The sequence below is a fragment of the Callorhinchus milii genome, unplaced genomic scaffold (assembly GCF_018977255.1).
Source record: "Callorhinchus milii isolate IMCB2004 unplaced genomic scaffold, IMCB_Cmil_1.0 Scaffold2, whole genome shotgun sequence".
In the NCBI taxonomy this organism is placed as follows: Eukaryota; Metazoa; Chordata; class Chondrichthyes; order Chimaeriformes; family Callorhinchidae; genus Callorhinchus; species Callorhinchus milii.
Window position 1 is genome coordinate 117,801,032 of NW_024704743.1, and position 288,358 is coordinate 118,089,389.

A 288,358-nucleotide genomic window follows, 5' to 3' on the forward strand; every position below is an offset into this window, starting at 1 on the left:
AGCAAGGATAATGAAGCTGAGTCCTACAAATTGCGTCCTCTGATCTTAGTCATTTCTTCTAATTTTGCTCATTTCAAAGATAAACATTGCATTTTGTTTCTACTTCAGGGTTTCTGTGAAAAAAAACACTGATGTGATTTCTTGATTAGTTTTATCAAATAATTGCAGTGATGAAAGAATGTTTTTTTGGTTCATCGCATTTCTATAATTCAATGTACATGGGAAGCCCTGTACTTTCAAAGTTATATAGGATAATGTCTGGTCAAATAGCTAAATCATATATATTTTTTAAAAATACAAAAATATACCCAGATCATTGACTACTTGATTACATTTACGATACAGAAATGCACTGAATCATCAGAAAGAGACATTAGATTGTGAATCATTCCAATCATAAATAAAGCTTGTTTACAGTGTTTTTTAAAGAAATGTTAATATTGCATGTGCTTTCTGAAGAGATAAATGTAAGAAACGCCTTATATTTAACGTCAATGCTAACCTTTATGATGAAGAATTGTTCATGTTTTCAACCTGAAGTCTTTCAGAGAAAGGGACATTAACCAATCTGTGGTGGGTGCAGTTCTGAGTTAGAATGGCGAAGCAACTAAATCAGGAAGCTGATTTTCAGATCAGACCCTTGTTTGGCAACATACAGTTTTCCAAGAACCTTCTGACAGCTGTTACATCCTTTATTCACCCCAGTCACTATCCTTTACAATATATCATTGGAAAAGCTTTGAGACATCTTCCTGACCTGAAATGCACCATATCAAAAAAAGGGTAAATTCTGAACAAATCTGCGGAAAACACTTCAGTAGCAAACTAATGGAACAGGCTCCCTAGGGAGACAGTGGAAGCAGAAAATGTCATTTGTTTCAAGAACAAATTAGATAGATTTCTGCTAGAAAATAATTTCTCAGGATACAGCGTATAGTTTGGTTCACAGCATGTCAAGCGACTGCCAGGATGGTGGAAGGTGCACCTTGGTCTTCTTTCGCCTAGCAAATTCTTAAGTCCTTATGTTCTTATGGTTATTATTATAATTTATCAAACTACTGCATTTACTTATCAAATCATGCCTTATCATTCTGATTTAACAAAAGTAGCATAATCATTCACTCATTTGTTAAATTATAAAAACAAGTAACCACATACAAGTGACTTACTTGTTATTTTACCGACCTTGAAAGAATAAATCTTTCATTGAAGAACTGCAAACCACTTTTCACTGAATAAATTGAGAAAAATTAATTGATAACATTTTAAGACAAGTAAAATAATTTAAAAGCATTTTATTTTAGTTCCTGATGCTTTCAGTTATAAAATTAATATGTTCCATTTCTGGGCCATTACTTTTCCACTTTTCCAGCAATTTCCATTTATTTCCTTCATTGCAAATAGAAATATGACCAAGTTTTCAACACTGTGGACAACTCTATTCATTAAGTGAAGGTGTCAGCTTGGCTCAGTTGGTAGCACTCTCACTTCTGACTCAGAAGTTTGTGAGTTCAAACCTGTCAGGACTTTGAGCTCACAGTCTAGGCTGACACTCCAATGCAGTGCTGGGGATGCGCTACATTGTTGGAGGTGCCCTGCTTCGGATGTAACCTTAAATCAAGACCTCATTTGTCTGTTTAGATGGATGTTAAAGATCTTGCGGCATTCATCAAAAGTAGGGAGTGTCCTGGTCAACAATCCCCCAGATAAAATCGTTCATTCACTTCATGACTGTTTGTGGGACATTGCTGTGGGCATATTGGCTGTCGCATTTGTTTACAGAATACACAGTCAGTATACTTTACAGTAAAAATCCTGCAAAGTGTTTGAGAAGTCCTGCTGAAATGAAAGGCGCTGTATCAAATGCAAGGATTATTATTCCACTGAAGCTTATAAATGAAATCATGTTCATTCCTTAAAGAATTAGCCAATAGTTCTTAACCTCAGGCTAAACTCGATTCCTATAAAGATATTGTTATTAGGTAGGTATATAATTTATTAATATAGGCCATATTGACAAGAGTGTTAAGAAACTGATCATTCTCAACTGTCCAATGGTGAATAAGCTCTCTTGTACAAAGTTTTAACAAAGTAATTTGCTCTTTCAACACTACTAATGGTAATGTTACTTATGAGTATTTCACTATTGTCATCCCTGAACATCCTTCCCTGTTTACACTTTCCCACTAACATTAGTCACCCAACCAATTCCTAGTCCCTATTGTCTCATCACAAATCCCAAAATAAATATTATATTTGGGTAACAAATTAACATTATACACATTTATTCCTTTTAATTCAAACCAAAGTAAAGAAGGTGTCACATAACAAGCCTTCACTATGGCTCAACAATGTTTGCATTATATCTTTAAAACTGCTCCACTACACTATACCCGAAGGCAGAAGTTGATGCTGTTTCAGCCCTCACTGTACTTTGATGTTTTGTTTTTACAAGTATTACTTTTGCAGTCTGTTTTCCAGGTTTTCAGCTTTGTCCATTTATTTCTTTTGACTGAAGAAGTCTGATGACCCGACCGTTCTTTGTAAGATCTGCTGGCAATTCGTTTGTCTAAAATACAAACCAGGGCATCAAATCGTTTCAGTTACTCCTGCTGTTTAGGGTCATTCTATGTTTCAAACAAGAATGATCTCCAAAATCAATCAAACAAGACTCAAAGATTGATTATACATGAAATGTTTCTTACTTCACAAAAAAAGTGTGGTTTCACTGGAATAGAGAAGGGTCATAGATTGGTTGGAGTTCTAATCATGAGGGGTTTTGATAAAATAAATCCAGATTAACTATTTATTGTCTGTGAGTTGGTAACTGACTGCAGGGTAAAATTTAAGATTATCACCCAAAAACAAAGGAAAGGGTTATTTGTTTTACAGAGGGGGTTATTGAGAAATGGGATGCAACAGGTAAAAACTATGGTGTGGTGATATCACTTCAAGATTTAAGGACAATTAATGACTAACCAATAAGAGGAAGACACGAAGTAGAAGAGGGCACAAAGTGTGTGGTTATTGTTAAGTGAGTTGAGAGTGCTTTTGGAGTACGTCTTATTACAAATTACTGAAACAGAAATATGTAACAGCTTTTAACAGCAAACTGGAGAAATATTTAAAACATAGTTTTTAAGCATAGAATTGGGCAAATATTCAAAACATAAAAATAAATATAAGGATAAAGGGAGAGGACAGAGAAGTTGGACTAAATGGATAGCTCTTATGGAGAACTCGGACAGAGTCAATAGGCTAAATGCTGAATGACCATATGCTGCAAAATTCTATGATTCCATGAAGCAATAACAGTGTGTAGACATGAATGAAATAGAAGGCGATGGAAATAACCAACTATTACCATATTCTTTAGACTTGCATCTGCTCCAGAATTAATGAGAAGAGACACTATCCTCACGCTCCCTCCCAAGACTGCAGCATGAAGAGGCGTTGTTCCATTCTGTTCGTGCAAAAAAAGTGTATATGGTATTTCTGCTTTATATTATAGAAGGGTGGAAAATTAGCAAGCCTCAAACAAATCTTGTAATTAAAAGGATTCTGTCTTATTGTCTTAAATGTATGGAACAAACTCACAGGTAAAGCAGCCAATGCTATGTTGATAAGCATCTTTAAATAAAAGATCACTGAATATATTTAGAAATATAATTAAGAATTGCAAGGTTAAGTACAGATAAAGATAATCAAAGTTGTCTTCGCTTAGGTTTCTCTATGAAAAAAGAACATTAGAGTTCCTGAACCTGTATTTACATTTATACTAATAAAAAATAAACTATAAACCTTGCATTTGATATAGCACTTTCACATCTTCTAGATGTCTCAAAGTGCTTCACAGAATATACTGTAAAGTGAATTGACTGTATATTTGTGGGCGAAACGCTGCAACCAATTGCGTACAGCAGTGTCCCACAAACAGTCGTGGATTGAGTGACCAAATTATTATTGGGGTTTTTTCTTGAGGGATTATTATCAGACGTGAGAAGGAAACTTGCCCAAGGTTTCGCTCTGCCGGGAATCAAACCCAGGTCTCTTGCTTGCGAGGCGAGTGCTCTAACCACTGAGCTACAAGACTCAACAGTGAAGGGAAAAGACTAATATTCTCAAATGTTGGCTTGCATTTTACATAGCCCTTTCATATTGGGAGGATGTCTCAAAATGTTTCCCAGCATTTACTGTACAGTTTGTTTTGTGGGCAAACACAGCTCCAAATTTGCGTGTACAGAAATGTCCCACAACCATGAATTCACTGACCAATTTTTTGGGGGAGATTTATTGGCCAGGACAGTGGGAGAGACTCCCTTCTCTTTTTAAATAGTGCACAGAGATTTTTAATAGTGCACATCTTTAATATCGAGGAGTAATGTTTCAGCAGAAGGACGGAACCTCCAACAATGCATCACACCCCAGCAATACATTGGAACGTCAGCCTAGACTGTTGTCTCAAAGGTTCAAGTCTGTGGGGCTACCAATTTAGCCAGGCTGACCCCTAAAGATGTGAAGGTGGTTTGCTTGACTCATCTATGGGAGCAGGGAGTAACATTGCAAAATCTTCCCTCAGAAATTAAATTGTTTTGTAGATATAATGTGACTGTGATATAATAGATTCTACACTAATACATTTGTTTTGTAGGCAAACACAGAAGCCAATTTGCGTGGTTTGATGGAAATGAAATATTAGCCTGCTCTGAAAGAAACTATGAACTAGTATAGAAAATAATCACTCAATTAAACAAATGGAAAGAGAATTAGAATAAATCCTGAATTTAAGTAAATAGGTTTGACGTGACACAGAAAAACAGAGAACAGATTGATCTTAAACAGTTCTTTGGATGACAGAGCAAGAAGGATCAGGTAAATAGCTTTTTTCTCGTCCATAAACTCTAATGTTCTTTGATACTAAATGGGATTTATTCAATTGTTCCTCCATGAATATTCATGTAATATTACATTGTTTATGCAATGTCTCAGTTCATTTCTATTGATTGCTACATATTTGCCTGCAAATATAAATTAAACTTAACTTCAGCACGTTCATATTCAGAGTTTTACCTTGAGAACTCCTAGCGAAGGGAAAAACTTGAGTAGCTCCTGTACAACTTCAGTATACCCTTTGTAAGCAGCTTTGAATAATGGTGTTGAGCCATCCTTAAAAAGAGAACCATTCTGAATAAACATGCATATTCTGGCAAGCTATTTCCTTCCCCTTTCCACAATCAGAAAGGGTTATTTTTTCTACATTGCTATCCAACAGAATGAACTAGTTTGCTGTGTTTTTAAATACAACTAACTTGGAAACCTTCATTTATAATAATAATAATTTATATTTTATAATGCCAAACTGGAGGCCTTTATATGCTTACCTGATACAGTCCTGCTCACTTATGTGGCCATGTTGGGGACTGTTCTAATTTTGACAACATAAGACGTTTGTCGACATAAGCGGATGATACATATACTGTGATTAAAATTTCTATACCATATATTTTCCTTTGTTTTAAAAAAAATTTAAGAATTTATTGTTTTATAAGCGACATTTGTTCTTTTCAGATCGGTGCTTGTAGCTGATCCCAAATACTTAGCTGCTTCTTTCATTTCTTTTGATGGCTCCAATTGAGCATTAAATATATTCATTTGTATCTTATCTATGGCTTGTTTAAGGATGCTAATGCCTCACATTTCACATCGTATGATATTCAAGGAAATGGGGGAATCAAAAGATATTCAGGATGTAGTCAAAATGAAACAATAATTTTAGGGTTATTTTTTACCATATTTCTCAGAAGACATGTGTAAATAATGAATTGATGAAACATTACAGGTGCCGAAGAATCTTATTAAATACCTAAAACATCAAATACCTTAATTTAACGGTCACGTCTTCCTGCCAGGTTATATCTGACTTTGTGCAAATTGGCACTGATTTCTGGACAATTATGTGCTGTGTATCTGTGCCTACTCTGCCAAGTACTGTAAAAAAACAACAGCTTTTCACTCATAGTGGAAGGAATCACCTTGCGTGGAGTATCTGCATTAGCTCCATGTTCGAGCAGCACCTTCACAATATTAGCATGTCCCATCTGTGCTGCAATCCATAGTGGAGTAGTTAGATCCTAATCAATCAAAAGACAATGAAATTGAAATCATATCACAGCCTACTACAGATTCTAATATTTTCCCTGCCTCCAGGAAAGGAACAAGGTCAATGGAATCACATTCATGGGCAGTATTAGGCACAGGTGGGCCAGAGCCAAGGCTTAGAGACTGCAAAGTGTGTATTGGTTTAACCAGCTAAATCCATATAGGTTGCCAATGAGAGGACTGTCCAGAAACCTTGCTACTGCTTATCCAGCTAGAGCCATTCTACCCATTAAGGCTTTGGTTTGCAGAGTTAACAGTAGCTGAATGGGATGAATCCCTGTCTCTAGTGACTGATTACCCCTCCAAATCCTGCCAATGAGCAAGTACTGTAGACCTTTGTGTCTCAAACACTGGATTACCAAGACCACCACAGACGGTTGACTCGATTCTGACATTCCACGTCATCTTGTACTCAAACTCCAGCCTCAGCTCCAAGGAGTCCCAGCTTACCTCCCCCCACCCAATGACCATAGTAACTAGTTGGTCACTTGACATCTGGCAAGTGCAGATTTTAAGACATCACTAAGTGGATACATTTACCAGGAAGTTTCCTGGTGAGCAATCAATTACATTGGTTCCTATTCATTTCTTCAACTATATAATATAAAATTCCATTTGTAAAATACCTTTCACATGGGGAGGACGTCCCAAGGCGCTGGATAGTCAGGGATTTGGACCCTAGCAGGGGTTCAGGGGTTGGGATCAGGGAGGGTGGAAGGCAGGGAGGGTGGCCGAAGCCATGGTCAAAGAGGAAGGTCTTGAAACGTGTCTTGAAAGAGGCAAGGGAGGGAGCGAAGCGAAGGGAATAAAAATAAAAGAGAATATAAAGCAAAACAACAACCTGTCTTGGCTGGTCAGCCCTTGCTCCTGATGACAGCAGAAATCGAACCACATCATCATGTCCTCCTTGTGCTGCCAGAAAAAGTGAAGTAGCACCATCCTGAAAAACAGGAAATCTACTGGTCTCTGTCACAGTTAAGAACATAAGTATATACTATACGAAAGAAGATCAAGGTCCATCTAGTTCGCCTTCCGCCATCCTGGCAGTCACTTGACGTGTCCTGTCCCAAACTATACACTGTATCCAGAGATATTATTTTCTAGCAGAAATCAATCTAATTTGTTCTTGAAACAAACCACATTTTCTGCTTCCACTGTCTCCCTCGGGAGCTTGTTCCTTACTGAAGTAGCGTTTCCACAGATTTGTTACGCACCAGTGATTTATAAAGTGGCAGGATTACCCCACTATTTCCCTTTGATTCTTGAATTAAACCAATCGACTAACAACTGGGTTCCTACTTACTACTGGGTAAACATAGGCATGCGATTAAGGCAATTTGCCTAAAGTTTCCGACTCTGCCTGGGAATCGAACCCAGGTCGTCTCGCTTGCAAGGCAAGCACTCTACCACTATGGTACGGAGCTCCACATATCCAGTAATGATATGTACATTCTGTTCTCGTATTGTATCAATTGGAGTCCTGTAGCTCAGTGGTTAGAGCACTCACTTTGCAAGTGAGAGACCTGAGTTCAATTCCAGGCAGAGGGCGAAACCTTGGGCAAGTTTCCTTACTCCACACATAGCCTAATAATAATCCCTCCAAAACCAAAAACAATAATCAATTGGTCATTTTCAATCTACGACTGTTTGTGGGACATTGCTGTGCGCAATTGGCTGCCGCGTTCGCCCACAAATATACAGTCAATTCACTTTACAGTGTGTTCTGTGAAGTGCTTTGAGACATCTCAGCGCTATATCAAATGCAAGGATTATTATTATTATTATTAATTGCACTGTTTAACGGAAGAACTATGTTTTTAAAGCATGCCATTTTTTAAATGTAATTTCTAGCTGGTGGGATGGCTTCTAATTTGTTGTGTTCAATATTTGCTTTCTGGCTTTTTTTTATTAACACATGCAGAAATCCATCACCATAATTACAGTATACAAACCATGCTGAAAGTTCTATGTATTTATGCCACCTACACATGGAAATTTCCCGGTGTATCGAATGGATTACACATTTGCCCACAAAAATATACTCTCAATTCACTTTACAGTATATTCTGTGAAGTGCTTTGAGACATCTCAAAGATGTGATAAGGCGCTATCAAATGCAAGGATTATTATTCTCCCTGGAGGGATTCACCCTGCCGACATCACTCACTGACATGTCTCAAAGCCCTTTACAGGATTTTATTGTAAAGTGTAGTGACTGCGTATGCGTAGGCGAATACGGCAGGCAATTAGCACCCAGCAGTGTCCCACAAAGAGCCATGACGAGAGTGACAATTTTAGTTAGGCCAGGACACCGGGATAAATTCTCTTCATTTACTTCCATTGGAAATAATAGTTGCTTCAGGGCAGAAATGTAGAACTTGCTGTAACAACTGGGCAATTAAAACCTCTGTAATGTAGTGCCTCAATCATTTCTTTCATTAATTCAGACAATACAAAACATTAAAAAGTCAGTTTAGCTTTTCCTGTAAAAATGCAAAGACCAGCAGGGCTATTTAATCGAGGGGCAGCACTATTTTAAATATTACTGCATACTGTATTAATAAGCATTTTGGCATACAATCATGCAGTTTGGTGTCTAATCAATTTATGCCCCTCTTTCACATTCACTGACATCAGAATGTGAAGAGAGTCAGTAGCCTTTAGTCAAAATCAATGGCTTTTCATTTCTCCTCAAAGAGCAAGTAAAGCAGAAGTCAAGGAACAAAATGTGGTGTATCGTTCAATGTTTCTGCTGAATGTCAGTTCCTAAGCTTACTAACAGCAGCTCAGAGTTGGTCTATTGACAATATGCCTTCTTAGCTGGAGATTTCTGGAACGGCCTCTAGCTACGAATTGTATTGCCAAGGCACTGCAGTGCCACTATGCCATTACAATGTTTTATTTGTAACAAACAAGTTAGACGCATTGCTGGAGCAAAATTGATTTTCACTGTCTTTTGGTCTGAATTGCATTTGCTTTGTGTACTTATTTGAGTGTGTGTAAAAGCCTGTTTATTTTTTTGGTGGGGGCAGTCCATTTTCACTCACAAATTTGAATGTTGTATTGGAGGAGGAGTACAGTAATAATAAGAAGAATCTTTCCATTTGATTTAGTTCCTTATCACATTGTTACATTTGAAAGCGCTTCACAGAATATACTGGAAAGTGAATTGACTGTATGTTTTTTGTGGGCGAAATGTTGCACACAGCATTGTCCCACAAACAGTGATTCATTGTGTGCTGTGAAATGTCCTAAGATCTCTTCCCTCATAGTCCATTTCAGTTCATCCTTTACTGACTGTCTGAGAGAAGACATTTTGATTTGTCGGGAGAGGATACAAATTTTGATTCTAAAGGTGAAAAATCCTTGAGTCACTGTAATTGTTAATTTTTCTTACCTGTAACTGGATGTTGACATTACATCTCCAGTTGAGTAAAGTGTTCACCACACTGGTACGTCCATATTGACAAGCTATTGAAAGTGGCGTAGCTCCACACTAATGCAGAGAAAATGCAATGAAAATGTAAACAAATTATACAAGCACCAAATGTTGTGCTTTTATGTTTTTAAGTAATGGATACTGGTGCTGTTCAAATGTACAAATTATGGGCAGGAATGCCACCCAGGTAAAATTACTTTTTTTATTTTCTTGGAATTTCAGCGCAGTGCAGAATTTTGGCAGCTTCTCAAACACAGTCATAGGAAACACAGGAACAGGAGTAGGATATTCAGCCCTTCGAGCCTGTTCTGCCATTCAATTAGATCATGGCTGATCTGTACCTCGCCTAATCCTGTCAATTCCAATTTCCCGCTTCTTCCCTTGATACCCTCACCTACCAAAAATCTATCAACCTCACTCTTGAAGGTGTGGATGGATCCAGCATCCACAGCCTTTTGGTGGAGAGAATTCCAGATTTCTGCCACCCTTTGAGTGAAAAAATGCTTCCTGATTTCACTCCTAAATGACCTGGTTGTAATTTTAAGACTATGCCCCCTTATTCTGGATTCCCCACCAGAGGAAATAGCTTCTCTGTATCTACCCTATCAAATCCCTTTATCATCATAAATACCTCAATCAAATCACCCCTCGACATTCTAAACTTAAGGGAATACAATCCAAATTTTACACAGCCTTTCTTCATAACTTAACCCTTTAAGCCCTGGTAACATTCTGGTGAACCTGCACTGCACCCCCCCCCAGGGTCAATATATCTTTCCTGAGGTGTGGTGCCCAAAACTGAACACAGTCTCCAGATGAGGTCTGACTAACGCTCTATATGATCTTTGTGGAGTCCTGTAGCTCAGTGGTTAGAGTACTCGCCTTGCAAGCAAGACACCTGGGTTCAATTCCAGGCAGGGCGAAACCTTGGGCAAGTTTCCTTACTCCACACGCCTAATAATAATCCCTCCAAAACAAAACAATAATAAATTGTTCATTTTCAATCCACGACTGTTTGTGGGACACTGCTGTGCGCAATTGGCTGCCGCGTTTCGCCCACAAATATACGGTCAATTTACTTTACAGTCTATTCTGTGAAGTGCTTTGAGATGTCGAGAAGACGTGAAAAGCGCTATATCCAATGCAAGGATTATTATATATTATACAGCTGAAGCATCATTTCTTCCCCTTTATATTCCAGGCCCCTTGAGATAAAGGTCAACATTCCATTCGCCTTTTTGATTACTTTTTGCACCAGGAAACTAGTTTTTAGTGATTTCTGGATAATGGTCACCCAAATCTCTTTGCTTCTCCACGGTTCTTAGTTTCTACCCATTAAAAAAAAATTCTGTTTTATCTTTTTTTGATCCATGGATGACCTTGCACTTCCCTACATTGAACTCCAAGTGTCACAGCTTTGCCCACTTAATCTGTCACTCATGGAATTGATAGCAATTTGATGAGGTAGATTAAAACCTGATTTAGCAATGGGAAACAGAAGGTGATAGGAAATTCTGTGGGAAGTCATTACTGGAGTTCCACAAGACTGTTCTGAGACACCTTGAATTTTTGTTTCTCAAAGAGTACTGCATATGTATAACAAACTCCCAATTAAATCAATGATGGCTCTATCAATTAATTCCTTTCAGCTATTCTACCCTTGCTCTGTGGAACCCCATTATTGAGTTTCTTTGACTTGCCCCATCCCCTTCCACTTTCAAAGCCTGACTCAAGACTTACCTCTTACTTCCTTACCCCCGGTTAGGTGCCCAGCCAGCAGAGTGAAGTAATTTGAAACAAACTTCTGACGTGTGAGAGGCACTATGTAAAATGTATTGAATCCAGGCAAAGTTTTTCCCCATGAGATAATAATAATAATCCTTGCATTTGATATAGCGCTTTTCACGTCTTCTAGATGCTTCACAGAATATACTGTAAACAACAACAACAAGATTTCATTTATAGAGCGCCTTTCACATCAGGAGAACGTCCCAAGGCGCTGGACAGTTGGGTCGGGACCTGAGTAGGGGGGAAATGGTCAGGGGGAGGGAGCAAGGAGGGGGTAGAGAGTGAAGAGGGGAGCTGAAGGCACGGTCAAAGAGAAAGGTCTTGAGACTGGCCTTGAAGGAGGAAAGGGAGGAAGCAAGGCGAAGGCACTGGGGGATACAGTTCCAGAGCCTAGGGGCTGAGAGGCTGAAGGCCTGGCCACCGATGGTAGGGTGGTTAGAGCGGGGGATGTGGAGCAGACCGGAGCCAGAGGAACAGAGGGTACAGGCAGGTAAGTAGGGGGATAGTAGGTCGGAGAGGTAGGAAAGAGCAAGGCCGTGAATGGCCTTGTAGGTGAGGATGAGGATCTTGAATTCGAGTGAATTGACTGTATATTTGTGGGCGAAACGTGCCAGAGAAGGTGGGTGAAGTCCATGATGGAAGATTTTAGATTGTGGAGAGTGGCTAATGGGTTGTGTACTGCAATTTACAGACCAATGTGAAATACCGACATGCTTACAAACTAGTGCAGATTATAATGGCATCTTTAATCAGCGACATCCTACATTACTACATGTAATTTCTACTTGAGTTCTTAGTAAATTGTAGATGCAAACCCTGATGTGCAAAAGACATGATAAGAATAAACAATTCTTCAACTTCCAGTTACTTGGCATATATCACTGGACGTCCCAACTAATTGCAGGAGGTTTTCTTACTTTTGTTGGTAGTTCAGTGGAGGCCCCAAATTCCAAAAGTAATTTCACAATGGCATCATTACCTTGTTGAGCAGCAAAGTACAATGCAGTGGAACCTGACTGGAAAAAGAAGCTAAATTCAGTCACTGTAATATCTGTGTCTTTAATCACAAAGCTTTCAGCTAATTATTGGCTTCAATTTGAATTGCTGTAGTTAATTTAAAAAATTCTTGCATTTGATATTGTGCCTTTCACGTCAGTAGGACTTCTAAAAGCACTTCACAGGATTTAATGTAAAATGTGGTGACAGTGCAATTGTAGGGGAAAGCAGCAGCCAATTTGCGCACAGCAAGTCTCCACAAACTACCTATTTTATTTGGGGGGATTGTTGGCCAGAACACCGGGAGAAACTCCCTTCTCTTTTTGAATAGTTGCTGAATATCAACTTATGGTCACACTAATGAGACATATTCACTAATATGCTTGCATTAGAAGAAGTACATATTTTCTTTTGGCATAAAAATTGTTGTCATTTTTTATTCTTAAGAGCACGAGTGCTGGATAGGTAAGTTAAAAAAGTGGTATCAGGGGCAAAGTTGACATTGAAAAACGTGAGCAATGATTTTCTTTTTGTTTTTCTTTTGCAAATGGATTTATTATACCTATTCCCTGTTCCCAGGTCTCTGCCACTGCTGTACCATATCCAACCCTTCAGAAGTGAATGAGAACGACTCAAAGTGACTCTGTGTGTTTGATTTGTTTACGCCCCTCTCTATATATGAGAAAAAGAACTATGATAAACGTCCTTTATCAAGTGATACACTTGAGATCAGCTTTTGTTTCCCTGTGTGGAATCATGGGCATCTATATCCTAGATCATGAGTCTAATTTGCGATATTGTAATAATGTTTGCATTTGATATTGTACCTTTCCATGTTGTCAAAATGTTTCAAAGCGCTTTACAAGATTTACTAATAAGTGTAGTGACTGTAGGCAAATTTTGTAGGCAAATGTAACAGCCAATTTGCGCCCAGAAATGCTGTATTACACAAAATACAATGAATGACTCATTTTATTTGGGGGCCCAGAAGAAAATCCTTTCTTTTTTTAATTAGTGCCGTGGGATGGTTAGTGCCTATCCGAACAGGCAGAGAAGAAGCAATATTGTAATTAAAGATTCCTTCAGGTTCATGGATTCACATAATCCTAGAATCTTATAGCACAGAGGAGGGCAAAGTACCTGTGACGACCCTTTGAAAGAGTTGTCCAATTAGTCCCACTCCCCTGGTTTTTTCCGAATAACCTTGCACATTTTTCCTTTTCAAAAAGGTTCTTTATTTTTATTTTAATTAAAGAGAAAGAAAAATCTAGGGGGTGTCATTTCTGTTCAAAGCGACTCCGGATTTGATTCAATTGCCCCATGAAGATGAATGCCTCTGATTCAGGATGCATAAGTTAGTGCTCCCCAGCAGGGAGACCATTTATAACAGAGTGGGTAAACAAGAGGTTGTTTCTAGAGATCTTTAACAACGAAAAAAAATTTCAAGGATATTATTTTCAAATGTAACTTGAGGAAAGTGCTTGGAACAGAAACTGGTCTACACTTCACAATGACCACCACTGACCTCCCCCGACTCACTCCACTTGGGACCACGTCACAATACATCACAGATACACTCCACTTCTGCAGTGGTGAGGAAATTCTTCAAAACCTTCCAAATAAATAGCTTTAATTACTTACACCAAGCTTATTTATTATTTTCTAATAAATAAAGAAATTATAGTAATCCTTGCATTTGGTACAGCACCTTTTGTGTAAGAGGACATCTTAAAGTGCTTCACAGGATTTTAGTGTGACATGTAGTGACTGTGCATTTTGTAGGCAATCGCAGCTTCCAATTTGTATATAGCAATATCCCTTAAACAGACTTGAAGTGAATGACTACTACTAACACAATTACAACTTGCATTTATATAGCACCCTTCACTTGTCTCGTAGCACTTGTGGAGTGGCCAACTTTATATGGGGGATTATTGACCAGGACACTAAGAGAAACTGCCTTCTCTTTTCAAATAATGCAATGGGATCTTTAATGTCCACCTGAGCAGGCTGATAGGGCATTGGATTAATGCCTCATCCAAACGATGCCACCTCCAACAATACAGCACACCCCCAATACTACATTAGAGTGTCAGCCTGGACTGTGAGTTCAAAGTCCTGACTTGGAGCTTGAACCCCAAAAACTCCTGACTCAGAATGCTTCCAACTGAGCCAAGTGACTATAGACCGCTTGAAATTTACAGCACAGAAGAAGGCCATTGTGTTGTGCTAGTCTTTTAAAGAGCAATCTTGTCACGCTTATATGGCGAGAAATATCAAGTGTCAAACTTATGAATTAACTATAAAACCTTTATCATTGAGTACCCTGGATATTCCCACTGTTACCCATTTTTACCACACACATGTTAAAAAAATTAAACCTAAATAATTTGCTATTATTTAATGTTAAATATATCAATTTTCTTCCTTCATCGCACTTGTTCCAGAGAACAACCTGCTTTAATACTCGTGCTGCTGTAAGTGTGTGTCCTGAGTGCATTGTTGTACCTTCTATTAACGTTTCAGGTTTCTTCTGTCACTGGAGCTTATCCAGATAATTTAATCTTTTTAACTCAAACAAATCGATTTTGGGGCAAATAAGCAAGATGTACAAATGCCAATCTTAATCTCAGTTAATCTCTCTTGATCTTATCTTTTTTGCGTAAAAATGTTCTCAATCTGCACACTCCCTTCATTCATTCGCGCTCTCTCTACATCTGCTTCGTACTTTTATTTAAACTCCATGCTTTTATTTAAACATCCTCCATGGAAAAGTAAACAACAACAAATTTGTATTTATATAGTGCCTTCCACTTCAGAAGAACGTCCCAAGGTGCTCAAATGCTGAAATATCTCTGTATTTACCTGTAGCCAGCATAATAATCTTTTCCCGTTCCTTACCTTACCCAGTTGTTGATCGATTGGCGGATCACTTTTCCGGGGTAATAAACCCTTCAAAAAAATAATAATAATAATTTGGTCACTCAATCCACGCCTGTTTGCGGGACACTGCTGTGCACAATTGGCTGCTGCGTTAAGACCACAAAATATACAGTCAATTCACTTTACAGCATATTCTGTGAAGCACTTTGAGAAGTTTCGAAGATGTGATAAAGCGCTATATCAAATGCAAGGATTATTATTAGTAGTAGTAGTAGTAGTATTACCTCTCTCTGGATGTTTATGTCCGCTCCTTGCATAATCAGTTCTCGAACGCAATCCAGGTGATTACAGTATGATGCTATCATCAGAGCAGTGGTTCCGAGCTGCCAGTAAAAAGATATCACTGATAAACAAGAACAAATGGTAACAAGCCTTTGCACTTAACTGAAATCATTCATGAATCCAATGGAATTAGCAGAAACGGACGCAATTAAAACAAAGGCAGAAATAAATGTATTGCATTTGAAAGCCTTGCTGTAGTCCCTACCACAACGATTTATGGAAAGGGGGGTACACTTCAAGTGCTGTTGACATGCATGCATTGAGCCCATACACTGTCTCTGCAGTCTGGATCCACACGGCCACTGTTTAAAAGCAGCTTCAAGAATGTCGTGTTTCCTTTTCGTGCAGTCCAGAATACAGCGTTTGCCAGTGGTGTTTCCTTCTGTTGAAACATAAGAACATAAGAATTTGCTAGGAGAAAGAGGAACCAAGGTCCTTCCAGTTCGCCTTCCACCATCCTGGCAGTCGCATGACATGTCATGTCTCAATCTATATACTGTGTCCCGAGATATTATTTCCTAACAGAAATCTATCTAATTTGTTCTTCACTTCAGCACTTTCTGCTTCCACCATCTCCTTTGGGAGCCTGTTCCATGCGCTTACTACTCGTTCACTGAAGTAGAGTTTCACTAAAAATACAGCTTTTAGTGTTGGAATGTGTAATTAACAAAAAATATATAAAAGTGTTCTAAATAGCTCACAAATAGTTTTACAACAAAAACTGACGGAGGAAACTACTGGTGAATTGGTTAAAAAAAGTGAATATATATTTTATCATTCTCACATTATCAGGTCAGGTCACTTGTTGGACAAAATCTGTACTCCATATTGACTTGTCCACTCCCTTCGCTCAGCCGGCTGCAGCCTGCTCCACGTCCCCAATCCAGTCCAGCCCACCATCGACGGTCAGGCCTTCAGCCTCTCTGCCCCCCACCCACATTCCCTTTGCCTTGCTCTCTCCCTTGTCTCTTTCAAGGCACATCTGAAGACCCTCCTTTTCGACCGCGCCTTCAGTCACCCTCCTGCTCCTCCACTCCCTGCCCTGTGTTCCTCCTGATTCCAACCCCCAGCTTGGGTCCAAATCCCTGAATATCCAGGGTCTTGGGATGTCCTCCCGATGTGAAAGAGGCTATACAAACGTAATTTGTTGTTGTTGTAGTATTCAATGTTTTATGTATGCCTGTGGTTAATGAACAAGCAGCAAGTACACCAAGATCACACAATCCTGAAGGAGAAAGGGAAACAAGACTTATGTACTGTTCCCACTGCATTCCAGTACATGGCAGTGAATCAGCAATTCACTCCCAAACATAGCTGATGTGGCTCAGGAGGTGTGAATAGGCACTGCACTCCTGACAGAGAGACCTGGGTTCGATTCCCAGGCAGGGTGAAACATTGGGCAAGTTTCCTTACTCCACGCGCCTCTGTTTACCAAGCAGTAAGTAGGAACCCGGTTGTTAGTCGATTGGCGGATCACTTTCACACACAGGTTAATAATCCCTTCAAAACTAAATAACAAAATTGGGTCACTAAATCCACAACTTTTTCAGACACGGCTGTGCACAATTGACTGCCATGTTTCGTCCACAAAGCATACAGTGAATTCACTTTACAGTATATTCTGGAGACAATGTCAGGAGTGATGCAATTCACAGCTGCGCAGTAGAAATGCAGTGAGTACCTATTTCCCCGCACGCTAAATACTTGAATTTGGTATAGCGCCTTTCATGTCAGGAGGATATCTTGGAAGCGTTTCACAGGATATACTGTGAAGTGAAGTGACTGTGTATTTTGTTGCCAAATGTGGCAGCTAATTTGTCACAGCATTGTTTTAACAGCCATGGAGTGAATGATCAATTTTAACTGGGAGTGGGGCCGTGGAATTTGTTGGCCAGGACACCAGGAGAAACTCCCTTCTCTTTTCAAATATTCCCATGGGATTTTTAACGCTCACTTGAACAGGCAGATTCTATCTTGCTTTAATGTTTCATTCAAAGGACAGTACCTCCAATAATGCAGCTCAAGACCATGGGATTTTTAACGTCCACCTGAACAGGAAGACGGGGCCTCGGTTAAAAGTCTCACCCAATGTGCCACACCTCAGACAATGTACCACTCCCCCAACACTGCAAAGGAGTTGAAGTTCCGACATGGGGCTTGAACCCACAAGCTCTGATTCAGAGGCAGCAGTGCTACCTACTGAGCCAGGCTGACACCTGGCTGGCTCAGGAAGAAGCACAAGTATGTTCACAATAAACCTAATACTGTACACAAAGATCTGTTTATTTTACACCCGAAAAAATACATTTCTACAGAGCCAAAGACTCAAGCAAGGAAACTTACCTTCAAGAGATATGTTTCCTCCCATCTGTTTGTTTTGCCCACAAAATATACAGTCAATTCACTTTACAGTATATTCTGTGAAGCGCTTTGAGACGTCCGAAGACGTGATAAGGTGCTACATTAAATGCAAGAATTATTATTATTATCTGTAGGTAATATAATGCCCAATGCATAACCTTAGTTTATAATGTATAAGAAGGAATCGTTTTAAATAATGTATTAATTAATGTAATTGGACAAAACTCAGGTTTTGTACACTGAATTGTAAAACTATTTTCTACTGTTTTATGAATTGGGAGGAACATTTGTCTCTTTAAAGGAACATTGCAATCACGGAAAAGGGATTGGCTTTTTTTCTCTTTATTTTAATGATAGAAACTGCGTTGAAATGCACCAAGGCATCTCTTGCTTGCAGTAATCCCATGGTCCAAGTGATGCATTCATTTGCTCCTCTCACTCCCCAAATACAACAACAACTTGCATTTATATCGCGCCCTTCACATGGGGTAGCATCCCAGAGCACTTGGCTCCAGGACACTAATAAACCCAGGTTTTCCCAAACACCTCTTCATCAAGACCACTTCCAGATAGCAATGAATTTTAAAATAACGCAGTATGTGGGAGAACTCACTAATTACATGTTCTGTGCTATCATAACTCTGCAAGAGGAGATCAACAACAATAACCTGCTTTATATAGCACCCTTCACAGGGTCCAACATCCAGGAACACTTAACAGTAGCACATCCTGTCTCTGAGCCGGGCAGAGGGCGGGGTGACTGTAAGTCTGGTTGAAGAGAAAGATATTCAGTCGTGATCTAAAAGACAGGAATGAGGGGGCAAGGTGGAGGGATTGGGGGAGAGAGAACAGACTGCAAATGGAGAAAATGCTGATAAGGAACTGAGGCAATGGTCCATTTAATGTTCCCAGCCATTACTTGTTCTGACTGGGTTATTGCAGTGATTGGGGCATGAACCTCTTTGAACCAAGCAATGGGACCGGTGTCCCATGACTGGGGTGCAGATATGGGCTGGGGTGCAGATATGGGCTGGGGTGCAGATATGGGCTGGGGTGCAGATATGGGCTGGGGTGCAGATATGGGCTGGGGTGCAGATATGGGCTGGGGTGCAGATATGGGCTGGGGTGCAGATGGGGACTGGGGTGCAGATGTGGGCTGGGGTGCAGATGTGGGCTGGGGTGCAGATGTGAACTGGGGTGCAGATATGGGCTGGGGTGCAGATGGGGGCTGGTGTGCAGATGTGGGCTGGGGTGCAGATGTGGGCTGGGGTGCAGATGTGAACTGGGGTGCAGATATGGGCTGGGGTGCAGATGGGGGCTGGGGTGCAGATGTGGGCTGGGGTGCAGATGTGGGCTGGGGTGCAGATGTGGACTGGGGTGCAGATGTGGACTGGGGTGCAGATGTGGACTGGGGTGCAGATGTGGACTGGGGTGCAGATGGGGGCTGGGGTGCAGATGTGGACTGGGGTGCAATTACGGTGCTGTACGACAGAGCTCAGCCAATCACACAGGATTCAGAGAAAAAATTCTTACATCCCCTGACATCCAGATCACACCGCTTTTAGCACTCTGCGGGGAAAAAGCAGGTTGCGTTGCGTTTAAAGGGCAGACGTCACGATAACAGTTTAAAATGCCCTGATATCGACATTTTCCGCACTTTATTGAACACTGTAACATCACTGCAGGTTAAAAAAAAATATTATATCGCCAATGTACAGTATCCGTCGGTGCAGCAGTTTGCTTTGGAGCAATGGTGCACAGACTGAATGAAATTACCGCTCTCACCTTAAAAGACATCTCTCTGGGTTGTGTTTCCTGATCCAAGGCTTGAACAGGTGAAGGTTAAAAGCACAGACGGCCTGGATCTGCCTCCCCAGCGGGTCCGCAATGGAGACTGTTTTCATCCACAGAAGAGGCTGAGAGGACACTCACTGGATTGTGCCGCAGAGACAGGGAATCCTCTTCCATATCACAGCAACACAGACTGCACTGACCTGTGCTGCCTGGTACTGCGCGTCCTCACAGTCAGCTGCCCTGCCTCCCAGTCTGTCTGTCTGTCTGTTAGCCTCTCACTCTGTCTGTCTGTCTGTCTGCCTCTCACTCTGTCTGTCTGTCTGTCTGCCTCTCACTCTGTCTGTCTGTCTGTCTGCCTCTCACTCTGTCTGTCTGTCTGTTAGCCTCTCACTCTGTCTGTCTGTCTGTCTGTCTGCCACTGAGAGACCCATCCCCAAGTGTCACCAGCAGTCCAGACTTGGTAATGAATGGATGATTCTCTGTGTCACTGGTTATGTCTGGATAGTGTCCAGACATCCTGTCAGCACCAAAGACAGAGGAAGTATTTGCCTGGCTCCTCTGGTCAACCTCTGAGTCAGAAGGTTTTGGGTTCAAGCCCCCACTCTGGGACTCTGAATCTACATAGACCAGGTTGACACCCTGTGTGGTGGTGTGGGTTGGGGGGAGGAATGTGCTAAATTGTCAGAGATGCCGATCTTCAAATGGATCTTTCAAACAAGGTCCTCTCCGCCCGTTCAAACAACGAATTGTATTTATACAGAGCCTTTCACGTTGGGATGACGTCCCAAGGTGCTGGACAGTGAAGGGTTTGCACCAGAACTGGGGGCTAGAGTCAAGCAGGGTGGAGGGCAAGGGGGATAGAGTCGCGGTCGAAGAGGAGGGTCTTGAGACATGACCTTGAAGGAGGCAAGAGAAAGGGCAAGGTGGAGGGGCTCCAGGATGGGATTCTGTCTGAAGTACACACACCCCATAAAGTGTTCAGTGCAATGAATGCATCTATCCTCAATAAGGGTAATCCTCACGAGACCGAGAACTATTGAGGAATCTCATTGATTTCAGTGGCTTTAAAGTGGCACTTTAGTTTGTCACGGCACATACATCAATCAGATGCATTAGATGTGTTAGGTATAATCAGGATGTATTCTGTTCTCGTGAGGAGCATGTAGAGCAAGAAAATGTGACCAGAGTCTGTGGAGCAACATTCTAAATTATTGGTGTTGATGTATTGGTCATGGAAGCAGTGTGTCTCTTCCAGACATCTGCTTCATCATATTCTGCCCAAGGAAAGGTACTGTTAAATGCACTCCTCAACTTCAAGGCCCGTGCATCCAATTAATTGTGTTAATGTTTTCCGAAGGGTAAATCCCAGAATAAAAATGTAAGCGAAAATAATAAAAATAATAATAATACAACAAAAACAGAAGTCACTGGGAACACTCGGCAGGTCAGGCAGCATCTATGGAGAATGGAAAGTGAGTCAACGTTTCAGGTGGACGACCCTTCGTCAGAACTGGGGCATGTTGGGAGGGAGAGACTTTTAAGGCCTCACAGAGAGGGGGAGGCAGGGCAAGGATTACAAAGGAGAAAATGGGGAAGAGGATAATGGGTTAACAAGATGTTAATGATGCAAAACGAAGGGGGGGGGAAATTGCAACAAAATAGGCAGACCAGAGAGAGAAAAGCTGTGTCTGGGACCCAGATGATGTGGTGATGGTCACAGAAGAATGGGAGTGAGAAGGTGAGTATTATGGTCTGAAATTGTTGAAATCAATATTGAGACCAGAGGGCTGTAAGGTCCCTAGCAGATAAATGAGATAATAATAATATTAATAATCCTTGCGTTTGAATTAGCACCTTATCACATTGTTGAGACGTCTCAAAGCACTTCACAGAATATATTGTAAAGTGCATTGACTGTGTATATTGTGCGTGAAAAATGGCAGTCAATTGCACATAGCAATGTTTCACAAACAGGCGTAGATTGAGTGAACAAATGTTTTTTGTTATTTTTTTTTGGAGGGATTACCCCCAGAAAGCAATCCGCCAATCGTCTTAACAATTGGATTCCTACTTACTGCTCGGTAAACAGAGGTGTGTGGAGTAAGGAAACTTGTCTAAGGTTTCGCCCTGTCTGGGAATCAAACCTGGGTCTTCTCGCTTGCGAGGCGAGTGTGTTAACCACTACGCTATAGGACTCCATGTAAAAAACACTATGTGCAAAATATGGACGTCAATGCCGACACAATCTATAAACCAATTTCCATTTGCCTTTTCACATGGACCATGAAGACCCCACAGTAATATTTGAAAAGAGTTTCTCTTCTGTATAATAATAATAATAATCCTTGCATTTGATATAGCGCTTTTCACATCTTCTAGGCATCTCAAAGTGCTTCACAGAATATACTGTAAAGTGAATTGACTGTATATTTTTGGGCAAACAGTCGTGGATTGAGTGACCAAATTTTTTTTTTAGGGATTATTAACCCCGGAAAAGCAATCCGCCAATCGACTAACAACCGGATTCCTACTTACTACTAGGTAAACAGAGGCGTGTGGAGTAAGGAAATTTTCCCAATATTTCACCCTGCCCGGCTTGCGAGGTGAGTGCTCTAACCACTGAGAAGCAGTATAAAATATTCATTCACTTCTGTGCTGTTTGTGGGACATTGTATTTGCATGTATTAGCTGTCTTGATCGCCTGCAAACACATAATCACTGTACTGGACACCAGTTACCTGTGAAGTGCTTTGAAATGTTTTGATGTTAAAGGTGTCATATCAAATGCAAGAATTATTTGTATGTATATCTCTCGGGCTGGTTTGGATACTCTTAAGCATGGTGATGTGTTTCTGCATGTGTCAAATATCTTGCGGATAAAGAGAAAAACACCGAATGTAACATATTTTTAACATACTAGGCCTAGTCTTGACAACAACAACAACAGCAACAACTTGCACTTATATAGTGCCCACCATGCAGGATAGCGTCTCAGAGCGCTTAACAGTGTCAGAGCCTGACTCCGAGCCAGGGGGAGGGGCGGAGGTGGCCGTAAGTACAGTCAAACAGGAAATTTTCAGGCGGGACTTGAAAGATGGGAGAGAGGGGCAAGGCGGAGGGATTGAGGGAGATTGTTCTTGAATTTTGGGGTGTAGTGGCTTGAAGCACGACCTCCGATGGTGGAGTGGAGGGTGTGAGGGACGAGCAGGAGGCTGGTGCCACTCGAGCGGAGGTGCCGGGTTTTGGAGCGAGGAGATCAGAGCGGTAGGGGAGTACCAGGTAGTGAATGGATTTGACATCGACAGGACATAAATCTATGCCATTTGGAAGAAGCAAAGCATAACCTGTCCAACGGGCAAAAACAGGAGCACCTGTGGTGATTTTGGAAGGTTTAACCATGCCTGCATTTAATTTTGTGTCGATCAATCCACCCACAAAAAATAGGCTGTAAGAAAAGTGTGCCTGTAAATTGTAAAATGTCTGCATCTAATTAAAATAAACGATTCCCAGATGAAAATATTTCTACCAACACAGCAATGATTCATTTCTAATTTAAAAAAAACCTGAGCAGTGAAGGAGGCTGCAGACACAAAGAGTGACTGGTATTCTATTAGTCTAGGGTGGTCCAACTGGCAGCCCACAGGCTACATCCAGCCTATTTCATCCGCCCCCCCACCCCTTTCCTCCCTCCCCTTCATCTGGTCAGCCCATACCTCCATAACCCATAAATGTTATGTTATGTTTCTGGAAGAGAAACACAAAAATATTGCTCTTGCAACCCGCAGACATTTCACAAATAGGGCATCCAGCCCTCAACAGCCAAAAGGTTGTGCCACTCTATATTACGCATTGGAATCCACACGTGAGCCGAGTTTCCTGGATCGCACCATTATGGGAATGTCTCAGAGAAAGCTTCCTGGCTAGAGCTCTTCAGAGAAGCATATGTTCTATTAAACAGCCATTCTTTGTTTGGATTGAGAAAAGTTGTGTAAATTGGAACTGGACTCAAATGCCAAGTGGGTTCTGTTAAACTCCTCTCGTTTAATTCATATTAACTTGGTTCCTTCACTTTTCTGTGTTCTTACCAGCCTCAGGGTTTTTCTTTTTTCTTTCTATTCAGAACTCTGCAGCTCATGTACTGTCCCGCACCAGGCTTCGGGACCACATCACTCCCACCCTCGCTCGCCTCCACTGGCTTCCCATCCCCCAGAGGAACGAATTCAAGATCCTCATCCTCACCCACAAGGCCATTCACAGCCTTGCTCCCTCCTACCTCTCCGACCTACTATTCCCCTACCTACCTGCCCATACCCTCCATTCCTCTGGCTCCGGTCTGCTCCACATCCCCCGCCACAACCGCCCTACTATCGGTGGCCGGGCCTTCAGCCTCTCAGCCCCTAGGCTCTGGAACTCTATCCCCCAGTGCCTTCGCCTTTCCTCCTCCCTTTCCTCCTTCAAGGCCGGTCTCAAGATCTTTCTCTTTGACCGTGCCTTCAGCTCCCCTCTCGACTCTCTACCCCCTCCTCGCTCCCTCCCTTCTCTCTCCTCACCCTAACCATTTCCCCCCTGCTCAGGTCCTGACCCAACTGTACAGTGCCTTGGGAAGTCCTCCCGACGTGAAAGGCGCTCTATAAATGGAATCTTGTTGTTGTTGTTGTTATTTTTTTCGCAACCTTTCCTTCCACCCTCTTATTATGATAATAATAATCCTTGAACTTGATATAGCGCCATATCACTTTGTTGAGACATCTCAAAGCGCTTCACAGAATATACTGTAAAGTGGATCGGCTGTATTTTGTGGGCGAATCGCGGAAGCCAGTTGCACGCAGCAATTTCCCACTAACAAGAATGGAGTGAGTGACCAATTTTAATTGGGGGATTGTTGGCCAGGACACAAGGAAAGAGAAATGCCCTTCTCTTTTCGAATAGCGCCACAGGATCTTTAACATCCACCTGAACAGGCAAATGGAACCTTGGTTTAATATCTCAACCGAAGGACGGCACCTGTGACAATTCTTTCATCACAAGGTAATCATATTTACTGGCTCAACTATTTTTCAGATTGATGATCATGTTTGAGAACTCTGAACATCACCTTGTGGAGAACACAGTATAAAACTACCAGTAATTAGGCTGGACGTGAAACTAAACTGGCAACTTTGCTCAGAGATGCCATAAGGGTGACTGGCATGGATCAATGGTTGTGTTCAGTCATTAGGATTAAGTCTGTACACTCTACAGCTTTGGCTGCACTGATCTGGAAATGTTTGATACTCCATTTGACTGTTTTAAGTAGCAAAGTATTTCACTCATACTACATTCTCCACCTTTGTGGGTCAGCCTGAATCAGTCTTGTCTCTGAACCCAGACTGATACTCCAATGTAATGCTGATGTATGAATCCATTGAGTTGTCCCCCTGACGTGAAAAGCGCTGTACAAAAGTATATTTTGTATTATTTTGTGCAGACTTTTACGTCTGGGATGATTGTCAAATTTAATTCCCGTCCGGGTTTTGGTGAATGAGTAGTGAGTGTCCACCACTGATGAGTTTCTAGCAAATCTCCTGGCATTCTGTCTGTGATTTCCTTGTGGGCTGGCAGTGAGTCGGTGACAGGTTCCCTGGGATTGGATTCCCTGGTAGTTTGTTACTGATTGCCTAGTGCCATGAATGTGTCAGATTCTCTGGTGATCCGCATGCAATCAGCCTAATCGGTATCCAATTTCCAGCCAGTGAGGAGTTGTGCTTAATTCTCTGACAATCTGCATCCATTGCACTGCTGGTCATATGGGGTAATACCTTGGACAGTAAACTCCTGATGACTCGATCCTGATTTAACTTGTCACTACCACTTAAGTCACCGTGCTGTCAATATCCTGGCTGCATTTATTTACTTATATCGTGGAGTCCCCTAGCGTAGGGTTAAGCATGCTTGCCTCGCAAATGATAGGAACCAGGTTCAATTCCTGGACGAGGCAAAACCTTAGGCAAATTTCTTTACTCCACATGGCGCTGTTTACCTAGTAGTTAGTACCAGTCAATTGGCGGATTGCTTTCCAGGGTGGAAAATCACTCGCCTCCCAAAAATGTGGTCACTAAATCTACAACTGTTTATGGGACATTGCTATGCACAATTGGCTGCCACATTTCACCCACAAAATACACAGTAAATTCACATTACAGTATATTCTATGAAGCGTTTTGAGACATATATATAATAATCCTTGCAATTGATATAGCGCTTTTCATGTCACAGAATATACTGTAAAGTGAATTGACTGTATATTTGTGACAGAAACGCGGTAGCCAATAGTGCACAGCAGTGTCCCACAAACATTCGTGGATTGAGTGTCTAAATTATTATTAATTTTTTTAAGGATTATTATCTCCAGAAAAATGATCCACCAATCGACTAACAACTGGGTTCCTACTTACTGCTAGATAAACAGAGATGTGTGGAGTAAGGAAACTTGCCCAACATTTCGCCCTGCCGGGAATCAATCCCAGGTCTCTCGCTTGCGAGGTGAGTGCTCTAACCAATGAGATACAGGACTTCACAAGGTGAGACATCTCAACTATGTGATAAGGTGCTATATCAGATATAATAATATAATAATAATCCTTGCAAGGATTATTATTTTATTATTATTATACATGTGCCTAACCGCTCCTCTGGACAACTCGCCATTGAGCCCTTTTTTCTTGGAGTGACGAGTTTACTGTGTGTCTGATTCCCCGCTGGCAGTCTATCTCAGGCACCCAGTCAGTATTATAAGAAGATGCACCTGGCACCCCATATCCATATTTGCTAGCAGTAAGGGAAAGGAGAATGTGGACCTTTTTTCTGTCCTCCTCTCCCTGATGAATCACGCAGCCTGCAGAGATTGTTTTTTTTATCAGAATCAGGCTTTAACGTTGTGAATAAACAAATATTATGGGGTCTGAATCTAAAGCTTCAGTTGAAACCCAAATAAACCTGAATTCTAATTCCTATCACTGAACAACTGTAAATGTTTCACTAGCTATTGATATTAGCAATGTAACTATACACTGAAGCTTTATAGGTCAATGTGTTTTTAACCTAAACTTCCTCTTGAAGGTGTTCTCAGTACAGTGGGCAAATTATAAAGAGTTTCTCGTTTCTGTATTTCTTGCTCCGTCCCACCATTGCTGGAAAGGCCTTCAACTTTACTGTTCTCACCCTCTGGAACTCCATCCTGAATCCCTCTGCCTTGCCTCCTCCCTCGCCTCCTTCAAGGCCCATCTCAAGACCTTCCTCTTTGACCGTACCTTTGGGCACACTCACACCGCCACCCCACCTTGACTCCAACCCTCTTGATTCCAACCATCTTGATTGCAAACCCTTAACTGTCCAACGCCTCGGGACATCCTTCCAAAGTGAAAGGCGCTATATAAATACAATTTGTTGTTGTTGTTTCTGGCATCTCTTTCTATGTATTCCTTAATCCCTGGGAAAATACAATCCAAAGTTTTTAAACTGATATAATGTAAACTATTAATCACCTCACAGTATGGGGTATTCTGCTCTGTGAATTACTACAATTCTATAAGATTACTGGTTGGGCAAATTTCCTTACTCCACACGCAGCAGTTAATAGGAACCTAGTTGTTAGTCGATTGTCGGAAGGCTTTTCCGGGGTTAATAATTACTTCAAAAAAAAACTTTGATCACTCAATCCACCACTATTTATGGGACACTGCTGTGTGCAATTGGCTGCCGGGTTTTGCCCACAAAATATACAGTCAATTCACTTTACTGTATGTTCTGTCAAGTGATTTGCGATGTCTCGAAGACGTGATGAGTCGCGATATTAGATGCAAGGATTATTATTATTAACAAAGCAACTACAATGGCTGTGTTGTTTTCCTGCTGACATGATTAACAGAGTCAGTACTAGGCAACATATCAGTGATTTGATACATATGTATTTATCCTTGTCTGCGTATTTGTGGTGTTCTGCGCAATAGTTCTCAGCAAAATAAAACATAATTATTCACAATTATTTTGATTTATAACTTTTTGGTGTAAGAACTGATAGTGTAATACTCCTTACTGACACTAGAGGATGCACTGCTTCTGCACATTCTGCCTCCTTTATCATTTACGAATCCCATTGTGGATATGGAAACTGTGTGGATAATGAGTCATCATTCAATGTACAAATTGGCTACGGTTCTAAACAAAAGCTTTTTGAAGTAGGTATTAGGTGTTGTGCTGCTATTGTACCATACCTTGCCAACGTTTTCTCTCTCTCTGGCTTTCTCTGCTGAGTTTAGTTTCTCTATTTGAGTTTCTTTCTCTCTGCCTTGTTTGGATATCTCTCTTTGCCTCTCTCTCTGTCTCTGTCTCTCTCTCTCTCTGACTCTTACTGTCTTTCTCCTTGGGTCTCTGCCTCGGATTCCTTCACTGCCTGTCTATAAGCCTGAACCGCACTTATGGAAAAAAAATATGAAATGAATCACATACCTCCTGGCACCTCCTATTATTGACTCATGGATCAGTGGAAGGAATCGATTACTATTTACTGACAACAGTTTTTGAATTGATGGAATGAAATTGGTCAATCACTTCATGGCTGTCTGTGGGACATTGTTGCACTGCAAATTGGCTTCTGCATTTGCCTGATTATACAGTCACTACCCTTCATGGTAGATCCTTGAGCCGTCTCAACGATGTGATAAAATGCCGTACCAAATACAGAGATGACTGTATTTTTCACTTTTGTCAGTGCTCACCCATTCACTGTGAACATGTCCTTTATATTTCTGTTTTTATATTTCTGTCACAATACACATTAGTCACCATTTCACCATGTCACAGCTATGTCTCGTTTCTTTTAGCAAATCGACCACATTTGTCATGATCGCATTTGCCTACACTACTTGCCATAGCTTCATGGCATCAGTAAATCTGATATATCTGCAAGGAACCACTTTCCTCTGCCTTTTTTATGAGTGTTTAAACAGTAGAGTAAACCACATAGCTGTACAACAGAGCTTTGGTTTTGCATAATGATTTCTTGTCCTGGCCAGCAATCCCCCCCCAATATAATCGCTCATTCACTTTGTGACTGTTTATGGGACATTGCTGTGTGCAACTTGGCTGCTGCGTTTTCCCACAAAATGCACAGTCACTGCAGAACGCAGTATTACAGTATATCCTGTGAAGTACTTTGAGAGGCCTTGATGATGTGATATGGCGCTATGTCAAATGCAAGGATTATTAATTATTAGTACAACATCCTGTTGTAACATCGCAATTCCCAGGCAGGGCAAACCTTAAGCAAGTTAAATTACTCCACACTCCTCTGTTTAAGCAGGAACCCGGTTGTTAGTCGATTGGCAGATTGTTTTTATGGGGGTACTAATCCCTCCAAAATATATCCTGTGAAGTGCTTTGAGAGGCCACGCTGATGTGATATGGCGCTATGTCAAATGCATGTTTTATTAATTATTAGTATAACATCCTGTCTACCATCCAGACAATTTTCAAACCAGCTGCTGATTTTGCTACGCATCTTCATGTTCTTAAATGCCTCAGACTCAAAACACTGTTAATCTGCTTCTCAAATCAACGAACAAATTGCATTCATCAGATGTCCTGCTCCACTGCTTCAGTTACCTTCACAAAGAATTAAGTAACTAGTTCACTAGTTGTACTCCACAAGAAGCTTCACTTCTCCAAAGGTAAATCAATTTCAGCAGATTTGTGAGGCGTAACCTATTCCTCCTGCAGACTTCCCTCTGCTTTTTAGATAAGCATCTAAGTCTAAGTATGGAGTCGTGTAGCGTATTGGTTAGAGCTCTTGCCTAGCAAGGGAGAGGACCGAGGTTTGATTCCCGGTAGGGCAAAAACCTTAGGCAAGTTTCCTAATTCCACACGCCTTGGTTTACCTAGGAGTAAGTAGGAAACCGGTTGTTAGTCAATTGGCAGATCGCTTTCTAGGGGTAAAAATCCCTTCAAAAATATCAAATAATAATAATTTGGTCACTCAAACCACAACTGTTGGTGGGACACAGCTGTGCCAATTGGCTGCCGCACTTCAACAAAATACAGTTGATCCACTTTACAGTATATTCTGTCAACCGCATTGGGATGTCTCAATGACATAATAAGGCGCTATACCAAATGCAAGGATTATTATTGTTATTACTATTATTATTACTAACATCGATAATATCTTTTAAAATGCTTTTGAGCTTTTCGCCCTTACAGCTTCCCTGACAGTGCAAGACTCCAGGTTCTGTGCAAATTAAAGGGCACTTTTATGACGTGAGCCCATCCTCATGAGAAACTGAATTGCAACACCCCAACATTTATCCAACCTGTCCGATTGCAGCTTTACAGGTTCTCTCTATATCTCTCTTGTGTGCAAATATTATCTTTTATCCTTCCTTCTTTCTTCTCTTGCATGTGAGTGAAGCCCTTTATTCCTTCCATTGGAGCACAGTTCCGTGACAATCGGTCACTCTCCAATATTTTCTCTAAACGATCATATCTAAGCTTAATATGCAATGCAACAATTTGTGTTTATGTTGCGCCTTTTACATTGGGAGGACATCTCAAAGGGTCACTCACATGCGTCTTTTGACAGTGTTTATGTGTCCTACCTCAGCACCACGCCAACATCCGTTCCCACACACACCTCCTTCAGGGGTCACTAGATAGTAAACAGAAGCAGGAAACTAGGCTGATATCCCCATTGTAACTTGAAGCTGTTCTCAGTGGAGCTTCAGCTCAGACTAGTGACCAGATATGGGACTTTCCTGATCTGTGTATCATAGCTTACTAACTACATCACTAAACGGTCGGGAATGTGGGGGAGGAGGGATGGGGGATGGGGGATTAAGAACCAAAACACTTTAGTTTTTCCTCCTATTTTCTGTATACAAATGTCATTTTGTTGTTGTTGTTAGCTTTAGATCACAAGATTGGTTTGGATCACAAGATGGGTTTGAAATCCCCTCGGCCCATCTGATCTCATCCCTGCAGAATACCCACCGACCGCCTTCTCATTAGAGCACCAAGTTGTTTTTTACACGACAACCATTGTCCTTGCCTCAACCACCTTTCCTGACAATCTGTCATTAACCACAGGGAAATAATCCACATTGTCTAGATTTAATTTATAATAATAATAATCCTTGCATTTGATATAGCGCCTTATCACATATTCGAGACGTCTCAAAGCGCTTCACAAAATATACCTGTAAAGTGAATTGACCGTATATTTTGTGGGTGAAACGCGGCAGCCAATTGTGCACAGCAGTGTCCCACAAACAGTTGTGGATTGAGTGACCTCATTATTATTATTTATTTTATTATTTTTGAAGGGATTATTATTGTTGAATGCAGTTTTAACTTTGAAAAACGTTTTCTGTAGTTCTTTTCGTCTGTGGCTCAGTTGGTAGCACTCTCACTTCTGAGTCAGAAGGTTGTGGGTTCAAGCCCCACGATGGGACTTTGAACTCGTACAATCTAGGTTGCCTGATATCTTTGCTGACAATAAACAGTTTTGAGCTCTGGCTGAACCTACAGCAAGGCATATATAATGATATCTCAAATCCAACAATCCCCCAAATAAAATTGGCCATTTTACTTCATGGCTGTTTGTGGTATGCTGCTGTGTGCAACTTGGCTACTGCGTTAGTGTACAAATACACAGTAAATCCTGTGAAACTCTTTTGAGATATCTCGATGACATGATACGGCGAGATACAAAATGCAAGGATTTATTATCAATCCATAGAAATCCTCTCCACATAAGAAAAAGCAACACTGAAAACATCTCAAAAAAAGTCACTTTATTTTATCTTTTCTTAAATGCTTCATAAAATATTGTGATGTGAAGCTGGAATTTGTGTTACATAAACAAAATGCAGCACAGGAATCTGTTGATGTTTATTTCACTCTTAAAAGAGGCCAGTGCAGTCATGTCAAGTCATGTTCCCCTGTTCCTTCCACTCATAATATAAGCAACCTGTTCAACAACTTCCTATAGAATCATCATTGACTTACTCAGGCTCACTGCCTGGAGCTTTCACATGAAATTATGTCTTCTTGGCAATTGCACATTTCTGGAAACTATACTAGATTTAATAGGGGCAAAGTGAATACTGCAGTCTTGCTTTTTCCCCCAAATGCTGTGATAAGACCATATCCACCTGTCTCCAATCACTCTGAATAATTGTACTTGTTTTACAACGTTGTGACCTTTGTGCTGCTCTAACACTTGTTGAATGAGATATTACCAGTGTCAAGGGTGAGATATAATTGCATGTTATTGTTGTTGTTCCATGTGCTTTGCTGGCTGAGAAGCGAGTCAGGGAAACTGAGGCTCCTAAAGCACCTTTTTATGGCTGCATGTGGGACATTGCGTGCAGCAAACTGGCTGTCATGTTCAAACAACTAATACACAGTCACCACACTTCACTGTAAAATTCTGTGAAGCATTTTGAGATATCCTGATAACATGACAAGATACTATATGAAATGCAAGGATTATTATTATTATCGTATGTTTTTCCTGGGTTGGGTAACTTTGGAACAGTTTCCTGGCTAATCCAAAGAACTCCATAGATTTTTTTACTGGCTCCGGCCTCCTCCTTGTCCCTCGAATCCTCTGCTCCACAATCGGTGATTACGCCCTGAAGCTAAGGAACTCCCTTCCTTCGCCCTGCCCCTTCTTTCCCCATTTTCATGTTGTGCCTGAAGACCTTCCCTTTGACCATCCCTCCCCCTGGCTCGGCATCGAGCTCCGCCATTGTTATGTGCTCTGGGATGCCCCCGGTTATGGAGGGCGCTATATAAATGCAAGTTATTGTTTGTTGATAGATTTTTGGTAGGTCAGGGTATTAAGGGATATGGGGAGAAAGCGAGAAATTGGAATTGAAAGGATTAGTTGAGGTACGGATCAGCCATGATCTAATTAAATAGCGGAACAGGCTTGAAGGGCTGAATGGCCTCCTCCTGTTTCTATGTTCCTATGTTCCATAAAGGATCATAATACTTATAAAAACTAGAGACAACTGTTAAACAGAACAAAATGTAAATATGCCTGTCTGTGCAGTTATGATCCTTTATTTCAATCAGCCAGTTGTCTAAAACATGCAGAAAACCATCAACAGGTTCAAGAGTATCCAAACGTGACAGAGAGTGGCAGGTATGTATGCCACCTACACATCGAAATTTCCGTGTCTGGAATGGAATGCGTGCTCTTTTTTCCTAGAGAGATACAACCTGTCCATCTAGCTCCACAGAGTATTAAACACAGAATGGCATGAATCAAGAGTTGGCGACTCCAAAGTGTGCATTGGGAGTACAGCTGGAGTTTAACCCGCTAAGACCCCGTTAGCTTGCCTTTCGGAACACAGTCAGGCAAGCTTCCTTCTGTGTGTGCAGCTAGGACCACCCTATCCATTAGAGTTAACAGGAACTGAGTATGAAGAATCCCTGTCCTCAATTGTCATCTTGGTTTGTTTGTATGGTTTGAGTCTGAAGGTTGTGAATTCAAGCCCTATTTTAGGACCTGAGCTCACAGACTCTAGACTGACATTCCATTGTAATATTGTGGCAGGACTGCATTGTTGGAAATCCCAACCTTTGGATGATCAGTTAAGCTACCTACTTATTTTCAAGTGGGTATTAAAGATCCTGTGGCTCTATTTAAAAAAAGAAGCGTGATTTGCCAAGTGTCTTGGACAATGGTCAATTGGTTGATTAATTGGTTGTTCTACTAGTGGCTTTTATTGGCGTTTCAAGAGTCTATCCAGTTTTGAAGCGAACTATAGAAACACAAGTTGTTGTTGTTTGATGGACCTTACTGTGTGCAAAACGCTTATCATGTAGTCACAACACAGGACAGTAATTCCTAATAGAGCACTTTCAGACGTTCTGATGTGATCTATTAAGATGGCCTAATAAAATGCTAGTTTCTCAATATTTTTTGTAAATTCTCAAACTAATGAAAAGTGCAATTTCTTATGAAACACTAAATACAGCAGTCTTCAAAATGAATTATTAATTTTTCAAGATACAGCCATTGGATCAGTCATAAGTGACAGCGTAACATGTATAAGCAAAATACATTTGGAAGATTTGGCTGACAGACTGGAGGTCGAGCTCCTTTGATTTCTGAACTTGGCAAAGCATGAAAGTAATTTGCCTCTGTCTAGTTGTTGAGTGAGATTTACCGATGTTCTTTCTGTTCCTTGTGCAGCCAGACCTTTCCCAGCAGAGTAGAAAAGGAAAGAAAAGAGAGACACACACAAGAGGAAAGACAGATTTCATGTCTGATTTAGTAATTCAGCAATGTCCTGATCATTATTTCCTGTGTCTGTAATTACCAGCAAACAAAGCACTGATACAAAACTGTAGTAAAATACCTTGGTTTAGCTTTCCGACTTGTAAGATTTCCTGTTTGTAAAAAAAATTGTTTTTCACTTCTCCTTCAACTTTCCCACTGTTTAAGTAAGTCATGAATAGGCAAATCACAGACACAGCAGCAGGCAATGCTTCACTCCACCGGGTTTGGCCTCCTCCTTGTTCCCCGAATCCTCCAATCGACCATTGGTAGCCGTGCCTTCGGCCACTATGCCCCGAGGCTACGGAACTCCCTTCCTCACTCCCTTCGCCTCATCCCCTCTCTTCCAATTTTCAGGTGTCAGCTGAAGACCTTTCTTTTCGACCGCGCCTTTGGTCACCTTCCTCCCCCTCCCTCGGCCCTGGGATCCGTTACTGTGAAGCGTTCTGAGATACTGTCTAGCGTGGAGGGCGCTATATAAATCCAAGTTGCTGTTGTTGTAACATGTATCTGTGGAGTTCTGTAGTGTATTGGTTAGAGCATTTGCCTCGCAAGCGAGAGGACCCGGGTTCGATTCCCAGACAGGGCAAAACGTTGGGCAATTTTCCTTCCGCCACACGTGTGAAGGGTTCCTGTTTACCTCACAGTAAATAGGAACCCTTCAAACAAATTAATCCCCTCAAAAAAAGATAAAATAATAACAATTTTGTCACTCAATCCACGACTGTTTATGGGACACTGTTGTGCGCAATTGACTGCCGCGTTTCACCCACAAAATATACAATCAATTCACTTTACAGTATATCCTTGGTCCAAATCCCTGACTGTCCAGCGCCTTGGGTTGTCCTCCCGATGTGCAAGGCGCTATACAAATGTAACTTGTAGTGTACATTCTGTGAAGCACATTGAGACTTCTCAAAGATGTGATAAGGCGCTAAATCAAACACAAGGATCCACCAATCGACTAACAACCAGGTTCCTACGTATTGCAAGGTAAACAGCGATGTGGGGTGTAAGGAACTTTGCCAAAGTTTTCATCTTGGCCGGGAATAAACCCAGGTCCTCTCGCTTGCGAGATGAGCCCACTAACCCACTAAGGGACTCCACTGCAATCCCTGCTCTGATCTCTTTGTGCTAGGTTAGCTCCAGACTCTTTTTTAAAACCAGAAATATTCACGAGCAGGAGCTCATATTGCAGTCTCATTCACTGAATTCTAATTGTAACTCTCACACCTGCTCCAGTCTGTCCTTCGATCCTTTCCCCACAATACGTATCCCCCCAAATTCTCCCAAGCTTTATTAAGATAGCGATTGCAGCATGTGCATTCTTCACGAAAATATAATAATTAGAATAATAATCCTTGCATTTGATATAGCGGCTTATGTCTCAAAGCTCTTTGCAGAATATACTATAACGTATAACTTTGTAAACTGTGCATTTTGTGGGTGAAAGGCGGCAGCCAATTGCGCACAACCATGTCCCACAGATAGTTGTGGATTGAGTGACAAAATTATTAATTGCTTACTTTTTTTTATTTGTTCATTCATTCGTTCATTCATTCATTTATTTATCAAAGGCAATATTATCCCCAGAAAGCGATTCGCCAATCGACTAACAACCGTTGAATTAAAACGTTCTTGTCTTTCATAGCAATGGGGTTGGCGTCTCTTTGTCCCAACATGTTTTTTCTGCACCTTCCACCATACCAGAACCAAGGCAGAACTGAGATGAGGAAGCATTTCTTCACACAGAGGATTGGGAAGATGTGGAACGTTCTCCCCTAGAAAGCTGCAGAGGAGGAATCCATTGGAATGTTTAAAAGAGAGACAGACAGAGACTTGGGTAATTGAGGTATAAAGGGCTATGGCAAATGAGGGGAGGGGCACTGGGATTGAAAGATCTGCCAAGATGTAATAAACTATTAAAATTTAATCAACTTTCGCCCACAAAACACACAGTCACAGCCACTTTAAAGTGTATGCCATCAACAGCTTTGAGACGCTGTCCTGGCGTGAAAGGTGTTACGCCAAATGTAAGGATTGTTATTATATTGTTATTATTATTGAACCGGTGGAAGTGGCTTGAGGGGCTGACTGGCCTCCTCCTGCTCCTGGTTACATGTGTTTCCATTTTACAAATGTGGCAGCAATTGAAAGTCGCTAATCCGCATACTTACTTAAGATACTTGAAAATACAGTTGTTTTGGTGAATTTAAATCAGGGCATGTCCTTGACTGATGATCATGAGGTGGGCAAACAGCTGAAGCTGAATAGACTTAACGGCAGTGTCTTCTGACACGCTAATAGATTCCTAATCTTGTCCTTACATTGTTTCTGTCCTCCTTAACAGCAGCTATTTTGTTTCTTTAGCTGCTGCTGATTTCTAAGAAATATACGCTCAGCGATTCTAACATATATAAAAAACGTTTGCAGTCTTGCTCAAATAATTGTAACATCTGTCATGGAAAATACACTCCCCTGTTGGAAATCTAATCTACCTTGAAAGGTTAAGCAGTAAATAGTACTATGCTGTTCATCACACGATAATTCACGGGTGACGAAACATATGAACAAATCAGGTCAGACCTTCTCTGGAATTTCAGTTGTTATCGTGTCAGTCAGCAAACATTTCTATCACAAATGTGCTAAATTATGTGCAAAGCGAATGTCAAATCATGTTCAATGCAATTGAGGAATAATGCGTGGTTGAAAGATTTTTAAATAAAAACTTCCAGGTTAATTGAAGAAAGTGGTTGACATAGTCAGGGTACATTAATAATAATCGGGTCACACAATCCACGACTGTTTGTGGGACACTGCTGTGTGCGATGGGCTGCCACCTTTCGTCCACAAAATATACAGTCAATTTACTTTACAGTATATTCTGTGATGTGCTTTGAGGCATCTCAAAGACGTGTTAAGGTACTAAATCAAATCAAGGGCAATTATTATATTAACAGGAAGCTCTGTAATGGACTGCCCCAGGCTCTCTATCAATGCACTTGAGCAGGAACGGAAACTACGTCTTGTCTAGGCAGAAGAATTAGGGGTAGAGGACTTTTTTTATTCTTACGAGACAATAATGTTCAGGAATACAGCTATCCTCTGATAATTCCAAACTAGCTTTCACTTGGCAAAAGAGATGATGGGCATGTTTGATGGATGTTGCAGGTCAGAAGGAGGTTGTTGGTTACAATAAGGCTACAGGTCAAGAGATGACAGGGTGAATCTTTCAATCAGTCAGTTTATGATTGTTGGATACAGTACAGAGGTGTATGTGTGTGGGGGGGAGGGGGGGAAGGGGGTTCATTGATCCTGTAGGCGTATAATTTTAAGAATCTATAATAATAATAATCCTTGCATTTGAGATAGCACCTTAACACGTCGTTGAGACGTCTCAAAGCGCTTCGCAGAATATATTGTAAAGTAGATTGACTGTGTATTTTGTCAGCTGAACACACGCATGTATATTCTATCTATGATATTTGCTATGATTGCCTACAAATACTGGATATATCATAACAGTAATATCCTGTGAAACACATGATGATGTGATAAAGTGCATAATATCAAATGCAAGAATTATTATTTTTCCTTTTTTTTCTTTAATATGCCATCTTTAGCCTCTGCAGTTATTGAATGATAAGAATGATGTTTTGAAGGAATCTTCTTGAGAAGTTGAATGGTTATGCACAATGGACTGATGATCTACTCCTGCTTCAAAATTGTTACTGTTTGTGTTATTACTGTTTTGAGTGAGGTGGGTCCTTGGTACTCCAGGGCAAGACTTGGAGTGGGAGGTGGGAGAGGAAGTCACTTGGGGCAGGGATTCTTCCCACTCAGTTCCTGTTAACCATGGAAGCCCTAACAGGTAAGGTGGTCCTAGCTGGACAAGCAGCAGGAAGCTTGCTAGATGGTGCTCCCAATGGAAAACAATGTGGTTTTAGGACTCCGTCAGTATCCCCAATGCACTCTGAGGTCCCCAAGTCTTGCCAACCTGCACCTTATACTTTCCGGAATTAGGTAAGCAGGGTGTGTTCTTACGGGGAAAAGTGTGCGTGTTCCATTCTAGACACAGGTGAATTTCCATGGAAACACAGAATTCTCAGTTTGGTTACTCTTTATTGCGGTGATGGGTTTCCGTATGTGTCAGACACCCAGCTGACCAAACAAAATTGCTCTTTTCAAGCATAGCCCTGTGTCCTGAGGGTGTGTGACAGCAGGTCAGACAACAGCTGGTGACTGTTCTGTGTGCATTATTGTAATTCCCATTTGCTTGGTTAAAAATACCTCTGTCTACACCAGTAACACAGTGATATAAAAGAGAGCTGACAGAAGGCATTTTTAAACGAGGCATGTTGCTGTTTTAGACCACTGCATGCTTCTGTGCTGAATGATATTTAATATCGCAGAGTTATCTTGACAGAAACTCTAAATGCAGTCCTAGGGGGAACAGTGCATTGTCGGAGGTGACGTCCTTCGGATCAGAGGTTAAATCGAGATCCCATCTGCCTGTTCAGATGGCCGGCAAAAATCCCATGGCACTGTATATTTTTTGGTCATCTGGGAGTCATGGAACCATGGAAATGTTGTACTCAAAGTATGCTGGCCGACATTCCCCCAGATACAATTGGTCACTCACTCCATGGGTGATGGTGGGACATTCACGCACAAAATACACAGTCCTTCATTTTACAGCTTTGAGACATCCTCCCGACATGAAAGTTACTATATCAATTGCAAGGACTATTAGTAATATTATTATAAAAGTACAGTAAGTGCTTGTAATATACACAATATGGTGTAGAATCATAACCTCTTGTTGATTTAGGGGGAAATTGTGTTTCTAGAGCTTCATCTCTTATGAAATAAATGTTGGGCTCAATTATAAAAAAAATTTTGGTCAACCGGGTGTCTTGACATATGCAGAAACCCATCATCATGCTTAAGAGTATTCAAACCAAGCTGAGAATGCCATGCATCCCACCTAAACATGGAAATTCCAGAGATAGATCGTTGGAATGGAAATGCGCACTCTCTCCCTGGATGGACGTATCCTGCTTACCTAATTCCGCAATTCTGGAGAGTATTAGGCACAGGTTAGCAAGAGTCAGAGTGTGCGTTGGGGGTTCCACTGGAGCCTAACCAGCTAAAAATGCATAGATTGCTCAATTATACAACCCAGCTTTATTTATCACAACACAAGTGGTTACACAAGATCAAAAGATCAGTTGGGATGAAAAAGGCTTTTTGACCTATCTGATCTTATCCTTCCAGAACATCCACTCAACCGCCCTCCCATCACAGCATCAAGCCGTTTTTTNCCCTGGCCACAAACCACCCTTCCTTTCTGGGTAAAGCAATTTAACTAAACTGCAATTACCCAACACTGAAATGTTTGTTAAAACTGTACTGTGGATCTTATGACTATTAGAACACTGTGAAAGTAGATAAATTCCTGTGCTCGTCACTGATCTCCCCAGTGCCACCATCCACCAAATTCCATACACACATCATCCCAGTCCTCGGTAGACTCCATTGGCTCCCTGTCTCCGAACGGATAGACTTCAAGATCCTCACCATCACATTCAAATTCCTTCATGCCCCTAACTCTGACCTGCTCTTGGCACAGACTCGATGTGCCGAATGGCCTCCTTCTGTGCCGTAACATTCTATGATTCTATGAATGGAATGCACAATCTCTCTCCCTGGAGGGACGCATCCAGTTTACCAAATTCAGGAAGTATGTTGATTTAGGGGGAAACTGTATGTTTAGTTCTTCTTCAACAACAACTTGCACTTTTATAGTGCCCTCCACGGAGGCTAACATCTCAGAGTGCTTAACAGTGCTGGAGCCATACCAGCCGGGGGTGGGGGGGGGTGGGGAGAGGTGGGGGAAGTAGCCGTAAGCACAGTCGAAGGGGAAGGTTTTCAGGAGGGACTTGAAAAAGAGGAGGGATCGAGGGGGAGTATTCCAGAGTTTCGGGGCGTAGTGACTGAAAGTGCGACATCCGACGGTGGGGCAGAGGGTGTGAGGGACGAGTAGGAGGCCAGTGCCAGTCGAGCGGAGGCACCGGGTGGTGGATTGGGGAGTGAGGAGGTCGGAGAGGTAGGGAGGTGCCAGAGAGCGAAGGGATTTGAACACGAGGATGAGGATCTTGAAGTCAATCCATTCGGTGATTGGCTTCCACAAGGGAATGCAATGCAAAGTTGTTGAGTTTGTGATGGATATGAAGTCTGGAGCTTCAATGCTAACCATTTGCTAACCATTTTTTCATACTCTTGGAACAGTATACTAAAACAACAATAATAATAATAATAATAATAATCCTTGCATTTGATATAGCGCTTTTCACGTCAGGAGGACGTCCCAAAGTGCTTCACAGAATATACTGTAAAGTGAATTGACTGTATATTTGTAGGCGAACACGGCAGCCAATTGCGCACAGCAATGTCCCACAAATAGTCGTAGATTGAAAATGACCAATTTTATTATTGTTTTGGGTTTTTGGTGGGTTTATTATTAGGCGTGTGGAGTAAGGAAACTTGCCTAAGGTTTCGCCCTGTGCCTGGAATTCAACCCAGGTGTCTCGCTTGCAAAGCGAGTGCTCTAACCACCGAGCTACAGGACTCCACGATGGAGTCCACAATTGGACTCCACAATACCAATAAAGCTTCAGAAAAGGTTAGTCGCTCATTTTGCTCGTCATCTTGCTCTTTCTCAGGTGAGTTCACCATCTGCCCTGATGTTACAGAAATGAAATTTTGAAAATCCTTGTATTTGATAATGTGCCTTATCACGTCAGCGAGATGGATCAAAGCTCTTCACAGGATACAACGGTTGTAACATCTCATAATGTGAACACCTGGGTGAGTGAATTTGTTTAAGGCGTAGAAGCTACAACCTGCGCACTCTTAGGTAGCAAATGGTGTAACCTGGTGTCAAGGAATATCCAAGACAATGAAACCACTTGCTAAACTCACTGACAGAAACCATTACCCCCCGGAAACCGATCCGCCGATCGACTAACAACCGGGTTCCTATTTATTGCTAGGGCAAACAGAGGTGTGTGGAGTACGGAAACTTGCCTAATGTTTCACTCCGCCTTGGAAGTGAACCTGGGTTCTCTTTTGCGCAAGGTGAGCGCTCTAAACACTACGCTACGGGATTCCTTAAAGTATATCCCACAGGATATCCCACAGAATATACTGTACATTGGATTGACTGTGTATTTTGTGGGTGAAACTCAGCAGCTAATTGCACACAGCAAACCAGCTCCCAATGTCAGGGCAGCAGATATAATGCAAATTGTACATTTTTAGTTATGCATATACATTGTATATATAATATATTGATTAAAGCAGAGAGAAGTGTAATCACATATGTAACAATCCAGCAAAGGTAATTTTTGGCCAGATGACATTTTTCCCCACCACCTTTTGAACGGTCGGTTAACAGATTGGGAACATACATTATTTGATATATTTATAAGTAGGAACCCAGCTGTTCGTCGATTGGCGGATCGCTTTTCCGGGGGTAATAATTCCCTCAAATAAAAAAGAATAAATTGGTCTCTCAATCTACGACCGTTTGTGGGACGCTGCTGTGCGCAATTGGCTGCCGCATTTCGCCCACAAAATACACAGTCAACTCACTTTACTGTGAAGCGCTTTGAGACGTCTCAAACGACACGATAAGGCGCTATATTCAAATGCAAGGATTGTTAGTATTATACCTATCAACTCGAAGGACATCTCCTGCAATAGCCGCAAACTCTTTACAAACGTTGCGTGTGTGTGTGTGTGTGTGTGTGTGTGTTTTTTAAAAAAATAACAACCTAATCATTTAACAGTGGGAAAAAAAACTATACGAGAAAGCACTTCTGAGACCTCTATCCATTCCATTATTGCATTATATTCTGCACCTCTGTCCGGGCAAACGATTGACCGGTTGCAACGACCCTCCAAAAAAGAAAGCAGGGAAATGGACAATAATTCTCATTTTTTTAAAAAAAACTTCGGTGCAGTTCAGGATATCCTTCCAGATGAATAGATTGAGGGTGTGTGTGTGGGGGTGAGTGAGTGAGTGAGAGAGAGAGAGAGAGAGAGAGCAAAGAGAGAGAAAGCAACTTGCAAATAGTCAGGAGGAAGCGTTTTAATGAGCAAAGCGCAGAGCTCCTGTAGGCGATCAGTGAGTGAGTGAGTGAGTGAGTGAGTGTGAAGATGGCGAGAGAGCAGTGGGTTGTGTTGCTGTGCGCTGCGCTGTTGCGCTTCCTGCAGTCGGGGTCGGGTCAGTCCCCGGAGGGCAGTGGGAACGGCTTCAGCCTCCACCCCCCCTACCTGAACCTGGCCGAAGGGGCCAGGATCGAAGCCACTGCCACTTGCGGGGAGGACGATGCGGGCAGCCCGAGGCTGGACCTGTACTGTAAGCTGGTGGGGGGACCCGAAGCCGGAGATCTCAGCCAAACCATCCAGGTACCGTACCCGTGTCTGCAGCCGCGACCTCTGGCTTTGCACCCCCTCTCTCTCTCTCACCCTCTCTCTCCCCTCTCTCTCTCTCACCCCCCTCTCTCTCTCACCCCCCCTCTCTCCTCTCCCCTCTCTCCCCCCCTCCCCCCCTCTCTCTCTCTCTCTCTCCCCTCTCTCTCTCTCTCTCACCCCCTCTCTCTCTCCCCCCCCTCTCTCTCTCTCCCCCTCTCTCTCTCACCCTCTCTCACCCCCCCCCCCTCTCTCTCTCTCCCCCCCTCTCTCTCTCTCACCCCTCTCTCTCTCCTCACCCCCCCCCCCCCCCCCCCCCCCTCTCTCTCTCTCTCACCCACTCTCTCTCTCTCTCTCTCCCCCCTCTCTCTCTCTCCTCCCCCCCTCTCTCTCTCTCTCACCCCCCTCTCTCTCTCTCCCCCCTCTCTCTCTCTCTCTCACCGCCCTCTCTCCTCTCTCCTCCCCCCTCTCTCTCTCTCACCCCCCCTCTCTCTCCTCACCCCCCTCTCTCTCTCTCCACCCCCTCTCTCTCTCTCCTCACCCCCTCTCTCTCCTCACCCCCTCTCTCTCTCTCTCTCCCCCCTCTCTCCTCCTCTCTCTCCCCCCCCTCTCTCTCTCTCCTCCCCCCCTCTCTCTCTCACCCCTCTCTCTCTCCCCCCTCTCGCTCTTCTCTCCCCCCTCTCTCTCTCTCTCTCTCTCCCCCCCCCTCTCTCTCCTCTCTCCCCCCCTCTCTCTCTCCCCCCCCTCTCTCTCTCTCCCCCCCTCTCTCTCTCTCTCTCTCACCCCCCCCCCTCTCTCTCTCTCTCTCTCTCTCCCCCCCCTCTCTCTCTCTCACCCCCCTCTCTCTCTCTCTCACCCCCCTCTCTCTCTCTCCCCCTCTCTCTCTCCCCTTCTCTCTCTCTCTCAATTGCAACCCCTTATTTGCTCTCACCCCTTTCCCCAAATCCATGCAGAGCAAATACTCCCACCCAAGACGGGTCTCTGACTTTCTTTTAACTTGCGATTTATTTTTAGACTCGCCACACACACACACAAAAAGAGAACCCCCCCCCAAAAAAAAAAAAGAATTTTTTTTTTGGGGTGGGGGGAAAGCAATGCCATACTTGGACTCTCCAGTTCACGGTACTTCCTGGTTAGATAGGGCTCTGGCTGTGATTCATTTCACCCACAGGTTGTTAGACTCTCATCTGATCTGATCTGATGGCACCTGAACTCAGTTACTTATTAATTACTTAATAATAAATAATCGTTGCATTTGGTATAGCACTTTTCACGTCGGGAGGACGTCCCAAAGCGCTTCACAGAACACACTGTAAAGTGAATTGATTGTATATTTGGAGGCGAACGCGGCAGCCAATTGCGCACAGCAATGTCCCACAAACAGTCGTGGATTGAAAATGACCAATTTATTTTTTTTTTTGGTTTTGGAGGGATTATTATTAGGCTCTGTGTGGAGTAAGGAAACTTGCCCAAGGTTTCGCCCTCTGCCTGGAATTGAACTCAGGTCTCTCACTTGCAAAGCGAGTGCTCTGACCACTGAGCTACAGGACTCCACTTACTTACCCTTTGAAACCCACCAGCCACCACTCTAGGAATCTGTAGTTTATTGACGGGAGAGATTGCAGTTCAGAGATTGCAATCAGTCAACCCACCACTAAATACAACTACAGCAAATATAATAATAATAATCCTTGCATTTGATATTGTGTCTTATCATGCTGTCGAGACTTCTCAAAGTGCTTCGCAGGATATGCTGTAAAGTGGAGTGACTGTATTTTGTGGGCGAAACGTGGCAGCCCATTTTCTCACAGCAATGTCTCACAAACAAGCCATGGAGTGAGTGACCAAATTTATTTGGGACATTGTTGGCCAGGACACTGGGACAAGCTCCCTTCTCTTTTGCAATATTGTCATGGGATCTTTACAGTCCATGTGAACAGGCAGATGGGACCTCGGTTTAATGTGTCATCTGAAGAACGGCACCTCAGATAATGCAACATCCCTCCTCAGCACTACATTGGAGCATCTGTAGCTCAGTGGTTAGAGCACTCGCCTTGCATGCAAGCAAGACACCTGGGTTCAATTCCAGGCAGGACGAAACCTTGGGCATGTTTCCTTACCCCACACGCCTAATAATAATCCCTCCAAAACAAAAAACAATAATAAATCGATCATTTTCAATCCACGACTATTTGTGGGACACTGCTGTGCGCAATTGGCTGCTACGTTTCGCCCACAAATATACAGTCAATTCACTTTACAGCATATTCTGTGAAGCGCTTTGAGACGTCTAGAAGATGTGAAAAGCGCTGTATCAAATGCAAGGATTATTTATATTATTATCAGTTTAGGCTATGTGATTCCACGTTCAGATGTGGGGCTTGAACCCACAACCTTCTGACTCAGAGACGAGAGTGCTACCACTGAGCCAGGCTGATACATAACAAATATAACCAATGACAAATATAACTACAGTAAATGCAGCTAAATCCAACTGCACTAAATAAAACCACAGACCCACTTATTCCCTCCTCTTCCAGGGTGCTGTTTTACTGGGGTGCTAATAATTCCATGGTTGACTGCTCCCACTGGTACCACAGTGCCTTTTCTTCATGTGGGTTATTGGATCTTGCTGGGCAACAAACCCGTGCCCAAAGCAATCCTTGCCCAACACTCATTCGAGTGCAAGGTTAGCACCCTGGCCTCGCAAGTGAGAGGATCCGGGTTTCCCAGTCGGAGCAAAACCTTAGGCAGGTTTCCTTAGTTCAAATCTCTCTGTTTTCTTAGGAACCTGGCTAAGTAAGAACCTGGTTGTTAGTTGATTGGCAGATCGCTTTACGAGGGTAATGGTTTGTGTGTCAGCCTTGAATGTGTCGGATGTTCCGTCCATCGGTTGAGACGTTAAACCCAGGTCCCATCTGCCTAATCAGGTGAATTTTAAAGATCCAAAAAGAGAAGGGAATTTCTATCGGTGTCACAGCCAACAATTCCCCAAAATAAAATTGATCACTCACTTCACGGCTGTGTGTGGGACAACTGGCTGCCGTGATTTGTCCACAAAATACATAGTAAATCCACTTTATAGTATATCCTGTCAAGCGCTTTGAGACATCTGAATGATGTGATACTGTACAATATCAAATGCAAGTATTATTATTATATGTTGTGGCCCTGGTAATGATCAGGAGACAACTGTTCCCAACCCAGAGACGTGAAGGCAAATTGTAGCATCAATTTATTTTACCCCAGCTGAGATCATGTCACTTGAATGCAGCTAGGCTCAAACCTGGAGCATTCCTGTCTGTATTGCTCAGTTTAACTTTAGATAGTTCCCTTACCAACTGACTCATTGATGGAGGTCTTGATTTGTGTGTGGGGTGGGGGGGCGGGCAGAAGAACGTTACTGAATCATTCTGCCTTTGGCATGGAATAAAATCAAAGAAAGGCTCCTCTGTTTTACTTGGCTTCACAGGCACATCTCAAGGCACAAAAGCAAAACTTTCTATGCCAGTTGTAAAGACCATCAACGTTCGGGACAGCAACATGGCCAATTTAAAATCATGGCAACATGTTGGCTTCCCGGAAGTTCAATTTGGAATCAAAATGACAAATAATTACCTTCAGTTAAGGGTAACATTGCAAAATGTTATGAAAACACAGAAGTTCTGCAACCCACATGCTAACTGTGCATGTTACATACTACCAACATCAAGATAAAATTCAGAAATGTGTTAGCAATTACAACAAACAAAAAAGTGATATAACATTTTCTAGCTAGGAACTGCCAACTCCTCTTCCAAAAGGATTCCACGTTATAAATCACAGCTCTATCTCTTCCTGTTTTCAAATCACAGAAGCAGTAAGTTCATCCAACAGGCTGAAATGCCTGTTGACACCTGTCTACAACAGCAACAACAAAATTACATTTATAGAGCGCCTTTCACATCGGGAGGAAGTCCCAGGCCAAACTAACTTGATTAAAGTTCCCTTAGAGTACTGTTACCGCTTCCAACTCAAACTCTGAAATTAACTTGTTGGCCAGTGTCAAAGCCCCTGGTCACAGTTTGTGTATTTTGTTTTGGTCAGCCTGACACATGCGGAAACTCTTCGCTATGCTTAAAAGTATCCAAACCAAATAAAATTTCCTGTTAAAAAANCTATACGGGATACTAGACTTTATAAATAGGGGCACAGAATACAAAAGTCAGGAAGTTATGATGAACCTTCATAAAACACTGGTTAGGCCTCAGCTAGAGACTGTGTTCAGTTCTGGGCCATACAGTTTGTGGGGGTGGGAAGAAAAGAGAAGGTTGACTTGTTACTTATAGAGTTGGTTACCTCTAGTTGGCAGTGGTGCAACAATAATAATAATAATCCTTGCATTGGATACAGTGCTTTATCACGTTATTGAGATGTCTCAAAGCGCTTCACAGCGTATACTGTGAAATGGTGTGACTGGGTATTTTGGAGGTGAATGTGACAGCCAATTTGCGCACAGCCACATCCCCAAACAGTCAGACAATGAATGACCAACTTTATGTGGGGGATTGTTGGCCAGGACACTGGGAGAAATTACCTTTTTTCGAACGTTGCCAGGGGAATTTTAACGTCCAGCTGAACAGACAGTCTTTGGCTGTCTTCATTCCAAATCATTGTAGTGAGTTTGGGGGTGGGTGGAGATATCAAACCTTTAATCAGTAGGATAATTATCTACTCTGTTTATCTAGCAGTAAGTAGGAATCCAATTGTTAGTCGATTGGCGGATCACATCCTGGAAATAATAATCTCTTCCCCCCCCAAAAAAAACATGTGATCACTCAATCCACGATTGTTTATAGGACACAGCTGTGAGCAATTGGCTGCCATGTTTCACCCACAAAATATAGAGTCAGTCCACTTTACAATATATTCTGTGAAGCGCTTTGTGACGTCTCAAGGACGTGATAAGGCGCTATATCAAATGTAAGGATTATTACTAATAGTAGTAGTAGTAACTATTACCAGTAATAATTATCACATTTTTGCACTCCTGTCTTTCAGTGTTGCGTTCTGAACCTCTTCCCTTGTCTTTTTGATATTTAGGGACAGTACTGCGATCATTGTACTGCTGAGCACAGGAACAAAGCTCACCCGATTACTAATGCCATTGATGGAACAGAGCGCTGGTGGCAAAGCCCACCTCTGTCACGTGGACTATATTACAACCAGATTAACATCACTCTGAACCTGGGGCAGGTGAGTAGCTGATGCGGGTGGTCTATGTACTCTATCTTGAATTAGATGTTGGTACATGTTCCGCTTTATGGTCATGTAGAAAGGGTACGAGAGAAATATATTTCATCATAAATTTATCCCAACAGTTGCAAGAGCACCTGGGTTTGCAAAGGTGGATAATTTGGTTCACTGATGTCCGTCCAGCTAAGTGCACCATCAGATGAATGAAACAATTGTGCATGTGCTCATTGTGTCACCCAGATAGCTTGGTTAAGTGGCCAATTTGGACAAAGTTTTTGGATAAATGCCTTGTGCCTGTGACTATGAAGCAGGATTGTGAGGTACAGTAATTAAGAGGCGACTTCAAACCCTCTCTCTGTTTATTCTATTCAGAACTGGTAGCCTTGTCTTTTTTAACATTTCACCATAACTCCCAAAACAGCAGTAACGTCTAGTCTCCCACTCTTTGTTTTCTTACTGTTTATTTGTAGAACAGACTGTAACATCATTTATCTGCTCTATTTGGATTATTGAAGGAACCAGAATATTTCATCCAGTAACGTTCTGCTAGACTTAACATTGCATTGTTATAAATAATAATATTCCATGTGTTTAGTTCCTACTGACGTTGAATGTGAAAAGTAACATCCTGAAAAGCTCAAGTCAGTTGAATACTGAGCCAAGAGCCAAAATGTTTGTGTTGATGTTCTGTGGGGTGTCAATAAAACAACTTAACACTGCTAAAGGAAATGTCTTCCTAGGTGGGAAGTTCAATCCTTAGGGGTTGCTAAACAAAAGAAGACCAAAGTCCATCCAATTTGCCTTCTATCATCCTGGCAGTTTCTTGCACGTCATGTCCCAAACTATACACTATAACCCCCGATATTATTTCCTAAAAGAAATCTATCTGATTTTCTTTTGAAAGAATCAACACTTTTTGCTTCCACCATCTCTCTATGTGGAAGCAGAAGTGTTCCATACATTTACTATTTAATCACTGAAATATTGTTTCTGCAGATTTTTTAAATTTATCCCCCTCACCCACCCCCCCTTCAATCGCAGGCCAACATGCTCTAAGGAACTTGCCCCCTTAAAGGTGATCCTATTGGAAGCATGACAAAAAAGGTTCAGGAGCATTGGTATGAGGCATGTGTCCATTGGAGTATGTTATATATCTATTAAACAAAACGTTATTTCAAACTACAGATATTTGCCAACACAATAATTATTTTAGAAATATTCTCTGGCATTGAATTAATAAACGCAAATCAACTTTTCCTATGTTTCTAATCAGCTGCTATTCCTTAAAACCTATGTCATTCAGTATTGAGCTTGGAGAGGTAAGGAAATCGTCTAGAGCAGCTCAAGACTTGACTGGGCATGAAGAAGATTTGAACTTTGTGATAAAAGAATCAGAGATAGGGAACCAGAATTCATGTTTTCGCAAGATCACATCAGATGAAAAAGTCCCTTCGGCTCATTTGATTTCAACCTTCCAGAATACCCATCCTCCCATCACAGCATCAAGCTGCTGTTCAAATGAATCCCAGTGTTCTAACCTCAAACACCCTTCCTAGCAACCTGTTCCCAATCATTAATTATTCTCTGGATAACAGAAAATGTTTTTGGTCTTTGTCCTGAAATTGCCCTTTGCAACTCTAAACCTGTGTCCTCTTGTTCTCCCGTCTTGGTGCATCCTAAAGTATTGTTCTGGGTTCATTTTTTCAATCCAATTTAAAATTTTAAGCATGTCTATAAGACCCTATCTGAGAAGTGTTCTCTGAAGACTGAAGCTTGCCTAACCATTGCTCAAAATGTTGCTTTATTTCTTCATTGAGAAACAATAGGGGAGAGATCTGAGCCAGTGAGAGGCGCAGAGTCACCTCAGTCTGGCTACTGGACAGTCATGCTTTCTGAGTTCCTTTGTGCCTGCTCATTTGGCTGTTTCACCCTAAAATGCACCCTTCTCCTCCACACCTTTTGGCAGTTGTTAACTCTCAATCATGTTTGCCTTTAGCCTGGGTGTGTCCATTATGGCCCACTTGCTCATTTACTCTTTATTGCTGCACTTTCAACCAGTAATTATCCAGTTGAGGGGAAAGAAAAAGGCTGAACCAATTGACAATGTGGTCAGGAGGCAATCTTTATCCTAGTCCTTAGTATAAAATGGTTCAAAAGTGTTTTTTATTCATTCATTTGTGTAATTTACTCTGGTGCCTCTCATGAATAGATTAGGGTGTGTTGCAACTGAATAGGTTCCACAATTACACAATAACCAAGTATACAGAGGTCAGTGATTGTGCAACACAATGGGAGGAGATTGAGAATTGCAGCCCATTCTGTTTATCTAGCAGTAAGTAGGAACCCAGTTGTTAGTTGATTGGTGGATTGCTTTTCTGAGGGTAATAACCTCTTAAATTTTTTTGGGTGTTTGTGGAACACTGCTGTGCGCAATTGGCTGGTGCGTTTCGCCCAAAATATATACAGTCAATTCACTTTAGAGTATGTTCGGTGAAGCGCTTTGAGATTCGCAATGATGTGATAAGGCACTGTATTAAATGGAATGATTATTATTATTAATTAATGTCTCATCCAAAGGATGGCACCTTCACCAATAAAGTGGACTTGCACTGTTTCGTAAAGTCATTATTATGAAGATTATATGAGTTCAAAGTCCTGACGTGGGGCTTGGACACATAGCTTTCTGACTTAGAGGCCACTGACTAAGCCAGCTGACACCTGTGTAGGATGTATTTAGAATATACAGCTGTCATTGCTCCCCTGGAGCAGCCGATGAATTCAATTATCTGCAAGAATTCAAATTCTTGATCAGTGAAAAGGAAAGCTTCACCAATAGTGAATATAAGAAAACAATGGGGGAAGTCAGGTAAATGGGACTAACAGGATAGCTCTTTAAAAAGAGCAATGCCTTCTTTTGTGCTGTGATTGTCTGTGGTTTTATCTCCACCTGGGTATGTTTTATGAAATAACATATTTCAATAATTTATTGCATTTGACAATAAACAATAGCAGAGCAAGCCAAGCAAATGCACAAAGGTGCACTGTTGGTTTTAATTCATGACTGAAAAGGAAATGCAACTCACAGAAACCTGTGGTGATCATGAATTTTTATGGCATTTTTAAAAAATGTATTTCTTGTCAGTTTTCTTCACACGTTCTGGTCTCCACTCTTCAATACAGTGCTGGGGAAGCACTTCATTGTTAAAAGTGTTGTCCTTCGACGTTAAATCTAGGTCCTGCATGTTCAGGTGGATTTTAAAGGTCGCTATCTGAAAAAAGAAGGGAGTTTTTCCCAGTATCCAGGGTTGACTGAGAGTAATAACCTTCCTGATAAATGTTGGTCTATCACGTCACAGCTGATTGTGGGATATTGCTGTGTGCAAATTGGTTGCCCCAATTGCCTTGAAATACATGGTCACTATACATTACAGTAAAATCCTGTGAAGTGCTTTTGGATGGTTCAATGTCAAACACAAGTTTTATCCTTATGTGAATCTTTGACGATAGTGAGCGTCAGCAGGCTATTTGATGAAAGAGGGTGGACATTGCAGTTTGACCCCAATCACGCTGTCACACAAAGTTCATGTACATCCACATTCCAGCGGTTTTGTAGGCTAGGGATCAGGAGCTGGCAAACATTTGCATTTTCTCCTCCCTGTTACAGTGCGCTGAGGTTATTTTGCGCTGTAGTGCCCCCGCTGTTGCTTAGACTGAGACCTTGGCATTGAATTTGAGACGTATCTTGTCCATTTAGTTCAGAGACTGACTGGATAAGTCTTGGTGAGGTCCTGTAACGGATTGGTTAGAGCACTCGCCTCACAAGCGAGAGGACCTGGGCTTGATTCCCGGACAGGGCAAAACATGAGGCAAGTTTTCTTCCTCCACATGCCTCTGTTTACTTAACAGTAAATAGGAAGCCAGTTGTTAGTCGATTGGCAGATTGCTTTTCTGGGAGTAACAATTCCTTCAAAAATAATAATAATAATTTGGTCTCTTCAATCCATGACTGTTTGCGATACACTTCTGTGTGCAATTGGTTGCCGCATTTCTCCCACAAAATATACAGTCAATTCACTTTACAGTATATTTTGTGAAGCACTTTGGGATAGCTCAAAGACGTGATAAGGCTCAAATGCAAGGATTATTATTATCATACGTTGATTGAGTGATGTGGTGATGGAAAGCTTTGAATGATTTCTTTACAATGCTCAAAGAATGTAACTCAATGCCATCTTCACAGGAGCAATAACCTTTAATTTTATTCGGGAATCAATAATTGGTTAACTAAACCTCAAGGTTGTCTATGGGAGAGCTCCCTCTTCCTCTAGCTTGGCATCCAATCTCCACCACTTCGCAGGGCTGAGACACCTATCCTTATTAAGGGCACTGTAAATTTCTTTTCTCACAAGAAAGGGCAAGTTTCCTTACTCCATACGGCTGATAATAATCCCTCAAGAAAAAACCCCAATAATAAATGGGTTCCTTCAATCCACAATTGTTTGTGGGACACTGCTGTGCACAATTGGCTGCTGCGTTTCTCTCACAAATATGCAATCAATTCACTTTACAGTATATTCTGTGAAGCGCTTTGAGACATCTAGAAGATGTGAAAAGCGCTATATCAAATGCAAGGATTATTATTATTAAATGCAAGCTGTTGTGTTTGTTGTCTGGCCAGTAAAGAAGCTGTATTCAGAGAAATGTACAACAATAATAATCCTTGCATTTGATGTAGCGCTTTATCAAGTCTTCGAGACATCTCAAAGCGCTTCACAGATATACCGTGAATTGAATTGGCTGTATATTTTGTGGGCGAGACGCCCATTATCAGGCTCCTTGTCAATGGAAGCTAAAGCAAAATAGATAGAAAGCTTTATCCATGATAAACATCATGCATGTTTTTTCCCGCTGAGCACTCCATTAATGACTTTACTTAGTGACTAGTTTAATTGGGCTTTTTTGAGACCAGGAGGCATTTGCAAAGCTGATGAAGTCTTTGGCCATCATCTTACCCTATTATCAGCTCTCAATCTCCGTATTCTAATCACCACAGACTGGTAAATCATGTATCATTTGGTGAGCAATCTAAAGAGTATTTTGAGTTCAGAACATTTCAGGACGTCACACAACTGTCCGTACACGCTCCAATACGAAGAGTTAATGGAACAATATCCCCCCAAACAGGGCTGAGACACGTCATCTAATTAAAAGACATTTGAGAAAGTTATTATTTTTGTATTCACTTCCCTCGAATCAAGCAGACTTACAAATTAAAAATAAATATGTTTAATCTAAAAATTTAAAAATAAATTAGTGTAGGAAATGAGTGACATAAGGCATCCCTAGGAACCCAGGGCGTTCAGAACTCCTGTCAGGTTTACATGGAATTGCTTTGTGAATAGCAGTAATGTTGAGTGTCTGTGGTACTAATTCTCAGAACCTTGCACAAGGGAGAAAAACTGATCTGGGTATCAAGGGTTGGACATGGATTTGAAATTGGCTTGAGAGAAGGAAGCACAGAGTAGCCATCAGAGGAGCTACTTCAGAATAGGTGAAGATATTAAGTGGGGTAACCCAGATGTTTGTATTGGGACCATTTTTGTACACTGGGACCATTTCTGTGTACTGGGATCGATTTCAAGATCCTCACACTCGTCTTGAAATCTCTTCATGCCCTGGCACCTTTGCGCTTCTCCAACCTGCTTTCTCCTCAACCCACTACCCGCTGCCTCTGCTCGGGCCTCTTGCTTGTCCCATCGGTGGCTGTGCTTTCAACCACTACACCCCGAAGCTCTGGAACACTATCCTCGATAGCCTTGCCCTCTCCTTCAGCTTTGAAAAAAGACATCTCAGAAGGGACTTTAAAAAGTTATACATAATAATAATCCTTGCGTTTGATATAGCGCCTTATCATGTAGTTGAGACGTTTCAAAGCCCTTCCCAAGATTTACTGTAATGTGCAGTGACTGTGTATTTGTAGGCGAACATGGCACAGTCAGTTTCTCAGTCAGTTTTTTGGGCACAGTCAGTGAACAGCCAATTTTAGGGAGTGAATTGTTGGCCAGGATGCCGGGAGAAACTCCCTTCTCTTTTTAGATAGTGCCATGGGATCTTTAACATTCACCTGAAGAGGCAGATGGGTCCTCGGTTTAACGTCTTCATCTGTACCTCTGGACGGCACCTCTGGCAATAGGCTGAAAACAATAATATGCCAGTAACAACAACAACTGCTTGCGCTTATGTAGTGCCCTCCATGCAGGTAACGTCTCAGAGCACTTAATAGTAGCGGAGCCTGACTCTGAGCCGGGGGAGGGGGTAGACGGCCGTAAGCACGGTCGAAGTGGAAAGTTTTCAGGCGGGACTTGAATGAGGAGAGAGAGGGGGCAAAGTGGAGGGATTGAGGGAGAGTGTTCCAGTAACACAGAGCAAAACATGAATGGCTTACCAGAGTCAGCAGTTTTGTTCCGTTTCATTAACAGTGGAAGTTTTTCCATTGTTGTGCAGTGTTTTGAATGCATCAGGTGTGTGGAGTAAGGCAACTTGCCTAATGTTTCGCATCAATTGCAACACCACATTGTGGTGGGGGAGGGGGGGGAAATTGGAACAAAGCTATATTAAAAATGATACAAAAAACATATTGATATTATCAAACAGCGTGCCACAAAATAGTCAGGGACGAGGCAGGAGGGTTTGTGCCTCTAACCATAGTTCAACAAAGAGTGAGTTGTTAATCTAAGGACATCTGGGGTTGTGGTGAGTTGAGGTTGCTGGCTTGACAATCAGAGTAAACTGATCCCTACCCTTTTCCTCCATCATCAGTGGCTGGTTCCTGAGTGTTGGCATAGATGTGTGCAGACTATTTAGAATAGAGACCATATCTTGCAATGGTGTGGCGAGAGTTCTTAAAGAGGGGTGCAATGTGCTTAGGCTATTGCATGGATATAAGTACTCAGCAGCCACAAGACTTGACAGCCTTCCAGAGCAAACTGGAGTTAAAAGTAAGACAGTCCATTGTAGGGTTGTGGCGAGCAGAGGTCAAATTGATCTGCTGACAGCAGGAAAGGAACAGGGAGCTTTGATCGCCAAACCCTGGTCTTTCTCCTCCATCACCCAGTGACTGCTGCCAGAGTTCTTGGAACCAGCCTTTTTTGAACCATGAACAGCACGTGTATTCTGCGATGAGCTTAAGCGGATGTAATAATCGCTGAGGTTATTTTGTGCTGTAATGCCCCTACTGTTGCCTCTATTTCTGAGGTTTTTTCACGGCAAAGGAAGTGCTTAGCAACCACATGTTATGACAGACTCCCTGGGCAAACCAAGTTTCATCCAGGACTGAACCTCAGGAGCTCTTTAATGAGGTCACATTTAAGCTCCTTTCAAAACTAGCATTAGATTCTGACCGACATTGGTTTTGATATTAAGTTTGCAAGGCCAATGTTAAACATGTACACCCTAGGTGGTAGAAGGCATCCCCCCCATCCCCCCCCCCAGCCATTTTGAATCCTACAAGTCAATTGTTAAATCTTTAAAGGAGGGAATAGAGTGTGTGAGGGCTGGTGTGGTGTATAAACACCGGCATACACTAATTTTAAATACGACACAATTTAGGTTTATACCGTGCCTTTTTCACATCCTGAGGACACCTCAAAGCGCATTCACACTGAGCTGGTGATGGGAGCCAAGGGTGGGAGGGGAAAGATGATTGAAAGTGCTGTTAAAAAGGTACAATTTGAGACATGGCTTGAAAGAAGGGCTCTGAGATGGAGTTCCAGGGAGCGGGGGCAGAATGGCTCAAAGCCTACCTATATCTGTGCCGTATTACTCTAGGTAATTTGTTCGTCAGCCTCGATCTGCCAAGGAGGGGACAAAATTCACCGTCCCTAGTCTTCCTCTTTACATTTGCCTCAGCAGCTTTTTTTCCTGACTCGGTCTTAAACTTTAATGTTCATGTCATCCTTTTCTAACAAATAACAGCCTCTGTTGTAGGCACTTCATCTGACAAGAAGGTAAAAGCTTATAACCTTGCAATGGTACCTCGGGTGAATAATCAGGATGGAAAGTTTTTAAAAAATGTTTATTTTATACTTTTTTGTATTAATAGATATCCTTTTTTAAAAAAAATAGTGCATTGAATTTCTTGATTGATTTTCCACAATTTCAAAAGCAGATGAGCTTTAGGTTGGGAGAAACCCTTTTATTTACAATGTTATCTTTCAAAAAAATCTCACTTTTTAGATTTATTTTAGCGGTGCCAATTTCACTTAAAAGTATATTTCTTCAGGGATTAATAACAAACGAGATTGCTCAAAGTCGTTTTGGGGTACACATGTTTAACATGATTTGTGGTGTGTCTAAGCTTTTTGGCTTTCAGAAAAATACAACTGCCAATTTCTATTGTGTTTAATAGCGCAGTTAAATCTTGCAGCCTGGCATCCAGCCCAGCCACGACCAGATTCTGGTTGTTGCTTTACATGACTTGTTGTTCAGGTATCTGCAAAAACCTGCCTGCGCTTGAATCAATGGCAAGTTTATGAATCGGGCTGTGTTCCTTCAACTTTCAGACTCTAGATACAAAGTGCAGCTGTGCCTTCATGTTTATCACACGCTGTAGAGACATTAAGACAATTGATTACCTTCCCAATGGAGCAATCACAATACAATTTATGTATATATACACACACGTCACGAGGACTCTCTCTTCACACTGCGAGCTGGGCACCCAAGCTTGGGGTCTGAGCTGAGGGGTGTCTGGGGAAGAGTGTAATGTTTCTCAATCCACAACAATAGTATATTAAATAACTACTTCTATTCTCAGTTTCCAAAACTCCATCCATAAAGCCACACAAATTGTTCTCCTAGAATCCCTTTCTAAACTATCTGGTCTTCTTTTATTAGTTCCCGGTAAATTGCCTATTTACTCTTAAAGGGTTATCCAACCAAATTAGTGGTCAAAGACATACGCTTTGAGTCATGCCATGAAAGAAGGGAGGGAGGAAAAGAGCGAACGAAGGAAGGAACGAGGGAGGCAGGGAAGGAGCAAGCAAGTGATCGAGTGAGTCAAAGGGAATCCAGGATGGAATTCCAGAGAGCTTGGGCAGAATGGCTGAAAGCTCACCTGCCAATGGTGGGGTGGATATGGTGGGGGAAGTGACATCAGCTGCGTACCAGCTGGTGAAAGCCCCAAATTGATCATGGTCTTGACTTAACTTTCAGACCATTGTCCTTAAAATTGTGCAGAATTTACGAAAGTTTTCAACTCTGATATGTTTTTTTTTCCCCTGTCACTCACAGGTTATTTTTGGTTCTGCAGAAAACTTAAAAATCATTTTTGCCCACAAAATAAAGTATATTCTGTGAAGTGTTTTGAGACGTCTCAAAAACGTGATATGGTGCAATATCAAATGCGAAGATTATTATTATGTCGAGAGGACACCTCACAGGGATTTTATTGTGAAGTGTAGTGACTCTATAGTTTGAATGCGATGGCCAATTTGTACATTTTAAATATCCCATGATCAGCCCTTTGCTTGCAACAACAGTAAAATTACATGTGTATAGTGCCTTTCAGGTCGGGAGGATGTCCCACACATCGTCACTGTGTCTTACAGTGTATCTTGTGAAGTGCTTTGAGACATCCTCCTGACATGAAGATACTCTGTGGAACTACAGCTCCATCCTGTTGGGACCTATATCAAATGTAAGGATTATTATTATTATATGCCTTCAGCATAAAAGTGCAGATTAGAAGTGTAGAAAAACACATCAAACTCACTGCTGCCAAAGAGTCGTGAGGCACTTTCACTCTTTCATACTTTTACCAAACGTATTTAATCTCCTGAGGGAGACAAATAACCACAGGGTAAAATTTCAAAGACGGCAGAACTTACTGAAATATTTCCTTGACGCTCTTTGGCAATCGAGCAAACCCCAGGGTAGCCAGCCCTGATATTGGACTCCACATTAATTGAGCCCTGACCAGCGGCATTCCACGGATGGAATTCCCAAGGTCCCAAAAGGATGGAGCTGTAGTTCCACAGAGTATCTGATGATCCATAGGTATATACTTGTCTCTCTAACCTTGAGACATTCAACTGAACTGTCTCTGTTTAATTTTTAGTCAATCCTATTGCAAAGTGACTGCGTGACTCCAGTGAATGAATGAATGAATGAACGTTGGTTGACAGGGTAATTCGGGCCAGGATCACAAGTGCCTGGCACGTCTTAACAGGATGGCTGACCTCCAAGTTATCATGTGTTCTTTCCCCCAGCATAATACAGAAAATGAGCAAGGCAGGAAACCCGTGGCACATTATCCTTAAAGATTGCACGTAGCTTATTTTTGTTCTATGCAGCACCCGTGGCTAGATAAAGGTTAGAAAGGATGTATTTGTTTGGTCCCCAAGTAACAACCGTTTGCAAAAAAAAAAAAAGGACACGTTTGGAACGACAACAACGTGCATTTATATAGCACCATTCCCGTGGAGAGTGTCTCAGAGCGATTAACAGTGGCGGAGCCTGATGCCGAGCCGGGGGGGGGATGGAGGTAGGGGGTGAATATAAGCACAGTCGAAGAGGAAGGTCTTCAGTCATGATCTAAAAAAGGGAAGGAGGGGACAAGGCGGAGCAATTGGGGGAGAGAGTTCCAAAGCTTTGAGGCGCAGTGGCTGAAAGCACGGCCGGCGATGATGGAGCAGAGGGGTGAGGGACAAGCAGGAGGCCAGAACAAACTTGCTGATGGGAACAGCAACAAGATTACATTTGTAAAACGCCTTTCATGTCGAGAGGACATCCCAAGGCGCTGCCAAAATTACAGTGTACATTAAATGTAAGTAAATACAGTGACACACGTATCCCAGCCATGTCAGTAATCTGTCATTTGCCTTGAAATCCAAAAGGTGATGTGCCATTCGCTGTCAACTGTTGAGACTTTAGTGATGTGCATTTGTCATTGGGGAATTCAGAGCATTTAGTGGTAAGAGGGGCATGGGAGAGCCCATTTACCTACAAAACACACAGTCCATTCCTCTTCGACCGTGCTGACAGTCATCTCTCCCCACCTCCAGCTTGGAGTCAAGATCCGTCACTGTTAAGCAACAACAACAAGATTCCATTTATAAAGCGCCTTTCACGTCAGGAGGACATCCCAAGGCGCTGCACAGTTGGGTCATGACCCGAGCAGGGGGGAAATGGTCAGGGTGAGGGGAGGGAGCGAGAAGGGGGGAAATGGTCAGGGTGAGGGGAGGGATGGGAGGGAGCGAGAAGGGGGAAGAGAGTCGAGAGGGGAGCTGAAGGCTCGGTCAAAGAGAAAGGTTTTGAGACCGGCCTTGAAGGAGGAGAGGGAGGAAGCAAGGCGAAGGCACTGGGGGATAGAGTTCCAGAGCCTCGGGGCTGAGAGGCTGAAGGCCCGACCACCGATGGTAGGGCGATTGGGGCGGGGGACGTGGAGCAGACCGGAGCCGGAGGAACGGAGGGTACGGGCAGGTAGGTAGGGGGATAGTAGGTTGGAGAGGTAGGAGGGAGCAAGGCCGTGAATGGCCTTGTAGGTGAGGATGAGGATCTTGAAATCAATCCTCTGGGGGATGGGGAGCCAGTGGAGGCGAGCGAGGGTGGGAGTGATGTGGTCCCGAAGCCTGGTGCGGGACAGTACACGAGCTGCAGAGTTCTGAATGACCTGCAGCTTGTGGAGGGAGGTGGCGGGAAGGCCGGCGAGGAGAGAGTTCCCATAGTCCAGCCTTGAGGTGACAAAGGCGTGAACCAGGGTTTCAGCAGCGTGAGGGGTGAGGTAATGGCGTAGTCTGGCGATGTTCCGGAGGTGATGGAAGGCGGTGCCAGTTGTGGTGCGGATGTGAGGGAGAAAGGACAGCTCAGGGTCGAACAAAACGCCGAGGTTCCTGACTGGCTTTGAGAGGTGGAGAGTGCAGCCTTGGATGCTGATGGTGTCGGCGCCTGAGGTGCGGAGGCGCTGACGCGAACCAATCAGGAGGGCCTCGGTTTTTCGCACGTTGAGCTGAAGAAAGTTGTCTCTCGTCCAGGACTCGATGTCGGACAGGCAGCTGTCAGGACATCGGTGGTCGTGGAGTTGAGAGTAGAGGAGGAAAGGTAGAGTTGGGTGTCATCCGCATACATGTGGAAGTTAACTCCATGTCTGCGGATGATGTCACCAAGGGGGAGCATATAGAGGGTGAAGAGGAGGGGACCGAGGACAGAGCCCTGAGGGACTCCACATGAGACAGTACGGGGGGTGGAGGAGAAGCCATTCGTCGAGACAAAGTGAAGACGGTGAGAAAGGTACGACCTAAACCACTCAAGGACAGTGCCTTGAAGGTTGAGGTGGGAGGACAAGCGGTGGAGTAGGATAGCGTGGTCGACCGTATCGAATGCTGCCGATAGGTCGAGGAGGACGAGGAGGCAGAGGGAGCCCTGGTCACAGATGGTCAGGATATCATTGGTGACCTTGACCAGGGCAGTTTCTGTGCTATGGGCAGCACGGAAACCTGACTGAAGGGGTTCGAAAAGAGAATGGGTGGAAAGGAAAGAGCGCAGTTGGGAGGCGACAACTCTTTCCAGGACCTTGGAGAGAAAGGGGAGGTTGGAGATGGGCCGGTAGCTTGATAGCACTCTGAGACGCTACCCTACATGGAGGGCGCTATATAAGTGCAAGTTGTTGTTGTCATTACACTTAGACTGTATACTACGAAATGCTTTGAGATATCCTCCTGACGTGAAAGATGCTGCTGTATCAAATGTAAGGAAATTATTATTTATTACTCATGCACCAACAGGGACAGCACACAGACATGCCATTTTTCAGATGAGATAACAGTTCATGCTGAACTATACAAATAAAAAGACAAGCTTCAAATTTGTGTTAAGCTAATTTCTCTCCCTGGTGGGATTTAATACCTCATTAGTAATTCTGGTAATAACACTTTAATGCTCTCCATGTGATGCTATTTGTTTTTTGGGGGAAAAAAAACTTTCCGAACCTCCTGAAAGGATCTGGAAAAATGATCTGATCGAAAACACATGTGCTAATGCTGTGCCAAGCACTGGGGTTTAAGGTTGTTTTGCTGAAATCCTCGGAATTTGGCACCTTTTCATGACTGCGTTTAAGGTCTACTTTCTGCTGCTGCTGATTGCCACGAGTAGAGACTTGAGTTTAATTTCTCTGCTCTTCTGGCAGTGTGAATGCTGCTGAGGCCAAATTCCCTGGGCTCCCCCCTCAATCCCTTCTAAGAAAGTGGGCCACGGGTGGATGTCTGCTGGTAAGGACAGGATTCATCTTGAACTGCGATGCACTTCATGGTTGAGCAGACATTCCATGCTTACTTGTTAGGCTCGCGGGTACCAGTAATAAGCGCTCTGAGATGCTTCCCCACATGAAGGGCTCTATATAAATGCTTGTTGTTATTGTAATGATCCTTGTGTTTTGTTTCATGCCTCTCACTTCAAGAAGATGTCTTTACAGTATGTCCTTCACAGGACATACTGTAAAGCATAGTATCTGTAGTTTGTATGTAAACTCAAAAGCCTGCATGTGAATCATAGCAATGTCCCACAAAAGCCATGAAGTGAACAACCAGCTCTATTTGGGGGATTGTTGGCCAGGACACCAGGAGAAACTTCACTCTCTTTTCAAGTAGTGCTAAGGGATCTTTAGCATCCACCTGAACAGGTAGGAGAGACCTTGGTTTGACGTCTCATCCGAAGGACGGCTCCCGCTGACAATTCAGCAACGATGAATGAGCCACAGAGGATTGCCAGGGTGGGTGGAACGGTACTTCATCATAAGTCACCACATCTCGGGGAGGAGGAGATGATTGCGAAAAAATAATAATTGAGGAGTGTCTTTGTTTCCATATACGGCATACATGCTTGGTCTTGCAAGCGAGAGGACCAGGTTTGATTCCCGGACGGGGTGAAACCTTAGGGAAGTTTCCTTACTCACAAGCCTACGTTTACCTAGCAGTAAGTAGGAACCTGGTTGTTAGTTGATTTGCAGATTGTTTTCCCAGTGGTAATAATCCCTTTGAAAAAAACCAAATTGGTCACTTAATCCAAGACTGTTTGTGGGACACAGCTGTGTACAATTGGCTGCCGCATTTTGCCCATAAAATATACAGTCAATCCACTTTACAGTACATTCTGTGAAAGGCATTGAGACGTCTTGAAGACACGATAAGGCACTATATCAAATGCAAGGATTATTATTATTATGTTGTAGACCTACCTGCGTGTGGACAAATTGTAGTAATAAGAAGGAGGCTAACATCTGAAGTGACTGTGCAGCTGTATGAAGCTGAGTTGCTTCTGAAATTGTTCCAGCATAAAACATGACCCTGACGAGCTCTTCCTTCACGCCAGGATAACTTTGGAAACCGAGATTTCAGTGGACGCCGCTCGAGTTCTTCCATCATAAGTCATCGTGTAAATGGGATATTAAATTCACATTCCACAATTGTAAACCGAGTTCTTGCGCCAATTTCAGCACCTTCTTGCACCTCAGATCCCACGAGAGTTGCTTTTAGTTCCACTTAGGATGAACTGAAAGCAATCTCCCTGTATTTTAGACTGGCAGCTGCCCAAATTCAGTTGGTGTGTCGACTATTATATTACAAAGTACATTTACTGAGCTCTCTCATTTGGGCAAGTCTCCTGGTGCTTGGCTCAGAGAGAGGGGTATGAATACTCACTGGCGAGGGATCGTTTTCTACAGGGTGTTCACAAAGTCATGTTACCCCCATGGTTTTTTTTTCTACAGTGTACCAACCAACAACTGAAACATGTGGAAAAATGATGATAATTGTATTTTGAAATCCTACCACTACTAATAATAATTATATTAACAATAATAATCCATTTGATATAACGCCTCATCACATCGTTAAGACATCTCAAAGTGCTTCACAGAATATATTGTAAAATGGATGGACTTGTAAATTTTGTGTGTGAATCGCAGCAGTCAATTGCACACACCAGTGTCCCACAGACAGTCATGAATTTTTTTTTTGAGGGATTATTACCCCCAGAAAGCGAACCGGCAGTCGACTAACAACCAGGTTCCTATTTATTGCTAAACAAACAGTGTTTGTTTGTGTAGCAGTAAGTGTTTAACTGTAGTTAGATGTCCAGAGGTTGGTGTGAGTGTCATCATTTTCATAGGAAATAATAATCTGTTACCATGTTCAGTTAACTTGGATGGATTGACGTGGCAAATGCATCTCTAACAGCTCGTTTCAGCTCCTCCATAGTCTCATAGTGCTGTTTTGTAAGAAGGGGGTAAGAGGACTTGGTGGACACCCTATAGATTGCTTGTCATCCAGTGTGGGGCTACAATGACAACTTGCACTTATATAGCGCCCTTCGCACAGGTAACATCTCAGAGCACTTAACAGCAATGTGGCTTCATGCCGAGCCTGAAAGGGGGAGAAGGTGACCGAAGGCACGGTTGATGAGTTAAGATTTTAGGTGTGATTTGAAGATGGCCAGGGAGGGGACAAGACAGAAAGATTGAGGCAAGAAATTGTGGGCATGGTGGCTGAAAGCGTGACCACCAATTATGCAGCGGAGGGAACGAGGGACGTGCAGCAGACGCCTGGCAGCTGAGCAAAGCTGGTGGGTAGAAAAGTGGGGTGTGAGCAGATCGGAGAGGTAGGGAGGTGACAGGGCATGAAGAGATTTGAGAGTGAGGATCTTGAGTTAGTGGAGAGTTAGTGGAGCCTGGCAAGGACTATCCATGTAACACTCGCCCACAAAAAACACAGTCACTACACTTTACAGTATATTCTGTTTGATATGTTATTGTAGGCAAAACGTTGGGCAAGTTTCCTTCCTCCACACGCCTCTGTTTACCTAGCAGTAAGTAGGAATCCGGATGTTAGTTGATTGGCGGATCGCTTTTCCTAGGGGAAATAATTTTTCAAAAAATAATAATAATAATTTGCTCACTCAATCCACGCCTGTTTGTGGAACACTGCTGTGTGCAATCGGCTGCTGTGTTTTGCCCACAAAATATACAGTCAATTCACTTTACAGTATATTCCGTGAAGCGCTTTGAGACATTTCGAAGACGTGGTAAGGCTCTATATCAAATGCAAGGATTATTATTGCTGTTATAACGATTATCCACAGAGTGGTTTGCTCTGACCTTACAACCAATGAAGGGAGGAGGGACTTACTTTGAATCTTTACAGGATTATTTTACAAACGCAGGCAATTAGTTCAAATGTCGGATTCCTTGCCCTTATTTTTGGTTGGCACTTGGAATTTAATGACCTGTGTCAGTGTTGAGAAGTGGGCTATACTTTAGTGCATATTTAAAATACGTTGAACAGTGATAAAATGACACTGATCTCTGAGGTAGGTGTGGGTGAGGCATGTACAGGCAAACTTAGCTGACTTTCAGGAATTGAGGCCACCGCCGAGGGAAACAAATTCTTGTGCTTCTTATGTCACCTTTACTTGCTTCTGATATTGCCATGTATGTGACTGGTTGATCCTACACAGCAACACAATATGAGAGGTATAACTGCAGTCAAACTGAGAGTCAATCTGTCATCTTGCATCAGCTGTGAGACCATCTGGAACAGTTTGGTTCCACTAACTCGATCCTGCATGAAGGGCACTTTTTAAACAGAAGTTGCTGCTGTTGTTTAATGTACCCAGTAGGTACATAATAATAATAATAATCCTGGCAATTGATATAGCGCCTTATCACGTCGTTGACGTGTCTCAAAGTGCTTCACAGAATATACTGTAACGTGTATTTTGTAGGTGAAATGCATCAGCCAAATGAGAACATGAGAGAAAAGTTGTATTTCTTTCAAACATTTAAATTTACTTACATGTCTCTAGTTTCACTTACATCATTAACACTTCATCTCACCTGGTCACAAATTTACAAGAGAGGTGGACAGGTGAAGTAGGGCTTTTAGCCCTGTGACCATATGTGAGGACTCCCCCTAGGGATCCCAGATGGTATGTCTACCCTGACACAGTCTCATTTCAACTCATTTTTTCAGCATACTTATGACATTACAATAAACTTTACATTTGATATAGAGCCTTATCACATCATTGAAACTATCAAAGCTTTATAGGATTTTATTCTTGAGTTTTTTTTGTCCAAACAGGTGTCTGACACATGCGGAAACCCAACACTGTGCTTAAGAGTGTCCAAACTAGATTGAGAATTCTCCGTATGTATATCACCTACACTTGGAAATTTCTTTGTGTGGAATGGAATTCATACTCTAATAGGACGCACGCACCCTGCTTACCTTATTCAAAGAGTATTATACGAAGATTGGCAAGAACCAATGCTTGAGGACTCCAATGTACATTTGGAGTTTAACCATAAATGTGCATTGTGTTGGCGAATACTCGTGCTGATTTCCAGAGTAGCTTTCCCTTGTGATCTAGTGGAGCAGAGTCTTGGCATTGCAGTGTTGTGTTTTGAAGGCTATGAAAGGGATGTATGTTCCTCACACAATGAGTTGTGATGAGGGCCAGTTCAATGAAAATGCTCTAATGCCAGCTGATCCACTTGGTGGATCCCAGCAGGCTCTGTGTAGTTTGGACCCAGAAGATGAGAATGTGAGAGAATACTGTTGCTGGGGTCATCTGTGTTCTGAGCAAAACGAAATCTAGAAAACTGCCCGCAGCCGTGCTTAACATGATTAGAGAGTGCAAACGTGTGTTACAATCAGTAATACCACTCTTCAAGGAAAGTCATCCTCTTGCCTGCCTCTTCAATAAGAGGGCCACCCACAGTCACTGCTGGCGGAGAATCCTCCCACTCCAGCTCCTGTTAACCCTGCAAGCCAAAGGATAGGGTGGTCCTAGCTGGACAAGCAGCAGGAAAGCTTGCCAGACGGTACTATGCAGTTTTACTGGTTTGACTGCAGCAGTACCCCAATGCACACTGTACCAAGCCTTGACTCTTGCCAACCTGCGCCTAATGCTCTCTGGAATTAGGTAAGCAGGATGCCTACCTCCTGAGAGACGGTGTGCATTCCATTCCAACAATCTATCTGTGGGATTTCCATGTGTAAGTGGATGCATGAAATTCCCACCTTGATTTGAATTCTCTTACACATGGTGATGGGTTTCCGCATGTGTCAGACACCAGGCTGTTCCCCTAAAAAAACAACAGTTGGTTATGATTCCACACCATATTATGCACACCTGGCTGACCAACAAAAAAAGACTTGGAAAGAAATGCAAGGATCAGTTTCAAGGGTCCAAAATCATGGGCATAGAAAATGAGGTTAAGGGTAGGCCAGTTGAAAAAAGCAATTCAGGAATGAAAATGAAGGAAGGATACAAATAGAATTATAATATAATAATAATATTATCATTAAATAGAATTAAGATTTCAACAACTTGCATTTATATAGTGCCCTTTGTGTAGGATAACATTTGGGAGTGCTGAGCAAGGAAAAAGGGGGAAGGAGAGGAGCCCATAGGCATAGGTGAAATGGTAGATTTCAGGTGGGATTTAAAGATAGATCAAGTGTGGGGTGAGGTAGAGGGACTCTGGGAGCTCTAGAGAAGAGGGGTAGAAAGACTGAGAGCTGGCGGAGGCCATGGAGGGATTTAAGAGTGAGGAGCTTAAATTCATCCCGCTGGGGGATGGACACAGTGGAGCCGTATGTAATGGGGTCGGTGTGGGTTTGAGGGATGTGGACACGATAGACAGGACATAAACCCGGATGACCGTGATTGTATATATAATTTCTTGGCAATGGTGGGTTCAACCTGGAGTCATCAGACAGAGTAAAGAGATTGTCTTTCAAGTGGAGAGCCTGGTAGTAATAAATTGTCAGTAACTCAAGTGGAAGTAATGCAGGCATAAGTAGTTACATGCTAGTCCGTCCTTGTGTAAACCTATACTCTCTCTGATGCCTGTTTTGCAGACTGGGGCAGGCTTGGTATTTAGTCTTCTTGAGCTTTTGATAACTTTTGGTATTATTCCTCTGTGTTATCCAGATGAGGGAAATGATCAAAAATGACATACAGATAGATAGAAACAATTTATTTTCAAGGTAGATATCAAAGATGCCAAGGCGCGACTTGAAAAGAGAGTTTCTCTCTCCCGGTGTCTTGACCAGCAATTCCACCCCTAGAGACAATTAGTCATTTAGTTAACGGCTGTTTGTGAGATATTTTTGTATGCAAATTGGCTGCTGGGTTCACCTACAAAATACACAGAGACTCCACTTCACAGTAAATCCTGCAAAGTGCTTTGAGAGATCTTCCCAAAATGAAGGGCACTATATCAAATGTAAGGATTATTAGTATTATGTATAGTGTTTATAAGAGGCAGGTTTGAAGTGGTAACAGAAAATTGATGCCATTTTAACAGGAAAAGCCCGCCGATACACAGGAAACCAGTGGGCTGAGTGCCTGCAAGTGCAATGAACGAGTTTTCAAAATAGATGATATTTGTGTCGCTCTTGGAGTAACTCGGTCCTTGACGGCATTACATCACCGGATGAAAGCTCCCGGATGTCAACCCTAGGCATGCAATTCCTTTGCACTGTTGCTCAGTGAGAAAAGGACGGTCGATTCACAGGATATGAGTCAACACAGTAATGAGCAGCTTGAGTTGTGATGATAGCTCTCAAAAACACCGCCTTTGTCATGTGGTTCCTACTATTACAAAGACATTGTTACATTACCATAGCAATTCTCTCTGATTGACAAGAACGTCATTAGGGCAGAGAAAGAGAATTATTATTGAGGCTTGAAAGATATATTCCAATCAAACGTTTTCCATTGACACATTAATACATCTTAGAGGCTCCTGAATGGGCATGTTGCTACAAGGAATATGATTTTTCTTTTAAAATTCAGTGCAAACTTTCCTGTTGTCTTAGCCAACAACCTCAGACAAGATTTTTTAAAAAAACACCAACTACTGCAGATGCTGGAAATCTGAAACAAAAACAGAAGTCATTGGAAACACTCAGCAGGTCAGGCAGCATCTATGGAGAAAGGAAAGTGAGTCAACGTTTTGGGTCCACGAACCTTCGTCAGATAAGATAAGATTAGTCATTTACTTCACGACTGTTTGTGGGACATTGCTGTGTGCAAATTGGCTGCCGTGTTTGCCTGAAAAATACACAGAGTACATCTCACTTCACAGTAGCAGCCTGTGAAGCTCTTTGAGATGCCTCGCAGATGTGATAAGGCACTTTATCAAATGTAAGGACTGTCAAATAAATACTTGCATTTGGTATAGCGCCTTATCATGTCGGAAGGACATCTCAAAGTGCTTCACAGGACTTTACTGTGAAATAGAGGGACTGTATTTTTAGGCATATGCAGCAGGATAATTGTGCACAATAATGTCCCACAAACATCCATGAAACAAATGATCAATTTTATTTGGGGGATTGTTGTCCAGGACACCAGGGGAGAGAAAATCTCTTCTTGTTTTGAATAATGCCATGAGATCTTTAACGTCCACTTGAACAGACAGAAGGGGACTCAGTTTAACTTCTCATCCAAAAGACATAATCCCCGATATTCCAAGCACCTCCCCATTCACTCCACTGAATTGGAGTGTCATCTTAGACTATATGGGTTCAAGTCTGGATGTGGGAATTCTGACTCAGAGGCAAGAATGCTACCACACTGAGCCAAGTTGAGCAAGGATTATAAATCAGGATGTTCAAGCTCAGAACCTTTAAACTGTCAGGAGGAGACATTAATTTTGAAGACCAGGCTCCTGACACTCTTGTTTTCGGAGCACCAAGAAGATTTCAGGATGTAATTTTAACCAGCACTGAGTCAACTCGTGGCTATCTGAATTGAGCCTTCTGCAGTGACCCTCTCTACCACTCTCGCTGTGTGTTATGAAGCAACATGTTTCAACAAATTTGCAGCTTGGCTCTCGCCATCATTATGTGGCTTGTCATTTTAGAACGTGTTAAGCACACAAGGAATGAGTTTGTCCAAGAATTCATTCCATTGAAGCAGTCTGCGTCTGGCTCGAATAAATGAGGAATGATTGGTGGAGCACAGCATAGTTAGTTAGCTCTTCAAGCAAAAAAAGACTATATATTGACCTACTTTTTTTTTCTTTTAATTAAAAGTAATCTTGTTTTGCTCTTGTCACTCCAGCTAATTTCAGAAATCCTGGCAGAGTTACAGAATGTCTTGTATGTTTCTATTTTAATACATGAGATCATGACCTAGCCTAGGATATCCACTGCCATTGATAGAAGAGCCCACAGAGCCCAAATAATAATATATAATATGTAACATAATATATATATGTCATAGACCGCACTTAAAGGTAGAGAAAAAAAATCACACCGCTACAAACCAGCCTAGATACGATCCACAAATTGCATAATAATAATAATAAATGATAATAATACTTCCATTTCATATAACGCCTCATTTGTGGAGTCCTATAGCTCAATGGTTAGAGCGTTCACCTTGCAAGCGAGAGACTTGGGTTTGATTCCTGGCAGGGCAAAACCTTGGGCAAGTTTCCTTACTCCACACACCTGATAATAATCCCTCAAGAAAAAAAAACAATAATAAATTGGCCTCTTCAATCCATGACTGTTTGTGGGACACTGCTGTGCGCAATTGGCTGCCGCGATTCGCCCACAAATATAGTCAATTCACTTTACAGTATATTCTGTGAAGCGCTTTGAGACGTCTAAAAGACGTGAAAAGCGCTGTAGCAAATGCAAGGGTTATTTATTATTATTATCACGTCATCGAAATGTCTTGAAGCGCTTCACACGATATACGGTAAAGTGGATTAAAATACACAAAAAGTGTATTTTGTGGCTGTGTTTCACGGCAATTAATTGCGCACAGTAGTTTCCCACAAACATTCTGTAGTGAATGCACTTATCCATCCTGACTTATTGTTTCCCTTAGAAAGCTAAACTGACAATGATTCAGTGCGTGGATATGTGCACCCAATATCTGACAGCAAGACTCGTGTGTAGCTTAAAGCGATATAATTCCAAGAAATGTTTGTACTCGTTTTGTGTCAGTTGCAAGTAGGTGCACGAATGAGAAACTGAGTGTGCTGTTGCGCTGGTTTTGGCCAAGTACATCTTTGGAATGTTGCTTTAGCCCCTCCCAGACTTGCAAATGTGTTAAGGGCCAAGTGGAGAAATAGTTAGATGAAACGACCGGCGTGTCAATTTTCTGAAACCAGAGGATGGAGGAACTTTCATGCTCTTTGGCGTCTGAGGAGGATAATAATAATAATAATCCTTGCATTTGATGTAGCGCCTTATCACGTCGTCGAGATATCTCAAAGCGCTTAAATTATGGAACAGGCTCCCAAGGGAGACAGTGGAAGCAGAAAATGTCATTTGTTTCAAGAACAGATGAGATAGATTTCGGCTAAAAAGTAATATCTCAGGATATAGTTTGGGGCACAACATGTCAAGCGACTGCCAGGATGGTGGAAGGTGAACTAGATGGACCTTGGTCTTCTCCTAGCAAATTCTTGTGTTCTTCTGTTCACCGGATATACTGTAAAGTTAATCGACTGTTTATTTTGTGGGCGAAACAAGGTAGCAATTGCACACAGCAGTGTACCACAAACGGTTGTGGATTGAGTGACCCAATTTTTTTAAAGGAATTTATTACCCCCAGAAAGCAACCACCAATCGTCTAACAACCGGGTTCCTACTTGCTGATGGGTAAACAGAGGCAGTTGGAGTAAGGAAACTTGTTTAGCATTTCACGCTGCCCAAGAATCAAACCTGAGTTCTCCCGCTTGCGAGGCGAGCGCACTAACTACTGCGCTACGGGACTCAACATTAGAAAGTATTCTGAATTCTGGAATTCCTAGGTGCAGTATAGAAATTACTCTTTAAATCCTGAACTCTTAGTGCCTTGGGCATGGTGATATTCTGTGAATTACAGCACATCAAGTAATGGATTTGTTGGAACCGTGAATGGACAGCTCAGATTTAATTACTTTACCCAGTGCTGACATATGTGGTATAGAATACCCAGGGAACAGGTTGGACATTGATTATGTCAGCAAATTCAAGAGGGAAATAGATAGCTATGGTATTTGGCAACAAAATCGACTGATTCATTTGAGGCTGAGTAGTACCGGGTTATTTATTTCAGCCTGGCTCAAATGATCATACTCTCGTCTGAGTCAGAAGGTTGTGGGTTCACTTCAGGCCTTCCAGCTCACAGTCTAGGCTGAACTCCAGTGCAGTGTTGGGTGTGTGCTGCATTGTCAGAGGTGCCAACCTCAAGATGAGCTATTAAACCAATTTAATAAGTTAATATTTTAATTTAACGTCCGCCTGCTCAATTGGACTTTAAGGATCCCGTTGCACTATTCAAAAAGAGAAGAAAGTTTCTCTCGGTGTCCTGACCAACCATTGCTCAATTAGCTGTCGTATTTGCCTACAAAATACACATTTGCCACTCTTTACAGTAAAAACATTCTAGAGTGCTTTGAGAGTCCTTCTGCCTTACATGTGGAGTCCTGTAGCTCAGTGGTTAGAGCACTCGCTTTGCAAGCGAGAGACCTGAGTTCAATTCCAGGCAGGGCGAAACCTTGGGCAAGTTTCCTTACTCCACACAGAGCCTAATAATAATCCCTCCAAAACCAAAAACAATAATAAATTGGTCATTTTCAATCTACGACTGTTTGTGGGATATTGCTGTGCGCAATTAGCTGCTGCGTTCGCCCACAAATATACAGTCATTCACTACACAGTGTGTTCTGTGAAGCGCTTTGGGACGTCCTCCCGACGTGAAAAGCACTATATCAAATGCAAGGATTATTATTATTATGTAGTTAATAATATTTAATAATAATAATAATTATTTTTTCAAGTAATAATCATAATAATCCTTGCAGTTGCTAAAGTGCAAATCACCGATCAGGAGCATATCCCAAAGCACTTTACAGAATATATTGTAAAGAGGAGTGAGCAAAAGTGAGTGAATGAAGCAGCCATTTGCACACAGTAACATTCTCCCAAACAGCCATGAAATGAGTGACCAATTGAGAGATTGCTGGCCAGGAAACCAGGAGAAACTTCCTTCTGTTTTCAAATAGGATCTTTAGGATCCACCTGAACAGGCGGACAAAGCACATTATTGGTCAATAACTCGCTTCCCCCCCCCACCCCCCACCCAACAAAAAATGCATTAGTCAATCTAAGAATTCTAAAGTAAAGGGAAGAAGAGAAATCGACTGAAGGTCATTGAGTAGAAAAGAATGATATTGAGAGTCCAGTCACAGATGTTTTAACTTCAGACATTTCTCCTTCATGAATAATTAAATTCACAGACTGCATCATAGAACCTGGGTCCCCGGTAAACAAAGCTTTGATTTGATCTCTGCTCACACGCTCATTGTATTAGTCACTCATAAATCTTTACTGCACAGTAAGCATGTTCCCCCCACACATACTCGCAGACACACACACAGACTAAAATCTCAGCGTTGAGCAGCCTGCATTTTTTTCAAGGTTGGACTATACATAGGCCAACCTTGAAAAAAATACTACAAACAACACTACAATTAATGCAAAAGAAAATGGCTTGTTCAGCCGTGAAGTGAGCTCCATACAAATGAATTATTAGCTTGGCTAGGTTACAAACCAAATACACATTCTAGGTATACAGTAAAATCCTGTGAAGCACTTTGAGACTTTCAACTATAGGATAAGGCGCTTTATCAAATGCAAGGATTATTAATACTATGCAATACAAGTTTATATTTATATATTGCTTTTCTAGGATCTGCAAGCCTATAACTCACACCCTCACCCCTTTCTGTGCTTGGCTCCATTGGCCCTCCATTCCCCCAAGATCCGTGTTCTCATCTTTAAATGCTTCCACATGGTCTCACCCCACTTTACCTCCTTGACCTCCTTCAACCACACCAACACAACTACTCCGTTCACTGAGTGAATATCTACTGAGTGAAGGGAACAGTTTGTCAATGTGGCAGTTTGCATTACAAAAATGCCAGTAGGTTTTCCTAAACCTTTATCCGATAACTGTATTCGCTGCGACTTTGAACCTTTGCTTTAATTTAGATTATTTTACATTTTAAAAGGAAATATTTTTCAAGGTTTTCGCTGCAATGTGAATGTGAGTAGGCTATGATTTGATGCCCATATTTTGTACAATAGCTCCTTTCTTATCCTGGACATTCCCCATATCAGATATAACCTTAAGGGCTAGTTATTCAAGTTCTAAAATTATTATAATACACCGTCTGGCCACCATCAGCAGGGGAACTTTCAGCCATTCTGCTCCCATTCTCTGGAAGCCTGTCCCTTCGAGGACACAGAGGTAGAGACTTGTGGATAATTAGTAGTGTTTGTGGTCATATCAAAAAGAGACTGTCATGAAGACTCACTGCCTTTCACACTGTCAGACTGAGAGCAGTTCTGTCATTATCGCCTCTCAAGCTTCATATCCCTTTCTAATCAGCAGCGTTCGTCAGAATGATATTTGATTATCACTCAGAAAATCTCAGGAACTTGCTGGCAGCAGCCATTCAGAATGTAAATATGGTCCCTCCAGAGTATTTAAATTAGCAACTAAAGCACTGCTTGCGCCAACTCCATGGTTAGACTTTACACCAATTAACTCATAGGACAGCCAGGTCTGTATTACGAACATTTAATAATAATAATCCTTGAGTAGAAACCTAGTTGTTAGTCGATTGACGGATCGCTCCGGGGATATTAGTGCTCAAAAAAATAGTAATAATTTGGTCACTCAATCCACAATTGTTTGTGGGACTCTCCTGTGCGCGATTGGCTGCTGTGTTTTGCCCACAAAATATAGTCAATTCACTTTACAGTATATCCGGTGAAGGGCTTTGAGACATCTTGACGACGTGATAAAGGCGCTATATCAAATGCAAGGATTATTATTATATTGTAAGTAGTTAGTCAGACTCCCCGACACAGACAACGATCATACAAATGAACCTCTCTGGAAAGGGCGCCTCGGTTTTGCAGGAATGTAGTTCAAATAAACTTCAGCAAGCGCTTTTAAAGCCTTTTAATCCACCCTTGTAAACTGGGATTTTGAGATGAAATATTTTCTGCATAAACACACACGTTATCAATTAGGAGTATTTATTCCAGTGCAAGCTTCACGTGGTTACAGCGTGATTGATGGTTCGGTTGGTAATCATCATCGTTGAGGTATGTATTTAACATGGGTTTTCCACTCCATTGATCTTTCTGCAACAAGGCAGAGCTGAGCTCTGAGTGCCAACATGGACCCGCTGTGCTGAAATTTAGAATAAACACACACTTTTGAGGTTAATATTGTCTTTAGGCTGCAAAGTTTTGAGAGGATTTTTATTTTTTCTTGCTTCAATTTTTTTTCCTCCAGCTTTTTTCGCTTCATGCCTGAGCACCTTCCTGTGTGCAATTGGCTGCCGCATTTTGTCCAACAAATATACAGTTAATACAGGAGACGTCTCAATGATGTGATAAGGCCCTATATCAAATGCAAGGGTTATTATTATTATTGTGATACTGTCTCTCAGTGTAAAATTTTCCACTGTACCTCTTATACAATAATATTAATGGATATTTATCTTCTCAACAGCTCTTCCACGTGGCTTACATTCTGATAAAGTTTGCCAACTCTCCTCGTCCTGACCTTTGGGTATTGGAACGATCTGTTGACTTTGGGAGAACATACGATCCCTGGCAGTATTTTGCTCGTAAGTCTTAAGACCTGGGTTTTATCTCACAAGGTTTGTAGTTCCCTACGTTATGGTTCTTGTAAGCTGCAAGGTTTTTAATATGAAAGTCCTCAACAGTATAAGGTAATTGGCAGCTTTTATGTACAAGATTCTGGGGGGGGGGGGTGGGCAGAAAATTTCACAGTACAAAGGCATGCAGCTAATGTTCACCTTTACAACATTTGTATACTGACCCTCACTCAGGGTAGCGTTCCAGAGCGCTTGACAGTGGTAGAGCATGACGCGAAGCCGGTGGGAGGGGGAGGTGAATGTAGGCACAGTCGAATTGGAAGGTTTTCAGGCGTGATCTGAAGATGGGGAAGGAGGGGACAAGGAGGAGGAATAGAGTTCTAGAATTTGGGGGCATAGAGGCTGAAAGTGCGGCCCCCCAATGGTGAAATGGAGGGCTTTAGGGACATGCAGAAGACTGGAGCCAGTCGAGTGGAGGCAGTGGGTTGTTGGTTGGGGGGTAAGCAGGTCGGAGAGGTAAGGAAGTGCCAGGACATGAAGGGATTTGAAGACGAGCGTGAGTATCTTGAAATCGATACCTTCAGAGATAGGGAGCCAGTGGAGCCTGGCTAGAACTGGTTTGATGATTCATTCTAGGAATTAATCAACTTGTTGAAAGAAGATCAAGTTTGTTGATCCAAGTGAAGCCCACATTCTTGAAGTGAATCTTCCAGGAGACAAACACTGCAGGATGGGGAGAAAGTGCGTGTTCCATTCCAGACACAGGGAGATCTCCATGGATAGGTGGTGTACATATGTGGCAGCTGGGCTCAGTTGGTAGTACTCTCACCTCTGAGTCAGAAGGTTGTGGATTCAAGCCCAAGATCGGGAATTGGAACTGACAGTCCAGGCTGATACTCCACCCCAGTGCTGGGGGAGCACTTCATTGATGGAGGTCATCATTTGGATGAGATGTAAAACGGAGGTTCTGCTTGCCTGTTCAGGAGGTCATTAGAGATCCCATTGCACTTTTCGAAAAGAGAAAGGAGTTTCTCCCTGTGTTCTGGCCAACGATTCTTCAGATAGAATTAGTCATTCACTTCATGACTGTTTGTGAAGCACATTGTTGGGCGCAAATTGGTTGCCAAGTTCCCCTACACCGTCACTACAGAGTGTTACAGTGAAATACTGTGAAGCACATCGCATGAAACATCTCAACAGCACAATAATAATAATAATCCTTGCATTTGATATAGCGCTTTTTCACATCTTCTCGACATCTCAGAGCGCTTCACAGAATAGACTGTAAAGTGAATTGACTGTATACTTGTGGGCGAAACGCGGCAGCCAATTGCGCATAGCAGTGTCCCACAAACAGTCGAGAATTGAAAATGACCAATTTATTATTGTTTCTTGTTTTGGAGGGATTATTATTAGGAGTGTGGAGTAAGGAAATTTACACAATAAGGCGTAATCCCGCAAGGATTATTATACGGGTAGATATGTCAGTCTGGTTTGGATACTCTTAAGCAGAGCGATGGGTTTCTGCGTGTGTATCACACATCAAGCAGCACAATATGTTTTAAAAATCTGAAAGGTAGAAGAGTGGCATTGAGGAATACAATAAACTGCTGTGTTCTGGAATTCAACCCATGCCCGAAATTGATTTTTTTTTAATTTGTAGACTTCCACTGGCCCACTCTAGCTCTCCCCCCCCACCACCCACTGTGCTTGCTGGCCTCCAGTGACAAGGGAAATTGACTTTGACTCTGTTTGAATCCCGTGAGCAGAAGATAGCTTAATCACTGTCTTCTGCTCCTGGGATTGAAACAATTACAATATCAAAACTAGCATTTACCAGCATTTTTCAGCACCCGAAAAAAGCCAGTGGTAAAAAAAGCTGATAGATGCCAGTACTTAAAATTAAACTTAGATAGAAATTCTGGCTCACCAGACCGGATCTTCCCACTCTCCCCATTGGTCCAGCTGGCCTGGATTTAACGTACGGAGGTAATGGATTTGGGGGTGGGGGGGAGAAATCTGTGACATATCACCACAAATTGGACGTGATCCCAATTGAATTTTTTTTAATGACATGTTGCATGTCAAGTATAATTTATTTTCAATTAGACAAGAGCCTATTATTCATTGCCTTTCCAGACTTTTTATTGGCAGCGGCCTTTGGTCATTGAAATGATAAATTTGCTATTGTGTATGTCTGCAGCTGGTCAGACTTAGGAAATGCTAGCGCCCGGATAAGCTAAACTGGAATCTTTGATAATAGAGAGCCAGAATAATTGGCCCTCTGTTGAAGTTTATCTCTTGTCTTTTTGTTAGAGACCGAGCATGTTTCAGAGCGCTCTCAACAATATGCTCATTGTCATGATGTTAGTACAGTACATCATGTCTGCTGTATGATGTCTGCTTCCAAACTTTACTGATGCACTGCTCCAGGAGAAGGACCTTATTGTTATGTTAATGAAGTTATGTCAAATGCTGTTCCTTCTTGTTAAATAAGATTGTGGTGGTTCACCTCCCATTCTTTAACGCATTTATGCGTTTGGACACCAACCTGGCTCAGTGGTAGCACACTCGCCTCTGAATCAGAAGATTGTGGGTTCAAGCCCCACATCAGGGTTTGGAATTATATTTTCTAAGCTGACACTCCAGTCCAGTGCTGGGCGCGTACTGTATTGTTGGAGGTGGCATCATTTGGATGAGATGATAAACTGAGGTCCCGTCTGTCTGTTCAGGTGGACGATAAAGATCCCGGGACATGGCCCTGTTCGTAAAGAGAAGAGAGTTTCCCCCCATATCCTCGGCAACAATCTCACAGAATAAAAATCAAATTCACAGTCCCTGCACTTTACGGTGTATCCTGACTTGAAAGGTGCTATACCATTTGAAAGGATTCATTCTATTATTATTAATAATAATTAATTATAATTAATAATATTAATAATAATAGTAATGGACAGCTATACCCACAGCTTGTGCAAACCTCTGTTGTGGTTCCCTGTTTGTTGCTATAACTTGCACAGGATCCTTTTTTTCCTGTTGTCAGTTGTTTTTAAAAAATCAGAATTGCAAAATAAATAGCACGAACTACCAATCAGGCCAGAATATTTTTCTCGAAAAAAAAATTAGGGTTGCAGCAAAATGGATGTGCAGCAATTAGTGACTGCCATTCAACTGAACATTTCTTGTCATGTCATTTCAACCGTAAGAGTGGGGGTGAGATGGATTGTGAAAAGCAACAGAACTCTATTGAACTCTGTTTGGAGTCCTGTAGCTTAGTGTTTAGAGCACTCGCCTCCCAAGCGAGAGAACCTGGGTTCGATTTCTGGGCAGTGCAAAACATTTGGCAAGTTTATTAAAAAAAAATCGATTTGGCACTCAATCCGTGAACGTTTGTGGGACACTGCTGTGTGCAATTGGCTGCCGTGTTTCGCCTACAAAATATACAGTCAATTCGCTTTACAGTATATTCTATGAAGCGCTTTGAGACGTCTCGAAGACGTGATAAGGCGCTACATCAAATGCAAGGACTATTATTATTAAATAATGGGGAGAATTGGGAGCTCCCTGACACAGGTAGCAAACCGCTTTGTAGACGAGTGCATTGGAATCTCCTTGTAACCAAGGAAACAATCGTTGTAGCTTCATTGACAAGCAGAGCGTGAAAACTACACACAGCGGGGGCACCATATTTCTAATTTGATTATTTTAGCCCCCGTGGGAACTGCACTCGGATGTTGCTAAGTGTACAGCTGCTGCAAGCACATCCCTCAGACATTGTGACATTGTGCAATTGAGCTGCTGTGTTTGCTTACAGATACACAGTCACTGCAACAACAACAACAACAAAACCAAATTACATTATCAAGTGCCTTTCACGTCGGGAGGGTGTCCCAAAGCACTGGACAGTCAGGGATTTGGATCCTAGCTGGGGGTTGGGATCAGGAGGCGATAAAAGAGGATGGTCTTGAGATGGGCCTTGAAGGGAGGCAAGGGAGGGAGCCAGACAAAGGGACTGTGGGATGGAGTTCCAAAGGGAGGGGGCAGAGAGGCTGAAGGATTTTTTAAAAAAAATAACTTTAAATTGCACTTTACAATGTATCCTGACTTAAAACCCCATTTTGGAGTCCTGTAGCTCAGTGGTTAGAGCGCTCGCCACACAAGCGAGAGACCTGGGTCCGATTCCCGGCAGGCCAAAATGTTGGGCAAATTTCCTTACGCGACATTCCTCAGTATGTAGGAACCCGGTTGTCAGTTGATTGGTGGTTTGCTTTTCCCGGGCGTAATAATTCCTTCAAAAAAAATAATAAATTGGTCACTTCAATCCACGACTGTTTGTGGGACACTGCTGTGCGCAATTGGCTGCCGCGTTTCGCCCACAAAATATGCAGTCAATTCACTTTACAGTATATTCTGTGAAGCGCTTTGAGATGTCTCGAAGATGTGATAAGGGGCTATATCAAATGCAAGGATTGTTATTATATTATTATATTTTGACGGGAATGTACGTACGTTTCAGATTCCCAGCGGGACTGCGAAGAGAGGTTCGGGACAAGAGCTCACAAACGTATCACAAAGGATGATGATGTTGTCTGCACTACAGAGTATTCACGGATTGTACCGCTTGAGAACGGTGAGGTAAGAGACCATGCAGGAATTTGCGTGCGCTGTAATAGGACTTGAATAAATTGCAGAATAATTACAACTTCTTCATTTTGGAGATGGGAGGGAGGGCCAGAGGGAGGAGTAAACGGGCATTGATAATCTTCGTTCAAAAGGAGCTGTTCCGCTTTCCAAATGTGATGTAGCAGATACGTTGATATCTTACCCCAGTTTACCGTGCTCCGATATACAACTCAAACACAAATTCGCATTTGGAATGAAATTTTATACTGGTTACTTATGTGCGTAGTGGCTGATTCGCTGACTAAATCAAACCAAGCAACGGCAACTTGCAGTTACACACCGCCTTATGCAGGACAGTGTCTCAGAGCGCTACACAGTTGTGGGGTTAGACGCCGAGCAAGGCAGAAGGTGGGGGTTGGGGGAGGAATGGTCTTAGGGAGGAATTGAAAGAAAAATAAAGAGGGGGTGAGGCCCTCTGCCTCAGTGATTGAGGCAAGGGATCCCAGAGGTTTAGGCAGTTCAGGGACCCTGTGTTAGAGCAGAATAACGCCAGGCCCACTGACAAGAAGATCAAGGTCCATCCACTTCGCCTTCCAAGGCAATCACTTGACATGTCGTGTAACAAACTTATATAATGTATTCCAAGATATTATTTCCTAACAGAAATCTACTTTGTTCTGGAAACAAATCGTGCAAAAAACAAAATGTGTTAGAAATTATAAGATATTTTATTTTAAAAAAGTGTAAACAGACCTCATTTAAACCTTATTTAAACCCATGGAGTCTTGTAGCTCAGTGGTTAGAGCACTCGCCTCGCAAGCGAGAGACCTGGTTTCTATTCCGAGCAGGGCAAAATGTTGGGCAAGTTTCTTTACTCCACACGCCTCCGTTAACCTGGCAATAAGTAGGAACCCAGTTGTTAGTTGATTAGCGGATCGTTTTTTCAGGGATAATAATACCTAAAAAAAATAATAATTTGGTCACTCAATCCATGACTGTTTGTGGAACCCTGCTGTGTGCAATTGGCTGCCACTTTTCGCCTACTAATATACTGTCAATTCACTTTACAGAATATTCTGTGAAGGGTTTTCAGACGTCTAGAAGACGTGAAAAGTACTATATCAAATGCAAGGATTATTATTATTACTTCATATAATTTTTTTTCAATTGAATGTAGGTCTATAGCAACTTATAGGATTGTGAAAATTCCATAACTAAACTGGATGACCCCAAACTTTAATGAAAGGAGGAGAATGAAATGATCCTGGACTGTGATGAGATCTCTAGTGGCTTTACTGTAAAACGATGTCTTCATTTGCTTCATTAGGTTGTGGTGTCTTTGGTAAACGGACGTCCAGGTGCAACAAACTTCATTCACTCTCCTGTTCTGAGAGATTTCACAAAGGCTACAAACATCAGGCTGCGATTTCTCAGAACCAATACACTACTGGGACATCTGATATCTAAGACGTACCGGGATCCAACTGTCACTCGAAGGGTAGGTGATCTTCGAATGAAACTGGAAACGGAAATGGAATGCTAGAAGCTGGGTGTCATCCTGGCTCAGCCAGTAGCAACAACAATGACAACTTGCATTTATATAGCGCCCCTCACTCAGGGTAGCGTCTCCGAGCACTTCACAATGGTGGAGCACGACACTGAATCAGGGGATGGGAGTGGGGTGGGTGACAGTAGGCAAATTCGCAGAGGAAGGCCTGGGTAAGAAGGGAGGGATTGAGGGAGGAGGTTTCCGAGTTTGAAGGCGTAGTGACTTGAAAGAATGGATGATTATTATAACACTGTCCAGTAAGAGCATACTTGTATATTCAAATAATACAACAAAAACAATTTGCATTTCTATGGTCCACCTCACACAGGATAGCAACTTGGATGCTGAACAAGGGAGAAAGGAGAGGTGACCATAAGTCATAAGTGCGGTTGAAGAGATGGGTCTTAAAGTTGGATTTAAAGATAGATGAAGAAAAGTGAGGGGTTGAAGCAGGAAGTTCCAGAGTTAGAGATGTAATGGCTGATGGTGGTGAAGTTTAGATGAAATAAATAGCAAATTCTCCCTTTTTTGACAATCAAAAAGGGAGACTTTACAAGGGAAAGAGAACATTTTGATGCGCTGATTCTCTTTTGTGTATGTTTCAAGTATTATTACAGCATCAAGGACATCAGTATTGGTGGTCGGTGTGTGTGCAATGGTCACGCTGAAACCTGTGATTCAGAGGACCCAAACGATCTATTCAAGTAAGTATCAGTGTAATTTATTTAAGTGTCAGGGCAGGAGAGTATCTAAAACCATCACAAAACTCTATTGAAAGTGAAACGCTGCAACTGAATAATTTTTCAAAGACCCAAAAATACCTTCACAGTCGGACTCACAAGATAACAAGATCAGTCTAGATGAGGAAGGCCTTTCAGCCCATCTGATCTTATCCCTCCAGAACACACACCCTCCCCACCTCCCCCTCCCATCACAGCATCAAGCTGCTTTTAAAATGTATTTGTTTGTTTTTGGTCAGCTGGATGTCTGACACATGGGGAAGCCCATCACAGTGCTTAAGGGTATCCAAACCAAACTGAGAATTTCATGCATCCCACCTACACATGGAAATCCCAGAGAGAGATTGTTGGAATAGAATGTGTTCTCTCTCTCCCTGGAGGGACACATCCTGCTTACCTAATTCGGGAAAGTATTAGGTGCAGGTTGGCAAGAGCCAAGGCTTGGGGACCCCTAGTGTGCGTCAGGAGTACTGCTGGAGTCTAACCAGCTAAAAGCACATAGCTTGGCATTGGGGGTACAGCCTGGCAAGATTTCCCGCTCTTTTTCCAGCTAGGAACACCCTACCAATTAGGGCTTTGGATTGCAATGAAAGCAGGAGCTGAATGCAAAGAGTCCCTGCCCCCAGTGACTGGTCTGCCCAAGCTGCTTTTTAAATAAGTCCAGTGTCCTGGCCTCAACCATCCTACCTAGCAATCTATTCCCAGTCTTTAATTACCATCTGAGTAAAGAAAAACATCCTTGTGCCTGTCCTGAAATTGCTCTTTGTAACTTTAAATCTATGTCTTCTTGTCCTCTGTGTTGGTGCATTTTAAAATATTGATCTGAGTTTACTTTCTCAATCTCATTTATAATTAAAATATGACATCCCTTGTCTTCTTCTCTCAAGGCTGAAAAGCACCAGCTTGCCTATTCCATCGTACATGAAGAGTTCTGTCCCTGATCAACCGAACTTCTCTTTGTAAATCCAAGCATGAATATTGGGTCAATTACACAGGACTATTACAGCACAGAATATTAATAATCCTTGCATTTGATATAGCATCTTATCAAGTCTTTGTGAAGCCTCATAGCGTTTTACAGAATATACTGTAAAGCTAATTGACTGTATATTTTGTAGGCAAAATATGGCAGCCAATTGTGCAGTGTCCCATAAACAGTTGTGGATTGAGTGACCCAATTATTATTATTTTAAATTTTAAATTTGTTTTTGAAGGGATTATTCCCCCAGAAAAGCGATCCACCAATCGACTAACAAACGGGTTCCTACTTACTGCTGGGTAAACAGGTGCGTTTGGAGTAAGGAAACTTGACTAAGGTTTCACCCTGCCCGGGCTCTGAGACAACGTCTGGCATGGAGGACGCTACATAAATCCAAGTTGTTGTTGTTGATGTTGAATCCAACCCAGGTCCTCTCGCTTGTGAGATGAGTGTTCTAACCAATATGCTACAAGATTCCACAATGGCTGTTTGGCCCAAATAATCTGGGCAGCATCTTTCAAATGCTTTTTTTTTCCAAAATCTTCAAAGTGTTTTCAAGCTTCTTGTTTGTAATTTTCATTGGGAACAGTAGCCGACTGGCAGTGTTTTAAAATAAATAATAATCCTTCTGTAGTTTGGCCAGACACATGAAATATTCCAGGCATGGAACAAAGCTATTGTATTTCAACCAGTTCACTAAATCATGATGAGAAGTATGAAGTTCAGATGGCGAGTTAAATATTGGATCAGAAGTCCTGTTTAGCACAGAACACCGACCGTTCAGATGAACACATGCCTTGTGGTGGCTTTCATGTTCTAAAGCTTTTGTGAGATCTGCCCATTCTCTAGGTCTGGAAGAACGTCACCTTTTACAATACTGGCTCATCTGGTAGCACTCTCACTCTGAGCCTGAAGGTTAATGGTTCAAACCACCATGTTGGGACTTTGAGCTCACAATCCAGGCTGACACTCCAATGCAGTGCTGCGGGGCTTTTACATTGTCAGAGGTGCCATCCTTCAAATCAAATGTTTAACTGAGGTCCCCGTCTGCCTGTTCAGATGGACGTTAAAAATACCGCAGCACTCTTCAAAATGATCAGATAAACTGGGCTTGTTCACACTGGAGCAGAAAAGATTGAGGGGCAATATGATTACGGCTTTAAGATTCTCTAGGGAAGAGATAATGTAGACCATGGTAAGATCCTTTATCCTGTACTGAACAGTAGAACTCGATGATACAGCCTGTGATTGAAGGGGATTCAAAACAAATCTGCGGAAACACTACTTCAGTGAATGAGGAATAAAGTTATGGAACAGACTCACTGAGGAGACAATGGAAGCAGTAAATGTTGTTTGTTTCAATAACAAATTAGATAGATTTTTGCTCGAAAATACTCTCTTGGGATGCAATATATAGTTTGGACATGACATGTCAAGCAACTGCCAGGATGGTGGAAGGTGAACTAGGTGGACCTTAGTCTTCTTTCACTTAGCAAATTCTTATGTTGTTATGAGAAGGTAGTTTCTCCCGGTGTCCTGGCCAACAATCCCTTAAAAATAATATTGGTCATGGCTGTTTGTGGGAAGTTGCTGTGTGTAAAACTGGCTGCATTTGCCCAAAAAACACACTGTTGTGTCACTTTGCAGCAAATTCTGTGAAACTCTTTGAGACGATTCATCAACGTGCTAAGGTACTATATCAAATGTGAATCACTCTCTCTCCAAATCCTTGAACCTTCCAAACAGTCTTAAAAAGTATTTCTTTGACAATGAGATTTCATTTCGTCCACAAAATAAACAGTCAATTCACTTTACAATGTATTCTGTGAAGCGCTTTGAGATGTCTCAATGATGTGATAAGGCGCTATATCAAAGACGAGGATTAATATTATTATTAATGCCTGCAGTCAACTCATTGCTCTCATCTTTCATCTTCACAATTGTGAAGCATTGTGAAGAGTGCTTCCTTATTGACTTTCCATGATGCTTAACTGGGTGCTAGTGTTCGGAATTTGTCACCTCTTATTGGATAGACCTCAATTAACCTGAGTTACTGCCGTCACTGACATGAATTGTGATGTTCAGGTTACAGTGCAGATGTCGACATCACACTTGTGGAGAATCCTGTGACCGCTGTTGCCCGGAATACAATCAGAAACCATGGCAACCCGCTTCAAGAGCAAATGCCAATGAATGTGAACGTGAGTACCATCTACACAAAGGCTTCCAGTCGAGTACCGTCCAAATAATTTTACTATTGAGTTTGTCTTAAAGAGCCGCTATCACAGACGGACGCCAGATAGACAGGCATATCGATTGACATGCAAGGATTATTATTATTACTATTATTATATTCGTGTTTTCACCCTATGTTTTGCAATCACAAATTCCCCGATTCTAACACATCACAAAATCGGTTCAGATGAAGAAGACCTTCGGCCTATCTAATCTCATAATAATAATAAAATAATAATCTATGCATTTGATGTAGAGCTTTATCACATCTTCAAGACATCTCAAAGCACTTCACAGAATATACTGTAAAGTGAATTGACTGTATTCAGCCTCAGCCCCTAGCCCTTCAGCCTCTCAGCCCCTAGGCTCTGGAACTCCATCCCCCAGTGCCTTCGCCTTGCTTCCTCCCTTTCCTCCTTCAAGGCCGGTCTCAAGATCTTTCTCTTCGACCGTGCCTTCAGCTCCCCTCTCGACTCTCTACCCCCTCCTCACTCGCTCCCTTCCCTCCCCTCACCCTGACCATTTCCCCCCTCCTCGCTCCCTCCCTTCCCTCCCGTCACCCTGACCATTTCCCCCCTGCTCAGGTCCCGACCCAACTGTCCAGCGCCTTGGGACGTCCTCCTGACGTGAAAGGCGCTCTATAAATGAAATCTTGTTGTTGTATACTTTGTGGGCAAAACGCGGCAGCCAATTGCGCACAGCAGTGTCCCACAAACAGTCGTGGATTGAATGAACAAGTTCAGCAAAAGGAATCCTGTCCACTCATAGACGCGTGGCTGTCAAGAGGTCACGACTTTCCTGATGGTATCTTTCCACTCCTTTGTTTACTGCGCTTGATGAAGTTACTCTTGAAGCATTGCTTTAAAGTTGTAGGATTCTTTTTCCAGTGTTGCTAATTACCTGACATTTCCTGTTCCCAGGGCTGGAACAAAGGATGTCCAGATAGTCGATTTAAAGTTTCTAAAGCCAATACAGTAAATGCACTCTACAGTAAATCCTGTGGGGCCTTTTGAGACGTCCACTTGACGTGATGGATGCTGTATCAAACTTAAGGATTATTATTGTTTTCTTGGCCTGCAAAATACACAGCTGCTGCATTTTAGAGGTAATCCTCCTGAAATATCAAATAATAATAAAAATAATAATCCTTGCATTTGACATAGCGCTTTTCACATCTTCTAGATGTCTCAAAGCACTTCACAGAATATGCTGTAAAGTGTATTGACCGTATATTTGTGGACGAAATGTAAGGATTCTTCTTACTACTACAATAACAATTTTATTTATATAGTTCCCTTCATGCAAGATAGCATCTTAGAGTACTAATTATTATTTATAGCTCCCGTGACCAGCTCAGTGAGTTTCTGGCTTCTGTTGAACTGATTATATGATCAGAGCATCTCACAGTGGATAGGAAACAGCAGAGGGCCAACAGACATCATGGCAGATTTATTGTGGTATGGAAACTGGCTATTCAGCTCAATTAGTCCATCCCCTAACCTCCTATCCCTTCCTATCTTTTTCTATTCCCATCTCCCTCATGTAAGCACTAAGTTTTCTCTCAAATATGCTGATTCTTTTTTGCTTCCACCCCAGCTTCCAGCAGTGAGTTCCACAATCTCACCACCCTCTGTGTGAAGAAGTTCCTCCTAAATTCCTTATTAGATCTACCACTGGCTGTCTTATATTTATGCCCTATGTTTTGAATTGTGAAGTAGGGAGGCAGTTATTTCGGATATTTTTGGGGTGGAACAGTGGCGTGTGGAGAAAAGAAACTTGCTTAAGGTTTCACCAAGCCTGGGAATCGAACTCGAGTCCTCTGGCTTGCGAGGTGAACACGCTTAACCACTACGGTATGGAGACCTGGAGATAATGGGTTATTTGCACTGAGAACAATTCACAGAGGAGGTTGTTTGTGCAGCCGAGATACAACGGGGCTCTTTATAGTCACATCTGGCGGGCACCAGCTGGATGCCTGCCAAGTGTTAAACATTTTGTGAAAAGATAAAAAGTGATCACTCTCTTTTTATGGCCTCTTTCGTTGAATTCCATCCCTGCAATTCCTGCCAGTGAAAAACAGGGATGATGGAGTGCCCAGTGCGATGCCAGCAACACACACTAATCATTCCAGGTTGACATTGTTTTGTTATGACCCTAACAACTCGGTCGTTTCCCACAAAGCCAGAGGATAGAAAATAGGATAAATGATCTGTCCGGCTTTGCGTGAATGAAGATAGCGACGTTTTCCTGGGAATAGAGTTAACTGCACAAAAGCAATAATAAATTGGTCACTTCAATCCACGACTGGTTGTGGGACACTGCTGAGTGCAATTGTCTGCCGCGTTTCGCCCACAAATATACAGTCAATTCACTTTACAGTATATTCTGTGAAGCGCTTTGAGACGTCTAGAAGCTGTGAAAAGCACTATATCAAATGGAAGGATTATTATAACTTGGCCACCTGTCTCAGTGGCACACTCACACATCGGTACGTAGAGTTCATATTCTTAAGACTGACACTCCAGTGCAGTACTGGGGATGGGCTGCGTGGTCGAAGGTGCTGTCCTTTGGCTGAGATGTTAAACCGAGATACAGTCTGGCTGTTCAAGTGAACATTAAGCATTAAAGATCCAATGGCAAGATTCAAAACCGTGTCCTGACCAACATTCCCCCAGATGCATACAAACTGCTCATTCACTTCATGACTGTTTGTCAGACATTGCTGTGTACAAATTGACTCCTGCATTTTGCCTACGAATACACAGCTAAAAATAGTTAAGCACTCCAAGATACTATCCCATGTGAAGGGTGCTATATAACTGCAAGTTGTTGTTGTTTAATGCTTGTGCCTTTGTTCGTCTACAAATACACTTCACAGTAAAATCCCGTGAAGCGTTTTTAGACATCTCAATCACGTGGTAACAACAACAAATTTCATTTTTATAGCGCCTTTCACATCGGGAGGAAGTCCCAAGACGTTGGACAGTTAAGGGTTTGCATCTGAACTGAGGGTTGGAGTCAAGAGGGGTGGAGGGTAAAGGGGTTGGGGGTCGTGGTGGGAAGATGTCCAAAGGTGTGGTTGAAGAGGAAGAGATGTGATAAGGCACTGTATCAAATGCAGCGAATATTATTATTATGAGAGCAGGAGTACTGAATGCTAATAAGAGTGCAGCTTGCTCTGATGTAGCGATGCGGTTGAGAAGAAATGCCTTTGTGCTGAGATCCTCATCACCTGTGTAATCTTACAGCTTGCAACTGCCACGGACATGCCCAGAACTGTTACTATGATCCTGAAGTCGATAGTCGTGGAGCCAGCTTGAATGTCAACGGGCGGTATGAAGGCGGGGGCGTTTGCCTAAACTGTCAGGTACGAAGCACAAAGCCCAAGTTGGGGCTAATACTATTAGCCGTAGGCTAACATTGCTGCAGCTTTATACAGTATAGATTCCTTCCCAGGCTGTATTTACAGTCATCTGTGTCTGTCAGCTCTTTCTTAAATCATGCTTCTGCTTAAGCGTACCAAAGTTCGGTTTGAATAAGTTTAACCTAAACATCTGTTCAGAGGCTGGTTCAGATACAATACTAAAAAAAAGGCGGTGGTGTGGGGTTTATGGAGCAACCTGCCTTTTCCTTAAACAATGCTCCAACATCAAAGCATTTCAATATTGAGGAGAAACCTTAAGCAAGTTTCCTTACTCTACACACCTCTGTTCACCTAGGAGTAAGTAGGAACCCGGTTGTTAGTCGATTGGGGAATCTCTTTCCGGGAGTCATAATCCCTCCAAAATAAATAAATAAATAAAAAACATGTGCATTTGTGGGACGTTGCTGTGCACAATTGGCTGTCACGTTTCACCTACAAAATATACAGTCAATCCACTACAATATATTCTGTGAAGTGCTTTGAGATGTCTCAACAACTTGATAAGGCGCTACATCAAATGCAGGGATTATATTATTACATTTCTAGAAGCACGTTTGGATTGTAAAGTGAAATAACTGATGAAACTTGAGATTTCTTGTTGTGTGAGGAAGGTAAAAACAACAACAAGTTTTCATTTATAGAGCGCCTTTGACGTCGGGAGGACGTCCCAAGGCGCTGGACAATTGGGTCAGGACCCGAGCAGGGGGGAAATGGTCAGGGTGAGGGGAGGGAAGGGAGGGAGCGAGGATAATCCTTCAAAAAAATGATAATTTGGTCACTCAATCCACGACTGTTTGTGGGACACAGCTGTGCGCAATTGGCTGCCGCGTTTTGCCCACAAAGTATACAGTCAATTCACTTTACAGGATATTCTGTGAAGCACTCTGAGACGTCTCGAAGACGTGATATGGCGCCATATCAAATGCTAGGATTATTATTATTACTAAGAGCCTGTGGCAGACACAGCAGCTGAGTTTTGTTCGTTCATTATTGGCTGTCTGACAAGCGAAAACCCACCACTGTGCTTCAGAGTATCCAAACCCAGATTGAGAATGACACATGTGTATATCAGCTACACATTGATTTCCCAGTCTCTGGAATGGAATGTGAACTCTCCTCCCCACCCGGGTGGAGGGTGTGGGGGAGCGCACCGTGTTTACCTAATTCCAGAGAGTATTAGGCACCAGGTGACGAGAGGCACCTTGGTAGATTCAGAACAAATCTGCGGAAGCACTACTTCAGTGAGCGAGTAGTCAACGTATGGAACAGGCTCTCCAGGGAGACGGTGGAAGTAGAAAGTATCGATTCTTTCAAAAACAAATGAGATAGATTTCTGTTAGGAAAATGTATAGTTTGGGACATGACTTGTGCAAGCGACTGCCAGCATGGTGGAAAGCGAGCGAACTGGGTGGACCTTGATCTTTTTTCGCCGAGCAGATTCTTATGTTCTTACATTCTTAAGAGCCAAGCCTTGGGGATCCTAGAGTGTGTGTTGGGGGGTAACAGCTGGAGTTTAATGCTGAAACTGGACAGCTTGCCATTGAGAACACTCCCTGCTCTATTTCCAGCTAGGACCACTATACCTGTTTCCCATCCCCACCCCGACACTCATACACACAAACAACAACAACTTTGATTTATATAGCGCCCTCCACGCCGGATGGCGTCTCAGAGCGCTTCACAGTAATGGATCTCGGGGCCGAGCCGGGGGGGGGGGAAGGTGACCAAAGGCGCGGTCGAAGAGAAAGGTCTTCAGCAGGGACCTGAAAATAGGAAGGGAGGGAGTGAGGAAGGGAATTCCAGAGCCTCAGGGCATAGTGGCTGAAGGCACAGCCACTGAGAGTGGAGCGGAGGACTCGGGGTACGAGGAGGAGGCCAGACCCGGAGGAACGAAGGCAACGGGTACTGTTTTGAGGAGAAAGGAGGTCAGAGAGGTAGGGGGGTGCAGAGGAGTGGAGGGACTTCAGTACAAGGGTGAGGATCTTGAAGTCAATCGTCTCTGGGATAGGCAGCAAGTGCAGTCTGGCAAGGACTGGGGAGCAGTCTGGTGGAGCGGAGTTTGGTCCAGGTGAGAATGCGGGCAGCAGAGTTTTGAATGATTTGGATTTTATTGATGATAGTGGATGGGAGACCGGCGAGGATAGTGTTAGAATAGTCCAGCCGAGAGGTGACAAAGGCATGGACCAGGTTTCAGCGGCTTTCGGGGAGAGAGATTGGCAGAGATGGGCGATGCGTCGGAGGTGGAAGAAAGCGGTGCTGGTGAGGGACTGGATGTGGGGGTCAAACCTGACGCGTAGGTTGCGTACGGTTTTGGAGAGTTTTAGGGGAGGTCGGGTAGGTGGCAGAGGTGAGAGCCGTGAGATTTCAGACATTGACAAAAGTCAGAGTATGGCTTCCGTCTTGTCAACGTTCAGCTGAAGGAAATTTGCACTATTCCAGCCCCTGAGGTCTGACAAGCAGGCTGACAGAACATCAGGGGACTGGGGGTCGCAAAGAGAGGTGGAAAATAGAGTTGGGTGTCGTCTATATACATGTGGAAAATGTACCCCATGTCTGCGGATGACATCCCCAAGAGGGAGCATGTAGATCAGAAAGAGGAAGGGGCCAAGGATGGATCCTTGTGGGACCCCGCAGATAACTGGGTGAGAGCAAGAGAAGCCATTTGTGCAGATGTACTGCTGGTGGTTTGTGAGGTAGGGGGGTAACACTGAGTGCGAGTGCGGTCCCACTGAGGTGGATGACGGAGGAAAGGCGGTGGAGGAGGATGGCGTGATCGACTGTGTCGAACACCGTGGAGAGGTCCACGAGGACAAGAAGACAAAGGGAGCCCTGGTCACAGATAGAGAGGATGTCATTTGTGACTTTCACAAGTGCAGTCTCTGTACTGTGGGCGGAAACCAGATTGGAGGGGTTCGAAGAGGGAGTGGGAGGAGAGGTGTGCGCGAAGTTGATTGGCAACAACGCGTTCTAAGACTTTAGCGAGGAAGGGCAGGGCTAGAAATAGGGCGGCAATGGCTGGGGTTTGAGGGATCTAGGGAGGGTTTTTTCAGGGGGGGGCTTGATGACAGCAGTTTTGAGGGGCGCAGGGCCTGATCCGGAGGAGAGGGACTGGTTGATGACGTCAGCCAGTAGTGGGCAGAGGAGGGGCAGCTGGGTGACCAGCACACCTCCCCACCCAAACTGTGTGCCATACTGCCACCCACAGGTCTTGCGAGTGGGTGCCAGCCCAACCTTGCAGCTCTTGTTTAATACAAGTACAATTATTCACACTCGGAGCTCACGTCTTATAACCTAATATCCGGTTGCTGGACCAAGGTCCTTGTTAAGTTGTGCTTTACAAAGTTGTGTGTTTTTTCTGCAGCACAACACTGTAGGAGTCAACTGCGAGCAATGTGCAACAGGCTATTTCCGACCATTTGGAATTTCGAAGGAAGCACCCGATGGCTGCAGAGGTACGTTTCTGTTTGCAAGCGAGTCTCAACAGAGATTTGCAGAGTAAGAGAGGGCCCCAGTTAGCTGAGTGATGATTGGGAGGACAGAGGAGCTGTTTAAGGAGGAGATCAGGAAGGTGCCAGGGTGTGGATGGATTTGTAGTTGAGCGGGAGCATTCAGATCAGCAATATAATGGATTCCTCTATTGAAAGTAATATATATATATATATTATATATGTGTGGGTATACCCTATAAAGTATAAACCTACTGTCCTCAGTACTGGGTGACAGTCCCACTTATTGCAATTACTCTGGAGTATAACAACAGCAACTTGCACTTATATAGTGCACCTCACGCAGAGTAGCGCCTCAGAGCGCTTTGCAGCGGTGGTGCACGATGCCGAGCCAGTAGGAGGGGGCAAGTGACTGTAGGCACGGTAGAAGAACAAGGTTTTCAGGCTTGACGTGAAGATGGGGAAGGATGAGGCAAGGCAGAGGAATTGAGGAAGAGAGTTCCAGAGTTTTGGAGTGCAGTGGCTGAAAGTGCGGCCACCAATGGTGGAACGGAGGGTGCGAGGGTCAAGCAGGAGGCCGTAGCCAGTTGAGCGGAGGCAACGGGTAGTAGGTTGGTGAGTAGATGTGATCTGGAAAACTGAAGCTACAGCACACGGCACATTGTCCAATAGAGTAGCAAGGGATTTCTTTTTGGATGTGGATCATGAGTGAATAAGGTGTTGTGTACATTTTTGAATAATTCAACGTGGATAAGTTATTTTAGTCTGAACAATTTCTGTTGAAATTATTTTCATCCCTGTGACTCGTAAAGCATGTATTTAACGTTTATCTTTTTCTACGTAGCCTGCTCCTGTCACCCCGAATTTACGGACGGATGTGAGGAAGGCACGGGCCAGTGTCGTTGCAAACCCAATTACAGTGGTGAACACTGCAACAACTGCGCTCCTGGTTACCACAACTTTCCTCAGTGCATTGGTAGGTATCAGTTTCACACATGGTTTCGTAGGTATAGCTTGGTTGAGACATTAAACCAAGGTCCCATCTGCCTGTTCAGGTGGACGTTATAGATCTTACTCAAAAAGAGAAAGCAGTTTTTCCCTGTGTCCTGGCCAACAAGCCCCTAGGTATAAATTGTTCATTCACTTCATGGCTGTTTGTGGATATTCCCGTGTGCAAGTTGGTTGCCGCTTTCGCCTATAAATAATAATAAATAATAGTAATAATACTTACATTTGATATCGCAACTTATCACATCTACTAGATGTCTCAAAGCGCTTTACAGAATATACTGTGAAGTGAATTGACTATATTTTGTGGGCGGAATGCAGAGTCACTACACTTTTCAATGAATCTTGTAGAGTGCTTCGAGATGTCACAATGACATGCTAAGGTGTTGAACAAATGCAAAGATTCTTTACGATTCTTAGGAGCTGTACAAGACCAAATTTGGCTCTCAGCGAAAGATGTATAAGCGATGTAATACTTTGTTTCCACCTATTGGAATTGTTTTGCCACCAAAGTGTCTTACACATGCGGAAACCCATCACCGTGCTTAAGAGTATCCAAAAATACAAAGAGTATTTCATGTATGCCATTACACATTTAAATAAATGTGTTTTAAGGGAAAGGAATGCAGTCTCTCTCCCGGAGGGGCGGGGGGTGCATCCTGCTTACTTAATACCGGACAGGGCTCGGCACAGTTTGTTGAGAGCCAAAACTTGGGAATACTATGGACCTGCCTGGCTCAGGAACCAGTTTACAAACCGGCACAGACAACTGGCTCAATTCTGACATTCTATTGTAAAATACCGCACCCTGGAGTCTGGTCAGGTTCCAGAAAATCATGGCTAACTGCCCTACACCACACCCCCAATTCCTGGAGGATAGTTCTCCATCTACTTGTGAGGAGGGCCAGGTTGTGGGGGGAGGGGAACGAGGGAAGAGGAGTAATCCATTGCACTGTTGATCTGAATAATAATAATAAATAATAATAATCCTTGCATTTGATATAGCGCCTCAACACATTGTTGAGACGACGCAAAGAGCTTCACAGAATATATTGTAAAATAGATTGACTGTGCGTTTAGTGGGCGAAACGTGGCAGTCAATTTCGCACAGCAGTGTCCCACAAACAATCGTGGATTGAGTAGTGTTTTTTAGGGAATATTACTCTTGGAGGTGTGTGGAGTAAGGAAACTCACCCCGCACAGGAATCAAACCCGGATCCTTTCACTTGCGAGGCGAGTGCACAAACCAATACACTATAGGACTCCAAATGAATGCTCATTTCACTGATGCTCAAATCAGTGTCATAATAGAGGGAAGTTGAAATGCAAACACCAGTTACAAATAGAAAAAAAGAATCAACAGAGTCTTTTCAGTGACACTGAGAGATCTGATCAAAAGACATAAGGTATGGTTCACTGCCTGAATAATTGAATGCTTTGTGCATTGGTGTAATGCGGTTGGTTTACCTATTTAACCCCTCTTCCCCCATGTGGCCGGGTCTCAATCTGTGAAATGTCACAAAGCACTTCACGTAAACCCTGGATAAACTGTAACCTCCAACAGTTTCATATGATAATAACAATAATAATAGTCCTTGCCTTTGATACAGTGTCTTGTTACGTTGTTGAGACATCTCAAAGTGCTTTATAGGGTATACTGTAAAGTAAATTGACTGTATATTTTGTGGGCAAAATTATCCGATTATTCGATTACTGCACCCGATTATTATTACCTCTGTAACCATACCAATCCAGTCACTCTCTTAACTGGGTGAACACCAGCCTGCTTCATATCCCTGCCATATCCGCCCCTCCGTTATTTGGGAGCTTTCAACCATTCTGCCCCGCTTTCTGGAACTCCATGTTTCCGACTCACCTTCTCCCTCCTCGCTTTCAAAGCCTCATCAAGACTTACCTCTTTGACTGTAAATTCAGTCATGTTTCCAACTGTCTTCAGCTCAGAATTTACTGCGATGTCCCACAGACAGTCATGAAGTGTGTGACCAATTTTATCTGGGTGATTGTTGGCCAGGACACCGGGATAAACTCCCTGCTCTTTTTGAATAGTACCACGGGTTCTTTAACATGTGCCTGAACAGGCGTAGACAGAACATCAGTTTAATGTCTCATCCGAAGAACAACAACTCTGACAATGCAGCACATCTCCATCACTGCCCTGGAGTGTCAGCCTGGACTATATGCGTTCAAAGTCCCGAAGTGGGGCTTGAACCCACAATCTTCTGACTCAGAGTGCTACCATCTGAAGCTTTAGGTTGACACCTAAATAGGAAGAGCAGGGGGTAGTTGGCTGAAAATGCATTCAAAGAGAGAGGTTTTTAGACTGGTTTTGAAAGGTGAGTGTGAGGAGGCGGGGCGGAGGGAGTGGAGGGGGTGGGGGGTGAGTTCAACAGAGCTGGGGAAAAGCAGGTAAAAGCTTCCTCTTTGATGGTGGGGCAGAGCAGGCAGGGGGACATAAAGCAAAGCAAGCCAGAGTTGGCAGAGTGGGGGCAAGTGTTTGGTGGAGGGAGTGATCTACAGTGGTGAATACCTACCGGCTTGTTCATTTGGGATTTGGTTAATTTTCTGTTTGGATGGTACACTTGGAAAAGTAGAAATGCGTGTCAATGTATAAGACTTAATCTATTGACTGCACGTGCCCCTATGCTATCCAGATGTAGGATTTGGAAAGAGTTCAAGATTGAACAACGATTTCTTGTTTTGTTCCTCTTTTTGGCAGAGATATGATGCGTTTCAACATCTTTCTTCAATCGACCATACTCTTAAAACTGGCACACTGCACTAAGTCACACACAGCCTCCTTACACAAGGAGAGTACGTGGCTTTACTTCACCAGTCTACATTTATCCTTACATTTTTGACAACAAAAAAACATTGATTTGTAGGGCGACCTTTCACCTCGGGAGGACACCTCAAAGTGCTTCAAATACTGTGTGTATTTTGTGGGCAAATTTTATAGACCTGTTGCTTTGAAATGATTAGAAATATGGAGAATCTAGTCCTAAGGGAGAAAATAAAAAATCAGTTTAATGATTCACAAGATTGATTTGAATCAATAAGCCCCTTTGTCCCATCTTATATCATCCTCCCAGCACAGCATCAAACTGTTTTTTAAATGAGTCCCAGCGTGCTGGCCTCAACCACCCTTCCTGGCAATACTGTTCCCAGTTGTTAATTACCTTCTGAGTAAAGAAAATATTCCTGGCATCTGTGCTGAAATTGCCCTGACCTTTGCAACTTGGATACAGCCAAAAGTCTTCCTGGAAAAGTGTTATCCCACAGCTATGCTGGGGATGTATTGTAAATACCAACTAATGGTAAATGAGACTTCCTCTGTGAAAGTGGTAAGCGGATGTGTCTCTACCCTATTCATACGTTTATTAAAAGCCGTGGGTGTAATTTTCAAAGGAATTGCTGATTACAGTCAATCCCAATGTGTTGTTTTGTAAGTTAACCTAATTCTTAGAATTAATTCCTGATTGATTTTACTTCCTATCCTGTTTACATTGCAGATTTGGCTTCAATCTTTCAGGGCACACAATCAGATGTTATCTTGTGATCCAAGCTCATGTTTTTGAAAGCAGTTTTCCTTTGTGCAAGTTCCTGATATTATAATGGGGAATTTAGTGTTCGATTTCCTACTGAAAATCCTCAGAACTAAAAGCATATTTAGTTTTACAATAAAATAATCATGATAATCCTTGCATCTGATCGAGCACCTTTTCACGTCCAGAGAATGTCTCACAGCATATACTGTAAAGTGTAGTGACTATTTACTTGCAAGCGAACATGGCAGCAAAATCCCACAAACAGCCATTATCTCAATGACCAATTTTTATCTGGGGGATTTTTGGCCAGGACATCAAGAGAAGCTTTATTTTTTTAATATTTATTTTAAGCACTGTGACACATTCTTTTGCGTGAAAGGCAGGTTACTTATTTAAAAGGAGTGTGATAGTCCACTTTGGAGATTAATTTTGCCATTCGTAATAGTACTTCATCACTGCTTTTCCAGGTTTTCCCGTTTCCCCCTCCGAAAGTCCAGAAGACCCATCAGCTGGTCAAATTGAAAGTAAGTGTTTATAGTTTACATATAACTGAGCTGAACCTACATGCTCAGTGTGCCCTGCTGTTTAGTGTTTCTACATTAGGAAGCGACCTCTCCCCAGAATTTGTTAATGCTCAACCTGCAAAATCGCCCCAAAAACTTAATATTTGCTCTTGGGGAAAAGTGCCTCCTTTGAATAAATATTAAACAAAAATAGTGGAAGCCTCTCAAGCGCTTACAATTTACAAAACAAAAAAAAAGCCCTCGTTTCAAAAACAAAATGGCAGACAACTGGATCTGAAAAGGAAGAAATCACTTACTGGGGGTGGGGTGGGTGTGGGGGCCACCACTGTCATTTTAATAATAATAATAATAATAATCCTTGCATTTGATATAGTGCTTCATCACGTTTTCGAGACGTCTCAAAGCGCTTCACAGAATATACTGTAAAGTGAATTGACTGTTTATTTTGTGGACAAATGGCACTTTAAGACAGTCTTGAAAAACTGAAAATTGGGAAAATATACTGGGAACATCATGGATTGAGTGACCAAATTATTATTATTATTGTTGTAATATTTAGATTATTTCCAGCGTTGTTTAACTGTCCACTTCACCAAACACAATATCTTGTGTCATATAAAGTACCATTATTTATTATTTCACATACCCCACAATCCCATCATCCTATGAAATTGGATTGCGGAAGTAAACGCAGAGTAATACTCGCAGACACACAAAGCCCCCATGTTCAGGTTGCAAAGGGGCAATTTCAGAACCAGCATTTTTTACCAGGGGATAAATTAACAACTTAATTGTTAATTAAGGTCTGGCAAGATGTGATAAGGCGCAATATCAAATGCAAACATTATTATTGCTATTATTTCACTACAAAAAATCACAATGTTGTTGGAGTACGGAGGAACCGTTGGAATAAATTAAGTCGGGGGCACTCACTGATGTAAACTGTTTAGTTTAGTGCCAGAATACTGACCTTTATCTCTTACAGATTGTAAATGTAACATTGAGGGAACAGTGGAAAACACTTGCCTTGTGGATCCTTACACACAACGCTGTGCCTGCAAGCCTCATTACACCGGTGCCTCCTGTGAGGACTGCGCCCCAGGATACTTTGGAGATTATTGTCAACGTAAGTGGTACATAGATTCATAGAATGTTACGGCACAGAAGGAGGCCATTCGGCCCATCGAGTCTGTGCCGGCTCTTTGACAGAGCAAGTCACTTTCACTAACCCCAATCACCAGCTTTCTCCCCATAACCCTGCAAACCCGTCTTCCCCAGATACCTATCCAGTTCTCTCTTAAAAGCTGTTATCGAATCGAACTTCACTACCCTTTCAGGCAGATCATTCCAAATTTGAACAACTCGCTGAGTGAAAAACATTCTTCTAACCTCCCCTCTGCTTCTTTTGGTAGATATCTTAAGACTGTGACCACGGGTCACAGACACACCTACCAGCGGAAACAGCTTTTCCTTATCTAGCCTGTCGAAACCTTTCATGATCTTGAAGACCTCTATCAGGTCCCCGCGTAACCTTCTCTGCTCTAATGGGAAAAGTCCTAACTTCTCCAGTCTGTCCTCATACCTAAGGTTTCCCATTCCTGGTATCATTCTCCTGAATCTCCTCTGCACCCTTTCCAGTGCCTTAATGTCTTTCCTGAAGTAAGGTGCCCAGAACTGGACGCAGTACTCCAGCTGAGGCCTAACCAGTGTTTTGTATAGATTAACCAAAACCTCCCTACTCTTATACTCTATGCCCCTACTAATAAAGCTCAGTACACCAAATGCCTTTTTTACTGCCTTATCTACCTGCCCCGCTACCTTTAATGATTCGCTTACTTGAACACCCAGATCTCTCTGTATATTCACCCCCCTCAAGATTGAGCTACCAAGTCTATATTGCCTCCTATCATTTTTCCTACCTAAGTGTATCACCTCACACTTATCCACATTGAAATCCATCTGCCACATGTCAGCCCATTCCACCATTCTGTGTATGTCTGCTTGCAGTTGGTTACAGTCCTCCTCACTATTTACTACCCTACCTAACTTTGTATCATCTGCAAACTTGGAAATAGTGCTCTCTATGCCCAAGTCCAGATCATTAATATATATTAGAAAGAGCAGTGGTCCCAATACCGATCCCTGGGGACACCGCTGCACACTTCCTTCCATTTCGAGAAACACCCATTAACCATCACCCTCTGCTTTTTGTTACTCAGCCAGTTCTTACTCCAAACTGCCACTGTCCCCTTAATACCGTGGGCTTCTAATTTTTTTATTAATCTCTTATGCGGTACTGTGTCAAAAGCCTTTTTGAAATCCATGTAAATAACGTCCACCACATCAACCCTCGCAGTCACTTCTTCAAAAAATTCTATTAGATTTGTTAGGCAAGATTTGCCTTTAACAAATCCATGTTGGCTGTCTCTAATTACCTCATGTTCCTCTTAAGTAGAGATTTATTCTGTCCCGGATTATGGTCTCCAGTAGTTTTCCTATTACCGAAGTTAGGCTGACTGGCCTGTAATTTCCGGGTTTGTCTTTCTGCCCCTTTTTGTAGAGGGGGTAACATTAGCCACTCTCCAGTCTCTTGGCACCACTCCTGTGTCCAATGAAGATTGAAATATAATGGCCAAAGCCTCCGCTATTTGAACCCGTATCTCCCACAGCAACCTTGGGTGAAACCAATCTGGTCCTGGAGACTTATCAATTTTGAGCCCAGTCAATCTTTTCAGAACTCCCTCTCTGTCTATAGTAATCTGATCTATTTCCTCTACCCTCTCATCCAATATTTGGGGCATCCATTTCCGTTGTGAAGACAGATGCAAAGTACTTGTTCAGTACATCAGCCATGTCCTCTGCCTCCACAACAAGATTGCCGTCATTATCTTTGATTGGCCCCACCCTATCTTTAACTAACCTTTTTTCCTTTATGTGCTTGTAAAATATTTTAGGATTCCCCTTTATGTTATCCGCTAACCTCTTCTCATGCGATCTTTTAGCCTGTCTTATCACTCTTTTAAGATCACTCCTGCATTCTCTATAAAGCGCTTTGCTATCCTCAGTATCTTGCGTCTTCCAATTGTCGTACGCCGTCTTCTTTTTCATCCTAGACAGAATATCCCTGGTCATCCAGGCCGGCTTGGTTGTCGGACATTTCCCTTTTGTGGGAATATATCTATTTAGACCTTGAGCTATCACATGAGAAGAAAGTTTCAGTTCGCAGAGCCAGTATGCTTGTATCCCCCTGGCTCTACCAGAAAACACTCCTCCTCACCCCACCGCCCCCCCACCACAGCTCCGACCCCCAGCCAGAATTGTCAATCACTTTGAGAAAATCCTCCCGATGTGAAAGGCGCTGTATAAGTGAATTGTATCGTAAAACCAATGGAAATGATCACGGGGAGCCTGGGATCTTGGATCCTCTACTGCCCATTAGTCATTTCATAAAATTTCCTCTGTGTGTGCACCACTTTAATTCTCTTCTGTATCTCAGAATGCTATTGCTACGGCCCTGGTGTGGCTCATCAAGCGTGCAACACAAAAACAGGACAGTGCACATGTCGGAGAGGATTCCAAGGCTACAATTGTGAAGGCTGTTCACCGGGGTTCTTTAATTACCCGTTCTGTCAGCGTAAGTACTTTTTGCTATTTTTGCCAGTAGGAAAAGCCACGTGTACTTACCTTTTTTTCAGACACGTGGCACACATTTCTGACACCATCTGACATGCTTAAGAGCGTCCAAAAGAAATTCAGAATTCCCTGCAGTTGTGAAAAACAAAGGCTTCTGATGCCATCCATTCTCTTCACAAAGACTACTGCATGTTCCTGAATCCTTCGCTCGCTTCCACCATTGGCGGCTGTGCTTTCAGTCCCAATATGCCCTAAACCTCTGGAACTCCCTGCCTCAATCTCACCGCCTTGCCCACTCTTTGCCCATCTTCAAATCTGAGGACTTGCCTCTTCAACAGTATCTATGTTCACTTCCTCTGTCCTATGTTCCTCTGGGTGAGGGAGAAGGTGAGGGTTGTAGGTGAGGGAAATCGGAAAGGTTGAGTATAAACAGCACGGAGTACCGACAGTGATGACTCAGGGCAGAGACTGTGGCTGTGCCACCCAGAGTTTGGTGGCTCACGATGTGGTCAGTGTCACTCAGGCCATCATTCACTCCCGTATCATCAATGCTGAGACATCGCATTGTTTCAATAACAACTGCACAGAAGATCAGGCAGTGGAAAAGTACGATTCTGTAACCTTGTCCGCTGGGTGTCAGCCTGGCTCAATTGGTAGCGCTCTTGCCTCTGAGTCAGAAGGCTGTGAGTTCAAGCCGTAAGTCGGCACTTTGAATTCACAATCTAGGCTGACACCCCGATGTGGTTCTGGCAAGTGCTGCTTTGTTGGTGGTGCTGTCCTTTGGATGAGACGTTAAACCGAGGTCCTGTCTGCCTGTTCAGGTGGACTTTATTGATCTCCATGAAAAGAGGAGGGAGTTTTTTCTGGCATCCTGGCCAACAATCCCCCAAATAAAATAATTTGTCATTCACTTCCATAGCTGTTCGTGGGACATCACTGTGCATATATGGGTTGCTGTGTTCGCTCATCAAACACAGTCACTACACTTTACAGTATACCTGGGAAGTACTTTTGGGATGTCATCCCGACATGGAAGGCACTATACCGAATGCAATCATCATTATTATAATTACATAGACAGTTACGTCTTTTAGTTAGTGCTGAATACAATACAGGCTTTGGTCAAACACAGTATCACGTTCACTGTGTCAATTGTTGATTATTTCCAGCTTGTTCCTGTGACGGTGTGGGATCATTTGGCTTCACATGTAACCATGCAGGACAGTGTCAGTGTCAGCCCAATTTCATGGGTCCAGGATGCAGGCAGTGCGCTCATGGACACTACGGGTACCCTGTTTGTTTGTGTAAGTCCTGAACATGTTTTTGTGCTATATAAATGGAATTTGTTGTTGTTGTTGCCTCCGCCTTGGGACGTCCTCCCAATGTGAAAGGCACTATACAAATGTAATCTTGTTGTTGTTGTTGTTGCCTCAGTGTATTGTTACTCCTACTTCCCCTGCCCATCCTCCTCTCTGCCAACTCCTTCCTGCTCCATGTCCCTGTTCGCTCCAGCATTGCCGAGCGAGCTTTCAGCTAATTTGCCCCCCATTTTCTGGAGCTGTCTCCCACGACTGTTTGTGGGACACTCCTGTGCTCCACTGGCTGCTGAGTTTGCCCACAAAATATACAGTCAAAGGTACACTAACACTGGTAACCAGGGCGGGTTTGACCCCAATGCTGGGGCCACAATATTTGTCTGGCGTTCACCTTGAAAGCCCTCAGAAAGTCTTACTCAACCCAACTTTTGTGACCTCATAAAACTCAACCACCCTGTCTGCTCCCTCTGCTCAGCTGGTACCTGCCTGCTCCACATGCCCCGCCCTGCCCATTCCACCATCGCTAGTCAGGCTTTTAGCCTTTGTAGACACACCATCTAGAACTCCATCCGGAAACCCTCCTCATCGCCCCCTCCCTTGCCTCCTTCAAGCCCCGTTTCAAGACCTTCCTCTTCAACTGCGCCTTCAGTCATCTTCCCACCACCACCCCGCTCGCCCTCCACCCCTCTTACGCCATCCTGCAGCTTGGGTGCAAACCCTTGACTGTTCAGTGCCTTGGGATGTCCTCCAGATGTGAAAGGCGCTGTTTAAATGCAAGTCGTTGTTGTTGTTCAATCATTTCACCGCCTGTTTCCTTTCGCTTTGTTATTTGAAGCCTGTGATTGCTCGACCGATGGCTCTTATGAGTCTACGTGTGACCAGAGCACTGGAAAGTGTAAATGCCTGACCGGTGTCACAGGGAGACGCTGTGATACTTGTGTTTCGGGAACATATAACTTCCCCCGTTGTCAAGGTAACTATTCTTATCACTGTGTCAACCTGACTTAGATGATAGTACTCGTCTCTTGAGGCGAAAGGTTGTGGTTACAGCCTCAAATTGTGCCTTTAAGCTCACATAGTCTACACTGACTTTATGCTGAACTTCCCCCAGTTTCCTGGCCAACAATCTCTCAGTTAAAATTGGTCTTTCACTCCCGCTGTTGGTGGGATATTGCCGTGCTCACAATTGGCTGCTGCATTCCACCTACAAAATTCACAGTCACTACACTTTACACTGTATCCTCTTGAGTACTCCACTTTCAGACTCCCTCCTGATGTGAAAAGCCCTATATCAAATGTAAGGGCTAGGATTTTTTTTATCACTGACTTCTTTACAGACTGCCACAATATCGCAACTTAATAAAGTGCCATCATTTTCATAAACATAACATTTACCATTGGGACTTTTCCAGTCATTGTAGCAGTTCCGAATATAAAGTGTATGCCATGCCCACCCAATCCACGGATGCCTTTTTACCTACAGAGTCAGATTGTCATAATATTTTACAATGTCCTGAGGTAATATGTAACTCACGGACACATTGTTGATCAGAGTAAGCGTTGAATACGTTAATGTTCAGTCCTCGTATAACCCCGAGTCTGCTTCACTCAAACTCAGGACAGCATTCTTTATTCCATCGGGGTGACAACTGCCATTTCTTATCCCAGTCCCTGTGAATACCCCCCCCCCCCCCACCCCATTCCCCATTAGAGTTGAATCCAAATCAATTTTGGGCACCCCACAACCACTAGGAACTGTAGAGGGTAGGAGGTGGGGTGGGGGGAATGTAAGGGGTAGGAGGGGGAGTAGGAGGTAGGATTGGGAGGAGTGTGAGGGGTAGGAGATGGAGTGGGGAGAATGGGATTGTTCAGTTGCTTAGTAAGAAGATTGTAACATCATGATGGAATTGAGTTGGATGTGAGCGTCTTACTGAAATGCTTCCAGGTGAATAGAACAAACGTTTTGAAAGAACAAACTTATCAAAAGACTAACATTGCTGCTTTCTGGTGTCCTTTTCAGTTACAGACTGTCATGCGGCAGGTACAGCGAGACACAGCCCCTCATCTCATTCTGTAAGTCTTCAATAATTCTTCTGGTCACCTTTTAAATCAATTCCGCCTTTAGTTGAATTAGTTAATTTTTAGTTGAATTTGTGGGGTCCTGTAGCAAGCGAGACACCTGGGTTCAATTCCAGGCAGGGTGAAACCTTGGGCAAGTTTCCTTACTCCACACACCTAATAATAATCCCTCCAAAACAAAACAATAATAAATTGGTCATTTTCAATCCATGACTGTTTGTCGGACACTGCTGTGCGCAATTGGCTGCCGCGTTTTGCCCACAAATATACGGTCAATTCACTTTACAGTCTATTCTCTGAAGCGCTTTGAGACGTCGAGAAGACGTAAAAAGCGCTATATCAAATGCAAGGATTATTATTATTATTAAATTGTGTTTATTACCAATAGTATGTTTCCATGTGCTGGAGACTAACGCGGTTTTAGTATCAGGTACTGGATTCGGGGAATTTCTGTCTGATCCATGCTGTTTATAGTGACTTGGCTCACGTCCAGATGGCAGAGGCGAAACCATTAAAAATCCACTGCTGTTTTTGAATGCACTTTTTCTGTTAATGAAATACTAAGATCAAGCAGACTCCAGCCTGCCAAGATAACTGCTCACATATAAAATGGGGGCAGGGCGGGCTTACAACACAATACAAAGATACAATTGTTTGGGTCTTCTGTTAATGTGCTATTTATACATGGTACAGACACCGAGATGTGGAACAGGTTGCCAGGCCAGCGTGCACACAGCCAAACGTGTATTGCATGCACAAACATTAACCTGTGAAGATGGATCGCAAGAGTCCTGTAGCTCAGTGGTTAGAGCACTCGCTTTGCAAATGAGAGACCTGAGTTCAATTCCAGGCAGAGCGAAACCTTGGGCAAGTTTCCTTACTCCACACAGAGCCTAATAATAATCCCTCCAAAACAAAAAACAATAATAAATTGGTCATTTTCAATCCATATGACTGTTTGTGGGACATTGCTGTGCGCAATTGGCTGCTGCGTTCGCCCACAAATATACAGTTAATTCACTTTACAGTGTGTTCTGTGAAGCGCTTTGGGACGTCCTCCCGACGTGAAAAGCGCTATATCAAATGCAAGGATTATTATTATTAAGAAATGACTTTTGCGGAGCTTATTTTGCTCTGCATTTTGCACCAGCTCAAGTGAAATGCCAGGCTCTCTGTCCTTAAATTCAGCCACAGAACTTAGCAATTTAATTCAACAGGGAATATGAAGTATATTTGTTACCAGTCAAACAAAAACGTAGACGAGACCTGATTCATTTAGGACTCTTAAATCTTGAGAACCATCTCAGAGGGAACCATGCAGATGTGTGTAATATTTTAAATGGGATTGAAAAAGTTAACTCACAACTTTTAAGATGCATCGTGACAGCAGAACAAAAGGACATGGGTTTAGAGTTGCAAAGGGCAATTTCAGTAAGTAACGTAACATGTAGGAGCAGGAATAGGCCATTCGGCCCTTTGAGCCTGCCCCACCATTCAATCATGGTTGATCCTCCAGCTAACACCATAATACAGACACCGAGATGTGGAACAGGTTGCCAGGAAGAGGGGTTAAGGTCTCATTTTAAATGGATTCATTTTAAAAAAAAGCTTCATGCTGTGATGGGGGAACAATAGGATAGATATTCTCTGGGGATGAAATCAGGTGGGCTGAAAGGTGCTTTCCTCATCCAAACCGATGTTGTGATTTTGTGAACTCCACAATTCTGAACTGTGAGGAGGTAATAATATGTTAAGAGTTAAATGCTTTGAGACAGCCTCCTGAAGTGAAAGGTGATGTATAAATGTAAATTGTTTCAAGATGTAAAACTGTTTTGCCAGTTATTTCAAGGCAGTAGCTGCAGTGAATGTAATGTAGCAATATTTGTTAAACAAAAATTGGTCACTCAATCCACCACTGTTTGTGGGATACTGCTGTGCGCAACTGGCTGCCACATTTCGCTCACAAAATATACAGTCAATCCACATTGCAGTGTATTCCGTGAAGCACTTTCAGACGTCTCAATGACTTGATAAGGCACGATATCAAATGCAAGAATTATTATTAAGTGCATTCAAGCTGTCTGGGAAATGTCATTGTTATTGAGTTTACTTTCCTATTAAATTAGGGTTCGTGCGAGTGCCTGGCTAATGTTGAGGGTCCCAAATGTGACAAGTGCAAAGCACTTTACTGGAGACTAGCTGAGGAGAATCCTGACGGATGTATTGGTAAGCAATTACTGTCTTTTTTACCTTGTTAAAGGTGGCTGTATGTTTTTTTTGAGAGCTCTTCAGTGCCTGAAGAATTAGACAGGCTTGCGGGATATTGATGGTGTAAATGCAAGGATCATCATTATAATTAAACAATGCAAATAATTAAATTCTGTCTTGTAAATATCAACTTTGAATCTTCGGTTGAGCTCCACCCATATCTTTCTCATTTATTGAATTAACAAAATCCAATCCGCCTGCTCATTTTATATCCCAGGGGTAATAATCCCTTCAAAAACAACAATAATATAATAATTTGGTACTCAATCCATGACTGTTTGTGGGACACTTCTGTGTGCAATTGGCTATCACGTTTTGCCCACAAAATATAGTCAATTCACTTTATAGTACATTCTGTGAAGTGCTTTGAGACGTCTCAAGGATATGATAAGCCGCTATATCAAATGCAAGGATTATTATTATTATAGAGATGAAGGGGGGCTACATCAAATGCAGGGATTAGTTTTATTATTGATTCTCATCTCTTTGCAGAGTGTCAGTGTGTCGTGAAGGGTACGACCAGCGGGATTGGAATTTGCGATCAGGTGAGTGGACAGGAGAACCTGCAGTCTTAAAAAGTTTGGGACAGTAAACACCAGTTTGCAAGTTTTATTTAATTTTTTAAACTACAGCAAAAACGGAAGGAGAGTTTAGGAGATTTTTTTTTGCACTCAGAGAGTTGTTGAGATGTGAAATGCCCTGCCAAGTAAGGGGGAAGAGATAGAGTCCATTGTAGGTTTCAAGAGGTGTATATTGAAGGATAGAGGCTTGATGGGGAACGGGGACAGAGGCAGAGCGTTGAGATTGAATGAACACCCTGCTCTGAGAGCCAGCGCAGACTTGATGAGCCGAATGGCCTCCTTATGCCCTATAAAGTGCTACGATTCTAACCTCGACGTTGATGTTTCAGGACAGTGGCATGTGTCACTGTAAGCCCAACGTGTGTGGCGAGCCCTGCGATGCGTGTAAGAAGGGATACTATGCCTTAGAAGAGAGGAACTACTTTGGTTGTCAAGGTGAGTGAAACAGCAGTGGGAAAAGGCTGAAGACATCGCAACGCTTCACATTGTGGTATAACACGGCCTTACACTGTGAGGCAATTCTGGAAACACTGTTGTCTCCCTGACAGCATGGCTGAGATTGACCACAAACCTTGTGAAGCTTGGGGGTAAGAATCCCTCCGAAAAATCTAATAATAATTTGGTCATTCAATCCACAACTGTTTGTGTGGTGCGCAATTGACTGCCATGATTTGGCCACACAATATACAGTCAATTCACTTTACAGTATATTGCGTGAAGCGCTTTGAGATGTCTCAATGACATGAAAAGGCGCCACATCAAATGCAAGGATTATTATTATTATTATTACTTCCCCCTCCACTGTCGAACCCAGGATGTAGTCGCTATAACTAGGATTAAATGAACACTTACAAACAGAGTTAGCTCAGAAATATTGTTTATTTAATACTTGTAGCAAGGAGAGGGAAAGCGAGAGGCAATACAATAGCACGTCTCTCAGAAGAGTCGGTACTCTCCCTCTACCAATGGGGCAGTCTCATTAGTTTATATACATGATTATTTGCGATCACCTCATGCTTAACTCGTGTCTCAAACACTTCTTGCTGTTGATTGACAAGCATTCAATCATCACAAGCTTGATTATACATTTGCAGACAGTACAAGGACACTGGTTCTGCTCTAATTATCTACACTGTTGCTCAAAAACAACTCTAATCTTAACATTGTCGAGACACTCTGTACTTCACGTGATTTAGTCCCTTTACATTTCCACACTCCTCCCTTTTATCCTTACTTAGGATAACTCAATTTCTTGTCTTGTCTCACTTCTTCCTGGCTCTAAAAACGCAAGCTTCTTTGCAGTGCTCTTGGTACATTGGTTACAACAGGTTATAAGTATTTTAATAAGTACATACAAAACAATAATGATGAAATTATTTCGAGTGAGTACATTACTCCGGTCTTAATCCATCCTTCTACTCCGTCATTTAGACCCGTAAATCAACTGAACAAACCCCAGCCTTGATAGTTATTAATGATTCCTGCAGCGTTTTTCCCTGTTTTATTAATTTGGTCAGTATAATTAGAAATTTGCCCCAAAAAATCATCAATTGTCATACAACATTCTGGTCCAATTAACTTACACACTCCTCCCGTAAATGAAAGCACAAAATCTAAAGCCATACGATTTTGTAATGTCATAGCCCTAATTTCTTTCATTTCCTTATGAACCAATGCGAGTGCTGCAGATGTGGCATTAGCAAGTTGCGAAACATTGGCAGCCAATTCTTCAATCTGATCTAAGGCACACATCATTCCGGTATTGGTTATAGCGCACCGAAGAACCAAGTCCATGTAGACTGATGATGCGTGTAGAACGGATCAATTGATCGGCGCGTTCGAAGGCCCATCTCAGTAGACATTTGTTTAGCCAATCGGATCATCGGTAAATAATGCCCTAAAGCACAGAGACCCTGAAAGTCAGCAGGTAAGTAATCGTAAATTGTATCATTATAGATCCATTTAAAACTCTGTAGTGCTGAGGGAATAGCACATTTTTGGGCAATCGATTATGTACAAAAGGTTTATTGTTACACGTAATATGTGTTGGCTGTGATTTAATCGGAGAACATTGAGTCCCATTTTCATCAATTCCCAACAGTTTCATCATACCACAAAGCTCACAGTGTGTCAAAGGTATAGTCATCATAGGGAATCCCATGTATACTGACCGAGGAGATATTCCACAAACATAGTGATGTGAGTTATCTTTATGATCCACAAACGCCGAAACCATTTGAATAAACGTATTGTAAATTTTGAAGGGCTTAGGAGAAGATGAATCGGGTAGACTGGGAGAGTGAAAAGTAAATTTGATTGGAAACAAATTGGCATCTGTGATTTGCATATTGGTAAGTTTCGAATTATTAACCGCAGAGGGATAACCACTAGGAAATCCATCGCTGCTAGAGTCGCCGCTTTCCAGAGAATCATTATTATTGTATATAATAAATTCATCAGCACCAATTTTGTTTGGACGGCAAAGGGGTTGATTAGTACAGTTAAATATAGCATGACAATAACAAAATTTAAAAGGATATACTAGTATACAAGTAATAGATCTATTACAATTGTTAGATAAAAGGGAATAACATTCAGTTAAATTGCTACACATAACGACGGAGTTGTTAACTGGCGTAAAAATGCTATAACTTGAGGTGATCATACAATTAGTAGTGTTTGAGTAAGTACCGAGAGAGATCTAACTACGAAAGAAAAGAAAATAATACACATTAATAAACACCAAATACGCGTCAACTGTGAAAGCACTAATTGGAGGAAACAGAAGATGAACTGGAACTGCGGCTGCGACCTGACTCTTGACTCACGTCGCTCTGCTCGCTGTCTGAGTCTGTTTCTTCCTTGTCCTTCAGCTTCGGCATGTCTACATCCTGCACCAGCGCTTTTTTGCAGTGTGAGGCATGTACCCATGTTAATTTTTCTTGTACTTTCACTGCAGTAAAGGTTGTGGGTAATATTTGATAAGGTCCTTCCCAACGGGGAGAAAGTCCACCTTTACGTTTGAACACCTTCACATATACAAAATCTCCTGGCACAAAAGAGTGACAAGCTTCAGTTGCAGCCAGTTGTTGGAGCTCTTGTATCTGTTTAGAGAAATCTGCATAAACATTTGGTGAGTGCAATACAATACGTAAGCATAGCATCTTCCATATGATGAACATCATAATCAACCTTTTCTGGGTCATCGAACATCATTGGCATACTGCAGCCGAAAACTATTTCACGTGGAGATAATTTAAGAGTTTGAGAGGTATGTGCCCGCATTTGCATGAGAGCAATAGGTAATACTTGTGGCCACTTAAGACCTGTTTCAGTAGTTAATTTTGCTAATTTTAATTTCAAAGTGCCGTTTGCTCTTTCCACGACTCCTGCTGATTGCAGATGATATGAGCAGTGAAATCGCTGATCAATTTTTAATACTTGCAGACTTCCTTTACCACAATGAAGTGTGGACCATTATCACTTGACAATCGGAGAGGTACGCCAAACCTCGGAATGATTTCTTTAAACAAGTATACGGCCACAGTGGTAGCATCATTGTGCCTGCAAGGGAAAGCTTCAATCCATTTAGAGAACATATCAACAACTACGAGAATATATTCAAGTCCCATTTCTTTGGGTAACTGAATAAAATCCATCTTTGAAACATACATCGGTACCATACTTGTATCATCTGATAATGCCGTTGATTTAGCTATCGCATCAGCCAGCCTGTTCGCTTGAGAGACTGCGTCTATGCCAGTGGTGTGTGCATTACACTTCACCACTGCTAATCTTGATGGCAAAAGAATAGCTTTTAGTAAATTAAAAGTATGCTTCCCATTTTTAATAGGCGATCCGGTAGAGGTGAGGAATCCTCTTTCTTCCCATAATCTGCCAAAATCATGACATACTACAAAAGCATATCTAGAGTCTGTATAAACATTTAAGGTTTTCCCTTCTGATAAAACACACGTTCATGTTAATGCAAATATTTCTGCTATTTGCGCAGATGTATTAGTTGGTAACGTATTATTTTCTACGATCTCAAACTGTGTACATGTAGCATAGGACGAGCATGGACTCAGATCGCTGGATTCAAAGTCCAGAGTGCTAACCATTACACGGACTTTTATATTTAGTGATGATTCCTTGTTCAAGTAAACTTTTAATTACGTCCCGTATTCCTGCTTCAGCCTCTGGTTTTAGAGGGTACTGAGGACGGTAAGACATTGCCTTCTCAGGGTGAACTGTAATCTTGTACAGTTTGGCTGTTAGAATTTTATCTACATCGTTAGGATGTCTATAATTTGTCTGGTATTTCATTCAGACATTGTGGCATTACTATGTTGGGTGTTACTAAATTATTTAATTCAAATCTTGATGCTGGCTTTACCGATTCAAATTTTATACGATTACAATCCATTTCTAGGTTGTACTTTAGTCCTTCACAAAGGGAAATATATGGTAAGTTTTTGTTAATTAATACCATATTTCCTAGCTCTTTAGCACCAAATCCCTTTGCTACTTGTAATGTCAAATGTGGCACACTGTTCTGTACAAGAAAATATTCCTGTTCTGCTGTAGGTAAGGTTATTGCGGCTGCAATTCCCTTCTTTCCTACGTAAATATATTTAGTTTTAAATGCAGTAGTAGTGTTAAGGTTTAATTTTAATTTGTATACTGTCTCATGAGTCACCGAGGTAAAATCGCAAAGAGCAGTACAATGCAAACTCGTTTTCCACGGTGTCAATTGTAAATCTTTCAAAGATTGTATGAACTGCGGGTAAGCTTGTTTTCTTACTATACTCTCCAATTCTTCGGTAATTTGTTTCGATTCACTTAAATTATTTGTAAATGAGTAGTAGTCTGGTGGTGGAGCGGGCGCTGGGACTGATCCTGTCTGCTCTGTTATTGAACCTGAGTTTGCCGGGTATGCGGACGGATCAGGGGACGGGGCGCTTGGAGTGGGAACAACAACAGTTGAGGGATATTGACAAGGATATCCTATTGCTTGGCAAGCCTCCTCATCATCCTTTCTTTTCTCTTCATCCTCTGCTTTACTCTCTTTACCTTCTTTACTTTCTCTATGTTGCATTTGCAACGGTAACTTCTCGGCATTCCCTCCAAATTCCTCCAGATGCTGAGAAGCATTCCCTTGCTTACTTTTCTTTACACTTTCCTCGTGCCTGCGCTCACTTTCAGTTACCCAGTCATTAAATGCGGACATGTGTGCCTGCATATCGTGCCTACATCTACACTTGCCAAAACAACCTCCCTTCAACAATTCTTTTGTTTCAAGTTTAAGTTTTAAATACCGCAGTCTGTCTCGGTTAAACGAGCCATCGGCTGACCAACAGTGTATGTTCCCTTTTGTCCATTTCTCCCATATCGTAAGGTACTGTATAGTCTCTTGTCCATAATTATTTAACATGAAGGCACAGGGCATTCCCTTAGGACAGACCTCCAATTTGGATGAGTTCTGACCCATTTTGTTAGTACTTATTACAAGTTTTTTTTTAAAAAAGTGCATAAACAAAAATCGAAACAATAATACACAAATTTTGTATCTTGTACTTTAAATGGCCTTGAATCTTTTATTTTCTTATACTTTATTTTCTTATACTTTAAATGGCCTTAAACCTTTTATTTTATTATTCTTTATATTTTCATACGGGCCTCGAACCCTGGTGTATCCAATTACCTTAACATTAAATTTTCATACGGGCCTCGAACCCTGGTTAATCCAATTACCTTCAGCGTACACTTTTCTGGCCAGTTCGTTTCCTAGAACAGACTACAATTTAGACACTAGATGGAAGTGCCATCAACATGATAAGGAGCCACATCAAATGCAAGGATTATTATTATTATTACTTCCCCCTCCACCTCCAGCCCAGAGAGACTGAGACCAATATCAGCACTGTCACTCAGCTCCTACCAGCAACCTCAACACAGGGCACAGGGAATCAGATAGGTGACTTACTGTTATCTGAGGATCAGTGTTACGTTACGCAGTTCATCAGCCCACTGCAATTTTTAAATAGCCACTGAGGCTACCTTTCAAAGGGATTGTTTTCTTTCTGTTTTCTTTAGCTCATTTCTTTTCATTGGTATCCGGTTTATTCTTTAATATGAATATTCCTCTCATTGGAAGTAAACATTGGATTGCATGGGGTGAAAACTCTTTGAAAGATATCAGTCTGGGTCAAGCTGACTTTTGAGTCAAAAGGATGTTTGTTCAAGCCCCACGTTGGGAACTTTGAACACATATACTCAAGGCTGACATTCCAGGACAATGCTGCGTTACCATGAGAGATGTGAAACCGAGATTCCGTCTGTCTGTCCCGGTGGACGTTAAAAATCCTCTGTCACTATTCGAAAAGAGAACAGATTTTCTTCCAACAATTTCGGAAATAAAAAAAATGGTCGTTCATTCCATGGCTGTTTGTGAAACACTGCTGTACATAAATTGGCTGCTGTGTCCACGTACAAAATACACAGTCGCTACACTTTACAGTGAAGAGCTTTGAGACGTGCACCCAACATGAAAGGTGCTGTATCAGATGTAAGCATTGTAATAATGGTCTTCTTATTAAATACATTGACAGGCTGCCAATGTGACATCGGAGGCTCCGTTAATCTAACGTGCAGTGACCGAGGGATATGCCGGTGCAGGCAAAATGTGGAAGGACGCATTTGCAATCGGTGAGAAGCGAATGTACTGCCATGTATTTCTGACAAGTGCAGGGAATGTCATCCTAGCTCAGCTGGTAGAATTCTGGCTTTTGAGTCAGAAGGTTGTGGGTTCAAGCTCCACATCGGGGACTTTGAGCTCACAATCTAGGCTGACGCTCCATTGTCGGAGGTGCCATCCTTTCGCATAAGACGTCAAACAGAAGTCCCTGCTGCAAGTTCAGCTGGACGTTAAAGATCCCTATGGTACTGTTCATAAAGAGAAGGGAGTTTCCTCTAGTATCCTGGCAATAACACAAAAAGAGAAAGGAGTTTCTCCCACTGCTGTATATTGGTGGAAAAAAATGAAGGATGAATGATTAAACATGAAACACACATTTTACTTTGCATGACAATATCATAACTCATGGAGTTCTGTAACTCAGTGGTAAGAGCACTCGCCTCGCAAGCAAGAGACTTGGGGTTCAATTCCTGGCATGGCGAAATGTTGGCCAAGTTTCCTTACTCCACACGTCTCTGTTTACCTAGCAGTAAGTAGGAACCCGGTTGTTAGTCGATTGTCAGATCGCTTTTCTGGGGCTAATAATTCCTTTTAAAAAAAAATTGGTCACTTCAATCCACGACTGTTTGTGGGACACTGCTGTGCGCAATTGGCTGCCGCGGTTTGTCTACAAAATATAAAATCAATTCACTGTACAGTACAGTCTATGAAGCGCTTTGAGACGTCTCGAAGACGTGATAAGGAGCTCTATCAAATGCAAGGATTATTATAAAATAAGTGAATAATATTGGTTGACAATGTTGTTGCACTGAGGTTAAGTATTGCAACCCCTGAATTTCAAGGCCACAGCGAGAACACTATTTCCCAGATCTTCACCATTTGAAGTATGAGATTGAAGACGGCACCACCCCCAATGGGAGACCCGTTCGCTTTGGCTACGATCCCCGGGAGTTTTCCAACTTCAGCTGGAGAGGCTACACACAGATGTCACCAATACAAGTACGTGTCCCAGCAGACTTGCCCCCCTGAACCACAGCTTGCCCCGCTTTAAGCCGAAGATGGTTCAGGTGGACGGAAATGTTGGCCGCCAGTCAAACCATTGTATTTTAAAACTAAATAAGGTCAGGTCTTAAATATTCATGCGTGTCTCGATTTCACTTTGCCTCACTTTATCCTTTTCCTGACGTTGTATTGATTGAGGGTGGGGCAGGAGGCAGGGGTGACATTCAGAAACAGATGTAGAGCGAGTCTTTTCCCTTTCATTCCCTGACTGGAGTGATTAAGTGAGGCGGGTGGGGGGGGGGGGAATGATGCTTATATCACCTTCACTCACTCTGACATGACCTTTTTCTCAGCAATTGAGCATTCTTCCCTTGTGTAACAATGGTCCCAAACGGTCAGCAGGAAAACGATTGCAGCCCAGAAAAGCCCTTTTACAGGAAAGGGCCCCAGTTAAATGCTGAGATCTTAATCCTCGCGCTCAACAAGAAGCATTTTTGCTGTGAGAACACAGTAACACAATTGGAGCCAATGATTGCAATGCTGCCAGTTATATTCTTACCCTCATCTATAAATCCCTTCATGCCCTTGCACTTCCCTATCTCTCAGACTTCCTGCCCTATTCCTCTGCCGATCTTCCTACCCTCCTTCTGCTCGACCACCCCATTTGGGCTTGCTGTGTATTCCCGCCCTGCCTTGCTCCATCGGGGCGCGGACTCTTTGATTCTATGCCCTAATCTCTGGAACTCCCCCCCCCCCCCTCCCCACTCTCTGTCTTCAAGTCCCACCTTAAAGCCTACCTCTTCAACCATATCTATGGTTACCTTCAGGAAATCTCTCTCTCCAATTGTGTCCATCTCCACCATTGTAAAGCACTCCATTGTTCTGCATTACAAATGCAATTTGTCATTACCCAAAACAGTAATTGTGTATTTTTGAGTTGCAGTCTGAAAATGCTCCGCTTCCATGGATCTGCTGTGGTTTAGTGGCAGGCAGGAGGATGGGGGGAGCGCGGGGGCTGGGGGTTGAGGTGACAGTTCTCTGCTTGCTTATAGTTCGGACAATTCTTCAGGGGTCTTCTTTTCCCTTATTTCTCCTATGACTGCTTTTTTCTTCCCAGCCAGAGGTGGTCATGTCTATCACTGTGACTTCTCCTAATCTGTTTCGCATAATGTTCCGTTACAAGAGCCGTGTTCGAAAGCCTGTTAGTGGAAGGATCTCAATCACTGAGGAAGTAAATGTTGATTCTTGCTGTAATTGTAAGTGACTTTCTTTCTGTCTCTTAATTTGTCTGTCACTCGACCAATTTTCCATCCTTATTTGCCTATACGCACTGAATCTTTAACTGAGGACACTATCTGGCAGGCTTAAATTTAGCATGAGCTTCTGAAGACTATTGCTGCTAATTCTGCTTCCAGTTTGCCATCCCCCCACTCACTCTCCCCACCATGTGTTATGTGTTTAATTAACTTCCATTTTACAGAATAACATGAGGGTAACAGTGCATGTGGAGAAAAGAAACGTTAATTTGTTCCACATCGTCTTGAGATATGTTAACACAGAATCCGCACCAGTGTACGGTCGTGTAACAACTTATCAAGCCCGTCAAAGCACAGGTAAGACTGACTCAGTCGGTAGTACTCTTGCCAGTGAGTCAGGAAGGGTGTAGGTTCAAGTCCCATGTCGTGGCCTTTGAGCTCACATGGTCTCGGCTGACATTGCAGTACTGGGGGGCATGCACTGCATTGTCATTGTCCTTCGGATGAGACATTAAACCGAGGTACCATCTGCCTGTTCAGGTGGACATTAAAGATCCCATGGTGCTATTCGAAAAGAGAAGGGAGTTTCTGCCAGTGTCCTGGCTAACAATCCCCCAAGTAAAATTGGTCTCTTTATGGCTGTCTGTTGGACAGTGCTGTGCAAATTGGCTGCCACATTCACCTACAAAATACATAGTCACTGCACTTCATAGTGAAATCCTGTGAAGCACTTTGAGATAGTTCATCAGAGTTGTTAAGGCTCTCATTATTATTATTATTCATAAGTGTTGAAGGGTTGAATACACATCAGTGTCGATCGATCAGCCATTTAAAGTAAAATATACTTATTGAAAATTTACTAAAATCTCATATTTTGCCTAATACATTCTAATAATATTCTGCATGTATCTTCAAATCCCACCTAAGAAGCCTACCTCTTCGATTGGGCCTATGGTCACCTTCCACCCCCACTCCCCACCCCGGCTCCGTGTCTGTCCCTGTCACTATGTAGCTCTGCGAGCCATTATCCTACCCGAGGGAAGCTTTGTAAATGCAAGTTGGTGTAGCAGTTATTGAAGCACTGTATGCCACCGATTATAGCGTTGATTGAAATTTTATGGTTAATGTATGATTCACTCATAATGTGTTTCACCTCAACTGTGTCCAGTAGAATTATTCAAAAGAGAACTGGTTTTACAATTGAAAACTAAAAACGTATGGGGAAACAGCTAGAAAATCAGATTAATTAATTAAGAAAAGCAATTTAGAAAATGGGCAACAAGTGACAGGAGGACATGGGAAAGGAGAATATTTTTCGATGCAAAGCATCAGAGATAGAATGCAAAACAATAGATGTCTGTAGTCATGAGATGGTCCTAAACCACTAGTAAATGGAGGAGATGGAGTCCGTTGTGGGCTTCAGGATTAAGGTTGACAGGTATGTGAGGCTTGAAGGGATATGGAGACAGGGCAGGTTAGTGTGATTGAATGAAAACCTGAGAGATCTGAAAACAAATGCAGACTCGATGGGTTGAATGACCTCCTTCGGCATTGTGAATTTCTATGATTTGGACATCTTAGTGCTGGCTATCTCATTGTCTCAATGGCGGCTTTATCCCATGGTTAGGCACATACATATGATTGCAGATATCCTGCATTGTATAATGTAGCATAAGTAAGTTATTCCCGTTGGGGAATCCGTAGCCAGGGACACAAGTATAAAATAGGGATTAGGGGATTTAAAAGAGAATTTAGGAGGGGCTACTTCACGCAGAGGGTAGTGAGATTGTGGAACTCGCTACCTGAAGCAATGGTTGAATCAGATACTGGAGATTAATTTAAGGAAGCTAGATACACACACGAGGGAGAGGGGGAAGGGGAATAGAAGGGTATGGGATGGGGTAAGGGGTGGGTGGAGATTCATGTGAAGTATAAACACTGGCATGGATTAATTGGACTGAATTTCCGTGCTATGTATGTAAATCTCCAGTTCTGATGTTTGAATTCTGTTTCAGACTCTAATATTTTATCAGTGCTGAGTTATGTGCCATAAGTTGTCGCTAATCCAATATTTATTCTTGTTTCTAGTCTCACCCCAGACAAAAGAGGTTCTCTTTGCACCCACCAAGAAGCCGGCTTTTGCTACTGTATCAGGAAACAGCTACGCAGACCCTTTCTCACTCACACCTGGCACTTGGATTGTCAACATAGTGGCAGAAGGAGTCCTTTTGGTGAGATTTGTTTGTGATATAAAAAAGAATTCCTATATACGCTGTATGTTTTTTTTAAATTGCAATACCTCAGATTTTGGGTTGTTTAATAATAATTATAATCCTTGCATTTGATATAGCGCCTTATCACATCATTGAGACATCTCAAAGAATACACTGTAAAGTGGATTGACTGTGTATTTTATGGGCGAAAAGCGCTAGTCAATTGCACTAAGCAGTGTCCCACAAACAGTCATGGAATGAGTGACCGAATTATTGGTTGATTTTTTTGGAAGGATTATTACCCGCGGAAAGCAGTCTGCCAATCGATTAACAACCGGGTTCCTACTTAATGCTAGGTAAACAGAGGCGTGTGGAATAAGGAAACTTGCCTCAGGTTTCACCCTGTCCAGGAATCGAACCCAGGTCCTCTCGCTTGCAAGGCAAGCTACGCTACGGAACTTAACTCAGCAAAATCAATTGTGATGATTTAGATTTGTAGGTTTTCCAGCTGAATGTCTTGTCAAATGTCTTTTTCTTCAATCTCTACCCTAGGATTATTTAGTTCTGATGCCCAGTGATTATTACGAGGCTCCAATTCTGCAGTACCAAGTGTCGGAACCTTGTCCTTTCAACTCCGGGTCAGAGCAAGATGACACAAAGTAAGGGAACAGCTGGGAGAAACGTGTATGCTGTGTAAACTGCATAGGAGAAGGTGTTGCATGAAAAGATAATAATCCTTGCATTTAATATAGCGCCTTATCACGTCATTGAGATGTTTTAATGCACTGCACAGAATATACTTTAAAGTGAATTGACTGTATGTTTTGTGGGCAAAACGCGGCAGCAAATTGCGCACAGCAGTGTCCCACAAACAGTCGTGGATTGAGTGACCAAATTATTATTACTTTTAAAGTAATTATTTTATTATTTTTTGAGGTTCCATTTGCTTGTTCAGGGGCCATTAACGATCCCGTGGCACTGTTAGAAAAGTGAAGGGAATTTCTCCCAGTGTCCTGACCAACAATCCCTCAAATAAAATTTGTGGTTTGTTTGATGGTTGTTTGTGGGATATAGCTGTGCACAAATTGTCTGCCTCATTCAAGTACAAATTACACAGTCACTACACTTTACAGTATACCTTGTGAAGTACTTTGAGACATCTCAATGATGCAATTAAGCAACTATATCAAATGTGTATATAATAAAGGATTATTATAATAGTGTTAAAATGGCCTTGAGGTTTTTGCTTGATTATAAAAATATTGTTTTAAAGCCTTAAAGCACAACAACAAATTACATTTATATAGCACCTTTCATGTAGGGAGGACATCCAGATGGACTGGATAATGAGGGTTTGCATCGGAGCTGGCAGATTGCAGCTTAAGTAGTTTTGGAAACAAAAAATATTTTTAAACCACAATAGTTACCAGAGAGCCATTTGTTTTGAAGAAACGGTCAACAGAATACAATTTACAGCACAATTGTAATGTTAATGGGCTTTTTGCATCGGGAGGTTGTCTCAAAGCACTTTAGAATGCTGGATGGGCACCTGAGTTGGGGTGGGAGCCGAGGGGAGTGGGGAAAGCGCAGACAAAGAGGTACATTTTGGGACATGCCTTGATGACATGATGGAGGGAGCGGGGGAGGGAGGGTGATAGGGATTCAGAAAGATTATGAGTCGAGTTTGAGAGCAGGGAACAGAATGGCTGAATGAATGTACAACATTTCTGAGCAGATCAGCAAAGAGCTTGTGACACAGGATCTTTAGTTGCTGAACTCTGAATTCTCCTTTTGCAGCTGTTTGTTATACTGGTACCTGTCTTTGGATCACTTTCCTTCATCTGGGGCTGGAGAGGGAACCTACCTCATTGACGGGCAGCAGGAAACCTTGCTGCGACCACCCACATCCTACCGCCCAGAACTGGCTGATCTCGTTGGCAGACAGGTATACAGAAAGAGATATCAAGCTGCACATCCAATCTGCCAAATGCATTTATTCCAAACATTAATATTTCACCAATAACTTGCTTGATCACTGAACACAGTTTTTCTAAAGGAAGCATTTTTACATGTCTTTTAGCCTTTGAGTAAAATGTTCAATTTTTTCAAGAAAAAAAGGCTAGTCAAAGGTATGGTGGGGCCAGTTAAGGACCAAGGGGGAAATCTTATTGTGGAGGCAGAGGGCGTGGCTGATGTACTGAATGAGTACTTTGCATCTGTCTTCACAAAAGAAGTGGATGTACCAAATGCCGCAGTATCGGAGGAGAGGGTAGAGGAAATGGATAGGATAAGTATAAACAGAGAGGAAGTACTGAAAAGGTTGCCTGGGCTGAAGATAGATAAGTCGCCCGGTCCGGACGGGATGCAACCAAGGTTACTATGGGAGGCACGGGTACAAATAGCAGAGGCTTTGGCTATAATTTTTTAATCATCGTTGGACACAGGAGTGGTGCCAGAGGACTGGAGAGTGGCCAATGTGACTCCCCTGTACAAAAAGGGACAGAAGCACAAACCTGGGAACTACAGGCCAGTCAGCCTAACATCAGTAGTGAGGAAACTTCTGGAGACTATAATCCGGGACAGAATAAATCTTCACTTAGAAGAATATGGGTTAATTAGGGACAGCCAAATTGGATTTGTTGAAGGCAAATCTTGTTTAACAAATCTAACAGAAATTTTCGATGAGGTAACGGAGAGGGTGGGTAATGCAGTTGATGTCGTTTATATGGACTTTCAAAAGGCATTTGACAAAATGCCACCTGAAAGACTTGTAAGAAAGATAGAAGCCCATGGTATAAAAGGGACAGTGGCAGCATGGATCCAGAACTGGCTGGGAGACAGAGAGCAGAGAGTTGTGGTGAATGGCTGCTTTTCTGACTGGAGGGAAGTGTACAGTGGCGTCTCCCAGGGATCGGTATTAGGACCACTGCTCTTCTTAATATACATAAATGGTCTGGACTTGGGTATAGCAAGCACCATTTCCAAGTTTGCGGATGACACAAAGTTAGGTAGGGTGGTAAACAGTGAGAGGGACAGGAGCCAACTGCAGGAGGACATAGACAGAATGGTAAAATGGGCAGACACATGGCAGATGAGTTTCAATGTGGAGAAATACGAGGTAATGCATTTTGGTTGAAAGAATGAGGGGAGGCAATATAGGTTTGGTAATACAATCTTAAGGGGGTAAAAGAACAGAGAGACCTGGGGGTGCAGGTAAATGAATCTTTGAAGGTGGCAGGACAGGTAGATAAAGCTGTAAAAAGGGCATATGGGATACTAGGCTTTATAAATAGGGACATAGAATACAAGAATCAGGAGGTTATGATTAACCTATATAAAACACTGGTTAGGCCTCAGTTAGAATACTGCGCCCAGTTCTGGGCACCACACTATAGGAAGGATGTTAAGGCATTGGAAAGGGTGCAGAGGAGATTTACGAGGATGGTACCAGGAATGAGGGACTTTGATTATGAAGAAAGGCTGGAGAGGTTAGGATTATTCTCATTGGAGCAGAGAAGGTTACGAGGAGACCTAATAGATGTCTTCAAAATCATGAGGGGATTTGATAGGTTAGAAAGGGAAAAGCTATTTCCACTGGTGGGTGTGTCAGTGACTCGAGGTCACAGATTCAAAATAATATCTAAAAGCAGCAGAGGGGAGGTGAGAAGACATTTTTTCATGCAACGAGTTGTTCGAATCTGGAACGCATTGCCTGAAAGGGTGGTCAAGGCCGATTCGATAACAACTTTTAAAAATGCGGTGGATGGGTATTTGAGGAGGACGGGTTTGCAGGGTTATGGGGAAAAGGCTGGGGAGTGGGATTGACATTACATTGCTCTATTCAAAGAGCCGTCACAAACTCGATGGGCCGAATGGCCTCTTTTTGTGCTGTACGATTCTATGATTCTCACGTGGGAGTTGGTCTTTCTCGGATGTGGGAATAATTGCGTTATGTGCTCGAAAGTAATGGTACATATTCTTTCCATACCCTATGGAATGTTTGTCAACCCAGGTCAGTTAGTAGCAGTCTCGCCTCTGAGGCAGAGGTTTGCAGGTTCAAGTCCCATGTTGGGCTTTGAACCCACAGGCTGGCACATCAGTGCAGTGTTGGGTGGGGATGTGCTGCATGGTTGGAGATGCCACCAGCCTTCGGACAAGACGTTAAACCAAGGTCCTGCCTGCCTATTCAAGAAGGGAGTTTATCGTGTATTTTGTGGGCGTATTTTGTATGTAATGAGCCAGCACCCTGCCTTTCACAACCCTCAGTGTTTAGGGTTCAAGGATCAACCCCTGAGAGCAATGTGAGGGGCATGGTACAGTGTCTGTGGGTTTTTAAATCGTTTTGTTCTTGTAAAGCGCTGGTGATAGAGAAATAAACAAAGGGCTGGCCAGCTGTTCTCCTCTCAGAGAGCTATTGATAGCAAGACCTTATCTGTGTTACAATCACAGGTGTTTTGTGTGTTCACATCTGCTGTGATTTGTGTTCTTTACTGTGTGAATGTGTGCTGAGGGCTTCTGTTCTAGCTGCAAGGTTAGCTTATAATGGCTGGGAAGCGAAGACTTTGAACTCAGCCTTGTGCAACATCAGAAAGTCAATTCTGGGAGATGAGATGATTGTTCCCTTCCCTTCCGCCCACCCCCATCCCATCCTAAAACAAGGAGTGAAATGAATCAGCACCTGCTGCAGGTGTCAGTCTGGCCCATTTGGTAGCACTCTCGCTCGCCTCTGAGTCAGAAGGTTTGTGGGTTTTAGCCCCATGTCAGGACTTTTTGTTCATAGTCTCAGGGTGGTCCAACTGGCGGACTACCCTGGTCTAGGTTGACAAGTTACCACATTGTAACTTTTGAGACATCAAACCGAGGTCCGTCTGCTATTCAGGTGGTTGTTACGTGGTACTATTGGAAAAAGGGAGGGACTTTCTCCCATTGTCCTGGTCAACAATCCCCCAAATAAAATTGTTCTTTTGCTTCATGGCTGTTTGTGGGACATTACTGCGGGCAAATGAGCTGGCATGTTTCTCTGCAATATATCCTGTCACTACACTTTAAAGTAAATTTTTATTATTCGCTGAAGAAAACCGCTAGTAATTCTCACACCCTATGGTGCCAATGTCACTCATTGTGAAGTCCTGTAGTGTAGTGGTTAGAACCTCGCCTTGCAAGCAAGAGGACCCAGGTTTGATTTAGGCAAGCTTCCTTACTCCAGCGCCTCTGTTTACCTAGCAGTAAGTGGGAACCCAGTTGTTAATCGATTGGTGGATTACTTTCCAGGGGTTAATAAATAAAAAAAAGTTTGTTCACTCAATCCACGACAGTTTGTGGGACACTGCTGTTCGCAATTGGCTGCCGCGTTTTGTTAGATCCGCGAATTATGTGTCTGTATTTGGAGAGAAAAAATCTGATACAAGTAAACTTAAGAAACAAAGAATGGGTTTTTATTTCTACTTGTATACAGGAGCACACAATTGTTCCCGTATACAAATAGGATCTAATGTCTCCGTCAGACAAAAGATCCTCTTCATCGGTACAATTAAGTTTTATACAGGAATACACAAAAATACACAGAAGGGGTGTTTTTCCTTACAGACCAATCACGTTTGCTGCACGTTTTCCCACATTTCTTGCTTCAGCTTGTTTCAACTGCACTAATCTTACGGTTTTGCTAGAAGGCCATTTCTATGTTATCACCCGCCGTTTCTTAGACTGTGGCCTTCAGATAACGGAATTCTACAATAACAAGTCTAACCTACTTACTTATATCTGCTTAAAAGCGTTTACACAGCGATAGGCCAGGGCACAAGCTACGATATAGTTTTTTAAACATACCATAACATCTTTTTCCTCTATCATTCCCTCCTTTTTATGGTATTTTAAACTGATATTTATGTCCTTTTTCTGTGCATTACATGCAACCTTTAAGCATAACATCAGTAGTCCGATCCTTCTGCAATTACAGGTTTTAGATCAGACACATCACAGGTGCTTATAGTTTACTCATTCTGCAGAAAAAGTTTTCCCAGGTGCATATCATGCAATCCTCCAGTGCCTTCTTCAAGCAAGCTAAGGTTGTCCTCACTAGTCATCATAAATGTGGTGGCAGGAATCATCTCAGAAATAGTACCCTGAATAAGGGGAATAATACAACAGCAGCACAGCATGAGAACAACTATTATTATCAACAGGTACATACCCAATTTCCACAGCCAAGCTCCCCATCCCCATTCAGAAAGCCACTTACTAAGCCAATCAGAGGGTCTCTGAGGTTCCTTGATGGCAGACCGCATGTGAGAGATGACGTTTGTCAAATTTTGATGGCCATCAGGAATCCAATCATCCTCCTCCCCAGAGACTGCCATTTCCTCAATCAATTCTTACTTTTCATCACGCTGGTGGCGGAAGTGAACTTTAGTTTTACCCGAATCCCTGTAGGGCCAAGGGTTGCAGTCGAAGGAGATGGTGCTCCCTTTTTCGCCTGAGACATGCTTATCTTCGTTTGCTAGGACAAGACTTCCCACTCCTGTTAATAATAATAATGTAAACATGGCGGGAATTGGGCAGTTACCTGATACCCGCAGTGTTTTCTTTAGTCTTCACTGGGTTGAGGTGAGCGTATCCTAGTGCATACACCCCCCTTTCTAACCAGACTTTAACACTTACGTGGTATTTTCCTGTCCAATTCCCTGTTACCTTTTTACAATGTGTCAAATGTATCCAAGTAGTTCTTTCTGCAATTTTAACAGCGGTGGGAGTAGTCAGGAGGACCATTTAGGGTGATGCCAGGTCTTTCTTTTTACGTCTTTAATCAGGATCCAGTCTCCCGGTTGCAGTGAGGGGACCAACGATGTCTCGGTGATAGTCTGAGGGGGTAGAATATTAAGCATTTCTTTTTTATTAGATAGCATGTTTCGCATGTAGTCGGCTAGCCATGCTTCCTTTAACTGCCTCTCGTTGTCTCCCAACTGGGGAATGCGATAGGCTTTTCCCTGTACTATCTCGAATGGTGATAGTGGTTTATTCCCTCGGACAATGCGCATGCTAGTAAGTGCCAATGGCAGGCAGGCTACCCATCCCTTGCCTGTTTCCTGCATTGCCTTTTTTAATTTATTCTTAAGTGTACCGTTATGTCTCTCCACTAATCCGGCCGATTGAGGGTGGTAAGCGCAGTGCTTTTTCAGTTTTATGCCTAATTGTTTTCCGACGTGATCAAGGACTGCATTTCGAAACTCGGGTCCATTATCACTATATAGGACTTGAGGTATTCCCCACCTCGGTATTATCTCGCGGCATAATATTTTTGCTACCGTTAGTGCGTCTATTTTTGCGGTGGGGAATGCCTCCACCCACCCTGAGAATGGGCATATCATTACCAAACAATGCTGCTTTCCCTCACTTGGCGTCAAGTGAATGAAATCCATCATCCAATGAGCAAATGGCTCTGAGGGGGGCGGTATTTGTCCTTTTGGGCACTTTACTCCTCCCTGTGGGTTGTTTTGTAGACATGTGAGGCACTTTTTACAAAAATTTTGTATAGGATGAGAATCCGAAGGTTGTATATCTACCATTTATCATCGATACCATTCCCCCTTTTGAGACATGACATTTACCATGGCTCAATTCTGCCGCAATAAGGAAAAGTGCTTTGGGTAGCACGGGTAATCCATTGGGCCCAACCCAGATTCCTGTGTCTGTCATCTTACATCCCTGGTTTTTCCAGCACTGCTTTTCAAGTGCCGTAGACTCAGTTTGCATATCCTTGACCATCGTGCAATCTATATGTATTTCCTCTGAGCTATGTAGAATTAGTTGTCCTTCTGCCGCTTGTTTTTCGGGTTTAGGGCCCGGTTCGGGCAATCCCTCGCCCAATGCCCCGTTTTCCCACAAACATAACAGGCATTATTTCGATCTGATCTTCTCCAGTCCCCCCTTTTCTTTTGCCATTTGGGTCTTGCACCCTAGTCTTGACTCGAGAAGGTGGAGGGACCATTCTCTCGAGACATTCTTTGTCTTTTTTCCTCACGTAACATTCGCTCAAAGTGCATCGCGTGATCCAAAACAGGCTGGAGTGCCCCCGTGCTCCAAGTGATAAGGTGTTGTTTAACCAACTTAGCTATTTGTGGCGCCGCTCCCGCCAAATATGCATTTTTTATTTGCTGAGCCCATACCCCATTGTCATCGTGTGGGTTGGGGGGCTCTATTCCACTATTGGAGTTAAAGACTTTTCGCAATCGGGTGTAATATTGCATGCACGTCTCGTCTTTACCCTGGACACAATCAGTGATAGCGGAGTAATTACACCTGGCCTTATAATATGTGGCAATCCTTCCCATAAGTGCATCTAGGGGGCCCCAATAGTTATTCCCTGGTCGTTCTGCCGCCTCAGGTGGATCGACATAGGGTCTGGTGGCTCTCTCCTGAGTCAAAGCGGTCCAATCCCCCCCCACCTGGCACCATTCTTGTCGTAATACTTCCCTCAAGCATTGCTCTATTTCCAGACTATTCAATCTATAACTGGCCATGGCTTGGTGAATAAAATCCCTAAATTCAGTTGCCCCTTGGCTAGGATGCGGGCATGCTGCCATGGCCCGTTTAACATCCTCCATTCCCCAGGCTCTGTAGACATATTGGGTAACCCCCTTTCCATCTGCCACCTGGATCATTGGAGCGACAAGACCATCTCCAAGATCGTCAATTTGGGGATATTCCATGCTAAAATTCTCTTTTACCCACTGAGTCGTTGGACTATCTAAAGGAGTCTTCCTCTGGGGATAACTTTGGTTAAGCGCCGGAACGGAGGCACCACGAGGGGCAATGTAAGGAGGGGGTGAGAGTTGGGACAGGTTTGGTGCATGGAGATCAGGGTATATGTCAGGTATATTCCCAGGGGGATTTGGAGGTGGCGTAGGGCCCCTATTAGGTGTCTCCAGATCCTCCTTTCCTGTATACATCAGCCCCTCTGATTCCTTTTTCTTTTTAGCTTTTCCTTCTTGACTGAGTCGTTTACGATACTCAGTTACCTGTAAGTGCCAGACTTGGGCTTCAGAATAATGGTATTTTTTTGCTATCATCACCACATTTTTCATTCAATTTATCTAATAATTCTTTAGTACTTTCGGGCTTCAATTTACCATCAAATCCAAACTTCCTTCTCCACATGAATTCTGGTTTCCCGCTCCCCGTAACTACGGCCTCCATACGTCGGCCATTAGGAGACAATTCCACTTCCTCTACTCGCTTACAATACGTACAACAACCCCCTTTACCATTTCCATTGCCCATGTTTAATTGTATTTGACTTATCTCAATCAGACACTCGTTATTCGCATATATATATATATTTGTTTCGGGTAGTCCCGTCACTCACCCACTCTCCCGGTTTGCCCCCAGACCGGCTCTCACAACTCACCCCACTTGTACGTCGAGGACGGCTTTCTCTCAGGGGAACCCTCACCGATTTGAGGCTGTAGAGTGTGCGAGCGAATTATCACAGATAATTCTTGTATACGGCCTTCCGATCCTTCTCGTTCTAGGTCCGCCCAGCAGCGGGTTGTCCCGGACAACTCACGCATACAACTACTGGTCTGGTGGGTTTACCGTAAAGTGCGATGAGATGTTGGGATCCCGGACGAGCCCCCAATTGTTAGATCCGCGAATTATGTGTCTGTATTTGGAGAGAAAAAATCTGATACAAGTAAACTTAAGAAACAAAGAATGGGTTTTTATTTCTACTTGTATACAGGAGCACACAATTGTTCCCGTATACAAATAGGATCTAATGTCTCCCTGTCAGACAAAAATCCTCTTCGTCGGTACAATTAAGTTTTATACAGGAGTACACAAAAATACACAGAAGGGGTGTTTTTCCTTACAGACCAATCACGTTTGCTGCACGTCTTCCCACATTTCTTGCTTCAGCTTGTTTCAACTGCACTAATCTTACGGTTTTGCTAGAAGGCCATTTCTATGTCATCACCCGCTGTTCCTTAGACTGTGGCCTTCAGATAACGGAATTCTACAATAACAAGTCTAACCTACTTACTTATATCTGCTTAAAAGCGTTTACACAGCGATAGGCCAGGGCACAAGCTACGATATAGTTTTTTAAACATACCATAACATCTTTTTCCTCTATCAGTTTCGCCCACAAAATACAGTCAGTCCACTTTACAATATATTTTGTGAAGTGTTTTGAGACGTCTCAACGACGTGATAAGGCGCTTTATCAAATGCAAGGAGTATTATTATTGTTGTTGTTTATCCCCAGGTCCAGCTGCAGTTTAGAATGAAGATTCCTCGGCCTGGTCACTATGTGATTGTCCTGGAGTACGCCAGTGAAGACAAGAGATTGCACATTCTGGATGTGGCTGTAAACAGTCCCCTTGGAGAATCTATTCAGGGCAAATTTAATCTGCATAGCTGCAAATACAGGTATGGACTCGACCACAGCACAACACACCAACGTAAAAATCTGAGCAGTGATGGATCAGTTAGTTACTGTATCGTACACAAGGCATTAGGACTCACTGAGAATGTTATCAATAATAATAATCATCCTTGCATTTTATAAAGCTCCGTATCGCATCATTGAGACATCTCAAACTGCTTAATGGAGTATACTGTAAAGTGAATTGACTGTACATTTTTGTGGGTGAAATGCGGCAACCAATTGTGCACAGCAGTGCCCTACAAACAGTCGTGGATTGAGTGACCAAATTATTATTATTTTTTATTTGAAGGGATTATTACCCCCGGAAAGCGATCCGGTAATTAACTAACAACCGGGTTCCTACTTACTGTTAGGTAAACAGAGATGTGTGGAGTAAGAAAACTTGCCTAAGGCTTTGCCCCGCCAAGGAATCGAACCCGGGTCCTCTCGCTTGCAAAGCGAATGCTGTAACCACTAAGCTATAGGACTCCACCATAGAAGATAACCATAAGCAAAGGCGAAGGTCTCCTTATTGGATTCCCAGATGTTTGGGGAGAAATTCCACCTGCCTCTAGATTTACTCTACGTAGCTTTTTTTTAAGAGCCGTCCACAGTATTTGGCAAAATTCTTCAATGCAGCCCTAGTTTTGAAGCCTTTTAGTTTTCTGTAAGTTTTTTTTAAGAAACTGTAGGGAATAGAAACAACTAAAAAGTTAAGACCAAATTCAACAGTTTGCCTAACTATTGCACGCTCTGAAACACGAAAATAAATAATAATAATCCTGGCATTTGATATAGTATCTTATCACATCTTCAAGACGTCTCAAAGCGCTTCACAGAATATACTCTGACTGTAAATTTTGTGGGCGAAACCCGGCAGCCAATTGGAATAAATCCAGATCCAGGTGTGTTTCGAAGCAGAAAGGCGTATTTGAACAAATTTCATCAAAAAAGGTTGTGAAAAGTAAGTAAAGAGCTCCCCCAGTGGCAAAGAGAGGGTAAATATCTCCTAACATAAAGAACGTGATCAGATTCAGTTTCCTGAACGAGGAAGCATGAAGGGATTTGAAGACAAGTGTGACGATCTTGAAATCGATCCGTTCGGTGATAGGGAGCAGGTGGAGCCTGGCAAGAACTGGTGTAATGAGGATACGGAATTTAGTGCGGGTGAGTATGTGGGCAGCGGACTATCTGGAGTCCTGCAGCTCACTCGCCTCGCAAGCAAGAGACCTGGGTTCGATTCCCGGCAGAGCGAAACCTTGGGCAAGTTTCCTTACTCCGGCATGCCTGATAATAATCCCCCAAGTAAGCAAGCAAGCAAGCAAATAAATAAATAAATAAACATAAAAATTCACTTTACAGTTTATTCTGTGAAGCGCTTTGAGACGTCTAGAAGATGTGAAAAGCGCGAAACAAATACAAGGATTATTATTATTATAACTGAATTTTGTGGACAGTGGAGCTGGGGACATCGCAAAACATCTCAAAGCGCTTCACAGGATTTTACTGTGAATTGTAGTGACTGTGTATTTTGTAGTCAAACACGGCAGCCAAGTTGGGCCAAACAATTTGCAATAATATAGCGCCCTTCATGTAGGACAATGTCTCGGTGTGTAGATTTTCAGGTTGGATTCAAAGATAGATAGAGTGGGAAAGACCTGGGGAAAGAAGCAGAGAGCTCCAGAAATGAGGCGGTTAGCAACACTCAAAGTCACGCAAACAGCGGTGACGTGAATGACCAAGTTCATCTTCATTGTAAAAACCCTGTGAAGCGCTTTGGGATGTACTCTCAACATGGAAAGCGCTGCTTGAAATGCAAGGATTCGAATGTTAGGATTGAAATAAGGACTGAGTTGAAGGATTCACCAAATTCTGCCCGCTATGAAATTCAAAGGAAATAGTGTAAGCTCGTCCCAGGTTGAACTCCTCTCCTGGCATGTGCTGAGTTAGTTGAGCTGAGCTCAGGAGCAACAGTTTGGGTGGTCCAATTGGATCCAGCATTCTGAGGAGGGGAGAGAAACATTAGCCAAGGCTCTTATTTGTTGATTGCTATCAAGAGACTCTGTGCTGGAAAGCACACAAGAGGTGAGAACAGCTTCATTGAGCTGCAGTACCCATGGCCAAACATGGTTGAACAGTCTGTCCATGCTCATTGGCTCGGTCAGTCTCACACGACTGCATGAATCGTCATGCGAATGAGTCACGAGTGGGCTGCAGAATCCTATCCTTTGGAGTCTTGTAGTGTAGTGGTTAGAGCCCTCGCCTTGCACTTGAGAGGACCTGGGTTCAATTCCCGGCCAGGGCAAAACCTTAGGCAAGTTTCCTTACTCCACACACCTGTTTCCCTAGCAGTAAGTAGGAATCCGGTTGTTAGTCGATTGGTGGATTGCTTTCTAGGGAGATAGTCTCTTAAAAAATTAATAATAATTTGGTCACTCAATCCACGTCTACTTGTGGGACACTGCTGTGAGCAGTTGGCTGCCGCGTTTCGCCCACAAAATACACAGTTAATCTACTTTACAGTATATTCTGTGAAGTGTTTTGAGACGTCTAAATCCGCAAAAGTTGGGGCTCGGTGGTCATTATCGGAGCCTTTTCTCACGAGTTCAAATTGCTTCATGTTCACGTCCAATAGTCGTTTTTTATTGCTGTGTGGCAAAGTTTTTCAAAGGTTTGGTGAGGGGGAGCTGTGGCGAGACAGGTGTAACAGATATCGATTCCACGGAGAGTTGATCTTAAAAACTTTCATAATGACACGACTGCAAACACATTGGATGGTGCAGGGCACTTTTGAAAGATTTTTTTGCAGACTTTTAACAGATGTTTGGCAAACCATCCTTTTAATGGTTGCGGCTGTCCCAACTGCAAGGGAGAAGGGGGAGGTGATCATTGACACAGGCAAAGAGGTCGATAAAGCGGGTGAGAGATTGAGGCAATGATTTCCGGACGTTAGTGGGGTTATGGCTAAAGACACGGCCAGTGTTGATGGCACAGAGGAGTCAGGGCAATGTGCAGGGCAGGGGGCGGCCAGAGGAATGTGGGCCGAGCAGGTAAGAGAGGTAGAAATGGGGCCAGGGAGTGGAGGGATTCATATGTGAAGGTGAGGATCTTGAAGTAGTCGCAAGTGCTCCAAAATGTTATCCTGCATGAAGGGCACTATATAGATGCAAATTGTTGTGTTGATTATGTTGTTGTTAAGAAAGTTGCATTGAGTCTCTCTATATCTGCTGCAGGTTCCTTTGCCGGAGTGTAGCGGTCGACCCACAGAACCGTATTGCGGTTTTCCACTCGCCTACTTACGGAGAGGTGCTGATGCAGGGGGTGTTTATCAATTTCCTCCTGGTAGGTTCCACTCTTATAACATAGTAATAATTCTTGCATTTGATACAGTGCCTTATCACGTTGTTGAGCTGTCTCAAAGCTCTTCACAGAATATAGTGATTGAACGTGGAGTAAGGAAACTTGCCCAAGGTTTTGCCTCGCCCGGGAACTGAACCCGGGTCCTCCCGCTTGCGAGACGAGCGCTCTAACCACTACGCTAGGGGACTCCACAAAGTCCTCACCTGCGTGTGAGAAGGCGGGGACAAAGCATTCCTGAAAGACACCGTCAGCCAGTTGAGCTCGCCTCGCGATAACATTCAGTCAGCGATGACAGAGACTCACTCACTGTTCAGGCCACTCTTTCACAGTCTGTTTCTTTCAGGTGATACTGACACATCATTACCTCACCAGTGAGTGCACTTCAACATAAGTGCAATATAGGCCAGTGTGAACCTATCACCCCCATCCTCGCCCGGCTCTACTGGCTCCCCATCCCCCAGGAGACAGTATAAAATTCTCGTCCGCGTTTTTAAAGCCCCCAAGGCCTTGCGCCTCCCTAACTCTGAGACCTGTTAAGCCCCTACCAACCTGTTCGCTCCCTCCGCTCAGCGGGCTCTGGCCTGCTCCAGGTTCTCCACCCTGCCTTCCCCATCATTGGTGGTCGGGCCTTCAGCCTCTCTGTTCCCACCCTTTGGAACTCCATCCCACGATTCCTTGGCCTCGTCCTCTCCTTTGCCTTCTTCAAGGCCAGTCTTAAGACCCTCGTCTTTGTCTGCGCCTTCAGTCACCCTACTACCCCCATGCTCCCTCCCTCCACCCCTCCTGAACCCAAACCCCAGCTTGGGTGCAAATTCAACTGTCCAGCGCCCTCGGGCTGAACAACAAATGTAATTTGTTGTTGTTGTCTGTTGACTGCCTTCAAGAAGTGGGTTTGCTCTGTGTTTGTAAAACGTAGCAACCACATCACTCGTGACCACATCATTCCCACCCTCGCTCGCCTCCACTGGCTTCCCATCCCCCATAGGATCGAATTCACCTACAAGGCCATTCACGGCCTTGCTCCCTCCTACCTCTCCGACCTACTATCCCCCTACTTACCTGCCCGTACCCTCCGTTCCTCTGGCTCTGGTCTGCTCCACATCCCCCGCCCCAACCGCCCTACCATCGGTGGCTGGGCCTTCAGCCCCTAGGCTCTGGAACTCCATCCCCCAGTGCCTTTGCCGTTTCCTCCCTTTCCTCCTTCAAGGCCGGTCTCAAGACCTTTCTCTTTGACCGTGCCTTCAGCTCCCCTCTCGACTCTCTACCCCCTCCTCGCTCCCTCCCCTCACCCTGACCATTTCCCCCCTGCTCAGGTCCTGACCCAACTATCCAGCGCCTTGGGATGTTCTCCCGACGTGAAAGGCGCTCTATAAATGAAATCTTGTTGTTGTTGTAGCAGTTCACGGTTTCCTGAGACAGAAATGTTTAAACCACTGGCAGCGATACACTAACTATCCTGTATTACTGTTCATGCTGGTATCAGAACAGATGTTCGTTAACAGATGTGGTGACGTGTTCTAGAAACACAGCAATTTCCATTCACACCCTTGGATCACGAGGCAGGCTGTTCGAAATGACCCAAAATGTTTATTAATTGTTTTCTGGGTTATTCTTTTATTTCCCCGATCCAAACAGCACAAAATTTATTTCATACCATTTGAAGAATTTCACATTGAATTTGTGGAACCGAGGATGCACTGTATCTCCACCCGTGGGCATGCGGCTAATGGCAGGTAAGAACTATCACCGGGCATTCACTAACCGAAAGGGAAGCATGGAAAAATAGAAGAAACACAGGTTTATAATAATAATAATATTCCTTGCATTCGATATGGCTCCTCATCATGTTGTTGGGATGTCTCAAAGCGCTTCACATGATATACTGTAAAGTGAATTGTCTGTATTTTGTGGGCGAAATCCAGCAGCTAATTACAGTTAGTGTCCCACAATAAGTCATGGATTGAGTGACTAAATTATTATTTTTTATTTGGTCCAGGTTTGGTCTAGAACACCCTAAATCCAACCCTAAAACTTACCCTATCACAGACACTCCCACAGCCCCCAACGCAATCTTGCAAAAGAGTAGAATATTTTTGCCAACTGCACTATTAAGCTATATTTCAGCCTGGCTCAGTTGGTAGCACTCTAGTCTCCGAGTCAGAAGGTTGTGGGTTCAAGCCCCACATTGGGACTTCAAGCTGGTGGTACTCCGATGCAGTGCTACATTGTTGGAGGTGCCGTCCTTCAGATGGTGCATTAAACCCGAGGATCTCTCTGCCCGTTTGAGATCAGATATTAAAGATCCCGTGGCAATATTCGAAAAGAGAAGGGAGTTCCTCCTGGTGTCCTGGCCAGCAATCCCCTCGATAAAATTGGTTACTCGCTTCATGGCTGTTTGTGGAACGTCGCTATGTGCAAATTGGCATTCACAAAATACACAGTCACTATTTTAAAAATTGTTTGAAGGGGTTCGACGGCGTGAGAAGGGGCTATGTTAAATGCAAGGGTTAGTATTATTAGTGGTAGTAGTAGTATTTTCTCGTGTTTTTCCCTGAATGTTAAGGAGCTTATCCCAGCTGGCCCATTTTGCCTTTTAGACATCCACGATGAGAGATTTCTCTTGCCACTCATTGAGGAGATTTTAAATGTGCTGTTGTAATGGAATTTCAATCTTTTAAAGACTTATAAATGTTCAGTGAATTGGTGTAAAGCTGCACAAATCAGGAACTGTTCAGCTCACACGCACATTTTCCATTAGAATTCACTACCTTAACCATACACAAAGTGTCATTAACAGCCTACAGCAAATTCCATGTATATGTGCAGTACACAGACCTCCTCAGACATGCTGGAGTCATGTCTAAAAAAAATTTGTACAACATAAAAGAAAGCAGAACATTGCCATTTGGCATTTATGATGCAAGCCGGCAGCACTTTCAGTAATAAAAACTTACTTAATCCTCTTTCCCTATTTGAGTAAGAAAAGCTCCCTGCCATGTTGGCTGAATGAAAACTAGCAGAATCAGGCATTCGGTCCCTGATTTGTTTGTAACTTGTGCAAAAATTATAGTTCTGTCAGACTTTGAAAATCAAAGTCTTCAAAGCCCGACAAAGAAATCTTTGAAGATTCCACCTGTCAAACACACAGTCACTAACTACACCTTTATAGTAAAGGAGTCCTGTAGCTCAGTGGTAAGAGCACTCACCTTGCAAGTGGGACACTTGGGTTCAATTCCACGCAGGGCGAAACCTTGGGCAGGTTTCCTTACTCTACACTCCTAATAATAATCCTCCAAAACAAAACAATAATAAATTGGTCATTTTCAATCCACGACTGTTTGTGGGACACTGCTGTGCGCAATTGGCTGCCGCGTTCGCCCACAGATAAACGGTCAATTCACTTTACAGTCTATTTTGTGAAGCGCTTTGAGACGTTTGAGAAGACGTGAAAAGCGCTATATCAAATGCAAGGATTATTATTATTATAAATCCTGTGATGAACTGTGTTTGTGCTTGAGACGACATGATCAACATGAAAGACCTCTGTCAAATGCAAAGATTATTATCATTATATTGTATACTGGACTCATTATCTGGAGTCCTGTAGCTCAGTGGTTAGAACATTCATCACGCAAGCAGGAGACCTGGGTTCAATTCCCGGCAGGGGAAGTGTTGGGCAAGTTCCCTTACTCCAGATACCTCTGTTTACCTAGCAGTAAGTAGGTACCTGGTTGTTAGTCGATTGGCAGATCGCTTTTCCGGGGGTAATAATTCCGTTTAAAAAAAAGTATTGGTTACCTAATCCCTGACTTCTTGTTGGACACTGTTGGGCGCTATTGGCTGCCGTGTCTCGCCCACAAAATATACAGTCAATTCACTTTACAGTATAATCTGAAGCGCTTTGAGACGTCTCGAAGACATGATAAGGCGCTATATCAAATGCAAGGATTATTATGCATGTATTCATGTGGGGTTTTAGCTGGTTAGACTCCAGCTGTACCCCAGCACACACTCTGGGGTCCCCAAGCCTTGGTTCTTGCCAATCTGCGCCTAATACTTTCCGGAATTAGGTAAGCAGGATGCATCCCTCCACGTGTAGGTGGAATAGGTGGAATTCTCAGTTTGGTTTGGATGCTCTTAAACATGGTGATGGGTTCCCGCATGTGTTATTCACTTTTTTTTAAGAAGCTCTTTGAGAAGTGTTTCCGTGACGTGTTAAGGTGGTTTAACGTCTTATCCAAAGTACAGCACCTTCAACATACAGCGTCAGCCTGGGCCTTGAGCTCAAGTCATGATACGAGACATGGACCCACGATTTCTGACCCAGAGATGAGAGTGTTACCAATTAAGTTTGTGGTGACACTTATCCTTTAACACCTGAGCGCATAATATCAAGTGATCGGAAGGGTTGCAATTGAAAGCCGTCAAAAATGATCTTATCTTGATTTAATCTCACAGCAACTCGTGTGTTGCGTCCAAGTACGAGACGCCGGTATCCTCAGTGCTGTTGAAGGAGGGCCGTTTATCAACAGCAACCTCTCACGGACAAGACAACCTACTGGTTCATCCACAGACCTTCTCTCAACGCCCTCCGACCATGGTGGAGCCAGCAGATATAATCTTGTTGAAATTCCCACAGGTAAATCATGTAGTTGAATGCAGATACCGGCATAGCAAGCAACAACATCTGGAGGCAGCTGTGGTGGGGTGAGGTGGAGGCCTGCCATCATTTTAACAAAAGCAAAAAACAACAGCTTGTGTATATATAGCGCCTCTCGTGCAGGATAGCGTCCCAGAGCGCTTGACAGTGCCTGAGCGCGTCGCCGAGCCTGGGGGAGATGACTGTAGTCACGGTCAAAGAGGAAGGTCTTCAGGTGCGATCTGAAGATGGGGAAGGAGGGCATAAGGTGGAGGGATAGAGAAAGAGTGTTCCAGTTTCAACGGGGAGGAGAAGAACCTTTGAAAAGTGGATAGACGTGCAGGCGATTTGGTGAAATGATCAACACCATCTCGACTTTCAGTTCACCTCTGCAACTCAGTGCTGTGCATCTGTGAAGCTCATCGCAAATCCCTGCAATGTTTGATGGCTGCCACATTTGCTCATAAAACAAGCAGTCACTGTACTGTACAGTGTATCCTGTGAAGCACTTTTGTGATGTCCTCCCGACGTGAAAGGCGCTGTACACCAAATGTAAGGGTTATTATTTATAATTCGTTTTTAATGGAATGCTGCTTTCAGTAAACATGCACAAGCATGTAGAGGCTTTTGTGACAACAGGAGACGTATTAGAGCACCGCCTTGCATTCGAGAGACCTGGGTTCAATTCCTGGCAGGGTGAAACCTTGGGCCAGTTTCCTCACTCCACGCACCTGATAATAAACCCTCAAGGAAACAGAAAAAAAGCAATAATAATTTGGTCACTTCAATCCTCGACTGTTTGTGGGACACTGCTGTGCGCAATTGGCTGCCACATTTCGCCCACAAATATACAGTCAATTCACTGTACAGTATATTCTGTGAAGCGATTTGAGACATCTAGAAGACGTGAAAAGCGTTATATCAAATGCAAGGATTATTATTGCTTTTTTAGAACCAAATCACCTTCACCGCACGGGTCCGAAACACTGGCAGATACGTCGTGGTCGTGCATTTCTATCAACCCCTGTACCCGACATTCCCTGTGGAGGTGCTTGTGGATGGTGCTGCCCTACAGACTGGTGAGTTACAACAGTTACCAAAGATAGAAGCGGGTCTACGCTGCTCAGATCGCCAAGACTATGTAAAAGATCACCGGTGTTAGAAATCTGTGCGTAGTAAATCTCCAGAATGTTGTGTAAACTGCATTTAATTTAATGGAGTCCTGTGGCATATTGGTTAGAGCGTTCGCCTCGCAAGTGAGAGGACCCGGGTTCGATTCACAGGCAGGGCGAAACCTTAGGCAATTTTCCTTATCCCACATGCTGTTTCCCTAGCAGTAAGTAGGAACCCGGTTATTAGTCGATTGCCAGATCGCTTTTCCTGGGGTAATAATCCCTTCAAAAAAACGTAATAATGATTTGGTCACTTCAATCCACAACCGTTTGTGGGGACACTGCTGTGCGCAATTGGCTACCGCGTTTCGCCCACAAACTATACAGTCAATTCACCCTACAGTATAGTCTGTGAAGCGCTTTGAGATGGCTCGAAAACGCGATGAGGCGCTATATCAAATAATTATTATTATTATTAATTTTATTGTTTCCTCCCCCCCCAAACACACACATTTCCGGCTTTCTCACTCTTATTTATAGGGCTCTTAAGTGCATTCTTCTGTCCACATGGGTTTGGCTGCCGCAACCAGGTGATTTCAGGCAACAGAATTGAGCTGGAAGTCATCAGCCTGGAGCTGTCACTCACTCTCACTGGTCCTCGAGACAAAGCCTTCTGGGTGGTAAGTTTGGACAAGTGCTACACCGAGTCTAAAGGAAATGAAATGGGTGGCAGTGAAAGAGAAGAACCCTGTGAAGAAAATGTCAGTCTGGTTCAGTCAGAGCACTTTTGCCTCTGAGTGAGAAAGTTGTGGGTCCAAGCCCCATGTTGGGACTTTGAGTTCATAGTCCAGGTTGATACTGCAGTGCAGCGCTGTGGATGTGGTGACAATGTCAGAGGTACCGTCCTTCTGAGGAGACGTTAAACTGATGCCCCGTCTGCTTGTTCAGGTAGAAGCTAAAGATCCCACGACACTATTTGAAAAGAGAAGGGAGTTTCTGACAATTCCCGAGCTAAAACTAGTCACTCAATTCATGGCTGTTGGTAGAGCAATACTGTGCGCAAATTGGCTGCCATTCATTCGCCAACAAAACACACAGTCACATCACTTCAGAGTAAATTCTTGTGAAGCGCTTTGAGATGTCTTGATGACGTGATGTCATGCAAGGATTATAATAGATAGATGCATGAGAAAGAAGGGAATAGAAGGACATTGGAGTGAGTAAGGAGTGGCCGGAAAGTCGTGGATTATAAACGCTGGTGTGAACTGGTTGGACTGATTGGCCTGTTTCTGTGCTGCACAGTCTATTTAATTTTATGTGAAGAGGATGGGGAATTGGAAAAGCATTGTCAAACACAGAAATATAACGAAACATCAAGCAGAAGGTATCCCAGTAATAATAGTAATAATAATTATAGTTGCAATGCCCCTCCTGGGAGGTAGAGATAGGTCTCCAAGCAGGGAGTATAATGGTCTAATGCTTCAGTGCACATTTGCCTCAAGTCGGCATCTGCTTTTTTGCTTTCAGGACTACATCTTGATTATTCCCGCAGACAAGTACGATCCTGACTTAAAAAATGAAAAACCTCTGGATAAGTCATTTCATTTCATCAATACCTGTGGCAAGGAGAGCTTTTACATTGAGTGAGTACTAGACACCTTCATGATATTTGTCTTTGTGAAGAGTTTCTACCTGTTCATCCTATGAGGAATGTGTTACTGTAGCTACATGTTGGGGCAATCTGTTTCTGTTATCTTTGAGGTTATACAATACTATACAAAACTACATTAGTATAGCGCCTTTCACGTTGGGAGGATATCTCAAGGCGATGGATAGACAGGGATTTGGACCTGAGGAGGGTGGTGGGGGGTGATTGGGATCAGGAGGGGTGGAGGGCAGGGAGGGTGGCCAAAGGCACGGTCGAAGAGGTGTGACTATGTTCATTTGAGAACTGCTGGGTTTTTTGGTCAGTTTGCCAGGAATCGTGCAGTATGTTATAAACTTCTGAACAATGATTAGACAAGCTAGGCTTCTTCACTCATGAGAGAAGCTGTCTGAGAGAGGACCTCACAGAGGTGAATAAAATTTTAAATAAGCTTAAAAAAGTAAAGCCAGAACCATACTTTAGAATGCATTAAGACAATAGAACAAGAGGACACAAGTTTAGAGTTGCAAAGGGCAATTTCAGGGCAGACCCCAGGAAGTATATCTTTACCCAGAGGGTAATTAATGAATGCAACAGGTTGTCAGGAAGGGCAGCTGAGGTCAGGATGGACACTGGGAATCATTTACGAAAAGCAGCTTGATGTTGTGATGGGGGGATGGTATGGTGGCTGTTCTGGAGGGATGAGATCAGATGGGCTGAAGGGCCTTCTTCCTCCAAACCAATCTTGTGATCTTGTATTTGCAGTCCAGCTACATCATCCAAGTTCTGTCAGGATGCTGTTAAATCACTTGTGGCATTCTACAATGATGGAGCTGTACCATGTCAGTGCGATAGAGAGGGAGCCACTAGCCAAACCTGCCACGCAGCCGGAGGCCAGTGTCCCTGCCGGCCTCATGTTATTGGACGCAGATGTAATCGGTGTGCCACCGGCTATTATTCGTTTCCAAATTGCCGACGTGAGTGAACGTTTCTGTGTACCTAGCAGTAAATAGGAACCCGGTTGTTGGTTGATTGGTGGATCGCTTTCCGGGGCTAATAATCACTCCAAAAATACTAATAATAATTTGGTCATTCAATCCTCAACTGTTTGTAGGATAATGCTGTGCACAATTGGTTGCTGCATTTGCCTATAAAATACACTGCATTTTACAGTATATCCTGCAGAGATAATGTGAACGGCTCAATACCAAATGTAAGGATTCTTATTATCATTATTATTTTGTTTGTGAGGATCATTTATGAGACCCGTAAACAATCCCTCTGAACCAGTGATGTAACTGCAATGGTGCCGAGGCCCCCACAAGGTTATGAAGGCCTAACCCGTTGGCAGCGTAAAGGCTCGTGTTCTCTCACTCCCTGTATCGATACAACCGCATCACACTTGCGCCTCGTTGGGGAGAGAGAGAACACAAGGAGACGGAGTCATTGAGCAAAATTTTAGGAATTTCAGTATCAGAAGGGAAGGGGGCCCCTCACCTTTTCTTACACCCGGGTCCTCTGGGTTCTTGTTACACCACTGCTCTGGTCTTCCTGTGAATAAGCATGGAGAGGCCACGAGCTGAGGAACAGTGCAGAGGCTGATCTGAAATTGTTGAGCCTGGTTTATCATTCTACCTTCTTGGTTTCAGTTTGTTAACGTACACTATAATGAATAAATAATAATAATCCTTGCATTTGATATCGTGCTTATCACATCTCTGAGACCCCTCAAAGCCCTTCACAGGTAAAGTGAATTGACTGCGTATTTAGTGAATGAAAGGTGGCAGCCAATTGCACACAGCAGTGTCCCAACAAACAGTCATGAATTGAGACTCTATCGGTGACTAACCAGCTTGGCTTCCTTATTCTGATTATGTATTAACACATAAAAAGGTTAGTGATGTCTTTGTTTTTGTTTCTATTTTAAGCTTGTAACTGTGGCATGCGGCTCTGTGATGAAGTGACGGGCCAGTGCATCTGCCCTCCTCAAACTGTTAAACCTCGGTGTGAGACCTGCGTCAAACAGACCTTCAGTTATCATCCTATGGCCGGCTGTGAGCAATGCAACTGCTCGCAAATAGGAATAGTGAAACCCGGTAACCCAGTCTGTGACAAACGGACTGGACAATGCAGGTAAGTAACTACACCGAGTAATTGTTTACACTGACTGGTTTTAGAAGTTAATTATCAGCCTGATTGAGTTGGTCGCATTCTCGCCTCTTGAATCAGAAGGTTTGTGGGATGAAGCCCCACTTCAGGACTGAATTAGTCTTGGAACTCATGTAGTGTAGGCTGACATTCTAATGCAGTGCTGGGGAGCTTCGATGTCAGAGATTCACCCCCCACTTCAGATGAGATGTTAAACCGAGGTCTCATCTCCCTTTACAGGTGGATGTTAAGGATCCCATAACACAATTCACACTCATAGAATCTTACAGCACAGAAGGAGGCCATTCAGCCTATCGTGCCTGGGCCAGCTAGAGCTACCAACTAGTCCCACTCCTCCGCTCTTACCCCATAGCCCTACACTTTTTTCCTTTTCAAGTACATATACAATTCGCAAAAAGAGAAGCAAATTTCACTTTTTTCACTGTCCTGACCAACAATCCCCCAAATAAAATTGGTCATTCATTTCATGGGTGTTTTTTGGACATCATGGTGCGCAAATTGGCTGCCACATTCCTCCACAAAACAGTCATAAAATTTTATAGTAAATCCTGTGAAGCACTGTGGGATGCCCTCCCAACACAAAAAGGTGCTTGTATAAAATGTATGGATTATTACTATCATTATTATTATTATTATTGGGCAATTACACAAGTAGCTTTTCTTACATTTTGTCCTTTTCCCCAAATTCTGACGCTAATTGGGTCAAAGGGTGAAGTATTTATTAAAACATTACATTCTTGAAATGGCCGATTTAATAACGGTTGCCAGGTCTGGTCGCTTTTGTGGGTGGCGGGGGTGGGAAAGGGGGAGAAATGTGTTCCTTCAGCCAGTGGTGAGGAGGATTTTACTCAAGATCTACTTTTTCTCGTTTAGGTGCAAGTCACAAGTTATAGGACGTCAGTGTGACCAATGCTCAGCTGGATACTACCGTTACCCTGACTGCCTTCTCTGTGACTGTAACCGAGATGGAACACGGGACAGTGTGTGTGACTCGGCCACTGGTCAGTGCCTTTGTAAGGTCAGTTGTAAGGCTGCTTCAACCGGATGTATTTCAATCTTGTGTTAAGTCGGTCGATGCAAAATACTCATCATTAAGAGTCCGTGATCTATTACATTGACGGGTCAGTATTACAAACTAGGTTTAGAGTTGTAAATGATAATAATAATAATGATCCTTGCATTTGGTATAGCGCCTTATCACTTCGTTGAGATATCTCAAAGCGCTTCACAGAAATATACTGTAAAGTGAATTGACTGTATATATTGTGGGCAAAGAACCATTTCAGGAAGTTTTGCTTTACTCCAGGGATAATCAACGACTGGAACAGGTTGCCAGGAAGGGTAGTTGAGGCCAGGTCATTTAAAAAAATAGGAAGATGAGATCAGGTGGAACAAAGGGCCTTCTTCATCCAAACCAATCTTGTCATCTTGCAATTATTCTGTAGAATAATTAGATTACTTTTATATTGGAACAGTTCTCACCCTGATGAATGGGAGCAATCATAAAAGACTTTTTAACTAGTAAGGAATATTACATTTTTCATCCTTGTGTGTAAGTTGTTCCATTAGGGAGTAGCAATGGAGACTTGATACTATTATACTGTCAGCCTGGCTCAGTTAGTAGCACTCTCGCCTCTGAATCAGAGGGTTGTGGGTTGAAGCCCCACATTGGGCCTTCAGGCTGGTGATGCTCGAATGCAGTGCTAGGGGTGTGCTGCGTTGTCAGACATCTGCCTGTTCACATGGGCGTTTCAAGGTTCCGTGGCACTATTCGAAAAGCGAAGGAGATTTCTCCCGGTGTCTCGGTCAACAATTCCCCCAAAATATAATTGGTCATTGGCCTCACAAGCGAGAGGACCTAGGTTTGGTTCCCGGGTGGGGCGAAACCTTAGGCAAGTTTCCTTACTCCACACATCTCTGTTTACCCAGCAGTAAGTAGGAACCCAGTTGTCAATTGCCGGATCACTCAATCCACAACTATTTGTGGGACCCTGCTGTGCGCAATTGGCTGCCGTGTTTCGCCTACAAAATACAGTCAATCCACTTTACAATATATTCTGTGAAGTGCTTTGAGACACTTCAACAACATGATAAGGCGCTGTATCAAATGCAAGGATTATTATTATATTATAATTATTGGACATTGTGTGCAGATTGGCTGCCGCATTTGCCTACAAATACAGTCACTACATTTCACTGCAAAATCGTGTGAAGTCCTTTGGGACATCCTCCTGACATGAAAGGCAGACACTATATTGAATAGGCTTATTACTATATATAATGCAAAATTAAAAGTAAACCTTTTTAGAAGCTCCAAATGTTTGTGTTTGAATGATTGCAGGAGAACGTTGAAGGGACGCGATGCAATATCTGTCGTTCTGGTTCTTTTCATCTGGATCCGGATAATCCCAAGGGCTGCACCAGCTGCTTCTGCTTTGGGGTAACCAACCAGTGTCATGGTTCAGACTCACCCAGGGCTAAGGTGAGTGGCACCAAACAGCACCATCTTAAACTCTACTGCTTAAACTTCAGATTCAGCGGAGTCCCATAGCATAGAGGTTAGCCCGCACACGAGGTGATCCGGGTTCGATTCCAGAGCGGGACGAAACCTTAGGCAAGTTTTCTTAATCCACACACCTCTGTTTCCCTAGTTGTAATTAGGAACCCGGTCACTTGTCGATTGGTGGATCACTTTCTGGGGGTAATGATCCCTCAAAAAAAAATAATAATTGGGTCACTCAATCCATGGCTGTGTGTGGGACACTGCTGCGTGTAATTGGCTGCCACATTTCACCCACCAAGTACCCAGTCAATCCATTTTACAATATATTCTGTGAAGCGCTTTGAGACGTCTCAACAACGTAATAAGGCACTACATCAAACAAGGATCATGACTGATTATTATTATTTAAGAATTTACTGGGTGAAATGTGGGTTCTTAAAAATGCCTTCAGTCACTACACCTCTGGAACCGCTTGCCTCAATCCCCCTGCCTCGTGCCCCCCCGCATCACCACCTTTATCTTTAAAACTCACTTCAAGACCTACCTCTTCGACCCCGCCTATGGTTACCTCTTCCCTTGCTTAACATCCAATCCCACCACTGGGCAGTACTCGGAAACAGTGCCCTGCATTGAGGGCGCTTTATAAATATGAGTTGTTGTTGGTTGTAATAAATATTCATTTCTGGACTCCAGGATCAAACACTCCAGCTAGGTCAGTTGTCGAAGTGGATTCACTCTAACCTATGCCCATTAATTACAGATATGTCACTAGTAATAAAACATGTCTAATCAGGTTCAAAAATGCAAGCATTTTATCCACTGTAGTTTGAAGAGCTGATGTCTGTCTTTTGATCATGTGTGTTCATCTAGCACATGAAAATGAATGACTGGATGCTGGTTACGGGGAAAAAGCAAGAAATCCCGGTCGTTTACAACCAGTGGAGCAATACCGTTGTGGCGGACACACAAGAGCTTTCTAACATTATTCATGATTTATACTGGCTAGCGCCAGAGTCTTACCTGGGAGACAAGGTGAGTGTCCAGCTATGAGAGATCAATAATGGGGTTGAAATAAGCAGCACACAGAGTGAGATTCATAAGGAGCAACTCAGAGCCACTAAACTGGGAATGTGGCAGTCTAAGATGACATGCCAATGCAGTGTTGGTGGTGTGCTGCATTGTCGGAGGTGTCGTTCTTCCAATGAGACTTTAAATCCAACTCATGGAAACCCATCAATCTTCCTCTGGGCTCAGATCGGGATCTGAGGAGCTGGCTATCATGTGCCTGTTTATCGTCATCCTTCGGATGAGACATTAAACTGAGGTCCCATCCCACCTGTCCAGATGGACATTAAAGAATGCATGACACTAATTGATACAAGAAGGGATTTTCTCCCAGTGTCCTGGCCAACAACTCCCCAAAATACATCTTAAAACTTGGTCACTCATTTCACGACTGTTTATGATTCAATGCTGCGTTCAAATAGAATGCTGCCTTAACTTACAAAGACACAGTTCGCCTACAACAGATCATGCAAAATGCTTTGAGTCATCCTCCTGACATGAAAGCCCTGTACCAAATGCAACGATCATTATTATTGTAGCATTTCCCAGAAACTACTTGGAGTGTCTATTAAATGAATCCTGTTCTGAACTGTCACTATCCGAACCCTAACTATTAACAAATTCTTCCATCTTGTTGCTAATCTTCAGACAAGAGCATAGAGTCTTTAACCCTGGCCTGCTTCCCTCCACAAATAACCTTCCTCTTATTAACTGTACCCCCCCCGAACACACACACAAACACCCACACACACACAACCCTCTCCCTACCTGGCCAACAGCATTAAGTACTTAGAGATGCTACCCTGCGTGAGGAGTGCTACATAAATGCAAATCGTTGTTTAGTAGCATTATATTCTGTGGAGTATTTGCTGATCTCAGTCTATTCCTATTGCTTACGTTATGTCATTCAGGTCTCATCATACGGTGGCTTCCTGACCTACCAGATAAAATCCTTTGGGTTACCAAGTGAAGGCATGACCCTGCTGGAAAGTAGACCTGATGTTCAGTTGAGAGTAAGTATAATACGATTTACATTCATACGGTGCCTTTCATAGGAACATAGGAACAGGAGTAGGCCATTCAGACCCTCAAGCCTGTTCCGCCATTCTATTAAATCATGGCTGATCTGTATCTTAACTCCATTCACCTGCCCTTGCTCCATATCCCTTGATACACTTACCTAACAAAAATCTACCGACCTCAGGCTTGAAACTTCCAACTGATCCAGCATCATGTCAGGAGAACGTTTTATTTAACAGTCAGGAGGTGAACCACGCAGTTGATGGAAGAACGGACAATCTGCAGAAGTGATGAAGCTTTTGAATGTGCACCAGGTGTGCACCTGCCCACACGGGGGTTCCCAATGACCAGCTGCAAATGGGGAGAAACTTGCTTTGTGCATATACCTGATCGACAAAAAACACTTTTACAAGATCACAAGACTGGTTAGGATGAAGAAGGCCCTTCAGCCCATGTGTTTCCTCGTCTTACATTCAATTTGTAGTACCTTCCATGTATCAGTCTTAAACTTTAGTTCCCTACAAATGTCCTAAAGATTTAAAAATTAGAAGCCAGACAATCTGAGATAATCCGATGTGCATGTCTTACTCAAAGCAGCTTTGAACATTGGATCAAAGTTCCTTGTGAACCGATTTGTTTGACATTCCTTAAACCCAGTTTTTAAAAGCTGAGATCTGTTGCAACGTGTCTCAGTAAGACTGATTGTATTTCAACCAGTCCATGTGCATTTTGGCCGTGAATTAAATCATGTAACTGCGGGTATCAGAAAAAAATTCTTTTTTTTGCTGGTTTTCTGGTGGCGTGTTTCGAATTCTTACTCCATTCACTGAGCTTCGCTTCATTTTTAACGTACACATTTTAACTTCTTCCCTTCGTGCCCTTAGCACCTCCTTACCTCTTTGACTTGCTCCTACCCTATTCACTCAACTAACATAGAAGATCTCCCCCAGACCCCACCACATAATCATCTGTGGCCTTCAGCTACTAATTTTCGGGACTTCCTGCTTCAGTCCCTCCGCCTTGCCCCCTCTTTATCTTTAAATCCCATTTGAAGGTCTACTTTTTTGTCTGTGCCGATGGGCACCTGCGCTTCTCCTACGTGAAAGGGCACTATATAAATGCAAGCTGTTTGTGTTATTGTTGAGATCCCAGCTTTACAGGAATTGAAAATGCTACATTTAAAAAGTGGGGAGTCACTCCACTAATTGCAACCTCTCGTTTGTCAGTTTGTGCCTGTAATTGCCCCGTTTTATGCCTGTAATTGCCTGGTTTGTGATTGTAATTGCATAATCCGTTCAAATCAAAGAGGAAGAATCATTTCCCAAAGTCCGGCAAATTCAGCAGTTTGTTTTCCAAGGGAGCAGCTTCCGATTTGATGAATACCCTTTTTTTGAACCCCTTTTATTTCTTTCGATAACTATTAATACGATCAGTAAGATCTGATTTTGAAGAAAACGCAAATCGGTTTTGCCTACAAAACACAAAGCCACTACACTTTATGCAGTGAATCCTGTGAATTTTGATTTGAGTGAATTTTGATTTTTGCTCTGTGTAAATTGCTGCAATACATAACCACAATGGATCTTGTTTCTCCCCCACCCCCCCACACCTCCAGGGAGAAAAAATGACTATTGAATACTTCAATTCACAAAACCCGATTCCAGATCGAGTGTATCATGAACGTGTTCAGCTGGTGGAGGTGAGAGTAACTTCTTGCACTTTACAACAACAACAACAAGATTGCATTTATCGAGCGCCTTTCACGTCGGGAGGACGTCCCAAGGCACTGGACAGTTGGGTCGGGACCCGAGCAGGGGGGAAATGGTCAGGGGGAGGGAAGGGAGGGAGCGAGGAGGGGGTAGAGAGTCGAGAGGGGAGCTGAAGACACGGTCGAAGAGAAAGGTCTTGAGACCGGCCTTGAAGGAGGAAAGGGAGGAAGCAAGGCGAAGGCACTGGGGATGGAATTCCAGAGCCTCGGGGCTGAGAGGCTGAAGGCCCGACCACCGATGGTAGGGCGGTTGGGGCGGGGGATGTGGAGCAGACCGGAGCCAGAGGAACGGAGGGTACGAGCAGGTAAGTAGGGGGATAGTAGGTCGGAGAGGTAGGAGGGAGCGAGGCCGTGAATGGCCTTGTAGGTGAGGATGAGGATCTTGAATTCGATCCTCTGGGGGATGTGGAGCCAGTGGAGGCGAGCGAGGGTGGGAGTGATGTGGTCGCGAAGCCTGGTGCGGGACAGTACACGAGCTGCAGAGTTCTGAATGACCTGCAGCTTGTGGAGGGAGGTGCCGCGAAGGCCGGCGAGGAGAGAGTTCCCATAGTCCAGCCTTGAGGTGATAAAGGCGTGGACCAGAGTTTCAGCAGCGTGAGGGGTGAGGTAGTGCCATAGTCTGGCGATGTTTCGGAGGTGGTGGAAGGCGGTGCCAGTTGTGGTGCGGATGTGGGGAAGAAAGGACAGCTCAGGGTCGAACAGAACACCGAGGTTCCTGACTGGCTTTGAGAGGTGGAGAGTGCAGCCTTGGATGCTGATGCTGTCAGCGCCTGAGGTGCGGAGGTGCTTTACAGCAGAGAGTCTGTTTTTCGCATTAACTGGTGCATAAGGTTGGTCAGCCTGGCTCAGTTACTACTCACCTCTGAGTCAGAAGGTTACGGGTTCATTTTAGACCTGCTGCTGTCTATCTTATATGTACGCTCCCCTCGATTTGAATTCACCAACAAGTGGAGACAGCATATTAGAGTCCATAATATTAAATCCTTTTATAATCTTAAACACATCTATTGGTAGGAAACGCAATGGGGGAGGGAGACGAAATTTCAGAGGAAAAACTTTCGTACCTCCCAGTAACGTCAGAGGTTTGCATAAAGTTGTGCCCAGAAACAATTGGTTGTTGTAATTGCTATTCTGTAACACCACAGTAAACCTGGCTCAAAAGACAAAGTACTGCAGATGCTAGAAATCTGGTATAAACACAGGAGTCGCTGGGAACACGCAGCAGGTCAGGCAGCATCCATGGAGAGAGGAGAATGAGTTAACGTTTCAGGTCAAAGACCTTCCTGGCAGAAAAGTCAGAGCACTACATAAAATTGTGTCTTGAAACAAACGATTATTCTAATTGCTATTCTGTAATACCAACAGAGCAATTTCAGGCATGCTGTGGTCAATACCCCAGTGAACAGAGAAGACTTGATGCTGTTACTGAGCAATCTGGAAGAGTTACGAATCAGAGCTCTTTATTTCTCACAAACTCAACGCCTCTCCCTGGGCCGAGTAGAGCTGGAAGAGACCTCGGCTACTGGCCGGGGAAGTCCTGCCACCAACGTGGAGGTGTGCTCATGCCCATCCAACTACCTGGGAGATTCTTGTCAGGTAGGACACTTTTAGCTCCCTTCGCTCAGCGGGCGCATTCCTGCTCCATATTCCCGCCCCCACTCATCCCACCATCGGTCATCAGACCTTCAGCTTTTCTGCCCCAGCCCCTGGAACTCAAACCTGGAGCTCCTTCAACCCCTCTCTTGCCTCCTTCAAGGCCCATCTCAACACCTTTCTCTTTTACCGTTATTCGGCCACCCTCCCAACCCCACAACCCCAAACCCCACTTGATTTGAAGCCCGAGTTCAGGCGCAAACCCCTAACTGTTCATCACCTTGGGATGTCCACCCGATGTGAAAGGCAGTATATAAATGTAATTTTGTTGTTGCTATTGTTTATGTCTGCCTCCCTCCATGGAGGGTTCCTCCAATTTGCTCCCTCCCTTCCTTCATTGAAGGCCCATATTAAGACTCATTCTTTGACCACATTTTCGGTCATCTTTTTCCTCAGTTACCATGTCTCCCCACCCCCCCCCCCAACCCACCCCCCCCCACCCTTAGCTCGGTTGCCCAGACAAGTGCTTTGAGACGTCCTCCCAACATGAAATGCGTTATATCAATGTAACTTGTGTTATTATTCTGTATGAAGAAACACATTAGATTGTCTTTTTTTCCAAATGTTGGAAGTTTATGTTGGTTGGTGTATTGGGTGGTTAGTCATGTCAGCCTGACGCAGCTGGTAGTACCCTTACCCTGAATCAGAAATTTGTGGGCTCAAGCCCGACATAGGGACTTGGAACTCATATAATAATAATCCTTCCACCTTATCATGTATTTGAGACTTCTCAAAGCTCTTCAACAGATATACTGTAAAGTGAATTGACTGTATATTTTTTGGCTGAAATGCAGCAGCCAATTGCACACAGCAGTATCCCACAAACAGTCGTAGATTGAGTGACCAAATTATTTTTTATTATTTTGAAGGAATTATTAATCCCGAAAAGCGATCCGTCAATCAACTAACAACTGGGTTCCTACTTACTGCTAGGTAAACAGAGGTGTGAGGAGCAAGGAAACTTGCCCGACATTTCGCCCTGCTGGGAATTGAACCCAGATCCTCTTGCTTGCGAAGCAAGTGCTCTTACCACTAAGCTACTGGACTCCACAGATAGTCTAAGATGGCACTCCAGTGCAGTGCTAGGGGGTACTGCGTTGTTGGAGGTGCCATCCTTCAGATGAGATGTTAAACTGAGGCCCCGTCTGCCTGTTCAGGTGGACGTTAAAGATGGCGTGGCACTACTCGAAAAGAGAAAGAAGTTTCTCCCAAGGCCCTGGCCAGCAATCTCTCAATAAACTTGGCCATTCACTCTGTGTCCTTTTGTGGTATGTTCCCGTGTGCAAAAGTGGCTGCTGTGTTCGCCCACAAAATACACAGTGACTGCACTTTACAGTATATGCTGTGAAGAGCTTTGAGATGTTCTCCCGACGTGAAAGGTGCTGTATCAAATATAAGGATTACTGTACACAGGACACTTTGCTTCTCCTGTTAAACTTGCCTTTTGAGTGGCTCAGGATTTCTCATGGTGGTGTTCGTGCCACAAAGTCTCAAGTTTGTGGATTGAATTTTTTTCTCATTAGTTATTTTTATTTGGTGTCGGACCTGTGCAACAGCCTTATATTTAATTAAAAAAAACTGCTATTTTTGTCTTGTGAAAGCGCTCTGCTGACTTTAATTTACCAGGTCAGCTGGTTACAAACAGGAAGAGAACTTTAGTACAGCTTGTAAATTGCTGGTTGGATTGTTATGTGATTTAGTATTTTGGTGCAAAAGCAACGACCCTCTTTATATAACTGGCTTGCAACACATAATAAGCAAACTGTGCTACAGTGCCTTCAGTTGGAACATTAATCCCGCTGAATGAATAGGAACCGCTTCTGTGTCTAGCCTTGTGAAGGATTGACTTATTACTGGGAAAGTCTTGCCAGACTTTGAGAAATTCCATTCTGTCGATTGCATTACATTTCCAAATACACACACTCATTAGAGGCGAATTCTCAAGAATGTCTGGCATGCTGGCCAGAGATTTCCTGTTAGCACACACAGAAGGTACTTTGGTTGTCAAAGCAAGTGGTGAGCTTGCCACCTACAGTAGGTGCTGATTTGGAATGTCTTTGTTTTTACGCAGCTTTGTATTCGAATTGACTCTCCCCCTCACCCCTCACCCCTTCCCAGCTCAGTGGCCTAGCCAGCTCTGTCAAGTGCTTTGAGACATTCTCCCAACATGAAAATCTACTGTATACATCTAAATTGTGATTTATTGTGTGTGTCATTTCTCAGTCATGGTGGAAGCAGAAAGTGTTGATTCTTTCAAGAACAAATTCGAGAGATTTCTGGAAATAATATCTCGGGATACTGTATATAGTTTGGGACATGTGACGTCTCGAAGACGTGATAAGGCGCTGTATCAAATGTCAGGATGGTGGAAGGCGAATTGGATGGATCTCGGTCTTCTTTTGCGGAGCAAATTGTTATGTTCTTATGCATCCAGAAATGTCCTGCTTGCAAAAGCAGTTGTTGACTGTCAGCATCAACAGATGGAAAACAGCCTACGTTGAGGGTAAAGTGTCATGGAAATGACATAATTGCATCAGTTGTCCACATGATGTGGATTATATACATGTAGACACTTTTCCATTTCCACTCTTGATTTTAGGTCCACTGATGTTCTGTCCGCTTCCCTTGTCAGACATCCAGGCTGAGCCAAAATTTCCTCCCAACTCAATAAGTCCAAAGACTAACCCTTCCTCCTTGTCTTACCCCCCAACATCTCCTCTCCTCCAGCTCTGACATTCCTCAACCTCCCTGTCCTCTCCCTAACACTCTGAATCGATGTCCAACTTTGGCAATGCCTGGTTTCCTATCACACTCATATCCGCTCTCTCACCAAGACTGCCTTCCTTCATCCAGCTGAGACGTTTCCAACACACTCCTCACTGGTCTCCCTAGCTTCTATCTCCATCATTGATTTTATAATATCAACACTAATATAAGTCATATGATTTATGATCCAGACTTTTGCAAAAGAGAAAGGAGTTTCTCCTGATACCTTGGCCAACAAACCCCCAGATACAAATTGGTCATTCAATTCATGACTGCTTGTGAGACATTGTGTGCAAATTGGTTGCCATGTTCTCCTACAAATAAATACATCACTAAACTTTATAGTGTGTCCTGTGAAGGGCTTTGAACCCTCCAGACGTGAAAGGTGCTACATCAAATGCAAGGATTATTATGATTATTTTATTATAAACTTAAATATGCTAATATTTCTGAACATTTTCAGTAGGAAATTTCTAATGCTAACATTCCCCATAACAATATCAGGAACTTGGAAAGGAAAACTATTTTTTGCAAATTGGGTGTCCACCCACAAATTCACATTCATCACACTTCATAGTAAAATTCTGCGAAGCGCTTTCCGACATCTCGAAGACGTGATATATCAAATGGATAGATCATTATTATTTAGTCCTGTAGCTTAGTGGTTAGACCACTCGCCTTGCAAACGAGACACCTGGGTTCAATTCCAGGCAGGACAAAACCGTGGGCAAGTTTTCTTATCCACAAGCCTAATAATAATCCCTCCAAAAAACAAAAACAATAATAAATTGGTCATTTTCAGTCCATGACTGCTTGTGGGACACTGCTGTGTGCAATTGGCTGCCACGTTTCGCCCCAAAATATACGGTCAATTCACTTCACAGTCTATTCTGTGAAGCGCTTTGAGACATCGAGAAGACGTAAAAAGCACTATATCAAATACAAGGATTATTATTATTATGATCTGTGAGCTAGTCATCCATTTTGCAATACAGCAGGTTCTAGGTGCAACTGTATGAATGTTGTTGATCTAATTCTGCAATGATACATTCAGTAGCATCATCAGCCATCAACAACGATTCACTCATTGCAATTTTCACCCCATTATTTCTTAGCAAATCTTCCTCGTCCTGTTGATCGTTTCCATTCTATCAGTGTTCATCATAAAATCCATTATGGAGATTTTCTGTTTTACTTTGTTTTGAAACGTAAGGCATAATTTAATATCTAACGTATTATATTCTTGTGTGTTCATAAATCATGCCTCTAACCCTCCGCCTCGCCTACTCTATCTGTCTTTAAAACAACAACTTGCGTTTACATAGCGTCTTAGAGAACTGCTGAAATCTAATGGAGTCCTGTGGCTCAGTGGTTAGAGCACTCGCCTTGCAAGCGAGAGGACCTGAGTTTGATTCCTGGGTAGGGCAAAGCCTTAGGCAAGTTTCCTTACGCCACACGCCTCTGTTTACCCAGCAGTAAGTAACAACCTGGTTGTTTGTCGATTGACAGATCGCTTTTCCATGGGTAATAATCCCTTCAAACTATAAATAAATAGAATAATTTGGTCACTCAATCCACGACTGTTTGTGAGACACCTGGTCTGCGAAATTGACTGCCGTGATTCGCCCACAAAATACATAGTCACTCCACTTTACAGTATATTCTGTGAAGCGCTTTGAGACGTCTCAAAGACATGATAAGGCGCTATATCAGATGCAAGGATTATTGTTATTATTATATTATCTCTAACCTACCTCTTTGACCATGTCTATGCTCAATGTTCATTTTCCCATTCACCCTTGCTGGTGTCCACCTTCTCTCCAACCCCCCCCCACCACCACCGCTACCGTGCTGTTATCCTATGCAAAGGCTACTGTTTGATGCAAGTTGTTGTTGTTGTAAGCAAACCATAGAGATAGCATTGGACCACTGTACTGCTCCTGTACAGTCTTGTTCCTGCAGTGACACTACCTCCTGCCAGTAGTATTAACGCATGTTGAAATATAATCCAGGTGAGTAGACCATGACTTCATCATTGCAGCAGTCAACACAGGCGAAGCATTTGAAAACAATCTAAAAGCTGTGAGTGTTCACTTTGTGCCCAGGGTATATCCACCTTCATACCAGTGCTGTCAGAGCCCCAACATTAATACCAATGACATTTGTGCTGCCAACATTTTCCAACTCTATTACTATTATTGTGAAATTCTGCGCAGTCAATTTCCTTGACCCTATGAACGTACAACCTAAACCGAATGCTTCTCTATTTCAAGCCGGAGCCCGCTGAGCGTTGGTATGGAAAAGCTTCTAAACACTGTATGTGACAGGTTGGCCCAGTGCCAGACAGGAGGGATGGGTGGATTTGTAAGTGTGTAGACGGTGTGCTCATCGTTCAGGATCCTTATGCTTCATTGATAATAATGCAGCATCAGCCATAGCTTTGTAAACTCACTCCTGACCACAGCTTGGCCAACTTTCCTGTGCCCCCGGCGTCCACAAAGCCGCGAATTCAATCAATCTCAGAACGTTATTTCTTTATTTTCTCCCCCCCCAGCTCATTTCTCGTCTTCTCTGTTTGTTCTCCCCTGCCCTGGTTCAGCTGAACGAGCACTGGTCAGACTTCATTGATCTCACCCAAGTGGTGATTAATAACTTGTGAACCTTAACAGTGAGTGTTGGCTGTCTATTCAACTGGGGTGCATCTGAGTCAGTTCCAGGCCTATAAAATACATGTCCTCCCTACAAGAATGGTGCTATATAAAGTGCAAGATTGTTATTATTATTATTATGGAGTCCTGTAACATAGTGTGGAGTCCTGTAGTGTATTGGTTAGCGAGCTCACCTCACAAGCGAGAAAACCGGGGTTCGATTCCCGGGCAGGGCGAAACCTTAGGCAAGTTTCCTTACTCCACACGGTTGTTTACCTAGCAGTAAGATGGAACCCGGTTGTTAGCCGATTGGTGGATTGCTTTCCGGGATAACAGTCCCTCCAAAACAAAAAAAGTAGATTTGTTCACTTACTCAGTGTTTGTGGGACACTGCGTTGCCTGAGTTTCACCCACAAAATATACAGTCAATCCACTTTCGAGTATATTTTGTGAAACGCTTTGAGACGTCTCAAAGTCGTGATAAGGCACAATATCAGATGCAAGTATTGTTATTATTGATAGTATAATAACCAATATCGACAGACACATGCACCTTGCAGTGGTGGTCCGGACAAGGAATGGGGCGCCTCACCCGATTTCTTTCCCCCGAGACAAGGACAATTTTTTTTATCAGCCGGGTGTCCTTGCCTATCCACACCAGACTGAGAGTTCCATGCAAACTACCTACACACGGAAATTCCTGTGTTTGGAATGGAATGCTCACCATCTCCCCGGAAGGACACTTCCTGCTTATCCAATACCGGATTTTATTCGGTGCAGACTGGCAAGAGCCAAGGCTTAGGGAAGTAATACTGCGTATTGTCATTAAGAACACTGTACAACAAGCTTCCAGCTGTTTGTGACTTAAGAACTTCCAGTACAAGTGCCTGTGGAATTTGTTACACAAAGCTCATCAGAATCATTTACCAGTGAGCTTAAGAGTGTGTTGCAAAAACAAAAACTTTATAATCATGACATAATCATGCATCATCATGTGACTGTCTGCTCATGGGGAGAAGTAGGTGTGTGTAAACAGGAAATAGAATGCCTCAAACTACAGTGGGGGTTAATGCTAATCTTATAATAATAATAATAATAATAATCCTTGCATTTGATATAGCGCTTTTCACGTCTTCTAGACGTCCCAAAGTGCTTCACAGAATATACTGTAAAGTGAATTGACCATATATTTGTGGGCGAACATGGCAGCCAATTGCGCACAGTAATGTCCCACAAATAGTCGTGGATTGAAAATGACCAATTTATTATTGTTTTTGGTTTTGGAGGGATTATTATTAGGAGTGTGGAGTAAGGAAACTTGCCCAAGGTTTCGCCCTCTGCCTGGAATTGAACTCAGGTCTCTCACTTGCAAAGCGAGTGCTCTAACCACTGAGCTACAGGACTCCATAATCTTGGGTTGACATCGTACATTTCACGTATAATAATCCTTATATTTTATATAACTAATATCGACAGACACATGCACCTTGCAGTGGTGGTCAGGACAAGGAATGGGGTCCTGCAGCTCGGTAGTTAGAGCCCACGCTTTGCAAGCGAGAGACCTGGGTTCGATTCCTGGCAGGGCAAAACCTTGGGCAAGTTTCCTTACTCCTGATAATATTCCCTCAAGAAAATAAAATAAAATTATAATTTGGTCACTCAATCCACAATTGTTCGTGGGACACCGCTGTGCGGAATTGGCTGCCGCGTTTCACCTACAAATATACAGTGAACTTACTTTACAGTATGTTCTGTGAAACGCTTTGAGACGTCTAGAAGAAGACGTCTATTTGTAGTTTCAAACGACCAATTTTATTTGGGGGATAGTTGGCCAGGACATCACAGGTTTTGTGTAAAGATACTGGACAGATGAAAAACATCTCAAAGATGAAAGACATGTCAAAAGGGATTGACTGCATGACTGGAGTATTAGACACTGCTTGGGGGGTTTTCTTATTACATTGGAAGGAAAGGTGGGAGATAGCAGGGAAGGCAGAAGGGGCGGGGGGTGGTGGGTGTTGGAGGGAGAAGGGAAACTTGGGGAAAGTGAGGGGCAATGCTGGAGGAGAGAACACCATCACCAGCAAAATTACATTTATATAGCGCTGCGTGGGAGAACATGTTCTTGTAAATCTGTAAACCAAATGGTGGACCCGTGTCCTGTGCAGCTGAGCTCTGCAAACCAGTTACGTTAATATTTAAAATGACTAAAGTCTGTCCGGCAGCATCTGAGTCCAGACACGAAATAAGGTGTGTGGGCGCCACACCCTTCCAACCAGTACCAACAGATCCATATGCGTTGTCTGATTTGTTAGACTTGTATTCATGGTTACAGCTGAGTCAGAGGCAATGCAGGAAGGTGGAGCAACAGACACTGTAGGTGTGATTCACACTGACTGAGAGAGTTGGCTATAAAGGTGCCATTCAGTGTTGAGTGCCCCAGTTTAACAGAGGAAGCTAAAAGATGCCCACAGAGATGTCGTGGGTGAAGAGACTTGGTTCTTTATTTATCCTTTTATCACTTGCTGGAGTAATTTTCGCTGGGCCGAGACCAAATCATGATAAGGAGAATACTACAAATGACAGAATTAACTGCAGAAAGGTAACGAATGTGGCTTTCACTATGATATCTTGCGGCAAGTAAGCTTGTGTACAGGAGGAGAGGGATGGAGATTTTTTTTAGAGTTAACCTTTTAGAATGTGTGCGTAAACATTCAGCTTGCAAGTGTGCGATAAAGTATTTTTTGTTCATGTTTTTATTATATTGTGAGAATACTGTTCTAAAGTTAAATAGTTTATCGTTGGATTGTTCTGCGGTTGGAATTGCGGATATAGATATATTGTAATAATAATAATAAACCATACGTTTACCTAAATAATCCTTTCACGTCTTAAAATGCTTTGCATGATACACTGTAAAGTGTAGTGACTGTGTAGTTTGTAGGTGAAACGCAGCACATAGCAATGTCCTGCAAACAGCGGTGAAGTGGCCGATCTTTTTATTATCTGGGGGATTGTTGATAGGGATACTGGGAAGGAACTCCCTTCTCTATTCGGAGTCAATATCCACCCTTTGGATGAGATATTAAACCGAGACCCCATCTGCCTTCCTATTAGGTGGATGTTAAAGATCTCGAGCTGCTTTTCGCCCACAAAACATGCAGTCAGTCCACTTTACAGTGTATCCCGTAGGGCACTTTGAGACGTCTTGGCGACGTGATGAGGCACTGTATCAAATGCAAGGATATATAGGCACTTATTGCATGTAGTTCAAGGGTTGGCTGTTAATTCATTCATACCCTCTTTATACTCCTGAGAACAATGCAACATAACTGCCAGGAGTTTTAGAGAGATTGGAACTGATTAACCTAATTGTATACGCTTAAACCCGGGCAAGCTGGAATACTGAGGGGAGAGTTCCGGTCTGGTGAGCCAGACTTTCCAGCTATGTGTATAATAACAATGCCGGTATCAGCAGTGTAATTTAAATTCCATGAGCAGAAGAGAACGAATAACCTATTTGCTGTTTGTGGGATATGAAAGTCAGGGCTTGAAGGGGAGTGGGCATAGGACGAGGCAGTGGGATTGAATGGACAGGTTGCTTTGAGAGCCGGTGCAGATTTGATGAGCTCAGTGGTTTCCTTCTGTGCTGTAAATGTCTACGATTGTATGATACAATTATACCACAGCTATGAAAATCACCGTCCTGCCAAATCAACTTAGTCTGAGTGATATTGAATTGGTTTGCTAATGGACGTTTCAATCCTCTTTAAACGCGCTTAAGGTCACCTCCCCTACTCCCATGCTCAGCACCCGACCCTGTTAAGTGCTCCAAGACCTACCTTGCATGAAGGGCACTATGGGGTTGCTAATTGAAACCCAGTTCGGAGTGAAGAATGTAGTATGAATCAGACATCAGTGTTGCCTTTCTCTTGAGTACATGTTGACTTACTGTTTCTGTTACCTTCTCCTGTAGCACTGTAGACCTGGATACTACAGAGAAAGACTGGGCTTTTACCTAGGCCGGTGTGTACCCTGCCGCTGTAATAGACATTCAGACAAGTGCTTGGATCGATCTGGCATCTGTGTTGTAAGTAACCAGCGATATATTCTGATTTTAGTTTTACGAGCGGCTTTTATTTGATAGCTGACAAGAGCCCCGTACGAAGAAGAAGCTCATGATTTTTATGTGTTGTGCGGAAACATTGAACCCAAGTTTGCACTAAGGGGCAAATGTTAAGACATGTATTGGGATAAGTTGAAGTAAAGGTAGAAAGTAACAGGATGGTTATTGAGTCATGCTTATGGATAGATTAATTGAGAAACAATACATAACATAGCTCTTGCTTCGCGTTCACTTTGAATTATTTAAATAAATTCCAATATACATCAGCAGTAATACTTCACTTATACGTAAACACACATATATAACATATATAAAGAATTTATTGAGCTACTTGTTTTACTTGTGATCTGTGCTGTTAATAGCACAAAATAGTTCAGACCTAAATATACAATGGGTCTGTTCCCATCACAATGTTGAGAGAAGATGTCTGGGAGGGAACCTTACATCAAAGTTTAAATGGGATTCAAAAAGTTAAACTCAGTGCAATACTTTAGGATGCACCAAGAGAGGAGAACAAGAGGTCCCAGGTTCAGAGTTACAAAGGGCAATTTCAGGACAGAGACCAAAAAGGTTTTCTTTACTCAGAGGGTAATTAATGACTGGGAACAGATTAGACAGGAAGGGTATTTGAGGCCAGGACTCTGGGGCTCATTTAAAAAGCAACTTGATGCAGTGATTGGAGGAGGACAGGGTGGGTGATCTGGAAGGCTGAGATCAGATGGGGAGAAGGGCCTTCTTCAACCAAACCAATCCTGTGATGGGCACGTCTGGTTGAAGTGCGGGTACGTCTGTGTAAATGGTTTTCTGGTTGAATAACTCAAAGCTCCAAATGAGTTGGACTCTGCTCTGCTCTGGCCGCACGCTTACACTATTGTGTCTGTGACAATACAGCATCTCCCTGCTTGGTGCAAAAGGTTTATCAACTTGTCCGCTCCCACCGCTCAGCAGACCCCAGGCTGCTCCACGTTCTCCGCCCAGCTCACTCCACCATCGGCGGTTGGCCTTCAGCCTTTCGGCCCCCACCCTTTGGAACTTCCACAGTCCCTTACGCTTCCTCCCTCCCTTGGCTCCTTCGAGGCACGTCACAAGACCCTCCTCTTCAGCTGAGCCTTCGACCACCCTCCTATCCTGCCCTCCACCCCTCCTGATCCCAACCCCTAGCTTAGGTCTAAATTTCTGACTGCCAGCACCTTGGGATGTTCTCCCGACGTGAAAGACACTATACAAATGTAATTTGTTATTGTTTACAAATGGTGATACCCCCTTTCACCTCCCCCCCAAAAAAACATCTGAAATTCTAGAAACAGAATGTTGGTAGTTAAAACGTTTCTGATAAACCTGAGGAAATGGAAGCCAGTCGGGTGTTAAGCAATCCTTTGTATGAACCTTTGGTCTTCACTTTCTGATACCAAAACAACATTCTTGTGTGTTATTAATTGCTCAGAGAGCTTTCAAAAGACTTTATCTCACGTGACTGTCTTTATGGCTTGAACAGTGAATATATTTTGCCCACAAAATATACAGTCAATTCGCCTTACAGTTTCAGAAGAGCTTTGAGACGTCTCGAAGACGTGATAAGGCACTATATCAAATGCAAAGATTATTATTACAGCAGCTAGCAGTTTCACAGTCATTCTTGTGACGTCTCTAATAGACAAAAAAACATTTTTGTCAGATTTTCACTAAAGGCAACTGTATATACTGTCCACTGTTAAGCCTCTTAAATGTTAAAAGTCAATACAAACATTATAATTCCTGCAGATTTTGTGGTTAGTCTGAGATTCTGTCTGGTTTGTGCAGCGTATCTTGGTGTAAGGGTGCAGTTAGATAGGAATGCAAGTCTAGAACCAGGTAAGGGAGTGGCTCCTCGTATAGATCATTGGTGCACCTACATTATTCTATAGGGTTGGGCTGGGACTAATCTGTAACCACGTATGTATGTAGTATGAATAAGAAACAAAGTACAGACATCAGCAAAATTATACTCTCTCACTTTAATGCCTCGCAGGCTGTTAAACAACCCCATTGCACTTGATGTTTGAATAAGGGCTTTGGTTTTTAAGTGTAATGAAGGGTGTGTCCTCGGAAATAAATTTGCCGTGAGCCATTTGAGGCACTTGCGGAAAAGTACGTCAATCAATATTTCCTGAGGGCTTTTGTTCCCTTAAACATAGCTGTACATGTTATGAAGACAGATATGAAAAACAGTGAAACATTAGTGCAAGAATAATGACTGTTGTCACTAATTATTGATGAAATGGGTCACGAGGGTCAAAAATTCGGAGTCTGGTGTCGTGAATGACAAGTTACAGACAGAGGATAGTGCCGGCAGCTGGTGGTTACCAGTTGTGATTCACGTCCTGTTACCAACCGGAGTTATTATTCGTGACTCATTGTCTGCCAATTACAACTCCAGATAGTCAATACCTCATTCTCAACCCTACAGTGAGATACAATAAAATGGGTCGTTTCCTTCAAGGCTGTGTTGTGCACAAATTGGCTGCTGAGTTCACCTACGAAATACACAGCCACTGAACTTCACTGCTGGTGGAGAGCGAGCAGTGCCATGTTAACTCTCAGTAAAACCCTGGCTCTCTTTCTTAACAGGAGTGTAAAGATAACACCGAAGGAGATCACTGTGAACGCTGCAAGCCAGGTTTCTACGGAAATGGCGTCCAGAGTTCCTGCAGCCCCTGTCCTTGTCCTCTCACCGTAACCTCCAACAAGTAAGCGAATAAAAATTGTGGACTGACTCATAAATACAGATATATATATTTATCAATCATAATTTTCGCCTGTTCACTGATGAACATGTTTGCTGTTGCAGCTTTGCCACGGGATGTGCTGAGAATAATGGTCGCCTGCAGTGCTTTTGTAAACCAGGTTACTCAGGAGAGAACTGTGAAAGGTTGGTGTCTTTCTTTCTTCTGTTTTTTCATGTCAGAATCAGTCACTTTCCCCAAACAAATAGCGCCTTTCACATCAGGAGGACATTCCCAAGGTGCTGGACAATCAGTGTTTCAGACCCGAGCTGGGGGTCAGGATCAAGGAGGGTGTAGGGCAGGGGGTGAAGGAAGGTGAGCGAACGCACTGTCGAAGAGGAGAGTCTTGAGTCATGTCTTGAAGGAGGCAAGGGAGGGGGCGAGGTGAAGGGACTGCGGGATGGAGTTCCAGAGGGTGGGTTTTAACACAGTTTGTGTTCTTTAAGGCTAAGACCATGTCTATTTCCTGGTCTCTGGTGCCTTATAAGACCATAAAACATAGGAGCAGGAGTAAGCCATTTGACCCCTTGAGCCTGCCCCGCCATGGCTGATCTTCTAACCTAATTCCATTTACCTGCCCTGTCCCCATATCCCTTATTCCCTCTATCCTTTAGAAAATCCTTTATGGTGCAGGATTTTGTTATTGTTTTTGCAATTGAATCTTGAACATGAATCCTACAGAGATATTGACAGACAAGGCCTGCACATACCATTGACTGTTTTTCATTCACATACATCACTGGCAGAACTCACTTAGCAGCTGCTCAGAAACTATTGAGTCCTGTGGAGAGATTGAATATTTCAGTCATTGTTGTACAGAAATGTAATTAGGTTTTTTTATGGTGCCAGCCTGGCTCAGTTGGTAGCACTCTCACCTCTGAGTCAGAAGATTGTGGGTTCAAGTCCTACATGGGGACTTTGAGCTCAACATCCAGGCTGGCACTCCAATAATAATAATAATAATAATCCTGAGCATTTGATATAGCGTCTTATCACATCTTTGAGAAGTCTCAAAGCACTTCACGGAATATACTGTAAAGTGGATTGACGGTGTATTTTTTTCAGTGGGGGAGCGCTGCATTGTCGGAGATGGCGTCCCTTTGGACGAAATGTTGAACTGAGGTCCCATTTGCTTGTTCAAGTGGCCGTTAATAGTTCCCATTGGCACTAGATAAAAAGAGAAAGCTCCCAGTGTTCTGGCCAAAAATGACCCATAGCTGTTTGTGGAGCATTGTTGACCGCCATATTGGCTGCTGCATTAGTCCATAAAGGTGCATCACTACACCTTATAGCAAATCCTGTGAAGCGCTTTGAGATGTACTGCGATGAAATGCGAGCATTATTTTATTTTTTCCCCACAAATCTGCAGATGTGCTCCAGGATATTTTGGGAACCCTGCGGAAGTTGGAGGTCAATGTCGTCCTTGTCAGTGTGGCAATTCTAACCCTACAAACTGTGACCCGCTAACTGGACAGTGCGGCACGTGCCCTGGTAATAACCTTCAGCGAGGTCTCGTGTGCTTTCTGTGTTATGTAGAGGATGTAATAGTGAAGCAGAGTAGATAGAAGTTCCAGCGAGTGAGTAAAGCAAGTAGAGAATTCTGCACAGTGAGTTGACCTTTCACCAAAGAGTTTGGCAGCTACAGCAGTTTTAACTTGCTATTTATAGTATGCCAGATAATTTATTTACAATATGGCAGATTTATTTGTTCATCATATGATACTTTAATTTATTCAGAATATGGTATATTAACGTATTTATAATATGGTGTATTGGCTTATGTTATAGTATATACATTTATTTAGAATATAATATATTAATTGTCTTATATTTTATGAATTGATTTATAACGTAAAGTGACTTGATATTTGCAAGATAGCAGATTTCATTTGTTGTTTATACTATGGCATATTGACTTGTTATTTTAAATACAGCAGATTAAATGATTTATAATGGAGCAGATTTAACTTGTTATTTATAATTGAGCAGATTAATTGATTTAGAAAATGGCAGAAGACGTAACACTGCGTATTTTATTTTGCAGTAACTCACTCTAAAATTGTTCACTGGCTTTTAGTTTATTTGAGGCATTTTGAAGCTTTTGATATTTTTTCTCTTGTTGTTCAATGAACTCATTTCTGTGTCTGTTTTTCAGACTGTACAAATGAGGAGCCCAAGGATACTAGCTCTGATGAGAAGTGTGATAGTAAGTAAAGGACCTGACCTAAGCTCTCCGGATAGCTCATCACATTCTTTTTAACAGTAATATTAATACTCGCATTTGATAATAACATAACAATAATAATTCACGTCTTTGATTTGGCCCCTTTATCACATTGAGACGTCTCTAAGCATTTCATTGAGTTTTCCTGCGAAACGTAATGACTGTGTAGAAAATAATAATAATCTTTGCATTTAGTATAATGCTTTACATAAGGAAGGTGTCTCAAAGCGCTCCGCAGTGTATTCTATAACGTGCAATGACAGTCATTACATTTTGCAGTATATCCTGTTAAGCTCTTTAAAACATTCTCCTGAAGTGAAAGCTGTTTTCCAAATGCAAGGATTATTCTTATTGCTATTACTTTTATAGGCGAACACACCAGTTTATTTGTTCCACAAACCGACATGAAGCAAATGACTAATTTTACTCTACTTGAGTAAAGAGAAGGGAGATTCTCCCAGTGTCCTGACCAAAATTCCCCCAGATAAAGTTGGTCACTTGTTTCATGGCTGTTTGTGGGTCATTGCTATATGCAACTTGACTGCCGTGTTTGCCTGCAAATACACAATCACACCTATGCAACTCTTTGAGACATCTCAACGACGTGATAAGGCGCTATATCAAATACAGGGCTCATGGTTTTGTAGATGGAGTAATTCAAAAAGAATGCACTCATCATTACCCTTACTTTACCCTTACCTTTGCTGTGAGTTTCAGTTTCTGTCTGTTGCTGATGAAAGCCTAAACTCTTATTTCTGGTTTACTTCTCAGTTTGTGACAGCTGTGTTAAAACGCTGTTGGGTGACCTGAACAAAATGGACATCGACATTCAGACCATCAAGCTCCAGGTGCAGAACGCCAACGCCAGTGCCGCAGCCCAGGAACGAATGAACGCCTTGGACAGAGCTATTGCCAGCACAGGGGTGAGCCCTAGCTTAACCTTTTATACCATTTACAAAAGGTCCGAGACGTCCTTCTGTTCATCAGTTCATTCCTCGTGTCTTTCCTGTGTTTACAACATACACCCCACCATTATAGAGACCTGTAGCATATTGGTTAGAGCACTCGCCTCACAAGCGAGAGAACCTGGACCTGGGTTTAGTTCCCGGGCGCAACAAAACCTTAGCAAGTTTCCTTACTCCACACGCGTCTGTAAGTAGGAACACAGTTATTAGTTGATTGGTGGATCGCTTTTCCGGGGGTAATAATCCCTCAAAAAACAAAAAAAAAATTGGTCACTCAATCCAGGACTGGTTGTGGATCTCTGCCATATGCAATTGGCTGCCACGTTTCACACACAAAATACAATCAATTCACTTTACGAAATATTCTGTGAAGCGCTTTGAGACGTTTTAGCTAAACTTAGCCAGCTGTGCAAAGGAAGAATTTGTACTTAACTCAAATGCAAGGATTATTATTATTATTATATCATGATTGTCCGAATACTATTTGTTGAGTACGATCCCCTTTGTTCCCCGACGCAGAGTCAACTGAGGGTGTACCGCAACAATGTTGAGCGTCAGATCCAAAAGACGAACGATCTGGAAAACGACAACTTGAATCTCATTCAAGACGTCGGTGCTATTGAAGAAAAGGCAAGTTGCTACAGTGTTGCCCATTAAACCATTAGCAAATGACGATAAGTTAATCTGCACAAGCGTAATCAACTTTTTACTAAAATTCCCCATATTATTATTGTTTTTTTGATATATTTATATACAGGCGGAAATGGCTTCCAGAAGAACACAGTCGTTGCTTACTTCTATCAACCACACCACTCGCCGTGCTGATGACATGCTCATTAGTGTCAAAAATGTGCTGCAGAAAATCTTAGGTACTGATATTCTTATGTAGCTTTCACATACGGCTGAGTTACAGAGTTAAATAGAGTTACAGTGATAGTGGGACAGAAACAACAACAAAGAAACAGCCTGTGCCGGTATTTACTTCCGCTACTGTGAAGCGCTCTGGGATGCTATCCTGCGTGAAGGGCGCTATATATAAATGCAAGTTGTTGCTAATGTTATTTACCACATGAGCCTCTACCTCACCTGTTATATCACTCACTTTTGCCCTTCTATTCCCTGCTCCCTAATGTATAATCCTTGAGGAAGTATCAAGGAATGAAAAATGTTATCACCAGCAATAATTATCACATTACTCACTTACCCTCAAGTCAGTCCACGATACTTGGACATAAACTAGTCTGAACACTGACCCCCTCCCACCCCCTCCCCCGTAATTCTCTTGCTATCGACCATACCTAACCCAACCACATTATTAATAATAATATAGCACCTTTCATGTCAGGAGGACGCCCCAAAACACTTCACAGCGAAGTGTAGTGAATGTGTTGTGTTTTGTGAGCAAATGTGGCAGCCAATATGCGCACCACAATGTCCCACAAAAAGCCATGGAGTGAATGAAGTGAGGTGAAAGCTTGCCACATATATGAGGGAGGAGGAAATAGAGGGATGTAGGAAAGGGGAATAGAATGGGTTTGTGTGAAGTATAAACACTGGCATGGACCAGTTGAGCCGAATTGTCTGTTTCTATGCCCTATCAACTTTGTGCAATTTTGCCTTCTGTGTAATTCTATATCAGTTGCGCATCAATTAACTGAAGACAGACAGAAGCTACACCTGCTGATGTGTATCGTGAGGGCCAGTTGTGTAAAATTAGTCCCATACTCTGAGGATAAAGCCAGGACCCTTTTGAACCTTCTCTCGCTTCACTTCATTTCAGATTTGATAGACCGGCTGGGCACCAAAACCTCAGGGAATGTGGGAGAGAAACTAGCCGAGGCTGAGCGGATGCTGAAAGAGCTGAGAAACCGCAACTTTGGTCAAGAGAAATCCGTCGCCGAAAGAGAGAAAAACGAATCAAAGAAATGTAATTATTGCAGTTTGTTTTTAATGCGAAAAATAAGTCTCAATTTTGCCGGCTGCTATCTGAGAGGACAAGATCGCGAGATGTTTAGATGAAAAAGATCATGCGGCCCTTCTGACCTCATCCTTCCAGAAGGGAGGACACAGAGAGAAACTCCCTTCTCTTTCCAAATAGTGCCAAGAGATCTCTACCTTCCATCCTGAACAGGCAGACGGGACCTCGGTTTAACGTCTCATCTGAAGGATGGCACCTTTGATGACACAATGCACTCCCAGTATTGTATTGGAGGGTCAGCCTAGACTGTGCGAGTTCCAAGTCCTGACGTGAGGCTCGAACTCTCAACATTCTGACAAAGAGAGCTACTGAGCCCGGCTGACACCTAATAAATGACCATCATTTATTAGATCACCTGTACCAAACTCCACACACCCATCACTCCAACCTTACCAGGCTCCACTGTCTCCCTGTCTCTAAAAGGTTAAATTTCATGATCCTCAACCTCGCGTATAATCCCCTCATGCCCTAGCACCTCACTACTTCTTTGACCAGTTCATACCCCAAGCCTCTCCCCACACCCTCCCCCAACCCCACCTCTGGAACTCACCATCTGGCCCCCACTACCTTTAAATCCTGCCTTAAGATCTCTTCAGCCATGCCTATGATCATCTCCGCCATTGTACATTGCTAGCCTGCTTGAAGGGCACTGTGTAAATGCAAGTTGTTGCAGATGTTTCTGAAAAGAAACTCCCTTCTCTGCATTGAAATCAATCACTGGTGTTGCTTCTGGTATGTTGCTGCCTACTTTGTAAGATAACTTTCTTATTGTTAATCTTTCAGTGCTTGATCACATTAAGAATAAACTAGCGATGATCATTGATGAGAACAAGGACCTAGTGGATAAAATGAAGAATGATTTAAGTCTGTATCAGTCAAAACTATTGGACCTTCAGGATGCAATGACTGAGGCAGCAAACCTAACCAAAAAGGCAGATGATCTCAACAGAATAAACACCTTTGCACTGGACAACATTAAGGTATGGGGGATTTGTAAGAGGAAAAGTCCATTAGCTCTGACATTTTTGACATTTAAGTGTAATCTAATGATAGTTGATTCTTCCCAGTTCCACCATCCCCAAGGTCCAGCTAAACATCCCAACCAATCCGCACCATCTCCCCAGTCCTCACCAGACTCCACCCAAATCATCTTCCTCGCCTACAAATCCACACCCTAGCACCTCAAAGCCTTGCTGAACTGCTGGCATCCCACTTCTCTGTCTACCCACTTTGCTCAGCTTACAAAGATCTGCTACACATCTCCTGATCCCTCTGCTCCATCATTGGTGGCCGAGCTTTCAGTCACTACATCTCTAATTTCTAGAACTCCCTCTATCTCGATCCCTCCGCCTTGCCTCCTGTCTTTAAATCGCAGCTGAAAACCTACCTCTTCGACTGCACCTGTGGGCACATCCTACTTCTTCATTGCTTAGCTGGACACTGTCCGGAGCTCCATGACTTATAATAAGAATAATAATAATAATCTTTGCATTTGATATAGCGATTTTCACGTCGGGAGGACATCCCAAAGTGCTTCACAGAACACACTGTAAAGTGAATTGACTGTATATTTGTGGGCGAACGCGGCAGCCAATTGCGCACAGCAATGTCCCACAAACAGTCGTGGAATGAAAATGACCAATTTATTATTGTTTTTGGTTTTGGAGGGATTATTATTAGGTGTGTGGAGTAAGGAAACTTGCCCAAGGTTTCGCCCTCTGCCTGGAATTGAACTCAGGTCTCTCGCTTGCAAAGCAAGTGCTCTAACCACTGAGCTACAGGACTCCACATCCTACGTGAAGGGGCGCTGTACAAATGCAAGTCATCGTTGATGGTTTTTTTTTGTGTGTGTGTTGCCCGGCAGGAGAAAAACAAGGAGTTAACTGATAAAGAGAAAGCTGTCTCGAACCTGCTCAGAAAGGCTGACGGAGCCCTCATTAATCTGAATGATTTGCTGAAGATGCTGGATGAGAGCCAAGAGGTGAGAGAAGACGCTCTCTTCCTTTCCACTCACAACACTAGAGGTATGCTTCACCTTGATGCTGACAGCTTATCCTTTTTTATTTCGTATTAATCCAGGAATATGAAAAACAAGGAGCCGAGTTAGATGGAGCTTTCTCATCGCTTAACACTAAAGTTAACCAGCTGTCAGACGTGTCTAGCAAGGAGCCCATTGTGATCAGAGCAGAGAAACATGCGGAAGACCTGAATCAGCTTGCAAACAGTCTGGACAGGTGAGGAAAGCATTCCATGGTGGAGTAGGGTATACACAGGGGAACACAAGGCTGGCACAGCTGCCGGAGCCTTGTCACTGCTGATTGCTCACTTGATGATATGCTGAGAGACAGCAACGACAAATTACATTTGTGTAGCACCTTTCAAGTCGGTAGGATGTCCCAAGGTGCTGGACAGTCAGGGATTTGGACCCGAAGTGGGTGGTGGGCAGGGAGGGTGGCGCAGGAGAGTGGACGAAAAGTACGGTCGAAGAGGAGGGTCTTGAGATGGGGTTTGAAGGAGGCAAGGAAGAACGAAGTGAAGGACGAGGTAATCCATTTACATATAAAGTGGCAGTGTTACGGTTTGGCTGACCCATCACTGAAACCAATTAAGAAATTATCTCTACAGATTGATTTCAACTGTAACATAATAATAATGATAAACAGATATTTAAAGAGTGTGCAAACATAAACCCGTGATTCACGTGGTTCTGCTTTTTTATTTAAAAGCGTGATCTCTTATCAAACTGCCAGCAATGGGGTTTGAAAGCTTTGAGGTTTATGGGTATGTTTGCGGAAGAAAAATCGTACGTGGCTCTGTTTAACAATCAATGTCATTTTTTGCGTGCGCGCGACAGAGTATTACAAGATGTCAACCAGGACTTCGTGATTCAGCGCGTTCGAAACGCCTCTGACGCTTATGAGAACATAATAAACGCTGTGAACGCCGCTGAAGCAGCTGCCAAAAAAGCCAGCGACGCAGCTGACGACGCTTTAGGGGTGAGTTTCAGACGATCTGTGTCTTTTTCTAACAAACAAGCAGAAACAATAAAAGTCGTCTTCTCTCCTCCCCTCCCCCCCCCCCCCCCCACCAGGATGCTAAATATTGTACTAAATAGTGAAATAAAATATAATTCAATATTATTTAATAATTAAATATTTATTCCCGACATCCGCACCCTTGGCTCTGCCAGCACAAAACGCATTGTATCCGGTGGCGGATTTGATTTGTTTGACAATGTCAATCCAGTATTTCTCAATCTTACTCGTGCATTGTCAGGAATGTGTAACAGTCGTTTGACAAGGAATTAATACCTCAGCTGGGAGACCAGAAAATGGGATGCTATGGGATAAAAATGGATGGAAAGCAGGAATTGTTATCTCAAAAAATGTCTCTTACTTTTTTGAACACGCTTTCTGAGATGTTGAAATGTGAAGTCAAGTCATGAGAATGAGAGAGCTACCGATCTTTGTCTTGACCCTTCAATCACTGTTTTTGTTGTGTTCCTAGGCTGTGGTGAGAGATAATTTAGCTGGAAAAGTAATTGACTTGGAACTTAAAAGCACTAAACTTCTTTCGGAGACAACAGAGGCCAAAGATGACTTCGACCAAGGTAGAGTGTTTACGGAGAACTTGCTGCAGATTTATTGGCTGCATGATTTGGCCAAAATGAACAGCTACAAATCCAAATAGGAGAAAGAATAGGTTGCAAGAGTAAGAGTTAAACTGCAGGAAAGGGCACAATAAAAACTGCAAGTGCAGGGACTCTGAGCTGGAAAAAAACTGCAAAAAATCCACAGGGGAGGTCGTCAGCATCTCAAATTCAGATAGGTTAACCTTGTGGGTTGGCTGGTCACCAAAAGGCAATGAAGCAGCTCCTTTTCAACAATATACAGAGATGGTAGATCAGCAGATTAATGGACAGTATTTCTGTCCCTTTTTGTCTCAGAACTTAGCTGCTGCCACAAGGTGGCGTTTGTGCCTTTTGGGGGAATAATTCTGTCTGGGGCAAGATTCACTCTAAACTTAGTAGTAGTAGAGCGTTCAGAGGCGACTTCAAAATTAAGACTCTTAATTAGTTTGCCAAATTCTGAACCCTTTTTCTTGTTTGTTTTTGGTCAGCCGAGTGTCTGACACGTGCGGAAACCCATCACAGTGCTTAAGAGTATCCAAACCAAACAGAGAATTCCATGCATCCCACCTACACCTGGAAATCCCAGAGACAGATTGTTGGAATGAAATGCGCGCTCTCTCCCTGGAGGGACACATCCTGATTCCGGAGAGTATTAGCCGCAGGTTGGCAAGAGCAAAGGACCCCAGAGTGTGTGTTGGGGTCCTGCTGGAGTCTAACCAGCTAAAATCATTGATATCCCTGTCTGGAAAGCATTCCCGCTGCTTATCTAGCTAGGACCTCCCTCCGTGTTAGAGCTTTGGCTGGCAGGTTAAGAGGAGCTGAGTGAGATGAATCGCTGCCCTTCCAAGTTCTGCCGATGAGCCAGGCTGGCTGTGCTGTCATCGGCAGTGCCCTGGAATACTGAGGACCTCCGGCTTAGGAACCAGACTACCGAGACCGCCCTCTAAAGTAATACATAAATGGATCAATAATGATATAATGATAATAATAATTCTTCCACCTTCTGCGCTGTAAATCTCTTTGATTCTATCGAGTTCTGAGCTCTGGAATGGCTTGTTCCCCGAGTGCCCACAAGGTTCTGTTACACATTCTGAGTGTGTGCAACTAATCGCAGACTCTGGCTCTTGGTAGCCACAATAATAGTAATAATAATAGTAATCCTTGCACTTGATATAGCATCTTATGATGTCGTTGAGACTTCTCAAAGCACTTCTCAGTAAAGCGGATTGACTGTATTTTGTGGTTAAACGCGGCAGCGAAATGCTCACAAATGTTCGTTTCTACCCGAAAGTAATTCTCAAGTTTTCTCTCAGTTATGAAGGATCTCGCAGACGTGAAGGGTCGCCTCAGTGACGCAAAGGATAAGAAAGACAGCCTATTGACCGATCTTCCAGAGCTCGAATGGAAACTGAAAAATATAAATCGAGGTTGGTATTGTTGCTTTGTGCATTAGCAGGTGGTTAATAATAATAATACAATATAATTTACATTTATGCAACGTCTTTCACATCGGGAGGAAGTCTCGAAGCACTTCCCAAGATTTTAAAGTGTTGTGACTGTGTGTTTTGTAGGCGAGCAAAAGGGTCGCTTCCCCAAACAACTTAAACAAACTTTTCAATGCGTTTTATTTTGCTTTCAGATGACATAAACAAAACATTGAGCAGAGCGAAAGAAGTAGCTAGAGGAGCGAATGACACTGTTGCAAAAGTGATGGATAAGTTACAGCCTATACTCTCGGATCTCGAAAACCTTAATACAATTACGGGCAATATTCCAAACCTTGATGATTTCAACCATGCACTACGCGAAGCCGAAGATTCAGGTAACCAAGCTTTTGCAGTGTTATTTGCAGGCCAAATAGAAAGTCTTAGTTAAACAAATCTCAGCACCACCTGCAGAATTAGCTCATCCTCAGTACACGCTTTAAACTAATTCCTGCTGCAGAAAAAAGCTCTCCTCTCCACTGGAACATGGGTGTACATCTAAAAAGTCTCACCATAAAGTGGCTTCATGTACACATTTGGAGGAAATGTGACTTTTAAATCAATTTTGCACTTTAAAGTCATTTCTTGTCTCTTGTATGTAAAATGCAGATTAGTGCTTGGTGCTACTAAGTATCAGACAGAACTGTAATAGGCTTCTCTGGGGGAATTTCATATAGCAATCAGTGTTCCTGTTTTACTATCTATCACATATTTACCGCAGTCACTATCAAGGCTAAGGTCAAAATAACTTTTTATAAGGAATTGATAGGAGCAACATAAAGGACTAGAAAGGGAGCTTAAAATTGAGATAAGAGTGAATTGTTCCAGTGGAAATGCTGGCAGCAGAATATAGGCTCGAAGACCCAAATGATCTCCTATGCTGTGATTTCCATAATTCTATAAGTGACTAACCTCCTTGGAATAGGCAGAGCTAAGCAGAGTCTTCTTGCAGCTGAGCTGGTTTCAATAACACATGCTTGGCTACAGAGTGTTGGAATCAAGTCAATCTTCTGTGGCGGTCTGGGTAGTCCCGTTCCTGAACCAGGCGGGTCCATAGTACTCCATGGCACTGCTGACGGCAGACCAGCAAGTATGGCTCATCGGCAGAACTTGGACTGAGTTTCTTCCCACTCAGCCCCTGTTAACCCTGCAAGCCAAAGCTCTAACAGGTAGCTGGAGAAGCAGTGGGTAGCTTGCCAGATAATACCATAACAAGCATTATTTATTGATGACTTTATGAAACAAAGAGTCTCTCTATTTTATTTCTGTAACAGGAACTAGTTTAAAGCATGTATTGTGGATGAGCGTTCAGGATTGTACTGACTAAACTTATAAATTATCTGTAGAGTAAGTTTGTTAAGAAGCAGCCTGAGGTGCATGTCCTGCTGTGTTTATGAGAGACTACGCACTATGAATTAAATCTTATATTTTCTTTCACAGTAAACATATTGACGAATACCTTGCCTAGCCTCGTACAGAAGCTGAACAATTTGAGCAAATCCCAGCCCGCGAACAACATCTCGGAAAATATAGACCGGATCAGAGAGCTTATCGAGCAGGCCAGGGAAGCTGCAAATAAGGTTTGTTTTCCCCAGGTTGCACTTTATCAAGGTGAAAAATTTACAAAATTCTGGACACAAAATGAACAGGACATCTCAAAGCAGCACATTTTTTTTGGTGAGCCAAGTATCTGGCACATGCTGACACCTGTCATAATGCTTAAGAGTGTCTGAACTCTGGACTATGTGGAGTCCTGCATCATATTCGTCAGAGCACTCACCTCGCAAGCGAGAAGATCTGGGTTCAATCCCGAGCAGGGCGAAACATTAGAGACGTTTCCTTATTCCATGCGCCTCTGTTTTCCAGGCACTAAATAGTAAGCGGATTGCTAGTCAATTGGCTGATTGCTTTTCCGGGAGTAATAATCCCTCCACAAATAAACAAATAACTAAAATTAATAATTTGGTCACTCAATCCACGACTGTTTATGGGACATGGCTTTGCACAATTGGCTGCCTCGTTTCTCCCACAAAATATACAGTCGATTCACTTCACAGTATATTGTGTGAAGCGCTTTGAGACACCTTGAAGACGTGATAATCCATTATATCAAATGCAGGGATTATTATTATTAATAAAGAAGCCAGGTTATAGAAAAGAGACATTTGTCACTGTGTATTGAATCAGACTGGTAGTTTCCTGAAACATTTCTCCTTGTTTTATGAATTTATAGATAAATGTGCCAATGAAGTTCAACGGTAAATCAGGGGTGGAAGTCCGTCTTCCCAACGACCTCAATGACCTGAAAGCCTATAATTCGCTAGTGTTGTACCTTAAACGGCCAAGTGAACCGGCCCGAGGAGACAACAGACAAAAGAGACAGCCAGACCAGGACATGTTTGTATTGTATTTGGGCCACAAAAATGTGAGTGTTCCTTGTGTTTCTTAGTTCAAAAGTTAAGTGCTCCGAGACACTGCCCAGCAAGTTGTTGTTGTTCTTTGGTCAACCGGGTGTCTGACACATGTAGAAACCCATCACCATGCTTAAGAGTATCCAAACCAAACTGAGAATTCCATATATCCCACCTACATGAATCCCATGTATCTCTGGGATACATGGAAATCCCAGAGATAGATTGTTGGAATGGAATGTGCATTCCTTCCCTGGAGGGATGCATCCTGTTTTCCCAATTCCGGAAAATTTTAGGCGCAAGTTGGCAAGAGCCAAGGCTTGGGGACCCCAGCGTGTGCATTGGGATACAGCTGGAGTCTAAGCAGTTATTGTAAATGGGTCAAAGGCTTTTTTTTTAGACCAAGAGAAAAGTGTAATTGCTCCCTTCTCTCCGCATGTTCAAAGCCTGCCTTGCCGTACCTCTTTGCCCATGAGATTGGCATCTTTTACCCTCCCATGCTCTTCCACTCCCACTACTGGGATTAGGTATCCAGCCAACAGAATGGAGCACTTTGAAACATCCTTCCAATGCGAAAGATGCATTATAAATTTAAATTGCATTGAAAGTTGTGGTGTATTCAGATTTACAATGCCACCTCTTCTGCACCTGTCTGTCAGGTGTCAACCTGGCTCAGTCGGTAGCACTCTCATCTCTGATTCAGAAGTCTGTGGGTTCAAGCCCCACGTCGGGCCTTTGAATTCTCAGCCTCAGTTGACAGACAGTTCAATAACGTTGGTAATGTTCAATAATTTACTGCACTGTTGCAGGTACCATCTAACAGATGAGGTATGAAACCGAGGTCCGGTCTATGCCTGTTCAGGAGGATGTTAAAGATCCCATGGCACTATTCGAAAAGAGAAGCGAGCTTCTCTCTATTTTGGCTGACAATCCCCCTGATAAGATTAGTCATTCACCTCATTGTTTGTTTGTGCATTAATTAGCTGCTGAGTTTGCCTTCAAAATACAGAGTCACTGCAATTCACAGTGAAATCCTGTGAAGTGCTTTGAAGTGTCTCAATGACGTGATAAGGAGCTGTATCAAAAACTTATTATAAATTATTTCCTTTCGCTTCCAGAGTAACGAGGAGTACATCGGTATGGCACTAGTGGATAAGAAGCTTGTCACAGTTTACAAACTAGGAAAAGACAAGGAAGCTAAGATTGAGTCTGATTTAACAGTCAGCACTGCAGTCTTCGACAATGCTGAATTTAAACGGTAATGCACACTTGTCTATTTGTTGTGATGCACATTCGATTCTCTGCTGATTGATCTCTTCCATGCTTTTTATATACTGTACTAACTGTGGAGAGTGGATCAGTGATTTTTTTTAACACTAAGTAAGCACAGATCAGGCAGTGCTATTTCTGACTCAAACCCTCAGGGTTGAGACGCTCTCCCAATGTGAAAGGCGCTCTATTAATTGTAAGTATACTTATGAATTTTTCTTAAATGTCTGTGTTTCACGTAAACCATTTCCCCCTCCCCCAGGATCCTGCAGTACGGTTCCCTAATGTACAATACGATAAGCAAGAATGATGTCAGCAGCAACACTACTTATTTCCCAGTTTCGAATGGAAAGGGCATGCTACTTACTCTTGATCCTCAAAACACTGTCTTCTACGTTGGAGGCTACCCCAGCAATTTCACGGTAAAAATCAGATATCACTCCATCCTTCATTAATACCTTACTGCTGTGTAGCCCAGTTATAACAAACTTTTTTTATAGTGGACTTTAGTTATAACATTCATACCCGGATTCTTGGACACCATGAGAGTCCTGTAGCATAGTGGTTAACACCGTCGCCTCACAAGCAAGAGGACCCGGTTCGATTCCCGGGCAGGGCAAAACCTTAGGCAAGTTACCTTACTCCATACGCCTCTGCTTACCTAGCAGTCAGTAGGAACCCGCTTGTTAGTCGATTGGCGGTTTGGATTCCTGGGGTAATAATCTCTTCAAAAAACTAAGGTTTCGTCCCACCCAGGAATCAAATCCGGGTCCTCTCGCTTGTGAGGGGAGCATGCTAACCACTACACTACAGGACTCCTCACCGCCTCGGTGTGCATATCCTGCCAATACTGTTTTAACTGTGAACTATTTTTTCCAGCCCCCGGCCAGCTTGAAATACGACAATTTTATTGGCGACATTGAGCTGGGAGTCTTGAACGAAAGGCTTGTCAGCTTGTACAATTTCAGGGAAACGTTCAACCTGAATACCACCATAGACAAGCCGGATGCAAGGTACTGTTACCACTTTCACCCTGAAATATTTGAAAATAAAAGACTATTTCCAATAGTGAATATTAAATAAGATAATAATAATCCTCGCATTTGATATAGCGCCTTATCATGTCATTGCGTTGTCTCAAAAGCGCTTCACAGAATATACTGTAAAGTGAATTGACTGAATATTTTGTGGATGAAACTCGGAAGTCAAATGCATACAGCAGTGTCCCACAAACAGTAGTGGATTGAGTGACCAAATTATTATTATTTTATTGGGTTTTCTTTACCTTTTCTCCCTGACTTTCATTGACATTAATGCTATTGTAAAGTTCAAAGGTGACTGGAGATTCCGGTTCAGTTATTTCAGCCACAGTCCATCAACCCTACCACAGTCCTCTGGGAGACAGGGAGTCAGTGGAGCCAGGCGAAGGTGGGGATGATAGGGTCACGGAGCCTGGTGCGAGAGAGGACACAAGCTGTAGAGTTCTGGATGATCTGCAGCTTGTGGAGGGAAGAGTTAGGATGCTTGACAAGCAGGTAGTTAGCATAGTCGAGTCTGGATGTAATGAATGCATGGATGAGGGTTACGGCGGCCTGAGGGGAGAGGCAGTGGCAGAGCTGGGCATTGTTGCGGAGGTGGGGGAAGGCAGAACGGTGCATGGCACAAATGTGGGATAGAAAAGACAATTGAGGATCAAGCAAGACAAGGTCCAAGGTTTCCAGTCTGTAATCTCGGCATTCTTGTTTGACAAATAGCTGGTTTATAAACCCTGCTCACTGCTATTGGGGATCAAATGTAGACAACAGCTCTTAAATTGATATTGAACGTCAACAATCAAATACAAGGATGTAAAAAGGTGCAAAAATGGTTGTATTGATCCTGGCATTGATCTCAACAACAACAACAAGTTACATTTACATAGCGGCTTTCACCTCAATAGGACATCGCAAGGCGCTGGACAGTCTCAGTGAACAAAGATGTATTTATATTCATTAAAGAGTATGGAGATTTCCAATTCAACCTAACCTCTGTTCCTTTCTCTTACAGAGATAAATCAAAGGAAACTGGAGCCGATAGTTACTACTTTGATGGCACTGGCTATGCACAGATTGAAGTGAGCTCAAAGTTTAAGTGGAAATTTGAGCAGAATATTAGGAGTGCCACAAAAAATGCAGTACTGATTTACTTGAAAAGTCAGGTAAAGCACATTCATCTTTTCCATTCTTCTGTAGTGTTGCCTGTTTAACACATAATGGGAGCCTCAATACCTTGGGCACCAGAAAGGACTTAATAATCTCTCTGGGGGGAAGTGTATTTGAAGCAGTGATTTGGTTCTCTGATATGTTGTGGTATACGGTGGGTTATACGTATGGTTGCTCATCCAACACATTTCTGATTTAATCTTTAATGGAGTGACACGGAGCAAAGCCCTGGGATTTGCCCCCCAGTCACATTGATCTGCTTTGGGTGACCTGCGAGCAGCTGATTTGGAGTGCCAGCCCGTACTTCAACTTCAAGTTCCTCATTCTCATGTTCAAATCCATTCACTCCCTGGTGGGCTCATTTGAGTAGTGGATAGAGTTGCCCTATAGACCAGGAGCTTCAAATCCTGCTAAGTTCTCATCTCACTGCAGGGCTGTGTGGGAAGGCTGAATTGGCCCTGGCATCCCTAGGGTCAGAGAGGGTAAAATCAAGCAGGTTCACTGGTCCTGATCCCTCTTCAGTCGTCTCTACTGGCAGTGAGCACATCTACAGTCAATAATAATCCTTGCAATAGAAACATTCACAGCTAAGGTTCCTTCATGAACAACGACCCTTGAATGGGATACTGCAGGGCAACCAGAGTCTCTCTAAGCCCATCCCAGCACAAGACGGCTGGGGAACAGGACCAGAGGCATGTACCAATGAGGAAGAACTTAGTAGAAAAAAAATATTAAAGTACTTTTTTTAAAAAAAAACATAAAATAACAAAAATTGGGCACAAAATTCTTAAGTTTGTTTTAAATGTGATAACTGTCAAACAAATTGTTTTATGTAGAACCACATCACAGAGACGCCTCTTGTATAATCTAGCTGCTCCATGTTCATGATCGCCTTGAGACTGATCATGCCACTGTTCAGCCAGCACAGACATTGCTCCCTTCGTGCCACTATCAGTGGCTGAACCTTCGGGTTTCTACTTACTGCTAGGTAAACAGAGATGTGTGGAGTAAGGAAACTTGCCCTGCCTGGGAATCGGAATCGAACCCGGGTTCTCTCACTTGCAAGGCAAGTGCTCTAACCACCAAGCTACAGGACTCCAAATTCAGATGTTCCGATGAAGCTCTAATGTGTTGTAAAATAGTACCCCAAAGGTTTGGAAACGTTTGTACATGTAAAATCCTGATCTGTTTTTTCTTTCAGAATTCAAGCTGTGCCCTCACCATCGAAAATGGAGTATTGTTTTTCAGATACAATCTCGAGTTACCAAATCCACCAGAGCCTATAATGATGCCCATATCAAAAATCGACGACCCCAAATTGGTATTTACTTTTGTCTGAATGAATATAAGGATACTGTGTATTTCAATCTCTCGTACTAGACTATAGAAATGTGTAGTTGGAGCCTGTTATAAAACTGTTGGGTTTTTTTTTGTTGTGGGGGGTCCATAAAATCAAAATGTAAGGGGGCGGGGATGGAAGGAGAATGTTAAAATATTGTGACCAGTCGGCACTTCCAGGGCAATGTTTGATGCCAAAGTCACAAGCCAGCAACCGCTCCCATGAGTTGTTTCCAGTGATGATTGTCTGTTGATCCGTCTCAAGCAAAAAGATCTACATGGTGAAGAGTAAAATTGAAGCTTCAAAGTGTATTTTGTAAGACTTAGGATACATAAGACTGTGAGGATGGGAGTGGCTGTTTAATGAAAGTTTCATGCAAAACATCCCAAATAGTATTCCATAAGTATTGAGTAATATTTCTGATGTGAAATTATTATTATTACCATTATTGTAAGAGTGAATTTAACACCAGTTGCAGTCACTGAGCATTGCAGGATTACTTACCCTAACATTTCTCATTCTCCTCTGTTGAATCTCTAGATTTTGGTAAAGAAAAATGTAACAACTTGGCAATTAGGATTGGTAAACAGGCTCACAAACGTGCAGCGTCATATTATCATGACCGATGCAGATTTCAAAGAATTATACCTTGGAGGAATACCATCCAATATTAAAGAAGGGTACGTTGATCAATATAAACACTTCATATTATGCTATCAAATATAAGCAATTGTATATTGTTTGAATGCAGTTGCCCTCTTCCTTACCAGGCTCCATGAGCCCATCATCCCCAAACCTCGCTCGGCTCCACTGGCTCCCCATCCCCCAGTGGATCGAGTTCAAGATCGTCTTTATCACTTTCAAATCTCTCCACAGTCTTGGCCCACCCTACTTCGGCAACCTCCTTCAACCACATCTACCCAGCTGTCCCCTTCCCTCAGTAAGCACTGGCCTGCTTCATGTCTGTCATTGTACACCCTTTCAGCCATTCTACCCCCACGCTTTGGAACGCAATCCCAGAGTCCCACTGACTCGCTCTCTCCATCTCCTCATTCAGTGCTTATCTCAAGACATACCTCTTTGACCATGCTTTTGGTTATCTTTCCTTCCACCACAATTCCCCCCCACCACCTGGGCAGAGGTGCGGTCCTTCAGATGTGACATTAAGCCAACTGCCTGTCCAGGTAGATGATAAGGTTCCCATCAGGAGAAACTCCCTCCGCTCTACTTGAAAAGAGGGGAGCTTCTCGTGGTGTCTTGACCAAATTACCACAAATTGACTGCCGTGTTCATCTACGAAACACACAGTCGCTGTACTTTACAGTAAATCCTGTGAAGCGCTTTGAGACATCCTCCCAACATGAAAAGTGCTACATCAACTGCAAGGATTATCACATTATTTTTTATTATTATATAGGAAAGGACAGGCTTTTAATTCATGTTGTAAAATTTATTTTGAAATGACGTTTATTGAAATCACTTGTTTCCATTATGCTCACTCTTCCAGATTTATTTTACAACATGATAAGGCGCCATATTAAATGCAGGGATTATTATTATTATCAGTCTTTCGATCTCGCTTCTTGGCTGATCAACTGAGGAGTGTGACTGATGACCGGGTCTTACCACCTGATGACCAGGTCTTGCTCAGAATTCATATGAGATGCTCACATTTCAAAACTGCCATCAGTTGATTGAAATACCTGTTTTGTTTTGCTGATTACTAGATTAAACATTCCTGTCAAATCCTCACTGCGCGCCTGTGTGAGGAGCATAAAAGTCAACTCAGGGAACAAGGATCTTTCCAATGAAAAAACTGTGGGTGTCAGTAAACGTTGTTCTGAAGACCTCCTGGTGAGTACTCAGCCCAAGTTCAGCGCTATTATCCGCAAACCAACAAAACACACTCACTACACTTTATATCCTGTGGAGCGCTTTGAGACATCCTCCCAACATGAAAGGCTAATAAATGTAAATTTGTCACATCTAAATAAATAGAAAATAACAAATTGGTCGCTTCTATCCACGACTGTTTGTGGGACGCTGCTGTGCCCAATTGGCTGCCACGTTTCGACCACAAAATATACAGTCAATTCACTTTACAGTATATTCTGTGAAGCGCTTTGATATGTCTGGAACATGCGATAAGGCGCTATATCAAAGGCAAGGATTATTATTAAATTGTATTATAGTGGGAAGGACTTGATTAACTTCTTTTTTGTTTTATTTTCTTAGTTGGTGCGCTCTGCTTCCTTTAGTAGCAAAGGAGTGTTGAAATTTCCCGCTGCTAAGTTTACCTTTCCTAAAGATTTCCACATTGGGTTTGGTTTCTCAACAATTCAGTTGAACACTGTGCTGTTTTCTTATAACAAGGTAAGGAATAAAATTGGAATATCTAAATGCTTTGCGAGTTATCAAAAATGCTGTAGCCAGTCAGCCTGTTTTCTTCTTATCATACAGTGGCTGAAGATGATTAAAACAGATCGATTAAGACACAGACAAATTAATACATGGCTGAATTATTGTAATATAGAGAATGGAATACCAAAGGCATTTTCTGCATTTGTAACAGATCATTTTGTGTATGGGGATAGGGCAGGGCGATCATAATCTAAGATGATGTATTGCGTTTTATGATTGTTATTGAAAAGTCAGAGAGCTACACAAAGAAATGAAAGAAACATTGGCAAAGGAAGATGAGCTTGGGCAGAAAAACATTTAAAAAGCTCAAAATTTGAAGGAATTTAAAAATCTCCTTTATTTTTTGTTAATGTTTAGCTAACAATTATTATATTATAAAATTGTATTTTGCTGTGTGTATGAAATTAAATGCGTGGATTAAATTACGTGCTGTAAATCTACACTATGGCAATACAGAAAATAATAGCATTGTGTTTTTTCTTTCCTTTGTAGAATAACGGTATTATGGTTTTATTGGAAAATGGCAAACTGAAAGTTATTATACAGGGCACAATTCTACAATCTAAAAACACTTTTAATGATGGCGCCAACCATTATGTGTCTGTCATGAAAATCGGTGATAAGTAAGTATTGTGATTGAAAAATTCCCTTTCCTTCCTCACCTTTAAAGCCCACCTTTCTTTTTGATGGCACTTCTGGTCAACTTTTCCCCCTCCCCTACACTTCCCAGCTATCCTCAGTTCCTTCAAATCCCAGCTTGGGTTCCTATCTGGGCTTGTAGACGTCCTCTTTTTTTGGGCAGCTTTTGGCAAGCATAGAAACCATTCACTGTGATTAAAGGTAGCCAAACCAAACAGAATTCCTTGCGTCCCAACTACACATGGAAATTCCAGAAATAGATGATTCTGACTTTTTAAATCCCATTTAAAATGTTATACACCTCCATAAGTTTCCCTCTGAGACGTCGTATCTCAAGACTGAAGAGTCCCAGCTTATGGAATCATTGCTCATGAGCGGGGAATAGGATGAATGAGACCTTGTGTGAGTAGAATCACCGGCATGGACTAGTTGGACCAAATCGCCTATCTCCATGCCACTTTGTAACTGTAATTATGGTCAATGATCTTCCACAAAGTTGGTATTAAAATCGAAGTAATGATCCCTCCAAAAAAAAATTAGTCACTTAATCCACAACTGTGCATATTTGGCTGCCGCATTTCGCCCACAAAATATACAGTCAATCCACTTTACAGTGTATTCTGTGAAGCCCATTGATACATTTCAACGTTGTGATAAGACGCTAAATCAAATGCCAGGATTATTATTATTGTCCGGGATGATGATACCATGTGCTTACCATTTCCTCTAATGTTTTATAGGGTCACCCTGAATGTGGATGATGAAGACGAGGATGGAAAGTCAGTGACACTGCGGGACAGGTCAAATGACTCCCTATTCGTGGGTGGAAACTCAGACACTATGAATTATACTGGCTGTATCAATGACGTCTTCATAAATAGGTAAACTAAAAATGTTCACAAGTTATAGGAAACTTAGACAACGACTCTCGTTCAGTTAGTGGATGAGGGATGAATTCTACTTATCCCCCAAATTGAGTGTAAGCCTGGCTCAGTTGATAGCACTCCCACCTTTGAGTCAAAAGGTTGTGGGTTCAAGCCGATGCAGTGCTGGGGATGCTCTGCATTGTTAGAGGTGCCGAACTTTGGAAGAGATATTAAACTGACGTCCTGTCTGCCTGTTCAGGTGGATATCAATGATCCCTCGCAACTATTCAAGGAGAGAATGGAGTTCCTCCCGGTGTCCTGGCCAACAATCCCCCCAAAATTGAATGTAACAATACAAAAGAAAATTTGACAAATATTTGAAGCGAATGATATAAAAGAGTATGGGGAAAAGCCAGAGAATTAGGGTAGATCAACTCCCATAGCTCACATAGACTTAGTGGACCCAATGTCCTCTCCTCTATTTCTATGATTCTGTCATGTTCTAATCAAGTCGCATGGTTTTTGCGAGAGGTTGAAAGCATTAAAAACTAATCACTGCTTTCCTTTTAGGGATTCCGAACGTCCTACAGTTCAGAGCCTGATATTATCATCAGATCACAGTGGAATAAAGCTGAACGCTTGCTCCAGGCAAAGAGCACCAGAAATGCTTATGTTGAAAGAAGGTAGAAAATCCAATCAAGAGACTGTCAAAGGGAATAAGGTACGTACAATATCTGGAGCGGAGTTAACAAAACGGGGCAACCCTGTAATAACACCAACAACAACAAATTACATTTGTATAGCGCCTTTCACGTCGGGACAATGTCCCAAGGCGCCAGACAATGAAGGATTTGCATCCAAAGCCCTAACGGTTAAGGTGGTCCAAGCTGGACAAGCAGCAGGAAAGCTTGCCGGACAGTGTTTTAAAAGGCAAGCTATGTGGTTTTAGCTTGGGTTAAACTCCAGCAGCACCCCAACACACACTCCCCAATCATTAGCTCTTCCCAGCCTAATCCTAATACTCTCCGGAATTAGGTAAGTAGGCCATGACCCTCAAGGGAGAAAGTGCGTATTCCGTTCCAGTCACAGGAATTTTCATGTAGAGGTGGAACTCTCAGTTTGGATGCTTTCAAGCATGGTGACAATTTCACCATGTATCAGACACCCACCCTACCCCCAAAACTATTACAAGATGGGTGCGGTTATTGGAAAATATGGCTCTGAAAGAATTTTTCCTATGTAAACAGAATGGCAAGAATCATAAAGATGTTCTTGGTCACCCAACAAAAGAGAGCCCGGGGCTGACATCAGCGGATGTCAGTCATGGAGGCCAAAGGTGTTCAATGGAGCCCATCAGTTTGGAGACACTCCAGATAGCCATTTGGAATACGACTTTATTCCAGAATCGTTCAAGGAGAGGTAAAAAAAAAAAAAATGTTTCCCTATACGGATAGAATCTAGAAGCTGAACTGCTTTCATTTGAGATGTGTTGGTCTTTTTAATATTATTAATATTTTTAAATTACTTTTAATTTTTAATATTTTTAATTTACTTTGGCATCTTAACATTTTTCATTTATTGTACAATATATATATATATTCTGTGAAGCGCTTTGAGATACCTCGACAACATGATATGGCGCTAGCTACATCGAATGCAAGAATTATTTTATTATAAACATTAATCATTTTTAATGCGACTGAAGATGTTTTAAAGCAGACACAAATGCAAACAGTTTTTTTCTTTTGCACTCCAGGTCAAAATTCTCCGTTGATGTGCGGACAGTAACTTCAGAAGGAATTATCTTTTACGTAGCAGATAAGGCAGAGAGGTCATACATGGCCCTTTACATTTTGAAAGGTCGCTTTTTCTTTTCCTTTGTGGTTGACGGCATCAAACTGAAAATTAAGAGTAAAGCGAAATACAACGATGGACAGTGGCACACTGTAAGTAAACAAAAGCTTCCAATTTCAAGAGATGTATTCATGTGCAACTTAAACACCTCGTAACAAGAGGATTCCCAGCTGGGAAGTTTACTTACTCCACACGCCTCAGTTTCCCTAGCAGTAAGTGGGAATCTGATTGCTAGTCGATTGGCGGATGGTTTTCCGAGGGTAACAATCCCTTATAATTTAAAAAAAAAATTTGTTCACTCAATCTCCAAGTGTTTGTGGGACATTGCTGTGCACAAAATATATATTGAATTCAGTTTACATTCTGTGAAGTGCTTTGAGACATCTCAATGATGTGATAAGGCGCTATATGAAATGCAAAGAATATTATTATTATAATCATTGTATTTGATACGGCGCCTTTCACGTCAGGAGGACAGTCCAAAGCGCTTCTCAGAAAATATACTGCTTGTCAATCAAAATAACAACAACAAAATTTGTATAGCGCCTTTCACGTCAGGAGGACAGTCCAAAGCGCTTCTCACAAAATATACTGCTTGTTAATTAAAATAACAACAACAAAATTACATTTGTATAGCGCCTTTCACGTTGGGAGGCGGTGCTGATCAGACAGAGTTACGGACCTGAGCTGAGGGTCGGGGTGGGGGAGGTAGAAGGGCGGGAGATGAAGCAGGGAGATCAAAAGCACGGTCTAAGAGGAGGGTGTTGAGGTGGGTCTTGAAAGTGGCGAGGGAGGGGGCGAGGCGGAGGGACTGCAGGATGGAGATCCAGAGGGCGGGGGCAGAATGGCGGAAGGCCTGCCCAAAAGGGCTATTTAGAAAAAATATGTAGCAGCAGCCCAGACAAGATGGACTAAATGGCCCCTTTCTGTGCAGAGAATTTCTGCATGTTTCTATGTTTAAGTTGCACACGAATTCTGCATCAGGTTGACGCCGAGTTTCAGGTTGTTGTTTCTCAGCTAATAGTCTTATTGTTTTTTAAGGTGGTGTTTAGCAGGGAAGGCAACACTGGAAAGCTTGTGATTGATGGTCTGCGGACTCGACAGAGCAGCATCACCACCAGTTCATCCCTGGAGGTCGAATCCCCGTTCTATCTGGGAGGATTGCCATCGGGCAAAGGGCAGCAGAGGAGGAAGGTAAGCCAACGCATCAATAAAACCATTAATGATAGGCTTAAAAAAAAGCTTGCATTTAATATGCTTGTCATGTCAGGAGGATATCTTAAAATGCTTTGCAGGATTACTGTGAAGTGCAGTAATCATGCACTTTGCACAAACGGAGCAGACGATTTGCCAGCATTGGTGTACCACAATCAGCCATAAAGATGAATGACCAATGCGTTTGATACAACACCTAAAGGTCTCACAGCACTTCACTGAGAATTGCTGTCAGGTGTAGCGATTCTAGTGCAAGAGACTGTGCTGCTCTGACCAGGTGTCACCAACTCCTTAAGTGTTCAGAGGAGAAAATACCCTGGGCAGAAATTGTATCTTACCAGAATATTTTCTGAAGAAGACGGAACAATTTGTTGGGTGACTTTGCTCATTTCTTGATGAATAACTTGTTTGTGTAACTAATTCGCCCACAAGATACACATTCATTACACGTAGCTTTATGCCCTGCGGAGCAGAGAGCTTTGAGACGTTCCCCCCGACATAAACGTCGCAGTATCAAATGCAAGGTTTCATGTTATAAATTATTAATAATAGAGAAAAGATAAAATAATGCTACAGTTTTGAATACTTATTCTATTCTACACCATTTATCAAAAAAAGCATAGTAGTCCCATTGTACAAGCCTGAGCAAGCTGATCACAGTTTCCGGTCCATTTGAAAATAACCTTTAAAAAGGACCGTAATGGTTGATAGATCCTACGTTCAAATTCAGTAGCAATTTAGGCTGAGCTAGCAGTTAATATCAAATCCGCATTGCTGTTGTTGTTTAACACCATCAATAATTTTTTTGCTGGCCGAGCAGTTACCAAGAGACAGTTTCCAGGGATGTATCAGAAACTTTAAATTGGATGGGAGCCAGTTGAGTGTCCCATCTCGCATGCTGGGCGTCACACCATGCTTCGATGGCAAATCTGAGCCAGGAGCCTACTTTTCAGCTGAAGGAGGATACGTCATTTTAGGTATGTTACATTTGCAGCTTATTCACACCCTGCAGAATTTTACCCCTCCACCTCAATCCTTCTGCCTCGCCTTTTTCTTTATCCCACCTGAAAAATCTTATCTCTTCGACCATGCCTATGATCACCTCCCTCTTCCTCCTCCACTGTGCAAAGCTCCGAGCTGCTCGCCTGCAAGGGGGGAGGGGGGTGGTAAATGCAAATTGTTGCTTTTTTTGTTGTATTGAATAGTGTAGAAACTATGTTCACGCTTATGTGAACCTTCGCGTATCAAATTAGAGTCCACTGTCTCCCAACTGAAATTAGTGATTTTCTGACTATATCAACATTTTTTGGGGGGTGATCCACACAGATTTGTGATGCCCAGCTTCAAGTAGACAAAGTCTGCCGAAGCTATTTTCTTTCGTTCTGTAGTGTATAATAAAGATTCGGCCAAATCTTGTAATGCAGTCCCCTCTTTATAATAATAATAATCCTTGCATTTGGTATAACATCTTATCATGTTATAATATTATTATTATTATTATGTTGTCGGGTCAGCCAGTTTTCACCCAGCAATGTACCACAAACAGCATTGAAGTGAATAAAAATTTTTGATTTAGGGGATAGTGCCATTGGATCTTTAACGTCCACTTGAACAAGCAGACGAGACCTCGGTATAACCTCTTGTCTGAACGCATGGTGATGTTGTGCACCTCTGGTCTGTCTGCACCTGAGTGTCAGCCTAGAGTTCAGTGTCCCGATGCGGGGTTTGAGCCCATAACTTTCTGACTCAGAGGCGAGAGTGCTACCAACTGCGCCAGGCTGCTCATTGATGCACAAAAGGCACTGAGCCATTGAACTCTCTTCCTCTGGTTAATTTCTGACGTGTAACCTGAATATTTCTTTCCAGACAACGCTTTTGTCGTGGGCAGGGATTTTGAGCTTCTGTTTGAAGTGCGTGCCCGTAGCCAGACTGGGGTGCTCTTCCACATCAGCAGCCCACAAGGAAACTACCTCAGTCTGTATATGCACAAAGGAAAGGTAGGAGAAACCTCTTGGATTAATGCATATAGAAACCTTCAACTTGTCTTCTATCTGTATTGTATGCGCAGTGTTATATGTTCATGGTGTAGGAAAGTAACCTTATTCGAAATTGGCTGCATTGCCTCCACCAAGACTGATCCAAGCCGAAGGTATGATCTAGCACAATGGCTTGGATCCAGTGCACATTAATGTGTGAATTGGTATGAAGCTTTGCCGCTGTTAAGCGCTCCGAGATGCTAACGCACATGAAGCACGCTGTATAAATACGAGTTGCTTTGTTGTTAAATTCCCCTATTTCTTGACAAATTCAATGTGATCATTATTATGTTGAACCTGTTAAAAAAAATCACATCTTTTACCCACTTATCTTTTCAGCCTGCGTGGCTCAGCCCTTCACTTCAAATATTAAAAATAAAGCTGATATCACTCCCTGCCTCTTAGACAGGATCCCTGGATTATTCATTTGGAAAAGCAGTGAGGTTGCTTCAATTGAGCGATTTGGAGCAGAAAAAGATTTATATTTCTCAACTGAGCCCTTCACATGAGCAACTAAGCGTATGCATAGAGCTCGGTTTCAGCAGCCTTTAGGATTGAAATGTTATTAAAGAGCTGGCTGCACAAAAAAGCCTCATTGCTTAAATTGATAAATTTAACAATAATAAGAATAATAATTACTTTTGACATAGAGCCTTTCACATCAGGAGGATGCCTGGTATCACAGTGTAGTGACGTGTATATTATGGGCGAACGAGGCAGCCAGTTTGCACACAGCAATGTCTCACAAACAGCTATGAGCATTTTTTTTATTTGGGGGGATTGTTGGCCAGGACACTGGGAGAAACTCTTGTCTTTTCGAATAGTGCCATGAGTTCTTTAACATCCACTGAATAGGCAGACGGGGCCTTGGTTTAACGTCTCATCTGAAAGATAGCACCTCCCATAATTCAGGACAACCCCCAGCACTGCATTGGAGTGTCAGCCTAGACTGGTCGAGTTCAAAGTCGCAATGTTGGGCTTGACTCTACAAGCTTCTGGCTCAGAGGCAAGAGTGCTACTTACTGAGCCAGGTTGACACACAGCAGTGGAGACTAAGCTGTAGTCAATTACAGGTTGATAAACGCTTCAACGGTCAGAGTGCTGCTTTCTTTGACTCCTCTGTGTTAGCACTTTTTCCCAGATAAAGCTGTGTTTTCTTACTTGTAATTCTTACAGTCCATAAATGCCGACAGAATTCATTATTTCACGTCTTCACGACTGAAGACACTTCTGCGCAGTTTTATTTCTGAGGTTGATTTTTATTTCACTGGACTTGTGGAAGAACAAAATCTAATTTGTTTTTTTGCTCAAAGGTTACTGTGAGTGTAAACAATGGAGCCGGTGAGTTCAGCACATCAGTTGACCCCCAGCAATCGCTGTGCGATGGACAGTCACATAGAATAGCAGGCAAGTATTCTGCAGTTATATATAAAACACAACGCTATATACCCGTATCCCGACTACCCACATGGCCGCAAAGAAAATTTAGTTATGCGCATTTTTTGGGGGTCAGCCGAGTATCTGACGCATGCAGAAACTGATCAACGTGCTTAAGAGTATCCAAACCAACTACACATGGATATTCCAGAGATAGATTGTTGGAAGGGAATGCGCAGTCTCTCCCTGGAGGGATGCATCCTGCTTACCTAATTCCAGAATGTATTCGGCGTAGGATGGCCAGAGCCAAGGCTTGGGGACCCCAGAGTGTCTGTTGGGGTAACTGTTGGCATCTAACCAGCTAGAAACTGCATAGCTTGCCATTGATAGCAATCTCTGGCAAGCTTTCCTGCTGCTTGTTCAGCGAGAAACACCCTCCCCGTTAGGGCCTTGGCTTGCAGGGTTAACAGGAGCTGAGTGGGATGATTCCCTGCCCCCAGTGACTGGTCTACTCTTCCAGGTCCTGCCAATGAGCCAGACTGGCTGTGCTGTTGTGCGCATGGGCACGAGGTTACCAGGTTTGCGAGTTACTCACGTGGTACTGCAACCCACCAGTGCGAACTGGGGAGATCCACTCCAGCACTACAGAAAAAGGCACACCCCAATTTGCTGAGACCTGATATCTGCACTGTTTTCATATCCTTAAACATACAGATGGGACCTCGATTTAACGTCTTGTCTGCTAAATGTCCAGCCGTTTACACTGGGAGGGGAAAGAGAGTGCTGGATTGAGACGGAGCGAGAAGCTTAGATGATTTTCACTCCTTAACCGGGAATGAGTTGTAGCGTTCCAACTGCTGCTTTGGTTGAGATCTGCTAATGTAATCACAGCTGGTTTACATCCATAACAACATCTTGCCTTTAATGTAACTGAACATCTCAAAGCACTGACCAAGGGTGTCAACCTGGGACATTTTCGGTCAGCATGGCTTGCGTATCAAATGGGGAAGCCACGTTCTATTCTCCGTGTGGAGGAGAAGCGCTGTATACTGTTAAAGTCTGTTTATATCTGCAGTTTTACTGAGTGCATTTTCTCCTTAATGTAGTGATCAAAAGAGATAATGTGGTGCAGCTTGATGTGGATGCAGAACGCGATCACGTTATAGGACCTGCTACGTCTCGTTCTACTGACACTAAGGACCCTCTGTATGTTGGTGGTGTTTCAGGTAAGATCAATTCCTCATCAGTAACACATTTTAATGGTCATTTAAAGATGTTTCCCTTCGTAGCTGGTCCTTTCCCTCGTTCGACCATAGAACTAATGGTCGGAAGTAGTGAAGAAATCCAGATGTATTCAGATCGAACTTCATATCGCCCTGAATCATAACGGCACTGAAGTGCTTTTAACTCAGTGTGCGAATGTTAGCTAAAGAAACATTATTCCTTAAGGGAGTTTCAAGTAGTCTGTGACATGCTTGTATCAAAATGAAGCTCTCTGAACCGTGGCAGGCAGTGCAAACTGAAAGATTGATGTGTACATCAGCTGTCTTTCTCAAGGTCTGTGACCATCCTGTAACAAGAGATCCAAAAACTGCATGATTAAATACAACATGGGACTCCAAATCCTTTAGCAAACCAACATGGCCTGTTGCATAATACTGCCGCATATTCGCATAAATACTTTGAATTCATAAGATCAAATAAGAGTGATTTGAATGTTAAAATTTGATCATAACCACCAGCTCGGATACAGATTATTATTATATTATTAATAATAATCCCTCCAAAACAAAACAATAATAAATTGGTCATTTTCAATCCACGACTGTTTGTGGGACATTGCTGTGCGCAATTGGCTGCCGCGTTTTGCCCACAAATATACGGTCAATTCACTTTACAGTCTATTCTGTGAAGTGCTCTGAGACGTCGAGAAGATGTGAAAAATGCTATATCAAATGCAAGGATTATTATTATTATAGATCCCTAATTGTCCAGTGCTTTGAGATGTCCTCCTGATGTGAAAGGCGCTATACAAATGTAATTTGTTGTGTTGAAATCCTCGCCTCTGAGGCAGAAGGTTGTGGGTTCAAGCCCCAACCATATCAGGATTCCCAGACCAATTCTGTTCGGTGGTAACTTTTAAATATCTGAGGATTTTGAGATCCTGTGAATACGTTGAATTCAAACGACCTGCGAATAAATGTGCTTTGCAATGAAGGTGGAATTTTAAATCGGTGACACAATCCTTTCTGTATTCGCGAATGGATAATACGCCTGGAAAATGAAACTCAGGAGCCAATTGCGCACAGCAGTGTCCCACAAATAGTCATGGATTGAATGACCAAAATACAAAGTCAATAGACTACAGTGAAGTGAAATACTTTGAGATGTGTTCCGTAAGTGGAAAGGCGCTATGTCAAATATAAGGATTATTATTATTGTTAATAATGAGAATAAACTTTGGCTTCAACTCACTGACAAGACTTTTGAATGAGATGAGAAGGTCTCAGAGCAGTTGATGGAAGCTTATTCGCTCGCTGTTCACTTGTTTCTAAGATTTATCTTCTTTTTTNCCCCCAATTTACAGATGCTGTGCAGACCCCTCACCTCCCAGTCCGTACTCCGTTTATTGGCTGCATGCAGAGCGTGGTGATTAATGAGAAGCCGGTGACATTCAGCAAAGCAGCAGAGGTCTACGGCGCTGTCAGCTTGACCAGATGCCCCACAATGTAAATTCCTACCCCAACATTCAAAAGAACCTCCACATTCCTGCACTTCATTTTAACGGATCCACTGTCGGAATGCAGAATTATTAATTTATTGTAACTTGGACTCGCGATTTTCCTCTTTCTTGCCTTGTTTATGTTGTGTTCTCTGAGCCAATGGTTCCTGGAGCCCAGCTGCCCAGCCTGCCTAGTTCTGGTGGGTTTTTGGGATCACATCGATTCGCCTTGTGAAGGAAATCGATCTGGGCTCCGCTCAGAAACTGTGTTTTTTCTAAGTGTTGGGGGTTTCCCCAGGAACCTTTAAGGGATTGATGACTCACTCTGCCTTCCCCCACCTCCGCAACATTGCCCGGCTCCACCACTGCCTCACCCCTCAGACTGCCGAAACCCTCATCCATGCATTCATCACATCTAGGTTCGACTATGTCAACTCTCTGCTTGTCGACCTTCCCAACTCTTCCCTCTACAAGCTGCAGATCATCCAGAACTCCACAGCTTGTGTCCTCTCCCACACAAGTCTCAGTGACCCCATCACCCCCACCCTCATCCGGCTCCAATGGTTCCCAATTCCCCCAGAGGATAGAGTTCAAAATCTCATCCTTGTCTTCAAGGCCCTCCAAAGCCTTGCTCCTTACTACCTCTGTGACCTTCTAACCCCATATCAACCTGCCCGCCCCACCATTTCACCTACAGAGGGAGCAAGAGAGAGGTGCTCCCTCTCATGGCAGATAGGAGCCTCTCTGTCCCCACCCTTTGGAACTCCACTCCACAGTCCCTTTGCCTCGTCCCTCGCTTACCTCCTTCAAGGCACATCCCAAGACCCTCCTCTTCCGCTGCCACTCTCCAACCCCTGCCCTCCACCCCTCTGATGCTACCTCCCCCTTGGGTCCAAATCCCTGACTCCAGCGCTCGTGTGACTGAGAGCTGGAAGTATAAATCAGGCTACTCTTCCATTCCCTTCTTTCCTCTCCCCCATTAATTTGAAAGCGATATCACTTGGAATCACAGAATCGGTCAATTTGGTTCATTTATATTTAACTTAAAATAATGCCACTTCTTTACTGCTCAATCAGGGAAATAAAGCTCCATTAAATTTAACCAGAGGACTCTGAAATATTCAACTCTTTGCCTTTCGAGCTAACGCTATATTCTTTGGGGGCCAAAATGCTAATTTGCTGCTAATTTTGTACTTTGATATTTGAATAATTGATATTCTAAATATATTTCTAAAATAAATTGATGGACATGTCCTTCACAGTTGTTTATTCTGAATGTGCGGGGGGCACATTGTATGTTGGCCTGGCCCGGGTGGCAGTGCTCTTGCTACTGGGTCAGAAAGTCATGGGCTCATGTCCCATCTCAGGACTTTGAGCTCACGGTCAAGGCGGACATTCCAGTGCCGGGGTGGGGGGTGAGCGGGGTCTGCAACGTGGGAGGAGCCGTCCTTCGGATGAGATGTTAAAACCGAGGTCCCGTCTACATGTTCAGGTGGAAATGAAAAATCTCATGCCACAATTCGAAAAGAGAATTTGAGTTTCTCATATAAATACACAGTAACTACTCTTTACAGAAACTTTGTGAAGCGTTGAGATGTCATTGGCACAAGACCAAATGCAAAGTTATGATATTATTACATCACTATAGTGAGGGTAAAACACCCTCTGTGGAGTCCTGTAGCTCAGTGGTTAGAGCACTCGCTTTGCAAGTGAGACACCTGGGTTCAATTCCAGGCAGGGCGAAACCTTGGGCAAGTTTCCTTACTCCACACGCCTAATAATAATCCCTCCAAAAACCAAAAACAATAATAAATTGGTCATTTTCAATCTACGACTGTTTGTGGGACATTGCTGTGCGCAATTGGCTGCCGCGTTCGCCCACAAATATACAGTCAATTCACTTTACAGTGTGTTCTGTGAAGCGCTTTGGGACGTCCTCCCGACGTGAAAAGCGCTATATCAAATGCAAGGATTATTATTATTATTATTATTATAGAAGCGAAAACACCTGGGTTTGACTCCTGGCAGGGCAAAACACTGGGCAAGTTTCCTTACTCCACACGCCTCTGTTTACTAGCAGTAAGTAGGAACCCAGTTGTTAGTCAATTGGCAGATCACTTTTCCAGGATAGTAATTCCTTCAAAAAATAAATTGCTCACTCAAACCACCACTGTTTGTGGAACACTGCTGTGCACAATTGGCTGCTGCATTTCGCCCACAAAATATACACTCAATTTACTTTACAGCATATTTTGTGAAGCACTTTGAGACGTCTTGAAGACGTGATAAGGAGCTATATCAAATGCAAGGATTTTTATTAATATTATTGTGGCTTCCCTGTTTTTCTCCCTTGCTCGTTTCACCTCCTTTAGGGCTGTGAGATTGGAGGAAAACACTGGAGCCTCATTTTTGCTCTTAATTGCCCTGTAGGTGGGATGTAACTGTAGGTAGGATACATGGAATTTTCAGCTTGGTTTGGATACTGCTGATGGGTTTCCGCATGTGTCAGACACTGATCAAAAAAAAATTAACTGGCCACAAGTGGAGAGAAAGAACAATCCGGTGCAGACTCTCCCTCCCTCAATGCCTATCTCTGCAGGAAATCAGCAAAGTGGAAGCTGGAGGTATTTTGCTTTACTCCGATGCACAGCACTGTCAGTGATCGCAGCAGTCTGTTTCTTATGACCCCTACATGCAGTCCAAATTACAGCTTGCTTTGAGTTCACTTTGAATTCCCTCCTGACCCCCATTCTAATATTTTCCGAGACCCTTGTACTTTTAACATTCATATCCTGAAACAGTAATAATAATAATCCTTGCATTTGATGTACATAAGGCGATAAGGTCAATTATAGCAATGATATTATCACATCATTGAGACATCTCAGAGCGCTTCACAGAATATACTGTAAAGTGAATTATATATATATATATACAGAAATGGTATATTCATTAAGCCCGTTAGTGGGTCCTCGTCCACTATTTTTCTTCTGAAGAGCGTCACAGATCTCAGCAATACAAGGTCCAAAGCAAATCCACATCTGATTTACGTACTGCATGTTGTGATCCATGCAGCCTGTTGGAGACCATCTGCCACAAGTGGCAACTTCCTGGAAAAAAAAGGCAATGATTTTTTATGAGTCTCTGACTGAAGTCAGGGATTTTGTCATCTCAGTCTCATTGCAAAGCCCTTGAAACGTTTGCAGCCTCTAAAAACATACACTCACCTGCTTCTACAGTAAGGTCAAGAGAGTTAGACATGACCACGTAGAAATCATTTCAGAAATACCCCTACAGTTTGTATTAACAGACAAAATGTAATTTTATAATTCTTTGTTAATTTCTTTTTAAAATTCAAATGAAAGATGTTTTTTTTCCTGAAGAATCTTCGGGGATTTGATTTGTTTCACCCCATAAGGGCGACTGAGATTATCCAGCGCTTCAGGGTCTCAGCTTTCACAGCTGCCGCTGAATGAGTGGATGAGGTTGCAAATGACCCAGGCTTTAGTCATAGAGCTGCATGTGAGTGATTTGGCTTCTCACCATCTGAACTGCATCAAGGCCAAGACGGTGGTTTATTGAGTTGTATGTCTTCGCTCACTCTTGAAATAAATGGCTGATTTATTTACAACCGTGTATCTATTGTTCTTGCTTTTGATATATTTGTGCGTGGCAGGCAGTGCAAACTGAAAGATTGATGTGTACATCAGCTGTCTTTCTCAAGGTCTGTGACCATCCTGTAACAAGAGATCCAAAAACTGCATGATTAAATACAACATGGGACTCCAAATCCTTTAGCAAACCAACATGGCCTGTTGCATAATACTGCCGCATATTCGCATAAATACTTTGAATTCATAAGATCAAATAAGAGTGATTTGAATGTTAAAATTTGATCATAACCACCAGCTCGGATACAGATTATTATTATATTATTAATAATAATCCCTCCAAAACAAAACAATAATAAATTGGTCATTTTCAATCCACGACTGTTTGTGGGACATTGCTGTGCGCAATTGGCTGCCGCGTTTTGCCCACAAATATACGGTCAATTCACTTTACAGTCTATTCTGTGAAGTGCTCTGAGACGTCGAGAAGATGTGAAAAATGCTATATCAAATGCAAGGATTATTATTATTATAGATCCCTAATTGTCCAGTGCTTTGAGATGTCCTCCTGATGTGAAAGGCGCTATACAAATGTAATTTGTTGTGTTGAAATCCTCGCCTCTGAGGCAGAAGGTTGTGGGTTCAAGCCCCAACCATATCAGGATTCCCAGACCAATTCTGTTCGGTGGTAACTTTTAAATATCTGAGGATTTTGAGATCCTGTGAATACGTTGAATTCAAACGACCTGCGAATAAATGTGCTTTGCAATGAAGGTGGAATTTTAAATCGGTGACACAATCCTTTCTGTATTCGCGAATGGATAATACGCCTGGAAAATGAAACTCAGGAGCCAATTGCGCCACAGCAGTGTCCCACAAATAGTCATGGATTGAATGACCAAAATACAAAGTCAATAGACTACAGTGAAGTGAAATACTTTGAGATGTGTTCCGTAAGTGGAAAGGCGCTATGTCAAATATAAGGATTATTATTATTGTTAATAATGAGAATAAACTTTGGCTTCAACTCACTGACAAGACTTTTGAATGAGATGAGAAGGTCTCAGAGCAGTTGATGGAAGCTTATTCGCTCGCTGTTCACTTGTTTCTAAGATTTATCTTCTTTTTTTCCCCCAATTTACAGATGCTGTGCAGACCCCTCACCTCCCAGTCCGTACTCCGTTTATTGGCTGCATGCAGAGCGTGGTGATTAATGAGAAGCCGGTGACATTCAGCAAGCAGCAGAGGTCTACGGCGCTGTCAGCTTGACCAGATGCCCCACAATGTAAATTCCTACCCCAACATTCAAAAGAACCTCCACATTCCTGCACTTCATTTTAACGGATCCACTGTCGGAATGCAGAATTATTAATTTATTGTAACTTGGACTCGCGATTTTCCTCTTTCTTGCCTTGTTTATGTTGTGTTCTCTGAGCCAATGGTTCCTGGAGCCCAGCTGCCCAGCCTGCCTAGTTCTGGTGGGTTTTTGGGATCACATCGATTCGCCTTGTGAAGGAAATCGATCTGGGCTCCGCTCAGAAACTGTGTTTTTTCTAAGTGTTGGGGGTTTCCCCAGGAACCTTTAAGGGATTGATGACTCACTCTGCCTTCCCCACCTCCGCAACATTGCCCGGTCCACCACTGCCTCACCCCTCAGACTGCCGAAACCCTCATCCATGCATTCATCACATCTAGGTTCGACTATGTCAACTCTCTGCTTGTCGACCTTCCCAACTCTTCCCTCTACAAGCTGCAGATCATCCAGAACTCCACAGCTTGTGTCCTCTCCCACACAAGTCTCAGTGACCCATCACCCCCACCCTCATCCGGCTCCAATGGTTCCCAATTCCCCCAGAGGATAGAGTTCAAAATCTCATCCTTGTCTTCAAGGCCCTCCAAAGCCTTGCTCCTTACTACCTCTGTGACCTTCTAACCCCATATCAACCTGCCCGCCCCACCATTTCACCTACAGAGGAGCAAGAGAGAGGTGCTCCCTCTCATGGCAGATAGGAGCCTCTCTGTCCCCACCCTTTGGAACTCCACTCCACAGTCCCTTTGCCTCGTCCCTCGCTTACCTCCTTCAAGGCACATCCCAAGACCCTCCTCTTCCGCTGCCACTCTCCAACCCCTGCCCTCCACCCCTCTGATGCTACCTCCCCCTTGGGTCCAAATCCCTGACTCCAGCGCTCGTGTGACTGAGAGCTGGAAGTATAAATCAGGCTACTCTTCCATTCCCTTCTTTCCTCTCCCCCATTAATTTGAAAGCGATATCACTTGGAATCACAGAATCGGTCAATTTGGTTCATTTATATTTAACTTAAAATAATGCCACTTCTTTACTGCTCAATCAGGGAAATAAAGCTCCATTAAATTTAACCAGAGGACTCTGAAATATTCAACTCTTTGCCTTTCGAGCTAACGCTATATTCTTTGGGGCCAAATAAAGCTGATATCACTCCCTGCCTCTTAGACAGGATCCCTGGATTATTCATTTGGAAAAGCAGTGAGGTTGCTTCAATTGAGCGATTTGGAGCAGAAAAAGATTTATATTTCTCAACTGAGCCCTTCACATGAGCAACTAAGCGTATGCATAGAGCTCGGTTTCAGCAGCCTTTAGGATTGAAATGTTATTAAAGAGCTGGCTGCACAAAAAGCCTCATTGCTTAAATTGATAAATTTAACAATAATAAGAATAATAATTACTTTTGACATAGAGCCTTTCACATCAGGAGGATGCCTGGTATCACAGTGTAGTGACGTGTATATTATGGGCGAATGAGGCAGCCAGTTTGCACACAGCAATGTCTCACAAACAGCTATGAGCATTTTTTTTTATTTGGGGGATTGTTGGCCAAGACACTGGGAGAAACTCTTGTCTTTTTCGAATAGTGCCATGAGTTCTTTAACATCCACTGAATAGGGCAGACGGGGCCTTGGTTTAACGTCTCATCTGAAAGATAGCACCTCCCAAATTCAGGACAACCCCCAGCACTGCATTGGAGTGTCAGCCTAGACTGGTCGAGTTCAAAGTCGCAATGTTGGGCTTGACTCTACAAGCTTCTGGCTCAGAGGCAAGAGTGCTACTTACTGAGCCAGGTTGACACACAGCAGTGGAGACTAAGCTGTAGTCAATTACAGGTTGATAAACGCTTCAACGGTCAGAGTGCTGCTTTCTTTGACTCCTCTGTGTTAGCACTTTTTCCCAGATAAAGCTGTGTTTTCTTACTTGTAATTCTTACAGTCCATAAATGCCGACAGAATTCATTATTTCACGTCTTCACGACTGAAGACACTTCTGCGCAGTTTTATTTCTGAGGTTGATTTTTATTCACTGGACTTGTGGAAGAACAAAATCTAATTTGTTTTTTTGCTCAAAGGTTACTGTGAGTGTAAACAATGGAGCCGGTGAGTTCAGCACATCAGTTGACCCCCAGCAATCGCTGTGCGATGGACAGTCACATAGAATAGCAGGCAAGTATTCTGCAGTTATATATAAAACACAACGCTATATACCCGTATCCCGACTACCCACATGGCCGCAAAGAAAATTTAGTTATGCGCATTTTTTGGGGGTCAGCCGAGTATCTGACGCATGCAGAAAACTGATCAACGTGCTTAAGAGTATCCAAACCAACTACACATGGATATCCCAGAGATAGATTGTTGGAACGGAATGCGCAGTCTCTCCCTGGAGGGATGCATCCTGCTTACCTAATTCCAGAATGTATTCGGCGTAGGATGGCCAGAGCCAAGGCTTGGGGACCCCAGAGTGTCTGTTGGGGTAACTGTTGGCATCTAACCAGCTAGAACTGCATAGCTTGCCATTGATAGCAATCTCTGGCAAGCTTTCCTGCTGCTTGTTCAGCGAGAAACACCCTCCCCGTTAGGGCCTTGGCTTGCAGGGTTAACAGGAGCTGAGTGGGTTGATTCCCTGCCCCCAGTGACTGGTCTACTCTTCCAGGTCCTGCCAATGAGCCAGACTGGCTGTGCTGTTGTGCGCATGGGCACGAGGTTACCAGGTTTGCGAGTTACTCACGTGGTACTGCAACCCACCAGTGCGAACTGGGGAGATCCACTCCAGCACTACAGAAAAAGGCACACCCCAATTTGCTGAGACCTGATATCTGCACTGTTTTCATATCCTCAAACATGCAGATGGGACCTCGATTTAACGTCTTGTCTGCTAGATGTCCAGCCGTTTACACTGGGAGGGGAAAGAGAGTGCTGGATTGAGACGGAGCGAGAAGCTTAGATGATTTTCACTCCTTTACCGGGAATGAGTTGTAGCGTTCCAACTGCTGCTTTGGTTGAGATCTGCTAATGTAATCACAGCTGGTTTACATCCATAACAACATCTTGCCTTTAATGTAACTGAACATCTCAAAGCACTGCCCAGAGGTGTCAACCTGGGACATTTTTAGTCAGCATGGCTTGCGTATCAAATGGGGAAGCCACGTTCTATTCTCCGTGTGGAGGAGAAGCGCTGTATACTGTTAAAGTCTGTTTATATCTGCAGTTTTACTGAGTGCATTTTCTCCTTAATGTAGTGATCAAAAGAGATAATGTGGTGCAGCTTGATGTGGATGCAGAACGCGATCACGTTATAGGACCTGCTACGTCTCGTTCTACTGACACTAAGGACCCTCTGTATGTTGGTGGTGTTTCAGGTAAGATCAATTCCTCATCAGCAACACATTTTAATGGTCATTTAAAGATGTTTCCCTTCGTAGCTGGTCCTTTCCCTTGTTCGACCATAGAACTAATGGTCGGAAGTAGTGAAGAAATCCAGATGTATTCAGATCGAACTTCATATCGCCCTGAATCATAACGGCACTGAAGTGCTTTTAACTCAGTGTGCGAATGTTAGCTAAAGAAACATTATTCCTTAAGGGAGTTTCAAGTAGTCTGTGACATGCTTGTATCAAAATGAAGCTCTCTGAACCGTGGCAGGCAGTGCAAACTGAAAGATTGATGTGTACATCAGCTGTCTTTCTCAAGGTCTGTGACCATCCTGTAACAAGAGATCCAAAAACTGCATGATTAAATAAACATGGGACTCCAAATCCTTTAGCAAACCAACATGGCCTGTTGCATAATACTGCCGCATATTCGCATAAATACTTTGAATTCATAAGATCAAATAAGAGTGATTTGAATGTTAAAATTTGATCATAACCACCAGCTCGGATACAGATTATTATTATATTATTAATAATAATCCCTCCAAACAAACAATAATAAATTGGTCATTTTCAATCCACGACTGTTTGTGGGACATTGCTGTGCGCAATTGGCTGCCGCGTTTTGCCCACAAATATACGGTCAATTCACTTTACAGTCTATTCTGTGAAGCGCTTTGAGACGTCGAGAAGATGTGAAAAATGCTATATCAAATGCAAGGATTGTTATTATTATAGATCCCTAACTGTCCAGCGCTTTGAGATGTCCTCCTGATGTGAAAAGCACTATACAAATGTAATTTGTTGTGTTGAAATCCTCGCCTCTGAGGCAGAAGGTTGTGGGTTCAAGCCCCAACCATATCAGGATTCCCAGACCAATTCTGTTCGGTGGTAACTTTTAAATATCTGAGGATTTTGAGATCCTGTGAATACGTTGAATTCAAACGACCTGCGAATAAATGTGCTTTGCAATGAAGGTGGAATTTTAAATCGGTGACACAATCCTTTCTGTATTCGCGAATGGATAATACGCCTGGAAAATGAAACTCAGGAGCCAATTGCGCACAGCAGTGTCCCACAAATAGTCATGGATTGAATGACCAAAATACAAAGTCAATAGACTACAGTGAAGTGAAATACTTTTGAGATGTGTTCCGTAAGTGGAAAGGGCTATGTCAAATATAAGGATTATTATTATTGTTAATAATGAGAATAAACTTTGGCTCAACTCACTGACAAGACTTTTGAATGAGATGAGAAGGTCTCAGAGCAGTTGATGGAAGCTTATTCGCTCGCTGTTCACTTGTTTCTAAGATTTATCTTCTTTTTTTCCCCCAATTTACAGATGCTGTGCAGACCCCTCACCTCCCAGTCCGTACTCCGTTTATTGGCTGCATGCAGAGCGTGGTGATTAATGAGAAGCCGGTGACATTCAGCAAAGCAGCAGAGGTCTACGGTGCTGTCAGCTTGACCAGATGCCCCACAATGTAAATTCCTACCCCAACATTCAAAAGAACCTCCACATTCCTGCACTTCATTTTAACGGATCCACTGTCGGAATGCAGAATTATTAATTTATTGTAACTTGGACTCGCGATTTTCCTCTTTCTTGCCTTGTTTATGTTGTGTTCTCTGAGCCAATGGTTCCTGGAGCCCAGCTGCCCAGCCTGCCTAGTTCTGGTGGGTTTTTGGGATCACATCGATTCGCCTTGTGAAGGAAATCGATCTGGGCTCCGCTCAGAAACTGTGTTTTTTCTAAGTGTTAGGGGTTTCCCCAGGAACCTTTAAGGGATTGATGACTCACTCTGCCTTCCCCCACCTCCGCAACATTGCCCGGCTCCACCACTGCCTCACCCCTCAGACTGCCGAAACCCTCATCCATGCATTCATCACATCTAGGTTCGACTATGTCAACTCTCTGCTTGTCGACCTTCCCAACTCTTCCCTCTACAAGCTGCAGATCATCCAGAACTCCACAGCTTGTGTCCTCTCCCACACAAGTCTCTGTGACCCCATCACCCCCACCCTCATCCGGCTCCAATGGTTCCCAATTCCCCCAGAGGATAGAGTTCAAAATCTCATCCTTGCCTTCAAGGCCCTCCAAAGCCTTGCTCCTTACTACCTCTGTGACCTTCTAACCCCATATCAACCTGCCCGCCCCACCATTTCACCTACAGAGGGAGCAAGAGAGAGGTGCTCCCTCTCATGGCAGATAGGAGCCTCTCTGTCCCCACCCTTTGGAACTCCACTCCACAGTCCCTTTGCCTCGTCCCTCGCTTACCTCCTTCAAGGCACATCCCAAGACCCTCCTCTTCCGCTGCCACTCTCCAACCCTGCCCTCCACCCCTCTGATGCTACCTCCCCCTTGGGTCCAAATCCCTGACTCCAGCGCTCGTGTGACTGAGAGCTGGAAGTATAAATCAGGCTACTCTTCCATTCCCTTCTTTCCTCTCCCCCATTAATTTGAAAGCGATATCACTTGGAATCACAGAATCGGTCAATTTGGTTCATTTATATTTAACTTAAAATAATGCCACTTCTTTACTGCTCAATCAGGGAAATAAAGCTCCATTAAATTTAACCAGAGGACTCTGAAATATTCAACTCTTTGCCTTTCGAGCTAACGCTATATTCTTTGGGGGCCAAAATGCTAATTTGCTGCTAATTTTGTACTTTGATATTTGAATAATTGATATTCTAAATATATTTCTAAAATAAATTGATGGACATGTCCTTCACAGTTGTTTATTCTGAATGTGCGGGGGGCACATTGTATGTTGGCCTGGCCCAGGTGGCAGTGCTCTTGCTACTGGGTCAGAAAGTCATGGGCTCATGTCCCATCTCAGGACTTTGAGCTCACGGTCAAGGCGGACATTCCAGTGCCGGGGTGGGGGTGAGCGGGGTCTGCAACGTGGGAGGAGCCGTCCTTCGGATGAGATGTTAAAACCGAGGTCCCGTCTACATGTTCAGGTGGAAATGAAAAATCTCATGCCACAATTCGAAAAGAGAATTTGAGTTTCTCATATAAATACACAGTAACTACTCTTTACAGAAACTTTGTGAAGCGTTGAGATGTCATTGGCACAAGACCAAATGCAAAGTTATGATATTATTACATCACTATAGTGAGGGTAAAACACCCTCTGTGAACTCCTGTAGCTCAGTAGTTAGAGCACTTGCCTCAGAAGCGAAAACACCTGGGTTTGACTCCTGGCAGGGCAAAACACTGGGCAAGTTTCCTTACTCCACACGCCTCTGTTTACTAGCAGTAAGTAGGAACCCAGTTGTTAGTCAATTGGCAGATCACTTTTCCAGGGATAGTAATTCCTTCAAAAAATAAATTGCTCACTCAAACCACCACTGTTTGTGGAACACTGCTGTGCACAATTGGCTGCTGCATTTCGCCCACAAAATATACACTCAATTTACTTTACAGCATATTTTGTGAAGCACTTTGAGACGTCTTGAAGACGTGATAAGGAGCTATATCAAATGCAAGGATTTTTATTAATATTATTGTGGCTTCCCTGTTTTTCTCCCTTGCTCGTTTCACCTCCTTTAGGGCTGTGAGATTGGAGGAGAACACTGGAGCCCCATTTTTGCTCTTAATTGCCCTGTAGGTGGGATGTAACTGTAGGTAGGATACATGGAATTTTCAGCTTGGTTTGGATACTGCTGATGGGTTTCCGCATGTGTCAGACACTGACCAAAAAAAAATTAACTGGCCACAAGTGGAGAGAAAAAACAATCCGGTGCAGACTCTCCCTCCCTCAATGCCTATCTCTGCAGAAAATCAGCAAAGTGGAAGCTGGAGGTATTTTGCTTTACTCCGATGCACAGCACTGTCAGTGATCGCAGCAGTCTGTTTCTTATGACCCCTACATGCAGTCCAAATTGCAGCTTGCTTTGAGTTCACTTTGAATTCCCCCCTGACCCCCATTCTAATATTTTCCGAGACCCTTTTACTTTTAACATTCATATCCTGAAACAGTAATAATAATAATCCTTGCATTTGATGCACATAATGCGATAAGGTCAATTATAGCACCTTATCACATCATTGAGACATCTCAGAGCGCTTCACAGAATATACTGTAAAGTGAATTATATATATATATATATACAGAAATGGTATATTCATTAAGCCCGTTAGTGGGTCCTCGTCCACTATTTTTCTTCTGAAGAGCGTCACAGATCTCAGCAATACAAGGTCCAAAGCAAATCCACATCTGATTTACGTACTGCATGTTGTGATCCATGCAGCCTGTTGGAGACCATCTGCCACAAGTGGCAACTTCCTGGAAAAAAAAGGCAATGATTTTTTATGAGTCTCTGACTGAAGTCAGGGATTTTGTCATCTCAGTCTCATTGCAAAGCCCTTGAAACGTTTGCAGCCTCTAAAAACATACACTCACCTGCTTCTACAGTAAGGTCAAGAGAGTTAGACATGACCACGTAGAAATCATTTCAGAAATACCCCCTACAGTTTGTATTAACAGACAAAATGTAATTTTATAATTCTTTGTTAATTTCTTTTTAAAATTCAGAATGAAAGATGTTTTTTTTCCTGAAGAATCTTCGGGGATTTGATTCGTTTCACCCCATAAGGGCGACTGAGATTATCCAGCGCTTCAGGGTCTCAGCTTTCACAGCTGCCGCTGAATGAGTGGATGAGGTTGCAAATGACCCAGGCTTTAGTCATAGAGCTGCATGTGAGTGATTTGGCTTCTCACCATCTGAACTGCATCAAGGCCAAGACGGTGGTTTATTGAGTTGTATGTCTTCGCTCACTCTTGAAATAAATGGCTGATTTATTTACAACCGTGTATCTATTGTTCTTGCTTTGATATATTTGTGTTGATCCTTCTTGCACTTAAAATCAAAACTGATAACGTCAGCACTGGAGATATCCTACTGTACAGGCACAGACAGGACCTCGGTTTAACATCTCATCCAAAGGACAACATCTCTCGCACTGCAGCGCACCCAAGCACTGCATTGCAGTTTCATCCTAAAATCTGTGATCTTAAAGTCCTGATGTTGGAGCTTTTGTTTAGTAAAAAGATGCCTATACTACTAACTAACAATTCAATGTCGTGATCTACGATATGGTTGACACTGCAGGCTGACATCTGGGTAGAACCTGTCACGGTCACCCCTTTTGTTGTCAATGCTCGACTATGCAAATTCATTGCTTGTCGGCCTCCCCAACTCCTCCCTCCACAGGCTGCAGATCATCCAGAACTCTACAGCCCGTGTCCTCTCCTGCACTAGGCTCCACGACCCAATCAACCCCATCCTTGCCCAACTCCACTGGCTTCCCATCACACACACACAAATGATACAGCTCAAGATCCTGGTCCTCACCTTCAAAGCCCTCCACGGTCTTTCTCCGACCTCCTAACCCCCTACCACCCTGTTCACTCCCTCCGCTCGGCGGGCTCAGGCCTGCTTCACGTCCCCGGGTCTATTGGGTCACTTAATGGATGTTTTGGTTGGACCATAAGAAAGGCACCAATTATATCAAGTAATTGGTGCTATACAATTACTAATGGGTACCCTAATTCAGGGAGGGACTCAAAACACATAAAAGAATTAGCGCCATGTGCTCAGGGTAGCTATTTTTCTACCTGAAGACGACAAAGGTACGTGCTCTGACTATTGAGTTGTAGCCAGATTGGTTCTTCAACAACAACAACAACAACAAGATTCCATTTATAGAGCGCCTTTCACGTCAGGAGGACGTCCCAAGGCGCTGCACAGTTGGGTCATGACCCGAGCAGGGGGGAAATGGTCAGGGTGAGGGGAGGGAAGGGAGGGAGAGAGGAGGGGGGAAATGGTCAGGGTGAGGGGAGGGAAGGGAGGGAGCGAGGAGGAGGAAGAGAGTCTTCGTGCACTTTACATTAATAATAATCCTTGCATTTGATATAGTGCTTTTCACGTCTTCTCGACGTCTCAAAGCGCTTCACAGAATAGACTGTAAAGTGAATTGATTGTATATTTGTGGGTGAAATGTGGCAGCCAATCGCGCACATCAGTGTCCCACAAACAATCGTAGATTGGAATGACCAATTTATTATTGTTTTTTTTGAGGGATTATTAGCAGGCATGTGGAGTAAGGAAACTTATTATTATTACTTGCCCAAGGTTTCGCCCTGCCTGGAATCGAACCCAGGTCTCTCGCTTGCAAAGCGAGTGCTCCAACCACTGAGCTACAGGACTCCACGATTAACTTCGTTACAAGTGGCTGCGAGTGTGTGTAGTTTACATGTGATTCATGTTTGTTATCTCATACTTGTGTTTGTTGATATTTATCGTGTTGTTTAAGATTTAATGCCAAGTGTTGTGAATTTCATTGAAGCTACAATAAAATAAAATAACCATGCTTAACTTGAGCTTTCTGTATAAATCGAAGGAGGGAATACACAAACAGGTTTTGCCTCGGTTACAGAGGTGTAAAATAAAACTGTTTGCCCGAAGCTTCTCAATTTGCTTTAATTTAAAAAAGCAATTGGTAGTACCTGTCGTTGTAGAAGAACTCACTTGTCAAGTTACACCTTAGTCATAGGGACTTGCATTCATTAGTGAGGATTGACCACAGAGGCCACCCGGTACACTGTGAGGGAGAGCGAGCCATAGCGTGGGTGTACATATACGGGTGATAGAACCGTCTCAAACCGTTGAAAAGGGTTTGGGCTGAGAGTGCCACATCTAACCGCGAACACACAGTCAATTCACAGTCTGTCAGCGTCGCGGTGAATAGGAGTGTGTTAGCGTGGTATGATGTGTTGCCCACCAGGAAGCTCGCAGGGAGTTCCTGGTACATAATGAGGGCTTAAACCCGGGCTTGTCGGATGGCGGACAAAGAATGTGTAACCACCTTCGGGTGGTGGGGGGCGTTGGGGGAAAGGGTGGCAGTGGGGGTCTCCCTGGAGCCGGAGCTTGAACTGGCTCCAAGGTGACACGTCTGGCAATGCAGTATGGACGCGGGGCCGGCAGCCAACTGCGCCGCGACTCGCGCGATACTGAGCGACCGATTATATCTTTTTTTNGGAAAATATATTCTTTTTTTTGTGAAAAGCGATCCGCCATCCGCCGCTCGACCCAAAACACCCGGGTGCCTACCGACTGCTGGGTAACCAGAGGCCCGGGTGCGGAGTAAGGCAAAGGACCTCAGGGATCAAACCCAGGTCCTCTCGCTTGCGAGAGCTGCAGGTAAACAGGACACGTCCCCCCCCCCCACACACAGGGAGAGATGTCCCCTCCCCACAGGGAGAGAGGCTCATCCACTCCCAGCCATCCTGCTGGGATTTCCATGCGTAGGTCTGATTGGTGGGACTCGCGACGCGGTGTGATTGGCTGAAGGTTGACGTCGGGTTGCGATTGGCTGAAGGCCGGGGCGTGACGGGCGGAGGGCGGGCTGCGATTGGCGGAGGCGGGGCGTCGTTGGTGTGGGTGGAGTGCGATTGGCGGACGCGGAGGGCGAGGTGTGATTGGCTGAGGGCGGAGGGCTGGGCGGAGATTGTGGGCGAGGTGTGATTGGCGGAGAATGTGGACGGGGTGTGATTGGCGGAGAATGTGGGCGGGGTGTGATTGGCGGAGAATGTGGGCGGGGTGTGATTGGCGGAGAATGTGGGCGGGGTGTGATTGGCGGAGAATGTGGGCGGGGTGTGATTGGCGGGGCGGGGGGGAGGGCGGGGGCTGAGCGCCGCTCGCGGGGCAGGTGACAGTTGGCGGGGCGGCCAGCGCGCGCGGTGTGGATGAAGTGGCTGCGCGCGCGCGCGGGCGCTGTGTGTGTGCGTGTGTTTGGAGGTGACGCCGGTGCACAGAGCTGAGGAGACGGACATATCACCGCCTATCACAGCCTCCGTGTGTTGTGCCTCTGGTTTAATCGCCGGTCGCGTGTGTCAGAGCAGGAGACGGAGCCTCCATCATCATCATCGTCTCCTCCGTTGCGGGTGGACGGACACCGAGCTCCGGCTTGAAGGAGTCGGAGCAGCTCCTGGGCCGGGGGTGGTGTGTGTGTGTGTGTGTGTGTGGCGGTGGGCGGGAGTCTATACACCGAGAGGGAGAGATGGAGCCCAAGCGACTGGGGACGGCGTCGGCAGCCGGCAGCCCCGAGCGGCTGAACGACGCCGAGCTGGCGCTGGCCGGCATCAACATGCTGCTCAACAACGGCTTCAGGGAGTCGGACCAGCTCTTCAAGAAATACCGGTAAGGGCAGAGGAGGTGTGAGGGACGGAGGGAGGGAGGGAGGGAGGGGAGGGGAGTGGGGGGGACGTCGGCCGGGACTCCGGCGCTCCTGAGGCCTTGCCCACAAAATCCACAGCCATTCCATTTTACAGCGTATCGTGTGAAGAGCTTTGAGACGTCTTCCCAACGGGCATCAAACGCAGGGATTATTGCTGTCGCTCTCGCAGATGTCCTCCTCTCGACGTGAAAGGCTCTCTGTAAATGCAATTTGTGGCGGTTGCTCCATCCCCCCCCCACCCCACCCCCATCCCACCCCCAGTGTTGAGTGCCTTTTAAACCAGCAGCACTGGGCAGGGCGTGCGCCGCACGAGTCGGTCCGGCCCGCGCCGAAGAAAGGCTTTCTTGCCTCTTTTCTCTAACGAAAAGAATCGTCCCTACATTCGGGGTCTGAGCGCGTCTTCCAGACGCCTCGAAGCGCATCGCAAAATATACTGTAAAGTGAATTAACTGTACGTGCAGCGGTGGGTTCCCTCTCCTCCCTCTCACCCCGCCTCCTCCACTCAGATCTTCTGGCTTTGTCTCTACATTTCCGGCACCTGCACTTGCCGTTTCTGATCTGGCAAAAACTTCCTCCCCCTCCCACACGCTCCTCCTTTGTTTCGGCATTTTGGCCTTTATTGAATAAATGAACGCAAACCACACAGTCAATCCATTTTGCAATATGTTCCGCGAAAAGCTTTGAGACCTCTCAACGATGTGATAAGGCGCTCTATGAAATGCAAGGATTATTATTTTTGTTCCTTCCTGATCCCTTTTGAGCGAGAACAACACCTGAACCCTAGCTCTGCGACCGGTAATACATACTGTTCAGCATCTCCATGCTTTCCGTCGGTTTACTTTTTCCGAACCTATGCACATACCTCCTTTCGCCTCCTATTTGTTGAGCGGCTGTTTATTTTATGTGGTACCTCACGTTTATTTTCCAAATAGATTAATTATTGAAATTAACAAATAGGAAGTTTTCCTTAACAAAACAGCAAAATATTACAGAATCGGTGCTATCATTTATCGTATCTTGGTACCGTACAAGAAAAATGTCATGTTTATAAAATGTGCTCAGATTAGAATCCAATTAAAATAGATTATTATAATATGCTTTGCACTTAATATAGAGCCTTTTACGTACGAAGGATTAATGAGATCAATGATTTGACAGCTATGTCATGTGCTACTGCAAGAGTAAAACAACTAAGATGTCCTAGACCTCTGGTACCATGAAATAAGAGGAGAACAAGTGGACTTCTCATTAGGTTTTATTTGTTTTTCCACCCTTCACTTTCCCCCAAAAATCAATATGATTTGCCCAATTTTGGTGAAATCTAAAAACGGCCACTGTACTTCACATGAATTGCTCATGAAGCACTTTGAGGTGTTTCAACCATTATCAAATACAAGGATTATTATATGCAGATTCTCATCAAGGTCAAGAATTGGTTGAGTGAAGAGCCACTCTTATCCTATTATAATAATAATAATAATAATAATAATCCTTGCATTTGATATAGCGCTTTTCACGTCGGGAGGACGTCCCAAAGCGCTTCACAGAACACACTGTAAAGTGAATTGACTGTATATTTGTGGGCGAACGCGGCAGCCAATTGCGCACAGCAATGTCCCACAAACAGTCATATGGATTGAAAATGACCAATTTATTATTGTTTTTGGAGGGATTATTATTAGGCGTGTGGAGTAAGGAAACTTGCCCAAGGTTTCGCCCTGCCTGGAATTGAACTCAGGTCTCTCACTTGCAATATTATAATATTACTTATAATATTATTGATAGCGTAGTATAATATTCCACTGCTGCTGCCAACCATAGTATTTAACATACCTGTAAAGATAAAAAGAAATAAAGTACTTGGAATTCGCAAAGTTTTGCAACGGGAATTGAATCCAGGTCTCTTGCTTGCGAGGCGAGTGCTCTAATCACTGAGCTACATTATGGAAATTTATGGCATTTTTGACTGGATCTGACACAATGCTGCTTCAGTTTGAATTTATTTGTTGTGTAATGTTTTTGAGGTGATTATGTAATGTTTACACTTCGCTCACTGTTAATGTACTGTCCAAACTATAGTGCAACAAGGCTGTATGTAATGTGCTTTGTAATACCAAAACAGTTTTACATATCAATCTAGCATTGAATAAATAGGCACACAATGTCAGGACTGGTAGATATAGATCCAAACACTAAATAATAATAATATCCAAAGTGGATTATATTCTCAACAGAAAAACCCTTACATTGAGCACCAGAGTTACCAATGACACTTCTGCTGGGAACTCGATATGAAAATTAAGATGGAAGTGGCGTAGTAGCACAGGGCTCTGGCTACTAGCATGATGGGGGAAAAGAAGAAGGAATGTTTAAAATCTCATTTATGTTGCTCTGAGAAGATAACAGAGGAGATCAGGAAGGACTTCCACATGGAAGGAAAATCTGAAAGAATTGGCACTCCTGGCAGTATAATTGGCAGAGATTTAAAAGCCGTGCAAAATCTGTGATAGCCATGGGGAGGAAATTATTTTTGGATTTCAGTAAAGGGCAATGGGGTGTGTGTGTGTGGAGATTTTCATATCTTATACCCTTATATTGTGAATAACCGCCAGGTGTACAATTATAGACTGCCCTTCCAGACTGTGCACTTTTGCCATTTCTCACCACTCCTCTCTTTTGGCCATTAATTTTGCCCATAAAGTACAGTCAATTCACTTTACAATATATTCAGTGAAGCGCTTTGAGACATCTCGAAGACATGATGAGGCGCTATATCAGCAATAACAACAGCAAATTACATTTGTAAAGAGCCTTTCACGTCGGGAGGGCATCCATGTCAATTGTAAGGATAATTATTATTATTAAGAGGGGTATCTCAAAGCACTCCACACGATTTACTGTAACATGTAGTCACCGTGTATTTGTAGGTGAGCAAGTTGACCAGTTTACACACTTCCAGTGTCGCACAAACATCCAGGAAATGAATGATCAATTATATTTGGAGAATTGTTGGCCAGGACATTTTTGTTTTGCGTTAACAAAATTCTGTTACTACTTCTGCTCAGGATTCTCTCTGTTTTATATCCTGCAATAATGTATAGCATACAACACTAGAGATAATTTCATAGCTTCCTCATGGCCTCAGGAAACCACCAGTTTTAAGAAATGGTTGCCCCTTGGCCAATCCTGAGCTTTTGTGCATTTGGGGTTTGTCTTGTGTGGTAACCTTTATAGAACTGTAAAGCTTTCTTTGTAACAAAAACAGTTCCTTAAATACTTCCTACTTTTATACTGAGTGCATAGTATCTTAATCATTCTCATTTTGCAATTTACCCATAAATTACTGCTTTCTGTCAAACTGCTCTTAAAGTACAATAAATACTCTCCGCAGTATTTCAGTTCTAATGGTATTCTGGATTCTCCACAAACCCTACTTTATGTGCCGTACCTGGACAATTGCTGAAGACTTTAAGGAAGTAATTCTGAGTGACTTATTTAAACTTGGACCTATTACTTTTCCTCCAACGGTTTTTCAGTCAGTCTGGATAATGAAATCTTCCATGATTTGTGTTGGTTCCAGGCATCTCGAGATAGTTTCATTGTCACTGCACAGATCACAGCTGGATGTGCATCGAAGCTGTAACGGGCTCTTGGGTTTATGCTACCAGTTGCCAGCATGACTAATTATAGATTGTTACACACAAACCTTTTTGGACAAACAACAACAAATTGCATTTATATAGCGGCTTTCCGGGATGCCCCACCGCCGATAGTGGAGTAGGCTGGACAGGGGACGTGCTGCAGGCTGGACTGAGACGTGGAGCAGGCTGGGCGGGAGACCTTGAGCAGGCTGGGCGGGGGACCTTGAGCAGGCTGGGCGGGGGACCTTGAGCAGGCTGGGCGGGGGACCTGGAGCAGGCTCGGGGCGGGGGACCTGGAGCAGGCTCGGGGCGGGGGACCTGGAGCAGGCTCGGGGCGGGGGACCTGGAGCAGGCTCGGGGCGGGGGACCTGGAGCAGGCTCGGGGCGGGGGACCTGGAGCAGGCTCGGGGCGGGGGACCCGGAGCAGGCTCGGGGCGGGGGACCCGGAGCAGGCTCTGGGCGGGGGACCCGGAGCAGGCTCGGGGCGGGGGACACCGGAGCAGGCTCGGGGCGGGGGACACCCGGAGCAGGCTCGGGGCGGGGGACACCCGGAGCAGGCTCGGGGCGGGGGACACCCGGAGCAGGCTCGGGGCGGGGGGACCGGAGCGGCTGGCGGGGGGGACCCGGAGCGGCCTGGCGGGGGACCGGAGCGGGGGGGGGGGGCGGCTGGCGGGGGGACCCGGAGCGGCCTGGCGGGGGGACCGGAGGGGGGGGGGACCCGGAGCGGCTGGCGGGGGGGACCCGGAGCGGCCTGGCGGGGGGGACCCGGAGCGGCCTGGCGGGGGGGACCCGGAGCGGCCTGGCGGGGGGGACCCGGAGCGGCCTGGCGGGGGGGACCCGGAGCGGCCTGGCGGGGGGGACCCGGAGCGGCCTGGCGGGGGGGACCCGGAGCGGCCTGGCGGGGGGGACCCGGAGCGGCCTGGCGGGGGGGACCCGGAGCGGCCTGGCGGGGGGACCTGGAGTCTGTAGCCAAAGATTCGGATTGGCCAGGAGGCACCCATTTCTTAATACTGGTGGTTTCCTGAGACCTATGTTTCAATATTCCAAGAGGTGTGCTCTTGCAAACAACCATTAAGGTGACTCACTTCCTCTTTGCTTTGGGTATAAAGTTTCAAGGGGCTGCACATAGGATTTCTAACAACAATTGCACATAAAGCAATTTAACAAATTTTAGCTGCAAACAATGCTGTTGGCCCATTCCCTCAAGCATCAATTTTTTAAGCAAAAAATGTGCAAGTAATTGACGAGGTAGTCCCATACACAGTGAAATGAGGATGTCTTCTGTTCCATCTAACTGCTACAACAACAACAAGAAATTACATTTATAGAGCGCATTTCACTTCGGGAGGACGTCCCAAGGCACTGGACAGTCGGGTAGGGACCCGAGCATGGGGGAGGGGTGGGGTAGGGATGAAGGAAGGCAGAGAGGTGGGAGGGCGACCGAAGGCACGATTGAAGAGAAGGGTCTTGAGACCGGCCTTGAAAGTGGCAAGCGAGGAAGCGAGGCGAAAGGACTGTGGGATGGAGTTCCAGAGTATGGGGGCAGAGAGGCTGAAAGCCCGGCCACCGATGGTAGAGCGTGTTGGGTGGGAGATATGGAGCAGACCGGAGCCTGCTAAACGGAGGGAGCGGGCAGATTGGTAGGGAGTCAGCAGGTCAGAGAGGTAGGAGGGGCAAGGCCATGGATGGCCTTGAAAGTGAGGATGAGGATCTTGAATTCGATCCTCTAAGGGATGGGGAGCCAGTGGAGTTGGGGCGAGGGTGGGAGTGATGGGGTCGCGGAGGCTGGTGCGCAAGAGTACACAAGCTGCTGTGGAGCTATTGCCTCCTGAAGCACTGCAGTATCATTACTTAGCAAGGTCCTTGTGTGCACACAGTGATTGTAAAGCCAAATCTTTTGCAGTCACCAGATTTCTGTTTTCATCTTGAAGACAAGTCATATATTCAAAATACCCATTATGCAGGAATGTACACTGTGGTAATGTTAATATCTCACAAGATCTGTATTGGCAACTTTAAGCTTAGTAAATTTATTTGCGATAAACAGTCAACAAGCATTCAGTATCTGCCTCGTACAGTGTATTGTGGATAGAACAACATTATAGTATGGAAACTTTTATTTCTCTTCAATCGTTAAGTTTGGGGAAGTTGCAGGGTTTTGTTATCTGCCACTTGACGTGTTCTGTTTTTGCAATTTCCACATTCAAGTCAAGTTCTTTTTTTCAAAGTTTGTGAATCAATCACCCCCATTCTCGCCTGGCTCCACTGGCTCCCCATCCCTTAAGGATCAAGTTTAAGACCCTCATCCTCACCTTTTAAAGCCCTCCACAGTTGTGCTCCTCCCCTATCTCTGCCATCTATTAACCAACCCATTTACTCACTCTACATCCTTACCAACCTGTCCACTCCCTCTACTTGGTGGGCACTGGCCTGCTTGCCTCGCCATTGAGGGTCAGGCCTTCAGCGTTTCTAGAAGTCCGTGCTAGATTCCCTCCGCGTCACCCCCTGTCTTGTCTCCTTCAAGGCCCATTTCAAGACCTTCCTCTTCGATCTTGCCTTCGGTCACCCTCCCACCTCCACCCCCCCCCCCTTTCCCTACCCTCCATCCCTCTTGATTCCAATTCCTAGCTCGGGTGCAAACCCTTGATTGTCCAGCACATCGGGACATCCTTCTGACGTGAAAGGCACTATATAAATATACTTTTGTTGTTGTTCTTTAGAGTGCAAAGTTCTATAGAAATATGAGTTGCTGTAGTAAGCATGTTGTTGAGTTCACACAGTGTCGAATTGAGCAGCAATGCCAGTTTGTTTGTAATTTAGTTCTCTGGCTCAGTTGGTAGCACTCTTGCCTCTGAGTCAGAAGGCTGTGGGTTCAAGTCTCACATTGGGACGTTGAGCTCACAGTTTGAAATTCCAATGTATGCTAGGGAAGTGTTGTGTCAGCCTAGATAATGAGTTAAAGTCCCGACTAGGTACTTGAACCCACAATATCTTACTCAGAGGTAGGAGTGCTAACATCTGAGCCAAGCTGACACACACATCTCACAAATCATTTTAAAGTGAGAGGAACAAAAGTAGCGGGTATGTTAGAGATGCAGCTGTTAGGTGAGTTAATTAGTCCGCCTTAGAACTTTTGTACATCTTTTCTTCCTTCTCTCACCTTCTTTCTCATCCCATTCCCCTCCCCCACCCCCAAAGAAATGCTGCAAAATTGTGGGATGTTTGAATTTATGGCTCCTGTAACCACTCCATAGCTGGATCCCTGTTAATCCTCACTTAGTAGAAAAAATGTCTCAGGATAAAGTAGAGAAGAAGATCATAAGTATATGTGGCATCACGTGGTGTAGTGGTTAGCACACTTGCCTTGCAATCGAGAGGATCTGGATTCGATTCCCGCCCGGGGCAAAGCCTTACGCAAGTTTCCTTATTCCACACGCCTATGTTTACCACCCAGTAAGTTAGTTGGTGGTAAACATAGGCGTGTGGAGTAAGGAACCTGGTTGTTAGTCGATTGCCGGGGATAATAATCCCTCAAAAAAAACTTTGGTCACTCTGTCGATTGTCATTTCACAATACATTCTGTGAAGTGCTTTGGGACGTCTCAACGACATGCTGGGATGCTATATCAAATACAAGGTTTATTATTGTAAAGTATTTCCTTGTAGTGCCAATGAAGAATGAAATAAAATGAGCAAATCAAGCTTAGCAAGGAAGAACATTGCTGTTTAACATTTTGTTTCCCGCAGTGTGTAAAATATAAGCAATATTCAGAAGTGTATATTACTATGGTGTCATATTTTATTTGTATGTATTTTTTTCATATTTCTTGTAGGAACAACAGTCCCCTGATGAGCTTTGGAGCCAGTTTTGTTAGTTTCTTGGTGAGTAGTCACAAAAAATAATTTCCTGGATTTCATTCATTTCTTAGAAAAAAATATAATCAGGAGCTATTTATATTGAAGTAATCTTGAAAAAAAGATGCTTAATCGTTCAGAAAATACAGTACTGTTCACTGCATTGAGGTGAATAGAAATTTATTTGCCTATGTTTATGGTGTAAAATTCTCAAGTCTTTAAAGGGGTGTGTTTCTAGCTTGCAAGCATGGTCCACGGCTAAGTGTATACCCTCTGATAATTTGTATAGGTTGATCCAATTTTGCAGTTTTGCACAATATTACAATACTGCAGTAGACTTACTGTCATTAAACAATGAATGAAATCCTTCAGCTGCATCCAGAAGGTGATGACTAAAACTATTTTTAAAAGGTCAGTCTGTTTAGCTATTCATCAGCATATTGCATTAATGACATTTTTCCTCCTCTTGCCAATTTACTGAAGTTCACTATTTGATCTTCCCTTCCTCTGACTCATTAATGCAATAGTTTCAAATGAGACAGAAAATGTACATGGGGCTCACAGTTTATATATAGCTTAAACATATACGGTGTACATGTGCTTGTGTGAATGCAAAATCGTACAAAAAATTTGCTCTTGTTCTTCTCTTCCTGTTTTCAACTAGCTAAGCATCCACAGCCCTACTGCGGTATAAAGTAATGTTTGAACTTGGAAGGACTCTGTAGAGCAACTGTATGCTGGTCGTAAAGGTGTAGTTTACTTCAGGTTTAGTGTTGGATCGCTTGGTTAATAAAATTGATTCAAACGATTGATAATGAAATGCATTTGTTCAAGCTAAGTTATTACATAACTTTTGCTATATAAATTTTATTTTGTTGTTGTTATCACTTGTAAATAGTTGTAGCTTGTTATCATTAAATTGGAAGTCGATTACAAATTCAATTGGAAAACTTTTTTTGCAAGTAATACAGAGGAAGTTTTTCAGACTTGTATAGAATTGTCTTTCTGTAGATTATGATCAACTGAATAACAAAAGTGTATGAAGATGTAAATGTCATTAGCAAAAACTGCTCCCATCAGATACAACTCATCCGGTACATAACTATTTTCTGTATGACTAGATTATTTGTCATAGACATGAATTTTTTTGTAGTACAACAATAATAATCTTTACATTTGGTATAGTGCCTTTCATGTCGGGAGGAAGTCTCAAAGCACTTCACAGGATATTCTGAAATTGTGTATTTTGCAGAATGTAGCAATCAGTTTGTGCACAGCAATGTTCCACAGTACAGCCAATAATAATAATCCTTGCATTTGATATAGCGCTTTTCACGTCGGGAGGACGTCCCAAAGCGCTTCACAGAACACACTGTAAAGTGAATTGACTGTATATTTGTGGGCGAACGCGGCAGCGAATTGCGCACAGCAATGTCCCACAAACAGTCGTGGATTGAAAATGACCAATTCATTAGTGTTTTTGGTTTTGGAGGGATTATTTTTAGGCTCTGTGTGGAGTAAGGAAACTTGCCCAAGGTTTCGCCCTCTGCCTGGAATTGAACTCCGGTCTCTCGCTTGCAAAGCGAGTGCTCTAACCACTGAGCTAATTTTCATGAGTTGGCATTTGGAGTCCTGTAGGACTCCAAATGCCAACACATTGCTAGTTGTTCAGTGATAAAGTTGATGTTTTAACCCCCTAGTTTATTTTTGCAATATTGAAGATCTTCCTCATTTGAGATTTAATCAGCAATAGAATGCTGATTTTGTATGATCAACTATACCAAATAAAATTGCAATATAAAGCAAATTACAAAAAAAGGGCAACTTGGGGGGATATGTTGCTTTGGAAATCCATTTAATGCAGCATAGGGCAGTGTATAAATAAAAAGCAAGGAAAAAAATTACTGTGGAACAGGCTTACTTTAATTAGTTAACTGGATCTCCAATGCTCTGATTCACAATAAACAATGAACTTCTGATTTATGTCATCTTGTCTGAATCTATCACAAATCACACTGAACCATTGTTAGCATAGCTACTCTGGGCCTGTAGGATTTAATTTTAAACCTAAAGTTTTATTACTCTATAGGAAGCCTATCAAATGATTTTATGTTTGCGTGTAGAAGAAGAAAAAATAATTCTTCTACAATTACTGCGATATGAATATGATGATGCAACATGTCTGTGAACATTAGTTTCAAATGTGTATGCTTTGCCTAATTTTAGTTGATTTCTGAGGATCAGGCTTGAGGGAAATGACTAGACTGCTGCTTGGAGGGGTAGAAGAAGTCAGAAGGAAAAGGACAGTCAGTTGCCACTAATATTTAACCTTGGATCTTCTACTTGAAAGTCATATGATCTTTAAAACATTACAGTTACTGAAGTCAGACAAAGGGACAACTGCTATAAATGTTACATAAAATTGCAATTGCTTTGCTTGCTAAATTAACTACACATGCTTTTTATTTTTAGGGCTGCATAATTTTTAACTGGTATCTGTGAGCTGCAACAAAACACAAGCATGCTCCCGGGTGTACTGTATGTGTTAAGAGTACTTAACTGGTTCTAACATATAACATTTTGCTGGTTGTTTTTCCAGATTTTACAGTGAACAGGTGTGTGACTACATTTATTTACCAAAATAGGACCTTAAAATGCAGGATTTTGAACTGTAACAAATAAAAATTGATTGGTGTTTTGCAAGGAGCCATTGTAATTTTCAATTAAAACTAGTGTAACAAAATCATTCGGGTCTTAAGGTCTTTTTATCTTAATTAATTAACCTGAATTGACCCAAACTTAATAAATACAATTCTAAATTTGGACTGCTGAGATTATCAGACTGATGACAAAAGTAAAAGTTTTAAAACTTCAAAATTATTGTTTTGCATGAAATATAAATCAAACAGTTTTATAAAACCAAACTTGATTAACTAGTCAATTGTGCTTTGAGAAAAATGGAAAGAAGGGAGAAGTGCCATTTCTTATACATAAGATAACCTTTTGAGGGATTATAAAATAATCCCTCCAAAACAAAACCATAATAAATTGGTCATTTTCAATCCACGACTGTTTGTGGGACACTGCTGTGCGCAATTGGCTGCCGCGTTTCGCCCACAAATATGCGGTCAATTCCCTTTACAGTATATTCTGTGAGGCGCTTAAGACGTCTAGAAGACGTGGAAAGCGCTATATCAAATGCAAGGATTAATATTATTATTATAACCTCCTAGGTAAAGGTCCCTTTATGTTCAAGCAAACTGATTTTAATTACAAAACAAATCTGTGTTTCTATTCTGTAAAATGTGCTTTTTATTAGTGCAAGTGAGTACCTATGTTTAGGGCACACCAACTGTTGAGCTATCCCACTGTAGATGGGATGAAAGTAAATTGATGGAAGTATTGTTTCAGGACTTAGTCTTTCGCCACAGAGCCTGCTGGTTAAGTTGTTTTCCCATAAAATGTAGTTAGCCTTGCCAATTAGATCTAAGTTTGCGAGTGGCTTATCCAATTACTGTGGATTGCATAATTCCCGCCTCCAAAGTGTGGAGCACTGAATCAGTCAAAATGCAGTATAATGTTTTGATGACAGTTGAGTAAATCCATAACAGTTTGGGGATTTGTTGGCTCTTATGGTGAACTGGATGGAACTGTGGCATTTTTTAAAAAGTGTTACTGATCTGTGAGGGGAATATTCTGGTACCTTCATAAATGATTTCCTTACCATTCATTAACTATTTCCATGGCACTAACTGACACAGTTGGGCTATTTTAACATTTCATTTGGGCGATTCCATACAGCAAGTCGATCTAATTCTTGGTATCTGCTCCCAGTACAAATTGTGAATTTTACATTTCAGTTTAGAATGGGTGAGTGAGATAAACTCTGTCTGGAAAGTATATATATAACAGTGTATGAAAATATTTATTTTGTTCAATGTGCACATTGTTGGAACTGAAAGGATTGCGCTTTAAAAAGAGGCAGCACAGACATGATGGGCCGAATGGCCACCTTCTGTGCTGTAAATTTCTCTGGTTCTATTCAACTGTGAAATTACGTTCTGTAATGTAAGATCTCAAATAGCAAAGGTCATTTTAAAGACTGACTTAAAAGGACATCCTTTAAGTTCCCAGTTAATCAAAGGGCTGTTAATAAAGTGAAAGAAGGTTAATAAGATTTCTTGGGAATACAAGCAAAGCCTTGTGTTTAATTCTATAACTCAACATACAATAGATATTCCAGATTTGATTTGATTTGCATAGATGGATACTGTGTGTCATTCTATACAACATCACGGGTTCAGTTTTGGAAGCCAGAATACAATAAATACTCTTCCTGCTAAACTGCTTGTGTGGGAAAAATTCACACATTGCTAAACATGTGAGTTACCATTTGCTGAGTAGCAAACTTAACAAGTGTGATCTGTCATCATACAGGTAGGTTGCTGGCCACGGCCAAATGAAAAGCAATAATTTCAAACCTCCATTTTCAGAATGCCATGATGACCTTTGAAGATGAGAAAATGCAGGTGGCTTGCGACGATCTGAAAAGCACAGAAAAGCTGTGTGAAAGTAGTGAAGCAGGAGTCATTGAAACAATCAAGAGTAAAATTAAAAAGAACGTGAGTACACACCCAAGTCAATATTATCTAGGGGCCAGAACATTGTGCTTTTTTAAAAAAAAAAGTCATTTTTAGGCAGTAGATTATTGATCCTTGTAACCTATATATACATTTTCCCACAAGATTATTCCCCATACAGTATATTAATCTCATTAATTTACAAGCCTGAATTTTTTTATTTTCCAGGAACTTGTCTAGTTCCTCTTTAAAAACGTAGTAATTCTTGTTCTGCTAACTATAATAATGATTTGTTCCGCATGCCTATTTTTACTATAAAAAGACTTGTTTTATAGCTGCTGCTGTAGAGTTTTTAATCAGATTTTTTATATATATCTATATATAGATATATAGATATCTATATATCTTTATTTGTAAAATTGTAGCACTTAATTGAACTAGTGTAACTCTTTGTGACGCACAGTACTTGGAGGATAATGTTGAGATGTAACCCCTTCCAATTCATAACCATGGGAAGTGTATCCTAAGATATAACAACACATATTAAGATATTGGTTAAATGTAACAAAGTGAAATTGTAAGATTTCAGCAAAATCCGACTTGTAATTTTGTGTTAAAAATTGTGTATATTATTGCATATATTCTCAGTGTGTAGGAACTAGTGGGAATTTTTCAGTTTGTGCCCTCATGCTGATCTGTTACAAGGTTTAATGGTCAAGAAGGGCTCGCTGTGTTTAAGTGTGTGTGAAACAAGCTGGTATCATGTGGTATTATGACTATAAGTCTGAAATGCTGTACACTGTCCAGCGCCTTGGGCCGTCCTCCTGATGTGAAAGGCGCTATACAAATGTAATCTTGTTGTTGCTGTATAACTTCTGATGAAAGGAGTTTTTGGTTATTATATTTAGCATTACGACCCGATATACACACTGATATGATATGCACATGCACAGTGCAATAGTGCCATTTATCCGAAAATCTGGATCTCTACTGTAAATTTGTTTCACTCCACAAGAGGGTAAAATGAAGATGTGTATACAGATTCAATATCACTCGAGAGAAGCTATATTCTATTGCATTTAAAAGTCACGAGAAAAATGTAATTTAACATATGAAATGTGAATGCGATGAAATCCATTACCCGTTTAATTCAATTAATCTAACGGGGGAAAGATCTACACAGCAAAGTTTATATTCATGTGGTTATTCAGTGCTCTATACCACAAAGCAACTGTTTTTTTTCAAAGACCAAACTTTTCTTTTCATAATCTTTGCTTCCGCATATAACGAAGGTATGTCCTTTAAAACCAGCTGTTATTTTGGCTTTGTTGGGTGCCACAGTTCCAATTAATATTGTACTATTACTGTCAGAAATGTTGCTTTACAGAATGCTGGGTTGCCACGTAAAAGCTAAGATAACCCTACCTTGTCATAGAATCTCTTGTCTTTTCAATGAAGAGGCGAGGAAATAGCAGAGAATTGCAGCTCAATCGCTATCTCATGGCGAGCAAGACAAGCATGCTTTGAACCGCAAATTTGCAGTAAGGCCCACAAATGGCCCTGGGCCACACAATGAGTAATACTGTTTCCAGAACAAATTAAACTAATTTGCAGACTAAGGCTGTTAAGTTCACAAGTCAATATAGAAATGGTGAATGGGTATCGGGTGAGGGTGGGTTTGTCTGTAATGCCCTCATTGGTTGAATTTACTGACTCAGGCTTCCACTTAAAGAATTGGTTGAAAGATGCATTAGCACCCATGACTTGAGGGTCACTGAGAATGCAAGTATCGTGACAGAGGGGTTGGGATTCTGTTTGGATGAAGAAAGACTTTCGCTCATGTGATTTCTTCCCACCCCCCCCAACCCCAGAACAGCCACCCTATAGTATTAAGTTACTTTTAAATAAGTCCAGTAGCATGGCCTTAACTACCCTGCTCGCAACCTGTTTCAGTCATTAATTACCTTCTGAGTAAAGAAAAATATTGGTGTCTGTGCTGGAAATTGCTTTTTGCAACCCCAAACTGTGTCCTCTTGTTCAACTGCCTTGGTGCAACAACAACAAAATTATATTTGTATAGCACCTTTCAGGTTGGGAGGACGTCCGAAAGGCGCTAGACAGAGAGAGTTACGGACCTGAGCTCAGGGTTGGAGTGAGGGAGGGGGGAGGGCAGGGGAGGAAGCAGGGCGATCGAAAGTACGGTCGAAGAGGAGGGTCTTGAGGTTTGTCTTGAAGGTGGAGGGGGAGGGGTGAGACGGAGATGGAGGGATTGCAGGATGGGGTTCCAGAGGGTGGGTGCAGAGTGGCAGAAGGCCCGCCTGCTGATAGTGGGGTGAGCAAGGCGGAGGACATGAAGCAGCCCGGAGCCTGCTGAGCGGTGGAAGTGAACAGGGTGGTAGAGGGTTAGGAGGTCAGAGAGGTAGATCGGAGCAAGACTGTGGAGGTCTTTGAAGCTGAGGACCAGGATCTTGAACTGTATCCTCTGTGTGATGGGAAGCCAGTGGAGTCGGGCGAGGATGGGGGTGATAGGGTCGCGGAGCCGGTGCGGGAGAGGACACAGGCTGCAGAGTTCTGGATGATCTGCAGCCTATGGAGGGAGGAGTTGGGGAGGCCGACAAGCAGTGAGTTTGCATAGTCGAGCCTCGATGTAATGGTGCATCCTAAAACCTTCTGAGAAAGAGTTCTTAACATTCTTACTCTTCTCTGACTGGTTACCATAGATGACTGCATTGAGAAGAGAGTTAGTATTCATTTATATTTAATATCTGTGGCTGAACATTTTCAGTGAGCTAAGAAAGTCAGCAATCTTTGTCGTGTGTGTGTGTGCGTGTAACAAATAATTGGACTGCATGATTTACTAATTTAATAAAATTCCAATCTGTACATTCATCTTGTTTTGTTGGTTTAATTTTTAGGGAGACTCATTTCTGCTAAACATTTTAAGTAGCAATATATACAATGTAGAATTATTGCTGATTGAGCTTGGGTCACATTAGGTTGCTTTGATTTGGTTGGTTCATTTGAGTTCAAAGTAGTAGATGGGCTGGAGCAGTGGAAATTGTTTTTTTTATTTGAAAGGTAATTGTAAACTGCTGGAGCTAGCAGCAAAGTTGAAATGGATTCAGATTAGAATTGCATGTGTTATGATGAGTAGCAAATAATGTTGTATTTACATTATGGGTTGGAGTATGAATCGCTAATGAGTCAGCTAATTAATCATAAGATTTGAATGATTGAAAGGTGTATATAAATTGTTGACTAACTTGAAGCTTACTTGGCTGGGAAGATTGCATTAGTGCAGGAGAAATTTATATATTTTTTCTTTTTTAAAATATTCACAATATTCAATAAAAGTAATTGATCTGATGCTTGAGTGGTGAACCAGAATACATCTCAAGCTGCTTTTTGATTTCAAAGGCATATAAACAAACTGGTAGCAAGGAGACAAGATATTACAGTTGCAATATCGTTCTTTAACCGGATTCACGGTTAATCTTGGTTAGTCTTGCTTTCTGGTGGTATCTCCAATCAATTTGTCCAGCAAACAGCTATGAATTGAATGAACAGTTTTATTTGACGAGCTTTATTTATGGCATAAATCAAGAAATATTCAATTAAGAAAATGTACTTTGTTGGAAGATTGGCTACCACTGGTCTTAGCTGACTGTGATTGAATTCCATTATTTGAAGAGTGCTTCCACAATAGAAAGGTGCTTAGAAATTGAATACTTTTCAACTTTAACACTTGGTGTCAGTCAGCAACAAACACTCCCACTCTTAAGGGTATCACTGGGGAATGTTGTGTTGGAGGCTTTTGGATGGGATGTTAAACTGAGGTCACAGCTGTCTGTTTCTAGATGGACATTAAATATTCCTTTTAACGCTATTCAAACAAAAACACCTGGGGTTCCAGTCAACAATCTCCCAGATTAAATTGGTTATTCCTACATAATGGCTGTTTCTGGTGTGTGGGACCTTGCTGACGTGGATGGCTGACTTGTTTGCTTACAGTTGACAGTAATGTCATGTGAAGGCCTTTGAGATGTTTCAATGCGATAATGTGCCACAAAAATGCAAGCTTCTGGTTTTTAGAGATTATGAGGAACGTCGGGGGTAAAAAAGAATTTCACAGCACTTTTAGTTCTTGAAAGTTTAATATATGGCCATTTAAATTAGTTTAATTCGGGAGGCAATTTAAATTAAGAAGTATCTGTGTGTGAAAGTAACTTGGGGATGATATGATTATCTTAATAGGATCATGTATAGGATGACGTAGAATGTAAGATGCTACTGCTTAGACAGCTTATATCCTGTACTTTTAAAATAAAGTATGATTTCTGTAAGAAAATTGTGCCCTCCCTGTCCTTTTGGAAGAAAGGCTTGCATGTTTGGATGTTGAATAAGAAAGAGTCATATCAATAGTAATAATAATCCTTGCATTTGACATAGCACCTTATCACATCGATTAGACATTTCAAAGCGCTTCACAGAATATATATATATTATATAATATATATTATATATTGTAAAGTGGATTGACTTGTGTATTTTATGGGTGAAAAGCAGCAGCCAATTGTGCACAATGGGACAAAAAGTCAATGCGGAATGCATGTGAGAGAATCCTAGCCAGAGTATGCTGTCGTTTAATTGACTTCATGGTGCTCCTTGTAAAAGTTTTTTTTTCCCCTTATCCATAAATTAAATCTAGCTTTTTTAAAATTTTTCCGTTTGTACATTTTACAATGCTGTCATTCTATTTATACTCTTAAATGTATTGGAAAGCTGAGGCATTATGTTTGTGCCAAGTTGGCATTCCTCTAGATTCAAGTCAACAACTTGTTTTAAGTCAACAACCCAATAACTCGTCCTGTTTTTCCTTTTTGCAGCGAATTCCATGAATACAAAAATACCCGTATCTTTAAACGATTCAGGATAAATACAACAACAACAAGATTACATTTGTATAGCGCCTTTCAAGTCAGGGGACATCCCAAGGCGCTGGACAGTGTACAGCATTTTAGACTCGAGCTGGGGTCAGGGGGGGAGGAGGGAGGGGTGGGGAATGGGGGTGGCCGATGGCATAGTCGAAGAGGAGGGTCTTGAGGAGGGACTTGAAGGAGGCTAAGGAGGGGTAGAGGCGGAGTGATTGGGGGATGGAATTCCAGAGGTTGGGGTAGAGTGGCTGAAGGTTCTCCCACCAATGGTGGGGTGGGTGGGTCGGGGGACATGGAGCAGGCTGGAGCCAGCTGAGCGGAGGGAACGGGCGGGTTGGTCGGCGCTAAGGAGGTCGCAGAGGTAGGGTGGGGTGAGGTCATGGAGGGCTTTGTAGGTGAGGACCAGGATCTTGAACTGGATCCTCTGGAGGATAGGGAGCCAATGGAGTCGGGCGAGAATGGAGGGAAGTTTGGTGCGGGAGAGGACACGGGTTGCAGAGTTCTGGATTATCTGTAGCCTGTGGAGGGAGGAGTTGGGAAGGCCGACAAGCAGGGTGTTTGCATAGTCGAGCCTGGAGGTGATGAAGGCATGAACAAGAGTTTCAGCGGCCTGAGGGGTGAGGTAGTGGCGGAGTCGAGCGATGTTACGGAGTTGGGGAAGGCAGAGTGGGTCATGGCTTGGAGGTTGGGGAGAAAAGACAGTCGAGGGTCGAACAAGACACCTAGGTTCCTGACTGGCTGGTGAGTTGAAGTGTGCAACCATGGAGGTTGATGCTGCCAGAGCCTGAGGTGCAGAGGCGCTGGCGCGAACCAATCAGGAGGGCCTCAGTCTTGTTCACATTCAACTGTAGGAAATTTGCCCTCATCCAGGACTTGATGTCCGACAGGCAATCTGTCAGGGCAGCAGTGGTCCTGGAGTTGAGGGCGGAGGCAGAAAGTTAGAATTGGGTGTCTTCCGCATACATATAGAAGTGACCCCATGTCTGCGGATGATGTCACCAAGGGGGAGCGTGCAGATATTAAAGAGGAGAGAGGCAAGGACAGAGCCCTGGGGGATGCCAGACATGACAGTGCGGGGGCTGGAGGAGAAACAGTTAGAGGCAACAAAGTGGAGACAGTGAGAGAGATAGGATTCGATCCAGGCAGGGGCAGGTCCGCGAAGATTTAGTAAAGAGAAGAGGCGGTGTATGAGGATGGAGTGGTCGACAGTGTTGAAGGTGGTAGAGAGGTCGAGGAGGACAAAGAGGCAGAGGGAGCCCTGATCACAGATGTTCAGAGTATCCTTAGTGACTTTGACCAGGGCTGTTTCCGTGCTGTGGGCAGCGCGGAAGCTGGATTGGAAGGGTTCAAAGATGGAATGGCGAGAAAGAAAGGAACGGAGCTAGGATGCGACGACTCGTTCCAGGACCTTGGAGAGAAATGGGAGGTTAGAGATGGGGCGGTAGCTGGAGAGAGGGGATGGATCCAGGGAAGGTTTTTTCAAGATGGGGGTGATAATGGCTGTTTTTAGGGGGGTGGGAACTGAACCGGTGGACAAGGTGAGGTTGATGACATATATTAAATCAACCACAAAGCCAATATAGAAACTGATCCTAATATCATAAGCTGTATAAACTTCAAAGAAGCCAGTGGTTATCTTAGTCTTTCTTCACAAGTTGAATCAGTGGAACGTGATTGAATGTGCATCATACATCTTTTGCCATTCACCTGAAGGGTTGAATAACCTATATAAACGGGAACCGGACACTGGGTTATTGTTCCACTTCCTGCTGAGCTGGTCAACCATGAGTTAGCATGAGAGTATCGAAGGGCGTTGTTCCGCTTTGAAAGTGCTACCTTGGCCCAGCAAGCACAATTCATAATAATCATTGCATTTGATATAGCACCTTGTCACGTCTTCAAGACATCTCAAAGCGCTTCACAGAATATATTGAATGGTGAATTCACTGTATATTTTGTGGGCAGAATGCAGCAGCCAATTGAGCACAGCAGTGTTCCACAAACAGTCATGGATTGAGTGACCACATTATTATTAGTTTTTTAAAGAGATTATTATCCCCAGAAAAGTTATCCCCCAATCGACTGACAACTGGGTTCTTATTTACTGCTAGGTGAACAGAAGTAAGGAAACTTGCCTAAAGTTCTGCATTGACCACTTTGTTCAAGTATCCCACAGACAAAACACCTTTTGCTTGATCAAAGGAAGACTGGAAAATTCAGTTCAATGGAGTTGGTCTCCGGGCACCAGGTTACAATCCAGCAATCAACAGCAATTCTCAGCAATGTTCTGTCTTTGTTGTGTCAGGTGCACTTCACACTTCTGCTTAGTGTTGGGAGGTGGAGTCAGGCAAGAGCCTCTGTAAAGAGGGGCGAGAGGCCAGAGAGGGCAAAAAGAGAGGAGACTGGAAGAAGGATTGCTTCTTGGGGAGACAGACTGCTCTGGAAACTAGGAGAGACTCGAGACCTTTCGAACTGTAACTAAATTAAGGGACAAAGTAATATGTCCAATTGTAATGATCATTCTCTCAAAAGCATTTGTATAGATTTGCTACCATCTCTGTGACTCAATTAAAATTCAGTGGAAAACCGACCGATTCAGCCTTCCTAATTACAGCAGCCTCTGAATTAGATTGGAACTGTGACTTCTTTTTAAGAAGGTACTTCATCCTGTAGCGTTAATATTGTCCGCATTGGTGCCTGAGATGAGCAATACAGTCGGGTAGAACTTGTCTATCTATACTTGGGACAAAGTCTGTACTGGGCTGTTTGTTTCATAAACCTCACCATGTGAGCTATGCATAAATTAACTAATTTGGACATAGAAAGACGCTTATCCCTGTTTTAATAGGAGGAGAGGGCAGCTGTTGTGTTTAGCAACGGCAGCCAAGTTTTGGGTTTATCATGGGAAACTACTAGTTTCCTGTGCTAAATATCAACATTATCTGATAAATAGTCAACACTATCGATAGCCTGCTATCTGAATTAATTATCTGGACCAGCCCCATTGTTGATTATGGAAATTGAAGATAATTGTTTATCTCGCAACAAATAAATTGGCTTCAGAGTGAACTAAAAACAACAGGAGTTCTGTTACTGTAGTACTGTCTCTGACTCTCTCTCTCTCTCACTCTCCCTTTCTTGCTTTCTGATATAGACCCTAGTTTTTTTTCGCCCCTATCTCTCGCTCTCTGATCCTCTTTTTCTAAATCTAATAAATTGTGGAGTCAACTGACATTGTGGAGTCCTGTAGCTCAGTGGTTAGAGCACTCGCTTTGCATGCAAGAGACCTGGGTTCATTTCCCAGCAGGGTGAAACCTTGGGCAAGTTTCCTTACTCCAAACGCCTGATAATAATCCCTCAAAAAAATAATAAATTGGTTACTTCAAACCGCGACTGTTTGTGGGACACTGCTGCCACATTTCACCCACACAAAAAAATAGTCAATTCACTTTACAGCCTATTCCGTGAAGCGCTTTGAGACATCTAGAAGACGTGAAAAGCGCTATATCAAATGCAAGGATTATTATTATTGCTGAATACATTTACTTGCTCCACGATGTCAGCTGGCCTGTGCGAGTATTAATCGCATGCTTAAATCACGTACTCAACTTGAAACCAAGGGAATTTAGACACTGCTGTGCGCAATTGGCTGCTGCATTTTGCCCACAAATATACGGTCAATTCACTTTACAGTATATTCTGTGAAGCGCTTTGAGACGTCTAAAAGACGTGGAAAGCGCTGTATCAAATACAAGGATCATTATTATTTACACCGTAAAACAAATTGACATGTCCACTTTGTGGAACTGTTATGGAAATCTCATTCCCAACATGTTTTGTCCTGCCGTTGCACTCTTCTGCTTATGTATTGATTCAACTGGAAGGCAAAAGTGGAAAATGGAAGTGCGTCGACTCATATAATTTTGCCCCAGTGATGCTTGTGACATTGTCAGTGATCTTCCGTCATGTTTGTGAAGGCAACATTTCTCCTTGCTTCTCGAGACCAAGGCTCCCTTTCTGTAGTTAACTGGAATTATTTGTCAATTGGCTGCTTTCATCCCCTCTGAATTATTCAGGCATTTTTCCCACAAGGAGAACTAATTTATTTTTCTGTTCCTTCTCCCCCCCCCACACACACACACATATGCACACACACTTGACTGCTTCACTGCTCATCATCACTTCTGTGGGAAAGAAGGGATTTTGTTGGCAGGTTAATAGCTCGTCAGTCACTATTAGGTCTAGGTCCCAAGGTAGATCTGCATCCCTGTATGCAGATGACCTACTTCATATTTTGTCCTTCCATCTTGTCTCTCTTGTGCCTGACAATAAATGAGTTCAGTCATTTTTGCAGTTTCAAAAGTGCTTTAGGTCAGATATTATTTTTTGTATAGTTTTCACTACTTCAGGGAGCATATTTGTTGGACTTGTATCATGGTACCATACTAATTTGTGACTCCACTAGTTTGATGAAGTGGGCTGCCTATATAGTTTTATTTGCAAAAGGCAAACTAGCATACCAGTGTATATAACTACAACCTAAATTTACATAGGTGCCTTTCATTTCAGGAGGACATCTCAGTGCTTTACGTTGCTGACTGGGAACCTGAGCTGGGAGGGGATTGTTGTGCTCACTGATAATTATGATACATTTCAAGCCTTTGTAAGAAGTCTTACAAAAATATATTGGTTACTGGAAAATTCAAGTTAGCCTGGGAGTTATTGTAAGTCGAAAGGTCCATTGGTCTATCTTTAATTTCTGATCCAGCATTCATTGTTTCAAATGCCTCTTAGCAGTCTTTGCTCCATAATCAATTAGACTGTTTCTTGCAAGCTTTGGCTGTTTTTTATACCAAAATATAGAACCATATTTATACCAAAATTCAGAACCATAAGTAAAAACCGTAGCGATCGGTGATGAGAGACTATCTCAATATAATTAGCTCAATATAATTGGTGTTGATTGATTATACTTTCAGCTTTGAATATCACATTCAAAGAGTAATTTCCCGGAGTTATTATGACATTGAAAAGGAGATAAATAATTTGACTGTAAAGTACAATGCAAACTTTATAATCCATTTTAACATTATTATGAGAAAGATAAGATTGTAAATAGAAATTAGAGCACATCATTTTTTTTAAAAAGTGGGTTTCATATTAAATTAGAGTTTGCTGTACAATGTTTTTTAAACCTGTGGACAGATGCAAGATTTATTCCCCCCCCCCCAACCCTCTTGTTTAACAGGTTGATATGCAGAAGCCCAGTCCAATGGATGTTGATCGACTCCAAAGGCAAATCATTATTGCAGACTGTCAGGTCTATCTTGCTGTGCTTTCCTTTGTAAAGCAGGAACTCTCAGGTGTGTAACAGACTGGGGCAAAAATTCCCCACCTTTTATCTTTGTTTCTGCAAAGCAATTTTGGTTTTTGATGTATTTTCGTGCTTGCCCAATGACTGTTCTGCATGTCCCATTGTGGAACTTAGACAAGGAAAGTCTCAGGTGTAATCCCTAGTTTGTGCCCCACCCTCTTCAGCACCTCTCCCTCCCGGCTCAGTTGCCCAACCAGCTTTCTATAGAACTCTGAGGCATCCTCCCGATGTGAAAGGCACTAAATAACTGTAAATTGTATTGCTGGATCTCGAAAGGAGCAGCAGTAGGCTTGCCTTTAGTGCCCCTTTCACGTGGAAGTGAAAAATTAGACAGAAGGACAATTACTTATGTTACAGGATTCAGAATGTTACAAAAAGTCGAATTTGAAAGGGCATTTGTCACATCACATGCGCCCCTTTTATTAACTGATTGGAACATTATTCCATATTTATCACTTCACTTTTTTTCCTTTAAATCTGTTCCAAACCTACTTTATACTATTTTTTAAAATCTGTATAAACTGATGTACTTTAATGGAGTAGTATGAGATTTTCTTGCTAAAGGAGCAGTCAAAGACATGTATCTTTTTAGATGGGGTTTGAAACGGAGAAGGAGGCGACATATCGTTTTTTCTTTAAAATCTTTAAAAGCCTCTTTAAAGATTTTGGCCACCTTGATTCTGCTTTGATATGTCAGGAATGGAAAAAATACTTTCCATGGATAAATAGTTAATGAAGCGTTTTTTTTCTACCCTCAATAAAGCATACATTAAAGGTGGATGGATCCTAAGGAAGGCATGGAAAATTTATAATAAATGTTACGCTGAAATTAATTCTCTGCAACTGATGCACCAGAAAAAAAGATCTCAGGAATCGCTAACATCGGATCAGGCAAATGATAATCACATTTCTGCTGAGAGTGCATCTGAAGCGGCGCTAAGTAGACTAAAAGGTGCCGTGAGTTTTGGCTACGGACTTTTCCATCTTTGCATATCAATGGTTCCTCCTAATCTGCTGAAAATCATCAATTTATTGGGATTTCCTGGAGACCGTTTGCAAGGACTTTCTTCTCTAATGTACGCAAGTGAAAGTAAGGACATGAAGGCTCCTTTAGCGACGTGAGTAGGTGTATCGGTAGTTAAGTGTTGTAGTTCTAAGGAAATGTTTGGTTGTTTGTGTAACATTAATATTTTCTTTAAATATTGGATTGTTCTCAATCCTCTGGCATTGTTAATGGTTTGGGAAGTGCTAAACCAGATGATGATAATAATAGTAATCCTTGCCTTTCATGCAGCACCTTATCTTCAAGATATCTCAAAGCGCTTCACAGAATATACTGTAAAGTGAATTGAATGTATATTTTGTGGGCGAAAGCAGAGGCAGTCAACACCTTGAATGTTTTTCAGTTTTTAAAGGAAAATTCCTCACGATTAGCAGACGTCATACGATGATTTTCATCTTGAACAAAAAAGATCTCGCGATGAGCTGTCAAATTGTCAGACCTGTAAATAAATAAATCCTTGCATTTGATATAGCAATTTTCACGTCTTCTAGACGTCTCAAACTGCTTCACAGAATATACTGAAAGTGAATTGACTGTATTTTGTGGGCGAAATATGGGAGTCAATTGCGCGCAGCAGTGTCCCACAAACAGTCGTGGATATGAGTGACCAAATAATTTTTTTTTTTTAACGATTATTTTCCCTGGAAAAGCGATACGCGAATCGACTAACAAACGGGTTCCTACTTACTGCTAGGTAAACAGAGGCGTGTGGTGTAAGGAAACTTTGCCGGGAATAGAACACAGGTCTCTCGCTTGTAAGGCAAGTGCTCTTACTACCAAGCTACAGGACTCCACATCTTCTATAATTCACCATCATGATGATAGTTGGTGATAGCAATTACCTTGAGTGGCACAGGTTAATCCAGCATGGCTTTAAGAGCAGGAAGTCCTGCTTAACAAATGTATCGGATTTTCTTTTAGGAAGTTACAGACTTAATGGATAAGAGTTTATTGGAGGGAGTTCAGGAAAGCACTACTGGATTGATTTTAGAATTATTAATGTATAAGGAAAGAATTTAGCTGTTCCGGATCTTAAACTGAGAAGTCAAAGTGGGACAGGGGAAGCTGTAAATTTGAGTTTAAATCAGTTTTCAAGCGCAGAAAAAGGATAGTTTTAATAAAAGGTAATGGGCGTGAGGGACAAACTATGTGGAGGTTGGGAACAAGAAACCCTAAGAGTTTCAAAGAAGAGTTTCAGTTTCAGTCTGATTAAGTTAACAGATTCAGGAATACTGGATTTAGAGATTCAGAGAAACCCAGAGACATGGATCCAAAATTTACAATTGTATTATAACAGATCATCAAAAAAAAAATGACTGTCAGTCCCACTTCCATATTATAAAGTCACACCTGACATTGTTTTTAGCATGTTATGTACAGGATACACCACTGACATTACCTGCACTGAGTAAGAAGTGCTGCTTATGTCACTTCCTTTGTAAGAAGAGGTATGTGTAGCATGAATCGCTGGCCATATTTCGGCACTGGAGGCCAGGTGTACTCCATTACTGATACAGCACTTGTCCACAATAGATGCTCTATAAGCAAACTCAAGGCATGTTCTGATGAAGGTGCCCGGTGTAGATGGTCAAGGATCCAGTAGGAAATCGGTAGGCCAGATAACTCTTCTCCTGACTGAAATTGTAGCATGGTATTACCTCCTTAATATGGAATTTAATTTTATTGTTTTAAATTCATGAATGTCTATATTGGTCATTGTAAATCATTCAACCCAAATTAAACAATTTTAAGTTAACTGAATGGAAATACTGCCATTCTCTGCTTCTGTACTGATGCTTTTGTCTTCTATAGATTAGCTTTGTTATGGTACCATACTGTGGTACGCCCATTCTTTGCTTTGGATGGCATGGATACACAGTCTGGGTTGAAGGAGGCAAAAGAAATCCTTCGTAGGAAGGAAGCAATTTATCCAAACTCGTCCTTGTTTCTGTTTTTCAAGGGCAGAATTCAACGGCTAGAGGTACGGCTTCTCAATTCTTCTGTGAGGTGGTTTTAAATAAATAAACTGTTGTATTATTTTAAGAAAACTAACCTTTTGGATTCCTCCTGTACATAAATGAAAGTATTGTGATTATGAACTGAAATCTTTGCTCTTTTAACCGATCTGCATAGCTTGGCTTCTCAATCTCCAGTATGGAAGACAAGTGGATAGTTTCTCAACTAACTCTACAATTATAATGAAAATATTGGTGTGTTATAATTCTAAATCCTAGTGATTATCTTATAAATATTACATTCCTTCCAATCTGTGGTCCCATCATCTGGTTTCTTGTTTGCTTTTGTGGTCTTTGAAACTTTGCCAGTTAGCTATTTGGGGTCTTCAGAGTCCAGGTATAGTAATATTGTCTAACTATTGCGGATCATAGAAGGTTTAGCAATACAATAGAGATTGCGGTATGACAAAATCTCCTTCGGTCTTGCTCCTGGTGGTACCTGGAGCAGGTGGTTTCAGGATCAATGCAATTCACGCCATTGCAGAATAAAGGTGCTGCATGCAATTTGCCTCTCAGGCTATCCAAAGTGCAGCCTGAGAATTTTCAACAGACAGTCACACCATCAGCTCTTTCATAACTTTAAATAATGTTGAGTAGGCTGATCATACACTAAAGGTTGCATTTCCAGCCCCAATTCACATAATGTGGAGTGAGCAGTGTAAATCAGGTTGACCACTCTACATTGCAAGGCAATATAAAACCAGCTTTCGTGCCTGCTATTTTGTTTGTGAAGTTTTGAAGATATTTAGGATTCCTTGTAATTGAACTGTCCGTATATAATGGAAGTGTCTGAAACTTTTACTTCTGGATACTATCTCAGAGGAAGACTTTGTGCACAGTGCAATGGTCTGTGAAGTTCCAGCAATCATTGAGTTTTAAACTTAAACATTATGGTTGACTTGAATTGAGCAGTTTTGTAGTAGGCTTGTTTTTAAGACTTCTGTGTATGTTTTTTTTTAGTGTAAAATTAACAGTGCCTTGACATCATTCCAAACTGCATTAGAATTAGCAACAGATCAAAGAGAAATACAACACGTATGCCTCTATGAGATAGGTAAGTGTTTTTTTTCCTGTCAACACTGTTGCATCACCTGCTTGAACAAGAGCAATTTTATGTTCTACATGATTTATAATCCTATCATGCTTGACAATGCAGAGGATTCGATTTACCGCAAAGCTAAAATGTGCTATTTTAAACAGAAATAATTTATTGATGTACAGCTGCAGACTGGCAAATTATTTTCAATAATATGGAAGTTCATCCTCAATATTTAACTTTGAATAACTTACAATTGAACTGTTTGGTTAATGTTTCCGTTTTCTTTATGCCTTATCTCTGTTTTCCAGGGTGGTGCAGCATGATAGAGATGAATTTCAAGGATGCACACAAGTGTTTTGCGAGACTTAAAAATGAGTCTAGGTGGTCTCAATGTTATTATGCATATCTGACAGCAGGTTGGTGACACTTTGTTTGCAAACATTTTTAAATTAATTTCTTAAGATTGTATTTTATAACTGCACTTGCTGTAATAAGCTAAACCAATTTGAACTATTAGCTTGTTGCTTATATCCAGAAGATTTCCATTTTTTTCCAGCTCATATATTTTGTTGTATTTGGTTTCAATGTGTAATCTTTTACCTCCTGGTTTAAAGGACATCTTATCCCTCTCAGTCTTTAGCATTCTATTGACCTTTGGTAGATTATTGCAGGCGAGAATTGTTCTAGATTATTCACAGCAGTCTCTTGCCTTAGAATAGTTTTAGCAGAATAAAAGTAGAAACTACACATAGGTTAATGTAAAAATGTTATGAACCTTAATTTTTGAACTGGAACACAAACAGACATTTCTTTCCTTTTCAAGCAAGACTAAAATAATGATGTGCCCAGTAGGTCAATGGGTCATATGCTTATGAAGGAAAGGTGTCAGCTGGGCTCAGTTGATTGTACTTTTGCCTGTGAGTCAATTTGTGGGTTCAAGCCCCACGTCAAGGCTTTGAACTCCCTACAGTCTATGCTGACAGTGCTGTCCTTCAGATCACACATTAAACTAAAGCCCTTATACCTATTCAGGTGAATATTAAAGATCCTAGGGCACTAGACAAAAAAAAAATGAGTTTCTCCCGGTGTCCTGGCCGACCATTCCCCAAATAAAATAAGATCATTCACTTCATGGCTGTTTGTGGGATATTGCTGTGTGAATTCTTCCTACTCTGCTCCTGTTAACCCTGCAAGTCAAAGCTCTAACAGATAGGGTGGTCCGAGCTGGACAAGCAATGGCAAACTATGTGTTTTTACATTGCGGGGTTTCTAAACTTTGGCTTTTGCAACCTGCACCTAATACGCTCCAAAATTAGGTAAGCGGGGTTCATCCATTGAGGGAGAGAGTGTACACTTTTTTCCAGATACAGGAAATGTCCATGTGTGGATAATATGTATATGTGGAACCCTCTATCAGGTTTGGAGACTTAATCATGACCGTAGGTACTGCATGTGTCAGTGCACTGAAAGCTCAATAAATTGATTTTTAATTTCAATACATCTTGCAGTTTGTCAGTCTTGTATCTAAACTAAACTGTGATAGATGTACAAAATCATAAGAAACCAAAGGTATGTGACAAAAGCTAATCATTATTAAACTGTAAGTAGTTTCATGACTGAAAATATGTCCATAAACAGTACCCAATAGAAGAGCTTACTGGAACAACTGTGCAATGAAACTGTCTGCTTATGGTTATAATAGCTCATAATTCTAGCTATTAGGGTATATGCAGTTGATTTTATGATAAAATAGTGCTTCACTTTCCTCCACCATGCTCCCTTTTGAGACCTGTAAAAATAGCAAAATTAAACTATCAACATTTCTTTTTTATTTCTTTTAACTCCTACACTGCTAGCTCCCTCTTCCTTCTCCACTGCAGCATACCCACTAATATTGATGCACCTATGCTTCTAAATACAAAACTCTTCTGTACTATTTGTCTTTTTCACGGCTATGATATGCAGTACTTCAAAAGTTTGCCATTTATTAGATGCACTGTGACCAGATTGCAGCCAAATGTTCCTATCATCTTACGGTATTCATGAGTTTTGCCTGCGAGACTGTATGGGTACCAGCAGGACTTACTGATTCAAAATCCCTTCATTAATCTTCCAAATTCTTCTTATAATAATAATAATAATCCTTGCATTTGATATAGCGCCTTGTGTCGTTGAAACATCTCAATGTGCTTCACAGAATATACTGTAAAATGAATTGACTATATTTTGTGGGCGTAACGTGGCAGCCAATTGCAGTGTACCACAAACAGTCATGGATTGAATGACCAAATTATTTATTTATAAGAACATAAGAATTAGGAGCAGGAGTAGGCCATTCAGCACCCCGTGCCTGCCCTGCCATTCAATAAGATCATGGCTGATCTATTCTAACTCCACCTACTCGCCTTATCCCCGTTTCCCTTAATCCCTTTATCCACAAGAAATCTATCAATCTCAGTCTGAATATGTTCAAGGACTGAGCATCTACAGCCCTTTGGGGTAGAGAATTCCATAAATTCACTACCCTCTGAGTGAACAAGTTTTTCGTCAACTCAGTGCGAAAGAACTTACCCCTAATTTTAAGACTGTGATCCCTGGTTATAGTTTCTCCAACCAGGGGAAAAAGTCTCCGATTGTCTATTCTGTCGTGCCCCTTAATAATCTTATAGGTTTCTATAAGATCACCTCTCATTCTTCTATATTCTAGAGAATACAGCCCTAAATTGCTCAACCCATCCTCATAACCCATCCCCCTCATCCCAGGTACCAACCTAGTGAATCTACATTGTACCCCCTCCAAGGCAAGTACATCCTTTCTTAAATAAGGAGACCAAAACTGCACACTGTTGCGGTCTCACCAGGGCCCTATACAGTTGCAGCAAGACTTCCCTACTCTTATATTCTAACCCTTTTGTAACAAATGTCAACATACCGTTAGCCTTCCTAATTACTTGCTGTACCTGCAAACTAACTTTTTGTGACTGGTCTACAAGGACACCCAAGTCCCTCTGAGCTCTAACACTATCTAGTCTCTCCCCTTCTAAAATATAATCTGCTCTACTGTTTTTGCCATCTAGGTGGATGACTTCACACTTCCCTACATTATACTTCATCTGCCACCTATTTGCCCACTCACCTCGCCTATCTATATCTCGTTGCATTTTTTTAATGTCATCCTCGGTGTTTACTCTCCCTCCTAGTTTAGTGTCATCCGCGAATTTGGATATATTAAGTTCGATGTCCTCATTATTTACAATCTACATTGTAGATTGTAAATAATTGAGGCCCAAGCACTGATCCTTGTGGCACTCCACTAGTCACATTCCGCCAATCTGAGAAGGACCCGTTTATCCCTACTCTTTGTTTTCTTCCAGTTAGCCATTCTTCAATCCATGCTAATATATTCCCATATTCCCCTTAATTCCATGGGACCTAATCTTGTGGATCAACCTTTTATGCAGCACCTTATCGGATGCCTTTTGGAAATCTAAATACACTACATCCACTGATTCCCCCTTATCTAATCTACTTGATATTTCCTCAAAAAAATCTAAAAGATTTGTTAAGCATGACTTCCCTTTTGCAAAGCCATGTTGACTCTGTCTAATCATATTGTGATCCTCTAAGTATCCCACTACGACATCCTTAATTAAGGATTCTAGAATTTTCCCTACCACCGATGTCAGACTAACTGGTCTATAGTTCCCCATCTTTTCTCTCCCTCCCGAGTTTTCGACCGCGTCTTTGGTCACCTCCCCCCCCCTCCCCCTGGCTTGGTCCCGGGATCCGTTACTGTGAAGCGCTCTGAGACTCCGTCCGGGGTGGAGGGCGCTATATAAATCCAAGTTGTTGTTGTTTAATTTTCCCGCTGGTCTACTTGGTTTTTTATCTCTCTCCTGCCTCTGCTCCTGACTGTATTTTTGAAGGGATTATTACCCCATGAATGTGATCCGCCAATCGACTAACAACTGAGTTCCTACTCTCTGCTTGGTAAATCGAGGCATGTTGGAGTTAGGAAACTTGCCTAAGGTTTTGCCCGCCCGGGAATCAGTCACGGGTCCCCTCACTTGCGACACAAGTAGTTTAACTAATACGTTACAGGACTCCACAAAATTTCTTGCCAAAATTAGCATTCAAAGGAATGTTCAGGCTGTTAGTGCTAATTTCTGCCCAATTATTTGTGCTGAAAATCTGTAAATATTGGGATTGTTCAAAGCTGCTTCACATGAAACATTTAGAGCTGTCAGAGAGGAGTTCCATTCCATCTGTGACAACTAATTTAAATCCATTCCCTGAGGTAAACAGACTGTATACCAATATTCCATGCCACCTAATCACCACCAGGGAGTTTGCTTTTCAATAATTTCTAGCATAAACTCTCAAATGTCACTGCTGTTGAACCATTAATTGCATTATTAAGTAACAAATATTTTCAAAAAAAATGTAAATGTCTTTAGTTGCTGTACACTATTTTAATTTACTGTATAATAAAATAAAAGGTTTGGGTGAATTGTACATGGTATGTCTACATTTAATTCTATGCTCATTTTTGCTGCTTGTTCCCAAAATGGGAATGAAGTTTGTATTTGTCTTCCAAAGTCTTGTCTGCTTTAAATCTCTTGGATGTGTCTAATAATAATAATAATGATACTTACATTTGACATAGTGCTTTATCATGTCATCGAGACGTCTCATAGCGCCTTGCAGATATATTGGAAAGTGATGTGGCTGTGGCCGATTTGTAATGTATAATTTTAAAACTGCTTTGCTTTTCTGTAATTTTAGCATGCCAGGGAGCAACGGGTGAGACAGAGAAAGCACAAGATGTATTTAAAGAAGTTCAAAAACTTTTCAAAAGGAAAAATAATCAAATTGAACAGTTTTCTTTCAAAAAGGTATGTTAATAAGCCATTTCCTACTTGTCAAATATTGCATTCCCCCTGCCCCACTGCAAAACAGTATGAACGCCTTTTACTCCCATATCATTTTAGAAAATGTTTATGATAGGCCCTTATCGTAAATGTACCACTTTGTGTGTGAATCTGGGAACTCTGTGTGAATTTAAATTTCAGTGTATTAATTCATTAGTTTAAACATTTTATGCAGGCTGAACGGTTTCAGAAGGAGAAACCCACCAAAGATTTATGTGTGCTAGCCGCCATAGAGGTGTTATATTTGTGGAAAGCTCTTCCAAACTGTTCCTCTTCCAATCTACAACGAATGAGTCAAGGTAATTTCTGTTAAACCTGTCATTTTATGTTGACGGATATTAGGGTTGAACTTGTTCAGTGCCAGTAAACTTTTATATATAGATTCTATTTCCTTATAATTGTTTAGTACAATAATTGCTACTAAAAACTTTTTTTTTTTTTTTAAATTTATAAAGCGCCTTTCACGTCAGGAGGACGTCCCAAGGCGCTGCACAGTTGGGTCATGACCCGAGCAGGGGGGAAATGGTCAGGGTGAGGGGAAGGAAGGGAGGGAGCGAGGAGGGGAAATGGTCAGGGTGAGGGGAGGGAAGGGAGGGAGCGAGGAGGGGGGAAATGGTCAGGGTGAGGGGAGGGAAGGGAGGGATGTTAACATTATTCATGTTTGAGTTGCTTAAATTGCAATTGTCTTTGAACAGTGCAGGTCAGTTTCCTATTTGTTTGTGTTCCTATAAAGTTAGCAATTAACAAATCTATACCTTTGACAGCAGATTGTGCTTTGCAAACTGTAATCTAATATCCAATCACTCTTTACCTTTGATTCAGCTTGTCAAGAAATGCATGAGCCATATTCAGTTGGTTTAAAGCATCTACTGCTGGGTGCAATTCACAAATGCTTAGGAAATACAGATGGTTCCATTCAGGTAGACACACCATAGCTGTCCTGTTTGTGTTTTGTAACAAAGTTGTACAAGTCATTTTTGATGATATTTAAGACCCAAATCTGTTCATATTGAATATAGTATAAAATACAAGTATAAAATGTTGAATGTAGAACAAAGTATAAAATGAATCTTTGGCAATAAAATTAGATGTTTGTTGCATTTCTATCCTGCAATAATTTATGTTACTAAACTATGCAAGTATGATTCAGAAACACCTTTGCCATTGTGGTCAAAACAATTATATCCATTTCAGTGAAGCCTTGTTACATTTGTTACTCAACAATATTTATTGTTCTTGTAAAAGGAACAAAGTGTTAAATTTAAGAAAACTATTCAATTGTACCGACTGCATTCTGTAGCAGAGTAATGGTTGTAGTATTAAGTTGCCCACCTTACATTATTACTAATGTTTGATGCTTTTTGTCCTTTTTTTCTCTCTCCTCGTGCAGTTCTTCCAGTTAGCTGTAAAGGATGAGTTCAGTCGTCAAACCAATGCATACATACAACCATATGCTTGTTATGAGTTGGGATGCCTCTTGTTAGATAATCCAGAGGTAAGAGTAACAATTTTATATTTCTGAAGTCAAAACTTCCTGTTCTGCTATGAAGTAAGACTATATTTATAAATCTAATAAAGTCCAAGTTTTATTTTGTGGATAAGAATTACTGTACGAGATGAAAACTATGATTTAAGATTTATAAGTACATTGAATTCCAGAGGTACTCACCCTATTTTGAAGAACATGTAAACTCTTCTGCTCTGGAATGCAAATTGTAGCATTCTTTTAAGAGAAAAAGAGGCTGGACGCTGGAAATCTAAAATGGAAATCATAGTCACACTTTTTAAAACAAAATACACAGCAGGGAATCTTGCATCACAAAGAGAAAGTTAAGTTGATCTCATTGTTAGATGAGACCCTTCATTTAAGCTGTCCTCTCAGATGTTTGCCAACATTTTCAGTTTTGTTTTAATATTTTTTTGAACCATGGTAGTTCTGTGTTTTTTTTCTCATTTGGTTTTGTAATATTGATAATATTTCCAGATCATTTTCTGATGTGAAAGGACTGATGATGCATATTCTTTTAACTGCCCAATGTTTATCAGCATTTGCACTTGGTTGCATTATTAGATGCAATGTTTTCCTATTTCCAACAGTTGCTTGCACCTTTAATAAGCTAAAACGATATGATATTAATGTACTTGTTTTTTGTGTGTGACAGGCTTCAGGTCAAGGCAAAGCTTTGCTGCACCAAGCCAAGGTAAGTTTAAAATGTGAATCTGCATCATTAATAGGAAAATTGATTTCTCAAATTATAGTTGCATTTCCCCACTGCTATGTTTTGTGGAGACAGTAATACTGAAAATCATTGTTCTCTAAGAATGTTTTTTTTCTAGCTCAGCCTCTATCCTCGGGGAGGGTACAAGCTGCCCATACTTGGTAGTAATTCAACTCTTGATTTTGCTCATGAAGCTTGTAGAGGGATGGTGTAGTGACATCCTGTAGTTTGTGGAGTCCTGTAGCTCAGTGGTTAGAGCACTCGCTTTGTAAGTGAGAGACCTGGGTTCAATTCCAGGCAAAGGGCGAAACCTTGGGCAAGTTTCCTTACTCCACACAGAGCCTAATAATAATCCCTCCAAAACCCCAAACAATAATAAATTGGTCATTTTCAATCTACGACTGTTTGTGGGACATTGCTGTGCGCAATTGGCTGCCGCGTTTGCCCACAGATATACAGTCAATTCACTTTACAGTGTGTTCTGTGAAGCGCTTTGGGACGTCCTCCCGACGTGAAAAGCGCTATATCAAATGCAAGGATTATTATTATTATTATTATAGTAGTTAATATCAGTAACAACTTGCACTTATATAGTGCCCTCCATGCAGGATAGCGTCTCAGAGAGCTTAACAGTGGTGGAGCCTGACTCTGAGCTGTAGGGGAGGTGGCCGTAAGCACGGTCGAAGAGGAAGGTCTTCAGGCGGGACTTGGAAAAGGGAAGAGAGGGAAAGGCTGAGGGATCGAGGGAGAGTGTTGCAGAGTTTCAGGGTGTAGTGGCTGAAAGCGTGACCACCAATGATGGGGCGGAGAGTCCAAGGGGTGAGCAGGAGGCCTGTGCCAGTCGAGCGGAGGTCCCGGGTGGCGGATTGGGAAGTGAAGAGGTTGGAGAGGTAGGGAGGTGCCAGAGTGAAGGGATTTGATCATGAGGATCTTAACGCGCTCACCTCTCAAGCGAGAGAACACAGATTTGATTCCTGGGTGAGGTGAAACCTTAGGCAAGTTTCTTTACTCCACACGCCTCTGTTTACTTAGCAATAAGTAATACCTGGCCCATCTCTTTCTGGGGATGATAATCCCTCCTCCCACAAAATGGGTCACTCAGTGCACGACTGTTTGTGGGACACTGGTTACCGCGTTTTCCCCTCAAAATATACAGTCAATCCACTTTACGATATACTATGTGAACTGTTTTGAGAAGTCTCGATGACGTGATATTAAATGCAGGAATAATTTTTATTATAGAATATAGATGTAAGCAGAGGTGTTGCTCCATTATATTGAACACTGGTCAGACCTCATCTGGAGCACCTTTGGGTATCCAATCTTAGGATATGTATACGTTCGCCTTGGACTTCAGATCGTGTAGCTGATTCTTAGTGTTTGATTGTAACAATGTGGTTTTCTCTTCTCCGCAGGAGGATTTTGCTGGATATGATTTTGAAAACCGGCTGCATGTGCGTATTCATGCTGCACTCGCCTCGCTGTCTGAAGTTGTTCCACAGTGACGGTTGCCAAGCAGGAATCCTGTGCAGTGCACATATGATCGGACTCATCCGTTTCTGCACTTTATGCTGTGCATACACAGCAAGGAAAGTAGAATGGTTTGCCTCACTCATGAAGGTTATATCGTTTTTAGTGAACCTAAGCATGTAAAATGTTTTTGGATGTGTAAGGGCAGTATTACTGATAATTGTGACATGCAATGCAGCTGCCAGCTTATTTATAAATACCTGTAATAGGAGAAGGCTTAGGGACTCCAGGGAATTATCAAGTGGCCTTGCTTTTGTCTTTCTCACACTGATCAGAATGTAGTCCAGTTTAGATTTAGCTAGTCTCAATGCAATTGGTTTAACGGAAAGCACATAAGCCAATTCACGTCATTGGCACAGAATCTAATGATAGTGATTTGCTTGGGGGAGAGAAGGGAGAGGGAGGAGGGAGAGATATCCCTTTGCTGCACCAGCCATATTTTTGTTACACTAATGTTATTTATTATTTGCTTAGATATTATTGAAAATTCCTTTTTGTATTGGGCCTCAGAGAGCACCAATAGTAAAGGGGTAATAAATGCATTCCTGCTCAGGTGTTTTTCTTTTCAATTGACTGAGTGAAAGATGTGGTACCTATAGGCAGTCGTTACAATATGCCTCTGTAATGCCGATGCTCTTTAGATTTTTTTTGTAGTCAACACCTGCTGTGTTAGTACACTGTCAAGCATCAAAATACCTCCGTTGTAGGTGAGATGTAGCAAACACAACTTCAAAAACATTAAAAAAGGTGTATCTGGAAAACAGGGTAATGGATTAATGAGACTGTTCTATAGCATCTCTACAGAACAAGGAAGTCTTTAATTATCCACCTGATCTTTTGTTTTATATATTAAGACATTGCTTTTTTGTATGTACTGTTGGATTTTTTTAATTTGTTACTAGAATCTTATAGGGAAAACTAGATTTTATTCTGTATTAGATTATGCCATTGCTAAGTTCTTTATGCACGATTAATCTGAGAGGTGTGAACAGTAGAATAACAGGGCACACACCTCACTTAGCCACATCACTTGAAGATAACGTGGTCAATTTACAATTATTTTTATAAATCTGTATTAAAAACTCGAGGGGCATGATCTAATAGCAATAAAAGTGAAAAAATTGACATTGTTTCTCAATAGTTCATGTGTGCTGATCACAGCTTGAAACTCCCAACTATACATTATTTAGAAACAAAATGCATTAGTTTTATTTTGCTGCATTTTTCAGTCAGTTGTTCACTCGACAAAAGTGAATTATTTCTCATTTTGATTAATTTTCAGTCTGTAATAGTGTTTCCAAACTGACGATGCTTTTAAATACCTAGAGTTTGTCCCATATTTGTAATATGTTTATGTGATTCTATATTGTGCTTTTTTCTAAAAAAAACCTTAGAATAGAGCAAAATAATTGAGTTTTTTGCCATATGGTAATGTGGGTTAAGGTTATGTGATGTGAATATTTCCAACTTGCTTACACTGGAGAATGTGTGTTAACATTTTCATGATGTACCCTTACTGCTCAGGGGATGGGAGAGAAATGAAAAGTATTCATATAAAAACTTCGTAACAAACTGAACTTAATAAATTACCTAGTCCTTGCCTAAGGATCTCCCAGATTCTGTCTTCTTATTGTATAAATGTAGGTGGGAACAGTGGGGTTACATTGAATTAACAAGTGTAGCCATTTCAGGAAGAACTATAATTTATAAAATTGCCATCAACAAGTAGTAACTTTCCATCACAAACTATTTTGCTACTCTTTGCAAGGCTGGGGAGTTCAGAAAGATGTTCATTGTGTACATGAATGGAAATGTTGATTAACCCTGTTGTGATGAAAAGTTGCCATTGTAGTTTTGACTGTCGTGTATGTTTGACCACTATTAATTACTCTGTTGCTTATTAAAAATTACATGAATGTCCAAATGCGTTGTGTAAGTACTGTAAGATATTTCTGCTTGTAGTGACTACATTTTATATATAACGTCAGCATTGTAATTCTTACATTTAAAAGTGGTGTCGGATTAATTGTTCTGTTTGATCAGAACTCATATTGTGTGGAAACCAGCTACACTTTCTGTTGTTCTACCTTACATGTATAACAAAGCTCAGATGTGTTGTTGCCTAGTTACACACTAGACACAATAATAATGTACATAAACTAGCTTTATCATATGATAAAGTTGAATAACTTCAAATTTTATGATAACCTTTTTTCAAAGATTCTCAAATGAAAGAATGTAGACTGCTGCAAAAGTACTTGATTTTGCTTTCGCTAAATACATACCAGGGTCAGCCTGGCTCAGTTGGTAGCTCTCTCACTTCTGTGTCAGAAGGTTATGAGTTCAAGCTCCATGTCTGGTCTTTGAGCTCATAATCTAGGCCGATGCTGCAAAGCAGCGACTGGTGAGTGCTGCGTTTATCCACGCTTTCATCATGTCCCGGCTTGACTACACCAACTGCCTGCTCGCTGGACTTCCCAACTCTTCCCTCCAGAAGCTGCAGGTTATTTAGACTACTCTGCAGCTCTACTTCTACTTCTCCCACACCAGGCTCTGCGAACCGATCATCTCCATTCTTTCCCGGCTTCACTGGCTCACCACCCCTCAGAGAATCAGGTACAAAACCCTTGTTCTCACCTTCAAAGCCCTCTGTGGTCTTGCTCCCCCCACCTCTCTGACCTCCACAGCAGCCTGTCTGCACCCTCCGCTTGGTGGACACTAGCCTACTCCAGATCCCCCACACATCTCGCCCCACCATTGGTGGTCGGGTATTCAGTATCTGCCCCCATTCTGGAACTCTATCCCGCAATCCCTCCGCCTCACCCCCTATTTTGCTTTCTTCAAGTTATGTCTAAAGACCTTCTTCGACCGTGCCTTCAGCCACCTTCCCTCGGCTGCCCCTCCTCCCTGCCACCCCTCCTGACACCACCTCCCAGCTCGGGTCCGATACCCCTGACTGTCTAGTGCTCTGGGACTTTCTGACATGAAGGGTGCTATACAAGTGAAATTTGTCGTCAGAGGTGCTGTGCTGACGATGAGAAGCAAAACTTAGGTACTGACTGCCAGTTCCATTGGCAGTACTCAGAAAGAGAAATGAGTTTCTCTCTGTGTCCTTGTCAACAATCCCCAAGATCAAACGAGTCGTTCAGTTCATGGCTATTTGTGGGAAGTTGCTGTGGACAGAATGGCTGCCGTGTTTGCCTAGAATTATAATCGCTCTTCCTGTGAGCGTTTTGAAATGTTTTGATATAGTACTGTATTAAATGCAAACCTTTTTTGATAGAGGGATAAGATATATACATCTGCTGTGTCTTTTAGCAATCTAATTATCTGTAAATTGACATTTATCTACATGATTATCTCAGATGGCTGAGATTGAATCAGTGGTGAAAGGAGCAAATTTATTTCAACTATCATCCCTTAGCTCCTGCAGTCGTCTACAAAATATATAGTCACTACACTTGATGATATGTCATGTTGAAGCACTTTGAGACATCCTCCTGACATGAAGGGCGCTATATCAACCGTAAGGACTATTATTGCTTGCCTAGAAAAACTGAAATATTTGGTTTGGTCACTGTAACTGGTGTTTTAAATTCTCTGTTTCAACAATGGTTTCCAGTAATGAAACAGTTCTAGGAAAGAGCTCTGTACTTCACACAACAAAGGTTGTGCCTTACATCTGTAACCATGGTTGCCACTTGGTTTATAGGAATAGAACATGTAACCTCAGAAGTCCCTGATCTCAATGCTACCTCAATTTTTCCTGAATCACTTCATTAATACGTTGTGCCCCAATCACCCCACCCTCGCCCGGCTCCACTGGCTCCCCATCCCCCAAAGAAGAGTGGCTCCACTGGCTCCCCATCCCCCAAAGAAGAGTTCAAAATCCTTGTCCCTCCACAGCCTTACTCCTTCCTATCTCTGTGATCTGCTAACCCTATATTAACTTGTCCGCTCAGCGTAATCCAGCCTGCTCCACGTCCCCCAGCCGGCTGGCCCAACCATCGATGGTCCCACCCTTTGGAACTCCATCCCACATTGCCTTCGTCTCGCTCCCTCTCTTGCCTCCTTCCAAGCACGACTCAAGACCCTCATCTTCGACCGTGCCATCGGACACCCTTCTGCCCTTACCCTCCCTGCCCACCCCCTCACTGATTCCAGCCCCCTACTCGGGTCCAAATCCCTGACAATCCAGTGCCTTGGGACGTCCTCCTGACACGAAAGGCGCTTTGCAAATGTTGTTTGTTTGTTCATCTCATTTTCCACATGCAACAAGATTACAATTTGCGTTTATCTTAATAATTAATCAACATATTCATTATTAACGCGTGCAATTATTTCAACCACTGAAAGAGGGGGTGTGGGTGGGGCGGAGGGGGGGGTGAAGCCTGCTGGAGAATCGCGTGCGTCACACCAGAGATCTTTACAGTATATACTTTGAAGCGCTTTGAGACATCTCAACAACGTGATAAGGCGTTATATCAAATGCACGGATTATTATTATTATTATTAATATTATTCTCAGCCCAAGGCTCACTTTTTTGGGGGTGGGAGGGGGGGGTGGGGGCGGGGTTTCACGTGACTGCTTTGCAAACACTGACGTGACAATATAACCAGTTGGTCAAACAAAAGTCGCCTCCACTTCAAGCAGTTTGCTTCAAGGCAAATTCAGGCTCGGTTGTGCTGGGGCCGCTGGAGCAGGAGAGAGAGAGAGAGAGAGAGAGAGGAGATAGTTGTAGGTCAGGTAATGGGAGTCAAAGGTGGTGGTTGTGTGAGAGGCACTCGGGGAGGGGAAGCTGCAGTGAGTGAGTGAGTGAGTGAGTGGCAGTGCCCACCGCTGGGCAACACGATCAGTCAACTCTGGTCGCCAGCAGTTAATTGCATAGCACGACCTGGTGTTAAACTAACGGGTTGAGAGGTTTCCCTGTCAAACCCCCCCTCCCCCCCCTCCCCCCTCCCCCCCTCCCACACCCACACACCCACACACACCCACACACAAAAATTACTGGGTTCGGGGTTTTTTGTGCGTGTATTTTAACCTGAATTTTTTTTTTACGTCATTTTTTTTTATTCGATGGTGGCAATGGGACGCTGTGATATTGTGAGTGTCTTCGTGGCTCTGTCTGTGTGTGTGTGTGTGTGTGTGTGTGTGTCTGTCACGAGCCATCGGGACCAACGCTTGTGGGAGTAACTAACGACCAGAGCGTCAGTTACTTCACATGGCTTGAGCCTGGTTTGGAGGTCTGGTTCGGAACAGTCGTGACTTGGGGAATAAATAAAGAAATGGATAAATTAAAAAAAAATAGCTGTAGAACGCGAGGAAATGTTTGTTCTGTGTGTGTGTGTGTGTGTGTGTGTGAGAGAGAGAGAGCGCTGACGTGACGTGCGGTGCTGGTCCAGGTGTCCGGATCGCTGTCCATCAGCTATTCCACTGTGTGGGGCTGTGGGGCTGAGAAACGTGAAAAAGGTCTTTTACTGAATGTTCAATCCAAAAAAAAAAACCCACACACACAATCGGAAGCGTTTCTTTGTGGCCGGACATCATCATGAGATGGTTTCACCCCCTCCTCCACCCCCTCCACCCCCCACCCCCCGTGTTGTGGTGGTGTGTAATTTTCACGCAGGGCTATCGCGGCTGTCTTTGCTGCTGCATTTACCCGGTGCTGCTGCCCCGGTGATGCTCAGTGATGTCGATCACAATAATGATTGTGATGCCACTGCTGGAAAATCGCACTGATAATTTGCCATTGCTTTTTTTTTTCTCCTCTCAAAACAGTCAGTGACATACCCTTGAATTAGATTAAAAGCAAATGAGGGATTGAAAAACGCTGTGTGGCATCAATACGTTTGAATATGAAAAGGGTACTCCAAACGCAAACTGTTATCCAGGACTATCAGAGATTTGTCATAGAGATATAAGCTTCAAGTAGTTTAATGTTTTCAGTGGTTGAAAGGGCGTTGTATACATTTGCATTGAAATACATTATACTGAACAACTTAAATAATAATTATTATAATGGGAACATATGAGTACAATGAATGTTATGCTGTTTTATTGACTAACAACTCTCAAAAAAAAAACGTGAAAACCAGCTCGATATTAAGACATAATTGAATAATTTGCTAAAATAGCAGAATTTTAAATATTGAGAGAATGTCCTTAGAGCTAAGACTAACCGAAGCTTAGTTGCGCTTCTGCTGAGGCAAAATTGTATAATAGTGAGAAATTCCGATACATTTGAAATTATGGTTTTTTTCCCAACCAACTTTCTTGTTTCCCCTTCTCTTCTGCAGACATTTGCTTCCTTTGTGTACCTCATTTAAGTAAATGGCTATTCATTGCTGCGCACAAATTGGCTATCATGTTAGCCTGCACAAAATGCAATCACTACACTTTACAGTAAATCCTGTTAAGGCTTTTGAGACATGGTGCCAATATGAAAGGTGCTGTGCCAGATGCAAGTTTTTATTCTTCATGTGTGATGCTTGACATTGAGTGTTGGCAGATTATTTCTACTGTGAGAAGTCTGATCTTATCTTCACCTAGTACAGGTATTCTACACACACCTGCATTTTCCATGAAGCAGGAACCTGTTTTTTCCCTTCCTAACCCACAGTACTGATATCAATTGCAATTGCCCATTTTAGAGCAGTGGGAAAAGATTTAAACTAGCGAGGAAGGCAGTGGGGTGAAACAAAACAGACATTTGATCTTTCACATCAGGAGGGTGTCTCAAAGCACTTCACAGGATATACTATAAAGTGGATTTTGCAGGGGCTTCTTGGTTTTGAACTGGTTTTGAGTAAACGTGCGTGGAAGAGTCAGGCAGTAATCCAAGACAGATTTAGAGCTGTCCTTAACCCCTGAAAGCTAAAACCTTACAAAATACATAAAGTATTTCTAGCTGTAGAATACCAAGCAACACAGTTAGCCATGGGAAATATTGTTACACTTAAGATTTCAAATCAGAAGTCACTATTTATATTAATCCATCTGCTGTCCTACCTAATCAAAACAGGAGAGCAAACTGGTACTCAAAACTGCACTTATGGTTTGTGTGGCCATTATCTTTAGTGATCAGCTCATCAGAGGAACTACAACCTGATGATCTTAACAATAATAATCCTTGCATTTGATATAGCGTCTTATCACTTCTTCGAGACATCTCAAAGAGCTTCAGAGAATATACTATAAAGTGAATTGATTATATTTTGTAGCCAATCTGTCAATAACGTCCAATGATATTCCTGGGAATAGTTAGATATTCCTTGGTAGCTTTGCTGTCAGGAAAAAGGGGTACTTTTGCATTGCTTATGCTGTTATTGTAAAAGCAGTGTCATAGTGACTGGTGAGTCATAGCAGCATACATTTTGAAAGGCAATAATGGAAAATGCATTAATATTTTTGTACTCAACAACTGTATGATAGTTTGGAGGGCTTTTTTTCCCATTATATGACGTTCACTATCATTCAAGATTCATGTTTACTTCCATTTTTGATTATCAATATTCATCTCTTTCCAAAAGATTGCAATGCAATAAGTGTCAGGTTGGTTCAGTTAATAGCACTCTTGCCTCTGGTTAGGAAACTGGATTCTCACCCCCACATGATACTGAATTCAGTCTACATTGACACTTCAATGTCCTATTGGGGAAGTTCTGCATTGTCAGTTTGGATCAGATCTGATCACACCATATTGCTGCTTTTAAACTATGAGTTTATCTATCTCCAAAGAAAACAAAAACTAACATTGCAAAATGGCTTTTTTTCCTGGTTCTGACTGAGTCTCTGTGGTGTTTTGATTCAATGGGAGTTGCCTCCACCGGACATCTGACCTCCCATTCCTTCCACAGAAGAGCAGAATCAATCATGAAAAGTTGCAGAGTCGGAGCAAGTCAAAAAAAGAATTTGCTGAAGACATTTCTTGTGTGTTTCATAACTCCAGAACTCCTAACATAAAAATGGCACAAGAAGGGAGTATTTCCCACTGTTCCGACTAACATTCCTCCAGATTAATTTAATAGAATCATACAATTATACAGCACAAAAGGAGGTCATTCGGCCCATCTTGTCTGTGCTCTTTGAAAATAGCTATCCAAATCAATCCCACTCCCCTGCTCTCTCCCCAATAATTATCCACTTCTCTCTTAAAAGTTGTTATTGAATCGGCTTCCACCACCCATTCAGGCAATGCATTCCAGATCCGAACAACTCACTGTGTGAAAAAAATTCTGTTCACCTCCCCTGTTTCTTTTAACAACTATTTTAAATCTGTGTCCTCGGGTTACCGACCCACCCACCAGTGGAAATAGTTTTTCCTTGTTCACCCTATCAAATCCCCTCATAATTTTGAAAACTTCTATTAAGTCTCCTCTTAACCTTCTCTGCTTCAAGGAGAATAATCCGAGCTTCTTTAGCCTTTCCTGATAACTGAAGTGCCTTATTCCTGGTACCATCCTGGTAAATCTCCTTTGCACCCTTTCCAATTCATTCACATCCATCCTAAAGACCTTTCCTTTCTTTTCTTTTCTTTGCTGCTGTGTTTTGCCCACAAATATAGTCAATTCACTTTACAGTCTATTCTGTGAAGCACTTTGAAACGTCTAGAAAACGTGAAAAGCGCGATATCAAATGCAAGGATTATTATTATTATTTTCAACCGCGCCTTTGGTCACCTTCCTCCCCCTCCCCCTGGCTCGGCCCCTGGATCCATTACTGGGAAGTGCTCTGAGATACCGTCCGGCGTGGAGAGCGCTATATAAATCCAAATTGTTGTTTTTGTAAAGTGTGGTGCCCAGAACTGAACACAGTACTCTAGCTGAGGCCTAACCAGTGTTTTATAAAGGTTTATCATAACTTCCTGATTTTTGTATTCTATGCCCCTATTTATAACGCCCAACTGTATCTCTCTGCCTCCACCCTTGACTCCAGGACCACTACTGTCCCGATAGAATGTCTGTCAGACATCAAGTCTTGGATCAAGTCTAATTTTCTTCAGTTGACCTCCACACCTCAGGCACTGACAGCGTCACCATCCATGGATGCACACTACACCTGTCTAAGACAGTCCGGAATCTTGGGGTCTTTGTTTGATCCTCAACTATACTTTCTACCCACATCTGCCATGACCCACTCTGCCTTTCCCCACCTCTGCAACATCATCTGGCTCCGCCACTGACTCACTTTGCAGGCCGCCGAAACCCTCATACATGCCTTCATTACATTGAGGATTGACTATGCATCTCCCGCACCAGGCTCTGTGACACTAGCACCCCCATTCTCGCCTCCACTGGCTTCCCATCACACAGAGAATACAGTTCCAGATCCTGGTCCTCACCTTCAAGGCCCTCCATGGTCTTGCACCCCCCACCTCTGCGACATCCTAAATCCCTACCTTCCTGCTATCTCCCTCTGCTCAGTGGGCTCCAGCCTGCTTCACATCCCCCACCTCTCTCGCCCCACTATTGGTGGGCGGGTCTTCTGCCACTCTGCCCCCACCCTCTGGAGCTCCATCCCACAGTCCCTCCACCTTGCCCACTCCCTTGCCTCCTTCAATACCCATCTCAAGACCCTCTTCGACTTCTTTTGATCATCCTGCTCCCCCCCACCCCACCCTCTACCCTCCCCGAACCCCAACTCGGATACAAAACTCTGTCCAGCGCCTTGGGATATGCTCTCAACGTGGACGGCACTGTACAAATGTAATTTTATTGTTGTTGTATAAAGCCAAATAGCCAACTTGTCATTCACTTTGTTGCTGTTTGTGTGACCCTGCTGATGCAAAGTTAAGCCTGCGCGATGCTACCCTACCTGAAGTGTGCTATATGAATGCAAATTGTTGTTTGCCCATAAATACAGTAATTGACAGTAATTACTTGCCCCAGTTGATAGGCTGACTGATACGAATCTAAGGTGAATCTCTGGCAAACTTGTGTAACTATTCTTTAAGGGGAGAGTAGGAAATAAAAAAAAATGTAGTCTTGCAGAAAGAAAACACAAATCTCTTTGTAGCTCTCAATAATGGTTCTTATGACGACTCAAACAAAAGAAAGCAAACCTTCAAAAATCTGGTTAATTTTACATTTTGTTCATGCATTCTCACCAACAGTCAGTAATCTGCAAATGTAATATACAGATTGCTAAAGCAACCACTTCTATTCAGCCACCACTTGCTGTCAACAACCATCCTGAACGATTTTCCATAATAACCATGTCTATTCAGCAACCACATTGTCTAAAAATATTTTTTTTAGCCCTATCAGTATACAGACAACCTTTGCAGTGTCCAATTGTAAGTGAATTTAAGTATGCTTATTGATAATGCATTACGAATTTCCATGGGCCCATGTGTAGACTCTCGCTAGATTCCTAGTACATTTACCCAATGTCGTGCTGAGCCAATGTGATAATCATAGCTTCCCGTTCACTGGTAAAGTAGTGTTGATAAATGTGCTAGGAATTTAGCAAGAGTCTACACGTGATCCCATGGAAATTTTTGGCTTGCGAATTTTTTTAAAAAAAAATTCTGGCCTGGTCAGGAAAACCTTACTCGGTGGCCACCCTTACAGAGGCCGCTTTGCTCCAGTCCCGATTGGTTGCTGAAAACAGATTTGACTGTATTTAAAATGCTTAAATATTTAAGAAATTGCTGAAAAAAATATCTCCACAAATCACATTAAAACACGTTTTCCATTTTAATGCAGTGTTTTGTGCCATATTTAACTTTGATATGTAGAACTGATGTATCCAACAAAAGGCTAAAAATGTTTAATTTCACATGCGTTACACAATGTAACTTTCTCTCTCTTTGACTGATATAGAATCAACAGGATTTTATCAAGATGCCTTCTCATGGTAAACTTGTGGTGCCTGATGGCTTGAAGACTTTGTTGGAGGCGTTAGGCAGAGCTGTTGTACAAGAACAGCCTGATAATGTGCACAACTTTGCCTCAACATATTTTGTGGACTTGTTGCAGTTTAGAGAGGGTTTGTATTTTATTATCATATTATTTCTTTAAAATAACATTGGTATATTCAAATACAATGAAATCCGTGTCATTTTCAAGGAAAAAAATACAATTTATTCTACTTTCCATCTGTTTTGTAGCTAATCCAACTCTTGATGTAAATGAACTGGTGAAGTTGTTCCATATTACCAGAGGTAAGGATTCTCAATGGTGCATAATCTAATTTTAACAAAGTTTAATTGTTTTAAGACTGGGAGTGTATTTTATACGTGCATGTATTTCCTCCAACAGTTAATATTTCATATATATAAAACGTTTAAATATTTACAAAAATGGTGGATAAATTTACAATTTACTATCAGTTTTTCATGTTTTTTTTCATTCAACTACTCCAAAGAAGTTGACTTGAGGATCTATTTTTCACCTATCAATGTTAGAATCTTACAGCACCTGATTGTAGCTGAATGTATCCCTCCTTCTTGTCCTTTGCCTAAATTGAGAATCTCTTTGACACCTTGGCACTACATTACCTACCACGACAGGTAGCATTCTTATATTCAAAGACTTGGTGGGTGATAATCTTATGTAAGACATTTTTTAGGCTACATTATCTTCTAAGAGCAGGTACATTTCCATCCTGAATGGGCAAATGGTTAAAAGAATGGGCAAATGGTTAACACATAACAATTAATTGTTGTTAAAAAGGCAATGTACAGAATAAACCTGAATATGTATACAGACCCAGGTATTCCCACACTTAATTCCCAATCTGTGTCAAGAGTTGGATACTCGTATAGCTCATACTTCATGGCTAGGAAGGGATTATTCAACCGGAATTCCTTGATTACTATCCAGTGACCCCTGCTGGAAAGAAACCCTATTTGGATATTGCTTTGGTCTGCCCCGATAGTTGAATAGTTTGCCAAAACAAGAACAATTTTACTTTTATATTAACATCATTTCATGTCTAGGCTCACCAATGAAGAATCACCATTTGGGAAATGTATCACAAGGTGGATAGTGTCCATGCAATCATACCCCAGAATATGTCACTGCTTTCATGAAAAAGGGAAAAATTAGAGTGGAAAAAAGGGCACACTTATCATAAGGAATAGTCAGCATGCTTTTAAAAATATTAGTCATGTTTTACAACGTATTGGGATTCTTTAAAACAGTAACTACGCTGGTAGATAAGGGTGAGTTGACATAAGTTTCAAGGGAACAAATGAATATGAGTATGTATGCCTTTTGGTCTATCAAATCTGCTCTGTCATTTTATTAGATCACTGCAACTCTTCCTGGTCTTTTTCTATATCTCTTAATACTTTACTTTCCAACTTTCTATCACCCTTTTAAACTTCTCAATCCATTCTACATTTATGTAGTCTACATTCTCATGATCCTTGTGTGAAGAAATATTTCCTGGTTTCACTCTCAATTGGGTTAGATTATCCCTTAACCTCATCAATTCTAGGGAAACATGACTCAAATTTATTACCTGTCCACAACATCTGAATCCCTTCATCCTGGTGAATCATCATTGAACTTACCAAGGCTTCCTTGGATCTCCAAAACTAAACATAATACTGATTTGTACAACTGGAATAGCACTTCCTTCATTATACATTTTCAACCTGATATGGTTATGAAGCCTGGAATTCAATTAGCCTTTCTGATTACTCTCTAGACTTGTGAACTAGCAAGATAACATTATTATCTTCCATCCTTGCATTCAAAGTATTCTAATTCTACATTAAATAAATATTTGTATCATATTTAAATGTAAATATGTCCAATGTTGTTTGCAACCTTCTGTTCTCTTCCCAATTCCCTGCTCCATTCAATTTTAGTTTCATTTGCAAACATGCCTCTTCTATTCCTATACTCAAGCCATGAACATATAGCATGAAAAGTTGGGGCTCAAGCCCAGTTCATAGGGAAAGCCATGACTCTCTGCCTGCTAAAGTACGCAAAGCATGGTCCTTTTATCCTACCTCTCAACCAATCTCCTAGTTAGGCCTTGGTATCTCAAGTCCCATGCTCCTTACATTTTTTTAAAGATAATCATTACTTATGTGGAACATTATCAAATGCTTTCTGAAAATCCATGTAACTAGCATCTATTAATCTCCTCTCTAGCCACTTCTTCTAGGTGGGTTAAACTGGACCTAACATTCATTAATCTATTTAGCTAAGTGCTCAGTTATTCTGTACCTGATGATGGATACTAGTAATTTTCCTATAACTAATGTTAATCTTGCTGAATTATTCCCTCCTCCCTTCTTAAATAATATCACGCTTGCTGTAATCCAGGATTACTTCCAAATGCAGACAGCTTTGAAACACTGTAAATAATGCATATTTAATTTCCTTTCCTATTTACTTTAATACCCTTGGGTAGAAACTATTAAGACTTAGATATTTGCGGGCCTCCAGTTTTCAACAGTTTATGCATTACAATTGTTTTCTTTATACTAATCTGTGTAAAGGTTTCTCTTCATTAACTTGGTCTGCTCTGTACTGGTTATCATGTTTTCCTTCTCACAATGAAGAATGAAGATTAAAGCAAATTATTGTACTGTTCTGAATATAAGACAAATATTCTGGAGTCCTGTAGCTCAGTGGTTAGAGCACTCGCTTTGCAAGCGAGAGACCTGAGTTCAATTCCAGGCAGAGGGCGAAACCTTGGGCAAGTTTCCTTACTCCACACAGAGCCTAATAATAATCCCTCCAAAACCAAAAACAATAATAAATTGGTCATTTTCAATCTACGACTGTTTGTGGGACATTGCTGTGCACAATTGGCTGCCGCGTTCGCCCACAAATATACAGTCAATTCACTTTACAGTGTGTTCTGTGAAGCGCTTTGGGACGTCCTTCCGACGTGAAAAAGCGCTATATCAAACGCAAGGCTTATTATTATTATTTCCCAAAGTTACAGTTTGAAAATTAGTATTCACCATAAACTAACCAAACAGTAGAGAGAGAAGGAAAGAGAGAATCAGAGAAAGACAGGTTCGCACAATGTGATGTGGCACATAACAATCATAGTGAATACTCTAAACAGCAAATGCTTTAAAATTTGGAAAATAAGTTACCATTGTTCTAAATTAAACAAGAACTTGCTCTATAATTATCTTATCACACATGTTATCGTCTTTATATAAATATAACTGAAAATTGGAGGGCAGTCATCTTACAACTGAGGTTGCTTTATAATCTTCTTTCTTCTCCTGTTGTCATATTTGATCAGTTTTTAATGGGTTCTGCTTTTACACTCTTTTCGATGTACTTCATTATGATCCTTTATATTTCTTCTGTATTTTCTTGATCTTCTTTTGTTGCCTTTGAAATTCTTTAAAATAATCCAGTTTCAGTCTTGTCACTTTTCCTTTTATTTGTTACTAGTCCAATTCGTTTTTGTAGACCATGGTTGCTTCACACTAGAAGAAGAAACATTGCCTTTCAGGTGGATGTATATGTTTTGGAAATGCACAAATTATTATTCACAACTAACAATTCCACTCCATTATAGTCGATTCCTTCCTCATCCATTCAAAAATAGCGTGTCCGTAAAATTGGTTTGTAAACCTTTTTTCTGCCTCTCAACAATATTATGCCTATATTCCCAAGATGTTCTTCTATTACCAGATTGTTTTTTCGGAAGGTGTTTCACAAGGTTCCACATTTGAGGCTTTTTTAATGCATTGATTTGGGGGCATGGAGTTTTTTTAAGGTACCACTTATCTGAAAAAGGGTAATCCACTTCATGTTACATACTTGGATTTCCAGAAAGCTCTTGACAAGGTTCCACATCAACGATCAAAGGTAAGGTAAGGAGTAATGGAACGGGGGAGGGAAATAGAGTGTGGAGTTAAATAGGTAACTGGCTTAAAAACAGGAAAGTGTAGGAGTAAAGGGAAACATTTCAAACTCAAAAGTGATCATAAGCAAAGCACTGATGAGTGTTTTCAGAGCCTTATCATTTAGAATATTTAATGATAAGGAGAATGGTATTGTTAGAAAATCTCCCAAGTTTGCAGTTAGTACAGAATAAGAGAAAGTTTTTATTTCTGTTTGCATTGTTTATTGCCGCCTCACACTGTTTTGACATAGTGAACGATGAGTTAACTAACATCTGCTGGATCTCTTTCAGCTTCACTCTATCTTTTCCAATGTGTTTCCTATTCTTATTTCCTACTATGTAGTACCTTGGATTTATCTGTATTTGCCAGTTATCAGTACATGTGCATATCCTATTAAGCTCTCTTTGAATGGTCTTTTCTGCCTGCTCTGAATCTACAATTTCCCCAACTTGGTGTCATCTACAAATTGATACCTAGTGACCGCACTTTATGAAGGATAAATCTAAAAACTGACCTTTTGCATGCGAATACAGTCACCAGGGGCAATCATATAGTTTACAAACAGGAGAGGAAACATGGGATAAAGCCACAGGGATAGATGCAGTTAGTGAAGATATAGTGAAGACATTGGGACAGGTAGGAGTGAAATCAGGAAAGCATGCTGTCATGAAGTGGATTAAAGAGGAGAGATAAAGTAGAATAAAGAAATTGACAATGTCAAAGACAGCAGAGCTTGAGAAAAGCAAAAAGACACATGGAGAACATAAACAAAGTTATACAAGTGGTCAAATCAGCAATAAGACTCCTCAGCTTCAGAGAATACATCCCAAACCTAATGAGCCATTCACTGTAGCTTTGGCTCTTGAACCTATCCTGCACTCTTTCCAAAGTCAATATATCTTTCCTATTTGAGGCACCCAAAGTTGCTCCCCCACCCCACACACAAAAATACACACACACTCTTAGCACCGAAGATTTCACCAATTAATTTGGTTGGATTAATTAGATGTGATCTGCCCTTGGCACAGACCCATTTCATAGAATCATAGAATTTTACAGCACAGAAGGAGGCCATTCAGTCCAACGTGTCTGTGCCGCCCCTGTGAAAAGAGCTATCCAAACTTTGGATCTCCTGATCAGCTTGTGTCTATCCGGATGCATTACTGTCATAACTTCCCCATCAATGGTGTCAGACTTACTGGCCTATAATTACAAACATCATCTTTTTAACTTTCTTTGTATCTACTTGAATAAAGATACAATATTCACCACGCATCTGGTAACCCCAGAACCCAGAAAGCTCTGAAGGATCGAATCCAGTGCTTTCCTCACATTGACAGCCATTTCTTTCAATGCTCTTGTTGATGGTTGTGAGGATCAGCTTATTTATCTAGTTTCAATTCCCTCAACATCTCTATCACCCAAATATTGCAAACAAAGCTTATCACCTTCACTAATTTGCAGTAATCTGTATGTAGAGTACATGAAAATATATAAATATCTAAATTTAAACTGATTTTGTGTCACAAAGGAGGTTAAGAGAAAATCTAAGAAGTGTTCAGAATTATGAAAATGTTTGAAGGTAATTAGTGAAAGATTATATTCCTGATTCAGTGAATGGGCATAAACTGAAGACACTGTAATTAATTACCAGTAATTAAATGTGAAATTAGAAGATTTATTTTGCACAGTATTACTCAGAGGTGAAATCTGATTTAGTTGAGACCTTTAAGAATGAGGAAATAAAAAGGTATGAGGAAAGAACCAGGAAATGAGATTAGATATCTCTATTGGGAGCAAGGCACAGGCAATAACAGGGAAGAGGTCTACACACTGATTAATTTGTAAAAGTTCTTTTGATCCTTGCGAGGTAAATGGGGGGTCTCCTTAGAATTGGCTCCAAGATGAGTTGCTTGACAATGGAATGTTGGAATCAAGTCAACCCTCTGAGCTGTCTTGGTAATCCAGTTCCTGCGACATAGATCCACAGTACTCCAGGGCATTGCACAATCCTGGCTCATTCACAAGGACTTGGAGGAGCAGACTGATAGCTGGAGGAAGGAAATCTTTCCACTCATCTGTTAACTCAGCAAACCTAAAGGGTAGAGTAGTCCTAGCTAGAATGGTAGTAGGAAGCTTGCCAGACATTACTGTCAATGGCAATCGATGCAGTATTAGCTAGTTAAACACCAGGAGTACCCCAATGCACACTATGGGGCCCCCATGCCTTAGTTCTTGCCACCCTATGCCTAATACCCATGGATTTAGGTAAAGAGGGTGCATCTCTTAAAGAGAGTGCCAAACCCAGGTATTTCCATGTATAGGTGGCATACATGAAACTCTGTCTGGTTTGAATACTCTTAAGCATGGTGATGGTTTTCCGCGTGTCAGACACCTGCTGACCAAAAACTGAACCACAGCTTAGATTATATTTTAGAACTCTTGAATTATGCTAGTCTGTATAGTGTATCGTGTGTGTATATGAATTATGCATCGCTATGAATAATATATTATGCATTGTAAATATTCACATTTGAAATTTAATTATTCTTACTAAATATCCTTTTTTTTTTACCAACCATGATAGCTGTAAGTGCTGAAGGGAAGTTGCAACGGTCATCCTCACGAGAGGATGATAATATAAAAGTGTTGTCTAAGGATACTTCATTTATTAATCAAGAAGTTTTGGCTAAAATTCTATCTGAGAAGGGCGGACCTGTTTATCAAGAACCTGTACCTCCTTCTCCTGAGACTTCAAGAAAAAATAAATTTGTTATTCAAGAACCTGAACCTGAACCAAATGAGCCTTTACCTAGAGCTCACCCAGAACCTGTATCTGCTCCATACGAAGCTATGATGAGGCCCCCATATTATCACCAAGAAGCAGTACCTACTCCATATGGGCCTATGGTTAGGGCTCCATATTTTCACCAAGAACCTCTACCTGTTACATATGAGACTATGATTCGGGCCCCATATTTTCGTCAAGATGGCATGCCTGCACAGTTTGAACCTTTGATTATGGCCCCCTCTATTCGACAAGAAGTTATTCCTTTACAATATGAGACTTTGATTATGGCTCCACCTATGCATCAAGATATTGTCAATGCTCCATATGATTATATGATTAAGGCACCAGGTACTGGTCAAGAACAATTACGGCCTCAATATGAGACAAGAGTCCAACCTCAATATGATAATAGGCCATCGTCTGTTCCACAAGCAAGTACACCTCTACGTGAGACCAAATCCCCTGTTCAAAGACAAGTTATTACTACTCAATATGAGGCTCGGTCCCCACTTGCTCGTCAAGAGGTTGTAGCTACTCCACAGAAGGCGCAATCTCCGGCTTTTATCCAAGAACCTGTATCTTCTCCACAGCAAATTCAATCCCCAGTTTCTTATGATATTAAAGCTTCACCAGTCCCTCAAGAAATGGCAGCTGGTGTATTTGAGTCTAGGGTATCTCCACCAGTTCAACAATCTGCACGTTTCTATGAGACCAGATCTCCACCTGGTCCTCAAGGTAACCGTGGCTTATATGAGACAAAGTCTCCACCTCTTCAACAAGCTGTACTTGCTACATATGAAACCAAGCCCCAAGTTATGTATCAACAAGCACCACCTACTCAATATCAGACTATGCCCACACCCTTTTATCAACAAACAGTAACTTCTCAATATCAGAATATGCCTCCATCTGTTTACCAACCACCTTCTCAATATCAGACTATGCCCTCACTTGGCTATTCATCATCAGTACCTTCTCAGTATCAGTCTATGCCTATTTATCAACAAGGAGCTCCAACCCAATATCAGTCTATGCCCCCGACTCTTTATCAGCAACAGCTACCTCCTCAGTATGATACCATGTCCTCACCTAAACAACCATTAACTTATCATTATGAGTCTAATGTTCAACCTATCCATCAATATCTCATTCCCGCTCCTCCTTCGCAAGAGCTATCGTTTCGTCAAGAAGCTGCACCTTGTCCGTGTGAAAACTTGACAAAGGCTCCATGTCCAGGTGCTGGTCAACCTGTACCCGCAGTGGCACCTTGTCCATGTGAAAGCTCACCAAAGGCTCCACTGTATCGTCAAGAAGCCGCTGCGCCTTGTCCATGTGAAAATATGACACAGGCCCCATGTCCTCATAGAGAAGCTGCACCTCCACCTTGTACATGTGAAAGTTCACCACAGCCCCCGCCAGTTCGTCAAGAAGCTGCACCTTGTCCGTGTGAAAGTGCACCAAAGCCGCCACCAGTTCGTCAAGAAGCTGCACCTTGTCCGTGTGAAAGTGCACCAAAGCCGCCACCAGTCCGTCAAGAAGCTGCACCTTGTCCGTGTGAAAGTGCACCAAAGCCGCCACCAGTCCGTCAAGAAGCTGCACCTTGTCCATGTGAAAGTGCACCAAAACCGCCACCAGTGCGTCAAGAAGCTGCACCTTGTCCGTGTGAAAGTGCACCAAAACCGCCACCAGTGCGTCAAGAAGCCGCACCTTGCATGTGTGAAAGTGCGCCACAGCCCCCACCTGTTCGTCAGGAAACCACACCTTGTACATGTGAAGGTAAGGCAAAGGCCCCATTAGTTCAAGAAGCAGCACCATGTACATGTGAAAGCATGCCAAAGCCTCCTCCTGTTCGTCAAGAGGCTGCACCTTGTCCATGCGAGAGTGCACCAAAGCCTCCACCTGTTCGGCAGGAAGCTGCACCTTGTCCATGTGAAAGTGCACCAAAGCCCCCACCTGTTCACAAAGAATCTGCACCTTGTCCATGCGAAACTGCACCGAAAGCTCCATCTGTGCATCAAGAAGTTGCACCTTGTTCATGTGAAAGTAAGACAAAGGCCCCACCTGTTCAAGAAGCAGCACCTTGTCCTTGTGAAAGTAAGCCAAAGCCCCCACCTGTTCGTCAAGAAGCTGCACCTTGTCCATGTGAAAGTGCACCAAAGGCCCCATCTGTCCATCAAGAAGCTTCACCTTGTTCATGTGAAAGTAAAACAAGGGCCCCATCTGTTCAAGCTGCACCTTGTCCATGTGAAAATAAGCCAAAGGCCCCATCCGTCCATCAAGAAGCTTCACCTTGTTCATGTGAAAGTAAAACAAGGGCCCCATCTGTTCAAGAAGCAGCATCTTGTCCATGTGAAAGTAAGCCAAAGCCTCCACCTGTTCATCAAGAGGCTGCACCTTGTCCATGTGAAAGTAAGCCAAAGCCTCCACCTGTTCATCAAGAGGCTGCACCTTGTCCATGTGAAAGTAAGGCAAGGGCCCCATCTGTTAAAGAAGCTGCATCTTGTGCATGTGAAAGTGCACCCAAGCCCCCACCTGTTCGGCAGGAAGCTGCGGCTTGTGGATGTGAAAGTGCCCCAAAGCCTCCACCTTCTCGTCAGGAAGCCTGTCCATGTGAAAATTTGACAAAGACCGCATGTCCTGGTCCACAAGCTGCATCTAAACCTGCAGCTGCACCTTGTGCTTGTGAAAGTGCGCCAAAGCCCCAACCTGTCTCTCAAGTAGCTGCAGCTTGTCCATGTGGAAATAAAAATCAATCTGCTCATCGTGAGTCTGCCTATGGGAGTATGACGGTCCCATCCACTCATAGAGAAAGTACACCCTCCTCATATCAATGTTTATTTCAAGCTCAGCCAAGTGTCTGTACAGTTGCCAATGCTCAAAGCCACCAGGATCCTCCAGTTGATTTGAAATCTAATGTCAAGTGCAATGATCCATTGCCGACTAATAAACCGATTATCATGCGCCTTTCCACAAAATGCTCTTTGATGGACTATGGTGATTCATGTAACAATGAACCTGTAACAGTGTACCATGAATCCACAATTGAACGAGTATCAACTGTTCACTTGAAGAGTGGACCAAACCAACAGTCAGCAGCTGAAGTTACACCACCAGCTCCAGTAGAAAAGAAAAAATCAATTCCCACCATTCAACCAAGCACTAGAAAGAAATCAAGTTCTCCTGTTCGAGCAGAAAGCATACCATGTCCAGTAGAAAAGATACTATGTCCAGGAGAAAAAAAACCATGCCTTCCCATCCCACCATGTGCAAATAAAAAAGCGGACAAAAGTGAACCATGTATAAAATACAAAAAGCCATGTACTACTGTCCCAGTATGTTCACAGAAAAAACCAGGTGGTTCAACTTCACCAGAACATAAAAAATCAGGTGCTACCGCTACTTCAGGTTCACCAGAACGTAAAAAATCAGGTGCTGCCGCTACTTCAGGTTCACCAGAACGTAGAAAATCAGGTGCTGCCGCTACTTCAGGTTCACCAGAACGTAGAAAATCAGGTGCTTCAGCTTCACCAGATCAGAAGAAAAAAGGTGAACTCCCACCATGCCCACCACAAGAAGAGAAAAAAATAGATGAAAAGGCCAAGCCATGTCCGGAAAAGAAAAGATCAGATTCCGACATCCCGCCCTGTCCAAAATCAGAAGCAGAATCTGCGTCACGTTCAGCTGAAGAGCGAAAGTCAGATTCTGAAAAGGGAGAGCCCGATGCTGGAAAGAGAAAGTCGGTTGCTGAAAAGGGAGAGACCGATGCTGAAAGGAGAAAGTCGGATGCTGAAAGAAGAAAGTCGGATGCAGAAAGGAGAAAGTCGGGTGCTGAAAAGGGAGTGACTGATGCTGAAAGGAGAAAGTCGGGTGCTGAAAAGAGAAAGTCGGATGCTGAAAAGGAAAAGTCGGATGCTGATCTTGGCCCACCAGGTTCGCCAATAAGGAAGACATCAGGAGAGAATGACGAGCTTGAGGAATGTCCACTTAGTGATGATGAAGGTGACACAGAAGGAATAGTTGAGACAAGTTCACCCATCCTTGTTCCAAGTTCACCCGTCCTTTCTCCGCGTTCTCTTTTTACTTCCGATTACGCTGAGAAAGATACAAGTGTGTCATCCACAAAATCAATGGAGGAATCATCACGATCTCTACCCCCGGAGAAAGATGAGACAAAGGAACCTGGTAAGAGCATTTTGTGTAAGCATAAGTTTGATAAATCATCCCATTATTGAGTTTAACTGATTCTTACAAATCTGATCAATGTTCTTGTATTCAATGTAATATTGCGATTCAACTCATCAACTGAAGCAGGTCTAAGTAATTTCCTATCTCCCTGGGCACTGAATGGGTCAGTTTTTCATTAATGCTAAAAAAATGCTAATATTCATAATAAAGTTATTCAAGTGTGACGCATTGCGTTATTAGTTTAATATTAGCTCAAACTAAAACAAATTAAGGTCTTCAATCTTGTTGTCCTTTTCATACTGTTCTCTCAAACTCTTTTAATATTTTCTTTGTTGTATTTTTGAACTTTAATATTTATTTTCTACCTAATTTGACTAACTTTCCAACCTTAAGTTTAAAATCTCTTGCTTAACTTATTTCTGTTTCTCCTAGCTCCCAGCATTTGTTGCAGAGGTATAAGCAACCTTTATAAAAGCTAGGCATAATATTTATTGAAACCTGGGCTTCACATTCAGTTTTTCATTTACTTGAAATCCCAAAATGTAAGGATTAATCTGGTCATGTTATATGTTTTCAATGCATTTTGCTCATTTCCATTAATCAAATGAGCTTCAATCTTGTCTGAAAGCCTCATATGTGGAACTTTGTGAAATACCTTCTGAAAATCCAAGGAAATCTCCACTGGATAGCTCCACTAATCTAATTTCCTTCTCAAAGAACTAAATTAGGTTTGTGAACTATGTCTAACTAAAACCATGCTGACTATTCATTATGGCCTTTGTGCTCTTCCATTAAACAATTGTAGCATTCTGAATGATATTGTTGTGCATTTTTGCAACCATAGATGTTAGGCTTACCAGCTTATAATTCTTAGGTTCACGTCTTATAAACTTTTTTTGAATATTGGGAGCAAATTCAGAATTTCATAATTCAAATTGTCTTTCATTAAATTAGTGGAAAACATTGACAGTATATTCACTCATTTCTTTTAGACTTTTAATATATATTTATTTAGTCTAAATGCCCACTTAAAACACATTTCTGGAATTTCTTCTGCCATCTACATAGGAAATAAATTCCTGAACCAAAATTAGTAGAATCTGGAATTCATTCAAAGTCTTCATTCGTGAAAACTGATGTGAAGAAGTCATTTGACTTTATCTTTAAAATCCAAATATACCACATTAACTACTACTTACTGAAACAATTGTTTGAATTTGTTTTACTGATACAGACTGATACTGATCCACTCATCTTTCAATTGACCCTTTACATTTTTTGTGTCAGCTTGTCTCAATTGGTCTCACTTCCGAATCAGAAGGCTGTGGCATCAAGCCCCATTTGGGACTTTATCATTAATAATAATAATCCTTACATTTGATGTAGAGCCTTTGGTGTCGGGAGGACTGGTACTTCATTGCAGTGTTGGAAGTATGTTGCATTGTTTGGAGTTTAAGGTTTCATCTGCCTGTTCAAGTGGAATTTAAACGGTCCCAAGACACTACTGTATTCGAAAAGAGAAGGGAATTTCTCCTATTGTTGTGGCAGAGAATCCCTGAGATAATATTAAACAAAAACAGAAGTCGCTGAGAACATTCAGCAGGTCAGGCAGCATCTATGGAGAAAGGGACGTGAGTCAACATATTGGTTCCATGACCCTAGTTCTGACGAAGGGTTGTGGACCCGAAACATTGCCTCACTTTTCTTTCTCCAAAGATGCTGCCTGACCTGCTAAGTGTTCCTAGCGACTTCTGTTTTTGTTTCAGTTTTCCAGCATCTGCAGTATTTTGCATTTTGCCTGAGATAATATTGTTCATTCACTACTTGGCTGTTTCTGCTGCGCACAAATCGGCTGCTGTGTTCCCTTACAAACCCTCGTGCATGTGTTTGTCACCTCCCGCTTGGATTACTCAAACACACTCCTACGCAATTCGCCCGAGCTCCATTATTCAAAAGATCCAGCTCATTTAGAACTCTGCCGCCCGCACACTTACCCGGACCGAACGCCATACCCACCTCACCGGTGCTGGCCAAGCTCCACTGTCTCCCCATCACCGAATGGATCGACTTCAAGATCCTCACACTCGTGTTCAAATCCATTAATTCTCTGGCACCTCCCTACCTCTCCGACGTCTTCACTTCCCATTCCACCACCTGGCGCCTCAGCTCCACTGGCACCGCCCTCCTGCTCATCCCTGGCACTCTCCGCCCCACCATCGGAGGTCGCGCATTTAGCCACTACGCCCGAAACTCTGGAACACTTTCCCTCAATCCCTCTGCCTAGACCCTCTCACCGCTTTTTCAAGTCCCACCTGAAAACCTTCCTCTTTGACCGTGCTCATGGCCACTTCCCTCCCCACCCAGCTCAGAGTCAGGCTCCCCCACTGTTAAGTGCTCTGAGACGCTTCCCTGCATGGAGGGTGCTATATAAGTGCAAGTTGTTGTTGCTGTTACAACACACACAGTCACTATACTCACAGTATATCCTGTGAACAGTTTTGAGATATCCTCTCAGCGTGAAGGGTACTGTACTAAATTAAAGATTATTATTAACTTTACCTATTTTGACACCTTTTATTTATCTCGAATTGTTTTAGTATGACTTCCATACAACTACATCTAATTTTTTTAATTTAAAATATTTCTGCTTGGTCTTCAAATCAGTTTTGTTCCCTTTTGACCACTAGTCTTCCTCAGTTTCTCTTGGCTATATTATATATATATATATTTCTAAGTTCCTTAAAAAAATAAAATTTCCATGTTTTCCATTGTTATTTTCTATTTATGGAACCCTGTAGCGTAGGGGTTAAAGCACTCGCCTTGCAAGCAAGAGGACCCGGGTTCCATTCCCGGGCAGGGTGAAACCTCAGGCAAGTTTCTTTACTCCACACGCCTCTGTTTATCTAGCAGTAAGAAGGAACCCGGGAATCCGCTCCGCGGTCACTTCCCCTCCAACTTCCACCCACCACCCACCCCTTCCCTCCCACACTCCGACTCCTACCCATCCTCCCCTACACACCTTCGTACCCGTTTCCCCACCCTCTGTCACTGAACTCATCCTATCCCTAAAACCAACCACCTGCTCCCTTGACCCCATCCCCACTCCACTCCTTATCTCCCAGCTCCATTTTCTTGCCCCACACATCACTGACATCATAAACCTGTCCCTCTCCTCTGGCTCTGTCCCCATTCCATTAAAAACTGCCATCATCACGCCCACCCTGAAAAAACCCTCCCTTGATGCGTCGCAGCTATCAAGCTACCGGCCCATCTCCAACCTCCCCTTTCTCTCCAAGGTCTTGGAAAGAGTTGTCGCCTCCCAACTGCGCTCTTTCCTCTCCACCCATTCTCTTTTCGAACCCCTTCAGTCAGGTTTCCGTGCTGCTCATAGCACAGAAACTGCCCTGGTCAAGGTCACCAATGATATCCTGACTATCTGTGACCAGGGCTCCCTCTGTCTCCTCGTCCTCCTCGACCTATCGGCAGCATTCGATACGGTCGACCACGCTATCCTACTCCACCGCTTGTCCTCCCACCTCAACCTTCAAGGCACTGTCCTTGAATGGTTTAGCTCTTACCTTTCCCACCGTCTTCACTTCGTCTCAACGAATGGCTTCTCCTCCACCCCCCGTACTGTCTCATGTGGTGTCCCTCAGGGCTCTGTCCTCGGTCCCCTCCTCTTCACCCTCTATATGCTCCCCCTTGGTGACATCATCCGCAAACATGGGGTTAACTTCCACATGTATGCGGATGACACCCAACTCTACCTTTCCTCCTCTACTCTCAACTCCACGACCACCGATGTCCTGACAGCCTGCCTGTCCGACATCGAGTCCTGGACGAGAGACAACTTTCTTCAGCTCAACGTGCGAAAAACCGAGGCCCTCCTGATTGGCTCACGTCAGCGCCTCCGCACCTCAGGCGCTGACACCATCAGCATCCAAGGCTGCACTCTCCACCTCTCAAAGCCAGTCAGGAACCTCGGCGTTTTGTTCGACCCTGAGCTGTCCTTTCTCCCTCACATCCGCACCACAACTGGCACCGCCTTCCATCACCTCCGGAATATCGCCAGACTACGGCACTACCTCACCCCTCACGCTGCTGAAACCCTGGTTCACGCCTTTGTCACCTCAAGGCTGGACTATGGGAACTCTCTCCTCGCCGGCCTTCCCGCCACCTCCCTCCACAAGCTGCAGGTCATTCAGAACTCTGCAGCTCGTGTACTGTCCCGCACCAGGCTTCGGGACCACATCACTCCCACCCTCGCTCGCCTCCACTGGCTCCCCATCCCCCAGAGGATTGATTTCAAGATCCTCATCCTCACCTACAAGGCCATTCACGGCCTTGCTCCCTCCTACCTCTCCAACCTACTATCCCCCTACCTACCTGCCCGTACCCTCCGTTCCTCTGGCTCCGGTCTGCTCCACGTCCCCCGCCCCAACCGCCCTACTATCGGTGGTCGGGCCTTCAGCCTCTCAGCCCCGAGGCTCTGGAACTCCATCCCCCAGTGCCTTCGCCTTGCTTCCTCCCTTTCCTCCTTCAAGGCCGGTCTCAAAACCTTTCTCTTTGACCGTGCCTTCAGCTCCCCTCTCGACTCTCTTCCTCCTCCTCGCTCCCTCCCTTCCCTCCCCTCACCCTGACCATTTCCCCCCTCCTCTCTCCCTCCCTTCCCTCCCCTCACCCTGACCATTTCCCCCCTGCTCGGGTCATGACCCAACTGTGCAGCGCCTTGGGACGTCCTCCTGACGTGAAAGGCGCTCTATAAATGGAATCTTGTTGTTGTTGTTGTTGTTGTAGTTGATTGGCGGATTGCTTTCCAGGGGTAATAATTCTTTCAAAAATAATAATAACAATAACACACATTATAATAATAATTTGGTCACTCAATCCATGACTGTTTTGGACACTGCTGTGCACAATTGGCTGCCATGTTTCGCTCACAAAGTACACAGTGAACCCACTTCACAGTGTATTTGAGATGTCTCAACAACATGATAAGGCACTACAACAACAACAAAATTACATTTATAGAGCGCCCTTCACATCGGGAGGATGTTCCAAGGTGCTGAACAGTCAGGGGCCAGGACTATATCAAAATATAATATATAATAATATATAATCTAATACATAATCCTTGCATTTGATATAGCACTTTTCACGTCTTCTCGACGTCTCAAAGCGCCTCACATAATAGACTGTAAAGTGAATTGAACGTATATTTGTGGGCGAACGCGGCAGCCAATTGCGCACAGCAGTGTCCGACAAACAGTCATGGATTGAAAATGACCAATTTATTATTTTGGTTTTGGAGGGATTATTATTAGGCGTGTGGAGTAAGGAAACTTGCCCAAGGTTTCGCCCTGCCTGGGTTTGAACCTAGGTGTCTCACTTGAAAAGTGAGTGCTCTAACCACTGAGCTACAGGACTCTATTTCCATTAAAAACATTTCTCCTCACCTCCCATTTCTTTTACCAACTATTTTAAATCAGTTTAAAAAATAATATTAATAATCCTTGCACTATATCAAATGCAAGGATTATTAATATTATTATTATGTTTTCTACTTGAATCTACTGGTTGTTGTTCCAAGGTCACAAAGCCTGGTATTTCTGTTTTGTTATTGTTGGCCTTAACCATTCCAAAGCACTATTACGTGCTAACCATAACACCCATACCCCCACCGTAATTCCTACTACCCTACACACCATATGAAGAAGTCATTTATCAACTGCCTTTGCTTGTATTTTCACTCAGCTTACGGACCCCTGAAATATTCTTTTTAGATACATTTATTTTTTCATTTACTTTGATGCCACTGATCTGGAGATTGTACTAAATTTTACATAGCAGAGAAAAATCAAAACTTAAAATCAAAATTAAAATCATAATCTCACTTTACTATTGCCATCTTACACCATCCCACACTACCCCCACCATCATTTTCTTCATTTACCTTCACTCTCGTCTCTTCACTTTCAGAATCTGTGCATTTATACTTTTAACTTATCAGTGAGGCTCCTCATTGAACAATTAATTAACTAACATCTTGTCCAGAATGTGAACTACATGAGTAAGTCAAATCAAATGTGACAGAGTTGTTATTATGATCTAATAAAAATGTAGAGTAGACTTGATGGGTAGGGTGGCCTACACCTACTATTGCAATCAGCACTTTAGATTTTTGTTTCAAAGCTGATTCTGACTAAGAACATTTTAACAATGCTTCATAAATTGTTGTCGCCTTCTATTTACAAACAGAGAATTCATATTTCCCAAATCTGTTATCAGATCAACTACAGATAAGCTAAAAATATTTTTGTGACAATGAAAGTGTCTCTCTGTCTCTTTAATCAAATCAAAATAAAATTACTGTATTCTATGCCAAACAAAGCAATAGCTTCAAGACTGACTTTTTCTTTGTGCTATTTTTAGAGATTTCAAATACACTGTTTCACATTTTGTATACAACCTCCTAATTTTTTTGTGCTGTCATTCTGGTATTTATCTATTCCCACCAGGTTTTATCAAATTCTTTGAATGGTGGACAGTTCATGTCAATGGTATCTTAGTGGTATACTATGTCCTATTCTCCAAGAAAGCTCCATGAAGTTGTATGAAGCATAGCATAAATTAGGGAGAAGTAATTTGAAGAGTACAGTAAAACTCACATAAGCCGTATCACTCGGGACCACAACGTTTAATGACTTATGTGAAGTCTGAGTTGCAAGCAAACCTGTATAAGTCGTACAAAATCTAATTTAATTAATCTACACCATAATTACTTAATTCAATGCGGCTGGTAAAGTGCGCATGTGGTGATGGGTCAAGACTACATTTGCTGCAATTCAGTGCGTCTAGTCCTGTCGCCACATGCACATGGGTGGACAGGTCAGGACATTATTTCCCACGATTCAATGCAGCCGGTGAGTGTGGGAGTATTTGAGGACAGGAGAGCAGCATTACATACTCAGACTGACACTTGGAAGATGGTGAAATTCTGATCTTTATTCGGTTTCCATTCTGCATTATTCGGAAAAATAGTATTAAATAACAACAAAGAGAAAATGGGCATTTGCCATTTCTAGGCATATTAAACTGGCATTAAATTTCAGGATGAGCTGTTAAATGACAATTTATTATCATTTATTATGACCTGTGTTTTCTAATATAGATATTCCAGACTCACCGAAGGCAGAAAAAAAGCCAGAAATCTCTGAAGATATCCCAGAAAAACCTGAAGAAAAAGCCGAGCCAGCAGCTTCTGATGATGTTCAAAGTCCAGCTGCTAGGGAAGATTCTCCCAGCCCATCTCAACAGAAGGGTGAATCCATTGAGCAGCTACCCACCATTGTAGATGAAGGGTTTAAAATGGTGTATGGAAGAATTGATGAATTAGGATCCAAGATGGATGGTCTCATAGACAGTATTAAAACTCTTGCTGATGTTGTGAACCGCGAACAGGTTTCAGGCTCAGAACAGGAACCGCCAAAGGAAGATGAAACTGCATAACCTCCCAGTCTGATTGATCAAAACTCCTTTGGAAAAATAGCTTAGGGTTTGTCTTCTGAAGTAAAGCACTTTTTTTTAAACGAAAAGGCTGAAGACATTAGTTATGTTATTGAACCCTGGCACTTAAATTAAGAATTTTTGCAATAAAGATCTTATTGCATTAGTGCATGACTTCTATATTTTTTTCAACATCGTAAAACAACAAATTGCATTTATATAACACCTTTCATGTCGGGAGGATGTCCCAAGGCCTGGGCAGTGAAGGGTTTACACCTGAACTGAGGTTTGGTATCAAAAGGGGTGGAGGGCAAGGGGGGTGAGAGTGGGAGGATGATCAAAGGCACAGTCGAAGAGGAAGGTCTTGAGATGGACCTTGAAGGAGACAAGGGAGGGGGTGAAGCGGAGGGGCTTCGGGATGGAATTTCAGAGGATGGGGGCAGAAAAGCTGAAGTCTGACAGCCGATGGTGGAGCGGGAAGGGTGGGGGACAAGGAGCAGGCCAGTCCCTTGCAAGCAGAGAAAGCATACAGGTTGGTAGGTCCCAGAGGTGGGCAGGAGCAAGATGGTAGAGGGCTTTAAAGGTGAGGACGAGAATCTTAAACACAATCCTCTTGGGATGGAGAGCCAGTGAAGCCGGGCAAGAATGTGGGCATTGGCCCACGGTGGTTAGTGCGGGAGAGGAGGACATGAGCTGCAGAGTTCTGAAGCTTGTGAAGGAAAGAGTTGGTAAGTCTGGTGAGCAGGGATTTTACCATAGTCAAGCCTGGACGTAATTAAGGCATGGATGTGGGTCTCGGCAGCCTGAGAGGAGAGGAAGTGGTGGAGGCGGGCAATGTTGCTGAGGTGGGGAAAAGCAGAACTGCCACCTTCTCTCTCTCCTTCCCCACTGCCTCCTCTCTCGTTTCCCTATTGCTACCTTCTCTCCTACCTTGAAGTAGGACGTTAAGCTCTCTGCTGCCTTGGATACCGTTCACCACTCTATCCTCCACCTCTTGAAGGTTCAGATCTTACCTTCTCACACCGTCTCCACTTCCATCTCCACAAACGGCTTCTCCTCTAGCCCCCGCACCGGCTTGTGAGGAGTTCCTCAGGGCTGTCCCCCTTCGTCCCCTCCTTTTCAACATCTATATGCCCTCTCTTGGTGACATAATCCGCAGACATGGGGGCAATTTCCACACGTGTGTAGATGACACCCAACTCTATTGCTCTGCCTCCACCCTCGACTCCAGTACCACTGCTGTGCTGACAGAATGTCTGTCAGACATCAAGTCCTGGATGAGATCTAACTTTCTACAGTTGAATGTCAACAAGACCGAGGCTCTCCTGACTGGCTCCTGTCAGTGCCTCCACACCTCGGGCGCTGACAGGATCACCATCCGTGGTTGCACACTCCACCTTAGTAAGCCCGTCCGGAGCCTTGGCGTCTTGTTTGACCCTTAACTGTCTTTTCTACTCCACGTCTGCGCCGTGACTCGCTCTGCCTTGCCCCACCTGCACAACGTCGCCCGGCTCCGCCACTGTCTCACCCCGCAGGCCGCCGAAACCCTCGTACACGCCTTCATGACATCGAGGCTTGACTTTGCAAACTCCCTGCGTCTCGGCCTCCCCCACTCCTCCCTCCACGGGCTGCAGATTCATCCAGAACTCTGCACCCGTGTCCCTCCCGCTCCAGGCTCCGTGGACCCTATCACCCTCATCCTCGCCCGACTCCACAGGCTTCCCATCACACAGAGGATACAGTTCAAGATCCTGGTCCTCACCTTCACAGCCCTCCATGGCCTCGCTCCCCCCCTACCTCTGCGACCTCCTAAGCCCTTACCAACCTGCCCGCTCCCTCCGCTCAGCGGGCTCCGGCCTGCTTCACGCCCCCCGTCTCGCCTAACCCCCCGTTGGCGGGCGGTCGGTCCTTCAGCCACTCTGCTCCCACCCTCTGGAACTCCCTCCCTCGCCACCTTCAAGACCCTCCTCTTGAAACGTGCTTTTGATCATGCTGCTTCCCCCCCCCCCCCCACCTCGCCCCCCCACCCCTCCCGACCCCCGGCTCGAATCGGAAACGCTGATTGTCCAGCGCCTGGAGACGTCCTCCCGACCGACCTAAAAGGCGCTTTACAAATGTAATTTCGCTGTTGTTTTTTTGAAGCGGTTCATCAGTTGGACCCAAAAATTCAAACGGCAGGTGGCGGGGTTTACCAGGGCCGAGGAGCAGGGGCGGGGTTTACCGGGGCCGAGGAGCAGGGGGGGGGGGGGGGGGGCGGGGTTTACCAGGGCCGAGGAGCAGGGGCGGGGTTTACCGGGGCCGAGGAGCAGGGGCGGGGTTTACCGGGGCCGAGGAGCAGGGGCGGGGTTTACCGGGCCGAGGAGCAGGGGCGGGGTTTACCGGGGCCGAGGAGCAGGGGCGGGGTTTACCGGGCCGAGGAGCAGGGGCGGGGTTTACCGGGGCCGAGGAGCAGGGGCGGGGTTTACGGGGACGAGGTGCAGGGGCGGGGTTTATGGGGCGAGGAGCAGGGGCGGGGTTTACGGGGACGAGGAGCAGGGGCGGGGTTTATGGGGACGAGGAGCAGGGGCGGGGTTTATGGGGACGAGGAGCAGGGGCGGGGTTTATGGGGACGAGGAGCAGGGGCGGGGTTTATGGGGACGAGGAGCAGGGGCGGGGTTTACCGGGCCCGAGGTGCAGGGGCGGGGTTTACCGGGGCCGAGGAGCAGGGGCGGGGCTTACCGGGGCTGAGGAGCAGGGGCGGGGTTTATGGGGACGAGGAGCAGGGGCGGGGTTTACCGGGGCCGAGGAGCAGGGGCGGGGTTTATGGGGACGAGGAGCAGGGGCGGGGTTTACCGGGGCCGAGGAGCGGGGGCGGGGTTTACCGGGCCCGAGGTGCAGGGGCGGGGTTTACCGGGGCCGAGGAGCAGGGGCGGGGTTTACGGGGACGAGGAGCAGTCGGTAGTGTTATGGCGGGGAGTGGTGGGCGCAGCCGGTGGTGGTTTCCTCGCTTCGTATCAGGATCTCTTGGACTTCAAACGCAAAAGCCGCGGTTGGTGTGGAGCCGTCGTGCTTGAAGATGGCGGGCGGGCGGGTGTGAGGGAGGAAGGTAAGCGAGTGGCCTTCGCGCCCTCTTCAAGCAAAGCGAGTGGCGGAAGGTGGGTGACGCAAGGCGAGAGGCCAGAGCCTGCGTGGCCCAGCTTCCCCCGTGTGGAGGAGGCGAGGCGAGGCGGTGTCGCCGCGGCTTCACTTCATTCCCAGCCCCTCATAGCCCAGACTGACTGACTCCCTCCCGGGGGGGAGCGGGGGGGGTGGGGGTGAGAGGAGGGTTCACGTAACTGCTTACCACCGCTGACGCGACAATAACAACGTGGGTGTGTAAGCGCCAAGTCGCCGCCTCCGCTTCAGGCAGTTTTGCTTCAAGGACAACTCAAGCCGGTGGCAGTGGTGGGGTGGCCAGAGCCTGGGCACACACTCTCACACACACACACACACACACTCTCACACACACACACACACACACAAGGTGAGCTGGTTGCAGAAGGTCAGGTAACAGGAGCAAAAGGTGTCTCGCGCGATCTCCCCCCTCGGCCCAGGCGGTGCTCTCAATAGCAAGTTACGTGGTTCGGAGGTTTTAACCGGTTATAGATTGATATAGCACCTGATACAGTATCGGGAGGATACCTTGAAGCACTGCGCAGAGTTTACTGTCGAGTGTAGTGACTGTTTCTGTAAATGATCGCTACAGCCAATTTACACACACCAACAACAACAACATGCACGCAGGTGTGTCCTACCTACAGCTGTGGAGCAAATTAGCAATTTTATTTATTCCAGAAAGAGCAGCTCAGGAGCTTCGTGCATCTTTGTTCTTTTTGGATCCGGGTGCTGTGTGTGTCTTTGTGTTCGGCGTTTGCTTTGCTACTGATGCTGAAGTCTTCTCAAGTTTACATGTTACAAATGTCCAAGCTCAAGAAAGTCAGTTGTACAAAACGGTTGATTAGTAATAAGTCTGATTTTTTTGAGTAAAGGAATCAAGTATTTATATGTATTAAGTAGAGGATCATGAAAATATGTTGCTACATCTCTGACACTGCTTTCTAGATTAATTCTGGAACCTATGGCAAGAATCACACAGTCTGAATGTGGATGCAGGACCTGATGTATTTCATGAATTCTGAGGCAAGTTGGCTTCGAACAGGAGAGATTCCTGACCAAAAACTATGTATTTTTAAAATTGTTTGGATTTACTCCTGTATTCTTAGTTTGTGTACATAACATAACATTTGGCGCTCTCTGCTCCATGTTGTGGACCATTTGCCTTACAGTGTTAATGGCAATACTATAAAACAATTTACATTAAATAGCACCTTTCACCATAACAACAACAAAAACTTGTATTTATATTGCGCCCTTCACACTGGGAGGCTGTTTCAAAGCACTTCACAAGATACATGTAAAAAAAAGTAGTGACTATTTCACTATTTTAACATAAATTTAATATTTAGCTTTACTGTTGATTTTTCCTAACTCTGATCCTTGAGTGAGTAAGCAAAAGTTTCAGTGTCTTGATTTGTAATTTTTGAGGTTATTATTTGTTGCTAGGCTACCTAATGTCAATGGAATAGTGAATTGCTGAGAATAGCAATTCATGATAAAAGCAAGATTCTTCTAATCAAATTATAACTCCCTAATAAGAAGATATTATAAATCTGGTGACTAATGTTCAGATTTGGGGGTGGTGATATTTCTGCTTATTTTCTTCTGGGCATTCTACAGGGTGTCTGTAGGAGTTTAAATTGGAAGCCTCCCTGCTTGAAAATCCCCATCATCTGTGTAAATCACTTTGAAACATCCATCCAATGTGAAAGGCATTTTGTTTTTCAACATATAAAATTATATTTCAGAATAGCTAAATAGAGGACAGAACCCAAAGAGCATAGAATTAAATCAGATATTACAAAAAACATGCGCAAAAGTAAACATGAACAATTATGAATCTTTGACAGCATAAACACATTTATTGAGAGTGCTACCAACAGAACCAAATTAACAGTTTATGCTCCATTATTCCTTATATCCCAGATGTAATATTTAAACCATTTTTGAAATATACTGATCAATAAATATTAACAAAGATGCGGCAAATACTAGTTCGGTGCTATCCTGGCTCAACTGGTAGCAGTCTTGTCTCTTGGGTCAGAAGGTTGTAAGTTCAAACCCCATGTCCTCCTGCGTATCTGAACTCCTCAACCTCCCTTCACACTCACCAAACCAGTGCGCAATCTAGGCGTAGATTCAACCCCCAGCTCTCCTTCCGCCCCCACATCCAGTCCCTGAGCAAGACCGCCTTCTTCCACCTCCCGCTTCCAACCGTACCTTACCCCAAATGCAGCTGAAATGCTCCTGCATGCGTTTGTCGCCTCCTGCCTGGATTACACAAATGCACTCCTCGCCGGCTCCCCAGTTCCACTATACAAAAGATCCAGCTCATTCAGAATTCTGCCACCCACATACTTACCCAGACCAAACTCCGTACCCACATCTCACCAGTTCTGGCCAGGCTCCACCAGCTCCCCTTCACTGAACGGATCGACTTCAAGATCCTCACACTCGTATTCAAATCCCTTCACTCTCTGACACCTCCCTACCTCTCCAACCTCCTCATTCCCCAATCCACCACCCAATGCCTCCATTCAACTGGCACCGGCCTCCTGCTTGTCCTTCACACCCTCCGCCTCACCATCGGTGATCGTGCTTTCAGTCACTACGCCCCCAAAATCTGGAACACCTCCTTCAATCCCTCTGCCTTGCCCCGTATCTCCCCTTTTTCAAGTCCCGCCTGAAAACCTTCCTGTTCGACCGTACTTAGGCCACCTGCCCCAACCCACAACTCAGAGTCAGGTTGCGCCACTGTTAAGCGCTCTGAGACGCTACCCTGCGTGGAGAGCGTTATATTAGTGCAAATTGTTGTTATTCTCATTGCTGAATTAACCCCTGATTATGGAAATGACAAACTTGAGTTGATGGAGAACCTAAGTAGGCAGCAAAAGGCTCTTGGGTATCAGTATCATGAGCTTGGTCAATATGAGAGGGGATATAATGGATACCACATAAAGCTTTATTAAAGGTAACAATTTAGAAATTCAGTCATTTAGAATGTACATAAATGCTTTCTTTCATTAACTCAGGAAAAACAGAACATATACCATGATGGACTGTTCTACACCTGTGGTTCCTTATGGCTTCAGGGTTCTGCTTGAGACACTGGGCAAAACTGTACTGCATGAACAACCTGTAGATGTACACCAGTTTGCTTCAGGATATTTCAAGGAATTGCTTCAGTTTAGAGATGGTTTGTGTTCAATCCACTTTTTAATCCTGAATCTTGATTATTGCTATTTCAAGAAAAAAGCTACATTTTTTAAGAAATGAAAACAAGAAGTTAATATTTCTTATCTGTTTTACAGTGCATCCAACCCTTGATGTAATAGAACTGGCAAATTTATTTTATTTAACTAAAGGTAAGAGTGAATAAATTATGCATCATTTAGTATACCACAGTAGATATGGTCAGTGTTTTAGCAGTTAATATTTTTTGCATGTTTAATTTTTAAGCTGAAAATTTGAAAATTGAGCCTGAAATGTTCTTAGGCTTAAGGTTTAGCACTGGAAAGAATTTTGGAAAATAGTCATAAATTAGGTCTTAATTTGGAAATCCGCAATTCTTTTTGCAGAAAAATCGACTAACAAATTAAAACTATTTTGCTTATTTTTTTAAATGAATTCTTACGAACGTAACTTTTAAGATTATGGCATTAAGCCTAACATGAGTGACTTGATAAAGTTTTGATGGCAGCTTTCCAGAAAACACCTGAACCTTGAATAATAATCTATTGCTCCACTAGGAGTGAAATCCAGCACATGTAACACAAATGCCACCCAATGGCAGTAGGAATTACGGAAATATGAACAAAATTACCAGAGAAATTCATAAATTGACAAAAATGTTGTCTTTATTGGTATCTGAAAGAGTAGGAATCGTAACCAAGATTTGCAGTTATGAAAGATCCCAAATCTCCTGTACTAGGTGCTATTATAGTAGAATTTGAAGGTTACAATGTGGACTCTGCCAAAAAATCACAAGAAAAATTATGATATTTGAAAGACTGCTTTTTGTAATTAAGGGAACATAAACATTAGTAGAAAATATGTAGAGATTCCAAATTTCGTCTTCCACCAGTTAAAATCAGTAATTATTTGTAGATGAATGTGGCAGCCGTTGGGCACACAGCAATATACAGCCATTAAGATAATGACCAATTTTATTTGAGAAATTGCTTCCCCCATAGAAAGTTGCACCTTAGCAACCTGCTATGGATTTTTTGGTACCCAGGAATATATATGTCACTTTGCAGGACTCCAGGCCTCAGTTTTTCAGTAGATTTGAGTGATTTATCATTAACAGGTTTTCCATCAATGGAAAGATATATCAAAAAGTTAATAAACAGTTACAAACTAATGTTTTGGATACATTCATCTATAAGTTAAAGGCTCTGTCTATTATTCTAACTTGATTTAGATCACAAATGAGTCCGTTGAAACAGTCGCTGGTAGCGCTCTTTCTCCTCTGGTCGGAAGGCTATGGGTTCAAGTCCCATGTCGGGACTTTGAGCTCATAGTCTAGGCTGAAACTCCAGTGCAATGCTGGATGAGCGATGCATTGTCAAGAGGTGCCATCCTTCAGATTAGATTTTAATGAGACATTCAGCCAAGGTCCTGGCCATCTGTAGAAATGGATGTCAAAAGATCCATGGCAAACACTATTCAAAAAGAGAAAGGAATTCTCTCTGCATCTTGGCCATCAGTTCACCAGATGATTCATTTTATGAGTTTATAGTCTTTGCTGTGTGAAAATTGGCTACTGTATTTAGCTACAAATAGCTAATACACGTTATAGTAAATTGCAGTGATGCGCATGGAGACATTTTTATGATACAACAACAACAAGATTCCATTTATTGAGCGCCTTTCACGTCGGGAGGACGTCCCAAGGCGCTGTACAGTTGGGTCAGGACCCGAGCAGGGGGGAGATGGTCAGGGTGAGGGGAGGGGAGGGAGTGAGGAGGGGGTAGAGAGTCGAGAGGGGAGCTGAAGGCACGGTCAAAGAGAACGGTCTTGAGACCGGCCTTGAAGGAGGAAAGGGAGGAAGCGGTGAAGGCACTGGGGCATAGAGTTCCAGAGCCTAGGGGCTGAGAGGCTGAAGGCCCGGCCACCGATGGAAGCGCGGTTGGGGCGGGGGATGTGGAGCAGACCGGAGCCAGAGGAACGGAGGGTACGGGCAGGTAGGTAGGGGGATAGTAGGTCGGAGAGGTAGGAGGGAGCGAGGCCGTGAATGGCCTTGTGGGTGAGGATCTTGAATTCGAAAATGGACGCTAAGGGACAGTATCAAATGCAAGTATATTTAGGGTGATGTATCATGGAGAAGAGCACAATAATACATTTTGCAAAGCCACTGGAAAGAATAGCTTGATGGGGGGTAAATGGCCTTTATTAGTTTGTCCTATGCTTTATGTTCTCAACCTGCAGAACCAGCTGATGTGAGATTCAGGCCTTTCAGAAAAACGTGTTTGGGAAACGAATGGAAGCTGCCTACACTTGAAAGTTTCAGAAAATCATCAGCAAGGCACTTGGAATAATTCTGCTAATTTTCTCATGGAAGTCTGAAGGTTTAGAGAAAGTACATATGGGTTAAAAAGCACTCCCAGGAAATTGTTAATGTGTACGAAGTCTAGTGTGGGAAGTTTTGGATGAGCTTAGGGAGAGAGATTTGAAAAAGTCTTACTTCAAGATAACAATGACCTTGCATGAGGGATTCATGGTGGGGGAAGAGTTTTTAAGATTTATGTAAAATATTATAAAGTGGCACTGAACATTGATCAAAGATAATATAATAGTGATCTTACTGCTACAGTATTGGGCATATTTCTTCCATTATAAATTCTATATAACTATATAAATTCTTCCATTGTTTAGAACATTGAGTAACATAACTGCTATAAAAGCTCATTTTAAATAATAATCCTTGCATTTGATATAGTGCCTTATTACATTGTTGAGACATCTCAAAGTGCTTCACAGAATATATTGTAAAGTGAATTGACTATATTTTGTGGGTGAAACGCAGCAGCCAATTGCGCACAGCAGTGTCCCACAAACATTTGTGAATTAAATACATTAAGCACAGATCGATTATAAGTGATATCAGATTTAGTTTTGAATTATTTGGCATTTTAAATCAAAGTGACTCTCTTTTACAAATAGTGGATGCACAGGAGAGAGTAGACAGCATCTCCACACCAGAAGAAGAATCAGATCAAAATGAAATTCAACCTTCTGGGAAATCATCATGTGTTACACTTGCATCTGATCCAGTAGTTAAACCTTCAGTGACTGAAGTATGTTACAGTATACCTCAGCCAGTGTCTAAAATATCGATTTCTGATGTGACGCTAGAAAATAATCCTGGTTTTGTATACATTTATACAAATGGTTGTTCAGAGGATCAAGGCGAAGAACCTGGTTTTGCATGCATTTATACAAACTCTTGTTCAATGGACCACACAATGGCACCAATTGACCTTAAGCATATGTCAATTGACCAAGAAGCTTCAACAGAGCAAGTGACTTGTAACATGCCTCCTGATAACCTGAAGAACCTACCTGAACCAGTTGCTCTTGAGGTTCTTGAAGAAATGAATCAAATACATACAGATAGATTTCTGGGCTATGTTGAACCAATCCAAGCTGATAATGGGATCATTCATAGTTCAGTGCATAAGCCCCACTCAGCAACTCATAAAACAGAACCAGCTAGTTCAGAAACATATTTAGCTCACCGTGCACTTTCATTAGACACAGCATTATGTCAGAAGGTTGTCTCCTTGCCTTACAAAGTAGTTCCAGTTCACGCAGAACCTACCTCAGTTCACTCTGAATACTTCACTGAACCTGGAGTAATATGTAAAAGTCCATCACGTCATCAAGAACCTGAACTTTATTCTGAAATTACTGCACTGGATAAGTACAACGAGCTTTTAGGTTTACTTGATGCAGTTCCATGTGTCCTAGAAGCAGTACTATCTGACCAAGGATGTGTTAATGAAGTCTCGCATGTATACTATGTGGATAAGACCTCAGGAGACCATAACAATCTACTTCAGAAAGTTGAGTTTCATGAACGTTTACCAGTCCTTAAAACTAGAAGAACAATTGAAGAAACAGTAGAAAGTGAATTAGCAAAAATGCTCCACCCTGAGAATAAAGATGTCACTAAGAAATATGAAAATGAGAATGAAAACATAAATGAATCAGGTAAGACTTCATATGAACAAGAATTTATTAATTTACTTATTGAATGTTCAATTTAGTGCATCTGCGATTATAATAATCCTTACCATTTGAACTTCTCATAGGAGTGCTTCATAAGATTTACTGTCAATTTAACTATTTTGTGGGTGAACCTGGCAACCAATCTGCACACGGTCCCACAAACAGCCTTGGAAGTGAATGATCAATTTTATCTGGGGGATTGTTGACCAGGGCACTGAGAAAAATGTCTCTTTTTGAATCCTGCCATCAAATCTTGAATATCCACCTGGATAGCCTTGGTTTTGTGTCTCATCCGAAGGACGACACCTCAAGCAATGCCACCTTCTACTGGAGTGCCAGTCGAAACTGATTTCAAATTCCTGACAACAACAACTTGCACTTTAGCACCCTCCACTCAGGGTAGCTTCTTGGAGTGCTTAACAGTGGTGGAGCCCGACTCTGCTGAGCTGTGTGTGTGGGGGTGGGGGGAGGGGGGAGAAGGTGGAGGTGGCATGGTCAAAGAGGAAGATTTTTTGGGGGACCTTGAAAAAGGGAAGGGGGCAATACGGAGCGATTGAAGGAGGGTGTTCCAGATTTTTGGGGCATAGTGACTGAAAGCGCGACCTCCAATGGTGGAGCGGAGGGTGCGCGGGACGAGCAGAAAGCCGGTGCCAGTTGAACAGAGGTGCCGGATCAGTGATTGGGGACTGAGGTCGGAGAAGTAGGGAGGTGCCAGAGAGTGAAGGGTTTCGGCTGCATTTGGGCTAAGTTACGGTCGGAGACGGGAGGTGGAAGAAGATGGTCCTGGTCAGGGACCGGATGTGGGGGAGGAAGGAGAGTTGGGGGTTGAACCGGAAGCTTAGATTGTGCACTGGTTCGGTGAGTGTGAGGGAGAGTCCAGGGAGGTTGAGGAGTTCAAATCTTCTGACTCCAGAAACAAGATTGCTACCAGCTGAGCCAGGATCGCACCGAATTAGTATTTGCCAAATCTTTGTTAATATTTATTGATCAGCATATTTCAAAAATGGTTTAAATATTGCATCTGGGTTATAAGGAATAATGGAACAAAAATTGTTAATTTGTTTCAGTTGGTAGCGCTCTCAATAAATGTGTTAATGTGTTTAACACATTTGTTCATGTCTATAATTGCACGTTTTTTGTAATATCTGATGATTCTATCCTCTTTGTGTTCCGTCCTCTATGTAGCTATTCTGAAATCGATAAAGACACAAGACGATTTGAATGTGAATTCAATCCTTTCTGAAGATGGAATCACAGTGAGTCAACAAGCTTCTGGTTCAGCAATTGAGCAATCTCAATCACTGATTTCCTGCAATTTGAGCCAGTCTTCAGGGCATCAACTGGATTTGAACTTAGATTCAGAGCTAACATCCACCCAGCATCAAACAGAGCAGGAATCACCTGTTATAGATGATGATTTTGAAAAGGTACATTTAAGACTTGATGAATTGGGATCCAAGATGCAGGGTCTGATGCATAACGTTAGAATTCTGATTACTACTGTAAAAGAAATACATTCTGCAATGAACATTAATGCCCAATAACTCATTGTGTCCAAATAGTTTTTGAAGTGCAGAAAATCCATGTTCATTTGCCTTAAGGTAAGGTAGAATTGGAACATTACTCCTTTGCCACTGTTTGTAAGTTGAGGGTCATGCCACTTCAAACAAAGGTGCACAATTCTCAGCAATAAAGTTTTTTTTAAGATTGTATTCCTCCTCCCTGGTGTTCTAATTGATAACTCACTCTGTTTAGAAGCTTTATAGTTGCTATAATCTTGTCTACGTATAATAATCCTTTCATTTGGTAAACCACATCAACATCTCTAAGTGCTTTGGTGCATTCTCTGTACAGTGCAGGAAATGCATTTTAGGCAAACACAGCAGTTATTTTGTGCATAGCAATAGCCATGAAATAAATTAATATTTTTTAATCTGGGGATTGCTGACCAGGACACCAGGAAAAATGTACTTTACCAATAAAGCCATGGGTTCTTTTAAGTCCTCCTGAACAAGCAAACACAACCTTGATTTAACATTTTGTTTGAAGAATGGCAATTCCGACAATGCAGTGCTCCCCCGTGACTGCAGTGGAGCATCGACATAGATTATGAGCTCAAAGACCAGATGTGGGGCTTAAATCCATGATGAGATGGAAAAGGCTGCTGCGTCAACCCTATGAAAATGTGGTATGGGTGTTATTTTACCTGTCTGCCCTATTAGATGTTTGGAACCCACTATCGGATGATAATGGCTAAGTCATGGAATTATTTGATGCTTGCCAACCTGTGCCAATATGAAATTAGGATAATGCAGGGTGCATTCCGCCACATACATATTTTGGTTCCAGTGACAGGCAAATTTCCCAGTGTGTGTGACCCACATTTATGGAACTTGCAGTCTGGTAATGATACTCATAAGCACTGTGATGGGTTTGTGTGTGTGTCCGATACCCAGCTGACCAAGCAAATTCTCAAAACAAAGCCCAGAAAATTATCTCTACGGATTTTGTAATGCCTTTATTTAGCAGCAATATAACTCATTTGATGTACTTACATTAAATGATGAAACGGAGGTTAAAATTCCATTATGTCACTCTACTTCTAAGCTGCAGTATGTGCCTAGAAATACACACTTATAGATTTAATTCAATGCACCGCCCCTATAAAGGGGGATGTTGTAAAGAAACAATACAGAAGGACTCTAAATTAATTCAGATGCTTTCCCATTGTTCAATCTTTAGTGGAAAGGGAGAGAGATGAAGGCCTTCTAAATGAACAGACAGTAACACACAGAATGTGCAACCAATCCAATCCAGTGAAAGATACACTGAACCCTGCTTTATTTCCTATTGCAATGCATCACAATGATGAAATGTGATTCAAGTGTATTCATTATCAGAAACAAAATTGTATTTTAAATGGTAATGTATTGGCTATCTCACATTAAAAATCAATGTTGTAGATCACCCAATTTGTTTGGAGACAATCAGCCACAACAACGTTTTCTGCCAGTTAGGTACCTACTTCACATTTGGGCATCGCCACAATGGATCAGATCGATTGCAAATTTAAAGTATCGGGAATTTTGTGTGTTAAAATGGGAGATTTTCCCCCAAAATTAATGTACTTCACACAAGTACAAGTCACAATTTAATTTTGAGCATTGTAGCTTTAACATATTTAACCAGCTTCTTTTAAAGTTTAAAATTTTAGGAACTTAAGTTCTGATATACTGTACAAATAATTACAGAACTTTTACACTTTAGCTATACAGTTTTTCAAACCAGGTTTGCAAGGCTTATATCATGGCTTTGCAATCCCTGAATAAATCAGATCACTTAGTCACTACATGACAAGTCAAACTTAACTCAAACACACAATAGAAAAGACTAAATCTGCAAGTAATGGAGTGCTAAGATAACCAATTCTAAATAAGTTTAAAGATGGAACATGTTGTACACTCAGAGCATAATAGGAGGTAAAGTACTCCTTCCATCAATATTTCCTAAGTGATAATGGAGTACCCTTTTTCAGCTATATTGAGATAATTAAACAAGTAATGCTATTTTTTAGTGTATGCCAATTAATGAGTACTGTTCTTAAGCACTTAATTATTCCAATTGCTATGACTTATAGGGAAAATACTGTTTATAGCTCAGTTTTGTTGGAAGTTACTATTGTAACAACAGTTGTTATCAATGGATCACATCAAAAGCAAAATTGGTTGAACTTACATGTTTCATGAAATACTATAACATTGTGATGAATGATAATTAGGTTGTCAAGGAACATTAAGTACAGCTGCATGATTGAGTTGAATTAGCTTAACTTGTTAATACCATGCAATAAAATGGCCCAAGGAACTCAATGGGCTCAATGGGTCACTTTTACAAAATAATCGTTAAGGATGGGTTCATGAGTTGAGCTCTTGGCCACATATACATGACAGGTTATTAACTGGAACAGTTGGAAAAGGGAAAACAGGTTCACCAAAGTGGTGTTCCCATTAAAGAGACTTCTCAATACATACTCTGTTGCTTAAAAAAGAATGTTCGTGTTGAAAGAAACAAATTAGAAGTAAATTTGTATTGGTTGAGGTTGAACTGTAAAGAAATGTACCAACTAATGGACCTAACAAAACAAATAGTTGAACTACGAAAATCTGTCCTGAAAGGTGCTCATGGTACCCAGTGGTGCACGATGTGTTTGCTGACTCAATAAATGTCAGGCCAGTCAGAGTAATTTCTGTCCCAGTAGCCTCCTGTGTAGAGCCAGTCAGCTGCACCAATGTAAGGGTTGGGGCCTTGATGAAACCACCTGTTAATAAAATTCAAACATTTTTATAGAATTTAGTGTGCATTTTGGCATTCATATCTTACACTTTCACACTAAACTGTCCTTCCATTTATTAGAAATTCAGCATATGTGCTCATTGCTATTCAGTATCTGTTTACACGGCATAGATTTACAATTTTCACTTTGTTTAAAAAAGAAAAAGTGTTTTTGAACAAAACTATCCTAGATATAGACATACTCAGACACCTCCTTTATGTTGCAGGTTTGACGTCAATGTAACCAAAAGCAGCTTTGAGTATTCACTCACCGACACCCAAGTTGCAGATTGGGTTGACAAACCATGTGCAAAATTTGCAAGTTGGGTTAATCATTTACAAACATGTAATGGCCAAAAGAACAGCAGCTAATTTTGTGGCTGCTAATTATATAATTATAGGCAATGTTCATATTTGCCAATTGTTAATGCAGATCATATATTGCGACTATGAGACAACACAAGACAAGAATTATATCCCACTGCATAAAACCTAGTTGCATGCTTGCTCATGTTCTTATTGCACATCATTTGTGTAATCTATGAATAATAATCGTTGCATTTGATATAGCGCCTTATATTGTTGAGGCGTCTTCAAAGCACGGGATACACTGTAAAATGGATTGACGGTGTATTTTGTAAGCGAAAAGCGCAGCCAGTTGCACACAGCAATGTCCCATAAAC

General features: G+C 42.7%; 8 protein-coding genes and 1 long non-coding RNA gene across 16 annotated transcripts in view; 6 read left to right on the forward strand and 3 right to left on the reverse strand.

The window, feature by feature from the left end:
• Window positions 1–1,855: 1,855 nt before the first annotated feature.
• On the reverse strand, window positions 1,856–20,005 carry ankrd29 (ankyrin repeat domain 29). The gene is made up of 10 exons (XM_007897230.2): window positions 19,754–20,005; window positions 15,879–15,989; window positions 15,550–15,648; window positions 12,304–12,402; window positions 9,557–9,655; window positions 7,001–7,099; window positions 6,033–6,131; window positions 5,071–5,166; window positions 3,365–3,463; window positions 1,856–2,569 (listed from the first exon to the last, which is right to left on the reverse strand). The coding sequence occupies exons 1-10, from the start codon at window positions 19,763–19,765 to the stop codon at window positions 2,486–2,488; spliced, it is 897 nt and encodes a 298-aa protein (XP_007895421.1). The 5' UTR covers window positions 19,766–20,005; the 3' UTR covers window positions 1,856–2,485.
• A 22,184-nt stretch (window positions 20,006–42,189) lies between these two features.
• Window positions 42,190–192,306, forward strand: LOC103179715 (laminin, alpha 3). The gene is given in 79 exon segments (XM_042331692.1): window positions 42,190–42,560; window positions 47,646–47,798; window positions 74,397–74,514; window positions 79,022–79,140; window positions 80,456–80,626; window positions 81,284–81,381; window positions 84,482–84,597; window positions 87,880–87,998; window positions 91,417–91,507; window positions 92,346–92,477; window positions 96,543–96,599; window positions 97,585–97,725; window positions 100,096–100,233; window positions 101,402–101,536; window positions 102,384–102,521; window positions 103,569–103,621; window positions 105,754–105,853; window positions 106,388–106,440; window positions 106,806–106,911; window positions 113,088–113,184; window positions 114,016–114,172; window positions 115,656–115,788; window positions 117,520–117,662; window positions 118,197–118,303; window positions 119,442–119,647; window positions 127,172–127,236; window positions 127,906–128,069; window positions 131,301–131,409; window positions 133,063–133,160; window positions 135,886–136,066; window positions 137,019–137,145; window positions 137,719–137,858; window positions 138,706–138,821; window positions 139,589–139,800; window positions 140,752–140,956; window positions 141,866–142,010; window positions 143,334–143,474; window positions 144,366–144,527; window positions 145,472–145,573; window positions 147,196–147,279; window positions 148,714–148,944; window positions 158,392–158,505; window positions 161,149–161,267; window positions 161,369–161,449; window positions 162,673–162,794; window positions 163,459–163,509; window positions 164,299–164,450; window positions 165,012–165,122; window positions 165,250–165,361; window positions 166,273–166,419; window positions 167,254–167,450; window positions 168,335–168,451; window positions 168,550–168,704; window positions 169,325–169,466; window positions 169,978–170,080; window positions 171,415–171,528; window positions 171,741–171,923; window positions 173,026–173,165; window positions 173,819–174,010; window positions 175,115–175,254; window positions 175,528–175,687; window positions 176,145–176,278; window positions 177,312–177,462; window positions 178,668–178,787; window positions 179,346–179,485; window positions 180,533–180,659; window positions 181,041–181,178; window positions 181,719–181,849; window positions 182,606–182,746; window positions 183,302–183,452; window positions 183,979–184,080; window positions 184,083–184,150; window positions 184,488–184,677; window positions 185,627–185,779; window positions 186,621–186,777; window positions 187,667–187,797; window positions 189,150–189,243; window positions 190,320–190,439; window positions 191,801–192,306. Coding segments are annotated over 79 exon segments (10,461 nt in total). The 5' UTR covers window positions 42,190–42,308; the 3' UTR covers window positions 191,947–192,306.
• LOC103179716 lies at window positions 123,058–127,781 on the reverse strand. Of its 3 annotated transcripts, none has more exons than XM_007895108.2 (3): window positions 127,515–127,781; window positions 124,332–127,302; window positions 123,058–123,766 (listed from the first exon to the last, which is right to left on the reverse strand). In XM_007895108.2, the coding sequence occupies exon 2, from the start codon at window positions 126,722–126,724 to the stop codon at window positions 125,597–125,599; it is 1,128 nt and encodes a 375-aa protein (XP_007893299.2). In that variant the 5' UTR covers window positions 126,725–127,302; window positions 127,515–127,781; the 3' UTR covers window positions 123,058–123,766; window positions 124,332–125,596. The 3 variants fall into 3 exon arrangements, with proteins under 3 accessions (XP_007893299.2, XP_007893298.2, XP_007893297.2); XM_007895107.2 differs by having other exon boundaries at window positions 127,511–127,781; XM_007895106.2 differs by lacking the exon at window positions 127,515–127,781 and having other exon boundaries at window positions 124,332–127,446.
• Window positions 192,307–196,984: 4,678 nt separating the features above from the next.
• On the forward strand, window positions 196,985–202,181 carry LOC121848088 (laminin subunit alpha-4-like). The gene is made up of 3 exons (XM_042331693.1): window positions 196,985–197,024; window positions 200,094–200,213; window positions 201,571–202,181. Exons 1-3 carry the CDS (start codon window positions 196,985–196,987, stop codon window positions 201,714–201,716), a joined length of 306 nt encoding a protein of 101 aa, XP_042187627.1. The 3' UTR covers window positions 201,717–202,181.
• Window positions 202,182–207,961: 5,780 nt separating this feature from the next.
• ttc39c (tetratricopeptide repeat domain 39C) lies at window positions 207,962–245,572 on the forward strand. 3 transcript variants are annotated; one of them, XM_007895104.2, is made up of 14 exons: window positions 207,962–208,439; window positions 215,950–215,998; window positions 220,465–220,593; window positions 230,734–230,848; window positions 231,623–231,977; window positions 233,735–233,903; window positions 234,898–234,991; window positions 235,285–235,392; window positions 239,762–239,871; window positions 240,083–240,206; window positions 240,730–240,827; window positions 241,298–241,402; window positions 242,070–242,108; window positions 243,542–245,572. In XM_007895104.2, exons 1-14 carry the CDS (start codon window positions 208,300–208,302, stop codon window positions 243,629–243,631), a joined length of 1,725 nt encoding a protein of 574 aa, XP_007893295.1. In that variant the 5' UTR covers window positions 207,962–208,299; the 3' UTR covers window positions 243,632–245,572. The 3 variants fall into 3 exon arrangements, with proteins under 3 accessions (XP_007893295.1, XP_042188210.1, XP_042188209.1); XM_042332275.1 differs by lacking the exon at window positions 215,950–215,998 and having other exon boundaries at window positions 208,390–208,439; XM_042332276.1 differs by lacking the exons at window positions 230,734–230,848; window positions 231,623–231,977; window positions 233,735–233,903 and having other exon boundaries at window positions 207,963–208,439.
• An 18,696-nt stretch (window positions 245,573–264,268) lies between these two features.
• Window positions 264,269–272,978, forward strand: LOC103179745 (neurofilament heavy polypeptide-like). The gene is made up of 2 exons (XM_007895141.1): window positions 264,269–265,466; window positions 272,641–272,978. The coding sequence occupies exons 1-2, from the start codon at window positions 264,269–264,271 to the stop codon at window positions 272,976–272,978; spliced, it is 1,536 nt and encodes a 511-aa protein (XP_007893332.1).
• A 2,948-nt stretch (window positions 272,979–275,926) lies between these two features.
• Window positions 275,927–277,134, forward strand: LOC121852909. The gene is made up of 2 exons (XR_006086263.1): window positions 275,927–276,060; window positions 277,056–277,134. It is a non-coding gene; the product is annotated as an uncharacterized LOC121852909 (long non-coding RNA).
• A 2,020-nt stretch (window positions 277,135–279,154) lies between these two features.
• LOC103179712 (calcium-binding tyrosine phosphorylation-regulated protein) lies at window positions 279,155–285,781 on the forward strand. 4 transcript variants are annotated; one of them, XM_007895101.2, is made up of 5 exons: window positions 279,155–279,306; window positions 279,422–279,475; window positions 281,541–281,691; window positions 282,276–283,325; window positions 284,529–285,781. In XM_007895101.2, coding segments are annotated over exons 3-5 (1,410 nt in total). In that variant the 5' UTR covers window positions 279,155–279,306; window positions 279,422–279,475; window positions 281,541–281,690; the 3' UTR covers window positions 284,888–285,781. The 4 variants fall into 4 exon arrangements, with proteins under 4 accessions (XP_007893292.1, XP_007893291.1, XP_042202669.1 ...); XM_007895100.2 differs by lacking the exon at window positions 281,541–281,691; XM_042346735.1 differs by lacking the exons at window positions 281,541–281,691; window positions 282,276–283,325.
• Window positions 285,782–285,842: 61 nt separating this feature from the next.
• osbpl1a (oxysterol binding protein-like 1A) overlaps window positions 285,843–288,358 on the reverse strand; it is a 76,577-nt gene continuing 74,061 nt past the window's right edge. The window contains exon 29 of the mRNA XM_042331694.1: window positions 285,843–287,661. Coding sequence (XP_042187628.1) covers window positions 287,559–287,661 — 103 coding nt within the window. The 3' untranslated portion in view covers window positions 285,843–287,558. The remainder of the gene's footprint in view (window positions 287,662–288,358) is intronic.

Bases quoted from the DNA above. Each gene is read 5' to 3' on its own strand.
- ankrd29 (XM_007897230.2), bottom strand. The intron at 12,403-15,549 runs GTAATACTACTA...TTCTTTTTCCAG, and splicing joins ACATAAACATCCAGAGAGAG to TCAGGTTCCACTGCATTGTA. The intron at 6,132-7,000 runs GTTGTTGTTTTG...TTGATTGATTAG, and splicing joins GGGCTGACCAGCCAAGACAG to GATCTAACTACTCCACTATG.
- LOC103179716 (XM_007895108.2), bottom strand. From the start codon at position 126,724: ATGAAAAATGTGGTGATGATAGCAAAAAAATACCATTATTCTGAAGCC.
- LOC121848088 (XM_042331693.1), top strand. From the start codon at position 196,985: ATGGTTCCTGGAGCCCAGCTGCCCAGCCTGCCTAGTTCTG. The intron at 197,025-200,093 runs GTGGGTTTTTGG...TCCTTAATGTAG, and splicing joins GCCCAGCCTGCCTAGTTCTG to TGATCAAAAGAGATAATGTG. The intron at 200,214-201,570 runs GTAAGATCAATT...CCCAATTTACAG, and splicing joins GTATGTTGGTGGTGTTTCAG to ATGCTGTGCAGACCCCTCAC.
- ttc39c (XM_007895104.2), top strand. From the start codon at position 208,300: ATGGAGCCCAAGCGACTGGGGACGGCGTCGGCAGCCGGCAGCCCCGAG. The intron at 234,992-235,284 runs GTAAGTGTTTTT...TCTGTTTTCCAG, and splicing joins CGTATGCCTCTATGAGATAG to GGTGGTGCAGCATGATAGAG. The intron at 242,109-243,541 runs GTAAGTTTAAAA...TCTTCTCCGCAG, and splicing joins CTTTGCTGCACCAAGCCAAG to GAGGATTTTGCTGGATATGA.
- LOC103179745 (XM_007895141.1), top strand. From the start codon at position 264,269: ATGGACTATGGTGATTCATGTAACAATGAACCTGTAACAGTGTACCAT. The intron at 265,467-272,640 runs GTAAGAGCATTT...TTTCTAATATAG, and splicing joins AGATGAGACAAAGGAACCTG to ATATTCCAGACTCACCGAAG.
- LOC103179712 (XM_007895100.2), top strand. From the start codon at position 279,162: ATGATGGACTGTTCTACACCTGTGGTTCCTTATGGCTTCAGGGTTCTG. The intron at 279,476-282,275 runs GTAAGAGTGAAT...TTTTACAAATAG, and splicing joins TTTATTTTATTTAACTAAAG to TGGATGCACAGGAGAGAGTA. The intron at 283,326-284,528 runs GTAAGACTTCAT...TCCTCTATGTAG, and splicing joins TGAAAACATAAATGAATCAG to CTATTCTGAAATCGATAAAG.